Source organism: Eretmochelys imbricata, chromosome 4 (genome assembly GCF_965152235.1).
Source record: "Eretmochelys imbricata isolate rEreImb1 chromosome 4, rEreImb1.hap1, whole genome shotgun sequence".
NCBI classification, from domain to species: domain Eukaryota; kingdom Metazoa; phylum Chordata; order Testudines; family Cheloniidae; genus Eretmochelys; species Eretmochelys imbricata.
In genome coordinates, this window is record NC_135575.1 from 63596171 (window position 1) to 63884528 (window position 288358).

Genomic DNA, 288358 nt, shown 5'->3' on the forward strand with positions numbered 1-288358 from the left:
CCATCAGTTCCCTGAGGTTGTCAAAGTCTGCTTTTCTGAAGTCCAGGGTCCGTACTCTGCTGCTTTCCTTTCTTCCCTGTGTCAGGATCCTGAACTCGACTATCTCATGGTCACTGCCTCCCAGGTTCCCATCCACTTTTGCTTCCCCTACTAATTCTTCATGATTACCTTCTGTGGACTTCAAGTCAACGGGGCTACTTACTGCAGTAAAGGAAGCAAGATCATAGTCAGATGTTAATTCAGGATATATATGGTCATCGACGTAATTACTGAAAGATGTTTTTATGGAAGTCCCATGCTCAACTCTGCCATTTTCATAATTCTGGGTCAGTCTCATCCTGTGCTCTTTACTCAGACAAAATTTCCACTGACATCAAATAAGGACTGAAGAGCTGACCCTAGTAGTAAAAGTGAGCTGTTTACACATTTTTATAATTAAGCTCTATTTACTTAGTATGGAATACATATATCCCCGTGCTTTATTTTATCTGGCTACTAAAATATAATTTAAGTTAAGAAAAGAAAAGAAAAGAAAAGAAAAGAAAAGAAAAGAAAAGAAAAGAAAAGAAAAAAGTTGGGTATGAAACTTTTCCCATTGTTTTCAACCGGTACTACTAGATACAAGATACAGTATATGGCTGACCAAATCTTCCCTGAGCAAGTGTCCCATGTCTCATGTTTTCCGCTTTATTCCTTTGAAATAAACATTGATTTATAAACAGCAATTGTACAGCAGCTTGGTACCTCTGACTGGCTGGGAACAAATACAGAGGATAAAGCTATCTCCTAATGACACCCACTTTTATGTAGAACATACACTTTAAGATCCAGACATTTCTAAAGGAAAGTATGAAGAACAGAAAATATTAATGACAGGTTTCAGAGTAACAGCCGTGTTAGTCTGTATTCGCAAAAAGAAATGGAGTACTTGTGGCACCTTAGAGACTAACCAATTTATTAGAGCATGAGCTTTCGTGAGCTACAGCTCACTTCAGTCCTATATTATGAGATAGGGTTAAGTGCTCTCAAGTCATTTTTTCTGCTAGGGAAATAGGGATTGGTTCAGTCTTATTTAATATCACTGATTTAATGGCAATGTAGTTATTACTAGTGCATAGTTTCATATTTTGAATGAAGTGGAAGCTTTAGCATAGGAGAAATATTTTTAGAATTAATACATCCCATTAAAATCCCTGTAGTGCGTGATATGGTGACTATTGCAATCATATCAATATGTGTAATAATACCAAGGAAACCCATTTAACGAATAACCTGGTGGCACAAAAATTTCTTTCAACATGTCTGTTTATTCAGTAGGTGTTGGTCTATGAAGGCGCTGTTGTCTTATTAAATGTGCTTTGGCTGTCACACAAAAGAAAATATATTCATTTAGAATTTATGCTTTTACTAGTTCACCTTTTTTATATTTTGCTTCTTACGGCTTTGGAATCTTATAGAGTTTATAAATCACATAGGACTCCTGGCAAAGTTATTAAGATCCGGTCCATGTGGAGATTGCTACAGAATTAATAATGATGGTTCATCAGTTCATATGAAGTTGTATATTGAGCAGAGACATGAGCATATTTTAACTGTAAGTCCAACACACTAGCAGAGTTTATAAACTCTGCTGGTGAAATACTGTGCTTGTGGTATTTATAAACTTCATTGGCTGAACCTTTCCTACTGGATTAAAGAATGGGGTCCAGATTGGATAACAGATTTGCATTTGTCCTTAAATAGTAGGAGAGTTTCTCCTTCACTTATGTGTATTCCATTTATCTTTTCCACTCATCTTTGGCAATGACCTGTTTTTTTCAGTTAAGAGACAGAACATTATTAGCTGCCATAATAACTTAAGAGCAGAGCATATGCATGTGTCTTTGCCGGAATGTGACCTTATTCTGTGAACTCTTCTACATATGAATCATGTCTTTCTAGCTGTGGTTCTGGGTGCCACTGGAATATAAAACAAAGACGATGATGATGATGATGATGATAGCTATTTCAAAACAAAAGGTAGAATTTTTAAGGATGGAGGAAAGAAGTAAATACTTGACAGCGTTTCTTTTTTGGAACAACAAGTGTCACCAAAATAACAAAATCTAGCATGTGCAGATGTGGGATTATGCAGTTTAGAAAGTGAACAAAACTTTCTCTTGTGTTTTTAAAATTGCACCACACTAGCATTCAGAAACATCCCCACCGCACTGAAGCTGGACCATTGTATCTGTGTGCCATTCTGTAGCAGCATTTTAAAACTTACTGCTAACTGCATGCAACAAATTTAATTCGTAATAACTGCTTCTAACTGATCCAGCAGTCCTTTCATGTTCCCCTTCTCACCCTCTCACTTCTTATGCTCCTGTTTCTCCTCCTGTTCATTGTTCCCCCAAGGGTCAATTCAACCCCTGATGAAATAAAGGGTGTTGAACTGAATCCTTTGTCTTCTTCTTCCATTCTTAACTTCATGCCCCATTTCATGCTTCTCCTATGACTGTCAACAAAGGGCTAGATTCACACAAGGGGACTTTGGTGTTGTGATGCTAACTCTGCTGCCTGGTAGAATTCTCAGCCCTGAGTTAGGCATCCGGGCAGCCCATACAACGCATGAGGAGTGCTGGGCATCTAACAAACAGATTCTCAGAAGCCAGCAAGCTGAGCAGGGAGTTCCCAAAGCTAGACAGGAGTGAAATGCAGAGGGAAGGGATAAGGTTCAAGCCACCAGTCCCAATGGAACTTAGGTGCCCTAACTATGGGGCTATTGGGTATTCTGGGGTACACACCCAGCCACAAAAATTACTGGCCTGCTCACTCTTGGCTGGGGCCTGATCCAGTAGAGATACAATCCAGCAGGCGTGGTCTGAGCACACCCACTGAATCAGGGCCCCAGGTGAGATAGTCAGGGGAACACCTAGTCTGAGAATCCAACCAAAGACCCAGGAACCAGTTGAGAAAGGAGAACAGAAAGGAACAGCCAGTGAGAGGGACCAGTGAGAGTTGCCAGGAAAGCGGGTCATGAGACTGAGAGAGAATTGCTGAGAGCTGTTGGGAGAGTGCTGCAGATGAAAACTATCAGGAAGAACTGACCAGAGTGGAAAAACCCTGCTGAGTAAAAGGCCCCTAAGTAAAAGGGAAGAACTAGCTCAGAGAGGCAGGCTGAGCCCAGGAACAAGAGGGTTGATTTTGGAGGGAAGTTTGAATGAGGAGGGGTAGGACTCACAGGAAAAGGGGAATCAGGACTGGAACACTGCAGGGGCCAGAAGATGTAAGTTGAGGGCTGTGGGAGAAGAGCGGCAAGAAGAATGGAGAATTGCCGGAGTTGTGGAGTCCCTAAAACAGTGACACAGGAATTGGACAAGAGGGATTGTTGACAGTTGGGTGGGCATCCTGGAGATGGTGACCCTGGAGTGCGGGGCTGAATGGCTGCTGCATTTTAACCTGCTTTACTTTGGGGGTTTGAAGAATTGTCTTACTTTGAGAACTTGTTGAAGGTTGAAATATTTCTAATAAATTATGCCTGGAAGCAGGCCTTGTTTTGGACTCCAAGAAGGAGAACACTCCTTGCCTGGGTGAGTAAGTTGACCATCAAGCTGATCCATGGTGAAAAACTTGTGCAACTCAATCATCCCTAGGAGGAGGAGAGATGAAGGGGAAACGGAGGCAGGACTTGCCTATTTTGCAATGGTTGGCCACAAGAGGGTGCCCTGGCGGGGGGTGGGGAGGCGAACCCTCCAACATCTTCCTCCTTCCACTGTTGTCTTTCTGCTTTCTGTTTGATTTATTATTTTTAAGTTCATTGAGGCCGGGACCTTGTCTTTTTCTGCTTTGAAAATACAGTAACTCCTCACTTAACCTTGTAGTTACGTTCCTGAAAAATGTGACTTTAAGTGAAACCATGTTCAGCGAATCCAATTTCCCCATAAGAATTAATGTAAATGGGGGGGTTAGGTTCCAGGGAAATTGTTTTTTGCCAGACAAAAGGAGTCGGCGCGCCTCCCCCCTCCCCGCCTCCTGCCTGCGGCAATCAACTGGCTTGCGGCGTTTTGAAGGTGGGGGGGAGGAGCGAGGACTTGGCACGCAGGCTCCTCCTCCCTCCCTTCTAAATGCGGCAAGCCAGCTGATTGCTATGGGCAGGAGGCAGGGGAGGGAGGGGGGAGGCATGCTGAGTCCTCGCCCCTGCCCCCTCCCTCCTGCCTGGGGCAATCAGCTGGCTTGCCGCATTTGGGAGGCAGGGGAGGCAGGGGGAGCCTGCGCACCAAATCCTCGCTCCTCTTCCCCGCCTTCAAAGCACCACAAGCCAGCTGATTGCCCCGGGCAGAAGGAGGGGGAAGGTGCTGACCCGTGGGGTTTGCTAGCGGGCGGGAGGTGCTGTGGGGGGCGGCGTAGGGAAGGCTGCCAGCTGTGGAGAAAGCAGGCAGCCAAACAACGTAAGAGTGGAGCATTGCACAGCTTTAAACAAGCATGTTCCCTAATTGATCAGCAAGGTAACAATGAAACAATGTTAACTGGGACAACTTTAAGTGAGGAGTCACTGTAGATGTCTCCTAAGGCTACATTTGGTAAAATTTTCTATTGAAGTCTAGTCTGTAGGTAATAGTAATATGATTCAATAGTCTCTTCTAGCTTCAGCAGTGGATGTGTAAAATGATCCCTAAACTGCATTCTCATAAATTTCAGATCAGTCTATGACTGTGTTGGCAGATTACATCAGAAAAGAGTATGTAAGGCTCCTCATGTATAAGCATGGTATCAGATTAAATCAGTCTCACAAATAGACTCTTTAGGTCCAGATTTTTATCGGTATTTAGGCATTGTGGTGTTCTGTGTTGCAACATCTAACTGATTAAGGACTGTAATTCGTATTTTCAAAAGGAATATAGGCACTTAGGGATGTAAATCCCACAGACTATAAATGGGATTTTGGATCCTAAACACCTTCTGAAAATGAGATTTAGGCTCTGAAATCAATTAGGCTTTGCAATGCTGAGCACGGCAATGCCTAAATACCATTAAAAATCAGGACCTTAGCTTCTAACTTCAGCAATACTATGATTGATGGCACACTCTCACTTTGAATCCTCTTCAGTTTTGTTTCCTCTATTTCAAAAATGTTATAACAACACTAGAAAAGGCATAGAGAAAAGCAAAATGGTTAAAGGCAGGAAAAGAAAACACTAAAAGGAGTCTGGTCCAAAACCCATTGAGGTCCATGGAAAGTCTCCCAGTGTCTTCAGTGTGGTCTGATTAGGCTCAAAGAGACTACAAGACAGAGGTGTATACATAAAATGGCACATAAAAAAAAAACTATGTGCAAAGATCTTTAAGACTGCAGGACAAAGCACTCACTAATTAAGAAAAACCACTATTCAGATTGCCTGTGCAATCTTCATAAGGCTCCTTTGTGAGTCTGCATTAAGATATAGTCTTTGCAGTTTTACAAAGCATTACAAGGGATGGGTGGGTCTTGAAAATCACCACAAATATGTTACATGATTTCTGGACAGCCCTACAACCAAAACTGAAAGATGCTCAAAATGCTAGACCAGCACTTAAAACACCACTAAACAAGTCACAGGGAAAAGCACTTCAAAAAGAGCATCAAGCTGGACTGCTACAGACCAATCCACTGTCAGCCTACCTCACCACAGTGAAATGTACATAACTAAGGCAGACTCTCACCAAATACAGATTTGTAACGAGAAACTAGAGATGTAAGTCAGGAGACACAAAGCCCCATCTAAACCCAGAGGAGACTGTCTGTGGAGTCAATGTGACCAAGGGCAAAATGAGACAATCTGTACTCCCATGTCCAAAATATAATAATAATTAGCTCTTATATAGCACTTTTCATCCACAGATCTCCAAGTGCTTTACAAAGGACATCAGTATCATTATCCCCATTTCACAGATAAGAAACTGAAGCACAGAGGGATGAAGTGACTTGCGAAAGGTCACCCAGCAGACCTTTGACAGAGCCAGGAATAGAACCCAATGCAAGTCCCAGTTCACTGTGCTATCCACTAGGCCACACAAATACCCTGTACAATATGGGAGAATTTAAGAAAGATACTCCTCAAACTACAATTTACCATGACAAAAAATCTCATTAAAAACAATGAGGAAAAACTGGGCTTGACTCAGGGAGAAGAGAGATGGCATCATGCTTTACAGCAATCTGTCACCAGATAAGGAATGGACAGTAATAACAATGACTCATGGGATCACAAACACTATGTGTAACCAAATCCTGGGTGGGCTGTACCTGCCTCTGACAGGTACCCGAGGAGTTAAAAATGTGTTAAGGCAGCATATGAGGAATCCATAACAATGTGAGAAAAACAGTTAATGGTTTGTATGTGGCTTGCCTCTAAATGAATAACAGAAAAGTACCAGTGTATAAACCTGGGATGGGTGAACTGAAACAGATTTTTACAACAACTTCTGTAATGTTTGTTTCGATTTGTTTGCTTGCTACTGGATCATTAATGACAAGTTTTATGTGTTCTTTGTAGTCAAATTTTATTGAAAGTGTATACAGAAAAATAACCCCACACAGAGCAGACACAGTAACTTACTCACACAAAAAGGCTTGGGCATTGAATGATTTTGTTTTAATAGTGGGCATCAATTAACAGCCAGAGCTGAACTGAACAAGTTTAGATGAAGTCAGTGTCCCAGAGGTAAAAGATTTTGTTTTCCTGTCCAGATAAATCTTTGTTAAACTGTCTCTTTAAATGTCTCCAACCTACAACAGAAGAAAAAAGAAAGTATTGTAATATCCTCTGCCAAAGGATGAACTATGTATGGTTATGATGGTATGTTTATAGTGGTCATGCATATTTATACTAGTTGAATTTCAAAAGGGACAGTGCTCAAAATATATAAAGGCAAAGAGTGATTTCTGATGACAAGAGCATATCCCTTTATTTGTCAGTCAGTTGAAATAACAATTGTACAAATATACTAACATAAAAGTAAAAATGGTTTTCTGAGAAAATGCTGCACAGTGATAACTTCTATAGGCTATCCTGGAATGCTGAGAGGAGCTATAAATATAGTATTGTTTGAACTATACCTGCTGTCTGTTATCTTTCTAAATATCGCCTCGGCCATCTGATCCAATCTGTTTGGAGCCACCTAAGTTGTGCTGCTGTCCTTCTCCTATTGAAAGTCTATTGAATGGGATGACTTTCATCGTAGTTTTCTTCATGGAATACCACCGAGAACGCCAGGTTGCCCAGATAATCCCATTGTCATATCCAGCTGGACCAACCTCTTTTGCTGAGTAAGTGCCTCCTAAAATATAAATTGCAGCAGAATATATAATTGTTTGTAAAATAATTTATATGCACATGCGTGTCTGTAGTAATGAAATCCTGTGCTAAACTATACTTACCGTGCACCATTGACTGGCTCTACCTACTAATCTATCTCCCCGAGGATTTATTCTAACATTTCAAATCTCTGAGCAGCTTCAAACTGCTGTCATAATAAAAAAATGTCAGCCTGCCAGAAAAATGTTTCCTTCTCCTCTCCAAATGTAGATTTCCCCTCAAATTACACTGGTCTTAAGTACAGATAGCCAATATTCAGTCCTGCGTGAGTGACAGGTTTAAGGTCTGAAATCTCAAGATCAGCCAAGAATCCATGATGGTATGGTGTGGAATAAAGTTTTTATTGGTACTTGATGGACATGACCTCCATAACTCCTTCATGGCTACATGATTTATGAGTAATGTAGCCACCACAAACTTATTCTAAACTCTTTCTACTACATCATATCATCATGTATATATCCCAAACACACTGCTATTGCAGATTCCCTCTCCTCTTTTCCATTCGTACAAACTTCTGAACTATCAGGTCTATTTCTCTCCTGAATTCCCTATCCCTCACCCTTTTTTCCTTATCTTTCCACCTTGCCTTGGGGTTTTTTGCCTGTCCTCCTGCAACGGGATTATGATTGGGACAATACTTTTGTAACTGGAAAGCAAAAGGGAGAAACTTCTTGTGTTTGCCTCTAGCAGCAGTGGAAGACAGCACCTGTGCTTTAGCTCTTGCATACAATGCTTCCCCCCAGGCTCAGCAGAAGCTACCTGGAGTAACAAATAAGGGCAGGTAGAGTATCAACTTGTGTTGCTCAGCAGCAAAGATCAGCTGTGAAGTGTAAGGAATGGGATGGCCAAAAATAAATAAACAGCTAAAATCTACACAATGTTTTTCTCCATCACTGGAATTTGTTGTAAAGCCATGAAGTTATTTTTATATGAAGTAGATACCCAAAGCATGTATTACCTGTATAATATTTTCCATTGAGGTTACCAGCATGACATCTATTCATCCACCATCCTGCTCCATCCTGTTCAGCACAATTGCCCTCAAATTTATCATTGTCACTATCATAGGTACTGAACTGCATGCCATTATGGGATGTAAAATATTTGTCACTGGGATCATCTCCAAAATCAAAACCATCGAGGGCATTCCCAGCTTCACCGCCAGCAACAAAATAGGCATAGGTCAGTCGGTACTTGTCTGCTTCAGGTCCCACTTTGAACACAGCATAGTCTGCAGTACTGTTAAAAAAATGGTGAATTTGTGTACACTGGATTCCCCAAACATACACAATTAGACTATAAATGACAGCATTTTAGAGTCGGTTCCTGTGTCACTCTATGTCTAATTAGAAGACATATCTAATAACTAATTAGATATTTCCTTGCCAGATTATAATATGTCACTTTAATGTACCATAATGAAGCCTTCTATACCTCTGCCCCCCCAATTTTAGGTAATCAAAGACAGGTAAAGTGGGTCATCTCAGTGGCCTTAGAGTAGTGCTTTGCGATGGCTTTTAGGAGGTCTGAGTTAGATAAATAATCACAGTCTCCAATTGTCCATGCTGGCATGAAATGGGGATGGTGAGAGCAAATTGCTCCTGGAAGGAGAAAATGGCTTGCACCACTCAATACCTATCTCTTTCTACGGAATAGTGAAGTATGACAACAACAGGTTCTGAATGGAATCTCATCTGATTTCTAGCAGTCTACAGAGTAAATTATATTTTCCAAGGAAGATGCCAACATGGAGCTTTCATGAGCATATACTGCTTCCTTTTTGGTCACAAAGTTGCAGGTAGTGAGAGAAAATTCAACTGCAAATATATTCATGGTTTTATAAACCGATAGAGAAGGTAGTTTGAAACAAATAGGTTGATGACTGTGCATCATCCATTCTTCTGAAAGTTGTACAAACTGATCTGGTAGTGGAGACAGGTGTCTGATATCTGGTAGTAGAGACAGATATCTGTAGCTGTACCAAAAAAATCAGTACACATGACAGGTATGTATTTTAAGTTGACTTTTTGAGAAGGCTCATTCGTTAAATACCTTCTTTTATTCTCCCAGTCTTCCAGTTCTATCCTTAAAGCATATGGAATAGTAGACTGAGTGGTTATTAAATGAATCTTTTCATTTCCCAGCCAGTACTCTGTCTGATCATCTGGTGACAGGTGTCCAAATCCTTCTTTGTACTGAACCCAGCTTTTCTTGAAGTCCACGCTCCCATCAAGTCTCTGGTAGCAAAGAAAGAAAGAAAGAAAGAAAGAAAGAAAGAAAGAAAGAAAGAAAGTCAACCAAAGCAACGTGCCCTTGTAAATGAAATACTGTTATATAATCAGAATTATTCATGACCTGAATTTACAAATTACATACTCTCTGGAACACTGTCCATCCATTGCCAAATGTGTCAATCTCACAATAGACTAGGAACTGTTGCTTAGCTCCTAGAGGTTTGATGAAGTAAAGACCACTGTGTCTGGCACCTTTATGTGCAATGTCTTGACAATCTGCAATAAACAAACACCATTGTTTGTATTTTGGCTACAGTCTTATCTTGTTTTAAACATGGTTTTAAAAGTATCTGATCATTTTCTAGTACAGTGCAACATACACAATACATATAATAATTACTATGGCAAAGTTATCTCTGTAGGCTAGGTCTTCATCACACAGGAAGTCCTATTGAAGTTAACGGGACTTGTATAAGGATGAGCAGGATTTTGCTATTAGTAAATATCTAGGTAGCATAACCTGAATGTAAAATACAATAGTTTTATTTGTTTCTGTAGTCATAAAAAGGGCATTTTTAGGTCTAATGTATTAGATTAATTATCTCTGTGTGGCTGAGCAGAAATATTATAATATAGTATCCTTTCTGTTCTTATAACTCCAAAAAGCACTTGCCTGGTCTATGGACTACAATAAAGATAGGGTTTACTGAGAAAGTCAAATCTTGGCTAATCATGACCAAATGAGAAAATAAGATTTGTTCCACAACTTCCTATATGCAGAACACCTATCGAGTATTTCTGTTAAATGAAGCACTGGCCACCAAACAAACAGCCATAAAAATAGCAGTAACAAAATATAAAATGGAAAAGCATTCATTATATTGGTCATGATGCTGAGTCCCTTATTCCCAGGGGTAATTCTTAGAGAAATCAATAGATCATGTGATTAAGAATAACTCCTGTAATGAAATTTTGCAGGACCACCCATTTAAGTACTCAGATGGCCCTCACCACTATATTGTTGACAGATAACACTTAAGAATTAATCTAAGCCACACAATAAGCATTTCATGTACCTCTTCCAGTTGTATCCAGTATTTGAACTGTGTCTCTGCATGGCTCCTGACATTGTGATGCAAGCTGATTAGTCTTCTGTTTTAGTTGTGAAATCTTGTTCGTGTTTAATATCAACATATCTGTCAGTTGCCTAGAGATAAAAACATAAAAACGACCTGTTATGCCAGTTTTTCTTAATGAGAACAATACATATTTCCCTGAAATATGCCTTACATATCTAATGTACTAATCTAAAATGTGTTGCTTTATTTAATGATCAGGGGGTAGCCGTGTTAGTCTGGATATGTAAAATCGGCAAAGAGTCCTGTGGCACCTTATAGACTAACAAACGTATTGGAGCATAAGCTTTCGTGGGTGAATACCCACTTCGTCAGATGCATGTAGTAGAAATTTCCAGAGGCAGGAATAAATATGCAAGCAATTATACCTGCCTCTGGAAATTTCCACTACATGCATCTGATGAAGTAGGTATTCACCCACGAAAGCTTATGCTCCAATACGTCTGTTAGTCTATAAAGTGCCACAGGACTCTTTGCCGCTTTTATTTAATGAGACATTGTAAATCATTTTGGCTACAGTGTGGTATTTAGCTACAGTCCTACACTAGGGGCAGTGCAGAGCTGCCCCAACCCCATACAAGCATTTGGGCATTTTGCTTTCCAGAGCTAACCATTTGCACTAGGAGGACAATAATTTGCTACAGTCAGTGCCGGCTGGTGCACAAAAACATGGAGCCAAGATTCTGCCTACTCCTCTTCTCTATCTGCCCCCTTTATTGCAAGTTGCTTTTGAGTGGGAGCAACTTGGCAGCAGCTTTTGCACTCTCCTGAGAGCAAATACTACTGTTCTGGGTAGCCCATAGGAAGGCTGTACAAGGTGGGTAGTCTCCCTCTGCGCTCTCATTTTCACTATGCTGTTGCATAAGGGCCAGCCACATTCCAGCCCTTTGTAAATACCTATTAGGGCTTCCATGTATATACATGTTTTCTAGAATGTTGGCTTTGATGCAATGTTTATTACATGTATCCAGAGCTGAAATTGTATTTATGTGACCATTCCAGATCTTATCCCTTCACTACCTCCCTGTTGTTTGAATGTCTTTTGCCTTGTCAGTCCTCCAATGTACTGAGCACTCTGACACTAATCCAACAAAGTGTTTACATGCACGTTTAATTTTGAGCAGGTTCATTGTCTGATTCAGGAAAGCACTGAAGCACATGCTTAACTTGGACATGTTTTACTTGGACCAGCATCTCGTTACGCAGTGAAGCCCATTCCTGCAGTCAGTACACGGACAAAGCTCTATGGGAATTTTTCTTTTGTGAGAACTGCAGGTCTGAGTTCTGGAGGTAAAGTATATAGTAAGGTACAAGAAAGTACAATAGAAACCTGATTTTATGAAGGTTTGGAGGACTCTTGAAATCTTCATAAAACTGGGAGTTCGTAAAATCATGAGAACTTGAAATACCGTGAAAAAATAACAGGAGTCTGCATCCATAGCCCTACATATTATGAAAATTAACTATTGCATATTTGCATAAAAGAGTAAATACATTTGAGAGAAATTCATTCTAATATTATATAGAGTATATTAATTAAAAACAATATAAACCTAAATCTAATATGAAAATTAAAATCTGTCATCAGTGGGTGGTTAAATAAAAAATGCTCTCAGACCAGGTGAGTCAAAGGCATTTAAGATAAAATATAGTTACATTAATTCTAAATGTCTAAAACTGAGATTTACTGTATATTAACCAATTATGAGTGATTCCTGGCATAATGTTATCACAGGAGCGACTTTGGCATTTAAAGTTAAATAGTACAATTACAATTTATAAATAATTATTCATTATTAAAATTTAGATAAGTTAAATATGTTTTCAAATATATAGAATAGTATAGACTTAAGATGAACACCTTTGAGTTTAATAGCGATTCTGGATTCGCTCCAATAAAACAGAGAGTAGAAATTGGTGTTCATGATGGGTGTTCAGCAAAACCAATAAAAAAGTATCAGCTAGCTAAACAAGTCTTTGGTTAGATCCATGTTACAGTTTCATGTTACTAAAATCTCTGAAGTCTAAGAATAATGAATAGAAACATTTTGAACAATTACTTAAACAAAAATACTGATTGAAAAAAAAAAAAAGAACAGTCAAACTTTCCCATGTTCTTACAGCCAGATCTTGTATTTCAGTGGGAGATGTGGGTATTCAAGAAATGCAAGATCAGATCCTAATTCTGCAGTTATGAGTGAAAAGACCCCAAAATGGTCTTTATATGCAGAAATGAAGTGCTGTGAAAAAAATTAAATTGCAGCTGGTAAAATAAAATAAAGGAACAGAGCTGCATAGTTAGACAATATCAAAAGTGGGAAATACCTACTGTATAGTATGTTCATGTTCCACAATAGTGTTTTCATATCTGATAATTTCATCAATTATTTTCCTGGTTTTTTGAGTAAAACCGTCGATCACATCTGTAGAACAGGTATAATATATTAATGCAATTACATGTAAAAGTAAGAAAACCAAATTAATGCATATTTTTCTCAATTTTGTCTTTATGTTCTCACTTGGCTGAGTCTGTTTCTCTGGGGGGCTGAGGATTCGGATTTGGCGGATCAACTGTTCCGTTACAACAGAAGAGTTAGTGATCTGCTGCAAGAGATTTTCAAGGACCTGCAGCTGCTTATCCACATCAGGGTGGTATTTATTCAAGAAGTCTGCAATGCCGCATGTAGTTGGGCAATAGTTCCCCTAAAGGGAAAAGAATAATTAAACATAACAATAATAGTAATAATTAATTAATAAAGGCCCAATCCAGATTCTACAGTGAGGCAAAAGAGATGGTCACTTAGGGCAGGAAAATATTAAGGGCAGCCCAACATTCAATAAGGATTTATGTAGGTAACTGTGGACAGGTAGGACTGGGCATTTGCTACTTTGCCTGCAGAAGCAGAATCTGTAGAGACAGTCCTGATAATGCATATTGTTATTAAATATTAAAAATAACAACATATGTTATTGATAATAGCATACTTTAGAATAATACATGGCATTATTAATGGAATTTACAGTACATTTTAGAACAATGAATGCTGTTATTAAGAGTGCCTGTAAAGCATAATATTACATTTAATAACAGTAAATATTGAAAATAACAATGCATGTTAAAACAAAATAATAATGATTGTTAACTATACGTGGAACAATATTTTATTCAGCTCCTTAATTTAGAAGAAAGGAATCACACATCTACTTACAAATCGTTCATCTAAGATGCAGCAGTTTTCTCTGGTAGCAATATACTGAAAGGGAGAAAACAACATTATTTTTTAGTTATTTTTCTCCTTATGGTATTTTTGGGGCATAGTAATGGTCCGTTTGTACAATTTCACTTACTGCCATGCAAGCTGAAAAGAGTAAGGACAGGAGATGCACAGTAGCCCAGCTGTGTAAATTCAGCACCATTGTGTCTATAACAAAGTGTGCTCCCAGCTAGAGTGTGTGCAGAGTCAGTGACTGAGAGATTCAGCTGTACGGGCTGCTGGAATCTTCCCTGACTCTCCTGCACTTCACAGCAGCAGTTTAAGGGAGCTGGCTGAACCTGGGGGTGGGCACCGTGATGCAATGTGTAGGGGTGGGACAGTGGTGGAAGAACAACTTCTCAGTCCCTTTGTCCTGGATTCCCAGAATTTGCACTGAAACTCCTGCTCCTCCCACTTTTAGTACCAGTTTCCCATTCGCCCACATTATGTCCTTTGCAGCCAGGGCAGTGTTAGGATCTGGAGAAAGGGGAGGCATAGAGCCATGCTTTCAGTAACACTGGAGTAATAAAACTAACATATGATGCTGGACAATGTTGGAATGCTGCCTGAGATGAGCCCTAGTTGTTTAGTTCAAGGAGAAGCCCCAATTACTCTCAGGGACTATACGTAAGAGGCACAGGTTATTCAATAACAACAGGCTGCTATTTTTCAAGCACTTATGTTCTTACAATCCACAGATTCCATTCTGGGGAATTGTATGTGTCAGTTGTAGAATCAAAGTGTTTTCCTTTCTAGTCACCACTGGTTCAGAACCCATGCTTTGAAAAGCGCATTGCTGCTGTAAGCAAGATTGTATGCTCTTAGGGGCAAGGACTCTCTTGTTTGTTATGTTTGTACAGTGCCTTGCCCAATAGGGCTAGAGAAAGGACAATCTTGTGGTTCGGACATTGAACAAGGACTCTAGGCTCCATTCCCAGCTCTGCTACAGATTTCAGTCTAGATCCGCAAAGCACTTAGGTGTTCCAGTCCTCAGCATTGCAGGACCCACTTTTTAGGTGTCCTGCCCCCGAGTAAAATTCACAGCCCCAGGTTAGGTATCCAGGCTTCCTATACAATGCATGGGGAAAGATTGGTGCTTAAAGAAGGAATCCTCAAAAACCAGCAATTTAGCAGGGTGCCATCTAAGATAACCAGTGGGCAATGCCAGCCAAAGGTAGTTAGGTGATTAACTCCGGGCCAGAGGGAATTGCCTATCTCTGCTCGAGATTCACAGGCTTGTGCCCTCTCCTGGAGTTAGGCATAGAAGCCAGGTCAGCCCTTTCTCATGAAAAACCACAGAAAGAATGAACCTTTCTATGGCCAATAGCCGACTGGTTCGGGCACTCACCTAGGGGACGTGTTTTCAATATTCATAGAAGCAAGGACATGAGTTTTGTCTCCCACATCCCAGATGAGTGCCCTAGCTATTGGGTATTCTGGGACACACACTCACATCAGGTAGCCCCCAAAATTCCCAGTCAGGTTGCCCTCAGCTGTCTTTTGTGTGCGGCCTGTTTGGGCCCCACAGATGAGACAGGCAGGGGAACGCCAAATTTAAGACTCTTGCCAGGGCTTAGGTGTGAGCTAAAGCATGGAGTGGCTTGGGGGCATCAGGGTTTAGGTGGTTTTGCACATGCCCACCAGCAGAAACTTAGATGCCCAGGGGTCTTTACTGGTGGAAATTTAGGCACTTACAGAGTTTAGGCAGTTCCAGGATGTGGTGGCACCTGAGCAGGGATTTTGAAGCTCTTGATGTTGCTTAAATGTTAGACCTAGGCACCTAACATGGCAGGTAGGCTCCTAAGTCCTTTGTTGATCTACCCCTTCCTGTATAACCAGCAGCAAGCCATTTCACTGCTCTGTGCCTCAGTTTCCAATCTGTAAAATAGGGATAACAATATAGCTATTTTACACTCTTTGCTTATCTCTTCTATTAGGATTGTAAATCTTATGTTAGAAGGACTGTCTCTCACTATGTTTTTGTACAGTGCTTAGCATTCTGGGGCCCTTATCTTGGCTGTGGCCTCTAGGTACAATTATTAATTGACTAGTTGATGAGAGGCAATGTGGCCCATTCAGCTGGGACTTAGGAGTTCTGGGTTCTATATCTAGCTCTGCTACTGGCCTACTATTTGACCTTGGGCAACTCACTTCACCTCTTTGCACCTCAGTAAAATGGGGATAATGACACTTACCTTCTTTGAGACATGCTTCAAGATCTATGGACAAATTATGCTAGATATCAGTGCTAATATGCTCCAAAACATGAGGGTTTATAGCCTTTATATTTTTATCCTATCTAATATAACTGTAGGCAGGTAAATATCAAATCTTGTTTGTATCCTGATAAAGTTTTATGTATTGATGACGTATTTTACATTGGTCTTGCCCAGCATGGATCCTACCATACACAAAAATTAGCAGGGAATACATAAATAATATAATATATAAATCCATGATACCATCAATCAAGCTGAGAGGGATATCAACAAGATGGTATAAAAGTTGTGTACATAGGTGGGGGGGATCATCTTTCTAGGGGTTGCACTGAAATTCAATTAGAGTTGGGAGCCTAACTCCCTTGGGCTCATTTGAAAATGCCAGCCAAGTGACTGGCAGCTCTCGCTTCCAAAGAATGGCATTAGCCATCTTCATCAATAATTGACTCTGCTGGCTTTAATAAGTTATGAAAGATATGGCTCCAGCTTATAGTTAATTTGTTCTGTTCTCTAGACGCCTAAAGTTGTGTAAATAAAAATGGGTAAAAGCCAAGCAGCACTTATGTATTCCCCTACCACCTCACTGGCACTGTTCACACAGAAATGGTCAAGCAGACAACAGCTATGGTATATGAATATGAATCTTGCCTATAATACGTTCCATTTGTCTTGCAGTGAGTCTCCTACCATTACTGCTCCAACATGCTCCCTTGCTGCTTCATCAGGTGCACATCATTTGTAAGCCATGGTGATCTCCTGGAATGAGACTAATGCAGGGTCCAGGGGCATCTAGAAAGCACTGTTTCAATGCTTGCAGACAACACAGATTACAATGTTTCCATTAGACTGAACAGAGTGGTTCAATGCCTAGGCAGTATAAACTGAAAACACCTATGAAAAGTAACTGGACTAACCTGAGTCATAACTGTGCACTCACAAACGGACTTGATGGCAGGAGAAGCCTCCTGACCCATATCTCCTCCTGCTCAAGCTCTATCTGTATGATGGGTGAGCCATATAACAAACTATAGATATATTCTGTACTTTGTCAGGACTAGAGAAAGTGCCCTTCTCTCCTCCACAGAAGGGATTTTATCCAGGCTTGAGGCCCCCAAAGAAGCCGTTAGTGACAAGCGTGTGGGAGGAATTATTTATTCTATGCAGAAGTTTCAGGGTTCAGAAAAAAATATTGAGTCTCGATTGGTGATGATAACTACTAGTACCCCTTGGAGGTATAGGTATTATTTCCAGAACATTTGGCTTGAAAATGGTTTTGAGGGTAATGCAATAATTCTTAATGAAGTAACTAGCCTCTGCTACCCTTACTAAGGAACCATCCACTGCTAAGAGTTTGACTGTCATAGATAATTGATAAGTTGGGTTCTGCACATGATATCACAAGAACTAGCACAGAATATTTGGGAACCAAATTTGTGGTGAGTTGCTTGTATTATACAACTGTGATATTATTAGGTCTATGGAGTTAAAAGGGTTGGAGAGAACAACTGGCCCATCTGTATAATTATTGTCAAGTATTGCTTTCATTTTTAAATGTTGCCATTTTCCATCCCCAACTAGCACCTAGTTTCCCTCTCAACAGGAGCTTCAGGTTTTATACCTCATGAAATATACATCCTTTCTGTGCTTTGCAACTGTTTCTGTGGTCTTGATCTAGCCCAATGGGAATTAGGTGCCTAAATATGGTTGAGGATCTGGATCTAACTCTATTGTATCTCCACTTCCTACACTCTCCTCTTGAGCTTTCACTTTGCATAAACCTGGAAATTATTTATTCCTGGCTTTCTGCTGGCTCCAAACTTGAAAATGAGATGTGTTCTTAGCATAAAGGATTTATGGTGTTTTACTCCCTCCCTAAAGAGACACTTTCTTTGTGTTACTTGTGGCCCCAGCAGAGTTAATCCATTTATAAACTGAATGTTCTCTTAGAGAATGGATGATTCATGTTTTTGGAGATCTATTTGTGCTCTACTATGTGTCCAATTTAACTTGCCTATATCGATTTTTGAGCAGTTTTACCTTTCCTGTGGTTTATTTACTGATTTGCCAAGAAATGATGAATGATTAATGTAATGCAGACAGAAGGAAGATTTCTTAAATTCAGTTTACTTTTGCCATGGAGTTTATTTTTTGAGCAAAGGTGAATCAGTATGTAGTTAAAGGAGGACTGCTAATCTAGTTCAATACTTATTAATCAGATAAGGTGACAGACAGAATTTGGGTACATTTGTTATGCAAACACAGCTTTAATTCAATTGTGAGGCTTTTTGTGTGTGTGTGTGTTTTGTCAAAGGATCATTGGAAAGCTATCCAACACTTTCCTGTTATTGGTGATAAATCCTTATGTTCAGAAGAACAAAATAAAACCATGAACCGTGTCTATGATTGTGAAATAATTGCTAATATCTAGAACATTATTTTAATTTCTTTTGGGAATAATTAAACTAGCTTCTACTTATCTATCTCTCTTAGATTTTTTTACATAGCATTTATCGCTGTAGTATCTAATCATTGCTGCACTCATCACATTACAAAAGGCCTATTTGTAGCTTCCTACCAAACATAAAAGCAAATATACTTAAGTGGGCACATATAAATGTGCAGAAGCAGTATTATTTTATGCCCACATTTTGGGGTAGATTCTGATTTCACACTCATGTAAATCCAGACTAAGTGCACTCAGATTAAATCAGTGTAGTTATTTCAGAGTCACATTGTTGTAATGGATACCAGAATCTGGCCCTTTGATTGGCAAACCTTGCCTCTGACCCCACAACCACTCAACAATATACATGATTCCTGCTTGAAGCACAAATAATTTGTACTAATAAGGGTGCATAAGTCCCAAGTCAAAGTTACTACATGGCAGAATTGGATACCTGTGTAGACTGGTAATAGGGACAAGAAGTAAAGATGATTTTAAAAATTAATTGACTGTCATTTAAGTACTGCATAATAGCAAAGCTGAGTCAGTGTACTACAGACCTATTTATTTGAACTGTTACAGTACTTTGTTTATAAATAGCGATTTAAAAGTGTGGTGTTTGGATGTTGCTTGTAATTATTAGAATTGGGAGCACTGGCTGTTGGGAGTCTGAAAGGACAGGAAACAGGAAGGAGTGGGGAGGAGTTGAGAGACGGTGAGAGCTACAGAGGGTGCAGCAGCAGCTTGGTAAAGAGGTTTCCACTTTGAAAATAAAGTCCTGTTAAAGCTTGTTAGTACCTTGCCTGGTTGATAAAACATTTTGGCGATGAGGATGGATCTTCTGCCTCTGAACCCACCTGCACCCTTTCTGCAAAGCCCAGGTGAGCCTCCAATTGCTTTTACTACCTGGATCTATATGTTTGAGACTTATCTGCTTGCAATCAGTGCTACAGAGATTTCTGAAGTAAGAAAGAAAGAACTGCTAATCCACTGCCTTGGAGCAGAAGGGCAGTGTATATTTTACACTTTTCCCCTTGCAGATGATAAATATGAGACTGCACGCACTGCATTAAAGATTTTTTTTGTGCCAAAAGTGGATGTAGTAGCTAATCGCTACAGATTTCACCAGTGTGAGCAGAAACCAGGAGAAACTATAATGCAGTATATTGCTTCCCTGGGGAGTCTGATTGTAAGTTGTGACTTTGGGAATATGGCAGATGAGATGATTAGAGACCAGCTCATTGAGAAAACAACCATGCTTCATGTAAGAGAACGCTTACTTCTAGAACCACAACTTACACTAGAAAAAGCAATAACCATTGCTACTCAGATTGAGTCAGCTACAGCTGAAGCCAAAATAATGAGCATGGATACAGGAGGCACAGTCCAGGCTGTGACTCCTTTGCAGAAAAGTTCACTACTACTGCAGACACACAATTGCAAGAGGAAAACTAATGAAAAATGACCGAATCAGCAAATTCAAAATACAGTAAAAGCATGCTTTTGCTGTGGATCCCCACAACACCTTGCAAGCTACACAGGATGTCCGGCAAAAGTAGCTCAGTGCAATCATTGCAAAAAGATTGGACATTTTGCTAAATAACATATGTCGCAGTAGCCACTTCAATCAACAGGTGCATGCTGTTACAATACCAGATGTTACTGTGCTGAGCGTGGACAAAATCACTACTGCACATATTCCAAAACAGATAAAGTACACTGTAAACATTTCCTCCATACCCTCAGGCAAACCACACTCTATTCAGCTAATGTTGGACACTGGCTCAGCGGTATCTATACTACCTGATTCCATCTATCTGCATTACTTTAAAGACGTGCCTCTTACTGAACCCAAACTTCACTTGGTGTGCTATTTGAAAAATCATATTCCAGTACATGGCTGCCTGCCAGTAATAGTTACTTTTGGTGATTGCTGTGTAACTGCAGAGTTCTACATTGTCCACACAGGCACTCCTATCCTTGGCAGAGATTTATTGGCTGCTTTAAATCTCAGGGTAGTTAATGGATGAATTGATCTTCCTCAGCAAAGCACTCTTGTGGTACATACACCAGTTTCAGCTGGGACCCAACACCAGGTTGAGGAGAAACTCGGCTGTGCTTATGAGTTTCTGCATAAAGTTAAAATGCGGAATAATGTGATGCCTGTACGACAGAAGTTACGGCTCTTACCATTTTCAGAGAGGGGAGCTGTTTCAGAGGAACTTAGAAAACTTGTTCAAAAGGACATTATTGAAGAGATCAACTCCTTGGAATGGGTTTCACCTACAGTAGTGACAAAGAAGAAGGGTGGAGGCATTCGCCTTTGTGTGGACTTAAGGGAGCCAAATAAAGCAATTGTGATTGACAGCCATCCTCTTCCTCACATAGAAGAAGTATTTGCAGAACTCTGTGGAGCTAAGATGTTTTCTACTCTTGATTTACAGAGCGCATACCACCAGGTTATGTTGCATGAAGATAGCAGAGACCTCACAGCATTTATTACACAAGAGGGACTATTTCATTTGAAATGTGTTCCATACAGTCTCGCATCTGCCCCAAGTGCCTTTCAAAAAATGATGTAATTGATTCTGAAGAATCAACATGGAGTTCAGTGCTATCTGGATGATATTATGGTGTTTGAAAATACTTCTGAGGAGCAAGACAATAACCTGCAGTCTGTACTAAACTGCATCAGCACAGCAGGCCTCCAGCTCAATAGGTCCAAATGCAAATTTAGACAAACTGAACTCTCCTTTCTGGGGCATACAATTTCACAGGCTGGACTAAAACCTGATCCAGATCATATCCTGGCAATTTCAAATGCTCCTCCTCCAACAGATTTGCAAACCTTATGCTCCTTCTTGGGTCTTACCTCCTGGTATGCAAAATTCATTCCCAATTATGCTTCTGTCATTGAACCGTTACGGGAATTACTATGGAGAAGTTCAACCTTAGTGTGGACAATGGATGCACAAGCTATTTTCGAAATGGTGAAAGACTTGATTGTACATAGTCCAGTACTTGCACTATTCAGTCCTGCATTGCCCACAATTGTAACTACTGATGCTTCTGATTATGGACTTGGGGCTGCTCTCACACAACTGCATGAGGACAACACAGAGAGAACTGTTGCATTTGCTTCAAGTAATGCTGAGAGAAAATATTCTACAGTCAAAAGAGAATCACTTACTTGTGTCTGGGCTACTGAAAAATGGAGAACTTACCTGTGGGGCCGCACGTTCAAGCTGTGCACAGACCACGGCCCTTTGACGACATTGCTCACCACGAAAGGACTCGGAAGAGCAGGATACCGTATTGCTCGATGGTCTGCAAGACTACTCTCTTTCAATTATGAACTGGAATATAAGCCTGGAAACCAAAATGTGGTCGCTGATTGCCTTTCTCGCCTGCCTTTGCCTTCACCAGATGGTCCACCAGAGGATGAGGATGTAGTGGTTGCGCTTATTACAAGCACTCTCGCTGCAGTTATAAGAGAACAATTTCAAATTTGTTCAGCGTGTCCAATTCAACAAAAATTACGGGAATTTCTGACAAAGACATGGCCCAGTCACCCTAAAAACCTTGACCCAGTTTTGCTGCCTTATTTTAGAGTTCGGAATGAACTTTCTTTGTTTGATGGCTGTCTGCTACGAGGTACGCACCGGCTCCTTGTGCCAGAAGAATTACAGTCAAAACTCATACACCTGGCACATGATTGTCAGAAATGTCAGAACCAAACAACTACTATGGGATCTGTATTGGTGGCCAGGGATGGACTCTCAGACTGAAGCACTCATAAAATCCTGGGTCACTTACCAAATAAATTCACAGCTCCTCTTAAAATCACAGAGAAGAAGGGACTTTACACCTATTGACTTTCTGATGGGCAGGTATGGAATGCTTCTTATCTTGCACCTGCCTATGCACCAAGAGGAGATTATGCCAACACCCAGGCTGCACTGGATGACTTCACCATAGTACCAACACAACAAGACATTGCACTGGAACTGGGGCTTGAGAGATGGCCTGTCAGACCCAGATGACCACCTGTCTGGACTAGAGACTATGTTATGTAGTATCTACAGTGTTTTCAGTGTAATATTTCTGCCAACAGTATAGTGACTTGTTTCATATTTGTTCTTGTGGTTAGAACAATAATGTTTATTTTAATTGGGAGAGTTTCTTAAGAGAGGAGGGAATGTGGTGTTTAGATGTTGCTTGTAATTATTAGAATTGGGAGCACTGGCTGTTGGGAGTCTGAAAGGTCAGGAAACAGGAAGGAGTGGGGAGGAGTTGAGAGGCATGGAGAAAGCTACAGAGGGTGCAGCAGCAGCTTGGTAAAGAGGTTTCCACTTTGAAAATAAAGTCCTGTTGAAGCTTGTTAGTATCTTGCCTGGTTGATACAACAAAAAGTGAAAATGAAAAAAGTTTCCTGAGTCACTTCACCAATGTACACTTTCTGTTTCAATATGTAAATCGGGGAAAGCAGTAAAAAGCAACATTTCCTTGCCAATTCAATAGTCCATTCCCTGCAGAAGACATGCTGCCACATGTTTCCTGAAATAATAAAATAAATACGTGAAATATTTGTGAATCAGCAAATAACTGTTAGCATGGCTCCATGGGTGATGTGAAATGTTTCTCTTTCTTACTAACAAGAAACTGTTCCCTCCCTTTATGTTACAAATAGACATTGACTGCATGGCATATGTGCCCTTCCATTCAAACTCAGATAGGAAATTTATGTCTGAAATAAAATTTTTAAAAGTGTGAAACTTCTTAGCTTAATGCCATTGGACAGCTTCTGTTTGGTCCATTTTTAAAGAGTTTATAATACATTTAGCTGCATATACCTAAGTTACAAAAATTACTAGTTAAAGATATTTTCAAATCTCTTAAGACTGTGTAATATATATATACACACTGAAATCAAGGATCAGAGCCTAAGGGTTGTATCACCATCTGTGGAAGCAAATCTAAGTGCCATTAACAGGAATTCCATCATGAACTAATCATAAATATCATCACACTTTTCAAGATCTATGGATTCTACGCATGCTTCCCACAACATGTGGTGTACCTCCTCCAGTACCCTAAATGTCTCAATAAAAACTATGTGGGCAAAGCCAGATAATCACTACTTAATTGAATGAACTGTCACAGAAAAGTTATAAAGGACAAAAACACCATGTAACATGTGGGAACACTTTTCACAAAATGATCGTGCCGTATTTGCCCTCAGTGCTCATTTTTAATGAAACCCTGAATAAAACCTTCACAACACTACCCTGGGAGCTTAAATTCATAACTTTGCTAGACACTTAAAATCATGGTCTTAATAAAGACACTAGAACTATTGGTTTTTTACAACAATCTGTAACTCACTAAATCACCTATTTTTGTCCCATGACTGCAGAGGTGTTAACAGACCACTCATAGGCACCAACTCTGTGGGTGCTCCAGGGCTGGAGTACCCACAGGGAAAAAATGGTGGGTGCTGAGCACCCACCGGCAGCCCCCCATCAGGTCCCCCACACCCCTTAGCATCTCCTGCCCAATGGTGGGTCCCGTGGATCAGTACCTCCCCATCCTGCACCTCCCGCCCGCCATGATCAACTGTTTCGTGGTGTGCAGGAGTCTCTGGAGGGGAGGAGCAAGGATGCGGCATGCTCAGGGGATGGGGTGGAATGGGGCGGGAAGAGGTGGGGCGGGAGTGGGGCTTTGGGGGAAGATGTGGAGTGGGGGCAAGGCCTGAGGTAGAGCCGGGGGTCAAGCACCCCCCGGCACATTGGAAAGTTGGTGTTTGTGAGACCACTTCACCTTGAATGGTCCCTTAGAACAGGGGGTCTTAACCTTTTTCTTTCTGAGCCCCCCTGAACATGCTATAAAAACCCCAAAGCCCACCTATGTCACAATAACTACTTTTCAGCATATACAAGTCAGGGCTGGCGTTAGGGGGTAGCAAGCAGGGCAATTGCCTGGGGCCTCATGCCACAGGGGCCCCTGGAAAGCTACATTGCTCAGGCTTCAGCTTCAGCCCTGGATGGAAGAGTGCAGGGCCCGGGCTCCAACCCCATGTGGAAGGGCTTCGGGCCTTTGGCTTTCTGGCCTGGCCCTGCTTGGCAGTCCCCCTGAAACCTGCTCGCGGCCCCCCAGAGGACCTCAGACCCCTGGTTGAGAACCACTGCCTTAGAATATGTGTTAACTACTTATGGTAAACAATCTGTTCCAGTTTGTATTTAGCCGTGATGCTGAGTAAGCTTCCCAGACATGAAGAAGAGCTCTGTGTAAGCTTGAAAGCTTGTCTCTCTCACCAACAGAAGTTGGTCCAATAAAAGATAGTACCCTACACACCTTGTCCATCATGAACTAAGGACAGTACAGGCATGGGTTGTTTTAATTTTTGTTTGAGAAGAGCAAACAAGCAGAAAGTGTAGGTGTATCTCTGCCCTACAAGGACAGCACAGCTTACACAGCAAAAGCACTGCCAGTTTAGACAATTCTGTGAACGTGGATCTGCCTGTGGGCAATGTTCCCATATCCGTTCTCTGATAAATACATTCACAGTTTAAATCAGGCAGGGTCTGTCTCCAATCCATATATTTATTTCAATGTCTATATCTAAAAAATTGATAACCTTGTCGTTTAGAGTGCTGACAGCAGACTCAACACTAAGTTGTTGCCTGTCTGAGATAGCTTCTACATCTTCTCCCTGGGGAAAGAGGATGGAAGGATTCATGTAGCAGCAGCTCCTATGACCCTGAGACCCTTCTAGTCTCTGCTCTCATATTCAACCACTGCATATTGACACACAGAAAACCACCATGGAACTGAGCTCCATGATGTGCAATGGGTGTGCCCCTCAGTGTTGACCTCCAAAAACATTGTCCCCCTTTGGCAGTGCAAGCACATCAATTATGTTATCAAGGATGGAATCCTCTGCAGCCAGAGAGGTAGGAGTAGGTTTGCTCCTAACTCAATTTCACCTGTGCAATGCCCCTTGAAGTCAACTAAAGTCAATGAAGTTGCCCTGGTGTAAGTCAGGTCAGAATTTGGCCCACAATCTATGTCTGGACTCACTTGCCTTTTCCTGCATACTACAGAACTACAGTTTCTCTGCAGAGTATGTTTTGAAAATTGTACAGAGTTACATAACAGGCCCTTAAAGAGTACCTACAATTTTTTGGAGGAAGATTATAAAGATTTCTACATGCCCAGTCCTGTACTCCTTCAATGACCAATACTCCTTTTGACATTAAAAAGTATTAAAAGTACAATTTTCAGAAGCAGTTAATGGTTTAAGAGCCTGAAAATCAATGGGGCTTAAGCTCTTAAATTACTTAAGTACTTTTGCAAATTTTATCCTAAAGGCATAAAAGAACTTAGGAACAGGTTTTTAATAACATGATGATTTGAAGGAATTATCAATCTTTTGAAAAGTCTCCTCATATTCATTTTTAACCAGTTGCACATTTACATGATAAATAACACTAGTGATTTTGTTTAAGTACCATTCAAATCCCAAGCAATTAAGAGAGGAGATAGCTTTAATAACAATAGAAATGTGATACAAGGCAACAAGAGTAATATAGTTTGTGCTTACAAAAGACTGTATGTTATTATTTTGCTCTGTTATAGCTGGGGTTCGTCTGGGTCACAGAGCATGTGACAATGTTAAATTTGTATATGCTAAAATTCCTAAACACAACAGGATTTGCTGGGAACAACTTGAGCATTAGCATTGAAGTATGCTGCTTTTGGGAGTTTGTGACACAATGTTTTTCTATAAAATGCTGCATTGCAAATTCCAGCTTTTTACTTATTTACAAAGAACAGTTTAGATGGTTGGTTCATTTAGAAGAGGTTAATTTTCAGAGTATCTTCAAAAGAGAGATTACATTGTATACTTTACCTTGAGTAGAAGAGTAGTGAACTCCATTTGTTAAACAAAAATGTGCACTAATTTGTAATGATAAGATAAGAAATCAATTCAAATATTTGCTGAATATTTTGTAATTAGCTGAGGCCAGGGTGTACAATAAACAGAACTATAGGTTTGTAGCTATTGATGTAGTACTTTCAGAAAGGAACAGACAGATAATAACACTAATGGCAACATAGCAAAATTTATTACTGGATAGGAGAGTTTGGCTTGTGGAACACTGTGTTACAACATTTTAGCAATTGTGATTTTTAATTGCATGCTAAACAAAAAACCCAGCAAAACATGTTGAAAAGATATTTTCTCATACTTTCTTCAGCAATAAGGAAAACTCACTATCCTATGCCCATACAGGCTCCTCTAGCTTATGCCTGGGGACGAATCATAAACACAGCTACTTCAAGATATTGGGAATGCCAAAGTGAGCTGTGTTCTACCTTTGCTCACTCTCTGACTTGCACTGTGTACTCCTCAGTCATAGCTGAGGATCTGGCTAAGAATTTTGTCCTTAGCTTTACTATCCTCCATTGCAGCATTATCAACCCTGTAATTAGCTGTTTTCCTGATATAATCCAAGCTTCTTAAAGCATAATTTAATCTGATAGTAACATGGTTGTTTCTTGCTCTTTTTTAATTTTTCTGGTTAGAAACAAGAGTTATTGAGCATTAATCTTTTTTGACAGTTTCCAGGAACAGCAAAGACTTGTATCATGAGGCTTGAGGGAACAATTACAACATTTATAAAGAAGAATTTTGAGAATTAAAACTAAAAAATGTTTAGACGAAGAGACAATTTAGCTTGTAAAATTCTGATAATTTACCTCTTGAGGCTTCTTTTCTAGCAAATTAGGAGTACAGAGTTTCTAATCTCTGTAGCAGCCATCAGATATCTTCTAAATTCTGCAGCAGTCTCTCTGGAATTTATAAACTCTGTAATATTCCTTGTGAGCTGCTCTTGCAGACAGTGGAAATGTTTCAGCCAATGTATGACATAGCTTACAGTACCTGCAGACAGGATCTCTGGGCAATGAAATACAGTAGAACCTCAGAGTTATGAACATATAGGGAATGGGAGGTTGCTTGTAACTCTGAAATGTTCACAGCTGAATAAAATGCTATGGTTGTTCTTTCAAACGTTTACAACTGAACATTGATTTAATACAGCTTTGAAACTTTACTATGCAGAAGAAAAATGCTGCTTTTAACCATCTCAATTTAAATGAAACAAACACAGAAATAGTTTCCTTACCCTTGTCAAATCTTTTTTAACTTTCCTCATTTTTTCAGTAGTTTACCTTTAACACAGTGCTGAACTATATTTGCTCTTTTTTTTTGGTCTCTGCAGCTGCTTGATTGCATACTTCCAGTTCCAGATGAAGTGTGTGGTTGACCGGTCAGTTCATAACTCTGGTGTTTGTAACTCTGAGGTTCTAACTGTTGCTAGTAAAGAGCTTTTATTGTTTATCACTGACTTCAGTGTGCCTCTGGGGTGATGCTGGGGTCTGTCTGTATGAAGCTCATTACAGAACTGGTTCTAAAACTCTAAAAAGAGAACAATAATCTGTGTGTGATAGGTGTCACTGGAAACAAATCTACAAAACAATTTTGAAGTTTTTAGGGTCAACCTGTTTTTGTGTTGTAGACAGAGAATTTAGAATAATTTTCAAACACACACACACAAAATGTTTCTTTTATGTTCCCTAATTTGAAACAATGACTTTTCCCCCAAAGAATTCTCTGACATAAACATTAGGCCAGCAAAATGTGAGGCCAAAAGGCATTTTTTTCTCTCTCAAATTTTAGGGGAAAGGGGAGGAGGTTCAAAATCAGGCTAAGAATAGTAAGTGTTTTATAAACTGTCACAGTAGCCACCGGAGTCAGTGGTGACTGGTCCCTGGCATATAACAGGTTATTATCACCTTTTGTAAGCTGGCCCTCATGTGACTATGGCTTGGAAATAAAGATATTTCTATCTACGTATATCTTATTAGCAACCCTATGTATCAGACCATTACTACATAAACTTAACTACACAGTCACTACTGGACTTCAGTAATAACCATATAGTGCCATCTAATGTCCTGTATGTGCAATTTTACTTTTTCAAGTCTGTATTAGCAAAAAGAAAAGGAGTACTTGTGGCACCTTAGAGACTAACCAATTTATTTGAGCATAAGCTTTCGTGAGCTACAGTTCACTTCATTGGATTAGGTGATTCACATAAAAAACCAAACCCAAAAGGCATGATTCACCAAAATGAGCTCTTTATGCAGGGCTACTATCTAGTGAATAGGCACTGAACTGGGAATCAGGACACCAATATTTTATTTCTAGCCCTGCCGCAGACGTGCTGTGTGGCCTTAAGCAAGTCACTTCACCTCTCTATATCTCTGTTTCCCCTCCCACTGCGTTCACTTTTCTATTTTGATTGTAAGCCCTTTAGGAAAGCATCTGTTATTATGTATTTGTACTCAGATACTACAGTGATGGGCAGCAGTATAAAACTCAAAGATAGATGGATCTAGCACAGTGGGGCCCAGATCTCAGCTAAGGCCTTAGGTGCTACTGGAATACAAATACATCAATAAATAAATAATAATAATACTAAGGGCTGGCTCTAGTTCTGCAGCTCTAAGCAAACTGGCAAATGACTGCCCTTAATATCCCACACCCTCTGACTCTTTTGTTGCCCCTATCATTTAGGTATCCTATGTCACCGCTTCTTCTGGTTGTAAAAAAAGAGCCTGTCCTTTGTAAATGTATATACTTTTTAAACTCAATTTTAATTACCATAAAACAAAAAAAAATGCAGCCCTCCACTCAAGTTAAATGAAGTAGATGAATTCATAGACTATTGTAAGGGATTAAGTGCTTGGTTTAGCTTTAGCACATGCAGACCTCTAGGTGGCCTACCCATGCATAAGGTATGACAAAAGAAGACCTAACCAATTAGAAAAGACCTGTGGACAATCACTGTAAAAATCTATGGTATGACAGTATTTGAGGGCAGTTACAAGAATAAGTGAGGCACCCTCTGTCTCTCTGGAATCTAAGTGAATCCCCTATGCAGAACATCAAAGTAAGTTAATTCATGTTTATGCTTAACTCTGCCAAGCAATACATACATTTGCCTGATTATATACCAGTTATATCACAAATTACAATTGGTGTTGACTCGAACAACTGGCATTTATTGGCATGATGAAGCTACTTCTTTTTTTGACCAGATAATTATTTTGCAGTGTTAGGCCAGGATCATGGATGTAATAGGTGGTGCAACACAGCCATCTACTGGCCATCCTAGTAAAATTATTTTTACTCAACACCATCAGTTAGTTTGAGTAGTGTGCCTTTTAAATTCAGGAAATAAACTTTCTTGGTGTGAAATCCTAGGCTCACTGAGGTCAATTGGAGTTTTGCCATTGATTTAATTGGAGCCAGGATTTTATTCTGGTACTTCCATAGTATACGAATGTGTACAGTTTTATACTAGTAACTGAGGTTTGTCTTGGATATTTCTCAACCACAGACAGTTGCAGTGGAGGAACACTATTAGATCCTCACCTGATTATAAAAAGAATGAGGAGTACTTGTGGCATCCTAGAGACTAACAAATTTATCTGGGCATAAGCTTTCATGGGCTAAAACCCACTTCAATAAATTTGTTAGTCTCTAAGGTGCCACTGGTACTCCTCGCTCTTTTTGCTGATCCAGACAAACATGGCTACCACTCTGAAACCTGTCAGCTGATTATGATTGTGTTATGTATTATTATGATTATCCTCAGTTGATTATGATTTTTGTTGCTCTTCTATGGACTTTCTGCAACTTGTCCACATCTTTCCTGAAATGTGGCATCCAGAACTGGACACAATACTCCAGTTGAGGCCTAATCACTGTGGTATCAAGTGACCTAGACACGTCTAGCAGAAGGAGTACTGTTTATAAGTGCTGTTGATGGATACTGTCATTGCCTGATGCCTGATTGACAAGGATTCAGAACACTGGCAGTCAATACATGGCACTGGAGATTCCCCCCGCCTCCCTCCCTCTGCCAGCTTCTCCATTAGCTTACATACAGAAGTGTGTGCGTGTCCGGGTGGAGGGAGCGTCAATAAAGGGTCAAATTCAGACCTGATGTAAGCAGGTGCAAATCCACTGACTGCATTAGGCTTGTACCCAATTACATGACGTGTGAACTTGGCCTGAAATGTTTTATAAAGTGCAGCCAGAGTTTTATTTAAATTGGATTTTTTAAATTTTATTTGCACTGTAAGTTTTTCTTTTTAAAAATAACTATTAAAAAAATTAAAACAATTTAAAAAAATTAAAAATCAGATTCAAATTAAAAAAATAATTAAACCCCATTTAATAAATCATTTCATTGTAAATATGAAACATATTTTGATTAGAGAAGTTTATGTATCAGAAACATTTAAGGTTGTTTTGTTTAATAAAAATTAATGTTATGTGCTGTTTTGTGTGTTTAATTAAATTCCAGTTGCTATCCTAATGCAGCTTTATACAAATCATGATCAAAAAGTTTATTATGTAGTAAATAAGCAATAGATTATTCACCATTTTCTAACATACTAAACATATACAATTAAATAAGAATCTGAAAATATTAAGCTGTATAATTGCTTAAATAAATATATATAGTTATAGCATACCCTCCTAGATAGCAAAATGATGTACAAAATGTAGGGTTTAGGCTCTATTATGTTGTAAACCAACATATTTTTATAATTATATCAAGGAATGAGAATGCACCTTTCTTTAGAACATAACTGACCTACAAATGGAAAACCTGATAAAAATTTATTTAATTTCCACCTGGTGATTTAAATCAATCCACCCTAATTTGAATCAATTAGGACAGAATGTGAGTTATATTAGCTCCTGATTTAAAGAGACACTGTGAAGTAGTTTAGGATCAAAATGTAGGTTTTAAGGATGGTCTTGTGGTCAATACACTGGACTAGGACTTGGGAGCACTGACTGCAATTATTATCTTTGCCACAGGCTTCTTTTGTCACCTTGGGCAAATGACTTTCTCTCTGCCTCAGTTCCCATCTGTCAAACCGGGATAACGATCTACCCCATCTTTACTTTACAGAGTGTTGTTGCCAGGACAAATTGATATATGTTACTTATGTGCTCAGATATTACAGTAATATTGGACAAAAATCAGATTTTTAAAGTAAACATTCATTTTTAATGTTAAAAAAACTACACTATTGTGCATGCATAAAAATTATAAAGTAAAGCTAACTGAATAAAAGGGGACTTTGGCTAGTTCCCTTTCATTCTTCACAGTGATAAATGTTTAGCTGTGCCCCAAAGAATGGTTCCCTGATCACCTTGTGGCATCAGGTGTGTTCATGTACAGGCTTTTTAGAGGAGTAGGAGGGATCATATACGTTAAATACAGACACCACTCCCACCACTTAAAGTAACAACTCGGAGCCAATCTCAACCCTGCTCGTTCTGCTTGCCCCTTGCATCCTTTTCCCAATCATTGTCTGGCTACAGCTTTTTAAAATTGCAAGCTTCTTGGGGCTGTAGCTCTGCCTTTCTATTGCTGTACAGGGCCTAACACGTTTTGGTGGCTCAATAACAAGCCTACCCTCCTGGTTCTGTCTCTTTGCCCACAGGCTACCGAGGTGACCCGCAGCAGGAGCCAGCGGGTGGGTTGTTGTTTTTCGCACGTGGTGGAAGAGGCCTGGCTGGTGACTTTTCGGCGGAGGGAGGCACGGCTAATCTGTCACTAGCTCGCGGGGCCCCTAGTGCTGCCAGCCCAGCGCTCTGCCCCGGAGCCAGGGCAGGGCCGGCTCCCCGCGGCCTTGGTGGGGACGGGGCAGCACCGATCGGGCCCGATCCAGCCGCGTGGAGGAGTCGGGAGCCGGATCGGGCCCGGGGCTGAGTCAGCGACGGCCCAGCCCTTCGCCTCCGCCTCCCGCCCCTGCCTCGCCGCCCGGAGCCACCATGAGCTGCGCCGCGCTGCTGGGGCTGAGGGGCGCCGCTGCCCCACGGCTCCTGCGGGCCACAAGCAGCAGCTGCCGCCGCTGGAGCAACCTGGGCGGCGGCTCCTGCGAGCCCCAGGCGGGCGCGGCCGTGCGGGTGGGCTGCGCCGCGGGCTTCTGGGGAGACACGGCGGCCTCAGGTACCGGGGGAGCGGGGCCGGGGAGCGGGCTGGGGAGATGCACCCACTCCTCCCCCCCGCAGCGCGCACCGCGCCGCACCGCCACACACCGCACGGGCTCCCGGCTGGGGTCGCCCAGAGCGCTGGGGTGGGGTGACAAGCCAGCAAAACAAGCCTCTCGTCACCGGAAGCGGACGGGGCGGGCGCGTGTGTCCCGGGAGCGCGGGGTGGGCGGCGCGCGGAATGAGAGCCGCTGCCGCGACTTGCCCCGCTCGTCCTCGGGCGCAGGAGCAAAACTGAGGCAGCCCCAGGAGTGGGAGTGTGTAGAGCCCGCGCTCCGTCAGCTCCCGTCCCGGGCGAGGCGGGCCAGGCGACTCCCCAGCCAGGGAGACGTAAGCTCAGAAAATTGTCGGACCCACTTGATTGGAAGGAGCATTTCTAGTGGCATTGGCAAAGCCAGCACGGGGCCTCATCTCCCCCCCCCGCCCTCCTTCTGTGTCCTAGGTAGTTCTAGATGTATGGTGTGGTGTTTTGTGTTTGGGCTCTTTGTTTTTTAAAAACAGTTTCCCCTTCCTCCTCAATACATAAATAAAACAGTGATCACAACACTAAGCATCAGCCCCCAAACAACCAAATATGTAGTGTCCCATATTACAGGCACTTGCAGGTGTGAGTGATTTGCTCACACGTTGACTTTAACCCAATTGGTTAAGTGAGTAAAATTGTTTGCAGGATTGGGCCCAAAATCTTAAGTGATCTTTCTATCATTAATATATTGTCTCATACTTTGCAGTAATGTATGTTTTTCTGATTTAGTTTGTCAAAAATGAAACGGCTTTTATTTTAAAATATGACTTCCAACTCAGAGTTACTTAATATCTTTTTGATTAGTTCCTCAGCTTCTCTATGGAGGAAAACTGGATTTTCTGGTTTTTGATTATCTTTCTGAAATTACGATGTCTCTGTTGACCGCTGCAAAAGCCAAATCGCCAGTAAGGAAAGAATTATTTTAATTATGAAATAATAATTCAAGCAATTTCACATGAGAAAAGAATCAAAAGAATTGTATAATTGCTGGTTTGATTTAGTTTTCTGCGTTTTACAGTTTGAGCTGTTTGAAATGTTCAAATATCATCACAAAGTGATCAGTATTTTAAAAGTGCTTCAAATCTTTCAAGTTGCTGAGTGATGCAGATGATCACTCAGTTGCTGAGTGATGCAGATGATCACTCAGTTGCTGAGTGATGAGTTGGCTGGAAAGCATTATCCCACAAACATTAAGATTTTAAAATAAATCAGGCCCAGTCCAGCCAATGGCTCCTGGGACTACTTGCATGAATAAGAATCAGTAGGAGTAGTTACTTAGTATTTACATAGGAAAATGTTAATAGTCTTACAGTGCAAACATTTAGTCTTGATTATTTTAATGTGAGATGACAGCTGGCAGATCTGATTTGATTGACTAAACATAAAATCTTACTACTAAGAAATACCAGCAATATAGCTCTATTAGAAAGATACTGTTAATTGAAATACCAACATATTGGAAGATCAGAGTGTTATTTACTCTTGGAGGAATTCTGTACCACTGTGTACGCACAGAATTTATGTCCCCACAGATTTCTTTGCTTCCCTGCAGAAAAATGGCTTTCTGACGGGGAAGCAAGGGGAAGCCACAAGAGTGGTCATGCGACCCTCACCAGCAGTATATTTCGGATGCCCAGGGCAGCCGGCAGAGAGGTAAATCATTGTGGGGCAGGGGCCGGGACTGGGGAAGATCTGGCTGGTGGCTCCTACACTGTGCCGGGCTCAACTGCTAGTCCCGGCGAGGCTGAAGAGGACAGGACTTCCTCTTCCCCTGCATGGCTTCTGGGGCTGGGTCAGACCCACCCCCAGATTTTTCCCCCAGCTACAAGAAGCACTGTAAACTCCCCCCCTTGCTTCCTGTACCCATTGCTCCTCAGCTGCAAGGGGAGGGATCCCTGTACAGGGAGCTGCTCCCCCATCTGCTCTACCCCAGTGCATCCAGACCCTCTCATACCCAGTCCCTCCTCCTGAGCCCCCCACCCCCGATGAGCTCCACTTCCCGTGCACCTGGACCAGCCCAACGAGCCACCCGGATCCCCACCCCACCAAACCCCATCCAGCTGCACCTGGATCTCTGCCCCACTCCCCCAGCATCTGGACGCCCCACTGAGCCTCCCCATACCCAGACCCCCCTGCCGAACTCTATCCGCCCCACACCCAGACTCCCTCCTGCTTAGCCCCAACCACCTTCCCTGGATCCCCCTGCAGAGTCCCATTACCATTGCACCAAGAACCCTCCAACAAGCCCCTGGGCATCCAGAAACACCCCCCCCCAGATTCCCCACTGAGCCGCCCACACCCGGATTGCCCCACACAGAACCCTCTCAACCCACACCTGGAGCCCCCCACACTAAGCCCCTCCACACTTAGATCCTACTTTGTTGAGCCTGCCTGCTCATACCTGGTTCACCTGGAATGGAGGGGCAGGACCCTGGGGTATTTCTGGGGCAGGCCCGATCCTTGCAACTGTATCAGGGTTTGGGTGCAGCCTCATTGCTGAGTCCGTGTCCCAGGATGGTAGCTGCACAGTGATCTTCCACCTCTGTGCAGCCAGTGGCCTATGCTCCCCAAAGCCATGCTGAAGCCTCCACGTTTATTTGACAAAATTTGCAGAATTTTATAGAATTTTAAAATACTGTGTGCAGAATTTTTATTTTTTTGGTGCAGAATGCCTGCAGGAGTAGTCACTGTAGTTTCTATTATTCATTCTTATTCTGTAAATTATAGTCATGTCTGAAAATAAGATGCACTTTAATATAAACATAGTAATAGTACAATAGCTTCATAAGTTTAATAAACATATTATAACAAAATTTGAGATTCAAATACTTGATCTTGGCTGCTCCAGAGATTGCTGCATTTCAGTGGAGGAGGAAATGATCCCTCACCATTCATATATCAATTTAAGGGTGCAATCTTGAGTGGTACTAAACATCATTAGCCTTTATTATTTCAGCAGTTGGCCAGTCCCTCATAAGGTCAGGCCTATTGAATTCAAAAGGAGTTTTCCCATTATCTTCAGTGGGAGCAGGGCTGAGTCCATAGGCCTTGATCCTGCAAAGACTTAGTCACATGAGTAGTCCCACTAGATTGTGGATGAGTTCAATTTAAAGTTAAAAACAATGGGCCAAATATCTGCTAATGAAACTGGCAAAACTTCATTGCCTTCAAAGGAGTTCCGTCAGTTTATGCCAGCAGAGAGTTAGGCACACATGGCTTGAAATTTGAATGCATTGTCTCAATTCATAGGGCTTCAATAAAACTTCTCCTTGAATGGGATAGCTGTGAATTGTTTTGTTGTACATTGTCAATATTTAGTATTTTACTTTATAATTAGAATTGATTGGATCATTTGTTCCCTATATGATTCCAAAGGCTAATTAAAAATAATGGTATTTATAATATATAATTAGACTCCTGAAAAAATATAGTGATGTCCATTTTAATCTATATATTGTTAAATTAAGAATTTTTTTATTTTGGAGAAACATTTTACAGGTTTCCTTTAGAAAAAGAAATCCACCATTTTTAATTATAGAATTAAGAAAATGAGTATACGCTGTTTTTCGATCTTTTCTGCAACCCAAGAGCCAATAAAGAGAAGGAGTTGATTTACCCATGACCAAGATTTGGCAAGTAAATTATATAACTTCTTATTATTTCAGGATTTGGGTTACACTCCTGATTTTGTGTTGACTGCAATGGGTCCCTATATTAAGGACATTCACAGGAAAGGTATGCTATAGAATAATATGGGTTGGATAACTTTAATAATTTATAGCTTGATCTTTGAAGTGCTCATCACTCTTAACTACTATCATCTTCAGTATTAGTTGGGGTGCTCAGAACTTCACAAGATCAGATCCTTAGTGTTCATATCTTCATTGTGTACTTTGTTACTTCAAATCTGAATATAGGAAGTCTGACTGTTTTTTCTACGTTTTGAATGAAAACATTCAACAAAGGGAATTCTCATTTTCCCCATACCTAATACACTATATATTACCTACTGTATAAATTGAGCTATGCATTTATTTTAAAAGGGAAACTGCATTTTTCTTGTCTTCTTTGAGATGTACTTTTATCCAGTTTCATGTTAACTGTTTAATGAGTGGGGTGGGAAATGGTTTTCCCATCCTAGGGAATTTTCAAATTTGAAAAAAAAAAAAAATCCAAAACATTCCCCATCCTGAATTGGGCAAGTATCTTGAAAACTTCAGTGAACAGAAAATCCGGGAAAAAAAATTGATTGGGTCAACTGGAATGTTTCACTTTGATAATTCTGAAACATTTTGTTTTGATTTCAACCATTTTATTTTTCTCTTTTTTAATACTATAAATTACATTTCAAAATGAAAAGTCATTTCGAATTGAAAAACAACCTTTTCATTTAGAAAGTGTCAAAACAGGATGTTTAGACAATTTAAAACTTTTGTTTCAAAATTTTGTCTAAAAGCAAAAATCTATCACAACAAACCCTTTCCTTTGAACAGTTTTGCTTCTGATCAGCATTTTCCAATGAAAAAACACATAATTAAAAATTCCTGACAATCTATCTGTTTATATTAATAGAGAGATAAAGTGGGTGAAGTAATATCTTTTACTGGACCAACTTCTGTTGGTCGAAGAGACATACTGATTTATGCTAATAGAAGATTTATGCTAATAGTATGCAGCCATACTGATATTCTTCACAACTCCTTAGAAGTCAGATTTGTGGATAATCTCCCTAAAATCCTCTCACAATTCCAGATTATGCCTGCAATGTTAGAATAGCTGTATGTTTTTGCCCAAGAGTCTTCAGTGAAGTAGTGAACAGTGTAGATGTTTAAATTATTATTAGGTTTGAGAGTTGTACCAGTCACAACTATTGTTTATCTGTTGACTTGATAAGAAAGCACAACATTTGGTTTATTGTTCTGATTGATCATGTGCTTGACAACATGCAACAGTGCATCCTGGGGCTCAGGTGTTAAGCCTTTTTTGTAGTATAACTGGTGGTTTTAACACTGAACTTTTTGTTCTGTTAAGGTGTTCGTGTCATTAGTAATGCTGGTGGAATGAATCCACTTGCGTGTGCTGCTGGTCTTCAAGAGGTGGCAAAGAAAGCTGATGTTGATTTGAAAATAGCTGTTGTTGCTGGAGATGATCTGATGGGCGAGGTATTTTATTGATATTTTATGGCTCAGTAAAAGTGTGGGAAGTTTGATTAATTCTTTCATACAGCACAGAGATGACATTTAAAATATGTGGTGTCATTGGGAGCATCACTTTTGTTTAATTATTATACATTGCATCATTATTTTAGAAAATAACCTTTGTCCTTGATCTGTTTTATATATGGCATGCACAAAGTTAAATGTATATTTCTCAAATCAAATTTATCTTAAATGTGCTAGATTGATTGCAGTCATGGCTGATTCCATAATCACTACTAGGGATCATGTTTTCTATTTGCTAAACTCAGAAGGCATGAGTTATCTGATCTGAGGGATTACAAGAGCCCAAAGTAGCTCAGGTGTTTCAATTCTTAGTGGTATATTCTCAAAACTGATATGTTTAGTGTAGATAAACAGTAACTTGAGTGTGCCTAGAAGCTAATGAATTCTCCTTTTTGAGCTGACATTGTAAAACTAGTTTTGGATCTAATGTACTAATAGCCGGCCCCTCTGTTATTTTACCTTGTCTTTTGTCTGTGGTTCAACAAAATTCTAATCATACTAGTATTTCCAGTGGATCATGTTACAAAAGTAGATATTTATTTGTGGGGGCAAGATGAAAATGTTTTGTAACCGGACAGGACATTTGAATTTCTAGTATGTTTAACATTGAGAAAAATTTCAATTTTTTCCCAGCTATTCATGAACGATGGTACATAAGTTATGTGTTAGAAAAATAACTCATTTTAAACGGAATGATTTTTGTGCTTCAGATCCATTTAAAATAAAAGTTAATAATACAGTCCATGGGTGAAACCTGGCCCTACGAAAATCAGTGGGAGTTCTGCCATTGACTTCAGGGGCCAGAATTTCACCCCAAATCTGCTCCAACTCCCCTTGTGCTTAGTCTGAGTAGTTGCTTTGGTTTTAGCTGTGGAGAGGCTGTAGAGTTGCTTAATTAGTTTTCCCTTGAGGATACCTTTAATGGCAGATACCCTGGCCTGCCTCAAACACTGTAGTACTAGGCTTGGCAGTCTGCAGAAGGTGTAACCCCGCATGCATCAGGTCCGCAAGTCCTTGTCCACTTTGCACAGAAGCTCAGCCACTGTATCTAAGGCTCTCTGAGTGCAGAGAAGGCAGGATTTAGCCCTAAGCTATTTTTTATTTCTAGTTGCTGTATAAACTAAATAACAGTGAATCTTTGATCTCTTAAATCGAACATTCCATAGTTTGCACAGACTCAAAGCTTCATGTCTATTGACTGTTTCCAATACAGTAGAACCTCAGAGTTACGAACACCAGAGTTACCAACTGACTGGTCAACCACACACCTCATTTGGAACTGGAAATGCACAATCAGGCAGCAGCGCAGAGAGAGAAAAAAATAAAATAAAAGCAAATACAGGACAGTACTGTGTTAAATGTAAACTACTAAAAAATAAAGGAAAAGCAGCATTTTTCTTCTGCATAGTAAAGTTTCAAAGCTGTATTAAGTCAATGTTCAGTTGTAAACTTTGGAAAGAATAATCATAACGTTTTATTCAGAGTTACAAACATTTCAGAGTTATGAACAACCTCCATTCCCAATGTGTTCCTAACTTGGGGTATGTCTACACTACGGAATAAGGTCGAATTTATAGAAGTCGTTTTTTTAGAAATCGGTTTTATATATTCGAGTGTGTGTGTCCCCACAGAAAATGCTCTAAGTGCATTAAGTGCATTAACTCGGCAGAGTGCTTCCACAGTACCGAGGCTAGAGTCGACTTCCGGAGCGTTGCACTGTGGATAGCTATCCCACAGTTCCCGCAGTCTCCACTGCCCATTGGAATTCTGGGTTGAGATCCCAATGTCTGATGGGGCTAGAACATTGTTGAGGGTGGTTCTGGGTACATATCATCAGGCCCCCCTTCCCTCCCTCCCTCCGTGAAAGCAAGGGCAGACAATCGTTTCGCGCCTTTTTTCCTGAGTTACCTGTGCAGACGCCATACCACGGCAAGCATGGAGCCCGCTCAGGTAACCGTCACCGTATGTCTCCTGGGTGCTGGCAGACGCGGTACGGCATTGCTACACAGTAGCAGCAACCCATTGCCTTCTGGCAGCAGACGGTGCAGTACGACTGGTAGCTGTTCTTGTCGTGTCCGAGGTGCTCCTGGCCACGTCGGCTGGGAGCGCCTGGGCAGACATGGGCGCAGGGACTAAATTTGGAGTGACTTGACCAGGTCATTCTCTTTAGTCCTGCAGTCAGTCCTATTGAACTGTCTTATGGTGAGCAGGCAGGTGATACGGATTGCTAGCAGTCGTACTGTACCATCTTCTGCCGGGCAGGCAAGAGATGAGGATGGCTAGCAGTCGTACTGTACCATCTTCTGCCGGGCAGCCATGAGATGTGGATGGCATGCAGTCCTTCTGCACCGTCTGCTGCCAGCCAAAGATGTAAAAGATAGATGGAGTGGATCAAAACAAGAAATAGACCAGATTTGTTTTGTACTCATTTGCTTCCCCCCCTCCCCTGTCTAGGGTACTCATTCCTCTAGGTCACACTGCAGTCACTCACAGAGAAGGTACAGAGAGGTAAATCTAGCCATGTATCAATCAGAGGCCAGGCTAACCTCCTTGTTCCAAAAGAACAATAACTTAGGTGCACCATTTCTTATTGGAACCCTCTGTGAAGTCCTGCCTGAAATACTCCTTGATGTAAAGACACCCCCTTTGTTGATTTTAGCTCCCTGAAGCCAACCCTGTAAGCCGTATCGTCAGTCGCCCCTCCCTCCGTCAGAGCAACGGCAGACAATCGTTCCGCGCCTTTTTTCTGTGCGGACGCCATACCAAGGCAAGCATGGAGGCCGCTCAGCTCACTTTGGCAATTAGGCGCACATTAAACACCACACGCATTATCCAGCAGTATATGCAGCACCAGAACCTGGCAAAGCAATACCGGGCGAGGAGGCGACGTCAGCGCGGTCACGTGAGTGATCAGGACATGGACACAGATTTCTCTGAAAGCATGGGCCCTGCCAATGCATGCATCATGGTGCTAATGGGGCAGGTTCATGCTGTGGAACGCCGATTCTGGGCTCGGGAAACAAGCACAGACTGGTGGGACCGCATAGTGTTGCAGGTCTGGGACGATTCCCAGGGGCTGCGAAACTTTCGCATGCGTAAGGGCACTTTCATGGAACTTTGTGACTTGCTTTCCCCTGCCCTGAGGCACATGAATACCAAGATGAGAGCAGCCCTCACAGTTGAGAAGCGAGTGGCGATAGCCCTGTGGAAGCTTGCAACGCCAGACAGCTACTGGTCAGTTGGGAATCAATTTGGAGTGGGCAAATCTACTGTTGGGGCTGCTGTGATGGAAGTAGCCCACGCAATCAAAGATCTGCTGATATCAAGGGTAGTGACCCTGGGAAATGTGCAGGTCATAGTGGATGGCTTTGCTGCAATGGGATTCCCTAACTGTGGTGGGGCCATAGACGGAACCCATATCCCTATCTTGGCACCGGAGCACCAACCCCCCGAGTACATAAACCGCAAGGGGTACTTTTCAATAGTGCTGCAAGCTGTGGTGGATCACAAGGGACGTTTCACCAACATCAACGTGGGATGGCCGGGAAAGCTACATGACGCTCGCATCTTCAGGAACTCTGGTCTGTTTCAAAAGCTGCAGGAAGGGACTTTATTCCCAGACCAGAAAATAACCATTGGGGATGTTGAAATGCCTATATGTATCCTTGGGGACCCAGCCTGCCCCTTAATGCCATGGTTCATGAAGCCGTACACAGGCAGCCTGGACAGTAGTCAGGAGCTGTTCAACTACAGGCTGAGCAAGTGCAGAATGGTGGTAGAATGTGCATTTGGACGTTTAAAGGCGCGCTGGCGCAGTTTACTGACTCGCTTAGACCTCAGCGAAACCAATATTCCCACTGTTATTACTGCTTGCTGTGTGCTCCACAATATCTGTGAGAGTAAGGGGGAGACGTTTATGGCGGGGTGGGAGGTTGAGGCAAATCGCCTGGCTGCTGGTTACGCACAGCCAGACACCAGGGCGGTTAGAAGAGCACAGGAGGGCGCGGTACGCATCAGAGAAGCTTTGAAAACCAGTTTCATGACTGGCCAGGCTACGGTGTGAAAGTTCTGTTTGTTTCTCCTTGATGAAACCCCCCGCCCCTTTGTTCACTCTACTTCCCTGTAAGCTAACCACCCTCCTCTCCTCCCTTCGATCACCGCTTGCAGAGGCAATAAAGTCATTGTTGCTTCACATTCATGCATTCTTTATTCATTCATCACACAAATAGGGGGATGACTACCAAGGTAGCCCAGGAGGGGTGGTGGAGGAGGGAAGGAAAATGCTACACAGCACTTTAAAAGTTTACAACTTTCAAATTTATTGAATGCCAGCCTTCTTTTTTTTGGGCAATCCTCTGTGGCGGAGTGGCTGGTTGGCCGGTGGCCCCCCCCACCGCATTCTTGGGCGTCTGGGTGTGGAGGCTATGGAACATGGGGAGGAGGGCGGTTGGTTACACAGGGGCTGTAGTGGCAGTCTGTTCTCCAGCTGCCTTTGCTGCAGCTGAACCATACACTGGAGCATACTGGTTTGGTCCTCCAGCAGCCTCAGCATTGAATCCTGCCTCCTCTCATCACGCTGCCGCCACATTTGAGCTTCAGCCCTCTCTTCAGCCCGCCACTTACTCTCTTCAGCCCGCCACCCCTCCTCCCGGTCATTTTGTGCTTTCCTGCACTCTGACATTATTTGCCTCCACGCATTCGTCTGTGCTCTGTCAGTGCGGGAGGACAGCATGAGCTCGGAGAACATTTCATCTCGAGTGCGTTTTTTTTTCTTTCTAAGCTTCACTAGCCTCTGGGAAGGAGAAGATCCTGTGATCATTGAAACACATGCAGCTGGTGGAGGAAAAAAAAAGGGACAGCGGTATTTAAAGAGACACATTTTATAAAACAGTGGCTACACTCTTTCAGGGTAAACCTTGCTGTTAACATTACATACATAGCACATGTGCTTTCGTTACAAGGTCGCATTTTGCCTCCCCCCACCGCGTGGCTACCCCCTCAACCCTCCCCCTCCCTGTGGCTAACAGCGGGGAACATTTCTGTTTAGCCACAGGCAAACAGTCCAGCAGGAATGGGCTCCTCTGAGTGTCCCCTGAAGAAAAGCACTCTATTTCAACCAGGTGACCATGAATTATATCTCACTCTCCTGAGGATAACACAGAGAGATAAAGAACGGATGTTGTTTGAACGCCGGCAAACATACACTGCAATGCTTTGTTGTACAATGATTCCCGAGTACGTGTTACTGGCCTGGAGTGGTAAAGTGTCCTACCATGAAGGACGCAATAAGGCTGCCCTCCCCAGAAACCTTTTGCAAAGGCTTTGGGAGTACATCCAGGAGAGCCGCTAATGCCAGGGCAAAGTAATCCTTTCACATGCTTGCTTTTAAACCATGTATAGTATTTTAAAAGGTACACTCACCGGAGGTCCCTTCTCCGCCTGCTGAGTCCAGGAGGCAGCCTTGGGTGGGTTCGGGGGGTACTGGCTCCAGGTCCAGAGTGAGAAACAGTTCCTGGCTGTCGGGAAAACCAGTTTCTCCGCTTGCTTGCTGTGAGCTATCTACAACCTCATCATCATCATCATCTTCTTCGTCCCCAAAACCTGCTTCCATATTGCCTCCATCTCCATTGAAGGAGTCAAACAACACGGCTGGGGTAGTGGTGGCTGAATCCCCTAAAATGGCATGCAGCTCATCATAGAAGTGGCATGTTTGGGGCTCTGACCCGGAGCGGCCGTTCACCTCTCTGGTTTTCTGGTAGGTTTGCCTCAGCTCCTTCAGTTTCACGCGGCACTGCTTCAGGTCCCTGTTACGGCCTCTGTCCTTCATGCCCTGGGAGATTTTGACAAAGGTTTTGGCATTTCGAAAACTGGAACGGAGTTCCGATAGCACGGATTCCTCTCCCCATACAGCGATCAGATCCCGTACCTCCCGTTCGGTCCATGCTGGAGCTCTTTTGCGATTCTGGGACTCCATCATGGTCACCTCTGCTGATGAGCTCTGCATGGTCACCTGCAGCTTGCCACGCTGGCCAAACAGGAAATGAGATTCAAAAGTTCACGGTTCTTTTCCTGTCTACCTGGCCAGTGCATCTGAGTTGAGAGTGCTGTCCAGAGCGGTCACAATGGAGCACTCAGGGATAGCTCCCGGAGGCCAATACCGTCGAATTGTGTCCACAGGACCCCAAATTCGAGCCGGCAAGGCCGATTTAAGTGCTAATCCACTTGTCAGGGGTGGAGTAAGGAAACTGATTTTAAAAGCCCTTTAAGTTGAAATAAAGGGCTTCATCGTGTGGACGGGTGCAGGTTTACATCCATTTAATGCTGCTAAATTTGACCTAAAGTCCTAGTGTAGACCAGGGCTTGGAGGTGCTACTGTAGCTTATAAAGTACTAGCTGGTTTCTTTAGTAGGTAACTTATTGTGATTTGGTTTAAGGTAGTTTATGGTTGGTAGGTTTGCCGTTTGGGTGCCTTAAGACATTTGAAATCTAGGTAATATTGTACTAAGAGGCTGCATTTTTCCTCTATATGTAGACCGCCTGTGCAAAAACAAAGAGAATTAGAAAGGAAAATGCTGTGTTTCATATAGTATTTTTTGCAGATGTGATTATTTTCCCTTTAACTCAGGAAGTCTAGCAGAAAATTGTTAGATATTTCAGTGCATTGTATGTTACACTTGATGGGAAAACTGATATAACTTTAGACAGAGATGGACACACGGTTGTTCAAACGTACTTCAAAGTGTCACAGATTGGTCTGCACCCTCTCAAATTATTAATACAGGGGCATGGCCAACCGACACTACAATTCCTAGCATGCCATTAAATGTGAAGAAAGCTGGAATCTGCTCCATTGTTTACAAATTAGGTGTAGCCCTTTGACTTCCGGGGTGAAATCCTGACCCTACTGAAGTCAGTGGGGGTTTTGTCAGTGGGGGGGGGCAGGAATTCACCTTTGGTATGTTGCTGATCTAATCATCCCATGACCACAGTTTAGACATTCCTGATCCGCAGTCAGCATTTAGATTCTCTAATTTGTTAGTTCAGTAGTCAAATGAGTGACACATAGTTATGTAGATGATGATAATTAGAGCCCTGTGTGGATTCAAAATTTGTATCTGTATCCGATCCACGATTTGCGAACACAGTCCTCTGATATAAAGCAGATATCCGCAGATTTGCAGGGCTCAAATGATGATGATCTGTATTGTTGACACTAAACATTTTAAATTGATAAATGCAGTGTGATAAAACTTTAGTGTGTGTAAAGTTCCAATATTACACTTAATAAAAAGAAATGTAGCAGAAGTGAAGATTTTTGTCAGATGCTAAGTTGCTAATCAATTAGAGTAGTGTCTGTCTTTATTAGCTTTGGTAATGAGAAATAGGGATGGACTGAAGAGAAAAGGTCAAAGATCAAGCCACTAAAATCCAATTTATTAACTGGGTCAATACAGAAGGCCTGCCGGCACCTGTAATGTTGAAAGCTGTGTAGGATTAGACGTTAGGTTCTCAGAAAGGTTGTTTAGATAGGTAATCCGGATCCAAATATTGCATATGACCCCAGAGAAGTTTTTCCACAATTAATGAACTGTCAGCTCTCCACTTTAAGATTGAATTGATATTGTGCTACTGAAACCAGTGCGGTGAGGTCTGAGCCTCAACACTAGCTTCATTTTCTGACCTTTCAACTACTGTGATTACAGCAGATATTTCTGTGGAAAGGGTTTGGCTATGTTCAATTTTAAATGTGTTAAGGGCATCTGAAGAAACTGTAACTTACAATGAGTTGATAAATTGAGTAGGTTTATTATCTTTGAAGCTGAAGACTTTGTTTCCTCTGATTTCACAAAAGCTCTAGTGAAAAAAGACTAACTCAGCCTCTTATTGGACAGTGTTTGTTAAATACTTTTTGTTAGGTATTTTAACAATACCATTTTGCCTAGAGTTACTAAAAGGTGGATATTTGCTGTTGTCTGATATTTAATACTGTAAAATATTCATAGACCTGGATGTTTTAACAGAAAGACAACCTAAAAGGAGCTGGTATCACAGATATGGAGAGTGGGAAGCCATTTCCGGAGAATATTCACAGCATGAATGCATATCTTGGGTGAGATATTTTAAAAAGTTGTATGTTTTGTATGTTGTTTTAAAAATGTTGTTGTCATACACATTCCATTGATTGCATCAAGATTGTTTGTTTTGGTTTGCAAGTAAAATAATAATAATGTAGTGAATTAATGGTGTTGGGCAGCCTGCAAAATCAGATTTATTTTCTTTCTGTCTCATAAATATTTAGCACTGTGATTTTCCTGTAGTAGCTCTTTGGCATCACATCTCTCACCATTCGTCCTCAGCTTTTATTTCATGCCAAAAAAATTTTGTTCAGTTTAATTTCAAACAATACCAACAATCCCTTGAGATCCATATGCAGAGGCTCCTCTCCTTGCATGGAACAGGTGGCAGGGGTGGTGGGAGAGGGGGCAGCTGCTCTGGAGGCATCATCCCTAACCAAAAGCATTGCAATCTGTGGAAAAAAAGTAATATAATCTTAGGCTGCATTAGCTTTTCTATGGCGCCTCTCCTTGCTGTGAAACTCCTGATGAAGTTGGAGTTGTCCAGGAGTCTCTGTGTAGGTGGCCCTGCCCTCCAGAACCTTTATGGATCTGAGGATTCTGGTAACCAAACTTCCTGACTGTCCCATGGGGAACATAAGTGTTCTTTCCTCCTGGGGGAAAGGTTCAGAGAAAACTTCAGAAGAGGAACTTTCAAGAGTTTTCTTCCACTTGTCCCGCTTCTGCAGGTTTTTCTGTGGAACGGGGTGGTCTGGCCCATCATTCCTATTCTATATCACTATTTGACTGTTCAGAATTTTTTAATAGCTGTCCAGTTATAAGTATACACACATGCTTGGTTTACTTGCAGACAATGAATGTGTTGGCATATGATTCTTAAAAGACTAAATGTCTTTGGTTCTCTTTACTTTTTCAAAATACTACTTTTGTAACTCTTCTCTCTTTGATTTTTGGCAGTCCAAAGTCTTTTGTTTGCAGAGAACATAAGATATGTTTTAGCTCAGCCATAAGTTGTTGGCTTGATGCAGGGATCACTGGGAGAAACTGTGTGACCTATTTTATACAGGAGGTCAGACTAGATCAGGGTTGGGCAAAATAGAGCCCGTGGGATGGATCTGGCCCGTCTAACGTTTCTGCCCAGCCTGCCTTGACTAACATTTCTGTCCGGCCTCCTCTGCCCCCTTGTGATCTCTGAGTCCGGGCTGCTAAAAGTCCTGCAGAGCAGCGGGGTGCTCAGGCAGGCTGCCTGCCTGCCATGGCCCCACGCAGCTCCCAGAAGCGTCCGGCTGCTGTTGGCATGTCTCTGCATGCCCGTGGCGGGAGGGAGGGGAAGGCAGCTCCGTGCGCTGCCCCTGCCCCCAGCACCATCCTCATAGCTCCCCTTGGTCCTAAAACTGGCCAATGGGAGCTGCAGGGGCGGTGCATGCAGGCGCGGGCAGCACACGGAGACCCGCTGTCCCTCTCCCCACAAGGAGCGAGCAGAGATGTGCCAGCAGCAGCCAGCCGCAGCCACTTCCGGGAGCGGCCTGGGGCTATGGCAGGCAGGCAGCCTACCTGAGCTCTACTACGCTGCTGGCCGGGAGCCACCTCTGGTAAGCGACTCCCAGCCAGAGCCTGCACCTTGTACCCCTTCCCGCACCCCAACCCCCTGCCCCAGGTCAGAACCCCCTCCTGCACCCAAACTCCCTCCCAGACCCTGCACCCACTCCTCTGCCCCAGCCCGGAATCCCCTCCTGCACCAAACTCCCTCGCAGAGCCCACACCCTTCACCCTTTCGTGCACCCCAACACTCTGCACCGGCCTGGAGCTCCCTCCTGCATCCAAACTCCCTCCCAGATCCCGCATCCCCTCTGTTAATATAGTAGAAATGTGCGGCCTGTGACGACTTACCAAAATTCGTGGAGTGGCCCCCCTGCGAAAATTATTGCCTGCCCCTGGACTAGATGATCATAATGGTCACTTCTGGCCTTAAAATATATGATGCTACATAGCATAATCAGATAAGAATACAAATATATTGTAAGCTTTTTGTTGTAAATTTACTGCTGATGAAAGCTGCCAGAGTTCTAGGCCATACTATATATAGTGATCTCCTAACATACCAGGTACAACATAAGCAGAAGCAATGCAGTATTCCCCACATAGCCCCATTATTATGCTTTCACCCTGTTCCGTAGGGACAGCTTCTGTGGATAAGAATAGTTTCCATCTCACTCATCCTCTTTGCTGTGACTTCCCAAAGGTCTGTCCAGTGTATGTAATTTTTAAAAATAGCTACCTGCCCACAGTGAAGAGCACAGGGAGTCCTCCCGTTTCTTTCACATAGGCCTCCAAAAGTCATTACATGTTTTTTTGTTTTTTTTTTTAAAACTCCCAAACAAAAATAGCTAATTGTTCAACTTCTCAAACATTTTCTTACTGCAAAAATCCACATTCTTGCTGTGTGAAAGTGGAGTTTTCTTTTGGTCTCTTTAAGTAAACTGTTTCCACATACTTGTATGAAGACTACACCACTGCACATTTTACTGTCTAGGAAAATCTTCAAGTATTCAAGGAAAGATAGGTAAGTATTTTTAATGCAGCATACATATTTTTCTAGATGGAACAACAATGTTGAAAGAGAGCTCTCTTAGTTTGACAGTCAATATTTTCTTTTGAAATTGCTCTTGGCTTGTTTACTCAATATATAAAAAAGAAATGTTACAACGAGCTATACGTGAGGCAGCAGAATATAACAACAAAAAGTGGTCACACTGGTCCATCTAGCCCAGTATCCTGTCTTCTGACAGTGGCCAGTGCCAGATGCTTCAGAGGGAATGAACATCACAGGGCAATTTATTGAGTGATCTGTCCCCTGTCATCCAGGGTCTGGCAGTTGGAGGTTTAGAGAGACCTAGAGCATGGGGTTGTCTCCCTGATCATCTTGGCTAATAGCCATTGATGGACCTATCCTACATGAACGTATCAAATTTTTTTTTTGACCCAGTGATACTTTTGGCCTTCACAACATCCCCTGGCAGTGAGTTCTGCCGGTGAACTGTGCACTGTGTGGAATACTTCCTTGTGTTTGTTTTAAACCTACTGTCTATTAATTTAATTCATGACTGCTATTTCTTGTGTTATATAAAGGGGTAAACAACATTTCCCTATTCACTTTCTCCACACCATTCATGATTTTATAGATCTCTACCATATCCCCCTTTAGTCATCTCTTTTCTAAACTGAACAGTCCCAGTCTTTTTAATCTCTCCTCATACGGAAGCTGTTCCGTAACCCTAATAATTTTTGGTTTCAGAGTAACAGCCGTGTTAGTTTGTATTCGCAAAAAGAAAAGGAGTACTTGTGGCACCTTAGAGACTAACCAATTTATTTGAGCATAAGCTTTCGTGAGCTACAGCTCACTAGCTCACGAAAGCTTATGCTCAAATAAATTGGTTAGTCTCTAAGGTGCCACAAGTACTCTTTTTCTTTTTGCTAATAATTTTTGTTGCCCTTTTGTTGCCCTTTGTAATTTTCCCCTCTGTGAAATAATACTTGCTGTCCAATGTAAAACACTTTGAAATCTGAAGATCAAATATTATTGTTATTAATAAAAAATGGAATGCACAGATAACACATACCTCTTAATGTGTGTGAAGGTCACTTTGGCTGCACAATTTAGGTGGCTAGTTTTATTAGTTTGCCCTGTGTTTCTAATGAATGATCCTTTATATAATGAACATATTTAGATAGTTAGAATGGGTGTTTTTAAGTTAATATCATAAAGGATGTGTGCGTGATACCTCTGGCATAGATTTAATTTTTAAAATAAATTTTAAAAATAGTTATTTTAAAAGTGTGAATTAAATACACAAAAATGTTTTTTGTTATGTCAGAGCAAGACCAATAAGCAGGGCTCTTGACCTTGGAGCTGATATTGTTGTGACTGGTAGATGTGTTGACAGTGGCATTGTATTAGGACCACTCATTCATTCTGTAAGTATAAGTCAGTTTTTCATAACTGGGACTTAACCCTCTTTTCATACTATTGTGAATAGATATGAATGAATGGTTAGTAATCATTGTCAAGTACTTTTCTTTTTAATTTAGTTTTTACATTTTAATAAAAATAATGAGATCATGTAGCTTTTGGCCTTTTCTTTGACATTCATATTAATTCGCCATAAGGCACATGACATTTGTCCAGTTTCATTTAATACATATGTTAAAATGGTCCCTTTAGGCCCCATTAAGGCCTACAGGGCATGGGGCTAGCCAACCCTGATTACTAAAGAGGCACACCTGAGTTGGATCAGGTAATTCCCTATAAAGGGCAGCAGGTGGTTGCAGTGAAAGTGGAAGCTAAGGTAATTGTAGAGAGACTGTAAGGAGTGAGAAAGGCTTCTCCTATAGGAAAGACCCTAATACCAACAGAATTTAGTAGCCTGACCTAGGAGGCTGAACTCCAGCCAGGTAAAGCCTGGGAGTGAATGTGAATTAGGACTCAGCTTTGGAACTCAACTCCCTACCTGGCGGGGGGAAGAGAGAGATTGAATTGGGTTTGGGACCTGGAGGGCCAAATTCCTACTTGCTGGGAGAGCGATAAAGAATTGGGACCCAGCTCTGGAAAGAAGGGCTGGGAACTCCGTAGCTAAGAGGGGAGAGACAATGAATTGCGGTTGGGGTCTGGATGACCAGTATGTGTTGAGAGGACTAAATAAATTGTACCCCCAGAAGGGGAATGACTTAGTTAACTTTGGACTGAGTGAATTATTGCAGGGACTGGAAGAGGGGGAGACACAGGCAGGGAGCCAGAGATTGATCTCTGGCCATGGGGGGCATTCAAGAGGTATCTGGGTGTGGCAAGCTCTCTTGTTCCATCTGGGATTTATTGTTCAAATAATGTTCTATTTGAAGTACAAAAAAATAGAGCCACTGGGTGAAATCATGGCCCCATTAAAGTCAATGTGAGTTTTGGTGTTGATTTAAATGGGGCCATGATTTCACCCTTAATCTTTTCTACGTTCAAATTGTTGCACATAACCTTGTGAGATGGAAAATGTCCCTTGCCACAAGGTGGCACAAGTGCTTTTTTGTTTTGTTTATAAAATGCTGGTGAGCAGTTTTTTCTACTCTTCTGCTGGTCTGTTTTCTAGGGCTAAACACATTTTTTTTTAAAGTTTAATTTTAATGTGACATTTCTCAGATTAATCTAGCTACAGAAATTACACAAGGCAGGATGTGTGGTGTTTTTTGAGCACTTATATATACAGAATACTTTTATGACCACACACCTTGGAATGTTAACATCTTTTTTTTCTTTTTGGTGCATATTAAAATATTAGTAGGTGTGTATATGAATATAAGATAGTTTATTTTAAAACCTGATTCTTTTTTGACTGCATGCTTTAGAATGTCTAGCTAAACTTTTCCTTTTTTAGTTCAGGTCATTAGTAGTTGTTCTATTCATAACCTACTTAAATACGTGAGAGAAAAATTATTTAGTTTCTCTCACGAAAAGTTGCCATTATTACCTCCCGAGTTGCCTATATGTGTTTTTTCATATATTGCTTGTCTTCTCTGTTAAATAGTAAAATGAGTAATGCTGAATATTTCATTGCTTGTATTATGTTAATTTTAATTTATTAATGCACTATACAATTAAAACAAACAAAAATCCCTTCCGATTTTCTAGGAAGATTGGGCTGCTGCCAATGCTTTATTACTCAGAACATCCACTTAATTTTTTTATCTCTTGAAGCCTGTGTGTGTGTGCATAATGTATTTGTATTTTTTTTAGTTTGGCTGGAACAGGGATGAGTTTGACTTATTAGCAGCTGGAAGGTAAATGATACAACTATTAAAAATGTTATGAAATTGTCTTGATTTTTAAAATAAAATTAAGTGAGCTATTAAAGAGCTTCAGCACACCGAATACATGGGTGACCATTTTGTTGAATACACTTGATTGGATGCTACAGTTTATTAAATGAGCTCTTTAAAAAAGTAAACATTCTGAGAAGCTTTGGAACCTAAATTTTAATAAAAGAATGAGGAAAATTAAAAACATGCTTAAGAAACTATACAGATGGTTTGTGTCTGTTTTGTGAGAAAAGGAGTGAAACCTTGTGTTATAGACAATAAAGTAACTGGGCTGGGTGCAGGTATTACTGGGTAAAGTTCTATGGCCTGTGGTAGACAAGAGGTCAGACTAGATGATCAGAATGATCCCTTTTTTGGCTTTGAAATGTATGAAAGTGTGATACTCAGCTAATCCCAGTGGATCCATCAACAGGGCTGGTCAAAACTCAGAATGTCTGTTCTGCAGAAAATTCTGACACTTTTTGAAAAAGTTTTTGGCCTGATTTGGTATGAAAACTTGAAATATCAGAATTTCCTGCAGAACAGACGTTTTGAAAAGTTCTTGTTTTGGAAAAATTGAAACCTTTTGGTTTGACTATTACAAACAAAATAGGTCAGCCAGCTGCCCAACTCCTGGAAAGTCCCCAGTGGATTCCTTGTCATGAAGCAGGGTCCCTAAAAACCCTGGGAGCTCTGGTTTTAGCTGGGGGTTCCCAGGTCTGCCAGGCTCCCAGCTGTGCAGCAGGGAGCCTGAGAGCCCCAAGCTGAGTACTCAGAATCACTAGTCATTTTTGAAAATCTTGGCCTTGATATATAAAACTGCATCAAATAGCTATGAAGGAGGTGTCCAGCATGTTCCTTTCTGTCCTATTTAACCCTGATTATACTGCACTGTTATATTTGTGGATAAGTGGCAGCTTGTTTTTCCACGTAGTTATTCATTGGAGTGTTTTTTGTTTTCCAGTCTTGCAGGCCATCTCATTGAATGTGGTGCTCAGTGTACAGGTGGAATATTCACAGACTGGCATACGATTCCAGACTGGTAGGGAGCTGTAATACTGATATAAAAGTGTTTGTGTGTAGCTATTAGCGCCAGTTTTCTACTCTGTGCTTTTTCCTGTCTGTGTATTTTGTCACATTTCCTCTTTAAGATACACATCCTTCGTATTTCTATTACCTTTCCTGACTACATAGGGCCTGTCATGCTCCAAATGGAGTCTTCTCATCAATTTTGATAAATGTAGCTCTGGGGCCTTTATGTGCATGTTTATTGTCCTTGGTATTGTTTTCTCTAAAATATATTTTTATCTTCTACTTTTTAGAATGATCTGGTATTATTCTTGGGTCTCTACTGTCTGTCTTCTCACTGTGTTCTTTGATAATGGCAATTGTATACTTTATAACTACTGTGTCAATCCTTCAGTTGGATCCCCCCAGCTGCTATGCTTTTTCTGTTGCAAAATATGTTTCTTAGTCCAGGCTTGATCTTGCAAGGTGCTAAACCCCTTCTGTGAATTACATAATACCTCCTACTCCCATTCAGGAGAGAGCATTCAGTACCTCAAGAGTTAGCACCTCACAGGGTCAAATACTCTTTTCAGACCTTAGTTCATTAATGGATAGTGTTCTCCTACACATAATAATCCTAATGATTTACAGTTCAGCCTGAGAATCTAGTGACAGAGTTAGTGTTTGTGGTAACAAGACATTCTGTTCAGCTTACAACGTTATAAAACTAATCGTACTTATTGGCATATCCCCTTTTATCCTGCAGTACCATGAAACTGCTTAAAAATCCTATGTTTCAGAGTAGCAGCCGTGTTAGTCTGTATTCGCAAAAAGAAAAGGAGTACTTGTGGCACCTTAGAGACTAACCAATTTAACTGAGCATAAGCTTTCGTGAACTACAGCTCACTTCATAAAAGCTTATGCTCAAATAAAGTGGTTAGTCTCTAAGGTGCCACCAGTACTCCTTTTCTTTTTAAAAATTCTATGTAACTGGATTCCAAAAGAGCTTTGTTATATAAAGTGAGCCAAAGAAAATGCTTTTTCCTGTAAAAATGCTAGTAGATCTTTGTTTCTGGGAATTTTTAATGCTAAATAACAGAGGTGTGTGGTTTTAATAAAAAAGGAAAACATGTTTCAAATATATAAAACTCCACGAGATGTACATGTACACACATGTACATGTATATAGGTATAGTTAACTTACCTTGGTGTGTGTGTATACACACATTATGTATGGGTGTATGTATGTGTGAATATTTATGTACCTATATATGGCTATCTAAAATCATGGTATTTCTATTATACTTGTGCTGACTGCTAGTAGCATGGAATTAGTGCATAATAGTGGCACTGGACTGTGGTCTTCTATTATGTCCCATTCCCCTGCCTGTGTGCATATGTTTGCATTAATAATACTACCACTAGTATTTCAGTAATTTTCTGCCCCTGTAGGTTAAATCTATTGAAGAGAAAGGATTAGCTGAAGTGCCCTGAAACTGGGGAAATCCTTATTTTTAGATTTTGCATACATACTTTTTGATTTTAAAAATTAAGTTAATTCAGTATTTTGTCTGTCCACCCATATTGTCTGCTACTTTAAAGACATTACAAATAAAAGATTAAAACACAATTTTAAAAGTTCCTTTTGTTTTATTATTTTAAATTTAGAGTGGAAGAGAAGAGGGCTGGCTTGCTAGTATAGTGGATTTGTGTTCCAGCGCTTCTGCCCTGGAACACAGGGAAGAAAATTGACTCGTTATAGAGTTGTCTTCTTAAAATTGGTCAGTTTTAAAATAGTTGGTTCCTATATGGAGGCCTGGATATATTAAGAAGTAAGATAATCAAACAAATTCAGTATCATAGTTAACTACTTCAAAATTATTAGACCTTTGACTCTTATGCTTATGGAAGTGTTTACTCTTTTGTATTTGAATGTTTGGAAGTGTACCTTGGCTCACGTAGGTCCAGGTGATTGAATAATGATTTTTTGTTTTTATTCTAATAGTGATCAAAATGTACCAATATCTGCTTCCCTATTAGCATACCACCAGCACTAGTGAGATGCCCATAAAGAGGCATCTACAGCTAGTGGATTTGACGGAAATCTGTACATACTGTAATAGGACTTTTACCGGTTTAGAAAGAACTAACCTTATCAGCTTCCCCAAAATCAGTTTATATAACTTAAAAATAAATAAATCATAGCTTCTGTGTTATGCTGGATTACCCACAATCCAGTACCACCAAAATCAGGATTTGTGTAAGGAATCCATGTGTTGCCAATAAGACACAATTTCTATATAAATCTCTTTCTCTTGCACAGGCATCCACATGTGAGGCCAGTGCAAAAACCATGATTAATCAACTCCAAAAACCTCTACCAGGCCTCTGCACTTGAATTAAAGGGCTTTAGCTTTCGATAACAGCAGGGTTTTTATTCTCTCTGTAGACTAGCAATTAGAGGGCAATCTTGCTCACTCACACCTGATGCATTTTTCTACTGTCTCCTCTCACCCCCAACACCCCACCAGTTAAGGTACTGAAATTTACAAAGAGCCATGCTGCTTATACCCTATCTACTCACAAGAACAGAAGAGAACAGCCAGGCATATTACTGAGTGAAAGTAACAGACGTGAACTCACCTGAGATTTTGGCCTATAAGGCATAACTGTCTAAGCAGAAAATGTAATCCTGCATAAATAAAGGGTGGTTTCATTTAAATTTAATAATGGCAGGCAAATCAGAGTTAAAACTGTCATTTGATCTGTACATTGTTAGGGTTATATTACTGTATCTCTTTTTTAGTACTAAAATGGATGCTGGTTGTGGACCTACTCTATTTGTCTATTATGGATTTTTAAAACTTCCCTCTGAAAAATTTGATATTGGCCACTGTTGGAAACAGAACGTTAGAGTAGATGGAAACAAAGAAGACGACCAAGTTAAAGTAGTGCTTGCAATTGTAATGTGGTATTTCCTGGCAGTAAGTCTTAGCTGTGCAGTCCTAGCCTTCTCTTAAGTGTTTCATTTTATTTATGCTGCTTTGCTAAGGAAGAACAAAGGAATGAGGCAGTGCCCTTATCTGACTCATATCTCTAAAAGTTGCTTTCATGAACTGAAGTTGGGCTTGAGACCCCCTCCCCATTATTGATTTAAATAAAACCACCAAAAAGTGACACAGTTCCTTTTATACCCTTCAGGTATAATTAGTTAGAAGTTCATTGTGCATTGACTGACTGACAGATGTTTCTGGCAGATTGATATAAGAGGTGGCTTTTGCTGTTACTGGACTGCTACATACTATCGCCACTGGTATTTAACATTGATGAATAGCCTATAGTGCAGAGACTGAAACTAAATGGATGGTGATGCCAGCAATATGCTGATGACATTCAATTCTATATTTCCTTTTCATCTATCTCACACAGTGCTTCCAATCACTCACAGGCACTAAGTCAGAGGAACACTGGAATGTTTGAAGACCAAAACTAAATCCAGGAAAGAGTGAACTAATGCTAATTAGTAATCACTCTGAGGAGCCTCCTTGCCCTCAGTCAAGGGTGTTTGCCCTCCAGCAGTTAGGGTATCACAAACCTTTTGGGCCATGCGGGATTCATCACAGACTCTGGAGAACCAAATTGCAGCATCACTAAGGGTATTTCTTGACTAGGATCAAAAGTGTTCTTCAAGTACATCACTGCAGATCCCACTTTAGGAGCGTGTGCCCCATGAGCGCAAGATTGGATTATTTTGAATAGCACTGTCTCTTGGGGCTATGCATTCATTCTGTGCCTCATCAGGCTCCTGGACAGCTGGCACCCTCCCTCAGATCCTTCTAACTGTCTCTGGCAAGCAAGACAGAACCCAGTGAGTGTCCCACCCACTGGTCTCATTAGAGACTCTAAAAACTGTTCACTTTAATGAAATTTGTGCACTCTTACCCTCACACTCTAAACCACCAAAATAAAATAAAGATTGGTGATCTTTCCCCTCCCCACCCGTCCCATTTGCCTCCCTGTCCAGTGGGACAAGGCACTTTGTGTCAACTGCAACAGCTCACAGCAAACTCCAAACCCTCAGTCCTGCAACAGGCGATACCCATCAAAGACAGATACAAGTTGATGCCTTTTCTGCCTAGGGGAGAGCCACATTCTGGACAGATACACTGTGTGGAAGACTTTCTCTGCCAGGATCCACACACCTCGAGACGCTCACCTCAAACTACATTTGCTAGAGCAGTCCAGGAAGGTCAATTTGGACCCAGAAGCGATTTTTGGAACGAGGCTAGATAAACCAGTATTGGCCAGTACTCCCACACATATCATATCTTGGGATCTTGGGTAGTGGAAAGAAGGCAAAAAGGGTGCTGACAAAGCTGGCGCAGCTGATTTTGATGCTGACCACTTCATTGAGGAAGTCCTCTGCACCAACAGCCTCAGCAGTGGCCGTCTTGGCATTGGCATCGTGAGCAATGGTGGCATTGATGACTCTGGCACCTATACTAGCCACACAGATACCAATGCTCCAAGCAATAGAGCCAGCATTGGTACCCTCTCACAAAGGGGGAAACTAAATCATGGGGCCAGATGAAGCCTAAACACAGTTCCAAAGCCAGAGGAAAGTCCTGAAAGGAAGACATAAAATAACATTCCTCCAAGGTCAGAGCCTTTAAGCTCTTGGTCAGGGCATGTCAGGGAGAGAGACTCCTGGCAATGAAGTGATGAAGCCTTGAAAGGGCCTGAGATGTATCCAGGAGGAATTAGGATCACTTCTGGAGATGTTCTCAGTGCAAAGAGTCACTGTGGCAATATCACCCCATGGCACCACCATCTGAAGACGAAATATATTTTTCCTCCCTGTTGCTGACCTATTCCTGGTCACTGGCATCAAGTAAGTTTCCCTCTCCTCTTTACCAAATATAATTACTGCATTTGGGAGAAGTATCAAATTCCCTTCTTATCAAAAATCCTGAAGATGAACAGATGTATGTTGAGGGAAAGCATCAAGGAGGGCCAGATGGTGGTGAGAACATTCTTACAGGTGGCCATGGACACTTCTGATACAGGTGTGAGGTCGGTGGCCAGAGCCATTACAATGAAGTTGGCTTTGTGGCTTCAGTTATATCATGCAAGGTACAGGCTACTCTAGAGGACCTGCCCTTGAAGGGAATGGAATTATTCAGCCAGAGGACTGATGAATACTCAAGTCCCTCAAGGGTTTGAAGACTACACTACAGTCCCTGGGGATTTATACACCATTGCCCTATAGAAAGTCATACAAAAGTGGGAGCTGTCTACTGTTTTTATGAATGCTCTGCATAGCAGTGACTTATTCGACTTGTTAGGGCTCCCTACTGGATGTAAAAGGATTAAAATTCTGCTTCTGGGGCAGTGCAGGAGAAGTGAGTTGTTTGTGTCACATGACTGTCTGGGGTGATATGAATGGGTCATTAAGGACTGGCTGGAACCAACCCATACCAGTCAGGGATCCAAAAAGACAATATCAACAAAGACAACTGAACAATTGGCGATTCCCATTGTTGGCAGGCTGAACATGTGAACGCAGCATAGCTCTGCAGAAGAAGGACAATGGACTGAAGTAACAGGAGGCTGTGATAAGAGTTGGCGTTGCAGAGAGACAGTCTCACTGGTGACTAAGACAAAAGAAACAGAGACGGAGAAAGGAAGCAAAGGTGTTTCCTACAGCAGCGTGGTTCAAGGGAGCCCTGGCTTGGCCAGTATGGGCTATGTCTTAACCTTTGCTTCTCTGTGCTAACCTAAGGACTTCCCTATGCTGTATTCCCATTGACTAATAACCCGTACTCTGTTTTGAAAAGGCTGCATGGAGTTGTTGCAGATACTTCCTGAAGCGAGTAAAAGTATCTGAACAGGAGTCATTTAAGTTGGACTCGCTGGGCCGAGGTCACGGTGAGAAACAAGATTGCTTGAGCCCCGGAGCACAGCCTAGGAGGCATTGAAGCCTCATGACCTAACCTTGTGGAAAAGTGTTACCACTTGGTATCTGACACGCTGAAGGGATCCTCCTAAGGGACTGCTTACAGGCAGGAGCATAGCACAGATCCTGTGGATCTGTAGCACAAGTATCAGCCTTGACAAAGGGCTGACAGCCTGATTACTGACAGAAAGAAGCCCAGCTGCTCTAGGGGATGCCCATCTTCCATCTCCTCAACCAACCTTACACCTTGTCAGAGGCAGTAGATTTGACAGGAGTGTTGATTCCAGTGTAATTCTCAATCTGGAGTATGCCCCCACCTTTGGGAGTTTCTGTTTCCACTGGGCTGTGGTCGCCATCACAGCTGACAAATGGGCATTAAAAATCATTGTCCAAAGATACCCTATACATTACCTACTCATCCCCCAGCTCCCATACTTCTTCAGGGATCTTTCTCACAAGAGCCTGTTACAACCAGAAATGGACTTGTTGTTCCATCTAGGAGACATAGAAGAAATACTGCAGGGCTATCATTGTCTTATCCTAGACATGAGATGACTCAACAAATATATATGCCATCTCAGATTCAGGATGGTAACGCTTGCCTCCAGGATCCCATCTCTTCATGCTCAAAGCTGGTTCATGGCTTTCAACTTGCAGGATGCATGCTTCCACATAGCCAGCCATCCATCCATCCCATAGGGAGAACCTAAGATTCGCACTGGGGTCTTGTCATTACTAGTACAAAATACTGCTATTTGGACTCTGCATAGCACCAAAAGTCTTAACAAACTGCCTAGCAGGGGTAGTGGCACAGCTCCGAAGGGCATTCATATCTATCCTTACCTAGACAATTTGCTAATCTCAGCAGGAGGCAGTGGGAAACTTAGACCACGCCTTCTCCTTGTTCTCTCAGCTGGGCCTCCTAGTGAATTAACAAAATTCTCTCATTCCATTGCAAGTGATTTGAGTTCAGAAGAACCATGATTGACTCCAGGTTGGTGAGAGCATATCTTCCTGAGGACAGGTTCCTGTCAGTGCCATCGCTACTACAAAGGCATGAACGTGTCTGGGACTGCTAGGCCATATGTCATCATGCACATACATGATACTGCTCACCAGATTTCACTTTGTGGCCACTCCAACTCTGGCTCAGGTCAGTCAATTCCCCAGCAAAACACCTAATGAGCAAGAACAAGGTCGTGGTCCCACTTCATGTAATAACAGAACTGAAACGGTGGAAGGAACATGCAAATGTGCATGGAGAAATATGGTTCTCTTCTTCCTCCCCAACTATGGCTTGAATCACAGATGCATCAGGGACAGTTTGGGGAGTCCACTTGTGTCATGTGCAGATGTAAGAGAAATGGTGTCCAGAGGACATGGGGCTCCATATCAGTGTCCTGGAACTCACAACCATGAGGCTAGCCTGCATGACCTTCCTACTTGTTCTTTAAAACTCCACAGTGCAGATCCTGACAGAAAACATCTCTGTGATGCACTATATAAACAATTAAGGAGGTGTATGCTTCTCTCCCCAGTGTCCAGAAACTATCAAGCTCTGGAAGTGATGCCATCAATTCAGGATAACCCCTGGGGCTCTTTTACCTCCTGGGAATGGGTAGTAATTTGGCAAACTTCATGAGTGGTCTCAGTGGAGGTCCATCACAGAGCAGCTGTACCTGCATTGGGATACCCCTGTGATTAGACTTGTTTGCCTCCAGTGTCAACTTCAAGTGTCAGAACTTCAGTTTTAGAGAAGGTATGAGGCCAGGCTCACTACCTGGTTCTTTTCTCCAGCAGTGATTCCCAAGATCTCCTTCTACTAATTTCCTCTGATCATCAGGATGATTACCAAAATCAGAAGAGAGAAAGCCATGATCATTCTCGTAGTTCTGTACTGGCTGTGGTAGTTTTGACTAACAGATCTACTACAAACATCCATCCAATCTCCGTTGCAACTCCTAGACTATGATCTCCCAACACTACAGCCAGATACTCCATTCAGACCTCTATTAGACACTAAGCGTATGTGAGCCTTTCAAAGCTCCTAATGCTGACCAGCCTGTGCATGCATTATATTCACAGAGCAACTGAGCATGCTCCTTCCAGCCCAGGGCTACAGGGGTGGGTCCAGACTCTCCCTATGATGGCTGTTGCTCTGGGGTGGGCTGGGTGCTGGAACTGAGAGCAGGGAGCCTGTTTCTCCTGTTCTCTTAGTGACTTCCCTGCTGGCACCCAGGTTTTGTGGGGGAGAAAGCAGTCTGATTTAAATGTATAGGGGACAAGATCTGTTTTAGGACATTGAGGGGGTGGTCTGGGGGAGTAGACTGGGACAAGGTACCTGGGTGGTAGATTCTGGGGGCACAGATGGAGATTGGCAGGGCCAGGAGCCTGGAACTGGGAATCTGTGAGGTGGAAGGAAGGGAGACAGACTTGACAAGCTTGGATGCAGGGGAAGAACTGGGACTGGGCAAAGAGACTGGGATGAGAAGTGGAAGGAGGTGAGGGCAGTGAGGTTGGATGAGAAGCCTGGGGAGGGAGACTGGGAGGAGATGGGCATGGAGAATATGGGTGAAAGGGAGGCACAGATCAGCAAATGGTGGAGGGAACTGGGACTAGAGGGGCTGACCAGGCCAGAAGAGTGGGTGAGGGAGAGACTGGGATAAGGAGTCTGGAAGGGTTCAGGCTAGGATTTACTGGGTAGGGACACTGGGACTGGGATCAGAAGCCTGAGGAGTGGAGACTGGTTGACTAGGTGGAGAAAATGGGACTGAGACAAGGAGCCAGTGGTGAGGTAGAGACAGGATTGAGACAGGGGAAAGCGTAGAGGGGATCACGCTTTTGGGGAATGGGAAGAAGTCTGTTCCCACCAGAGCAAACTCCCATCTAGAGCCTGAAATGGAACCCAAGATTCCTGAATCTCACCATTCCTCTGCTGCCAGGAAGTACCATCTGTGAAGTCCACTGACAAAGTGTCTCATTCCTCTCTAGTGCTGATCCACAAGAGGACAGCAACTTCCAGGGCTTTTTATTTTTGGTTTTAACCAATAAAATAGCCTTGATTTAAAAAAAGAAAAGAAATTAGCATCTATCCAGTTAATATTGGAAAAACCCTGGAAATGGTTACTTGTATGGAAGGGCTTGTCTACACAGAGCTGTAATGCCAGCTATGAGCATGTGATTTCTAAAGCCCACTGACATGTTACATATTTATTGGTCCCCTGTAGACCCTGCCAGTGCACACTAAAGGTTCCCTAGTGCGTTTTAATGTAGTGCTGTGTGAAACAGTAATACATTAAAATTCTATAGGGAATATTACAAAGAGATTACTCATGAGTATATAAGCTACTGTAATGAATAATGTATATAATATACATTACTCACTACAGCATATACAAAGAGAGAACCCTGAAAAACCCAGCCCCAGATTTTTGGATACCTACATGAAGCTCAAAAATTGCTAAAAATAAACCCTGAAAAATGAAATTAATAAATACTGAAAAACAGAAGCCCTACAACTTGCTGCTCTGATCAGTTACTGTTTTAGTTCAAGTGGCTGAGAGTAGTACTGTGGATGACCCATGTGGCTCTTAACATGATACTACATAATAGAATTTCTGTTTCCTTTTTTAAAAAACAAAGAAATTACATTAAAACCACTCTTAAAACATTAAAAGAACATTATTAAGGGTTGCAAAGTCAAGCACTCAAAAGTTAGGAAATGCCATAATTAAGGTGTAACCTTAATTATACCTCTTTTTGTCTATGCATTTGTGACACAGTCTTTTATTACGTGATCACATATTGTTTTCCCACAGGGCCCATCTCATTCAGTGTACAAATTGGATGATGCTCACTTAATGAGCATCTATTCAATATTTTGTTTTCTTTTTGTTCAGTGTGTGAACCCCTTATTTAATGGGATGATCACTCTCCTGAGGATAACACAGAGAGATAAAGAACAGATGTTGCTTGAATGCCAGCAAACACCGGGACCATACACTGCCATGCTTTGTTATGCAATGATTCCAGACTATGTGCTACTGGCCTGGTGTGGTAAAGTGTCCTACCATGGAGGACGGAATAAGGCTTCCCTCCCCAGAAACCTTTTGCAAAGGCTTTGGGAGTACCTCCAGGAGAGCTTCATGGAGATGTTCCTGGAGGATTTCTGCTCCATCCCCAGACACATTAACAGACTTTTCTAGTAGCTGTACTGGCCGCGAATGCATCCCAAGCCTTCAGGGCAAATTAATAATTAAACACGCTTACTTTTAAACCATGTATTATATTTACAAAGGTACACTCACCATAGGTGGCTTCTCCAGCTTCATGGTCCGGCAGCCTGCCTTGGGAGGGTTTGGAGGGTATTGGCTCCAGGGTGATAAACAGTTCCTGGCTGTCGGGGAGAACGGTTCATCCGCTTGCCTGCTGTGCGCTCTCCTCCTTCTCCTCCTCATCTTCCTCGTCCCCAAAATCCGCATCCCTGTTGCATGAGACTCCCCCCTTGCAGGTATCCATGGACGGGGTGGGGTAGTGGTAGGGCCCCCCCCCTAGAATTGCATGCAGCTCATCATAGAAGCGGCATGTGTGGGGCTCTGACCCGGAGCGGCCATTTGCCTCTTTGGTTTTTTGGTAGGCTTGCCTGAGCGCCTTAATTTGCATGCAGCACTGCTGAGGGTCTCTGTTGTAGCCTCTGTCCATCATGCCCTTGGAGATTTTTGCAAATATTTTGGCATTTCGTTTTTTGGAATGGAGTTCTGATAGGACGGATTCATCTCCCCATACAGCAATCAGATCCAGTACCTCCCGTTCAGTCCATGCTGGAGCTCTTTTGCGATTCTGGGACTGCATGGTCCCCTGTGCTGATGAGCTTGCCACGCTGGCCAAACAGGAAATGAAATTCAAAAGTTCCTGGGGCTTTTCCTGTGTACCTGGCTAGTGCATCTGAGTTGAAAGTGCTGTCCAGAGTGGTCACAATGGAGCACTCTGGGATAGCTCCCGGAGGCCAATACCGTTGAATTGCGTCCACACTACCCCAAATTTGACCCGGTGATGTCTATTTCAGCACTAATCCCCTCTTCGGGGAGGAGTACAGAAATTGATTTTAAGAGCCCTTTATGTAAAAAAAAAAAAAAAAAAATGGCTTCGTTGTGTGGATGGGTGCAGGGTTAAATCGCTCTAACGCTGCTAAATTCAACCTAAACTCGTAGTGTAGACCACGGCTAAGAGTTCACTGGTTTCTTTGCTTATTTCCCTTAAAACTTCATGTATATCTGTTCTCCAGACTTAGATGCACAAACTTTTCTATAACCAATTTAGTTACGTGTAGAGTATACTGCCTGTATTAGAACAAGAACATAATTAGTTCAGGAGGACTGTTCCAAAGGCAAAACTATTTTAAGTATGCATTTAGAGCTTGATGATCACTGATTTCAATGAGAATTGTGATGCTCAGCCTCTATCAAAAGCAAGCCCTCAGAGAGATACTTTGGGGGACTGCATAGCTCCTTAGCTCCTCTTATTCCACCATTTGTTCTTCTCCTGTCTCTGGAAAGTTTTTCTTGGACACATCTCCACCTTCTTATGACAGGAGTCGAGCCAGGTGGCCTCTTTAGAAGGTATACAGTTTTGTTTTTGTTTTAAATGTCTTTTTTGATCATCGCTTCTACTCAGAGGAGTTCTTTGAAACAGGAAGAAAAGTCTTAAAACTCGGAAAGCAACTTCAGTAGAACCTCAGAGTTAACAACACCTGAGTTATGAACTGACCAACCACACACCTCATTTGGAACTGGAAGTATTCAGTCAGGCAGCAGCAGTGACCCCCCCCCCCCCGCCAAAAAAAAACAAAACCCAAATACAGTACAGTACTGTTAAACATAAACTACTTAAAAAAAAACAAAAAAAGGAAAAGTTTTAAAAAAATTGACAAGGAAGGAAACTTTCTGTGCTTGTTCCATTTAAATTAAGATGGTTAAAAGCAGCATTTTTCTTCTGCATAGTACAGTTTCAAAGCTGTATTAAGTCAATGTTCAGTTGTAAACTTTTGAATGTATAACCATAACGTTTTGTTCGGAGTTTCAAATATTTCAGATTTCAGAGTAACAGCCGTGTTATTCTGTATTCGCAAAAAGAAAAGGAGTACTTGTGGCACCTTGGAGACTAACCAATTTATTTGAGCATGAGCTTTCGTGAGCTACAGCTCACTTCATCGGATGCATACTGTGGAAAATACAGAAGATGTTTTTATACACACAAACCATGAAAAAAATGGGTGTTTATCACTACAAAGGATTTTCTCTCCCCCTACCCCACTCTCCTGCTGGTAATAGCTTATCTAAAGTGATCACTCTCCTTACAAAGAGTTACAAACAGCCTCCATTCCCTAGGTGCTCATAACTCTGAGATTCTACTGTATTCAAGAATTCGTCCAGATGCCAATGAAGAGTCAACCACATTTTAGCAGTGTTGGAACTGTATTTATTACTGCTTGTTTATCATTTTTCCTGTGCAATTACATTGTTTTTTTATGAAAACCTTCTGTTTCTCTCTCTGTCATACTGCTCTTCTCCTTATTTTGCCTCACTGTTTTCTCTTACCCATCTGGGTTTTATTATTTTACTGCACTGAATTATGATTTATTTGTGTCTTTAAATACTTCCAGTTTTCTGATGCTGATTTTCCATTTATTATTACAAAGGCCACAAAAGTATCTTCAAAAGATGTAATTAATCCAATCTCCCTACATCCCTTTGCCTCCAAGATCCTTGAACCCAGTCTGCTTCTGCTGTTTTGACTGCTCCTCTAGTACACTCCTAGGTGCTCTGTTTTCTCCACCCTCCATTCCACTTTTCCTACTTTAATAAATCGCCAGTGACCTCATGGCCAAGTTGTAGGGCCGGTTTTCGATTCTGATTTCCTGTATCTGCCTGTCTACTTTCACAACTGTCGGTCACAACCTTGTTTCTGTGTTCTACTTCTTCCTTGGGTTTTCACGAGTCTTTACTCCTCTGATTCTCTTCCCACCCATTTAATCACTGCTTTAGTGTCATAGTCTATGACGGCTCCTTCACCCCTCTTTTAGCCATTGTTGGTGTCTTCGGGGTTCTGTCTATGGTTACTTCTACATTTTACTACTGGGCAACATAATTTATGTAAGTGTGTGGTCTTATTTGTCTTATCGCAGGTAATACAGTTAGTTGATTGTCTTGACAGTTTATTCAATATTTTCTTGTTTGTGTCTATAAAGGTTCTGTGCTGTATCTTATTGGTTAATATTTAATTTAGTTGCTTCTATAAAAATGTTGGTATGTGTTAATTACTTATGAAGTAATTAATATTTTTTTCTTCTGAACTCTTAACGTTTTTAATGTTTTTAACTCTTTAGGCATAACATGGGGTTTCCCATTGTAGAATGTTCTTCTGATGGACACTTTACTCTATCCAAACCACCTGACACAGGGGGCCTAATCTCTTTTGGCACGGTGGCTGAACAGTTGGTGTATGAAATTGGCAACCCTCAGCATTATCTCTTGCCAGATGTCACATGTGACTTTTCTCAAGTTTCCATTACTGAAATTCCAGGTTAGTGGCTGTTGCAGGCAGAGGACCCTTATATTGAGGAAATCTATTCAGTAAGCTATGTTGGCAGACTAAAGTAGTTACTGTTTTCTAAAGTAGTTAACTAAAGTAGTTTCCATGTTTTCCATGTAACTTTACTAAAGTCTGTTCTTTTGAAGCATGATATTAAGATGGGCTGTCTCACAAGGATATCCAGATTGCTTTGTGCCATTCTTTGGAAATTTAGATTAGCTGTGACTCATTCAGAAGATTTTTGAGTAATCTTATTTCTTTTCTTTATTGAAATACATATATAATAATTACCAAGTCTAATAAATCATGTATTTCTGAAGCACTTAAAATATTTTTGCTGTGACTTTCAGGAAGTACTCCCTATCTCTATTAGACTTCAGTACTTTTTAATCCAGCTCACCCTCCTTTTTTTTCTAACTAGTTATTGATGCAGCCCCCCCCCCTTCTCTCTCACTCCCACACACACATTCATTTTCTCTCTCTCGGCAATGGGCAGCCACTCTGCTTAAGACAGCCCATGATAAACCTTTATTTTTAGCCACTTGACTGTGTCACCTTAAAAAGGGTAAGATTTCGTAGCTAGAAACAGCTATTACAGAATCCCACCATACTACCCTCCAAAATACTTTAATTTCAGGCCTAAATTTGAAAACTAGACTTCAACATCAGTAGTGTGGACAAGCCACCTTGCTAAACTGCTCATTTAGAATAACTTGACATCTCTTAGTTCTTAGTCCCATGTTTTATAGACAAACCAGTGTGAAAAGGAATTTGCTTTTTGTGGATCTTATCCAAATGGAAATCTAGTTCCCTTATAAAACCCAAAACAATTAAAACTCGAACTTAAAACTCATTAGGATAAACTCCTGAGCTTTCAAATTAGCCTTATTTTTAAGCAAAACATTTCTATCTTAAAATTGTACAGTGAACCTTCTGCTCATGCAACATAATCAAATGACAAATAGTCTGATAAGGCCAGCTTGTTGCTTTTAGCCACTAGCCTTTTTAAAAAATAGAACCTTAACCTTCCAATGAACTTTTAGCTTGTAAATGACCTGATATGACACGTTTGAACTTAAAATGAACTTTCACATGAACTTTCCGTTAGTCTTCCTCTTAGAAATATAACAGATGGAAGATAGACAGATTTCTTAAATACTTTTAGTTTTAAGTGCTTTGACATGTACACCAGAAAGAACAGGGCAGGCTATCTATTTTTGATGTTCACATTGCTGATTTTGTTGTATTGCAGGATTAGTTACAATACGCGTTTGAACAAAGAGGTTTTCTTTCTGCTTTCCTTTTGTTGATGGATGTCATGCATTTCTTTTTCACCTCGTGTAAAAATCCTGCAAATCTTCCATTTGATTGTACAGACATTATTCTATAATAGCAGCAGGTCAACTGAAATTAACACTAAATGAACCTTGCTGTTGTAGTTTTGACAGTGACATTTAAGATTATTGTAAATTTTCATTCTTCAGAAAATGTCTGAAGAAGCTCTCTTTATTTTTGGTCTCCATGAAGTTCAGAGTATTTGTATGATGGCTTTCATATTTTGCTAACCACTCTCAGGCATAGATTTGTTAGTGATAAACTGCATCTTATTTAGATGTAGGTGGGTTTAACATACTATTTTTGAGTAAGACCCTGATCCTGCATTACTGAAGTCAATGGGAACATTGCTGTTGACTTCAGTGGGTACAGGATCAAGCCCTAAAACTAGTCAGGCAGTGCTTTGACTGACTCCTCGCTCGTGTTACGATGTGCACTGTCAAATACGTTATTTGCCCTGAAATGTTCTCTAGATTATCTTGTTACTTTTATCAACAAAAAGATTAAAGCTATATAGGGCCTACATTTATACAACTTTTGCCAGCCAGGACACATTTTTTTACCACGTTTTTCTGGACAGACTCTTGTCTTTCTCCAAATGTGAATTCCTTAATTTTCCCATGTGAGGCAGCCCAACCCACTCCAGCCAACAGCAGTCAGTGGTGTGATACATTGCCACCAGCTGCTCTCTTTCCAACTCCCTTTCTGTGAAGGCCTCCTCAGTCAGGGGAGGGGATCGGGTCACAATCCCAAAGATCCAAGTATTTCACCTTAATATGCTGTTGAGTGTCAAAAGTTTATGAATTTTAAAAAAATGCTTAAATCCTTGAATTTGCTGAGAATTATAGATTTGTGTGTCATCACTGGCAATTGAGCAGAAGACAACAGTTGAGTCCTAAGGCCATGTCATGTGTTACGTATTCAAATACTCTGTGAATAAATATTTCAACAGTTAAGTTAAAAGGCAAACTGAAGATAAATCCATGGATTTGATACTTGAGTTGCTAATGCAGATGTAGCTGTTCAATAGAAGACTGTCTCTTTTGCATGGATCTTGATGATAGGAGTATCCATAACATTTTTGTTTTGTATAGTGTCACATAAGATGAATTGATAGTACTTTCTCAGAAATTATACTGAAGTCATTAAAATAGATGTTTTTAACCATTGTAGGTATTGAAGGTGGGGCAGTGAAAATTCATGGAGCAAAAGGATCACCACCTTCGACGTTTTATAAGGTTCTTTTCTTATTGCTTTGATAATTATATAGAATGAAATGCTCTTGATTTATGAAATGTTGGTATTTTGGAGAAAAAGGCAAAACTACTACCAGGTGAAACCCTTATTTTTCCACACTTAGTATATTAACACACACAAGTGAAATTGCGATATACAAAATTGAGGTTATGTTATGTTATGTAATAAGTCTTTTGGGAAAGTCCACAGTACACCATAGTAATTAAGACTGAGATGATGCTTTAATTATAAAATTCTGCTTTCAGTCACAAAATTATAGTTTAATTCAGGATGGACTTGATTTAAATCACTAGTCAGGAAGACTTGATTTAATCATGGATTTATCCATAAAAGAGCATTCTTGTTGGTTGTTATAACCTTAATACATATTTTTCACAACTCAGAGATAGATGCAGGTTTCATTTTTAGAAGGTACACACTATACATTTTTAAAGTGATTTATTTTGAAAACTTTTCAAATTAGTTCTACAGCTATATCAGAAAATAAATGATTGTTTGGTTATTTAATTTACCAAAGGTAATTGAAGCAGATATTTATGAAGTCACTGGTAGGTGAACTATCATTAATATTTGGAGGATTTTCTTGCCGTGCTGTATTAGGAGGAGAACATCACCAGACACACATTTAAATTGTTTTATTTAACTAAAACAACAATGTTAATATTTTAACAAAACAAGCATATGAATTTTTGAATTTAGTTAAACATTCAAATTTTTCAAAATCAGGTTTGTTTTTGTTTAAATTGTTAACTAAATTAGTTAAATAAAGTATTTAAAAAAAACAAAACAAAACGACTGTCAGCCAGGTCAACATGATAAATTTAATATATTGGCTTCTGCAGCTAACTCAGTTGTCTTCACCTTCATTTTCCTGTTTGTTCATAATCTGGAAAAGAAAAACAAGCTTTCCTGCTTTTTCAGGTCCCAAACAATTTCTCAATTTGGAATGAATTAGTCTAAAGGAAGAAAATATTCTTTCTACACCAGCAGAAGAAGCCACTGCTGTTAAAAGTGAGATTATCACTTCAACGGTCTCTGAATCCAAGTCCTTAAGTGACTTCCACCAGTTCACTGGTGTGATTTTCTTTAAAACATCATCAGCAAACATACATTTCTTGAATGGTTCACCCTTAGCTCTAAAGTTTATTATAGTTGGCATTACAGAGGGATGATTGCTGGATGTCCATGTCATAGCCAACTCCTCTTCTTCAGCAGTTAAGGTTTGACCCTAGTACCGAATATTGAGAATATTTGCGAGAAAATGAGCTAGAGATAGTGCTTGTCCCATTTGTTTTTTTAATGCTTGTAATTTAACTCTGTCGTTGCATATTTCTCTTTTTAAGATCTCACTCAGTTCCTTCCAAATTTCAACAGCATCAGCAATAAAACAGCTATTTCCCTGCATTTTGTTCAAGGCTTCAGAAATAGGCTTCAGGGTACTAGGCATGTATTCAATATTTCTCTTAAGCCCAGTGTTGAGGATTTTGGCTGTGACAGTGCCATCTATTTTGTTCACTATTTTGTTCACAAACAGTCATCACATTAAGCCAGTTCTTGATATAATGCTCAAAACAGTCCACTACTGAGTTCCATCGCATGTCTTGTGGGAGAGTTAGCTTGGTTCCTCCCACTTTTTTCAGAGCAGCTGCTGTAGATTGGTTGTTACGGAAGTATTTTGCAATTTCAACAACATTAGCCTTTATTTCTGGAACACTGAAGTCTTTGACTAGGAGGTGCATCAATTGAGCACTGCAACCGTACGTTATTAGCTTGGGACTCTCTTCTAAATAATTTCTTCTCATCTTGGATACATTTGCAGCATTGTCTATGACCAACTATATTTTTTGCTCAAACATGAGAATTCAAGAATAGTCCAGAAGGAAGACAAGCAGCTCTTAAGAAAGAAGTATGAAATAAAAATGTTTACCAACCTGAAGATCCTGCATGTTCAGATATGTTCCTTTCATCATCTTCGACACAGCTTCCTCCTGAGAAGGAACTCTTCTCATGATGTTGTTTCATTTGGGCAACCAGGCCTTGCATTTCTTTGTTGCACTGTTTGCATTTTGCACGTATGCCTGTCTTACCCACAGGTAGAGGAACTTCATTGAAATATTCCCAAACTGGATCTCTTTTACAGCCTGCGGCTATTATAGGTTTTCCGTTCTAATGAGAGAATGGTATGGTAGATCTCAAATCAATAAAGGCTACGCACAGAAAGACCTCAAGACTTCTGGAATATGCTGCTCAAACAGTTCCACTTTTGTTTCTACTCCCTGTCCCTCCCTTCTCACATTTATCTCCAGACTTCTTCTCCTTGTCCCGATCTATTCTGCCCCAACAATCTTCTATTCATTGAACTTTTTGAAAGTTTGCACTTTTAGAGAGAGGTAAGGGATTGACTCTGTATACACAAATGTGCAGAGGGACAATAGGGTTGAGGTCTGTTATTTCTCACCTCTATATATTATTTATTTAAAAACATTTTTGCTGTTAACAAGCATGTTATCTCTGGAGACACAAATCCACAGTTTGAGAACTGCAAAACTAAGCATCTCTGATGGGTATCTTCTAGACTGAGCACAAATCCCATTGGGTAGATAAAAAGATTAACCTACATAATCTATACGGAAGCCCCTGGAACCCCATAAGATTGGGTCCCTAATCCATGAACTATTGGAACTCCTTTACACAACTTTTCTTAAATGTTACATGAATATATTGTCTCATACTATAGAATTAGAATTTATAATCCCTATTCCATGATGAGATACATTATAGCTCAAAGATATCTTAATTAAAACTATCTTTAGATAGGTTTTTTCCTCAAAAAGCAATTTATCAAAAAAATCCAATTTAAATTTAAAAAATCTGATTTTTTTTAATTTTTTTTTTAAAAAAATCATTGGTTTTTATCCACCCTGTTTTAATTATAGTTGTCTTTATTTGTAAATTGGCACCAGTGGCAGATTTAGAGTTAGTGGGGCCCTATGCTCAGCTTTATTTTTATTCTTTTATCTCCACCACCCCTTTCTTCATTCTTTTTTTCTCTATTCTCCTCTTTGGACTCAGGGCTGGGGGTGCAGGGTCTGGGAGGAAGTTAGAGTGTGGGAAGGGGCTCAGGATTGGGGTGTGGGGTCTGGGAGGGAATTAGGGTAAGAGGGGGCTCAGGGCTGGGGGTGCGGGGTCTGGGTGTTAGGGTGCAGGATCTGTGTGAGAGTTAGGGTGCGGGAGGGGGTTCAGGGCTGCGGGTGCGGGGTCTGGGAGGTAGTTATGTGCGAGAGGGGGCTCAGGGCTGGGGTAGGCTGGGGGTTGGCGCCTACCTGGGGCAGCTCCTGTTTGGCGCGGGGGGGGGGGGGGACGGGACGGAGGGTGCAGGTGGCTCCGTGTGCCCGCCACAGCTCCCATTGGCCGTGATTCTCTGAGCCACTGACGCCCCCCCGCCAAGCAGGGCCGGAATGCAGGGGCTTTAGGGGCTGCAGCCCAGGGTAAAGCCCCACCCCCTTTCTGAATCCGGGCTGCGAGCCCGGGCCGGAGGAATCGGGAGGCAGGCGAGCGGCGGGAGAGAAGCAGCGGTTTTCCCTTCAAAGCGCTGCTTCACTCCGGCCGGTTGCGCGGCCGCTCTGTGCCTCTCCTGAGTCCTCTAGCCCGCCTTCGTGGCGCTCCCGCCAGCCGCACCTCCCGCCTGCTCCCCTGCCCCCCCCCCCCCCCCCGCAGTCCCACCCCGTCGAGGAGCCCCCTCGCGGGGGGCACGGTGGGGCTGAGCTGCCTGAGTGCCGGGCCCTGAGGCCCCTGTTGTTGGGGGGGCGGGGGGGGCGTGCCAGGGCACCCTGGGTTTAATGGTAAATCCGCCCCCCGTTAGCGCTCAAATTTTGTCTTGCTTCAATGTGAAACATAATAAGCACATGATTCTCAGAGACCAAACACTGCATAATCACTCATATCAAGATAATTCTTGAGTCAGATAAAGGTGCTGTGAAAGATTAATGAATTAATGTTTGTAAAGTCTTTTGTTATCTCTCTATTGGAAGATGCTATGTACGTGTAAAGCTTTTTTTAATTTATGTGTTGTTACAGTCTCTACCCCTGCAGGGACACCAGTTTAGGCAACTGCATCAAAGTACAACTAGGGCAAGCCTAATCCCATTTAACACAATAGCGAAACTTCAACTGACCTTCCTTGGGAACAAGATTGGATCCATAAATTAAAACTGCTCTTAATAGTGAGATAACAAAGCAGAGTTGATTTGACTGGATCCATTTAAAACTTTTAAATTCTTCTTTTAGAGAAGGTGTATAATTTGTAAATAGGGTGACACTATTGTTTGTGATTAAACTATAGCTCAGACATACCTTTTTTAAAAGTCCAGTGGTTACGTTTAAAATATTTCTACCAGTTTGAAAGGTTTTTTTTATTTTTTGTATATAATAAAAATATCTAAAGGTAGTGTTTAAATGACCACTTTATAAAGTGTATTTAATATTTTAAAAATTAAGCAGTATTGTTTTCAAAGAAGATGGAGGTATGGCTTTGGACATACGTGATCTCAGTGCAGAAGCCAAATTAATCTCTAAAATCATTGGATTGGAGTATATTACTAACTCTTTTTCAGATAAATGAATAGCTCCTATTTCATTTTTCTCAGGTGCTCAAACAATCCTTAAGTTTTCCACTCATGCATTATTTTTCTAATAATCATCTTTATGTCTGTGTTATAAAGGAATATATTTTGTCCTTAACTGTCACAGTACTGACTACATAATCTATAACTGGATTTGCCATAACATTCACCTAATTAACGATGTCTTCATTTTTGGTAAACATAGTTTCCACCTTCTGTACAAAATTAACTCGTCTGCCCTTTATATTTTTTTCAGTCTTTTGGGTGTTAGATCAAGATTTCTAGTACATAATGTTAGAATAAAAAAACTCATTCTGTGTGGTCTGTGCCTGGGAGCAAACTTTTTCCTCAAGTTTGGGGGCGGGAAAAGTTTCAGTTATTTTTGAACTTTAAAGAATACCTTTAAAATAAATAATTAAGAGGATTTCTGATTGTTCACTCATAGAACTCTGATTGCTTTGTTTTCCAGAATCAGATTTCAGTAGCAAGTATTCTTCATTGTGGACTAATCGTTGCCTATTTTGATTTAAAAAAAGATCATTTTAAAAAGAATAAATATATTCTATAAATGACGCTGGATAAACAAAACATTACGTTTCACATAAGGATGGTGTCAGAATCATTTAATTGCTGATTCATTCAAATGCTCATTAAATAATTTAGATACAAAATATTTTATATAAAGAAAAATTGATTAAAATATGTTTAAATATTAAAATAAATAGTACTAAAATTAATTGTAAATAAGCCAATAGGCCATTTCAAAATATACTTGTTTAGAGATATTTTTAGAATATATACTGTAATTAAAATGATAAATATTTAAAATGGGATATTTAAATATTTTAAAATATTTAAAATTGCTTAATTTTTGTTCTGAAAAATCAATATGACATTCATAAGACTTGTTTATATATTTATATATTAGTTTTGTAGAAACTTTTGTTTACTCAGAATCTCAGATACCATTATAATTGATGGACAAATTTCTTGCTTACATACTCCTCCCCCCAAAAAACTAAACCAAAACAAAAACTTAGGCTTTATTGCATGACCTATGAGGAAAGATCTAAATATGTATAGCTTTGGTAAGTGGTGAGTGGAGGGGCATGCTAATAGACTAGAAGTGCTTGAAGGGTGGAGGGAAATGCAGAAAGAAAAAATATCTAGTAAAAAAATACCTTTTACAGTAAACTATGAGAAATCCCTCAGTTCATTCTATAACCTTTAATTACTAGGTAAATGCCACTTACCTGGATGGTTTTAGAGCTACAGCTGTCTGCCCAGTGGTAGGGCCAAAGGCAGTGGAAAAGGGAAGACAAACTGCAGAAAGCATTCTGAAAAGGTGAGTATTTATTATAGATCTGCTTTATTTTGCCTTTTAAATTTAAAATCAAAATATAATGGTAAACTGTACTAATAATATGGCAGCTGTATCAACTGGGAGATATCCTTGACTTAGGCCTCATGAAACCCCATTGATTTTAACGGGGTTGCAGAAATTGTAAGGCAAGACAGAATCCAGCTTGACATCTGCTGGCTGCACTATGATATCTCAGCTCTGAGACCAGAATATCAATCTTACCATTTAGTTAATTTAAACGAGAGAGCCTTGCTACCTGGTATCCTTTTACGTGGAAGGACATTTCAAGATATAAATGGTGTGAATTATAGAACCTTTTTCTTTCTCCATAAAATTATTATACAGCTATAAAATACTAGTGACATGATTTATCAGCAAATAGATTGTGTGATGGGGCAAGGCCAGATGGCTATAGAAAAGTAGTGGGAGATAGATATATTAGCTCCAGGCTAAACAAATCCCGGGTACCAGGATAAATTAAATGGTAGCTGCTCCAGGTCAATTAAGACACCTGGGGCCAATTAAGAACTTTCTAGAAGGCAGGGAGAATGCTAGGTTGATTGGGACACCTGAAGCTAATCAGGGATTGACTGAAACTAGTTAAAAGCCTCCCAGTTAGTCAGGTGGGTGTGGATGTCAGGAGCTGTGGGAGGAAGTTGTGCTGTTGGAGAGACTGAGCAGTACACACCATATCAGGCACAAGGAAGGAGGCCCTGAAGTAAGGGTGGAGTGGAGCTTGAGGAAGTGGGGGCTGCTGTGGGGAAGTAGCCCAGGGAATTGTATGTGTCATGTTTCTAAAAGGTCAGCTACCATAGCTGATACTATTAGGGTCCCTGGGCTGGAGCCTGGTGTAGAGGGCGGGCCCGGGCTCCCCTCTTTGCACCCCCCACTACCCGATTAATCACTGAGACTGGGAGACAACAGAGACTGTGCAAGGGAGGACAGCTTCTCCTCACCTCCCTAGCTGGCTTATGATGAAAATGGCTCAGTAGACTGTGATGCTTGTCTCTAGAGAGAAAAAAGGGTTACATGGAGGGTCACAGTGAGTCTCTGAGGCTAGCGAAATCTGCCAGAAAACATGGGACCCACAGAGACAAGGACAGAGCTTTGTCACAATTGTTTCTGAATAGTGCGAGAAGTTGGTGACCTAGTGAACTGAATAGCTTGCTAACTTTTGATCGGGGGCCACTTTCTGTCCTAAGGCACCCTGAGGACCTTATTAGTCATTTTGGAACCTGAGTACATTTTACTTATTTTACTTCAAACTTTAAAAACTATAGGTGTCCATATCCTCCCCTACATTTAAATATTGTAACATAAAGGACTGCTTATAAAACACATCCACTTCCACCTGAACAAAAAGGGGATTAAATAGATGCCCAGAAGTTTAGTGCATCTGAGCTCTGATGGACCAAGGGTGGAGAAGAGTGCTACCTACAATCAATGACCCCTATCAGAGAATACTCTGCCAACAGTGCCCTTTTGTGTATATTGAGGGAACTCCAACTCAAGTGCTTCTGCTGATTTTGGTTCTGCAGAACTATAATGGGAGGGATGCAGTCTCCCAGGTAAATAGGAGCTTGGCTATACAGGAAAAAAGCCCACAGTAACTAGTGTGCACTCGTTACTCCCCACTAACTCCCACTATGGATATTTTTACCATGCACTAAGAGTGCCATTGTGAACATTAGCTTAATGCACGATGCACAAAATGTGCTAAGTTAAACCACCAAAGGGAATTCTTAGTGCTCAGTAAGGGTGTCCACAGGGGGTTTTAATGTGGAGTAGCTAGTACAGTTCAAATTCACATGCTAGCTTATTGCTCACTGACTTCCCTGTGTGTACAAGCCAGAGGTCTCAAACTTTTAGGGATTTATAGAATTGAAGATGTTGGTTTTAATCTATCCAGAAATGTGTTGGAATCCAGTGCAGATCCCAGAGTACTGGGCTTACGTGCTCTTAATGTGCAACTCTGCTTAGGGCAGGTCTACTTTACCACTTACGTTGATGTAACTTAGGTTGCTCAAGGGTGTGAAAAAGATACCTCCTTGAGTGACGCAAGTTACAGTGACCTAAGCACTGTCCATACAGGCACTATGTCAGCAGGAGATGCTCTCCCACTGGCATAACTTCTACCTATTGGGGAGTTGGAGTAATTATGCCAATGGGAGAGCGTTCTAGTGTAGACTGCCCTTAGAATGTAGCACTCCTAGTGTAGACTGCCCTTAGAATTCTGCAGACTGCTTACACCACTAGCTTCAGCTTGTGACAAATGATATCTTTGACTTCTTCATTCTTGCCTTCCTTCCTCTCCATTGTTCAAAATGAAGAATTTACAGAAGCCTTATGAGTGGTCTTGAGTGTCTCCCCTTGGGATTTTGTGTGTGTGTGTGTGTGTGCATTCTAGTGCATTGCAAAGGCACATAAAGTGCTCTTCAAAATTATCATTATGTTGCTAGCAGGTTATCCCAGGTAAGTACATGGTTGGGTAGTATCCAGAGAAAGGAATGAATTCCATTCAAAGTAAGGAAATTCCCTCCATCTCCACTTTAATCCATCCACCCGTATTTGAGTTAAAGTACCTGCCAAGTCAGGACTGAGCTAGCCTCTATAGGAAGCCCAGCTAAGAAACAAAGCCATAATGCTGCTTTGGATAGGCACTTTGTAGAGCAGCGATGCTATTAGTGTTGCAGTAGGACAACTGCAAATCCCACAACAAGGGTTGGGTCAAAGGACCCACAGGACATAGCTATGTACTGAAAGTTGCCCACAGAACATATTTCAAACTTAAGCACCTAAATTTTATATGCATCTGTTTACTTCATTTGGTGCAGGGTTGTTCAGTGCTTCGAAAAATCTTGGCCACTTGTATTTTGGTGTCATAAATATGCATTTAGGTGTCTGATTTTAGGCACCCAAATTTGCAAATTTTTACCATAATGAGTAACATATTTATGAATCCCCTTTAGATTAATATAAATATATTGATCACTTTACTGCTGGTCCCATGTGTAAAGACAATTCAATGAGCATATACAATAGGTGTTTTTAAAATCTTCCACTGGTGTGAAAGATTCTGTCGGTTTTAACGTAATTCCCTTTTTGAATGTATAAAATCTCTTAAACTGGTGGAACTATGTAAGGGTGGCAAGATACATGGTGTTGCCTCATATACTTGGTATGTGTTAAGGAAGCACTGACACTGGTAAAGGGAAACAGAAGGGCATTTTACAGTGCTGGGGGGTGGTTGTGTTTTGTTTTGTTTTTTTTTAGTTATGTACTACCTTCCTATTTACTGCCTTCACAAAGTTGAACTTTCTATCTGTACTAATTTTGACCTCTTGTCATTTTTTAAATATTGATATTTTCTTGCAGTTTCAATGGACTGGAGTTGTTATGACAATTTTTAGTTGGGTTACTTCCCTGGTTTTGTATCTGTAAAATATGTCACCTCTACTAGTTTAATGACTTTGCAGAAACTAAGAATTATGGGTTCTCTTACAGCAATCACTGTGAAAGCCCTGAAAGCTTGTTTCTAGTGTGTATTTCTCCATGTCACTAGATGACTCTTATAGAGTGTTTTGCTACTTCTGAGAGAGAAGAAAACCTCTGGCAACAGTTTTTGGTTTTTGGATTGAGAGGTTATATAGTGTCTCTAGTTTGAGGCTGAGGAAAGAATTTGGAGGATTTTAGACACAGACACATTCAAACTGTAAGTGCCACTGGGGTTTGCCCATCTCTGTGTAGAAGAAAGAGAGGGTTTTGCCCCAGGTTCCAAGGATACCACCCAGACCTGTTCAGATTCCGGAGGATCCATTAGAGGCACATAGCCATATGTGCAAGTTGTTCTGGAGCCTCTCTCCTGAATCAATGCATCCACCAGCCATTTTGGCTTCTCCCCATCTCTAGTCAGAGCAGCCTACTTTGGGGGCTGTGCTGATTTGCTACAGGCTTCCTAGCAGAGTGAAACATTTCTACTACTATGGTTTGGGGTGGGGAATGTGTCTCAAAGCCTAGGCTCCAGCCTCAACATCTGCACTGCAGTTTTTAGCCCTGCAGCCCAAGCCCTGCAAGCCCAAGTTGGTTCACCCAAGCTTTGAGACTCAGTGCCACAGGTCTTTCATTGCAGTGTAGAACTATCCACAGTGAGCCAGTAGCTGAGCTCATATTAGGACTCAGGAGTTCCTGATTCTTTACTCTAGACCATGTTGAATGGAATCTGGAATGGAGTAACTTCTATTATTTTTTCTCACTTCCCGTTGTTTTGACATCTGGTAAAGTTCAAATTTAAATTTTATGGCAATTTACTTTTAATTAATAAAAGTAATGTAAATACCATCTGAAGTTAAATCCTAAATCTAGCAAATATAGGTTAACCTATATTATCTGTGGCTCTGCTGAAGATGACCTTCAATGGAAAAAAATCTTTATGCTTTTTTAATGCAGTATGAAGGAAGTGGGAAAGATGCTTTTCCACTGTTTTCCCCCTTTCCTCCCTCCTGCTCATTGTTATCCATAGACACATTAGGAATGTCAAGTCTTGTCTTCCTGGTGTTTGGTCGAAGTCTCCACTGGGAAGGACTTGGAGAAATGTATTGAGAGCTTCTTAGCTCTTAACAGAAGAGCTGGGGGTGGTAAAAATTCAACAAAACTTTTCTTCCAACCGTTTTTAGGCATTTAATTCACATAGGGATTAACACAAAACAAGGAATTTTAAAGTCTGAATAAAAATCCCTCCTGAACTCAGTTAAGTAGATTTCACTTCCTTGGTACCTGTGATGTCATTCATGTATTTCTTAATTATTCATAGAGTCTTCTAGGAAAAGCAAATATAGGAGCTGAATTTCTAATGTAAAAGCAAGCAGAATGTATTCATTATAATAACATTTTGCTTTGTTCATCAGAATGAAGCAAGTAAAGTACAAGCCCATTTATTTTTTCCTTTGGAGGGCATCTTTAAGATAACTTAAATAAATAGAAATTTAGAATCAAGAGGTCAGGACATATTTTGAGTATAACCAATTTGATATAGTCACTATGATATAGCAGTAAATTTGCCCAGATAAGAAGTATTCAAATACAAATTTAACTAGCACTCAGAACTAAAACTGATGGACTGCACTGTTACTGCATATAATTTTTTTAAGCAGTTTGCTAATAACAAATAATCTGTTGCAGGACTCGCCTTATTTTCAGTCAGCTTGGATATGAAGATTACTGTGCAGTTAACATACAGATTTTAGGTTCTGAAGATACATATGGACCCCATGCTAAAAAGAAAGTAGATGATGTAAGTACTAAGCAGCCTTTTCTGACCCATTTTAATTCCCCCATGTTATCTTTATGTAACTTTTTAAAGAGATTACTTTCTGGGGGGAAATTCCTGAGCTGACAACATCTTGCAAAGACTTTTGCATGTGCCTAACTTTAGGTTCAAGTGTAGCCCCGTGAACATCAATGTGAGTACTCAAAAGTTAAGTAATGAGTAAATCTGCGTAGGATTGAGACCTTGCTGTGCAACAAATGCATTGTTATGAAATCTAAAGAAACACTTTTTAACTTGTGTGTTGTGTAAATAAATATCTGCCCAAGAGCAAACCTCATAATAGTAGGAGTTCTTTTGGTGTGATCACATATTACACATATTTAAATTATATTAAAATACTTTAAAAGAATGTTAAGGTTGCACAGTTAAGCATTCAGAAGTTAGGAAATTCCAGAATTAAGGTTGCCTTAATTAGGCCCCCTTGTGTATATGCATTATGATAGTCTTTAATTACATGATGTGCTGTGTTTTGTGACTTATTAAATTCATACGTACAGATTTGAATGATAGCCATAGTGGGTGCAACTACCATGCATCTGCTGCAACTAAATCCACACATATGAAGATCTGTAAAAGACAGCAAATAAATCTTGAGTTGAGTCATACACTTAAATATTTAGGTTGTGTGTCTTGTTCCAAAACAGTAGCATCTAATTCTTCTTTGTCAGTTGCAAAGTCTTGCAAAATTCCAAGATACATGTTTGGCAAAGCTCAGTCTGTGAATCTGATGTGAAGAATGTGTCAGTATTTTAAAATTGCTGAATATATATGTTTATAGGAGACAAGAACATGTGTTATGTAGAAAGTTAACAAACTGTTTATGAACAGTCAATTTCTACAATAGAGCTAGGTAACTTATCAGTGTAATTGTTTATTTTAATGTTTATACTTAACTTCATTCTGCAGTGCAGCAAAACTCACTCTCTGCTAAATCAGAATGTAATGCTTATGTGGCAGACCTATGCCTTCCCTTTCCAGGACCCTATACTCTGATTCTCTATTTTAAACACACACAAACTGTATTAAATAATATTACTAAGGTCAACCTCTCAGAACTTAGGAATTGTCAGAGTTAAAGTTGCCTGTGCATTATGGTACTGTCTTTAATTACATGATATAATACTCCCCCCCCCCCCCCCATCAGGACCCATGTTCTCATTTAGTACACAGAATGGACAGTAGTTTTGTTTTTCTCCTCCACATTCCATCTGTAGCCCCCACTTCTTATTTACTGCACAATATTCAAACCCTGCTCTAAAGACAGTATTAATTTCTTCATGAGCTTTTCTATGGCACTCATTATAATATCTGAGTGCTTCATAAACATTAATTTATTTTTGCACCACCCCTATGAGATGAGTGGCTATTATAATCCCTGATTTACAGATAGGGAACTGACACACAGAGAATATAAGATCATCAAACCCCATGGTCTCAAGTCAAGCAGCCAAAAAAATGAGGAACACATGATTAGTTACTATCTGTGAAAAGGTTAGCTTAAGTGACTTGCTTAGCATCACATAGAAAGTAGAGACCAGGATTGCTTAACAATTAAAGATAATTTTTACAAATGAATTCATACCATCTCCTCTTCTTCATTAAGAACCTGATGCATAGTCCACTGAATTCATAGGAGTATTTCCATATAATTTAGTGGGGATTGGATTGAGCATTACAAGAAGGTTCCAGAGAGGACAGCACTGCTAGGACATTGGGTAGTTTCTAGTGTGTTTGTCCTTTGAATGAAGAGCGCATTTGGGTGCTTTTGTAGCTTTTTTTTCTCACAGCATTTTTCTCACAGCATATGCTCCATGTGCCCTCCATTCATCCTAAGGGAATGGGCAACAAATATGATCTGGGACATTGTAGGTTTTGATGTGAGAAGACATTAAAAGTGTTGGGAAAGAAGAAGATTAAGAAAAGTTGAGATTATTTAATAATGGGTAGCATAAAGAAAACTAGTAAAACTTTGCTATTTACTTTGCCCATTGATGATATGAACAAGTGTGGACTCTCTGAGATTATAAGGCAACAAATTTTAAAATTATATTGGAAATGCTTTTTAAATCAAATCACAGTCCAGTTGTAAAACTCATTGCCACATAATATGATTGAGGTAGATGCTGCATCTTCAAAAAATGTAAACACTAGCTTGGATATAAAAAAAGCTAAACAAAAAAAAAGATACTGGTCAATCTTCCAGCATCAGTCATAAACTGTGTCATGCTGTCTGGAGTGCCTCACAACTGAGAATGCCTACCTCAGGGCAGACTCTCAGAAACCAGAGCAGACACCCCAAGCTGATGTTGCTGGCTTGGTGAAAACTAATTACAGAATACACCAAGTGTAACCTCCTGGATCATTATACCAGTCTTACCAGAATCCTGGCAATAGCACCAAGCAAATGCTTTCTCTGGGGAAAGTGCCGGTAAACTGTTTCTGTTAGTTCTGAAAATATTATCAGTGTGTGTAAACCGTGCAGTGGGCATCTAGCCATAGGGAAAACTAACATACTTTAGCAATCACGTCACCTGAAATGAGCCACAGTGGTGCATATTTCAAGTACTGTATCTTGAGAGGTATTGGGCTACGTATCAGCTACATGATTTTAGGCACTTGGGAAGTTCCCTAGTGGTATATTAATACAAACCCAAGAGTATCTTATTTGTTAGCGAGCACCAGCTACCTGTGATGTGGATCTGTGTCCTCCTTGGCTGGTTAGAGCTGACCGTTTTGTGGCTGTGAAGGAGCCATCTGGGTATCCACCAACAGCATTAGGACCATTGCAACCTTCCTCCCAGCCACTGGCTTGCTACCTGCCACTGGCTTGCAACCTGCAACTGAGCCAACTCCCCCTGTGAGTTACTAGTGCAGCCTCTAGCTGTAAGGGGGGAAAAGCTCACTGAGTGGTAGGCTGTTGGACTATGAGTGGGCAGAGGAAGCAGGAACATGGTCTCCCCACTTACCACAGCAGTTTTCTGTGAGGGGGAGAGAAGGTAATAGTAAATGAGCAGAAGAGTATGACCCAGTACCTGCTGGGAGGAGGAAGTTAAAGGAAGGGTAGACCCCAGTGAGCAGAGATGGTGCTTTGTTCTCTCTAGGGTCCTGCAGGGATGATTCTAATGGGAAACTGAAATAAAATGTGGCAGACACAACATAATGAAGTAGAAAGAATAAAGGGCATTGAACAAACAGAGAATGAGGATAATCTCTGACTGGTTTGGCTCCACTTTGTTGGATTCTCCCTTTTTGGTTGCTTTACTTCTTTTCTCTGCCCATTTTTTGCTAGAATATATCATGAGTCTAATATTCTTTATGCACAACATTCCAGAAGCAGAGTCTAAAGCAGGACTGGTTTGTAGGAACTAATAATATGTTTGATATTTAATGTTGATGTGTTTTCATAGAATGTCTCCTTTCCCTGTGAACATTTCTTTATAGCAAAAGGACAGAAGAAAATGGAAATGAGAAAAAAGCCTCCTCATCTTGAGAGGCCAAATCCTGCTCCTGTTTGAATCAATGAGAGTTTTGCCATTGTGTTAAATGGGACCAGGATTTCATGTGAACTTACCAAAGAAACTTTTAGAATTTTTCTCCATGTTCACTAAGGAGAGTAAATCTCTTAGCAAAACTAGGTTTGAGACACACAGTCTGCAGTGAAGAAATTAAAGTTTATATAAGTCTAACATGACCTTGGATAGACCTAGAGGGGCTGCAAGAAGAACTTAGCATGAACTGTAAATTGTATAGTATAGCTGACTTTCAGGAAGAGGAAATATTTCACAACACTTTATAGTTCCATGTGAGAAAAATCTGAGTTTTAGGGTTATAACTTTGTGCAATCCCATTTCATATAAAAAGTAGAAACATTTATTATTGTTCCTAGGGAACTGAGGATGGTATATTAGATTTGTATTCCAAATAACTGATATAGGACAGACTTAGTATTGGAAATTTGATCAAAAGGGTAGAATCAAAGCTGACCCAAGCATTTACCTTACTGAAGAATGTAAATTCCCACTTGAAAAAACAGAGGTATGGTTGGTTGCTTGTTGTAAAAAAAGAAACCTAAAGCTGACAGAGGCTGTCATTGAAATGAGAGTAAAAGCAGAAAACGATCAGAGGAGACTGGAGAAGGAATCTTACCCCAGCTGCAAAAAAAGGAGAATATTTAGAAATGCTGTGTTTAGGCAGATACATTTAGGGATTACATCTGCACAAGACAACAATTTTTGCTTAAATATAAAGAGAAAAACATACAATAGAGAAGGTTTTTTTAATAAAAAATGTGAAATCCTGGCTCCATTGAAGTCAATGGGAGTTTTGCCATTGACTTCATGGGAGCCAAGGTTTCATCCTAAAGCTTTTGCCAAAATGTAGATCCCAATAGAGGATCCTCCAGTGGCAGAAAAACCATTCCAGGGCAGACTTTGCAGAATGAAAATTGAAGTGAGAAGTGGGCAGTATTGGCCTGGAAAGTGAAGTATGGCTAAGGAGCTAGAAGAAGGTATGGGAGGGTGGAGGCAGTGCATTGACTTAATGCGTCCTCACAGCAGTCTCTGCTAGCAACATAAGAACGACCATAGTGGGTCAGACCAAAGGTCCATCTAGCCCAGTATCCTGTCTTCCAACAGTGGCTAATACCAGGTGCCCCAGAGGAAATGGCAGAGCAGCTAATCATCAAGCGATCCATCGCCTGTCGCCCATTCCCAGCTTCTGGCAAACAGAGGCTAGGGACACCATCCCTGCCCATCCTGGCTAATAGCCATTGATGGGCCTATCCTCCATGAATTTATCTAGTTCTTTTTTTGAGTGCTGTTATAGTCTTGGCCTTCGCAACATCCTTTGGCAAGGAGTTCCACAGGTTGACTCTGCGTTATGTGAAAAAATACTTCCTTTTGTTTGTTTTAAAACAGCTGCCTATTAATTTCGTTTGGTGGCCCCTAGTTCTTGTGTTATGAGAAGGAGTGAATAAGGAAGTGTTATTTACTCCACTTTCTCCACATCAGTCATGATTTTATAGATCTCAATCATATCCCCCCTTAGTTGTCTCTTTTCCAAGATGCAAAGTCCCAGTCTCAATAATCTCTCATCATATGGCAGCTGTTCCTTACCCCTAATCATTTTTGTTGCCCTTTTCTGAATCTTTTCCAGTTCAATATATCTTTTTTTGAGATGGAGTGACCACGTCTGCACTCAGTATTCAAGATATGGGCATACCATGGATTTATATAGAAGCAATATGATATTTTCTGTCTTATTATCTATCCTTTTCTTAATGATTCCCAACATTCTGTTCGCTTTTTTGACTGCCGCTACACATTGAGTGGATGTTTTCAGAGAACTATCCACAGTGACTCCAAGATCTCTTTCTTGGGTGGTAACAACTAATTTAGATCCCATCATTTTATATGTATAGTTGGGATTATGTTTTCCAATGTGCAGTACTTTGAATTTATCAACATTAAATTTCATCTGCCATTTTATTGCCCAGTCACCCAGTTTTGAGAGATCCTTTTGTTGCTCGTGGCAGTCTGCCTGGGACTTAACCATCTTTAGTAATTTTGTATCATCTGCAAATTTTGCTACCTCACCATTTACCCCTTTTTCCAGATTGTTGATTTATGAATATGTTAAATAGGACTGGTCCCAGTACAGACCTGTGGGGGACACCACAATTTACCTCTCTCCATTCTGAAAACTGACTATTTATTCCTATCCTTTGTTTCCTATCTTTTAACCAATCCATGAGACAACCTTCCCTCTTATCCCATGATTGATTACTTTTCTTAAGAGCCTTTGGTGAGGAACCTTGCCAAAGGCATTCTGAACATCTAAATACACTATAACCATTGGATCCCCCTTGTCCACATTCTTGTTGACACCCCCGCCACCCAAGAATTCTAGTAGATTGGTGAGGCATGATTTCCCTTTACAAAAACCATGTTGATTAGTCCCCAATAAATTATGTTAATCTATGAGTCTGACAGTTTTTTGTTCTTTACTATAGTTTCAACCAGTTTGCCCAGTACTGAAGTCAGCTTACAGGCCTGTAATTGCCAGGATCACCTCTGGAGCCCTTTTTAAAAATTGGCGTCACATTAGCTGTCCTCCAGTCAGTACAGAAGCTGATTTAAGTGCTGTTTACAGGCTATGGTTAGTAGTCCTGCAATTTCATATTTGAGTTCCTTCAGAACTCTTGGGTAAATATCATCTGGTCCTGCTGACTTATTACTGTTTAGTTTATCAATTTGTTCCAAAACCTCCTCTCATGACACCTTAGTCTGGGACAGTTCCTCATATTCGCCACCTAAAAAGAATGGCTCAGGTCTGGGAATCTCCCTCACATCCTCAAACGTGAAGACCAATGCAAAGAATTAATTTAGTTTCTCTGCAATGGCCTTATCATCCTTGAGCGCTCTTTTAGCATCTTGATTGTCCAGTGGCCCCACTGGTTGTTTAGCAGGCTTCCAGCTTCTGATGTAATTAGCAAAAAAAATTTTATTAGATTTTGAGTCTTTGGCTAGCTGTTCTTCAAATTCTTTTCGCGCCGCCTTAATTGTATTTTTACACTTCATTTGCCAGAGTTTATGTTCCTTTCTATTTTCCTCACTCAGATTTAACTTCCACTTTTTAAAGGATGCCTTTTTGCCTCTCACTGCTTGTTTTACTTTGTTGTTTAGCCATGGTTGCTCTTTTTTGGGTCTCTTACTATGTTTTTTAAATTTGGGATATACATTTAAGTTAAGCCTCTATTATGGTGTATTTAAAAAATTTCCATGCAGCTTGCGGGGACTTTACTTTTGGTGCTGTACCTTTTAATTTCTGCTTAACTAACCTCCTCATTTTTGAGTAGTTCCCCTTTCTAAAATTAAATGCTCCAGCGTTGGGCCATTGTGGTGTTTTCCCCACTACAAGGATGTTAAATTTAATTATATTATGGTCACTATTACCAAGTAGTCCAGCTATATTCACCTCTGAGACCTGATCCTGTGCTCCACTTAGGACTAAATCAAGAATTGCTTCTCCTCTGGTGGGTTCCAGGACTAGCTGCCTCAAGAAGCAGTCATTTAAGGTGTCAAGAAACTTTATCTCTGCATCCCGTCCTGAGGTGATATGTACCCAGTCAATGGGGGATAGTTGAAATCCCCCATTATTATTGAGTTTTGTATTTTGATAGCCTCTCTCATCTCCCTGAGCATTTCACAGTCACTACCACCATCCTGGTCAGGTGGTCGGTAATATATGCCTGTTGCTATATTCTTATTATCCGAGCGTGGAATTACTATCCATAGAGATTCTGTGGTACAATTTGGTTCATTTAAGGTTTTTACTTCATTTGATTCTATGCTTTCTTTCACATATAGTTCCACTCCCCCACCAGCACGACCTGTTCTGCCCTTCCGATGTATTTTGTACCCTGGTATTACTGTGTCCCATTGATTATCCTCATTCCACCAAGTTTCTGTGATGCCTATTATATTAATATTCTCATTTAATACGAGGCACTCTAGTTCACCCATCCTATTTAGACTTCTAGCATTGGTATATATGCACTTTAAAAACTTGTCCCTTTTTAGCTGTAATTTAATGAGACTTTTTTCATTTGACTGTTTCTCATCGGATCCTAACTGTATTTTATCTTCCATACTATCCTCCTTACCAGGACATAGAGAATCTCCATTAGTAGATCTTCCCCTAAAGGATGTCTCTGTCCGAACCACGTGCTCCTCCGCACCTGTTGGCTTTTCCCCAGCCTGATGGATTTTTAAAAGTGCCTTCCTCTTATGAAACCACTGAGGAAAGGGGGCACAGTGTTTTCATTGCCCTCTCCTCCATGAGTGAATCCCTCCAGGCACAGCAAGCTCTCCTCATGTAGGGTTTGAGCCTGGCCCATTAGCTTTGACCCCACAATGTTTTCAGTAGGTTCAAAATGAGACAAAAATGAGTGTGTGTGTGTGTGTGTGTGTGTGTGTATATATAAAATTCAAAAGTTCTGTAAGAGAAGGATATCAGTTGATTTTTATATAGATATTAGATCGATATCGATCCTTAGATAGATTTATTAGAATGCAAGCCCAGGCTTGAATGTCATTGAATGCAAATGGTTATAGTGCTTAGTAATACTGTATAGTGATTGGCTTTCTGCAGTGTCTCAACTGCAGTAGTGGTAGTTCAGTTTTATGTGATTCTACATGTTTAAATTTACTAGTACTCTGCATGTAAGTTAACCTTTGCTTATCATTCTTGAACCCGTTACTTCTAATATTTGGAAATAGGGTCCACGGGAAGCTGTTATCTGGCTTGCTGTACACCATAAGCAGAAAAAGGCTGTGGAAATCTTCTCCAGAGAGATTGCACCAGCTGGAACTGGAATGGGTAAATATTCACTCCTTTCTCTTCATATCTACCACTTATTTTGTTGTTGTTGTTTATTAATATTGTGATAGAATACACAGACCCAGTTACATGTCCCATGGTGCTATGTGCTGTATGAACACAAACTTGAACATATGCTTTGTTGAAATGGGGCCTAAGACATTAACAAACTTTTTTAAATTGTTGATTTTGTTTGGAGACTCACCTTTTATTCCTCTCATGTTTCTCAGCATTTCTGCTGCTGCTTCTTTTAAAAAAAAAATGTATTAAGCAAAATTGCAATAAAATGTTAACCTAATACTTCGCACATTACTTATTCAGGATCAGGTTAATATCCAAAGAATCTGGCTAAAGATTCTAGGTTGCTGGCTGGGGAGCCCTCCTCATCTGGGTATTCATGCTTTTTCCTTTCTTATCCTTCCCTCCACTTTTTATTGCCTTTCCACATACCTATATGGCTAAATGCCATATCTTTATTCTGTTACATCACATCCTTAGAAAACTCGCGTGTCACTTTCACTAGAGGAATGCTATTTTTCTAGCAGAACTGGATTACATACTGCCATTTTGCTAGTGAAATAACATTCATATCTGGAGATGAGTAACTTATAGAGTGTGGAAGGCTACCTACTAAGCACTTAATACCAACTTAGCGCACAGACTCTTGTGAATGGCTAATTACTTGTAAATTTGTTTAATTTGATTCACCATCAGTTAGAATGATAAGGAATTTTTTGTAATTCAGTATTTATATTTGTTATGACAATATGCTACAGTGATGATGATGTGAATAATTCTTTACTTCATACTACAGGAAGGTTCAAACTTAGGCCCTGATACTGCAATATTATATGCATGGGCAGACTTTTGTACCCTTGCAGACTCCCAATGACTTTCAGATTGTGTCTACTGTAGTAAACTAGCATAAAACTAATCTGCTATTAACACTTGAATGTAATGAGTTTGCAGTACATTTTATCCAGAACCTGATTCTTTACATTGGCTTCTAAGGTAATGGCAAAACGCAAGGATTTCATTACACATCAGCATTGTTAGTGTATGCTGGATATATTGGAAATAGTTTCTTAAAGATGAATTTTTATAGTAGTCATGTGAAACTTTCTTTACATACTTATAACCACAGTCAGTTGTGTGTTTAATTTCTTATGACTGGGAGTTCCAGGATGTTTGTAATAGGAACAATCTTTTCTGTCCATCTGCAATTTTATTTACTGACTTGTTATTTAATGTATTCCTACATATTAAGCGTGAGCACTGAGTTTCAAGAAATCCTGGCAGCAAGACACTGATCTATAACATTTTAGATTATATTTTTAGCATATTTTGTAACTGGTATGCAGCAGCCACCTGAACCTTTTTTGAAACTATGCAAATTTCCACTCCTAGTTATCCTCTTGTCTTAGAAAATTCTTGGTATTAATTTATAATTTTTATTGGATTCCCTTTTGACTTTAGTATACAGATCTGTGATTAATTTTTCTTATCATATGTGCTAATATTAACAAAAAGGGCCAGGCACGTCCTATCCTGTGGACTCTTTGTACCATCTGAGTGGTGCATAGTGGTTGTAAAGCTGCTCTAAAAAGGGTAGCTGAGGATTTCTCTGTGTGGGAGAATCCATGGTTGGTATAGAGCCAGAGTAGCCAGCTCTGCAGTAACTTCTTCTTGTTCCCCAGCGTTTAGGGCATGCCAGGGCATATCTGGAATGAACTATGGTTGGCATAATAGCCCCTGGCCTATGGGATTGTTACAAGTAGCTCTTCTCCTTCTCTTTCTTTTTACTTCCCCAGGGCCTCCAGCTTCTTCTCCTCCACAGACTGTGCAGTCCAGGTCTGATAGGAGGCAAGCTGCAGGGATTCTGAGTGGAGTTTGAGGCCCTGGATTCACCACCCAGGATTCACTGCCCAAGCCACAGTTTGGGTCTACATGGGGAAGTTAGACAGTAACACTTCTGAGCACTTCTACTGTCACCATAGCCTGTGATTTGGGCAGTGACTCCAACACCCCAAACCCCACTCACTCCCTGTAGCTTGCCTTCTATCAGATCTTGACTGTGCAGTCTGCATATGGGCCACAGGGGTGGTACAGAACTCCTTGAAGCTGCTACTGAATAAGAATTGTGAATACAGAAGACCTATGCTGTGTTCGCAATTCGTATTTAGTCAATCTCTCTCTCTCTCTCGTGTGTGTGTGTGTATAATATACATGCACCCATAGCTGTGTGCTTTGCAAACTAACACTCTGTATACATGAATTGCCACTGACGCCAGCCAACCCCGAAGTGCTGCTTTTCAAAAGCAGCTCAAGTGAACCCTATAAATGTTACTATTTTTGTAAATGCTGGAGAGACTCCTAGCTTTAAAGTGATGCACTCTTTTTTACATAGGGCTTTATTTACTGAAAATCTACCCTCCCTTTCCCACCTGAATTTAAAAGTCAGGTAGTTCAGATTCCATTATGTAGTAACAGTGGGTGTATGTGGATTTTTTCTTTAGTATTGATACTGTTCTAGTTAGGCTGCTAATTAAAACAGAAATAAGACTAATCAGGCAGCTCATGTTAGTTAAAGAATGCAGAAACTTTTTTACTAATTAATTTAGGATTTTGCTGTTATGCTGATTTACCTGTGAGAAATAGAGCTTATCCAAAACATCTGTTGAATTTTGCAGTTACTTCCAGGTAACTTGCAATAAATCAAATTTACAGAATACATGGATCTTTAAACTTTAATTACATGAGCTGAACCCAGAACATTTCTATTTTCATGACAACTCTGGAATATTGATCCAGGTTTGTTTTTTTACTTTGCAACTGAAGAATTTAATACAATCTCAGTTTTTAGTACACTCAAAATTAGATATTTGTGCATGTGAATATACTGTACAATTTCTTGTTGCCTTTACAGTGGTGTGGAGATATGGGTAATGCAGTGTTTGTTGATATTAAAGTTGTGTTTACAGAGGCAGGGTCAGTGTGTGGTCACAGTCTGCAAATAATATATTTTTCTGCCAGTTGGAACACAGTGCAGGACTTGTAAGGAAATATTCGTATATATGATATAAAAGGTTTTACAAGTATTGGATAATTAATAGTTTGCAGATGTAGTTTGCTTCCAAAAAAAAAAAAGAGAAATAAGGTAACTTTTTATTTTGGGGGGAAAATATTGTATTTACTTTATTATTAAAGTCTTCAAACAAACAAATTTTGTAAATAAGGAATTCAGACTTGACAACTGACACAAACTCACCCTTTAGTTCCATTATTTCAAATGTTTAAATGTTTCCATTGTTTAATGGAATGAAAAGCTAAGAAATATCACTTCCAGCAGTGTAACATAGCTAATAGACTATATACATTGTCTCAATACCTTTCTGTCTTTTATTCATTGAATGAAGAAAGGCTGATTGGATTTTAAAATAATTTAATGTTTATAAAACCAAGTTCATGCACTTGTACTTGTCTTTCCAAATTCTTAATCCGAGTCTCATCGTCTAAAGAAGCTATTGTCTAAGAAAACCCTGTTTGCAGGTTGCAGTCTTGGAGTTTTATAATGTTGCAGTTTCTTCTTTCAGATAATTCTCCAAAGAATAAAGAAGGCCAGAATGCTGAGTTACCCAGGATAGTGAAGGGAGGGTAGACTGTGTATATTATCAAAATCCTTGAGATTAACAGTGAGCTGTGATTGTCAGGGTGATTGGCGGGCCTCCTAACAGCTTTCATTACCAGAGCTACTGGAAAAGAAACAGGCAAAGAAATCGGATGGAAGCTTAAGCAATGTGAGTGGACCATCACTTTGTTGTTTTTTGATTTATAAAAGAAACATTTGACCCTTTACAACGTCCTGGAGAATGTATGTGTGCAGGAAATACGTTGTATTACCTGCAGAACAGCTGCTAAACCATATTTGAGAACAATGCAAATTCAGAATTTTCTTTTTTCCTCTTGCCAGGCAGAATGTGTTTTAATTACGATTAAAAAGTGTGTAAAAATGGTGAATTTTCAAGTTATTGCGTTCTGCTTATGTATGTAAAATAAAATTTTAATATAAATGTTTAGTAAAATGACCCACTCAGTCCAGTGTATGCAGAGAATGGGTTAGAATTAGTTGCTTGGTTGATCTTGAGTGCTTTATGGTACCTACAGGACTAAGGGTATCCACCGCTAAACTGTCTTAAAGCAGCAGAAACTGCTTTAGAGACTATTTAAGGCTCTATCTCTAACAAGATTACACAAGTGTCCTCTTTCCACCCCACAGCATGTTCCTCTTTCCATCCCACAGACCACAAACGAGGTTCTCTCTACTGCTCTGAGGAGCAAAGTAAATCCTTGCTAGCACCCTGTGCAGTTAAAAAAGGTAGAGAAGTCAGCTCTGGTGACCAGTTGATCCTCTTTCTCTTCCCTCCCCCCCACCCCCTCCACCTCCACCCACTCCAAAAAAAGGGAAGGGAAAATGTAGGTTTTTGTCCTACGCAGTGGCAATTGAACCAGGGACCTTCAGAGCTAAAATTATGACCTGCTACAGCTTTAGCTAGAATGCCAACACTTTGGGGGTGGGATAGCTCAGTGGTTTGAGCATTGGCCTGCTAAACCCAGGGTTGTGAGTTCAATCCTTGAGGGGGCCATTTAGGGATCTGGGGCAAAAATTGGGGATTGGTCCTGCTTTGCGCAGGGGGTTGGACTAGATGACTTCCTGAGGTCCCTTCCAACCCTGATATTATTCTATGATTCTAGTTGGGGGTTATAGCAACTCAGAGCCTTTGGCACAGAGGAAGACCTGTAGCACGTTCACCAGTGGATCACATACTTCCTAACATTTACGGAACCAGGAAGGAGAGGTTGAATTGCAATAATCTGACCTCACCAAGATATGAACCTGCCTAGAAGCTGCTGTAGACTCTTCTGGGAACAGGTGGATGATCAGGGATTGTCTGTGATGCTGGAGTTTAAAAAAATCAAATTTTAGTCCTCGGTTCTATAGAAAAAGAGAAGCAAACTGACACAATTAAAATAGGGACAATTCAGAAACAGTATGCTGAAAAATTAAAATGGCTTGATGCAGTTTCAGGAAAGCATGGAGGAAATTAAAAACCAACCCCCCCCCATGAAAAATCTGTCACCCACACCCCAGAAAACAGAACCAGGTTTTGAAAAAGACTTTGACAGCTCCCTGCAAAAGGAATAAATTAAGCCTGAGTTTCGTCTGAGCTGTCATATTGAAAGTGGGATTCAAAAGAGGTACCCTGAAGCAGAGATAATGGAAGCTGTAATCAGGCCAGTTTGCCCAGGTTTCAGCCTCAGAAACTCTTTAGAGGGAAAACTGATCTGAGCCTATCAAAACTGAGTTGGATCTTAAGGTTGTATTAAGACTAATTTACTAGGAGTAGCCTGCATTTGGCATCTAACACCCAGGCAGCAAAAGAGAGTAGGTAATTTATTTGGAAAGAGATCTCAGGTGTGGCAACATTTCCTCAATAAAGTAAAACTGAAGCCTTATGGGATACTGGGGCACAGGCATGCTTGGTCTCGAGTAAATGGGTAAGATGGTAATCTCCCATGAACACACTTTAGAAAGCTTGACGTTATTGGAAATGGAAGATGGGCGGGATTTTAAAGCAGCCAATAGAATCAAATCCCTTACAAAGAGTGGATTGAAGTCCAGTTTTAATTAAGCAAAAATTATGATATCTAGACTATTTCTGTGCTGGTCAGTCCACACAAATTAGCAAATGTAGTCATTGGCTACAGTGTTATTGAGCAGATAGTCAAACATGATTGCTGCAATTCACCTTATGAGGCATCTAGCCTTATTAACAATGTGAAATGTGTATTTCCTCATGTTGTTCACAAGAGCTTCCACTTTTGATGTACCATCAGAAACAAGAATGCAGACAAATTGTGCATGGTTAAAATGGGGGAGAAAGGATGTCATTATCCCTGAAGGAAAAACCACTAATATAACATGCAGGCCTGGGTACTGAAAATGTAACTGAAGTGTTTGAACTAGATGCTGTTGCTCAGTGGTTTGAGGATTTGGACGTATATGAGACACTAGTCAAAATACCTTAAGGATCATCTTGCTGGTTAAATATCCTTGTGAATAACCACTTAAAATGTGACATTATTTTGAAGAGATGAACTGTCCTGGGAAGTTTACAGCAGATTAAATCTGAAATTCCAATGGATACTCAACAAATAAAACTCTTATAGGTGGCATTAGTGCCAAAAGAGAGAAACAGAAGTACAAGGATCAAGAAAGAAGTCAACAAAGAGAAGAGCCTCTAAGCAGAGTGGAGGATCGAGATCTGTTTGAACCAGCAGTGATCCTCAGCCATTTATCAGAGATGCAAAGAGAAATGGCCCAGCAGATGCTGAAAGAGGAGTACCATGCCTTCTCTAGAGCTGTTGGAGACATGAGATGGATCCCTAGTTTGTATATGCATATCAAACTACAAGCCGTAATATATATTACATCTGTGTCTTATCTACTATATAAAGAGTTAAAGGAATATCTGCAAGATTTCCTGAACAGGGGATGGATCACCAAGTCAGAGTCATCCTATTCATCACCCGTGGCATGTGTCTGAAATAGGGATAGTAGTCTAAGATTCTGCTTCAACTCTTGGGAATTAACTAGCAAAACCATATGAGACAGACAGTTCCTCTCTCAAATCCACAATGTTCTGAATGGACTATGAGGCAAATCTTGGTTCTCTGTTCATGGCTGAACAAAACTGCCACCTCATAGCCTTCATTATACCATGAGGTTTGTATGAATGGGTTAGTATCCCATTGGTTTAACAAATGCACCTACTGCCTTTCAGTGGCAAAGGATAAGGGAAAGCATATAGCCAGATATCCTTCAAACAGCCAGTTAGTACATGGACTGAGCAACATCAAAGAGTTTTTTAAACCAGCTGACTGACTGCCTGATACAGCCACTAATAGTGTCCTATCCTAGTTTTGGCTTGCCTTTCATCCTACATATTGATGCTTCCAGTAAAGGACTAGATGTAGTCTTAGAACAATGTCAAGAAGTTAAATTAAGAATAATTTGTTATGGGTCAAGAGTACGCATCCGATGAAGTGAGCTGTAGCTCACGAAAGCTCATGCTCAAATAAATTGGTTAGTCTCTAAGGTGCCACAAGTATTCCTTTTCTTTTTGCGAATACAGACTAACACGTCTGTTACTCTGAAACCTGCAGATGAGAAGAATTTCACCTTCATTCAAAAAAGCTAGAGTTTCTATCTCTGAAATGGGCTGTAGCTGACAAATTTCGTGACTACCTCTGCTATGCACAATCCTTCAGGGTTTACAGTCATAACAACCCCTTAACATATGTTTGCATCCTGAAAGGCTGATCATGATAGCACACCACTGTGCTGCAGAACTAGCTTTAACTTCAAAGTTAAATATCATCCAAGGAAACCTAATGTGGAGGCAGATCTTTATCCAGAACATCCCTTGATATGGAAAAATGACAGAATGCACCAAAGAGACAAAGTATGGAGGTGATTGTATGGACTCAGTATATGAAGTACTAAAGATGTACCAGAAGACTTCAAATATACCACCATTGTAACTATATACAGGAGGAAAGGTAGAAAGTCAAACTGTGGCAACTACCATGGTATCTCATTACTCTGGATTGCTGGAAAGGTTCTGGCCAGAGTATTTCTTTGATTGTCTGTTATGCAACATTGCTAACCATGTGCTGTCAGAGTCACAATATAATTTGAAGCCAACAAGAGGAATGGCAGACATGATATTGGGAGGTTGTCAGATGCAGGAAAAATGCAGAGAACAGTAACAGACCTGGACTTTTCTAACTATTACACATTTTTGGTTGTCCCAAAAATTTACCAACCTTCTGATACTGTTTTATGAGAGAATGCTCGGGACGAGTTTGTGTAGATGGTTTTCTGTCTGACCCATTCCCTGTCACTAATGGTATTAAGCAGGGCTGCATAATGGTTCCAGTCATGTTCAGTCTCTTTTATGCAGCAATGCTTGATGTTTCTATAAGAGACCTGAATGCCAGTTTCAGGATACATTTCTGATCCTCTGGAAAATTAGTCAACCTGAACAGGTTGTCCTCTTTTATGAATATCTTTGAGGTCTTTAGTTCATGAGCTGCTGTGTGCCAATGACTGTGCTCTAGAGGCACATATTCAAGAAAAGATACAATTGATTACGGACAGATTCACACAGTCTAAAAAAAGGTATGGGCTGACAATCAGTCTGAGAAAGATAGAAGTCATTTATCATACTGCACTATGGAAACCCTACAGAAAACCAAATGTCACCATCAGCAACACACAGCAGAAGTCTGTAACAGTGTTGAGCTATCTTGGTAGCACATTGTCAAATGATACTACTATAGACAAGAAGTTGACAGGTTTCATCAACAAAGCCAGTTCATCATTTGGCAGACTGGCAGCAATGTGGTATTAAGCTTCAAATAAAGCTAAAAGTTTATAAAATGGTTGTATTGTCCAATCTGTTGGATGGGTGCGAGACTTGGATCTGCTCCAGGCATCACATCAAGCTTCTAGATAAGGTCAATTTCTGACATCTGCATCAAATGGTGGGATAAAGTTACTAATAATGAGTCTCTGAAACGTGGTCATTCCACAGGGATTGAAGCCATGCTGTTTGCATCACAATGACATTAAGCTGGTCATGCGTTGAGGATGGATGACACCAGAATGCCAAAGCTATTGCCATACAATAAGCTGAAAGTAGGTAACTTCATAGGAGATGGCCAGAAGAAATGCTTCAAGGACACATTGAAATGTAACTTGAAGCAGTGCTATATTGATGCCAACTGCTGGGAGTTGTTAGCAACAGATCACACTGATGAGCAGCAGTCAATGATGGGGTTACTCAGTTCAAAATTAATCACCATATGGATCTTGAGGCATTGAGGCTGAATTGTAAACAGTATTGGATTCAGCAGGCACAGATTGATCCCTTAGTTGTATCAAGCTACATACACACTCAGTGTGGGAAAGGACTGCCACTTACCCATTGGCCTTTTTAGCCACGATCGTACTCACAAGACATGATGCTTGTCATCAGCATCTTTGGTGATGGACAACAACTGCTACCGATGCTTTGGCAATGGAAGAATTCTCCGTGGGCATTTAATCCACTATAAAGCCTATTCCATGAGAAGACATTTTGGCAGCTCATAAGGAAGATTCAGATATTGCTAAATTTCTTCACGAAAAGTCCTTGGGGCACACATTTAATAACCAAAAGAACAAAGGAGAATGTGGTAAGATTTCCAGTCGATGTGTGAATGGTATTGAGTTCATTTGGATAAAGTAGGAATGTCTTTTATTTAGGGCTGTCTATTAATCACAGTTAATGCCTGCAGTTAACTGAAAACAAAATTAACAAGGTCTTACTCAGCTGAAGGGAGTTCTGTAAAAATAATAATTCTACATTTGTAAGTTGGACTTTCTTGATAGAGATTGCACTACAGTACTTGTATGAGGTGAATTGAAATACTATGTCTTTTTACAGTGCAATATTTGTAATAAAAATAATATAAAGCGAGCACTGTATACTTGGTATTCTGTGTTGTAATTGAAATCAATATATGTGAAAACATCCAAAAATATTTAAATAGTATTCTGTTATTTAACCATGAGATTTAAGACTGCGATTAATTGCAATTAATTTTTTTTAATACCTTGACAGCCCTGCTTTTATTTCTTCACCTTATCGCCTCCCTAGTGTGTTGTTCCCACTTGGCACATCTAAACTTAGTCTGTAAGCTCTCTGGGTCAGGGACCATGTCTTTATGTTTCTACTGTGAATAGCCTAAAACCTTTGGATGCTGTAAAGATAATTATTAGTTTTCTGTTAGATTTGACAGGATTGTATTATTATTTTTTTTTTAATCTAACAGAAGGTTTTACCATTTAGAGTTTCTACTGTGGTTTTGGTTTGCGTAGTGGTCACCGGTATGTGTAGAGAGATCTATTTTAAAGTATGTGAAAGCTTTTATTACACATCTGCGTAAAGACTATTGCTTCGGCAAGGCACATCTTCAGACATTATCACTTCCAGATTCGATTTATTTGAGATGTGCTCTCTATTTCTGTTTTTGTTAACAGTGCATTATGACCATCTGGTAAGACCTAAAAGCAATTAATTGTTTAACTGCAGCTAAGAACAAGACGTCAGTGTGTTAGAAAAAGACTTGCTGTAGGGCACATGTTAATATTCGTGACTAGGGCTTCTAGGAACTACAGTAATAGAAATAGTACACTCTGTACTGTGCTAGTTTAGTCTTTTTTTAAATGTTTGCAACACTGGAATAAATCTGAAAAAATCTCTTCAATGCAAAATAATTTTTTTAAGATGACACTATTAAATTTATATAGTGATGTTCTAGTTTGTAGAGGATTTTAATTTCTGTGTTTTTTTTTATTTGTAGTTGCTTACGTAATTATATATGGTGCTTTGAAAAGGCAGGTGTGCTGGGCATTGGGTAGACCCAAGCAGCAATTAGTGTAGCTGGTATTGTTTACTCGAGAGGCTCTTGATCCTAGGCATTGTAGTTCACTTACAAAGAGGCGCAGACTCTAGAATCCAAGAGTTTGGTTAACTCATTGCGAAGATAGGGCCATTTGCATCTATATCCAGATTTGAAACTTTTTCAAAATGTGAGTGTGTTTAGCTCCACAGTTTTGGCTTGATGCCACTTTCAAATGAATTATTTCCTTGACAAGAATATACATTCACATTCCACTCTCCTGTGTAGATACTATGTTCTTGAAAACACTCTGATTTTAAGTTTTCAGATACCTAACCGAGAGCTGTTACCTTAAGGCCTAGACCTCACACTTTCAATCATTCACCTGCCTAACTCCAGCTGTTTGTTGCTGATAACCATTTTAATCAAATAAAATTCTAGTAAAGAAATGTTTTATTTCTTTAATGATTTTTAAAATGTTATAATGCAAAATGACTGCACAGCTTTACAGGGAAAAATAGAGGGTGTTTCAGCCCAAGTTAGTAGATTGGGAAAATGATTAGTCTCAAAATACAAAAGTACTAAAGCATCAACCATTTTCAAGGGGCTGTTTTAAAATAGCTAGGTGGAAGAAAAGCGACTCGGGAAGAAGTCTGAGTGTCAAATCCACAGAGGTAATGTTGGAATCTTAGGAGTGCCTGAAAATAAAGCAAAGAGGTGATATTTCATCCTTCATGGGAAAAATCTCTTACCTGCGCTCTACTGAACTTTGATATCAAAAGAGAACTGGTATCTGAAGAGGGACGGGACTTAATTCCTTTAAACAGCAGAGACTAGCAATGGGTTATTGTCTGCGGAACCAGGGCAACAATTTAAATGCAGCATGTGATAAAACAAATTAAGGATTTAAAGTCCATTAGTGAAATCCTGGTCCCATTGAAGTCAATGGGAGTTTTATCATTGACTCCAATGGGGGAAAGGATTTCACTCCATATATTAAACCCAGACTAGAATCCTGTGATATAAACCAAGTGAAGGAAACTTAGTCTTATGTGACAGGAGGAGGAGCAATGGCTACAGTAATACTTGCAAATAAATGATATATTTTCTAGATGTCAGGTCTGCTGAAACATTACTGAAAAAGGTAACAAATAAGGTAACCTTTGGGTCCAAAAAGAAGAAAAAGTTACATTATTAAACTCAAAGGTGATTTTTGTGTGAATTTGAAGCTTTTCTTCCTGTTTCTTTTTTCACGTTTAGAGAATAAGCTTTGTAGGAGACACAGAGAGAGTGTACTGATTTAGTCAGTACCAGATGTTCAAAAGGAAAGGTAATTGGAAAAGTGTTCTTTTTTTCTTCTTTTTCCCACCTGCTGAGCAGGTTGACATTATGTTATAGTGTGTGTGCACACGCACACTTGTGTGTCTAACTAATACTTTTTACTTATAGCACTTTTCTTCATAAAGTGCTTTGCAAACAAGCTAAGCATTGCAACATCTGATGAGCTAGGAATGTTTTATTTCAGTTTTATAGATGGCTTTCTCTGATAATACAGAGAGTCCGTGCAAGAATGAGGAATAGAAATCAGAATTGTAGATTCCCATTCCTCTTTCCTAACACTAGACTGACTGTGCTTCTTATTTGAGATAACACAGTGATGAGAGTAGTATAAATTCTAGGCAGTGCAGCTAGTGACACCTCTAGTTAGCCCAACACTTTTAATTTAGGACTCTGTTTTCAATTTTTTTATAAATTTGTCAAATGTGTAAACTACTCAGGTCAAAATTTTTGAAGCTGGGTATTTGCCTAAAGTTGAATTTTTGGGAGACGTTTCTGAGGTCAAGATTAGGGGAAAGTTTGTTGCCTTATCTATTTTAAAAATTCTTACAACAGGTTTGTTGGGACGCTCCAAAGCCTTCATGTTCTGGAGCACGGATTTGGAATCTGGCTGTGGGACTACCTAGTGTCGGCAATGTGCTTTTTGCTCTCTGTGAAAATTTTGCTCCCTTTAGTTCTGGTGATTCCTAACTTTTGAGTGCTTGATTTTGCAACCTTAACATTCTTGTAGGTTTTTTTTTTTTTTTTTTTTGGATGTAGTATGTAGCTACACATTGATTTAGGGGGACAATAAATATGGATAATCATAACCGAGAAAATCACTGTACTTTCTGATCAGTGATTATTGAAATAAACTTTTTCTCTTCTCTGGTGGTTTACATTGTTTGTTTGTTTTGAAAATCAGTATAGAAAGACTTTTAAAATAAGACAGGTGTGCCATAAGTAGTTATGCTGATTTGGAACGGAGAGTGGAATTCCATAGCAAAAACCAGTGTCTGAGAAGAAGCTATAGGAATGTTGTCTGTGTGCTGGAATTTGCTTGTGTATGTGTTCCTATGCTTTATAATAAATAAAAGGTGTTAGATCTGTCAAAGATAATGTTGGGAGAGCAGCACCTTTTAAAAAATGTATACCTCCATAATGAAAAGTGAGTGCATTAAAATCTACAGAGCTAATTCCTAACATATTCTTCCTAATCTTTATTTTTAAAGCCTAGTGTTTCTTTAAAGAGAGTGTTTGCAGATGCAAACATACTCTCAGTAAAGCTACCTAAATACAAATTTTAATTTCACATTGTCAAAATTAAATTTTAGATTCTTTCTGAGCTCAGTGAAATGTTTGAAATTACAACCTGTGGATAGGTGATATATTGACAAGTTAGACAATGGTTTGTTGTTCCTTTTTCTCTGTTGAAAAGGAAGCTTCTTTATTGCACACTTTTGTTGAGCATTAGCTTTAGTTTGCTAGTTTATACACTGGCTCGGATTTGATTTGAATGAGGCTGATCTTATTGAGATTAAAAGGCTGCTGTCAAACAAAAAGTTGTTTATAAAGACAAAACCAATGTCCTTATCTGCATGTGACTGTTAACACCCGAGATTATTAAACCTGAAAGAACTTTTTTAAAACCCTGTCTTACTTTTTACCACGTGTTCTTTGGTTATTCCTTCTTTTTCCCTCTGCTTTTTAAATTAAGAGAGACCAGTCAGTTTCATTTTTAAAAATAATTTCTAGCAACTTCACTTACTTGTCTTCATGCATTTAAATACAGTATTGTAATATTTGGGTTACAAAAAAGGCAGGGGGATGTTAAAAAACAAAAAAATGTTTTCACAAAATATTTTACATTTCATCTAAATATTTCTAGTATTAGTTTCTTTTTACAAAACAAAATATTTTTTAATTTCAAGACTGTATAGTGTTTAGTCCCAGTAGACAGCCTCTGCTAAGACTTCAGGAGGAATTAAGCATCTGCTTAAAGTTAAGTTAAGCCTAAGCACATACTTAAGTGTTCTTCCTGAACAGGGATTCTTTTCTGAATTGAGATCTTAAGTAGCTTCTTAGTGATTCTCCCAGTGTTAGTTGAATTCCTGGGTGGCCTGGGGCATAGTGTTTTAAGATGAAACTATCAAAGCCAAAAATGTAAATATAGTCACAAATTTTTCAGTCTAAGGGATATTTAGCACATGCAAAAATGTGTAATTTGATGGCTATCCAGCAGTAGCAAAAAGATGTAGTTTGCAAGTACATATCAGAATTTTGATGTACATGGAAATTTAGTGATGACATTATTAGAGGCTATGATCATAGATTCATAAATTTTTAAGCCAGAATAGCTAATGGCCATCTGGCCTGATCTTCTGCATAACACAGGCCATAGAAATTCACCCAGTAATTATGGAATTGAGAACAATAGCTTTTATTTGAGACCTCTGAAAATATGGTTAAAAGGACAAAGACAGGTTTTTAGTATTAATTGAAAATGTCTTCATGGTGATTTTAAGTCAGACCATTAACAGTTAAATAATTGTGGTTGGTTTCTTTTTGTTTTTGTTTTTAGTCTGAATTGTTTTCTTGTTCATATACTAGCACTAACAAAATGGCACTGTAGAGCTCTTAAGAGTGTCCGTATGGCACATTATTGTATGCAATGTTGTGGTAGCCCTGTTGGTCCCAGGATATTAGCGAGATAAGGTGGCTGAGGTAATATCTTTTATTGGACCAACTTCTGTTGGTGAGAGCAACAACTTTTTGCACGTATTAGGCTCTCCTTCTAGTTTTGTGGTTTAATAAAAGTTCAGTAGCTAAGAAATATTTTACTAATAGCAAAAAATCAAGTGCTGACCCTTATTTCACATTAAAGTGACCGGAGTTTGACACCAAAATGACAGCTGGTTAATACAGCTTGAGATTTCAAAGTGCTTGAGTATATGTAAATATTATGACTGATCTCCTAAGTGTGTTGGAAGACACTTCAAGAAATGTCCTAGTTGTAAGTTTACTCCAGTCCCCACGTTGGTTAGAGGATAATATCACACAGGATGTTTTATCTGCTGAATGTAGAGGAAATGAATAGAATAATTAAGAACATATAATTGATCTCAATAAACAAAGATTATACTTATGTGCTGTACAGTATTATTATAACATAAGTGCTGTTCACTGCAGAACATAGGATTTCAGATTCCTGTAGCTTGGTAATTTAAAAAGATAATGCTTCAAAACCAGTTCGTTACAAAGGAATGTCAGTCCCCAAAATGTGCTGCAAGTTCATTGGTAACATTTGTTTCAGCCTCTTTGCTTCCACGGGAAATATGAAGGAGGAGGAATGTTAGATCAAAAAAAGGTAAGTCAGCATGGCAAGAGCCATGGCTACACTGTGAGACCCTGTGAAGTTTCAATCTGCTGTGAAATGTTAACTGTTCAAAGCATTGTTTCTGTGTATAACTATTTTTAGCTTTAAAGCATTTTACAAAATAATGCAATGTTGTGGTCTAATACCTGCCATTTAAGTATTGAAAAATACCTTATTCTGTTGCAAAATACAGATTTACACAAAATATAAATTGATATTTATGTAGTCATTAATAACCAAAGCTTATATACTGACAAAGTAAATTAAAGAGGGTAGGAACTGAAGGCAATAAGCCAAAATCAGACAGATGAGATGTGACTTTTTAGATTAAGATATTGAGACAGAGTTTGTTGAGGGGTTGTTCTCTGGAAAGGGGACAATATTGGCTTCAGGCTCCGTCAATAAGTGGAAAGATGGATGAGGAAATTGAAGGTAGGCTAGAGGGAGTGATGAAGCCAGAGGATAAGGTGAGATTGTGCAAGGAATTGAACAAACATAAGCAGATAAAGAACTATATTCTTGAGGGAGTATGAAATTCCATGAAGGTGAGTAGGGACTGAAGGCCAACATCTTCAAATTTGGATGCCTAAAGTTAGGCTCCTAAATCAATACTGAGGCACCTAAATATAAGTAGCCTGATATTCAAAGATGCTGTACACATGAAGCTCTTACTAACTTCAGTGGGATTTCTGGGTGTCTGACATTTCTGCAAACATGCAATTTAGTTAAGGTGCCTAAATATAGATTTAGGGGCCTAACTTGTCTGAAACTTTTGGCCAAAGTGAAATGATCTCTGGGTTTTCAAGACAATGTTGTTAATTATTTTTCTAGATATGCTGGAGTTTGGTTCAAAGAAAGTTAGGGAAACCAGCAAATAGAGAATTGCAGTAATTGAGATGGGCAGGAATGCGGACATGGGAAAGTATGTTGGCTAATGCAGAGTAAAGATAAGGTCAAGTACGGACATTATTGCATACATTGATATGGTGGGAAGAAGTCAAGAAGGACATAGAGAAACTCAATCATTTGGCAAGTAAGAAATTGGAATTAGTGAAGTGGATTATGGAGAGGAAGAGCACTTGGTTTTCTTCTTGCCTAAAAGGAAGACTGCAAAGTCCTTTAATTGGGATTGAATGGAGATAGTAATTGACAAGACAGAACTGACAGGAATGCATGGGATTAGTTGACTTTGTACTTTCCAATTAAATACTCACAGAGCATACTGTTCTAAAGTTATCAATAGATCAGCTTCTTGTAACTTTCTTCTCCACCCTTCAAACCTCTTCCCCAGTGTTTCGCAAACTTTGAAAGCTGAGCATCCCTCTGGGAAAATGAAACCAGTCATGTCCTTTCAGCCCTATTGTGTGACGTTAAAATCCTTCCCCAAATAAGCAGTCACTAAAGGAGACTGTGTAGGGTTTTTGTAAAATCACACTTCTACTAAAGTCTTACATGTTTCGACTGGAGTGAAATAGTTTAAAATGTTGCTATTTAAAATATAATCACTGACATTTGAATTAGCACCCATTAAAACAAATGGGCCAATTCATACCTCTAAGCTATTTTTCAGACTCTGCAAACAGGCAGATGTTGCTGCATCACTTATGCTCGAGTCAGATGTTCAAGGTTTTCTTCACAACAGTTGAGAGACCTATCCATGCACCCTGGCGAGGCCTTCGTGTCCCCCTGGATAAGAGGCACATACTACACTTTGGGAAACACTCCTCTCTTTGATCACAGTAACTTACTGTACAAAGGGTGGAGGATCAGAGGAACTTCACCTGTAGCCCACACTTGACTGTTATATATTTATGCCTCCTAATGTGGAACTGGAAATGGATATTTTCTGCAGTGACATTTTGACCAGCAAGTAGTATTCAGACTGAGATGAATGACCAGGAGACTGCATCTGGGAAGCATTTTATTAGTGATCACCAGGCATCCATGAGCATGACTGATGACTTGTTGTACGTGAAAATACTGAAGTGGGAAAAAACTATTAGAGTAATCAACAATCTGTATTTTGGAGGTGGTGGCAGGTTGATAAATAATTAGGTTAGCTGATTAGATGTCTAATTCTCTGCTTTTGTCTCTGATCTTTTCTCCTCTCCTTCCCCACACGAGAGGAAAGGGCTTTCCCCATCACCTTACTCCCCGCTAAGCGGTCAGGAGTCAGCAGAGCGCCAGTGAGGCAGGGTCACAGTCCAGGTTGGAGCCTCTCTTTTCCCCCTCATCTCCCTAGACCTGGGCCTGAATAGGTGACCCCCATCTCCAGGACACAAGGCCCCAAGTGGCTTCCCTTCCCCCAGCCACATGGTCTCTGGGAAGAAAACCTGGACTACCAGGACAGACACAGCCCTGAGAGTAAAGTGCCCTGTCCCCAAAAGTAGAGCATAATGCCCAGATGGGGGCATACCTTTAATATCTTCAGAACCCCCTGGATTACAAATGGTGTTGGCAACAGACTCAGCTTTTGTCAGTTTGAACTTTGCACATACTGTTCTGACTAGTTCTTTGCTCTGAGCCCTTCTAATTTCTGTACCTTTCCACATTTCCTTCCTCCTGTCCCCTTTGCCTAATTGCACTTCCCTCCTTTCTCCCCCAGTACCAAAACCTTTTCTTTCCTACTTTCCCCCCGTTGACGCACTCCCTTCCTACTGCTTCTACAATATGGGAGGGAGTACATGATATTTGCTAACCATCTTTCTGCTTCTCTGTTGTATCTAGAGTTGGGTAAAGAACAGGCATTCCATTTGAAATTTAGTTTTGTACTGAATTAGAATAAAAAGCTTTCTTCCTTTCTTTTTTTTTTTTTTTTTAATTCTCCAAGAATTGGAATTAACTGTTCTGTGCCCAGCTGTGCTGGGAACCCGGGCTCTGGGTCAGTAAGCCAGTGGCCTGCCAGGGAGCCTGGGATCTTGGGCTACTGAGCAACTGGGAAGGTCTGAACAGCTCTAGATGTATCCTTTTTCTAAATGTCTCTCTCTTTTTTTTTTTAAAGATAAGATCTTTGGAAGGAGGACAGACTGTTCCCATGTGTTTAAGTGCTCTCTCAATGAGATCTTAATCCTGATTGCAGTTGGTGGGTGCTGCTGCAATTAAAAAAATAAATCATCAGTCATAAACCATTATCTGTTTAAGACTTGGCTTCTCTTCCTAATAATTATAATCTAATCTTTTATTTAAATATTAGTTTATATGTAAAGTAAATTCTTCCAGGTAAATATTCATTAGTGTTAGTATAAATAATGGCTATGGAGATTCCAGGATTAAAATAAATAAATCTTTAAAATCTGGATTTGTAGATTAGCTGTGCAGTTCTATTCTACAATGCCTACTGAGACAGGCTTGGTGATAGAAAAGGATGTAGTGTGTAGGTTGAACGTTGCAAAACCAGTGTAGCAGACAATTTTGGAATAGCAGGAGCTCTTAGTTCCAAGGTGTGAGAATACTTTGTTGCCCTCTGATCAGTTATTCTCTTTGATGGTTAGACAACTACTTGGTTATAGAAAGTCAAATGAAATTGTCTGAGAGCATGCTAGTGAAAAGTTTTCTTTGTAGACTTTTCAGGAAGTTAACATTTATTTCAGAGCAAAATCTGGTATCCTTAATCACAAATTATCCTACCAGGAAATTGTCCATATGACAATCCAAAGATAGGTTGATAAAGTAAATTAATTTAAACTCTGTTGTGTGTAGAGATTATTAAATGCAGATAGCTCTCAAACACAAGTGATATTCTTGCCATCTTGAAAAAGTCTTAACCAAGTCTTGTGCAGTAACATAGCTGTCGTTCTTCTGTATTTTAAGAGTGACTACAATAGCCAGCCACTGCTTTTGACGGAACATAGGACAAATATATGTATAGAACTGTATCTAAATTGGATCTTCCAAGCAAGTTTAAATATAATATAAGTAAGAAACTGCTTCACATGCTGCCTGCTAATTCTACTTCTTTATGCAATATACTTTAAATTCATTTTAGTGAAGATATAATATATATTTTTAATAAAACTTCACATTGCACAATGTAATTTTATAGTGAAATAAATAATAGGCCTTAACCCTTCAGGTTGTTTCTAACATCAAAACCCCTATCAGGTATTCTTCAAAAGCTTGCTATCTTTGTCAGCCTGTGGCTAACCACTAGATAGGACATACATATCCAGTTACTAGAGCCCTCTCAGCTGGCTAGTTGGATTTGTATGTGCATCACCAAGAAGCCAAGCCAGTAGCAGCTGTTGTAAACTGGCCTCAGGTAGAAATCACCCTATATGTAATAGCTTATATTACCTACACTTCAAATTACCATCTGTAATATGGGTCCGTCATACAGAGATGTTCTTAATCAAGTGCGCTGGGCTCTGCATGAGAGCCACAGTTATAAAGTGTAGAATAACACAGCTGAGTCTATCAATGGATGACTTTTTAAAAAATTTTAAACTGCCATGAACATTCAATACAGTAATAGAAAAGGCAAACTTTTCTTGGTGGCTAATTACATAAGTAGTACCTTGGCAAACAATGGTCAGTCATAACTGCTGCTTTTAAATAAACTGTACTTGGAGGTCCTGATCCTGCAACCTGATCTGTGTGGACAGACTCTTGTACTGGTAAAGAGTCCCATGAAAGGTAATAGAGTCGTACATATACTCACAGGTCTGCCTTCATGGAACAGATTGCAGGATTGAGATGATAGTTTATAGATGCTTTTTATATGGTAGATTAACATTGTTGTCATTGCTATTGCGAAGAATAAACAATTTTTGAATTTTAAACGGCGGTTAGACATTGTTTTTCTGAGTGCCAATATCATCTCCTCCATGGAGTCACTCAGCCTAGTCCCTTACCCTAATTGTTTAAAATAATAATAAAATGCATGTTACAGATCTGGCTGCTTGGTGTGATGTAATTGGACCCAACCTTTGAAACCCACATGCTTCTAAACCAGTGGGGTCTAGGCAGAGTCTGTCACTGTTTCTAGCTCTGGGCCTCCAAAGCAGGCTTTGGGCTCTAGATTCCTTACCTGACATGCTACCTTAGGACATTGGGACTTCACAGTCCAACTACCCTCTGAAACCAGTGCTGAACCCCTCCCCGCAGCCTTTCCAATCGCTTATGCATGCTGCTCCCAAAGGTCCACCTCACCAGGGGCTCTGCAGTTTATAGTTTAACTCCTTGAGGGCTGCATGGCAGGTAAAGCAGGGAACACAGGCTTCATACACTAGTTTCTGCAGCACAGTAAATTTTACTTTTAAAGCAGGGGTGGGCAAACTTTTTGGGCAGAGAGCCATATCTGGGTAGGGAAATTGTATGTGGGGCAGGGGGTTGGGGTGCAGGAGGGAGTGTGGGGTTTAGGAGAGGTGTGGTGTGCAGGAACGGGCTCAGGGCAAGGGATTGGGGCAGAGGAGGGGTTCAGGGAAGGGGTGGAGGAGGGGTGTGGACTGCGGGAGGGAGCTCAGGGCAGGGGGTTGGGGTGCAGGAGGGGTGTGGGGTGCAACAGGGGGCTCAGGAGAGGGTGTGCGGGGATGCAGGATGCAGCAGGGGGCTCAGGGCAGGGGTTGGGGTGTAGGAGGGGTGCAGGCAGTTAGTTGGGGGGGTGCAGGAGGGGTTCGGGCTCTGGCCTGGCTCCGCTTACCTAAAGCAGCTCCAGGGTGGCAGCGGCGTGCACCAGGGCCAGAGCAGGCTCCCTGCCTGCCCGCCCTGGCCTCATGCTGCGCTGCTCTGGGAAGAAGCCAGCACAATGGCCCCTGGGTGGGGGAGGGTCACAGGGCTCCTCACGCTGCCCTTGCCGTGCCTCCAGGTACCTTTTCCAAAGCTCCCATTGGGTGTGGTTCCCCATTCTTGTCCAATGGGAGCTGCGGGGGGCAGTGCCTGGAGGCAAGGGCAATTCATGGAGCCCTCTGTTGCGCCCTCTCCCACCCCCCGGTCCGCAGGGACATGGTGCCGGCCACTTCTGAGGGGGGGTGTGGGGCCTGCGGCACCATGAGGGACAATCCTGCGGGCCAGATCCAAAGCCCTAGGGGCCGGATCTGGCCCACAGGCTGTGGTTAGCCCACCCCTGCTTTAAAGCATACAAATCTTTTAAGAAAAACTACAGAAGCCTAAATGCTCTGTCTCCTAAGTTTATGTTCACTGCTTCTTGTGAGTCCTAGACCAGTCAGTGTGTCAGGAAAGTATTTCCTGCCTCCTGCAGTTCTTCTGTTGGCAAGTGATGGTCAGACAGTGAAAGAGAGAGTCTGGAGCAGATCCTGCCTTTAAATAAAGATTCTGTCCCCTTTGCCATGTGACCAACTGATCAGCTGCAGCTCGTTAGCCAGGAAGTCCAAGCCCCCACAGAGTCTGAACTGCAAAAACCCCTTTCCTCCAGCCTAGCTCTTTGGCAAAACCGGGGTGAATCTCTTGACTGGGAAACAATCACAGTTGATCTCCTGTGTTAGCCCTTCAGAGAGGTGTCATGCATTATAAGCTGTCCTTGGTTCTGTTCTTTGTAGCACTAGGCAGTTAACTATACACTCAGAATGTAGGCCACATGCTTCAAAATGGCAGTTGCATTGTCATTTGCAGATTACAATTTAATATAGACATATATCCATCTGCTACAACATGCTCCTTAGCTATAATACAAATAAATAGGAAGTAGAGTCTTAGAAGAAATAAACGAAAGATAATGCATTTGAGTCAAAATTAAATACTCAGATGAGTTTTATTCAAAATACACCAAATTTGAAGCTTGTGTAAAACAAATGAGTGGCTACTGCTGAGCTGCTTTTAGTCAAATTTACACAACAGGTTTTGCAAGTTAAAATGTACTACACATCACATGATGACTCTTTAGTATTATGAATAGGTAAAGAGATTGATTCCTTGAATTATCTCCAAGTCGGGGTGAGGTGCTTCTTAAAAATTCAGTTTTACTGTATTCATCAAGTGCTGATCAGACTGGGTATGACACACAGTGTAGTTACAACAAAGCTTTTATCACTGAGAACCATCAAACTACCATCCTTTGAACAGACTTTTGTGAAACAGCTGAATTCAGTTCTGAATTGAGCTGTGTTTATTGCAAATAAGGGTTAATGATTTCATGAAGAGATTGTAGAACTGTAAAAAGACCTTTCCTATCTCCACAGGAAATACACACATCCTCCCTCTGTGCTGAGAGGAAGGGGCTGGAGTTGGTGCCAGCAGCAACATGAACACTTGAGTGGCAGCCATTTTACTCGAGCTGGAGAACACTGTCTGCCACACAGAGGGTGCACAGGGGGCAGCTCCTCAGCACTCTGAGCTGCCAGCTGCACCCTGAGCCTGTTTTGCCTGGCATTTCCCCCCACACCAACATATATCCGGAAACATGGCTACTGAACATGTTAATGGGAGTGGTACTGAAGAGCCAATGGATACTTCTGCTACCTTTACCCATTCTGAGCATTTCCAGACTTTGCTTGATGCTGATTTACAACTGCAAGTTGCTGAAAAACTAGATGAGGTTTACCTTGTGGGGCTCGTTACACATGGTGATCTAGATAAAAGAGCTATTGAAGTTGTAAAGGAATTTAATTAAGAAGGTCTGTTGGCAGCGCTTCAGCACTTTAAAGCACTAATATCTCACATGTTCAGAACAACAGTGCTTTATTCCAAGAGACTTACTTGAGGATGAGCTTGTTCCATATTTGAGAAAGCTGATCCTGTATGGGATCAGCACTTCATGATGGATCAGTTAACAGATCTAAATAGAGGATATATTTTTGTCACTCTGTGCTAAAGAGGCAGCTCAGGAGGCAGCTAAATCAAACTGTATTTGTAACAGGGAATCATCAGGTGTGTTTCTGTTAGGGTTCTGCAGGTATTGGTTCTTGGCCCCCAGCTATTTAACATTTTTATCAATGACCTGGAAAAAAAAACACAAAATCATCACTGATAAAGGTTGCAGATGACTAAGTTTGGAATGAGTCGTAAATAATGAAGGGTACCGGTAACTGATATAAAGCAATCTAGATTGTTTGGCAAGCTGGGTAGAAGCAAACAATATGCATTTTACAGTGACCAAATGTAAAATTATACATCTAGGAAAAAAGAACTTAGGCCATACTTATAGGGTAGGGGACTCTACCTCGGGAAGCAGTGAGTGTGAAAAAGATGTGGGGGTCCTTGGGGACAATCAGCTGAACATAAGCTCCCGGCGCTATGCGGTGGCCGAAAGGGTTGGTGTTATCCTTGCATATATAAACTGGGGAATGCTGAGTGGAAGTAAGGAGGTAATATTACCTGTGTATGTGGCACTGGTGTGACTGCTGCTGGAATACAGTGTTTAGTTCTGGTGTCCACAGTTGAAGTTGGCTGTTGATAAATGGAGAGGGTTCAGAGAAAAGCCACAAGAATGATTTGCAGATAGGAAAACTTGCCTTATAGTGATAAACTCCAGGAGCTCAATCTGTTTAGTTTAACCAAAAGAAGGATAAGGGGTGATTTGATTAGTCTGTAAATACCAACATGGGGAACAAAACTGATAATGGGATGTTCAATCTAGCAGACAAAAATATAATAAAATCCAATGGCTGGAAGTTGAAGCTAGACACATTGACTAGAAATAAGGCACAATTTTTAACAGTGAATATAATAAACCATTGGAATGATTAACACCAAGACTTGTGATGGAGAATCCACCACAGGCAATTTTTAAATTAAGATTGGATGTTTTTTTAACTACTGTAATTCAAACATATTAATTCATCGATGTCATGGGGCCAGTATGATATAGGATGTCAGGTTAGATGATTGCAGTGCTCCCTTCTGGCATTGTAATCTTGGAATCCATGAATTCTTAATAGTAAATATCATTGAAACTTAGGGATGGCATTGTCACAGGACTCCTAAATTATAACTACATAGAAATCAACTTCAGCTAATGTGCTAGAAGTAACTGAAGTTCCAAACTGAAAGCTTAGCTGTCTAAAAATGGTGTACTAGCTTTCTTTTGGAAGCAATTAGAGATTTGAAAGGTGCTCATATTTCTCTAAATGTTCTTCAGAGGATGCTGTCATGTAAAGACTAAGTTGAAATACACTGCTGCATGCCTTCAAAATTAATCTACCAAAGCACATGTTGCTTTTCACAGTTCTTTAAAGGTATGTCTACACTGCAGCTAGAAGCAAGCCTCTGAGCCCAGGTAGGCAGATTTGTGCTAGTAGGACTTGCCCTAGCACAGTAAAAGTAATCGTGTGGACATTGGGACACAGATGGAGACTCAGGCTTATCCACCCAAGCTTGGACCCACCCTACCCCCTGCACCTAATATCTACCCCGCTATATTTAGCATGCTAGCATGAACCCGGGCTGGCAAGCTTGCTCCCAGCTGCAGTGCAGACATACCTTAAGGACTCTTCTTACTAATGCTTTACTAATTGATTGATTTCTAGGTAAAAATTAACCAGTAAAACATTTTCCCTGTGGCGTATGGCTATAATTTACCAATGCTATGTATGTATGGTGTCAGTCATTCCAAAAATAAAGAGCAAAAGTTGTTCACAATTCTATAATATTCATGAATAGGATAACAATTATTTGCATTAAACAAACCACAGTTTACTTTAGAATTGTCTGTCTTTTTAACAAATATTTGTTCTTTTTTCTCACAAATTTATATATGTGTTTAGGTTTTGAAAATAAATTCATATATATGATTAGGGACTTTCATGAATGTTTGTAAACCATTTCAGATGTTTTGTGAAAATCTCAATTTCTTTCATCAATTTCATGAAAACATTTTGTTTTGCATGTCTGGTGTAACACACATTTCAGTCATTATATTTCTAGGGAGTTACTACACACAATCTCCCCAGCATTTTGTAAAAGGAAATCATAGGAAGGGTTCAGGGTGCAGTAATATCTGAACTACAGTTGTTTGGGGTGGGGGAGGGGAATCTATTAAGAAATTAACCCGTTTTGATTTATTTTATTTCAATTTTTAGCACCTGGTCTTACAGCAGTTGTTGGAGGACGTCCAAGAGTGTAAGTTCACTTCTGATCTTCCCTTGTTTTACTGTGTGCATATAGTATCCTTTTAAAAAAAAAAGTCCAGTTGTGTCTTGTGTTATGTCTACTACTGGTCACAAGATAACAATCATACTGCAAAATTCTTGTTAAATTAGCAGACTTCTGTATGTGGTTGTTGGAGACACCATATTTACCTCAGATGAGACTCTATCCAGGGTCTTAGTAGCAACATCTCTACTAGGTGAGCCATAAGGAAAACTGTGCTAACTTTGTTTCAGCTGGAATTGGCTCTTTTTATACCAGCTAAGAACTGTACTTAGGTCATTTATGATTTCAAAACGGTCTCCTTTTGCAATCATAGGTTGAAAGCTATGAAGCAGATTAGGTTTAGAGTAATTGTGAGCATCCCTATAAACTGGTTTGGGATCAGTATTTTTTTCATATTTAAAACAGTTGATGACTTAAATCTTTCTTTTAAATGTACAAGCTCACACTTCTGTTCTTACTCATGAGAAGAGTTACTTCTAACTGTGAACAATTATAGTAGAAACTCCTCGGGTGGTCAGGATACTCTGATTGGGTACTATCTTTACAAACCATAAACTTACTCTGAGCATATCTTTGTATCAGTTTTACCTAACCACCTGCAAAATACAATACCATATTGGACAGATATTCAGAAGGTGCATGAATTTTCATTGGTCATCCTTTGTGTTATAAGCATATCAATACCACCATTTAAAGCTGCCTTGACACTTTTCTTTCCCTTTTTTATTTCACTTTCTTAATAAGAAATAAGGCATTTCAGTCGTATTTCTAGGGAGTTACTACACTTTTCAGATGTACCAAAATAGCTCAGAAAAACACTTCTGATCATAGCTTTTAATTCCTATACTGTGGATTTTCAAATGCCGAATGATCTTAGAGATGAATAAGCTGACATTTGCATTCATTTCTATTTATATTAATTATATCTGTTGTTTTGTATGTCCAGGTCTCCAGTTCTGAAACCATTTTTCTTCCTTTATCCCAAAAGAAATGTCAAGGTAAGAACTACTCCTTAAGGATGTGATCCTGTTCTCAGTGAAGTCGATGGAAAGATAATATTGATTTCACTGGGAAAGAATCAGGTCTTAAAGCTGCAAAATCTATTAGTGAGATTTATGAAAAGTATATTTTCGTAGCAGATCGTTGCGCCACAAAAAGTGTTATAGCCATCTATCATAGATTAATTTTAAAATACTTCTTTTCTAGTGATTACTGAAACACTAGATTTCTCTCAATAGGTTTCTAGGACTCCTGTCTTTGGATATACACTTGAATGTAAAGATAGTTTTATGAGAGAGACAATAATTAAAGAGATTACCTCACTTACCTTGTGTTACTCATATCCTGGAACCAACGTGGCTACAGCAACACTGCAAACATTATAGTTCATAAATATATTGGCTTAAATTAGTGGCCTTGTTGTAAAGGTAGTGAACTGGGAATCAGGAGATCTGGATTCTAATCCTTTGTGACCTTGGGCAAATCTTTTAATCTCTTTGGGTCTGATTGTACTTTTATGAACACTGGTGCAAGTCAGGAGTGACTGCTGAAATCAATAGAGCTACACTGGTGTAAACTTGTCTAAGTGAGAGAAGAGTCGGGCCCTTTGTGTTTCAGTTCCTCATCTGTAAAAATGGGAATTGTAATTCGCTACCTTATAGGGGCGTTATAAGACTAAAATAAAGAATGTTTGTGAGAAACTCCACTCAGATACCACAGTAGTGAGGAGTTCCATAGAAATGTCTATGCATAAAGATCAAACTACGTCCCATAGGTCATGTTTAGTTCACAGTAAGAGTTTTCTTCAGCCTGTGGAGTTCATGTTCAGGTGATTGGACAGCTTGATCTGAAGAATTACAGTGGGTATGGGTATGTCTACACTAGAGATGGAGGTAGACATACTTGCACTAACTTCAATCGAGCTAAAAGTAGAAGTGTAGCCATTGCGTTGCAAGTGGTGGGAGAGGCTAGTTGAGCAATTACATACTTAGGGTTTCAGACAGGATTGTACTTGGGGTGGCTAGTCCATCCCACCTGTAATGTCACCATGGTTATACTTCTGTTTTTAGTGCTCTAACTCAGAGTTAGCACAGGTATGTCTATACAAGCTGGAAATTACCCTTTAGCTCATGGGATGACATACTTGATGTGATGTAGCCCCACATCTTTTTTGTTATGCTTGCACTTCCATGCAGTAGATTTAGGTCTTTGTGAGACCAGCTGGAACAGGAGATTAGTCTTTTTGTGAATATAATGTACTTATTCTTCTAAGAAAGCGTTGGTCATTGCTCTTCAGATAGGAACTAGTTCCTTTACCCTGTGGAGACTGAAGACCAAACTGCATATATACCGTTCCTCCTCCTGATCATTTACTCAACTTGCTCCTTAAATTTTGGCTATTACTTAAATTTCATAATGAGGCATCCTAAGTGAAATTGCAGCTGATACAAAAGCTTCTTGGCCTATCCAATATCATGAGGTAGACCAACATATATTGACCTTTGGCTAAAGTTTAAGCTCCACGGTGATGGTCTTCTAAATGGTGTGAAGATGGGAAAACTAGAGGAGATGGCCAAAGGCAGGAAATGAAAGAAGTAAAAGCAAACTAGAAATTGTGAAAAACATTACACCTTTAGCAAAACAATTGAATTAATATTTTTACAGGATTTGCTGAAAGCTTAAAAAAAAGTTTTGCCACGGTAAAAATATTTTTCTTTAATAGAAGAAAAATGCCTTTTTCTAAATGGTTACAAGGCAAATCTAACACAGCAAATATTACAGCAAAGTGTCAGGTTCGCTATCCTGATCCAGGTGTAACTGAGGAGACTGTTATGTGCAAACAATCGGAAAGATTGTAAGCATTTTAAGACCAGGACCACGTCTGTGAGTTTATACGGTGCTTTGCACAGTAGGGCCCAGATTCCGACTGGGTTTTTTTTGCAGTATTGCTGCAATATAATTTTAATAGTAATTAAAATACTGTAAGCAATTTTTGAACTGCAATAGCAGAAAAAGGAGCAGGCTGGTTGTCACATTTGTTCACTCTGTATGAATTCTGACTTGATTTGATAAAACAGTAGTTCAGTACACTGTATGCCTCTACTAAAGATTAAATTTTAAATGACTGTCAATACAGCCTAAGGTATTTTATGAAATATCTTGTTGTTGCCAAATCTGATGTACAATAGACCTTAGCCTATTACTGTTTAAATTGATCAGATGAAACCTAAAATTGTTCATTATTGTCCACGCTTGGTAAAATGCCTATTGAAATTAAATAGTAACGTAATCTAATAAGGGCATGTCTACACTTGCCATGTAAAGTGGGGAAAAAGTCCCTTTTTTGCGCAAAACCCATGGGAGCGTCTACATTTGCCAATGACTTTTTTGCAGTGAAATGCAGAAGGTTCACTGCAAAAAGAAACCCACCTCCATGAGAGGCGTACAGCTCTTACCAGTGATGCTTCTGCGGTGATGTGCAAGTTAAGAAACGTTCTTCCTGTTTAGACGGCTTTTGGCCTCCGGAAGATATCCCACAGTGCCTAGGTGACCACTCTAGCCAGCAGCTCTGTTGCCAGGTAAACAGACCTCCACCCCACTCCCCCTGTAGAGCCCCAGGGGAACTTTGAAACTCCCCTTCCTATTTTCTTGGCACGTGCTCATTTATCTGGCCAGGTGACAGTGCCTGCTCCACGGAGCCAACAATCCCCTGCCTGGAGCAATGCTGAGCTACTGGAGCTGATCAGTGTTTGGGGAGAGGAGGCTGTGCAGGGACCCAGGATGCTCCCCGATCACCCCACCCCCCTTCCCACAAGACCCATGGTCAAACTGGAGAGAGCTTCACTGTAAATCATAGAATATCAGGGTTGGAAGGGACCTCAGGAGGTCATCTAGTCCAACCCCCTGCTCAAAGCAGGACCAATCCCCAATTTTTGTCCCAGATACCTAAATGGCCCCCTCAAGGATTGAACTCACAACCCTGGGTTTAGCAGGCCAAAGCTCAAACCACTGAGCTACCTCCCCCCTAAAGTACGCGATGTAAGTGCTGCTAATGTAAACACACTCTGACGCCTGTGAAAGTAAGTGAGAACACAAACCAGCACTTTTCTTTCAGCAGTTCCTTATCACCAGTGAAACTTACAGTGCAAAAACTCTGCAAGTGTAGACATAGCCTAGCAGAGAAGGAAAAGCAACAGCTTTCTACTTCTTCTTTCCTCAAACAGAGCACCTCAAAAACCTTACTCATTCACCCAGCCTCATCTCATGTACATTCTCTATTTGATTCATTGATACGTTTAACCAACAATGAAACTGTATGTGACCTACCATCATTGGAGCATGTCATTTCATAAATACAAGTCTTCGGTTCAGAATCTGGAGTCATGCATCAACAGTAATGGTCTATGTGTAGACTGTAGCACGGATACGGGATGGATTAACTTCTTCTATAGTGTAGGAGTTTACTTAGGGAGAGTCTGATGCCCATTGAAATAAACATACTTCAGCATTTGCCCTAAAAAGGAAAGTATTACATAAGGAGATTTTTGAATGTTTTAATGTTGCTACGATAGAGTCTCTTGTTTTGTGCTCAGGAAATTAGTTTTTGTTTCCTTTTTTGGTAAAAAATGAGGATTGTTGTCTTGCTTATTTCTCTGCTCACATGCAGTTGTTCCAACTGAGCAAACAGCATTTATGGCTTTACAGCTGAAAAAGTTACCTAACTTTTGTTAGAAGATGGCCTTATTTGAATACATTCGTTTAAAAAAACCTGAAAGCATTTGTCAACCTAACTTTTAAAAGAACTCACCAAAATTCCAGCAAAAATATCTAAGGCAAGAATAGTTTTTCCAGAATATTTTATTACTTATGAGCTCTTCATGTAAGCTTTAGAGATCTTGTTAAAAGTTCACAAATTTTATGTGCTGCTCCAAACGGACTACAGCTTACCAAACAATACTCTCGTGGTCTTCAGTCCAACGTTAGGCAGCGTTCTGTGACATATTTCAACAAGAGAAATGGATAACATTAACTGGTGTGCCCTACCAAATTTTTTTCAGTCTGAACGTGGTTGGTCTCCAACTAGACAATGAGTTTTTACGTCATACTTAAATGAGACAACCTTGTTTTGGTGATCTGAGTTTCCTGGGAGTTTCTCCTTTTCATGTTCTGTTCACCCAAGATAAACAACATGAATATTTATATTTCACTTTTATTTTCATCTCAACATGAAGAAAATTCAGCATCTCTCTCTCTCTCAGTGCCTCAGCCACCCTTTCTCCTGACTCTCGTCACACCTGCTGTCATAAATATAAAGGGAAAGGTAAACACCTTTAAATCCCTCCTGGCCAGAGGAAAAACCCTTTCACCTGTAAAGGGTTAAGAAGCTAAGAGAACCTCGCTGGCACCTGACCAAAATGACCAATGAGGAGACAAGATACTTTCAAAGCTGGAGGCGGGGGAACAAAGGGTTCTCTCTGTCTGTGTGATGCTTTTGCCGGGACCAGAGCAGGAATGCAGGTCAGAACTCCTGTAAAGAGTTAGTAAGCAATCTAGTTAGATATGCGTTAGATTCTGTTTTGTTTAAATGGCTGATAAAATAAGTTGTGCTGAATGGAATGTATATTCCTGTTTTTGTGTCTTTTTGCAACTTAAGGTTTTACCTAGAGGGATTCTCTGTTTTGAATCTGATTACCCTGTAAGGTATTTACCATCCTGATTTTACAGAGGTGGTTCATTTACTTTTCTTTAATTAAAATTCTCTTTTAAGAACCTGATTGCTTTTTCATTGTTCTTAAGATCCACGGGTTTGGGTCTGTGTTCACCTATGCAAATTGGTGAGGATTTTTATCAAGCCTTCACCAGGAAAGGGGGTGTAGTGCTTGGGGGGATATTTCTGGGAGGAGACGTTTCCAAGTGGGCACTTCCCCTGTTCTTTGTGTAACACTTTGGGGGGTGGCAGTGTTTAACCTAAGCTGGTAAGAATAAGCTTAGGGGGTCTTTCATGCAGGTCGCCACATCTGTACCCTAGAGTTCAGAGTGGGGAAGGAACCTTGACACCTGCCTAATGACTCAGGGGAGGAGACTTGTCCCCAGAGAGAAGAAAGAGAGAAGTTACTCTGTCCAAATGACAAAAAAAATTGTCTTCCAGGAAGCAACTGATTACTGTATTATATTGCAGAATATGGAGGAAGGTCAATGCATGGTGGGTACAGAGCTAGAAAGCATAAAGCTAAGTCACCCAATATTGCCCCAATAAAATATTTCCCTTAAAATGGACTTTCCCTGGGACTGAAGGTGAGCATACTTTGCAACATGCTTCAACTGTTTTCATCGTTCTAGGAATAAATCAGCCAAAGCTCATCCTGTCAAAAGGTTCCTAAGAACTACAATACTTTTTTTAACCCACAAGAAAGATACTGAGTTGCTCCTTGGTGATTGAATTTAGTTCTAGATGCTCTCACCAAAACATCATTTGGATCTCTACATTAGGCTTCTTGTACTGTCTTTCTGTTTAAAGTGGCATTTGTCGTGGCAATCATCTCAACCCGGTACATTTCCAAACTAAAGAGAGTATTTGTGGAATTTCAGTACTTCACTTGTAATGAAAAATAGTGCTTCATCCAGATCAGTCTTTATGCCTAAGATAGACACAATTTTCCATCATGCTTAAGAAGTGTAGTTTATCCTTCCTTTTACCCCAAGATCATTCATCCTAGTGGAAAAAATATAAGCGCTGTCCTAATTTATCTAAAAAGGACTAAAGCCCTCAGAAATTCATTTCCAATTCATCTTCTGTCAGCCTGCAGTTAAAACTTTGAAATCCACAATTTCTTGATGTTTAAAACTATACATTTTGAAGCTTACAAAACAACAAATGCACATTAGATCAGAATTGTGTCAATGGGTAGAGAAATCCTTTGTATTTTATGAGCTCTGCAAAAAAGGCATTTGATCCTCTGTGCACACCTTTCCTAAGATGCTGCTTTTGGAAGGTTTGAACTGCATGCTAGAAGACCTACTTGCTTCTCACTTACGTTTATTAAACTTCTTGTAAGTAGTTTAGGTATTAATTTAGTTTCCACTGATAAATAAATAAATACATACACAGAGATTTACTGCTCTTGTCATAATAGTGAACTTGGTCATGAATGATGAAAGACTTCCAATAGAACTGAAAGGCAACACTCTGAAAATTAATAAAAGGATTTCCTTTTATTTTGCACAAAAATTAATCGGTGAAACCTACTGCCATAAAATATCATTAGGTGTTAGAACTTAGGATTCAAAAAGAGGTTTGTCATGAATATGCATGAGAACATTCACAGGTATGAAACATATTATCAACAATTTTAAGGGCTATAAACTTTCAGACTTCAAGGCATAAGCCAACCATTAACTTCCTGGGGCTAGGAAATATATGTCCTTTTATAGGTACTGTAATTGTTCATTATGGCATTTCTTTCACTTTCCTTTGAAGCATATGGTACTAGCCATGTCAGAGATAAGATACCCAACTAGATGGAGCCTTTGTTTAACGTGGTAAGGCAAGTTCTATGTTCCTGTATTAAAATAAGCCGTATAGTCTATCACACTTTCAACCACACTTGAAGATGGGTTTTAGGAATAGAGAATTATAAAGCAGAAAGTTTAATAAAATTCATATGCATTGCACTGAATTTCTCTTTGTGTAATTTAATAGTTTAAAAATGGGTATTTTTTTTCAGATCAACATCTTTTTGAATGGACAGCATGTTGAAACATTTCAGGAAGATCTTACATTTACGTCAGATGCAGTTGTCTCACTTGATTCACCAAAGACTGATGATGAGTTAAAAGGTATATTTGTCTTTAATATTATTGACTTTTTTCTCTCTAGCTATGATTTATATTTTTTACTAGGTATTCATCTTCTCTGTGTAAACCTCAATGTAATGAGAAATACATGCATAAAGTTTTGATTTGTGTGGCCCATTGCACTGTCCACGTGTTAGATGCAGGGTCAAGAACAACCTTTTTCTAATGGGGACAGAGAGTGGAAAGCACTGCACTGGGAACACCTCCTGCTTGAAACAGGAGTGTGACACCTACATGTAGTGAGAGAAGTGGGAGAAAAGATGGTGTAGAACAGACAAAAAGCCATGTGGCTAACCACTTAGTTTGACTCTGTAAGAGTCCCCAGCCTTTGAGACATGAGTCCCTTTGGGTATGTCTATACCACAGAGGTGTGATTGCAGCATGGATAGGCATACTCAAGCTACCTTTGCTCTAGCTGGTTTGAGTAATAATACAGTAAAGTCAGGCAGTACAGACTTCAGCATAGGCTAGCTACTCGAGCATGAGTACACTTGAGGGCCCTGTGCTGCTTCAGCTTCATTGCTGTGATCACACTTGAGCTAGTTAGATCAAAGCTAGCTCAGATCTTCAGCTACCTGGGCTTTAGTCACACCTGCTAATTGCAGTGTAGACATACACTTTGTTATACATGTCTGGTCACATGTTACTGAGCAAAATACACTCCTAGATTATCTACCTGAGGGCCTCTGTTTGAAAAAGAAGCCAAACGGGATGGAAAATAAAACAAATTTATATACATCATTAATTTTCGTTTATAATTTGACCTGAGGATATATATTGGAAAAAGAATGGTTATTTACTTCATTTTTGTTCTTCCAAACTTCTTGTACTAATAATAGTACCTAGCTCTTATATGGCATTTTTCATCTGTAGATCTCAAAGCACTGCTAAGATTACTCTATTCTTTTTTGTAAATTTAATTACGTTTACTAGTTGAAATATTGGCTACACATTGACATTTTACCTGGACAGTAGTAATTGCAGTAAATCAACAGGAGTAGCATGGCATTCCCAAGATATCCCGTGCTCCTTTTGCTTCACTGCTGAGCAGTTTGCATTCTGGGATTTATCTTGCTGTGCATTGTGGGATGCATAGGCAAGGTGATGGAGGGGGGCCTGGTTGGCTTGGTATGCAAATTGGAGGATGTGATGTTTACAACTACCGAAATGACTAACTCCTACCAACAACATATCTTTCCCTGTTCAGAAAACTAGGAAATTCAATGGCAACAAACTGCTGAAGCAAAACTACCTCTGTGTTGTGATCTGTCATCCCCTTGCAGAACGCTGAATTGAGCACCTTTTGAAAACCAGGAAATACAGCATTGTTCGCTAATGTAACTGTAACTCTGCCCTCTTTCAGCAATCCAATACACCCTATTAACATTCACATCTTTACTCTGCCAGTCCCACAGTTGTTGAAATGTACAAGCTTTTCACCTCCTTTTACAACCCATTCATTCTCACCCACAGGATTCCATTTACCACTATGGAAAGATAATAAGGAACAAAAAATACTCACACCAACTTTCCTCTGGAAAGAGTAGCATGAGTTCTTTGGCTGAGCTGTAGAGCCAGATCAGGCTGGTGCAAGCAGAAGGCAGGAAGGCAGTCAGGGGGTCACCAACAAACTTCCCCAGGCCACAGAGCCATGACCAGAAGAGACAGCCAGAGAGGCCTGAAGTTTGGGGAACAATGGAGAAGTGAAATAGCTGACGTTTCCAGGAGAAAGCTAGAACCAGACCTGAGAATTAAACAAGGATGAGACCACCCCAGCTACAGGGGTAGGGTAAGGGATGGTGAGAGATGCCAAAGCCATACCTGGCAGATGAAACAATAAGAGATGCCAGAGCCATACCTGAGAGTCTATGCAGGGTGAGAGATGCTGGAGCTGTACTAGACAGCTACTGGATGTGTCAATGGACTATTGGGACTTGAAAGACTTAATGTACTCTTCGGACTGTGCTGGAGAATTCTGAATTATGGTTGTGGGAATTTGGTAATAAATTACCCCAAAGAGCTAGTTATACTCGAAAAACTTGCATGGAGTTACTGTGGACTCAGGAAGAAAGGGGAAACTGAAACAGACTTATCTGTTGTACTGCAGCTTTCCACAGGAGAATGTGGGCAGGCAATCGGCCCCTGGGAAGAGGGAAACTCCGAGTGCCTGGAAGTTGAAAAGGGCCACTATGAGGCCACCCCTATGTCAGACAAACCTGGCATTCACAGGAAACCAATTCCTATGTTCCTGTCAAATTTATCTAATCAAATTATTTGAGGGAGTGCTAAAGAAATTCAAGGAGGGCAAAGCAGTGACTGAGCCTGACCTATCTCTCCTCAAGACAAAACTTTCTGTAAAAATAAATATATTTTGAGAATTTGGGGTTCAGAGCTAAAAGTGATGGGAGTGTATGGTACTGAAAGTCATAGTGATGGGCTGCTAGTTATCCTGAAAGTAACAATTACCTGGGAACTGTAGGCTTTTCATAACACTATTTATTGACAAAATTACCCACTGCATTTTAATAATGTATAATAGATCTGAATATCCCTTTCAGGTCAGTCCAGGATTGTTGTTCTTTCAGGTCTGCCCACCAGAGAAACGTGAGATGTTCTATCAGGCTCTTGAGCTCTATGTTGTCAGATATTCTCAACCTTTAGATTTCATGTTAGAATTGTTTTTTGTAAGGTATATAATTCTTCGTAACACTTTAAAGGAAAATACTAAAGTACATATCTGCCAAGATGTTTGATGTATCTTGAATACCAGGTCTAAATCAGATGATGCACTATTCTCAAAACTGGCCAAAATGTTCTGTGGTATTGGAGCAGGTATAAAATGGGTGATTCTGAGGAGCACACCACTGGGGTATGACTGCCTGAGTAAAGATGGCAGGATTGAAAGTCCGTCGGAGATCAGTACCTAATTGCCATTTGTGCCTTTAAAAACATCTCCCTCTATTTAAAATCTTATCATTTCAAATAGATGCTTTTTAAGATGTGGTTATTTATAACTAACATAAAACCAAATTATACCCTTGGAACTCTGATTTAAATCACATGCAAATGCTAGTCTGGGGGCAGAATTTGGTCTATAGCTGCGGGTTCCAGGGAGAGTTAAATTAAGATTAGGAAATGGCAGCTTGGTCTAATTAGGAAACAAGAAGCTATTGCCCTGTTTAATAAGTGCTGGCAGTCTATTATGTCCCCAATCTGTCAAGGAAATTGTTAATCCTAAATGCTAATGAAACTCATTGCTATCAAATGCCATCTCAGCATCAGGGAGAAATCATGACTCCTGAGATATTTGACATCAACAGTTAAGTGCTAAATCCTGCAATCTTTATTCAAACTCCCATTGACTTCTCAAAAATGAACTCCAGTGTCAGTTTTCTCTGAGTGAGAACTGTAAGATTTGGCCCTTAAGAGTGAAAGGTGAATTATTTTCTAAAAGTGGCTCAAGGTTTATCTACTTCTGAGGAGTTAAACTGTTCTCATTATGTATGAGACTTAGACCAACAGAGTAGATTCTGAAGGGAATAACTTTAGCGGCATTTTTTCTGTCAGCATTTAGCAAGGAGTTGAGAAGTATTTTTCTTATGTTGCTTGGTTTTCTTGAGTGTGAGGGACTGTTAGTTGTCTTTAAATTAGTAGATAAGGGAAATATGTGAAAATGGATTTCAGCAATACTGCTTACTGTGGCTCTGGGTGGGTGGAAAGGGAATTAACGATTTGCTCTAGCTCCAGAGAGAATGCTGCTTTGGTAGTTTTTCTGAGAAGTTTATGAAATAAAAAACAACTTACTGATAAATAGATGAAAGATACATTCAGTGCGGCTAATAATCAATGGAAACACCAGAACGCTTTCTAGTTCTGCTTTGTTTAAAGGGACATTGTCCAAAGATTTAATTCACATAAAATACTGTTTGATGGAAAGAGCAATAATGCAGTTACCAGACGCGCAACAAATAAATTAAAAACTGTGATATTTTAATTTTTAAAGGAACACCACATTTAGTTTTCTTTACCAACTATGAAATAGGTACAAATGACCACGAGTGGGATGACTCATGGGGTTGCAGATTCAGCCAAAACAACCAGAGGGTTGGATTGCCCCACAAAAAAATTTATTCAAAAAGAGTGATGTTTGAAAGTGTGTTTTAATGGAGTTCAGCTAACCCATCTTTCCCACCCCCAAATGTTACACCTTTAGGAAACTTCAGCGTGAAAAAACTTAAAATGTTAGACAGTCTAGAAATGAAGTCAATAATTTTCCCATATCCATTAATCCTTTCAATCATTCACTTTTACTCCAACTGACTTGCACTTTTTCTCCAAGGAATAAATTTCCAATATACTATAATACTAAAACACATACAATATTATTCACTTTAAAAATCCTTATTTCCTACACAATTAAAAGTACAACCTTTATAACTTGATCTTAGTGGAACTACTAGAGACAGTACACAAACGTCAAAGACACCTATTCCGTCAAAATGTACAATGTATTTACTTTATCATTTATTTTGTATTTTTACACAGATCTGCCATGTGGTCCACATACATATCGTTTAGAAGATCTTGCTTATACTAGAAGTGGGGACAAAGGCAACTCTGCAAATATAGGTATTTTTCTATTCTAATGTTGTGATGTAGGGAAGATTTTCAAAGGCACAAATGGCAACTTAGATGCCTAATTCTTATTGACTTTCAGTAATAGGTGCGGAACTGTCATCTGTGCCTTTGAAAATCTCCCCCGTAATCTGATTCCTTCCTTATTATCTGGATGCTGAAAAGGAAATCTACCCTGTAACATCAGTACTTGTGTTCTCTTAATGAAATATGTTTGCTTTTCTATAGTTTATTTTAAATATCCAGGAGAGTGTGTTAGCTGTTTAATTAATTGATGTTTATCCAACATGTGTTTAAATATAAAGTACATATAAAATATTTGTATATTGTATTGCATACAATACCTCCCACCCTCAGACACACACACACACACACACACACACACACACACTCTTTTTGTTAAAAGAATGTTGTTGTTGTTGTAAAGTCAAGCACTCAAAAGTTAGGAAATGCCAGAATTAAGGTTGTCTGTGCAACCTTATTTCTATTTTCTTGTGCATATGCACTTTAATTATTGATTAATTACATGATCACATACTGTTTTTCCCCATGTAAATCATATAACGTGTGTGTGTGAGTGTGTAACTATATCTATATAAAAATAAATTATGTTTGAAAATTTAAAATCTCTATTTACATGTAAGTAATTGTTTTAATTACATTTTGATACCAAGAGGTGTTGTATGCCTGTGCTGCAAACTCATTATATTGATTAGACAACTTCGTGCATTTAAAAAAAAATTTCTTCTGTTCCTTACTTCTGCATGCATCAAATGGCTCTCTTACTTGTTGGAAGATGAGAGTGTGTGATGTTCAAAGCTCATTATGAATTAAAGGTGCGTTTGGGATTTGTTTTGCTAACAGGTGTCACGCTATGACTGATAAAGTAGATTATTTATTAATTTATTTGTAAAGAGACCAACATTCTTCTCCCTGGCTGTACAATTGTTTCCTGTTCAATAGTGATGAAATTTGATGATTTCTGTTGTATAACTACACACAGTGACTTCATAGCATTGCAAAACAATGAATGAAAGACATAATTCATGGACTTTCTTGAAATATTCAGAGATAATATTTCTACAATGAAATTTAAAATAACAGTCCTTGTTCTACAGAGTTAAAGTAATGTCAAGGTCTGCAAACCCTAAGGTCGATATAGGCAACCGAATTAGTATGAGACTTTAACGTCCTGCTTGACTGACCCACTGGAGACCCTCAGCTTCACTGTAGCGTTAAACTAACTTTTTGGGAATCTGCTATACCTTGAGAACAGTGGAGCTATGTCCACCCCTGATAACAGATCTCATACATGAAGAGGGAAAAACCATAGATACATCTCTACCTCCATGACTGATCTTACCATGCTCTGAGGGCTAATCATAATGTGTTCTCCAAACTTCATGAGTTACTCATGGGGAAAGAACCACACACCCTTTACCTGCCCTTTGTCCTTTATCCTTCCTGAATTGGCAAGTACTGTCCTCAACCAGAAAAAAGTTGCAAGAACAACACACGGCAGGATTCCTACATGTCATGCACCTAGTTAGACCTCCACTCCACTGCAGGGCATTAATCTGTTGTTCTAGCTATTTTTGTGTAGCTGTTGATTAACAAGGACCCATATGCATGGTTTCAAATGACAGGTGATCTCAGTCAGTTTTGAAGAATAAAAATATAACTTGTTTAAGTTGGTTGTGTTCTAACTAACTGTGTTACATGTAATAGGTGTGATAGCACGACATCCCCTCTACTATCCATACCTAAAGAAAACTTTAACTGCTCCAGCTCTGGAGGATTATTTCCAGCATCTTTTAGAGAGAGAACAACCTGAAGAGAAGTTAGTCTCAAGGTATGTATCTTTATGACTTGTCCACATTAGCACATCCAGGCATTATGGCAGGAGAGAAATAATTTTCAGTTATCTTAATGTAAAGACACAAATTCAGGTTTGCAGTCTTTATTTTTGTGCATACATGATTTGCATGGCATAATTCAATGTACAGGCTGAGCACTCTCCACCTTAAAAAACTCCAGAATAGAGCTGGATGTGGAATGGTAATTCCATCTGTGAATTTGATTTTGTTCCAATTGAAACCAAACTCCAAAAATGTCTGCATTCTCTGCAAAACAGAAATCTGAAGTTTTGTGTCAAAAACATCAAAATAACATTTAGTTTCCAAGTTGTCCAGAGGCCCAGCAGCCTGCCAGGCCAGGGGATGGGACTTTGCAAGCCCTGGCTTTGGGACAGTCCACATAGCAGGCTGACCTGGAGCTTGGCAGTCCATCTCATGGACTGCCCTGGAACTGGGGATCCTGAGAGCCCTGGGGCCTGTTAATACTGGGACCCGGGACTTCCAGGCTCTCAGCTGCCTCTCAGCCTACCAAACAAGTTACTGAGGAGCCAGGAAGCCAAGCTGGAAGGAAACCAGACAGCCTTTGAAACCTGATGGAACCTTGCATGGTTTTCATTGGAATGTCTAAATGAAACATGAAGATTCCGATGAATTTGCAAATTGCGATTTAAAAAAAAAAAAGTTGTTGACATTTTTTTCAGTCAGCTCTACTCCAGTATAAATGGTCACATTCTGGCAAAAAACTACATACTTGAATTTGGCATTTAAAGGAAAGAGCACAGATTGGCTCCTTTCCTGGAGTAAAAAATAAACTGTACACTTTACATGCCATTCATCCACAATACCGCATCCTGTGCCAGAGAGCAGGGTACATGCAGTGGTGGTTTTCCTGCTTTTTCAAGGCCCCCATGTGTTTGATGGTCGAAGATTTTGTCACAACATCAACCCCTTGCCTCAGAACTGTATTCTAGAATCTAAGCTAAGAAAGTAAAATGTTAACCCTTACGATGGTGAAGAATCCACCTTTTCCCATACTTTTCCCATACTTATCCATATAAGGTGGTGGTTTTATAGCCATTTGCAAAGACTACAGTCCTCCGAATAATTACATATTTCTATCTGTCTTAGTTCCACCAGGGGTCTTTCTAGTTCCTGGAGCAGCTCAGGATTGGGAGGAGGTTTAAAGTCCACCTTAGTGACACCTCCACTCCCCCTCCTGCCAGGCTGTGAGTTCTGTGCTGTTCATTAGAGAGACAGCACAGAATCTCACCTGCTATTTATTAAGTGCTACCAAATGAATTTACTGATAAATGTTTTGGGTTAAATTTAAAAATGGTTTCATCTGTAACTCGGCAGAGGAAAACAAAAATGAAAAAATGCTACACATTTAATAGTTCTGCTACAAGAATTGCTCATACATCAAACAACTCACACTGGTATTGTCCTTTCTGCTTAGTTAATCGAGGTTTGCTCGTTTCTTAGTGCTGTTTATGTTCACTGACAGAGGCTAAAGTTTCCCTCTGTTCTGGATAGCAACAGTTTATTTTGATTAATTAGATCATCTCTGGTTTGGGCTTCTTTTAATGATGTGATAATGGGACTCTGTGAGTAGCGTGAAAAGCTACTGGGGAAAATAATGGATCCTTTTATAGAGTTGTTTTTTTGTTTTTGTTTTTAGATTATAAGGATTATGCTCACATGTTTCAGATCTGAAAGTTTCTTTTTAGACTTTTTAGACAAAACATTTTTATGAATGTGAAAACTAGAAATAAACCAACAGTCTTGCTGTTTAAACAGACAGTATTGGGAATATGGAAATGCAAATGACTTTTTGAACATTATAATTTGAAAACCAAAATATTTTTGTACTTTTTTAAAAAAAATGTTCTAACCATAACTCTACTTCATTGCAGATCAGAGGTTAACAGCATTTTGCCTTTCATGGCATTTCTTTAAGGCTGGTAAAATAAATAGGCATACAGTCTGGAAGGGAAATTATTTTTGTTAGATTATACCTGTAATTGCACACACTCTGAAGTTTTCAGGGTTTCAGGTAACATATAACAACAAAGGTCTTATTTCTAACTAGATGGGGAATTTGCTTTTTTCCCTCATAAAGCAAATTCGTCTTGAATTAATTGCACTTTTTGCCTTCTCTGTAAGTGATATGCATCCTCAAAATGGAATAGTCAGACAAATTTGGATATACTTCCTGACAGCAAGGAAGATATAACATTCACACACAGAAACGAGCTCTAACTCTAGAAAAGGATGCTAGTCTCTGGAACTCTGCAAAAAGACAGGTCTGAGCAATTCTGCTGTTGAAAGCAGTGTGAATTTGTTAGCAAGGCACTGTAGTACATATAGAATCATAGAACTTAGAGATGTAAAAGATTTGCTAATCACTTCACTCCCTCCCTGTCCTGGCCTGCCAGTGAAGGGTTATTTGTGAATCACTACATTTTTCAGTGCTTTGGACACAATGCACATTCATATTTATTTAAAGAAAGGTATTAGAAATACAGCATAAAACTGTAGAAATAAACTTTGTTTTGCCCTCTTCAAAAGGAAATAATAACTTATTTTTCAAAAACTAATGAAATCCTTCTCTTTTGTCTTAATTAGCTCATTATGTACCCTCTTTTACACTATTAATCAGATACATTCTGTGAGCCTCTTGTCAGCACTTCAGCTACACCTAGCTTTTATCACTTTTAATTCTGCATGCTTCTAATTGTATATATCTCCATAGTAGAGGAAAATATCAGAAACATACATATAAACTGTTCTATTCAGAATTATGGCTCAATTTAAGAAACAAGATTAAAAATAGTTACAGTTCTGAGTTCTCTACTTTTCTGAATGAGGGAGAGTAATAAAGTTGCTCTGTGAGCATTTTCTGGTTTAGTTCTCTCTCTCTCTTTGGGCTAGGGTCATTTTCTTGCTCTGTGGATAAGGGTTCCCATGTTCAAAAAGATAATACTTGTCAGATATATGTTTACTAGACATTATCAGTCATTTTATACAAAATTAAGCAATGAGAAAACGATACTTATCTACATACTGAGACTCAAAATCCACTGTAATTTCTATCCATATATTTAATGCACAATAATCAACCTCCTATATTATTGCACCACACTATTACACAAACATCTCTTCTCTGAAACCTATCATTTCACCTCCAGCTCACTCTTAACTAGGAAGAGTGCTCTCTTTCTCTTGATGTATAAATTCACTAAGCAAAAATACAAGCAAAGTACAATGTGGCCAAAATTAACTGGGAACTCATGGAAAAGTCTTATCTTTAATGAAATACCTAGGCACTGCACTTTAGAGGAAGTAATTAAGGAGGCACCCCATTGTGCCTAGTTATGGGAGTTCAGTTAGAACAGTGAATTTCCTTTATTTTATTAGTTTCTGTCACAATCTTAATGTTCTTTGAAGTGTTTTTATTTGTTTTTTGAAGAGTTTCTGATGTTTAAAAGCAGATTTTAAAAATACTGAGTGAATTGTACAAATATATTATCTTTTCTTAGGCTTGTTTTAGATTTTACACAATTACAGTATATATCAATGCTACGTAAATATACTGGGTAACATATTTTTGTTGATGTAGTATCACTGCATGTGCATTGTAATCCATCATTATCTTTTTGTGTTTGAACCATGTTCACATTTGAACCTCCACAGATGTACCCATAATATTTCCAGGTGCTATATAGAGTAGTTGCAATTTTATGCACTGATTTGCAGAATCACAGTATGGTTATTTCTCAGTAATTGTTAGCATATGAATTCTTGGTGGGATGAAAGCCATTCTTAGCCAAAAAAATATCAGAGATATGAGTAATTACTGTACAGATACTTTTCAGTAACAGGTTTCAGAGTAGCAGCCGTGTTAGTCTGTATTCACAAAAAGAAAAGGAGGACTTGTGGCACCTTAGAGACTAACAAATTTATTTGAGCATAAGCTTTCGTGAGCTACAGCTCACTTAATCGGATGCATTCAGTGGAAAATACAGTGGGGAGATTTATATACACAGAGAACATGAAACAATGGGTGTTACCATACACACTGTAAGGAGAGTGATCACTTAAGATGAACTATTACCAGCAGGAGAGCGGGGGCCGGGGGGAGGGAGAAAACCTTTTTGTAGTGATAATCAAGGTGGGCCATTTCCAGCAGTTGACAAGAATGTCTGAGGAACGGTGTGGGGTGGGGAAATAAACATGGGGAAATAGTTTTACTTTGTGTAATGACCCATCCACTCCTAGTCTCTATTCAAGCCTAAGTTAATTATATCCAATTTGCAAATTAATTCCAATTCAGCAGTCTCTCCTTGGAGTCTGTTTTTGAAGTTTTTTTGTTGAAGAATTGTCACTTTTAGGTCTCTAATCGAGTGACCAGAGAGATTGAAGTGTTCTCCGACTCCCCACTGTATTTTCCACTGAATGCATCCGATGAAGTGAGCTGTAGCTCACGAAAGCTTATGCTCAAATAAATTTGTTAGTCTCTAAGGTGCCACAAGTACTCTTTTTCTTTTTTCAGTAACAGGACTATGAAATATTCAAATCTTTCTATTCTGGACACTATAATCCCTCTGTTTGAATTGGCTCCTGCACTAAAACTTTGCAATTTGCCCATCAAACTTAGGCTACAGTTGTTACCTAACTAACAGAAAACAACCTTAGTTTATTAATGTTGGAACATGATATAATCAAAATTCTTGTACAGCTTAATCAGAAAAGACCAACTAAGTTCATATCCTACCTTATTACTATTAAGGTGGAGTTTTGGGGTTTTTTTTCTTCTGATTAGTGTGCTTGAATCAAAATGGGGGCATCATCACAGTCCTTAAAAAATTACTTTGGATCTTCAATTTCTAAATGCTGCATTTCACTAGTAATTAATCTAAATCTACTGTAAAACAAACATAATTTTAAATTTTACCTTTAAAGATATGAATTGCCAGGAATACACGGATTAAACTTTGTTCTGAAAAATTCCCTTGGTGGTGGTGGTATTGCATCCTTAAGAAGTGACCCACAGGTACGTATGCAGGCACTGATTTTGATTTTAGTTATTTTTTATAACTACATATTGCACAAACTCTTTTTAACCAACACTGGGATGGAGTAATAATCTATTGACTAATAGCTATCTTTTAATTTCACAAAAACAGTCTCTCATTCATTCTTCCAAGTTTGAAAACTAAGCAGTGATGCATAGCTCAGTTGGTGGAAAAGATTTCGTTTATATGTGAAATGATGGATTTGCAGACTTTATGAAAGGTGAAGTTGCCATGCTTTGTGATGTGTGAGCTGTGTTTCTGACATACTAATGAATTTAGCTACTCAGAAAAATGTAGTCACATTTTTGGAGAGCAGGTGTCTGCTAGACAACTTGGTTTTGAGTGTATTTTGGTATACATAGGACCAGATTCCCAACTGGTGTAACTCCATTGATTTTGATCAGATATTTAATTGGTGTAACTTGACTGACTTCTATGGAGTCACACCAACTGAGAATCTAGGCAGGGTTTAATTCTGGTTAATCCTGTGTAGGTGTGCAAAAGGAAGATGGAGGCACAGGAAGTATGTTTACACTGCATTTAGCTGGCCCATGCTATCTGACTTGGGCTTCCAGGGCTCAGGCTTACGGGGCTGAGGCCTCCATAAACTGCACAAAGCCCCAACCATACACACACTGTGTTGACAGCCCAATTCTGCTATCCTTACTCATGCTGAGAAATATCTTACTTCACAAGTAGTCTCACTGAAATCATCTGGACTGTTCACAGAATAAAATACAATTCAACATGAATGTGGTGTCATAATTGAGTCCTAAATAAAAAAAAAACTATAAAACAAAGAGATCTAGCTCACTGAACCCTGGTATGCAGTAATTTAAATAAATAACTACTGGAAAAGCTTCGCTCTACCTACCGAAGTTTAAATGGTTGCAAATCTTAAGTCAAGTTTTTAACTTTTACTTAGGAAAAACTACGTGAGTAGCAAAGTCAAACAAATAAAAGAAAGAGAGAACCTATATGGATTTGCAGTTCAAGGGTTAAGGAAATTACCTAAAATCTGGTTGTAACGTTATATAATGGGCTATTGGCTTAGCAGCAAAATTCAGATCCAGACTTTGAATACACCAAAGTTCAGGGATGTTATGTAACGTAGAAGTCTGATATCCTGCTTGTTTCAAACAACTTTTTTTAATTTAAAATATATGTTTGCAAAGATGGTATATTTAAATATGTAACTTAATTTTAGATACTTGGTTCACGCAATGCAATCTATTTTCTGTTTTGTTCTCTCTACAGGGCAAGGCATTTGGACAGATGTTACTGGATTTCCAGATAAAAAATGTTCCAGATTTAAAGTCCTTAATAGAATAATGATTATTAGGTTCATCTGTTTTTAAAACTCTGAGTACAAACAAACAAACATGCTAAACAAAAACTGGCTTCTTGAGTCAAATTCAAGAAACTTCAAACTAAAGTGGTGGTGACAGTTCTCTCTCTCAGGCTTAACTGTAAGGCACAGAAAAGTGAATATTTTGAGTATTACCAGACAAGTAGATTTGTCTGTGACTAATAGTATTTCCTATCTAGTTAATATATTGGATAAAGAGTTAATTTATTTCCTGTAAAATATAATAAAGAAATAAAATAAAAAATAACAATTTTACAGTGAGATAACCAGACAACCACACACACTTGCAAAATGAAAACTACCTTTCAATCCAGTCCTCCTCTCCGTCCTTTTTTAGAACTCTTAATAATTAAGAGGAATAATATTGTTTAACTCTAACTGCTCAAGTCCACCACCTTCAGTCTGCACTGTGATTTTGCACAGTATATCCCTTAGGTATACAGAACAGTCAGATAACTTGGTGCTCGTCTATTAAAAAGTCACCATTTACTAACAACTGTCAAACTGTGGTAGCTGAGGTCAGTTTTTCCCTCTAATTAGGGCAGTAAATAGCTGTAGTAACTCAAGCACCACTGTGTGGTGACTGATGGTGAATATTGACTTTGAATGGTGACCACTATACTTCAGGGTATTCTGCAGTCAGTGAGAGAAAGCTGAATGTTTTCTATTCCCAACTTCTCTCATTGCTTATAACCCTTATTTAAACAGCACTGAAGTAATTACAAAATGGAGCTCTCGTCATGTGGATTATTTTGAAGAAGAAAAAATGCTAACAGCCAGATTCGATTCCCCACTGTCCCTTGTGTGATGCTACAAAAGGGATGGAATCTGGTCTTAGCACTTCTGTTGGAGATTCCCGAAGTGCACAGGAGTTCCCAGGAGGTGCTGAGTCAGTTTAGCTGTCCCTTGCACCACCCTTCTCTACAACCCTGGAGGGGGAGCATGTTGGGGGCAGAAAAGAGGCATGTCTGATTTGCACTGTGTTCCATCTATCCTCAGCTTCCCAAAAGTACACTGACCTATTGTACATCAGAGCTGGTGCCAGATGGTAAATTAGAGAGCTGTATCCATCTCCCCGAAAAGAAACTCAGTCTAACAGAGCTTCAGACCTGATAATTCTCTGTATCTCCTACCACAGCAGAAAGATATGTATGTTTGGGGGTTTTTAAATCTCTTAGTGGACAATGTTTAGGTACTTTTATATTCAGAAATGTGTATGTTCCTTTATTTTCAGAATTTATTAACTGTTTAGTGCTGATAAAATTGAGACTTTAATTATAGGGGTTACAGCTATGAATGATGTGTAGGTGCTTTGTAAACCTCATCAGAAATCTTTGGCAGTGCCTCTGAGCTCTAATCTGTTCTATTACAGTTCTCCATTTGCTAGCCTATCACTAGCAAGGATTGTAACTGAATTTTTCCAGTTTGCATTGTGGTTTTGTCCACTTGAGGACTATGTTGAGAACATCATCTGTGGAATCTTGACCCTATTCAAGTCAATGACAAAACTCTCATGGAATTTGAGGGGGCCAAATTTTCACCCATATTATTTTCGCTTATGACCTAAACAGAATGTAAGAAGATACTATACTAATTACTGGGTCAACTAGTCATATGTAGTATTATTTGTACATCATTATTAAGTCTGGTTCTAAAGGCAAATATGGGAAAACCATGGCTTTGTCACAGAAAAATATGGAAAACTCAGAATATTGGGGGAGGGAGGTACACAATATTTAAATTGTTTACATTTTTTTCCATTAGAAAAGTTAAACAGCTGTCATCAATAGTCTGAAACCATATTAAGACAGGAAAACAGAAAAACCCAACAAATAGTCACATTTATTAATAACAATAATTAATGGAAGAAAGTCTTGCTCAGTAGCAGACTAAGATGAAAAAGGACCATGGGCCAGACCCTCAACTGATGTAAATCAGTGCAACTCAGTAAAGTTCAATAGTTATGCTTATTTACACCATCTGGGGATCTGGCCCCATGATCTTATTACAATACCCTAAAAGTGATATTTTTGGTCATGGAAATCATGGCTATGCCAAACATATACAGCCTTAATCACTGTGCTGTTTAAGTGATTTTGTATATCTATATGCGACTACTTTGATATTGAAAGTAAACTGGTAAAAAGGCTAGATATTTCAGTAATTTAAATAGTTTCTTTTAGTATATTTTCCAATTGCAACTTAGTTTAGAAATGTTTTTAATATTAATTGTTTTGGGTTCCTTTTACGTTTTCTGAGTTTGTGTGTTGGTTCAGTTCCCACTTTAGATTGTATCTCACCCAATTCTGTACCAAATTAAACATTCACTGTTGGTTAATATGAAAATTGAATGACTAAACAATGAACACTTTAGACCCACTGGTAGTGGTGGCCTGTGGGCTGGGAGGTGCAGAGCATTCACAACTGTACAACAGAGGCACAGTTTGTTGAAGAATTAAACCATGCAGTTTGATGGAGTAGGGAATGGAGAGGGGTTTTTCTGTCTCTGTTGGAGTTCATACCCCTCCAGACACCACTAAACCATCCCCAGTAGGGATAACTTTGAGCTATGGCTGGATTTTGTTTGTTTGCTTTTGCAACACACTAGATTGCACCAAGTGGCATTTATTTTCATAATATTTTCCTTAGGGAATGTGTCAGAATCCCTTAGACAAATTGTCACTGGCTTCGGAGCTCTCTAATTTTACTGTTTCTTATGACAGCTCTAATTCTCAAAATAAAATATGTAATACATCCTAAAATGTTGCACGGTCCCTAACCGTCAAAACAGACAGTACAATTCATCATATATTTAAAACTAATATTTTGAGATAGTTTTGCCATTTTTGTGACAATTTAATCTGCCCATTAAACAATGCACAGAATGACTATGTCCTGCAATGACCATCCAAAACAGGCTGGAGAAGTAGTGTGTTCTAGAGTTGGACTAGAGGTGAAATGCCTTTTTAAATTTTAATTATAATGTAATAGATTAAACTAATATGTTTAGTGAAGAAAAAAAGTATTTTCTTTCTAGAAAAAATGTGTATTTCCAAGGGGTTAGTTTCTTATGTTTATGTCTAACAGAAACCATGAACAACTTCAAGTAATAAATATAAACACACCTTGTTTTATTTTACTGAAAAACAGAATAGAAAGGGGAAGTGTCAAAGTATATGGCTTTTTTTTTTTCTCTTGTTTTGCTCCCCTATTGGTTGAAAGGGATTAGGCATGCAGGAGCCAGAGTTAGAAAGAGCCTAATATAGGTGCTCAACCTGAGATTTCCATGCAGGACTTGAAAGTTTTGCTGCTTTTCAAAAATAGCTGTAATCGTCTATTTACTAACAAAGAAAAATGTTATCAGTGTACAAGTTATTAAGTTTAAATGTATATTTTTGTAATAATAAGCAGTTACATTGCACCTTCTATCCAAAGATCTGAAACTTTATGAGCATTAATAAAACAAATCTCCCAATACTACAGCCTTGCGGTGGTGCAGTGTTATCTGAGTGCATCCCCTGGGGCTATGTGTCTGGGCTGGGGGCAGTAATGCTACATTTCATTGATTTCTTGTTTATCTGATGCCTTCCAGTGGCTTTCCAGCCCTCCGTATAAACCAGCTGTCGGGAAAGGTGCGGCTTTTTCATGCTTCAGCTGCTTCACTGCTGTGTGGGTTACTCAGTGCAGTAATGCCCCAGCCTTCACTTTGTTCCTTTGAAACTCAGGAGCATAAAGGCTTTGAGCTTCCTCCTACCTGTGGGGACCACCCCGCTTCTCTTCTTGAGTTTCATCTTGGGTTTCTCTCCCGGATTTACTTGTAATGGACTCTGACAATTTGGGGATTAAAACTAACTGGCCTTTAACAAGCAAACAAAGGCTGCCTCTGACTAAACAGTGCTATGATCCAGCGTGAAAACATTTATTGGTACCAACCAAGGAGTTTCCGCTCCCTCTACGCTACTTCTGAGGGGGAGACCCTAGGGGCCCCGGAGGCCTCCCCTGTTTTGCTGAGCACCTCAAGCTAGTTGGGCAAAAACCTGCAGGAATCCCTGCCGCGGTGTCCAGGTGTTACTCTGATGTGGCAGAGGCAGGAGATGGGGTGGGGGAAGATGCAGCAAGGCATGAAAGGGCTGTGGGGTGTAAGTGGGGTTCTAGGGAGCCGCCTCCTTATTGTTAAGTATAAATGTTTTCGACAGGCGTCGTTTCTGCGTGTGATCCCGCGTGGGGAAACTCCGTGTTTGCTCCAGGCACCAGTAAAATCAGAGAGCAGCGGGAGGATTTGCTGTATTTGCCCTTTCTCGTCGGTTCAGTCCTTGTGTGGTCGTGGGGAGGATGCAACTCAGGGTTGTCTCCGCAAAGCACCTATAAGGTGCCGAGATCCCTCCTCTCCCCTTGGGCCTGAGCCTAATGTTGGGGACCATCGCCCCTTTGCAGAATCTGACCCAAGATGCCGCGTCTTCACGTGCTCGGGTGCACTGGCAGGGGGAGAGCGTCTTCAGCCGCTAGGAAACGGTGCAGGAGGGTGGCGGTGTGAAGTGCAGCAAGGGGAAGAAGCTGAACCCGGAGAAGAGCGAGGACGAGGCCCCGCAGGTGGCCAGGGGCCGCCGACCTGGACTAATTTGGCTCTTGCTCTAATCTCTGAATAAGGATTTACGAAGCGCTGGGGCCAGTCCTGCAATGCGCTGAGCACCTTCTCTGCCTTCAGTGGGAGACGTGGGTCTCCAGCGCCTCAGGGTCGTGGGTCGAGCGTCTCTTTTCTGTGCAGAATCAAGGGCGAGGGGGTTCTGGGCCCAGGGCTGTTCGCGTCTTCTCGGCAGCGATTGGGTGGGGATGAAACGCTGCTTGCCTGGAAAGGAGACGAGACCCGCGGGGAAGGCAGTCGCGTTACTGTACCCCAGCAAGGGAGCCTCCCTCGCCGCCTGCTCTGAGGACGTCGATGCATGTAGGTGTGACCTGGTGATACGGACAGGCGTGTTTTACATTGTTCATTTTCTGTAACGTTCTTAATGCCGATTTCCCGCCTTATTTTCCCCAGGCCGGGGGACCCTTCATGCGGGCTCAACCACTGAATCAGCTCTGAAAATGCACTCAAAATCGGCGGGTAGTGCTCGAGCTATCGGGGATCGGTTTATCGCGACTCGTCTAGACCCGATAAATCGATCCCCGAACACGCTCCCCGTCGACTCCAGAACTCCAGATCGCCAGAGGCGGAAGCAGTCGACTCGCCGCTGTCCTCACGGCCGGGTAAGTCGACCTAAGATACACTGACTTCAGCTACGCTATTCGCATAGCCGAAGTTGCGTATCTTAGATCGACATACCTTTCCCCCCTGTGTAGACCAGGGTAAATTTTTACCACCTGCGGTTGGCGATCGAACGGGGGAAAGCGCAGGTTTGAAACATAAACCTTAAAAAACAGCATCACTCTGCATCCTTGACATCGCTGCTTCTGCCGTTTGGCTGGCTGAAAGTGTGTCTGCAGTTTGTCCGAAAAGTTCCCACAACCTTCTTCTCAGTGCAGTTGCACCTAGAAATAGATCAGTCCCTTAAAACCACGTCGGTTAAAGCTAGTTTTTGCAGCACAGGTTGCAATGTTGTTTAGGGGGGATGAACCTGCCACGAACCAAGCAAACACCCCTCCACACAATTAAATAAGGTGAACATCGCCTCAAGCTATTTTCTCTTGTAGACGGAGCAGGCTTTGGCGCTGATCCGCAACGTGGCTAACCCTGCATTATATAATAACTTGGCTGGGACTCTCAAAAGAAACTCCCTAAAGCCTGATTCCCTCCTTCCCCCACCAGTCAGAGGTGCTGGGGCAAGTACCAGCAATGAATGGCTACGCAGGAGGTTCGTGCTGGTTTGTCACTCCGGTTGCAGGTTAGAGAGGTGGAAGTACTTTTCGTTTAGCACGGAAGCTGTTTGTTACTTCTGAGCAAGATCAGACCAGTGATTCAAAATTATTCTTTACAAGAATAATTTCATGAAATCCACCTTTCGGTTCTAAGCCCCTAGTTGTGAAGAAGTTCCCTCGGCTGAAATATAGCCTTCTGCAAGGAGTGAAAAGGGGAGTAGCAGACTTTAGGATAGGCACCGCACTCCGTGCTTTGCAGAAGCTGGTCCAATCTCTTATTCTCCTTTCTGCTGCACCCGACTGTGAGGTGTCATTTACCGACTCACAGAGAACCATCAGACAAATATTGATCGTCCAGGGCAAAAGACCTGGGGAGGGGAAAGGAAAGGCCAAAAACCTGACTAACCCTCAAATGATCCCCTTACTTGCTCTCTCCTGCTCCTCCTTCCATGTGCCCGCTATAAGGCAGAGTTTTACAGGGTGGTTTCTTTTGGGTTTCAAACACTTGGTAGAGACTTTTTGTGGCAAGTGATTAATTATAAAAACGCCCCTAGAATGTTTGGGTTTCGGATCCATTCCTGAATGCACAGTCTATGCTATGCCATGGTGAGGAGCCCTCCTCCCCCCGACACTGGTATGATGACTGAAAGGGAAAATATTTATTTGCTCTAAGGAGGTCCTGCTTTGCCCACAGAAATGTGTCGAGGCTTTGGGCATACACAGTTCCTGCCCGCTTCTCAGCAAGTGTTTGTAACCGACCGAGACACGCTAAATCAGTTTGTTTGCAGATGTTCAGGCAAACAAAACGTAAGGAAATTAGCTCAAAAATTTTCCCAGCCCTGCAATCTTCCTTAGAAAGGGGGATAGTGTGAAAAGCTGGCCCTGCCCCTCCTCCTGTTTCTTCCCACCCGCTTTCTTGCTTCATGTATAGTGGGACGAAGTTTCTTTCTCCAGACGGAACTAAAAGGTTGAATCGGGAGTGTTTGTGACATGAACAAAAGTCAATGGCACTGGGTCTGGGGGACAGTGCGACTGCAGGGGCTGGGAGAAAGGCTGTGGCCACAGAACCCGAGGATAAAGGGGAGCTTGGCCCTCCTCCCTTCCTGGTCTCCAAGGCCCTGTCATTTTCCAGGTAAGATGAATGTCCTCCCATCAATCATTCCGCGCAGCCCCCAGGGAGAGCCGGGAATTTGCTCGGCTACTGAAACTTATTAGCCTCAGACTAGGCGGCTTTGTTGCCCTGACAGAGCTGCTCTTTTGTGGGCTTTGTTCCCGGGATTTATACATTGACATAATGGATTAGCGGGAAACAAACAGCAGAGGCATGTTTCCTCCGCTCTCTTAGCCGACGGATTTTAGGACAAGTTAAATTGTAAATATGAGTTCCACTCCCCTCCTCACTTCGCAGCCTGTTGTCTTCCCAGATAAGCAGGAAATTATCGATCGATGTAAATGCAAATGGTTTTGTAAAGGAATCAAGTGCACGATCACTTGTCATTGCCACTACGATTTCCTCTCCTCCGTACACTGCGCTGTGTAATAAACATTTATTGTGCCTGCCTAATCCTTTGAACTTTGAGGAACTCAGTGCGAGAGGAAAGAGCTTTGTTTAGGAGGAAACAAATTGTCACTGTCGTTCGTCACGAAGTATGACAAACAGGAGGAACTTGTAATTTGTAATTTACTATCCCGGCTAGTTAGTTATTTAGCGAATACACCTATCAGGGGACATTTTAATTCCAAGGAGGCTGTAGTCACTCACAACATCAAAAATGAGTGCTAGTGTTTGAGGTCAGATCTCTTACTCACTGCATGTTTATAACTACATATAGTCCAAGCAGAGAAATGCCCGTAGTAGCTCTTAGGCATTGTAATGTTTAATGCGGTGTTTGCTACAGTGATAATCCCGGAATATAACAGAATCCGGTATATTCAAATACAGTTGATATTTGATGCTCGTTTTAAAGCGATTACAAGGAATTGCAAAGAAAACAGAATACACAAATGCAAGTGGTAGTTGGAGAGATCCAAATGCGACGGGAGAAATTCTCGGGCAATCTAACTGACCTTTCTATTCTACAGGCCCAAATAGATGATGATGTTATATTTGAACGCCGTGAAGATTTGTGGGGGTTGGGGGGGAGACCATTTTGAACGCGTGAGAAAGCGCAACTTTTTATCTTGGAAGTAGTTTGCGTTACTTTGAGGTCCCCACTTACAGGCTGTAGCTGTACACAATTTACGCCCATAACGAAATCAGTGGCACTTGTGTCATTCATAACTTCCCTCAATGGCCATTCATTTTATTCCATCGCTTCCCTCTCTCAGCTTTGAATTCCTGCAAACGGACACATTGTTCGACTGCCTAGTTCCCTGGCCCCTCTCCTCGCGAACACGCGATCCAGAAGCCAGGAGCTGCTCTGGGGAGGAGCTCTGCCTCCCAGAGGCTTCAACAGGGCAGCAGCATCAGGGCTTGCCCAGGAGACGTTTTTTAAGCGCTGCTTCTGAATAAAGGTTTATTTCACTCACGGTTGGAAGCCGCCCACTTCCCTCTCAGCCAATCGGGGTTGTGCTTGCTTGTGGCCCCGCCACTCCCGCCTGCCCGCCCGCCGGGATAAGAAGGCGGGATGCAGGGGTGGGTGGCAGCATCCCGCCGCAGGAGGAAGGCCAGGGGAAGCCTCCAGGCCCGCAGCATGAAGAACCCCATGTACCAAGTGGCCTCCCTGCTGCTGGAGAAGCTGCTCCTCCTGGCCAACCTCAGGCTGTGCAGCGAGGGCCCCGGCGCGGCGGAGGAAGAGGCGAAGCCCGCCAGCTCCTGCGAGGCCACCTGCTTCAAGCGGGGCGACCTGCTGGAGGTGCCCCGCACCCTCTTCGTCCACTTCGGCATCTACCTCGGGGACAACCGCGTGGCGCACCTGATGCCGGACATCCTGCCCGCCTTCACCGACGACCAGCGGCAGATCCAGCAGGTGGTGACCAACAAGAGGCTCGTCCTGGGCGTCCTGGCCAGAATGGCCCGCATCCGGGTGGACACGGTGGAGGACTTCGCCTACGGCGGCTCCATCCTGGCGAACCACATGGACGAGGCCTTCCCGAGCAAGGCGCTGTGCGAGGAGGAGGTGGCCCGGCGGGCGGAGAAGCTGGTGGGGGCCACGGCGTACAGCCTGCTGTGGAACAACTGCGAGCACTTCGTCACCTACTGCCGCTACGGCTCGGCGGTCAGCTTCCAGACCGACAAGGTAAAGCCCGCCCGGGGCCCCGCTCAGCCGGGCGCCCTGCCTCGCTAGGGGAGGGGACACGCCCACCCCGGGTTGGCCTGGGGTGACTGGTACAGGTGTGTGCTGGTCCTCTGCCCATCTCCCCTCTGTGTCTGGGGGCGGGGGGAGCAAAGCGGAGCCGATCTGTTCGCTTTGCTGGCTGCCCCACTTACCGTCTGACGTCCCGTGGAAACCCTACACGCTAGGACGAGCTACCTCTCCCTGGGCGGGCACAAATCACTACCAAAGGGTGTTTTTCTCTCCTGCTGGTAATAGCTCACCTTCCCTGATCACTCTCCTTACCGTGTGTATGGTAACACCCATTGTTTCATGTTCTCTGTGTATATAAATCTCCCCACTGTATTTTCCACAGCATGCATCCGATGAAGTGAGCTCACGAAAGCTTAGGCTCAAATAAATTGGTTAGTCTCTATGGTGCCACAAGTCCTCCTTTTCTTTTTGGGGATACAGACTTACACGGCAGCTACTCTGAAAACAGCTTTAGAGTTACCTGGCGAACGGATTGGAAGTCCCCCTGGCCTCCCACCCGGCATGTGAGCCAAACACCTGCCCAGCTGGAGTGAGCGAGGACAGGACGGAGAGTCTTGGAAGACTGGTGGCTGGGGGGACTGGAGAGGGAAACTGCCCCAGCAGGAGCCCCAACGATCTTGCTGTAACTTTAACCATGTCGTTCCCCTGTGTGAAAGGAGAGCTCACTCAGCCTCTTTCCCCCTGCATGAGCAGCATCAGTAGCTTAACGTGAGCCTTCTCTGGGGGGCAGGGGCGGGGGGTGGGAGGCTCCCTTCTCCTCCTCCCCCTGGTTCTTTGGCTGCTACTCCAAAAGCTGCTTGCAAAAGGAGTTGTCTGAAGCCATCATTAGCTGGAGGTTTTGAACTTTGTCTACATACTTCTAGTCCCTTGTCTAGTGTTTCCTAACACCCCGGAGCCTGAAAACTGGCAAGAGACAGTCTTAACACTTCAAATCTCCCATGAGGTCAAATGACCTGACATCCTGCAATGGACCATTAACGCTGAAAGGGATTTTGGTCCTTGACTGCTAATGGTTTGCTAGACTCAGCATGAAAGGAATCTGTCCATGCAGAGGGCCCAAAAATGTGTAAATACAGGTAGAAGTTACAAACTTACCCCTCTGTAGGTCATTTCCACCTTTCCCCAAAGGGAGTCTCCCCCCATTTCAAACCCAATTAGAATGCTTGGAAACGGGTTAAAACCCAAGGCTGTTTGGTTCCAAGCATTGTTATTGCTGCAAATCAAGCCCCCACCACCTCAAAGGCTAACTTAGTGGAAGAAACACAGACTCTTGAAATTGGCAAGGTTCTAAAAGTATGCGAAGAAAGAGGAATCTCATTGATAATGTGATCTGCCATAAAGGTACATTCAGAGTAAAGCATCCTCTATGAAATCAAACTCTAGGCTAGTATTTGACCTGAATAAAGTAGCTCTATTTGGCATGGGTGAGGAGGAAAGTAACCCCTATACCTGAAAGGGCTTGTGGCACTGATAAACCAGGTGTTTCATGGCTAATAATCTCTGAGCTGGGGGTAGGGAGACAGACAGTGAATTTGTTTAAAGAAGCAAGACTGGCATCAGTCGACGGGGGGGGAAAATAAAGAAAAATAAAAGCAAATTTCTGCCAACAAAGCACACCCCCTCCCCTTTCACCTTCTGATGATCTAAACCAATGATACGAAAATACTTTACTTTGAGGCACTGGATCCATGCTCTCTAGAAATGAAAAAGCCCAGCAACTCCGTCCATTTACCAGTTTTTAGTTAAACCTACTAGGTTCTCAGCAAATCCTGTGCCACCAGAGAGATCATGGATTTTGGAAAAGAGCTGGCAGGCCTTTCCTCCCCAGATAAAAGAAACGTACAGTTGCCACATTATGAGGTGTCTGAAGTCAGTGATAGCAGCAGCCCAAGGCTAGTTTGGAAAGGAGTCCCCCACGCACTTTACAAGCCTACAAAAGTAAACATGTCAGATTTATTTAGGTAGCGCAAATAATTTCTCGCAGTGAAAGCCATGTTTCTGCGTGATAATTATGTTGGAGCACATACTACCCTGTGTGCTCATTTCAGCCAAGGAACAGAGGCTAGTCAGCTTCTTTATTATTATTTTTTTTTATTTAAAGTAAAATATTTAATCTGTGTGTATTAGTAGTGGAGCACTTTCCATGAGTTTGAAAGCTTTGCTAGGTTTTACAGAATCAGAACAGATTTTAATTGGTGTTACTATTTAGCACCTCCAGAATAACAGAGTTTTTGTGTGTGGCTTGAATAGTCCAACAAACAGCTTGGTGAGAGGATAGGCTGTGTAAAATCTCAGTTGGGCTCAATCTTCACAATTCTTAAAAAAAAAAAAAAAAAAAAAACAAACTTGTTTTTTTTCCAAGTGTACTCCCTGAGAAGTAGGTCACTTGGTGCTGAGGCCTGGTTTCCGTAAGTAAGCAATCTTTTGAGCAGTCTAGTCAATACTCAGCTCTCTGATCTGAAGTTACTGTATACTGGCACTGCAGCCACAGACTGCTGCAAAACACTGTTTCACTGTCTCTCCCTTCCCCATCCAACGCCAAGCAGGATCTTGGATGTTTTATTCAGCAGGAGATCAAACAGAATTAATGGCATTTTAAGGGATTGCAAAGACTGACTCCAGGCGTATTTCAGTCTGAAATCTGTAGTATGTAAAGGGGAGAGGGGAGTGTCTCTATGAAAGCGTAATTTTCCAGTAGATGCTAACAGTCAGTTCACCAGAATGGCTTGCCCGCCATCCTATCCACTTAAATTCTCCTGCCATGTAGGTTTCACACCAAATTACAATCAGTTACAGGTTTTGCAAGTCATGAAAACAATTTCCAAGCTGCTTAGAAATAACTTAACCGGCAGCTAAATTTAACCTCTCTGCAGTGACGTTGATCATCAAGAAAATAAAGCGTGATTCATTAGACAACTAGTAATGAACTCTTAAGATAGGCTTGGCGTCTCTAAGGACCCGATCCTGCATGCACTGCAGTCAGTGGTAAAGCTCCTACGGACTCCAATGGGGCCAGGGGCAGTTTCTAAGGGGAATAGATCCCTTTTCACTCACCCAGCCATCCCTTTCTAGCCCACAGAAGTTGAATCCCTGGTACAGAGCAGTCTTTGATGGTCTGCTTTCTCCTTGCCCTCACCAATACCTATCAGTTTAGAATGATTTCATATTTAACTGTGAACCTTTCCCTCTGACTTTTGCAGTTCTGTGAAACAGTGAAGATGATTATTCGGGACCAGAGAAGTGTTCTTGCTTCAGCGCTCCTGGGATTAGCATCTATAGTCTGTCTGGGTTTGGCACCTTCCACCACCCTGCCCACTATCATTATTCCATTCTTTCTGTGGATGGCTGGTTAACAGCAGCACCAGAGTCTGTCAGTGCCTGTACATAGAACGTATAATACTGTATTTATAAAAGCACAAATTACTTATCAGCAGTTGTGTAAAGAGAAAAAAAATGTGACCTGTAACTTGTGTAATATTTTAATCACATCTTTATCCAGAACACAATGTACAAAGAGTAGCTTACTGTGTAAGCCAAATAAACCAGATTTCCTGAAAATCTCACAGAAGGTGAATTTAACACACCTTCCAAGCCATGAAAGTGTGTGTGTGTGCGGGGGTGGGGTGGGGTGGGGGGTTTGATATAGTTCTGCTCCCTGCTTTCAGTCATAAATTAATCTAGTGAATTTATTTTATCAGGTATCTCTTAACTCTGTGTATCCAAGTGCCATATAAAATAGTGAAGATTAGAGTTTCATCCTGAAAGCAGATGATAGAGGCCATCTAAGTACCTAGGCAGAAATGATGGAAGCTGAAAACAAGCTAATTTCACTTCCATATGTATGTATTTTGCATTCAGGAAAGTTACTGTTTCTAAATCAACTTGTATTAAGCCTAGAAATATCTTTTAATGGAAAATAAAAGCAGCCTCAGGATTGTATTCTGCATTGGTAAAAACTCCTAGTTAAATATTGTTTCCTGTACTACTGTGTGTGGCCAGATCGGTACTGCCCATTCAGTTCCTTTCTGAGAGGTGTTCACAAATCATATATCCATTTTAATTGCACAAACTCTGTACATCCTGAACAGCTTTTTGTCTGGGTTAAGTTGCAAGGAAAGCCTGCAGTTCCTCAGAATTTTCCTTGCTAGTAAGTGTCAGTGCAGCCAATATAATTCAGTACAGGGGGTTTCAGAAGATATGGAACAAAGCAATTTGGTTGGTGAAAACTAGTAACATGCAAACCAATAAGAATTTTCCTATGTTCAGGAGAGAAGGAAAGAGGCCTATTTTCTCTTCTCTTCCCTCAGTAATGGGAGCAGTGTGGGTGCCATAAAGTGTCATGAGTCTCTGTGGCAGATATTACAGTCAAGCTACTGTAATTTAACACCTATACATACCACATACCCCTTAAAAATTATACATCTTTCATACACCAAATGTGTGAATATTTAACTAGAAGCCAGCAACTTTTTGAAGAGCATGTGATATATGATTCAAGGGCTTTTTGGAAAATATTGCTATTCTTAACTCAGGCTGATACCTTTTTATCTCAGACCTCTGTGGACTCTTTCCTTCAAAATCCAACCCTGTCTAGTCACTCATTTTGAGTGACTATTCTATTTCTATTATTATTATTATCTACAGTGTTTATTGCTGTTTTGTAAACATGCCTTTTCTGTGTACTGAGGCATTTAAGCATTATTCTGCCTCTACTTTTAAATCTAAAGCATGCATAATCTCCAAATCTTGTCTCTTAACAGTGAAAGCTCAATATACCACAGTCAATTAAGAACAATATTAAATAACAAAAAATGCCTCCTTTACTACCATTTCTACAATAAGATTTACTTTATCTTTATTTAAGAAACAAAAAAACCCCAACTGTTTGAAGAGTGGTATCTTGAATTAAGTGTCTGCTCTGTTGCTAATAGCAGTGTCTCGTTTTGGCTACTCCACTACAACAGACTGAAAATGTAAAGACCAAGGATGAAATCCTGATCTTATTGAAGTCAATGGCAAAACTCTCATTTCTTTCCATTGAGATAGGATTTCACCCCAGACCTCAATACCAATGCAGAACTGTATTTAGAATAAATTATATGTTCAGCTTGCAGTCATGCTCCAAAGCAGCTGGATTTAAACTACCACTAAGTTGTTATAAACAACTTGCATTCTTTTAAAGAAAATCCTAAGGTGCCAACCTACAGCAAATTTTTAAACTAATGTGAAATGCTTTTCCATAACATATGTATCATAACCTCTGCACAGATTCCATTGCATTTTTTATTTACTGTACATAAGGTCAGCACTGTATAATTATATAAATATAATTCATTTTTATATGTTTACTTGTGTTCTGAAATTGATGAGCATAATGGAATAGCACTTCCCTAACAATGTTTATCCCAATAGGATACTGAGCAATCCATTGAGACATATAAGGTATCAAATTACATTTTACGTCTGCCCCTCCCTTTTATTTGGGATTTGTAAGAATTCCAGTAATTCTCATGAGTCAGTTACAGAATAAACAATGGGTCCATGATCAATAAGATCATCATAGTTAGGATTGTTATGAGGTGAGTGTACTCGCAGTAGCTGTAATATCAAAGGACTGATGTTGCCGCTTTGCTAATGGGGATGGGACAACCAGGGATATTTGGGGAAAGATGTGATTTGTCTGAAAACTTTGTTAGATGACACCGGGCACCTGGAACAGACACTGGGTTATTGTTCAGTCAGATCTAGTAAGTGAAAATTGCTCCATAAAGTATCTTTAAGGAATACTTAAGACATGCTCAGACTAAGCCTTTTAAACCTGTGATACACTTGCTGTATTCTCCTGATTCACAGGAGGACTTCAGTTATGCCCTTATGCACTTAGGAGTTTTCATACAGTCCCCGATTCAGCAAAGGACTTAAGTCCTATTAAAATTAAGAATATGCTATTTTGGCTTGCTAAATTGGGGCCATAGATTGAGCAGATCTAACACCTGTGTCGATTCTCCTGTTCATCCTCTTGGATTGTTGCTCTGAAGTCTCAAACTTGAAATTTCAACACCAACTATTTTTCTAATGACTATTTTTGCTAATAGAATACTCTATTTAAGGATTATGAATAGAGTTTGCCTTTCAGACCCAGGCTCAAATATGAATTGTGACATTACTGAAAGGAAGGAACTAGTTATTATAACGGACAAAACACAGGGCAGTATCATCATGGAAATTTTGCATGTGTTATAAGTGCAGGATTGGCACAATATACAGGTAACTATGAACGATGGAGGATGGAGTAGATAGGGAGTGGAAATACAGAAGTTGCATTTCATTTTAGTTGGTTCTTTGTATGATTCTTTTTGAGGGCGGTGGATCTTCTTTAAGAACCTTAATGTGCAATGCGGGGACCTCAAAGGACAGGAGCCTTGCGTTGCTGGGAACGGTTAGTAGTGAAGACGTCAGGTTAAAAGGACACATTTCATGATTACCATACAAAGGTAAACAAAAATTAAAAACTTAAGAAGACAATGTCAGGGTAGAAAAATATTTTTAAAAACCATAGATTGTTAAAATTCAAGTTCTAATGTTTTAATCACTTGATGCTGTGGTCCTTTTGTGTATTAGCTTGATGAATGAAAATAGACTAGTGGACTTCTCTTTCAGTTCCTTATGCACTAGCACTCTGTTACAATGTGTAGGTTGTAAAACTGCTGGGGAATGTGTGTGGGTAAGTAAGATACCATTGAGATTTAAATGCGGGGGGTGGGGGGGAATCATGGCAATATTTGTCAGTATTAGGTTTTGGGGAACAAATGAAACTACATTTTTGGCGACATATGACCTGACAGCATCTGTGTGGGATTCAGAACGAAAGCTACAGAAGCAAGACAAATTCTCTGTTATGGCAACCGTAGGTCTGGTTTGTCCATATTGTGTGTATATGTGTTATATAATTAAAGGGTCTCAAAACATAGTATGATATAGTGTTGTGTGAGAATGCATCCTATGTTAGAAAATCAGTGGTTTGTATGCTCTGACTTTATATTTGAATATTAAATGGAAGTGATCAGATAACAAATGGCTCCTGGAGGTGCAAACTGCTTAAGCTCTGTAATACTTTAGGCCCCAATCCTACAAACACAAACATATTCTTAAATTTACTACATGAGTAGTCGCATTGATTTCAAGTAAAAGTGTGTTTGCAGGATAGGGGCCTTATATTGTAATACTGTGATTCATTCAGCAACTGTGTTTGTGATGTACCTATTTGTGTAGTGATCTTGCATGACTTTATGCTGTTGAAATAAATTGCCAACTCAACTCTTATTATTAAAAAAAAGTTTACATCATTTACACAATTACTCTCTCTAGAAATCACTGTGATGCCATGTCTATGTCTACGAGCTCAGGCCCGCAGACAGAGACTTGTTAGCTCAAGTATGAAAAGTAGTGTAGCCATGGTAAATACTCTGTGGGTAAGTACTCAGCGTGGTGGAGACATGTCACTGCTGCCCATACGACCATGGCTACACTGCTATTTATTCTCATGTGAGCATGTGTGCACAAGCTGGTAATCATACCCCACCTCATAGTGTAGACATAGCCATAGAAGAATAGAACCTTAAGTGTGGAATAAGCAGCAGGAACAGAAGAATGTTTATGACCCTCTTTTCAAATAAACTTTTTGCTAATAGTAGAAAACAGGATGAGAAATCTAGATAATAGAATAATCATAGTGGGAGGGGGAAGGAGGATCAAAGCTCAAATGCAGCTTGCTTCTCCATTGTATCTCAGTCTAAATTTTTACCTGCTTAATCATAATCACCTCTTCTCCCATTAAACACCCACAGTGGCTCAGCAGGACTTCTCACTGTATTAGTAAACTGCTAATGTTAACCCCTTTAGTGTTGATGATAGTTACAACCACTTTTGTTTTGGAAGTTAAAATAATTCTTATCTCTCACCTCCTTTAATGCTCACCTGTACTTCACATGAGGTCCCAAAATCTTTGAAATAATACTATAAATTAATATATAAATATACACAAAATTAATACAAATACAACATATTCAGTAAAGTTTCATATAATTGGGCTATTATGAAGCTGCAAACTTCATACATTTCTGGCCACAACACCACAAATGTTATAGGTCCAAATTTTTCAAGATATTTAGGTATTGCTGCACTCAGTGTTACAGACTCCTAAATCAGTTAGGCCTTGCCTCATTTTCAAAAGGATTTAGGCACTTAGGAGTCTAAGTCCCATAGACAGTGGATGGGATTTAGACTATCTAAATCCCCTTTGAAAATGAGATGTAGGCTCCTAAATCAGTTAGACATTGCAATCCCAAGCACAGCACTACATTTAAAAATCGAGGCTATAGTGCCAAAATCAATACATAAAGATTTTCCAGATGAGAAGTAGTATATATTCACCCAGGTACTAAAAACCAAAGTGACCCAAATTTGTGTTTCATACATGTAATAAACTTTGTTTAAAACCTATATGGACACAGTGTTCCGAGCCAGAGCACAATGAAATAACATATTTTCTAAAACTGCCAAAATTGGGATTTCAGGGATCTACAATTTATTTTCCGTTCAAGTACATGAATGTTCTTTAACCTATAATTCTTCATGAACCTAATCACTGTAAAAAGACCCATTCTTCTACAGTGCATTCCTGTGCAACTCTGACACATAATGTGCATAACACAAACAGCTATGTATAATCACATTTTTATGAGAGAACAAATGTCTATAGCACTTCAAATGCTCACATTGATTTTTGCTATTCTGAGTGTTGCAGTCTTTGCTGGGTTCCACCACATGCCAATTTTAACTGTGAAAGAAGTAACTCAACATGGAGATACTCTGGCAATTGTAGATACTCTCTAAAGATTCTCCAAATCATTAATTCAGAGCTGCATAACTATTCCCCTCTGGAGGCAATATTGCTTAATTAGTGGGGGCAGGAATCATCCACCTTTTTAGAGTTATGCTCCACAGATACTGAAGGAGAAATCTGTCAGCATAAATTAACATTTTTCATTTCTTGATGTACTTCTAACAGCACAATCAAGTATCTGTTCTCACATCTTTTAATATTAATGGGTTGTTCACAACACTTCTAACTGACTTACCTCACAATTAAGGTAACCTAGAAGTTGCACAATGTCATTGTAGATAGAGCTTGGAACAGAACACCCAGGTCTCTAGTTATGTTTACACTGCAGCTGGGAGCAAGCCTCCCAGGTAAGGCAAACAGATTCATAAAAGTGGCGCTCAAACTAGTGCAGTAAAAATAGCAGCAGTGTGGATGTTGCAGCTGGGGCGGCAGCTCAGACACTGAAGTCCCCCCAGACCCTAAATGTAGCCCAAGCCACAAGATCCACACTGCTATTTTTAGTATGCTAGGCTAGCCTGAGTCTATCTACCTGGACTGGGAGGTTTGCTCCCAGCTGCAGTGTAGACACGCCCTAATACAGAACCAAGATGCAGTCAGTCAGCCACATTGGCTTTCATAATGTGTACTAAATCTATCTGCAACTACTGTTCTAACCACTGTAGACAATTCTGCTCCTAAAGCCAGGAATGACTGATGCCCAGCATCTTAGTGTTGTCTCAAAAACAGTTTTGTAAGCCGTTGGCAAAAGTGTGTCATACCTCTGCTCTCAGGGCTGGTCCACATAGAAAATAACAGCCTATATCAGCCTATATAACAGCTACTATTTGCGCCTTTATCTCAAATGAAAGACATACAGCTATAGTCTGGCTCTAAAGGTCATAAGGCCTGACCCAGTTGTATTATACAGGGAAAATCTGATTGTATAATTAAAGACTGCTTCCTAGTGTATAATCACATGGAGGCACAATTAAAGTTGCACAGACAACCTTAATTCTGGCAATTCCTAATTTTTGAATGCTTGGTTTTGCAGACAATGTTATGTTATATAATATAGGGTCCCTCTTTCGTGTACTTGTTGAAATGATTTTATTTAGATGTGGATTTGGATGTTAATTTTTTATTATTGTATGTTTATTGTTTGTATTTTGGCTCCTGGGAGCTGTCTCTAAGTACAGTGTGAGGTATGTTTTCAGGATACTGAAAGTTTTTCATGTGCATCAACAGAGTGGAAGACCTTGCTTGGGTAAGCTCCATAAAGGTCAGAACTTGATTTAATAAACGTTCCTTTCAAGAAAGCAAGCCTTGTTCCTGAAGGTATGAAATTAGCACTTACTGGGGAGTTGGTACTTCAGAGCTATGCTAATAAGCTATAGAGCCTTTCACTTTTACATCACTAGTTTGAATCCAGCACATGTGAGAAGGGATCAGAAGATGTTCTCATCTACTGGATATTTGGTGCTTTATCATAAGAGATGTGTAGGGTGGGTCCTAGTTTGAGCTCTCACATCTCAAACGCAACACTATACTTTGCAATAACTGGCAGACTCTTCAAAGAGGCCAAGGACTGCATGAGTCATGGAGACTGAACTAACCCTGTTCACCCATGGAGACTGACCTACCTCTAGAGGAAGTCCCTCCTCTGTCCCCCGGAAAAAAGGTGAGGCATGCTGACAGGACACTGTGTGATAGATGGGGGACTTCATTCAGCAGAACTCTCAACTCAACTCCTTCTGCCACTAATGGTCAAATAGGCTAACTCTTTTATCAGTACTGAATTCATACAATTTTTTACAGTGAAGGTTATGGTTATATGCAAATTATTTCCAATATGAAAAATTCTCATTACATAATTTGCATAAAATATTCCAGAAGGAACTGCACAAAATGTCAAAGCTGTGCGACAGCAGAGACCAATATTTAATTGTTCTTTCCAATTCCTTGCTTGGAAAGCTGTGCTTCAGCTCCACCTCCTGGCTTCATGGTCCCTCTAGTAACCAGCCTCTGCAGAGTCCTAAACAGATGCTCCAGAGGGTTTGCACAACCCAAAAGAGTGGTTTGTAGACACAACTAAAACAGCTGGGATATGTGGAAGTAGGGGACACCCAATCATCTGAGCTAGGACTCCATGAGCTATTTCCAATACAGGACTTAGGGCCAGCCCTGTATTGCCATGAACCATAGAACTACCACCCCAGGTCACATAGGCAAGTTTCCCCGCTACAATCTGATGTTCTGCTGCTGCCGTTAACGGATTAGTTATGCAGTACTTTGGGGAATATACCCAGTATTCCTACGCTGAACTACGTGTGGCATTGCAGGGTGCATTACGCTATGGAGGCTGTTCCATTCAGCACTGTGTAGTAACCCTCGGAAGGACATAAGAAAAAAATATTTTAGTAACTAATTATAACCAAAAGAGTAAGGAAATGTGAGGTGTGGGCACAACCAATGACAGGGGTAGCAGGAGAAAGACCATTCACACAAAATGGCATACAGCATAAGAGAGGGGAAAAAGAGCCAAGTACTACTAGAACCAAGCAGGCCTACTTCCCTATTCACCAGGTAGGTAAATATCCTACGAGTTTGTGGCCACATCATTCCCACAGTCTTTATACAAAACTTGCACTGAATTAATTTGGAATTCTGCACATGTAGTAAGTTAGGCTATGTCCCTGACAAAGTCATGGAGACCAAAAGAAATGGAGGCAGCAGTAGCATTTCTTCATACTATAAACTAGCCCTTAGGAGCTAATAATCACAGGATCCAGCATCGTTCTATTTTCCCTTTTCTGTCCCACCTCCTGGCTTACTCCTACTGGTGGTGCCTCTGTCACAGGATAGGTAAGCTAAGGGGCCAGATGCCAGAACAAGAGGGGTGGTTCAGCTGCTAGGGAAGGTTCATAATTCAATGATTACTAATTTATTTAATCGACAGACTTTAGATTGGGAATGAGGGCTATTCAAAAACTAGCCTGAAGGAAGCACAAGAACTTGTATTGTAGGTAATAACCTTGCTTTGCGAGTGAGATGAAACTCTCTGAATGTAGACCTTTTCTAGCTGTAATTTCTATGCTGGAACCTATAAATCCAACGGTATCAGAGTGCAGACATTGCTCGAGAAGCATATCTCATCTAGAATTATGAAATATTTTGGAATTAGTCTGAAGGATAAAGCTTTGGGACTTAAAGCTCTTATGGGCAAATTAAAAAAACAACAGTTGTAGAAAACTAATTAATTTCATCAGTAACTTTTTAAATTCAATTTGTCTATTTTGGGGATATTTGTGTTAGAATACAAGGTGTCTCCTTGACAGCCACTACTTGATAGTGCAACAAAGTCACAATTCTGTGTTTGTGACAACATAGTCTGTTGCCATGGGAAGCGTTAAGATGTCAGAACTTCAGTATTATGACTTGACTGCATGATTAAGCAGGAAGAGAAGATGGGGTGTGAGGGAGACACTTGTTTGAACACACAATGCCCTCCCCCCCCTTTGGTCATTAGAAAAAATAGCAAGGGGAAGGTATTAAAATGATCCAAAGATTTATTTGATTAGTATGATCAATCTAAAGTGTTCTCCTGTATGAAAGTCCCTCATTAACTCAGCAGATCCATTCAGCTGAATGAAGTCTCTTCATTACTGAGCACACACAGTAAGTGGTGTGGGCTTTGTGTTTGTCCCCTTGAAATAAATGGGAATTCTGTCATTGACTTCAGTGGGAGCAGGATCAGAAATTTAATTTTTTTCCTGGCCTCTGTTGCTAATCCCTACAGAAATCTTGTTGACATGTCAGAGCTGCAGTCCCTAATCACTCTGAGCCTTGATTTAAATTATGACTCACATATTTGTATAGACTCACTCTAATGTATAGATTTAGTAGCTTTATTTAAATGCACCAAGCTGGTGCTTATTTAGCACTCCCCAAATGTCCCCTTCTAGCATGCGCCAAGTCTTCTGTAAAATCTGAGATGCATGTTTTCTCTTTCCTTTGGTTGTTCTGAAGTCCTGATCAGGAATAGCTAGAATTTCTCTGGATATTGCACACACACATGTATAATTACATCCCATATCCCCTTATATTGAAGCTGGGTTTTTTAGTGCCTCTCTTCATGTCAAATATGTTCCTTGAGTTTCTTTTGGACTCAACACTAATGTGCCAATTTGTCACGAAGAGAAAAATTAACAGTGGGCTCAGTGGTCCATTAGGTTGTCATTCATGTAGTTGTGCAGCAGGAAACATGGTTGTATTTTACATGGGATGGAAAGACCTATTGTATAGCCGGAACTGTATTCAGTTGAGTTTCATGACTTGTTTCTTTCTTGGCAACTAGCTTCCTTTATTCCAAGGTGCAGTTACATGTCTTGACCTTTCTGTTTGCAGTTAATATATCTATGAATATGTTGTATTCTTGCTAATCTTTCAGTGAAAGTTGGATAATATCCCAAATGGCTAGTCAAAGTTCATGGCTTTAGGGATGTTCAAGTTGGAAGTAGAAATTGATGGAATCTAGTATTTTCTTTGATGCAATCTTGTTTTGTTTACAAGGAATGTACAAAGTCCAGCTTCTCTGAATGGAGGAGGACCCAAGAACAAAAGAAGCAGTTTCTTAGCTTAGAGCCTCAAGCCTCTTTAACTTGCAGACCCTAAAGCTCTCTCTCTAGCTTTTTCTAGAGTTACACTGTGCTCACAGGCCACTGTTTGGCTTTCTTGAGTTTTGCCTCTGCCTGTTCTTGTCTGTCCTAAGTTTTTATGTGTTCTCCCCCCCAACCCCATGTGTTAACACATGATATGAAAACTCCAAGCCATTCACTGTGATAATCAAACAGTATGACAGATAAGAAGAATCCAAAGTTGAGAAGTCTTATGGTCCCAAGATATCCATAATTATGTGGTAAGTTTTGGGCTGATGTCAAGCCAAATTCACTGGTATTTTTGTTCTAACAAGATTAACTTGACTTTATGGTAGGCAACACCACAGCATCCATTTTAAGTTATTAGTGTTTAACTTGCAAAGAGCGAAGCTGAATGCAGGTTAAGTTGAACAAGTAGAACTTTATTAAATCCTCTGCACTACACTATGGGCTAAGTTGCTTCCAGCCTAGCTCCCTGTATTCCTTATTCTACTGGTGTTCCATCAATAAGAGTCCCTTCAGGGCACATGGGTCTACTGATTCCAGTTCCAGTGATCAGGAGACAACCAGTATATACTGTACAATTTTTGTTATGGTCTAAAATTTTTCTTGAGGGCCTTCATGTACCAGCTGAAATAAAATACTAAGTACTAAACTACTAAAAAACAATATGACAATTTGTACTTATCTCTGACAAGTAGCCAGGGCAGCTACCAGTGATGGTGCAAAGGATAAGACTCCCTACTCCCTCCTGCAGCTCACAATGTACCTTGAGGAACCCACCTGGGGCATGTCATCCAGCAACCTTCCCTAGTCTCCTCTAAATGGGGAACAGTTGCAAGAGCTGGTTTGTGAGAGAGAAGCTTATAAGGCCTCTTGACATCATCATCATTCTCTCAACTCTAATTCTCTCTTATTTATTGTATTGCTATTGATTATTGGTCCTTCATCCCATTTCTCTTCTAGCACTGCAACACTTCAGCTGCCCAATTTCACTGCCCATTATATTTCTTACATTCCTTCTCTTCCCTACCCTCTCTTCCTCCTTCCCTTTGAAACTCCCTGCCCACAAATGCCCTCTTTTTTACTCATTTCCTTCTCAATTCAATCCTTCTTCTCCACCACTTCAGCCTTGAATGTCTCCCCCAAACCCTACATTTTTGTAACAAAAATATATAAACTCATAAACAGATGTAAAATCAACATGGAACTAACATGGTAGATGCTTGTTATCGTGCTGATCATACTGCTTCTATGTTGTATCTATTTTTCTCCACTCTGATTTTGTCTTTTAGACTGTAAACTCTTTGGGGCAGGGACTATGTCTTCCTATATGGCATGGGAATCAGCTCGCTTTTTTTAACATTAAAGTTGCCAGAGCTCAGTCTATATTAGAGCTCCTATGCTTGGAGGAGCAGCATTGGTGGTGGTAGAACAGTGACATTCCCAAAAAGTCGAGAGACAAGGTGGATGAGGTAATATAATTTATTGGACTAACTTCTGTTGGTGAGAGAGACAAACTTTCAAGCTACTCTTCTTCAGCCCTGGCTTGCTCAAAAACTTGTCTCTCTCACCAACAGAAGTTGGTCCAATAAAAAAAAAATTACCTCACCTGCCTTGTCTCTCTAATATCCTGAGACCAACCCAGCTACAACACCAGTGTTCCCAAAAATGTCTAGTGTTGATGTCAGCTGTAGAGATCCAAAATCAAGTGAAACTCTCTGGTACTGATTACATTTTGCACTAAGGATTTGGACTGTTCCCATGTGCACTAGAGAAACATTTGTGCAAGTCCTTGCAAACCAAAGCACCCTAGTTTTGCACAGTCCTATGCTTTTTAAATAACATAATATCCCCACCTAGTGGCTAGCTAGGAAGTGACATTATCTACTGTAATAATATGGTATAAGAAGCCATTATTTATCATTATAACTTCCCCTCCTTATAATCTACCACTACCCATACAGCAAAAACCATTGTTCTTCTTTCCATTAAATAAATAAGAAACAATTAACTTTGGATCCTACTAATATAACGTAAAAGAAAAGTAGACATTTGTTAAGGTGAAATTAATTAACCACAAAAAAGTACTGGACATTTCAGTTTCTTTGTTTCATCTCTGTTGGATCCCTGATGTAATTAAGGTTTGGAGCACTTCAGTGTTACTTTATGCTTTCTTCATTGGTGCTCCCTATGACTGCTCTTGCTTATAGTTTTCTTCACGACCAGCTTTGATTGCAGGATTAGGCTCTCTATGAGCAGCAATAATTAGGCATAACAGAGGGATTCAAGAATGCATTGATAGCCTTACTTAATGGGGTCTACAAAACACTAATGATAGTAAGTGATGGAAAGCTAATTTATATATATCTTTAGATATAATTTATAGGTTGAGGAACCAGAAAAAGGAGTATGTTACTTCTATACAGAATCTCAGATGAATCTCAGAATTAGCACTATGTCTTCTAAGCTACTGGAAAGATATAAAGAACTCTGCAGGGAAGTGTCATGAGTGGCATAATTATCATAGACATCTACGGTCTGAGTTTTCTGGGCTTCAACACTTGATGGCTAGTTAGCCTCAAGTTTATAAATTGGAAGGATGTCTTTTGGACAAATCAATGGGTTTAAAGAACGCAGAGTTAGCTGGTGCTCAAAGTACTGAGAGACTAAAGTTCACTACATTTTCTAATCATTTCCCAAATAAATATTAGTGGAAATGTTTGCCATTAATGTTTGTCTAAACCACTATCAAGACCCTGAATTTTGGGTTATTTCAATTTAAATGAATGTTTAAATTCTATTCTCCACTTTTTCACTTAATCTATTTTATGGCAGGGTGATTGAACTGCTCCGAGGGTAATGTGATATAAAATTGTTAGCTTCCAGCAAGCTTTTAGTTAAAATCCAAGTCAAATCAGATGTAACCAAAATCATTTTCAGCTGATGGCTGTTTGGTTTGTATGCAATCAGTTGGTAATCTCCATCTAGTTCCCAAAGAATGTAACCACGTTACAATATTTCCACCAAAACTAGCACGAGTTGAATTCCTTGCTGACAGTCTTAGCAGAGAGGTCCCAAACTAAATAGTAATAGAGACTGTCTTCTGTCCCTTAGGGTGTGATTCCTTCAGAGTGAGTGTTAAGACATATTGGTAGGGTATTAGGAGGAAGCTCGTTCTGAATCTGAAGGTGCATATACAGCTCTGATGTAGTGGAGAGAAGACTTTGGTCTCAAAGGCTCTCAATCTGATACCTTTCACAAACACTAAAGCAGCAAACAAATGTGTTTAATCACCACTGTACAGATATGCAGGGGACATGTCATCTATCACCCTTATTCATAATTGCATTTAACATTTCTGATTTTAAAAAATAATTAGAAATAGAAATGAAAGTATTCTGTGGCCATAAAAATGTGAAAGAATTGACAGGAAGTAGCGAAAGAAAGTTGTTCTCTACCTCCCTAGTCCTTTAGGCCATCTTTTTCCTTTTCTTCCCTTCCATTTTTTGACTTTCATTTCTGTTTCATATTATCATCTTTTTCCTTTTTTCTCCCCCACCCTCCCAATACTTCCAGTCAGCTTCTTTACTTCTATGAGCTACCATAACGAAACAATGATTTTTCTTATTGATTGACTGAGGGCACTGCTTGGCCATAGGGGCAAAAGATTTTGGAGGCAGATACACAAGGTGGCAATAACCAATAGGTGCTCTAATCCACAGGCCAATATACAAAGTAGTAGGTGTCTACCATGCTGAGACGAATTTGACTCTGCAGTGCGGGAAATAACACAAACACGTTATTAAAAGTTTTATACATCTGTTTATGTATGGTTTTCTTTTTAAAATCCTTCTTGCGGCTGAAATAAAAAAAGTTACAGGGGCAAATTCTGCACTCAGGTGTATTGGCATAAATCTGGAGTAATTACATTTACTTAATTGAAATTACTCTGAATTGATGCTCGTGTAACTATGTGCAGAATTTTCCCCAAGATCTAGGTTTAACATTTATTGTACATATACATGTACAAATTCAGAGTCTACTGACCTATTCTCCACAGATGTATTCCTCGCTCTGAGAACAGGTAATCACATCAAAAGAGGAAGAAAGTGATATAAAATGTTTTCTTCTAATGACTCCTTCAATAGTATCAGAATTCCATAGCTCATAATGAAAAAAATCTACTCTTTTAAAGAAGCAAACTGTACAAGAGTAAATGGCACTCTTGAAAAAGAAAGACCCTTGAGGCAGTATAACTTTACATAGGATGATTCCACTAAACAAGTATTTGCAGCTACCTGATGAAATGGAAACTAAAATAAAATGTATTGATGGACTGAATTGAAAGCTTTTTCTAGACTGTTTACTATAATTAGATTTACAATTACATAGATTACATTTTAGGTCTAGGTTCTGTAGAGACCTTTGTCTAAACTTCAAAGGATGTCTGCTTCCTTTTAAACTATTTGCCCTACCTTCACATCAAACTTGTCAGAGTGCAGAAATGCTACATACCAGCTTTTCCTGCTCCGGGACATAGTAAAATTTACTCTGACAAAAAACCTTATGTTTCTATAAAAATGTATTATAACTGTAATAATAGTCTACTCGAGGAAAATATGTGATGAGACTTGCTAACATTCCAACCAAACAAAACAGAACAAAATTATTTACTATAGTTAGTTAAAATAGCTGGCAAAGAAAGGAAAAGCAACTTTCACACTTGACAGAAGTAAGATGAATGGGGAAAGATCTCAAATATACCCAAGGGAATAAATGGAATGATCTATGCAATATTCTACCCTTGTTCTACATGCTTCAGATCAGTGAGAGTTGTGAACAGATCTGCCACATTCATATAGTAAATTAGGGCCCACTGATATTGATGGGTGCAGGATATAGCCCCTAGGCAAATGGCACATTTTACTTGCGATTCCAGGTACTTTTTTAGCTAGAACTTATGCCAAATGTATTTTGTAAAGAGCAAGTAACTCTATTGTAAAATGCCCCTTTTACACCTCTTTACTTAAGCCTTTGCTTATCAAGCCTAAAAAGATTAAAACATAGCTGTACTTAAGTCCTGATTCAGAAAAGCACTTAAGCATAGGATTAAGTGTTTTGCTGACTAATGATGATTTCCTCAATCAGGGTCTTGTTCTCCTGTCCTCCAAGTAGTTGTACATCAAAACCAGCAGAGTTAAACCTGGCATTAGTTCGGTGGTCTCAGTTTGGTTCCAGTGGACAGGTGTCTATGTCAAAAAACAGTTATCACAGCTGATATTGTCACACTTGTTGGCAGTTTTAGTAGAGGTGGGCATGATTTTTAATTACCCTTCTACTTATATCACTTGTTCTTTGAAGCTTGACTACTGACAAACTCTTGAGTGGAGCAAGGGCAGCAGCTTCTCTTTTAAAGACCTACTCCCAACAAGTGTTACCTAAGAGAAGGAAGGAGGAGGGGCAATGGAATAAGGAAGAGCCAGAGAAGAAGGTAAAAGGAAGGAGAAAGAGGAGAAGGAATGGAGATGGAACTCACTTCTCATGCACATACTGCTGTTTATTTGATACGCTTACACAAGTGCATAGAAGATTTAAATTAACTAGGTTTAAAACTGTTTAATAAAAATGTGTTTTAGTAATCTTCTTGATGAAGAGGTTGGATAGTTTTGACATCGGTGTTTACTGCAAGATAATGACATAGGTTTGGAACATGCTTTCAGCCAATTAGATTTTCTCTTTCATTCCAGCCATTTTATAAAATAAAAGGAAGGCTGACAATAAATTTGTGCAATCTATTGGCTGCTGTGGATAGAAATTGGATAGTATTCATTTACTATTTAAAGAAATATTATTCAGTTTCTGTACACTACAATGGCAGACAGCAATACTCCGGAAGTGTCTGGTACAGCCCCACACAATGAGATCTCACATGCACAGAATCCAGAGAAACCCACTCAGATTTTTTTTAAAGTTAGAAAAGAAATATACTTAGCATACTGTAAAATAGCAATAACTAAAATGGAATTTCTTATTGGGTAGTAACTGATCTCAGGCAGTGGAAAGCCTGAGTTGCTGCCAAAAGGCACTGGCTTGTTAACATTACATACACTCAATTCCCTCATGTTAGAGATGTCATGACTAGTTTGGATGAGGTGAAAATGATTGTAGGCCCCTGCACTGAAAATGTGGTGACACTCCATGAAAAATGATATCACTGGGTACACTATTAAGCTTTTACTGTTAAAAGTATTAAATGTCAAACATATCATTAAAGCACTATTCCATTAATAACAATAATGGAACAAACCATCTCTTTTAAAAAAAAAACTGATAAGCTGAATTGTCTACCATGCCCAATTAGAAATGACTTAGAAATTGGAAGCCATTTAAAATTAGACTAGAAGTACTGAAGCACGTTACTATAGGGACTAGAGTTATAATTTCTCTGATTCACTGGAATATGAAATTAAGCATTTCAATATTAAAGATGGGGAACTTCTTTAATGAGTTAAAAGTTATATGCTTTTTCTTTAATGCCCTCATTGCTGTGCAATCTGGGTGCAATAAGTACACAATACTTTGTAACAGCAAATTAAACTGCCCACAACCAACAAACTTTACAGACTTTTGGTGCAGCTGATGGATACCCATCAAATGTATATGACATGGGTATGGTTCTGCAGCCATGCTCTGACCCCTGAGGAATTTTGTTGTGGTTCTGAAAGTACTGTGTACAAATTATGTGGCCTCCAATTGCTACATTGCTGTGGCATTTAAGAGATGCCTAGCTCTATTATTTAATTTAATATAATGGAGAGAGAAAATAATTTTAAATTTCTCTCTCCTGCTATGCACCTATTTTGTAATTTTCAGTGGTTATTAACTGGTACCAATAGAGTTGTATAAAACTGATTCTTTTTGTGAATGTTTCTGTAATTTTGTTTCAGGTAACTTTGCACCTGCTCGATGTGCTACCTTTTTGCAAGGCTGTTTAAGATTGGATTTGTAAATCAAAACCTGTGAAAATGTATCTTAGTCTGATTGCAACTTTACCTTTTCACTCACCAATGGTCTGATTTTCAGAAAAGCTCAACAGTTACCAGACACTCCATCGTGCCCCCCCATTTATGTTGCAATACATTAGTAAAACTGAAGTCACACTAAGCTGAGCAAAAACCACAAACTGCAGAGGTTTCCCCTCACTTTGGCTGTATTTGCAGCCCTGGGGATGCACATGCTGTACCCTAGCAGGCTGGGATTCACATGGGACACTGGGCCTCCAGCCTGGCTTCAGAAACACGGCTATGACTTTTCTCAGCGTCAAGATAAGAAACCTGCCCACGCGCACTTCACACCCCCTCCCTTCTCTTTCAAAGCCGCACTCAGATGGTAGCACCTCTCTCATTGGCTCCTTCATACCCTCTTTTTAATTGGTCGCACACCCACCCTCAACCTCCAAGGTTTTTAAAAGCTTTCCCCGCCCTGCTCGGCTCTCGACATGTTCTGATTGGTCGCCGGCGCCTGTCAATTTTGTCAGGTGCCTACTCGGGCGGCTGCTGATTGGGGGCGCTGGGGCGTTAGACGGTGCCTCGCGCCGAAGAGTGGGAAAGTCGGTTGTGGTGGTGGCGCCGAATATCACGCGCGCGAGAAGGGCGGTGGTGGGTGAGGCGCGAGGTGCTCGCGCTGCCATTTCCCCTTCCCCAGTCCCGGGAGTCGCCGTTGGCGGTAAAACTCTCCCGGGAGGGGGGCCGTTCAACGTTCTGTGTAACGGTCCCACCTCGGCGGGTGGGGCCGGGTATCTTCAGCCTGAGGCCCCTGCCGCGCCGCTGGGATGGGCGGCGGCTGACAGCCCGGCGCGGGTGCGGCCCCAGAAGCCCCGTGGGGGGAAGCGGGCGTAGGGCTCTGGATGGAAACGCGTCGCTGTGACTGTTGCTCCAGTGACTCCGAGACAGCACCAAGAGACCCGGGGAGCCTCTCCTGTGCCACCCTCCTCACCCTGGGACTTACTCCCATGCCACCTCTGCCCCGCACCAGCGCCTTGGTCCGCCTCCCCTGCCTCTTTCTCACAGCCTCCAGCGCCGTGTAGAGCCACCCCAATCCCACAGCTCCCCGTGCCCGGCCAAGCAGCCCCTCCCCACGGATCAAACATAACGTGCCTCATCCCCACCACGTAGGTCTTGATGTGCTCGGTTGTTTCCACAGATATCCCCACCCCCTTCCTGCCAGCTTGATTGGACTGGGTGAAGCAGAGGAAAATCTAATCGTCCCCTGTGGTGTCCCATCAGCAGCGAGACGTGCATCTGCCAAGCCAGGGTCTGCTGAGTGACCACTGTTCCTTTTGGGCACGCGTGACCTGCACGCTGCCAACCACGGTAAAAGTAACCCAGGCTATGTCTACACCTAAACAGCTACAGCTCCTGAGCGCAGCCACTTGCCAGTGGGGTTCTCCCTTTGTTGTAAATAAGCTACCTCCCTGGGAGGCAGTGGGGTGGCTAAATTGATGGAAGAATTCTTCTGTAAACCTGGCACCGTCCACGCTGGGGGTTAGGCTGGCTTAACTATGTCAGGGGTGTAGAGCCCTATAGACGGAGCTATGCCAATGTAAATTTTCAGCATAGACCAGCCCTAACTTAGCCTGTGTGGCAAGCTGCAATCATGTCACCCTTACCACCACCAACATCATCATCACTATCCAGGAATTACCAGGGCAGAATTATTCCTCTTTCTTTTCCCTCATGCCTTTCTTAATCTCCATTTTATTGCAAAGGAACGGAGGAGAGGATGGGGTGAGCAATAATAAATAGTAATAAAATAATAAGTAGACCAATGAATTAAAATGTCTTTAGTTATGTGTGATATGTATTTAAGCTTGTATTTTCAAATAGAAGCCTTGTTTCTATGGTTACTTTTTTCAAACACTTATACCTTCAGATGTGTGTGTTAATTTCAATTATCACAGGCAAAATAACGTGTACCTGTCTGTGTAGGTGTTAGCCTAACATTTACCCATGCAATGTTTTTCTGCTTGAAAAATGTATACATGTAAGTTTGTACCCTACACACAAGGTTTCCAAGTGGAGGCTGCTTTGGAAATCAGGGCCTTAATGTTAGTGGTTTTTGAAGTAATTCTCTTTTCCTTTATTTTTATTTAAAAAAATATTGTTCCTGGAAATATTCTTCATACAAAATGCTTTCCCTAAAATTGTGAGGTATAATAAATATTCATCTAATTTACTTAATCTATCTAATAGTTTTGTTTGAGGAGTAGGGCATTTGCTTGCTTAGGAAAAAATGACTTTTATGATAGTATTTTAAAATTGTATATTAAGCATGAGCACATTTTGTTTTGTATGTTTGTTCACTTGTGCAAGCATAGTGTCTTTCTCTGCTTCAGAACTGGTTTGCTCATTTTAAACATTGCTGACATTAAAATTATAGTAGTGAAAGTCTCAAACTTAGTTTGTTAATAGAAATTTTAAAAAAATCATTTGGGTGTTTTTAAAATTGATTGTTAAATTGAAGTTGAACTTTTCTTTAAAGATCAGTTGGAAATGAGCGTGTTTTAAATATTGTAGGGAAACTCTGAAGTCCTGTAGTTTAAATCCTTCTAAACTGAGTTAAGGTTGTACCATGACATGATAGAATTACTAACCCCGCTTTTTTCAAAGTCTTGTTGATAGCTACAAAATAAGCTATGTTTGAAGAAAGTGAGTAGTAATTAATGTTCAGAGGCAGCAACATGCATCTTGAGGTTTAACAGAGGCTGTCCTGACTCCAGTCTGACCTTGCCTCAATGTTGCTTCTTACACTGCACCCTCTGGCCCCCTTGCAAGTTTCCAGGCCCCAGAAATACCACCTACTTGTGAACTAAATCACTTTTAGCAGCATTTAATGAAGGATATAAGTAAGGCTGTTTGTAATCCAGGATGGTATTACTAAAAATGTAAGGGTCCTTATTTCATGCATTTGCGGGGATTTGTAAATGCAGCAAGGGCCTGGCAGCTGTTCTATGAGGGATAGGAAACTCCTAAACAGTAGCAGGAAGCTCAGCCTGTCAGGAACTACATGCTGCCCCAGAGAAGAGCTGCAGTGAATAGATCTCGGCAGACCTCTGGCTCTCCATAGTGGCAGGAGTCCTGACTCCAGGAAAGGTACTGAGCTGCGAACCGGGTTGGAAGGGAATGGTGGACCCAGGTGGGAACAGATAAACTGATACTTGACTCTAAGATCCTGGGGTGAAGGCTTACTTAATTTTCATTGGGTTTTAGGTTAATAAACTAGATCCCTCAGAAGGGGCATTGTTTCCTACATAAAGCCTTGGTGAATTTATTAATGACATTAGGGGAAACTGTGGCAGAAAGCGCTGCACTTGGCCACCCTGTGACACTCCATTGGCGAGTAAACAAGGTAAAACAGAAATTTCAGGCTATATCCTACAGATTATTACTGCTATGTGTACTGTAGTCTCATGCATAATTTTATTGTAATAAATGGGACTATATTTGCGAGAAAATATATGGATGATAACATGCTAGTTTAGAACAAAAAAGCTTGTTTCTGCAAGAGAGGAATTTCATGAGGTAAAGTTAAAATAACTTATGCTGTTACTTTTCTGGCTTTTAGTAGCTATTGTACGTGGGTTACTTTGGAATTATGTATTATGAAATTTTATCTTAATGTTTTGTTGAAGATATTGCAAATATGCATGACGAAAATACAGATGTAACAAATGGATGTGGCAAAATCCGAACTGGTACTCAGAATGAGGCTGCCTTACTAGCTTTGATGGAAAAGACTGGCTACAGCATGGTTCAAGAAAATGGACAAAGAAAATTTGGTGGTCCTCCACCAGGTGAGCATTTGTTTGAAATTATAAAAATACCAGGCCAAGTTCTGTCTTTACTTTTGCCCAGTTAAACCATTGAAATTGACATTTAGCAAAGAAAACAGGGAATTGAGAATACATCATAATGTTAAGGGATTTCCCTTTGCCCCTCCCTTGGTTCTTGTCATGCAGACAGAAAGCAAAAGACCTGAAGTCTGAAGTGCAGGCAAAGCGATGTTTATTGGGGTTAATCAAGCAAGCATATCCATAGCTCTGTATGCCACAGAACCTTTCCTGTCCCCTTTTTTCCCACCTCCTTCTTCTTGGCAGGCTTAATTATACCTGTAGTGCACGCCCCTGGTCCCATCCCTTACAATTTATGGTCATGTTCCGTTTTGGAGGATTGTGAGTCTGGGGGCTTTGGTACCACCTCCTTTGCCCTCATGGGAAGGGTAAGGAGTGAGGCTATGTATTGGCCAGGGTCACCTTTTCTCTGGCTTTTTAGTATTTCTTATGCCTCCCCCCACATTCCCTCTTGTCCTTCCAGACTGGTTTCTTGACCTTGCCTTGAGATAGGAGTCGAGGCAGTCTTCAAGTGTACGCTCGTATATTAAGCTCCCACCATACCCAGCAACACTTAAACTCTCTTCCTTATCTCTTCTCACTGTGCTATAAACGCCGTCTGGTTAGGCAGAAGCAACACATGGTGTTTTGGTTCACATATTAGTAAGGATATAAAAATATCAAAAATCAAACTCAAAATCTTATCCCAAGCTAAGAGACAGGCCTATATACTAACACATGTGCAGTGAGACTAAGGTAATATGGAAAAAGATACCTTAGGTTGTATAACTTCTTGAATTTAATGCTTCATTTCCCAATTTAATCTAGTATTAATGGAGTTGTTTGTTTTAGAATTTTCCTCTTTTTGTTCTACCGGGGGGGAATCCATGTGTAGTTTAGGAATGGTGGCATGGCAGGGCTGTGGAGGTTTGGACTTATTAATATGTGTTATGTTAATAACTAGGGCTGTCAAGTGATCAAAAAAATTAATTGCGCTACCAAAAAATTCATTGTGATTAATTGTGCTGTTAATAATAGAATACCATTTATTTAAATATTTTTGGATGTTTTCCAATTTTTCAAATATATTCCATTTCAGTTATAACACAGAATACAAAGTGTACAGTGCTCACTTTATTTTTGATTACAAATACTTGCACTGTAAAAAAGAATGTTTGTTTTTCAATTCACCTAATACAAGTACTGTAGTGCAATCTCTTTATCATGAAAGTTGAACTTACAAATGTAGAATTATGTACAAAAAATAACTACATTCAAAAATAAAAGAGCCTGCAAGTCCAGTCAGTCCTACTTCTTGTTCAGCCAATCGCTCAGACAAGCAAGTTTGTTTACATTTGCAGGAGATAATGCTGTCCGCTTCTTGTTCACAACATCACCTGAAAGTGAAAACTAGTGTTCACCTGGCACTGTTGTAGAGCTATTTACATGCCAGATGCGCTAAAAATTCCGATGTCCCTTCATGCTTCAACCACCATTCCAGAGGACATGCACCTGTGCTGATGACGGGTTCTGCTCGATAACAGTCCAAAGCAATGTGGACTGACACATGTTCATTTTTGTCATCTGAGTCAAATGTCACCAACAGAAGGTTGATTTGGTGGTTTGTGTTCTATAGTTTCCGTATTGGAGCGTTGCTCTTTTAAGACTTCTGAAAGCATGCTCCACACCTCATCCATCTCAGGTTTTGGAAGGCACTTCAGATTCTTAAACGTTGGGTCAAGTGCTGTAGCTATCTTTAGAAATGTCACATTAGTACCTTCTTTACGTTTTGTCAGATCTGTAGCAAAAGTGTTCTTAAAGTGAATAAATGTGCTGAGTCATTATTTGAGACTACTATAACATGAAATACATGGCAGAATGCGGGTAAAAAGAGTCAGAGACATACAATTCTCCCCCAAGGAGTTCAGTCACAAATTTAATTAACGCATTATTTATTTTAACGAGGGTCATCAGCATGGAAGCATGTCCTCTGGAATGATGGCCGAAGCATGAAGAAGCATACAAATGTTTAGCATACCTGGCACGTAGATACTTTACAATTCCAGTTACAGAAGTACCATGCGAAGTACCATGTCTTCTGGTGACCTTGTAAATAAGAAGAGGGCAGCATTATCTCCTGTAAATGTAAACAAACTTGTTTGTTTTAGTGATTGGCTGAACAAGAAGTAGGACTGAGTGGACTTGTAGGCTCTAAAGTTTTGTATTTTGTTTTTGAGAGCAGTTATGTAACAAAAAAAAATCTAGATTGCACTACAGTACTTGCGTAGGGTGAATAGAAAAATACTGCTTTTGTTTATCATTTTTACAGTGCAAATATTTGTAATAAAAAAAAAAGTGAGCAGTGTACACTTGGTAGTCTGTTGTAACTGAAATAAATATATTTGAAAATGTAGAAAAACATCCAAAAATATTTAATACATTTAATTTGGTATTCTATTGTTTAACAGCGCAATTTAAACTGCGATTAATCACAATTAATTTTTTGAGTTAATCGCATGAGTTAACTGTGAATAATCGACAGCCCTATTACTAACTGTTTCTTCACTTAAGAATGCACTTAAAATTCTGGTGTGCATGCACAACATGGTCAACTTTAAACAGATATGATTTTAATTTTGAATCAGTTTTCCTCAAATTTTATTTGTCTTTTTAAGTCACCTTGAGATTTACAGCCAAATTTTGAACTGATATTTCACACTTTTAAAGTTATATGAATACAGAATTTCTGATTGAACAAATAGGGAAATTGCAATTTTTCTTACTTGGATAATTCAAAACCAGCTCAATGAATTTTGCTCAGACTTTAAGAAAAATTGCTTTTATGCTGAATAATATAATTGAATATTAAGCACAAAGGATTTTATTCGTAAAATTGCAGACAATAGTGGAAACTGCATTTCTGCTCTATAGCAGTTGCAGGTCACTTTTGCAAGTCTCAGTGGCTTTGGGCTTGACTGCACTGCAGTGTTAGTTCAAGTTATCTACCCATGAGTTAACTCCTGTTGAGTTAGCTGAGCTTGAGTGAGAGCAGTCATGCTGCAAAATGTCACTCAAGCAGCATAGCGTGTATGTATTAGCAGTGTAGATTAGCCGAGGCACTTATTTTTAAAGGTATTTAGGTGCTGTGATGTTTAGCTGAATAATGCCTTTAAAAATCTGGACCCAAAACCCTATAGCATTACTAGTTCAAGCATCAGTAGCACTTGGCCTTCAATCCTCCCCCACCCATCCCCATGGGTGAGCTAACTCGAGTTGAGACTTGCGTTGGAGACTTGCATGTGTGCGCAGGATTTGGGTTAGGAACAACATTAGAGTTATATCTCAAGCGAATGCTGCTGTTCTTCCTCTTATCATGGCCCAATCTGGAAACCAGAAAAGACAGCCAGGAGCAGGGTGATTCCATACCCCTACTTTTAGAGCACTTCCTGGGATATGGGAGACTCAAGTTCAAGTTCCTGCACCAAATTGAGCAGAGTAGGGATTTGAAAACAGGTCTCCCACCTTCCAGGTGAATGCCCTAACCACTATGCTGTTTGCTATAATGGGGTTGGGGGTATTGCTCTCACTTTTTCTTTCTCTGGTATTTTGTGGGGAATTGCTTACCTGGCGTAGGTGCCTAACTCCAGGAGAGGCTTCACAGCTGTGAATCCCTAGCATCGATATTGCCTAATTAGCTTTCGAGGAACAGGAGTTAGGCCATGCCCCTCTCCTCAGCATTTCCTAAGATCTTAGTGACTTGCCACTCAGTATGCTGGCATCTGTGAATCTTTTTCAGGAGCCTAACTCTTCCCTTGCATTGTATAGGGAGCCTCGGGGCCTAACTTTTGGTTGAGGATTCTCCTGGGTGACAGTTGTGGAGCAATAGGTTCCTTCGTGGATCTAGGCCTTAGAAGCTTGTTTCAGAAACCAAATTAAAAATGTATTCCAGGGGCGATGGAAAGGGGTGGTGGTCAAGCGGCCATAGCCCACCCACTTTTCACCACGGCCCTGGTTCCCTTCCCCATCTCTTCCCCCCCGCCCCGAGGCCCGGCCCTGCCCCCCAACAGCCAGGCCGGAAGTTGGAGCTTGGCCTGGGTAAAAATGGCCCAGGGAGCATGGGAAGCTGTGGGGAGCCATGGACCCTCCACCTGCCCAGGGTTGGGGGGCCCGAGAGCAGCCCCTGGCCTGTGTCCACACCCCCTGGATCCCCTGCCCAGGGCAAATGGAGGGTCTGTGGCTTCCCACAGCTGCCTGGGAGGCTCTTACCATGGCCTGGCTGAAGCCTGCCCCTGGTCGGGCTGGAAGCCAGAACTGGGTCAGAGTAAGAGCTGCGTAGGGAGCTGCAGATCTTCCATCTGCCCTGGGCAGGGACAGAGGCTGGGAACTGCTCTCGGGGGCGGGGGGTCCCCCCAGCCCAGGCAGGTGGAGGGGCCTGGGCTCCCTGGCCTGCCTTCCGGCTTGGCTGGGGGCCAGGGCCTCAGGGGAAGAGGTGGGTCAGGGGCGGGGTCATGGAGGGGGTGGGGCCTTGTGCTCCCCCCTTCACTTTTTGGAAGAATCAGTCACCCGTGATGTATTCTTTAATACAATAAGCATAATTCAACAGAATAAAGGCTGTTTTTTATAATTTGGAGATGTTAAATATAGTCTCAAACAATTTGTATAGCACCATTGTTCCCAAACTTCTGAGTACTGCAACTCCCTTACAGATACTGTACAATTTGGTGGCTCCCCATGACTAAATACCATTTTTTTTTTTACTGTCTCAGGACACTAACTTCAAGAGGGACCACTACTTCGGTTGGTTTGGGGCCTTCATTTAACTGTTCATTTGGTTTAATTATATAATGTGATCTAATCCAGATTATTAAAACAATAATTTGAAAATTATGCATTTTTTGACATGTTTGGACACAGCTGAAGATTTTAATGAGAAGAATGGTCCTATTTCGAGCTGTATAGTTGCACAGTGTTTTCCAAATTTAAATGATTTCTGTGTTTAGTTTTCACAGAAATCATGGGTAAAAACCTAGACTCAAAGATAACTGGAAGTGAATGGGAGCAGCACTTTCATAGTTTCATCACTGAGTTCTTTATACTGTCTTTTAACAGAAATCCAGAATTCCTGGATTGTTATATTTGAAAACTTCTACAGGTGATCACTTGACAGTGTGATACTTAAGGTTGGTATGGAGTCGTGTGTTACCAAGAATCTGTTTTTAATCCAATCAGTAACAAAATTAATGTTCAAATCTAGGAAAATATTAATCAAAATGGGATTACAACTCAGACAAATGAGTCAATATTTAGACTTTAGTGGCATTTTGATTACTTCCACTCTGTTCTGTTAAAAAGTGTGGTAACACTGGAAACATCTTGGTAACTCCCTTTTCAATGTGGCATTTCCAAAGAAAAAGTTGCTTCATGAATTGCCTGGTTTCCTTTCATATCTAGTATATTTGCTTTCCTCCTTGAAGTTAGGTTCAATGCATTCAGTCTGTCAAATATTTCCATTAGGTAAGCTAATCTAGTCAAGAAGTCAGCATTACACATGTAATCTGCAAGGTCTGTTTTCCCAAGAAGGGAAATTCTGATTTTTGTCGCTCAAAGACATGTAAAGCTTTCCCACGTGACTTCTCTGTGAAACAATTGTGGTCAGAGCCCATCTGTTCTCACATCATAATAAAATGTCTGTTTGCTGCCTGGAATTAACAAATTTGGTAACTGTTGAGGTCCTCACATACTTCACGTTGCAGCTTCTTAAATGTCAAAGCTTGGAGGTGAATCATGTAGTGAGTCCAAATTGTTGCTGGTGCCACTTTCTTTACTCATTTTGCAACCCTACTCTTCTATCCCGTCATGGCTGCTGCCCCATCAGTGCACAGCCCCCCTTTCAAAACTTTCATCCACTGTGAATTTTTTGAGGATCTTGTTCTTAACTTGTTCTGTCCGCTGGTTCTGGATGTTTTCTGCAAGATCCATCAGCAAGTTGACAGATTGTAGTATTTAACATAGGAATGTTTTTCAGTGTTATAGTTTCTTGTTTCCTAATCATAATTCTATTCATGTCTATTGCTCGTAGAAGGGTCTTGTTTATATTTTTCAGTTTGCCTGGTTACAACATAAGATGCTTCTAAGACTTTTTGAGGAACAATTGCTTATTTAGACATTGCTCTTTTGCCTCCTTAATTCTTCTTGTTTCCAAAGGAAAAAGTCACAGCTCTTATTTACAAATTCTAGGTGTTTGCTTTCTAAATGTTGCTGTAGTTTTCCTGGCCTTGTGCTTTCATTTACTAACGCTTGAAAACAAATGATACATTGTGGCTGTGGACTTTCCAAAGTAGTATCAAGATCTGAAAACCCAAACATAATGTAACTATCACCATATTATCTACTTCCTTCCTTTTCTGTTTAACTTTATTAAAATCGTCTTTAGCTGAATGTTTGCTTACATGTATGCTTAGCACTTGGTAAAAATTTTTCCATTATAAAAATAAAACTCACCTGTCTCAGCCTCAGCCCCCTACCGCTACATGCTAGTGCAGTGGTGCTGCTGGCGCTGGGAGCCTTTCTGTGCACTTGGCTTCAGCAGGGGGCCTTCAGCAGAGATTTCTGGTGAATACTTCCCACAGCAGGAAATCTCTCTGCTGAGGGCCCCCTGCAGGAATGGAGATCATGGAGATGCTTCCAGTCATGGTGGTGGTAGCAGCAGCAGCAGCAGGACAAGACCCAGGTGATTTCTAAGCTTGGTTTAATAGTCTCTTAATTAGGGAAAAACCCAAAATGGGCATATCTGCTAAAAAAATTTTTTTCTCATACACTCGTGGCTCTCCCATGAACCCTTCATGATTCTCCAGGGGAGCCATGGGTCACGGTTTTTGAGGCATTGGTGTAGCACATAAAAATTTTGCCAACGTCTGAAAAAAGATATGGAATCTGACCATGCTGGAAATACACCATTCACAAATCGCATCAGTAGTGTGTCTGATGACAAAAACTTCTGAAGACAACATAGCCTAACTGCATTTGGCAAAATGATGTGCTGCTTCAGTCTCTGACTATGGTATGTATTTTGCATGAATTCTTTGACATGTAAGATTAGACTGACCAGTGAAGGTGCTGACAGATACTGCTGGCAATAAAGTTTGGCTTTGCTGATTTAATGTAACCCCTTGGAACTAACAGATCTAAAGTTGCAACCATTAAGTGCCTAATGCACTTTGCATAAACACTGAGTATTTGGTAAACCCAGCTAAACTAATTTTGAATAGCTGTGAAAGAAAGATTCAGGATATATAACTTGAATTTTTTGCAATATTGAGTGTATTGAGAAATGCAATTAGATCAGTTCATTGTCTTAGAAGAGATGGGAACAAGAGTTTTATTTCAGATGTCTATTTAGGACTTAATTGGTTAGTAGATTGAGAGTGACCATAAAAAATCAAGTCATGTTAACAAAATCCATTATTGTTTAACTTTATGATTTCCTGATCATACAAAGCATGGGCTGTATGGTCTTAATATCTGCATGTGTTTCTGCCCCTTTTTGTGAAGATTGAAATCTGTGCTGTCTTCTCTGTCCCCAAATCAGGCATCTGCGCATAGGAAAGGGGCCTGCTTGTGGTAAGTGATAGCAGTGTTAGATTGCCAGTTGTGTTAGCTACCTTGTCCTGTGATCAGTCCTCTGAGGAGAAGTCTTAAATGTTAATAAGGCTTAAGGCTTTATTAACGTGGAAGTGGTGCACTTCCATGCTATGGACATTTGGGGACAATGAAGTGCTATGTAAACCCTGGTGATGTGGCTCCAAATGGATGCTGATAGCCCTGGAGGATTCCCTATGTACTGTGCAGTTTTTTGGCAACCCAGCAGGCAAATCTGATCATTCTGTTTGGAGGCTAACCTCACCCAGCCAATCTGGCCTAGCAGAGTTTTCATCTCTGCTGCAACTTTTCTGCAGATGAGGGTTACCTGGTCCACTAAATGTTATGTTTGTACACATTTAATCACTATAACATTATTTACAAAAGTTATTGTAGTATGTGTCTTATTGATAAACTTTCACGTAAAATGTAGGCAAATTCTTATTCACCTTCTGGAGGCTCGCAGGCCTGCCTCTTTCTTATTTTCCCCTGTTTTATTTCTTTCCTCTTTCTCCTATCTCTCCATGCTGTCTGTCATCTCATAATTCTCAAATCAGCTCTTTGTTTTGCATGTAGATGCAATTTAGTTTTTAAAGCTTTTTTCCTCATTCATTCTAAGTTGTGAAAGAGAGTGCAAAGAGGAAGGATATGTTAAAGGGGGGTGTAGATCACTGTTCAAATTGGTCTGCAAAATTCATCCTATAACTTTTAAAACATCTGATATTATATTTTGTATGCAGTGGTGAGAGATAACAGATATATCAGATCTGTTGTGATACCAGGTAATCAGTGTACGTGAAGACTTAGCTTGGCTAAAGGAGAGAGACATGGATTTGATGGGTACTTTCAGACACCAGCTAAAGATTTGTCTGGTTTCTCTCTTCTTCAGTGTTAGGAAAGATTGTTCTTCAGTCTGGGGCACCATTGATTCAGATTCTTTTGTTCTGAGAGTGACTGAAATGAGGGACAGTTAAATCAGAATGGTTATTCCAGTCTTAATTTGAAATAACTGATATATTGAAACTAGTATGAATACTTACATCTACTAGTGTAAAGATCCTAGTGCACACATTGGTACTTAGAAAACAGGGAGTACTTGTGGCACCGTAGAGACTAACAAATTTATTAGAGCATAAGCTTTATGCTCTAATAAATTTGTTCATCTCTAAGGTGCCACGAGTACTCCCTGTTCTTTTTGCGGATACAGACTAACACGGCTGCTACTCCTGAAACATTGGTACTTAATATGCTATGGATTTGAATCACTGTATGATTTTAGTTGCATATTCAAAATTTGACAGGATACAATTTTTTAATATTTTCCAAAGGAAACTTCACCTATACTCTTCAAACATGCTCATTTATAAATCACAGAATCCTAGAATATCAGGAACGGCTCTCAGGAGGTCATCTAATCCAACCCCCTGCTCAAAGCAGGACCAATCCCCAACTAAATCATGCCAGCTAGGGCTTTGTCAAGCCTACCTGAACTTCTAAGGAAGGAGATTCCACCATATAAGTAAGACACCTCTTAGCATAAATAAACTTGGACATGAAGTGTATATGAAACTTAATTTGGCATCAGCTTGTGAAACTGGAGAATTATGGGATGAGCAAAATGGGTACAATTTTCTTGCAATTTTTGAAGTTAATGAGAGAAAACAGACTGCAAATAACAATTCTGCATCCTTTGCTTATTTGATAATGTCAACAAAGTGAAAAATATGCCATATGTTTGTGTTTTGGCAAGGAGAAGCCTTTTGTTCTGTTTCATACCGTGAGCAAGATATGGTATAGCACAACCTGAGGGCCCACAAACCTGTTACCTGACATAGCACATTCGGATCAGTATAATGTTTACAGGGTTGAGCAACAGGCATTGTATTTGAAAATAATGAAGCATATTATTGCTAATTTTGAACCTGTTAATCAGAACTTCAGTTGAAATATTGAATAAGTGGAGAATGTGTCATAGGGATGTGCATTAATTTTGCAATTGTTTTGGAACTTTACATCTTTGACAGTAAAATGTATTGATCTTCAGCACAAGAGAGATGCGATATTTGATCTTTTTGTGATAAATGTCATTTTTTGAATACACAGTCTGGGTTACTTTATTTTGGAATAATCCTCCAGAGTTTTAAATCTGTTGCATAACCATGGTGTGTGTGTGTGGTCTTTTAAACCCTTTGAAGTGCTTTAATAGGCTTGGAGGCGCTACTGTGCTCAGCTCAGATGCTAGCTTGAAGGACTTGTGAGCATGGGAGCAGTTTCATGGTGCTGCTTAGCCATTCCGAAGGAGAAGCCAAGTTTGCAGAGGGAATAGACCACTCCTGGAGTGGGGCTGGTTAGTCTGACCTCAGATTCTGCCGCCTCCCACTACCTTCAAGAGATGGAAAAGAATTCTCCCTGTGGCTTCTGAGGATGGGGTAGGCTCACACTAGGGTGACCAGACAGCAAGTGTGGAAAAATTTGGAGTGGGGTGAGGGGGTAATAGGAGCCTATATAAGAAAAAGACCCAAAAATCAGGACTGTCCCTTTAAAATCAGGATATCTGGTCACCCTAGCTTACACCATACTTCCAGTAGTGAAAATCTATTATGGCAGCTCAAATTAAGGTTGTAGCTAGTCTCCCACATTAGATAGAAAACAAAAGAAGAACTAAAATGTGTATTTTTGGGAGGAGGAGGGATGGGGAAACAGAAGGAACACCCTAAGAACTGGGAAGCTGAAAAACAGAACTGGGGCCTAGGGGAGGAAGAGAGGTATGGAGAAGCAACTTTTATGGGTTATGGTGTGAAATTTAAATTTCTTTCACTGCCCGTACAGTTAATCACTATTATATTAAATGCATATCTGAAATGTAAAAATCTAATCCAACCTTAGCCTTGTCTGTACTACACAGTTTTGCTGCCGAAACAGTGGAGGTGTACACACAACAATGCTCCTCCCACTGATTTAACTCCTGCTACGCTGACATAATAAAACCATCTCGATGAGCGGCATAGAGCTTTTGGTGACAAAATTTAGTGACACTGTGTCAGTGTAGACACAGGGCAACATAAGGAATTGCACAGTGCCCCCAAGGAGGCGTTGCACAATGGCTATCATTGCAGTTTCTACTCAGCTGCTCTGCAGCCAGATATACATGTTCGCCCCCCTCTCTCCCTCCACGCCCCACTGCCTCAAAGCCTTGGGAATTTTTGAAATTCCACTTACTGTTTACTTGGTGTGGACAGCACACATCACATCTTCCCAGCTGACCATGCTGACTTTCTGCAACAAATGGCTCCCTTGTGGAGTACACCCGAGCTATTGGGTCTGGGGAGAGAGGAGGCTGTGCACTCGCAGCTCTAATATAGACATAGAAACTTTAACACCTAGGAGGAGCTTGCTTATTTCATGGATGAGGAGGGGCACGAAAGGGACATGCAGCATTGCTGTGCTAAGATAAAGGAGCTGAGGCAGGTGTACCAGAAGACTCCTCGTGCAGCCCATAGAGATGTGCATTCCTTGCCCTCCCCAAATTCATCCCTCCCCCACATTTCTCTCATGTTCCCAGCCCATCACAGTACCTCTTGCACTCCACCCCATGGCCATTTTCCTTAAAGATGGGTGGATTTACATGCAGCTGTGAGATCCTCACTTCAGTGAGTGTTGCTCACTGCCATGTCCGTTGTAAGAAATGTTAATCTGTGTATTGCTGTTACATAAAAATTGAGACTTACAAAGCCAGTGATTCTTTATTTGTGACCTACACAAGGTGGTTACAATGTAAATTCAAACACCGTGCCAATCACAATGTTTGCAGATTATAATTTATGCTCAGGCAGGAATCATTGCGTGGGTCATTCAAGGTGGCAAGTAAACAATGCCTGGCTCAGTTCATTACAGAAAGACACAGGGACTCATTGTCAAAATGCTGCTTCAGAGCCTCCCTGATTTGAATTGCCCCCTATTGAGCCCCTCTAATAGCCCTGGTGTCTTGCTGTTCAAAATCAGCTGCCAGGCGATCCGCTGCAAAGTTTCACGCCTGGGGAAATTTTTCCGCCTTAGCTTCACAAATGTTATGAAGAGCACAGCAATCTGATATGACCATGGGAATATTTTCCTCGGTGAGGTCTAACCTGCCAAAAAAGAAGTGCCAGCGACCCTTTAATCTGCCAAATGCACATTCTACCGTCATTATGCCCCTGCTGAGCCTGTTGTTGAAGTGCTGCTTGCTACTGTCAAGGTTTCCAGTGTATGACTTCACGAGCTACAGGAGTAAGGGGCAAGTTGAGTTTCCCAGAATCACTATGGGCCTTTCCACATCCCCTATTGGAACCTTCTGGTCTGGAAAGAAAGTTCCTGCATGCAGCTTTCTATATAGGCCAGCATCATGCACCTTTCCTAAGCAGCCCGCGTTGATGTTAGTGAAATGACAAAGGTGATTCACCAGTGCCTGCAATACCATAGAGAAGTAGCCCTTTTTGTTGATGTACTCTGTCACAAGATGGTCTGGAGCCAAAATTGGGATACATGTGCTATCTATTGCCCTGCCGCAGTTAGGGAACCCCATTGCCGTAAAGCCATCTTCTATTTCCTGCACATTGCCGAGAGTCACAGTCCTTTGTAGTAGGATGCGATTAATGGCCTTGCACACTTGCATCACCATAACCCCTATGGTGGCTTTCCCAAGTCCAAACTGATTCGTGATTGGCTGGTAGCAGTCTGGAATTGCCAGCTTCCACACAGCGGTTGCCACTCGCTTTTCCACCATTAGGGCAGCTCTAATTTTGGTGTCATTGTGCTGCAGGGCAGGGGCAAACTCTGCATGCAGTTCAAGGGAGGTGGCTTTGAGCATACAAAAGTTCTGCAGCCACTGTGTGTCATTACATATCTGCATCACAATCTGATCCCACCACTCTGTGCTTGTTTCTCAGGCCCAATAGCGACAGTCCACCAAGCGCAGCTGCTCCGTGAATGCCAACGTCAATCTTGAATTGTTTCTTTCCATAGCACACAGCAGGGCAGGCAGCATGGATTTCTATTCACATTTACAGCTACTGAAATACTGCAGGATCAGCCACATTGTATTCATAACACTTATCACAAGACTGGCCCCAACACAGTGATGAGTGCAAAGCTTACAGGGACAGTTGAAAAACAGCATGAAATGCATTTGGAAGCCCTTGGAATTATGGGATGGAGAAAACTGCATCATGGGGGGCAGTGATCTTGCCTCATGATGCACTGTAATCCACTCCCAGAACTAGCAGGAGAAAGTGATTTGCACTGGTCTCTGTCCATGCTAGAGTACCAACTGTGGACGCATTCCACCGACACAAGGTGTGTTGTGTGAACACGCACAAGTGACGTAATTATAATTAAGGCTTTGTGTTTGTCATGGATATCGCGGAACTCATGGATTCCGTGACTTCCTGCAACCACTGTAACTTCTGCAGCAGCCGGTGTGGCTGTTCCCTGGGCGGCCCTAGGGTCAGCCACACCGGCCACTGCTGGAGCAGCTCTGCAGCCAGCTGCTTGGATGGCCCCACAGCCATCTGCACTAGCTGCTACTCTGGCGGCCCTGGGCAGCTGGCCCTGGGGACGGCCTGAGCAGTGACCAATGTGGCTGTCCCTGAGGACCACCTGAGCAGCAGTCTCAGGGGCAGTGGGAGCAGCCACAGCTTAGCGGCTCCTGGCAACGATCCCGGGGTGGCCGGAGCAGCTGCTGGCCTCCCAGGACTCCCCTAGCCATGGCAGGAGCAGCAGCAGGTGGCAGTCAGAGTGGCAGCGCCCCCCCCCCGGGGCTCCCCACTTTGGCAGCTGGTGCCGTAGGCTCCTCCTCCCTACAAGGCCCCCCCCTTGAAGCACCCCTACTTAAGATTCAATCGGGTATTTATGGTATAAGTCATGGACAGGTCACAGGCCCGTGAATTTTTTTCTTGCTCATGACCTGTCTATGACTTTTAGTAAAAATACTGTGATTAAATCGTAGCCTTAATTATGATTGTTGATGTAATTTAAGTCAACTTAACTCTGTAGTGTAGATATGGTCCTAGACTCTTCCAATATTCATAAAAGTGCTCTAGATAATGTTAATATCAATTGGATGCTATGTATAAATCCAGGTAAGAGAAGCTGAAGTTGTAATTTCATGAAGTATGACACTCTTGAAATTCATAAACACAGCACCAGGAAAAGAGCTAGCTTTTGGATGAACACATTCTGTATGTTTAAGCAGTATGTATCTGGAAACCTTTGCCATAACTATATCTCAGTTGTAGTCCGGGAAGGATTTGGATTGATTTCCACCTTCCATTTTATGCAGAGATATGTGCAGTTTGGAAAGCTGACATATCCCTTACAGTAGAATGTCACTGACTCTTTTTGGACAAAGCATTAGGGATTTACTTTTGAAAATTATTTGTGTAATATGTATTTTCTTTAACTTACTTAGTAAAAGTTCTTAAAAAACAAACATACCCAAAAGCTGAATGGGGTTGTCTTGTTTTCAGAACTGTAGGGAATCAAGAAAAGATAACATAAATCAATACAGTAATAACCTTTGTAACATACTGTACAGCATTACCAATACATCAGAAATGTGCTTACAAATTCTGAAAAAATACTGTTTGAGAAAGTTGTGGTTATGGCATTCATACTTACTGGTTGCTGGACAATTTTTTTAAGGTTGGGAAGGTCCTCCCCCACCTCGTGGCTGTGAAGTTTTTGTGGGAAAGATTCCTCGTGATATGTATGAAGATGAATTAGTCCCTGTTTTTGAGAGAGCTGGGAAGATTTATGAATTCAGACTGATGATGGAATTTAGTGGCGAGAATCGAGGATATGCCTTTGTGATGTACACAACTAAAGAAGAAGCCCAGCTGGCCATCAGGATCCTTAATAATTATGAAATTCGTCCAGGAAAATTTATTGGTGTCTGTGTAAGCTTAGACAACTGCAGATTATTTATTGGAGCTATTCCAAAAGAGAAAAAGAAAGAAGAAATCTTGGATGAAATGAAGAAAGTTACAGAAGGAGTGGTTGATGTTATTGTTTATCCAAGTGCTACTGACAAAACTAAAAATCGTGGCTTTGCCTTTGTAGAATATGAGTCTCACAGAGCTGCTGCTATGGCTAGAAGAAAACTAATTCCAGGTAAGCCTTTAATTTTATTATTAAATGTGAAATTTTAAAAATCAAAGCATTTATAATAGATTTCCACTTTTGGATCTGTGCTTACACCACCTTTATCTTACTCAGTTGATTTCAGTGGGACTTGACACACACTTAGTTCTATCCTGACCAGGGATTTTTTTAAATTGAGGGATGAAGATACTGGAATTGGGAAAGGGAGAGAGAGCAAAAGTTTCAGTAGCAAGGGAGAGAGTTGGAAGGAAAAGGAGAGAAGAGATCGGGGAAGCATAGTTGGAGAAACAAGAAAGAAAGGCCAAGAAAATGTCTACCACCAAAGACAGGGCGTGAAATCCTGGTCCCATTGAAATGATTGACAAAACTTCTATTGACTTCACCCAAAGTCTTATGTTGGTCACAGACAAGAAGCATTGACTTTAAAGAAGCTTATCTAAGCCTTGAAAAGTAACAGGAGAAATAATAAGGCCAACTCAACAAATGTAAGGAAAAAAATGGTATGGCACTCAAATTTGAACTTTTTTTAAACATAACATGCTTTATTATATTCAGTGAACTTGTTTTAATGCATATTGGGGAAATACATTAATAGGGCTTATTCTAACATGGACACACATTATTTTGTGTTTTGTTCCCACCCACACACAAAGTATGACTATTTTAAAAATACTATACATTGCATCACCAACTGGCAAAATATTTGACTACTTGAAACCACATAGATTTCACAAAAGCAATCATCTTTAGCAAAACTGGCACTGGTTGTGGTTTAAGCAGAAGCAGACTGAGTACTTTTTAAACAGATAAACATTGCTGAAGAATTTTTTGCAAAGTTTTATTTTTCTTATTGACCTTTATACTTTCAAGCAATGTCTGTTTAGCAAAGTGAATGCAAATAAAACATTTCATAGTGGTTTGTTTCAAATTTAGTATTATAAATAACATAGGCTTATTTCAGTGTTTTGGTTCCCGGAATTGTTAATTAATATTATTTTTCACTTAGCTTGCTTTTTTCAGTATTAGGCATTTTACTTAAATCTAATACTTCTTTGTCCTAGGAACATTCCAGCTATGGGGACATACTATTCAAGTAGACTGGGCAGACCCAGAGAAAGAAGTTGATGAAGAAACAATGCAGAGGGTTAAAGTATTGTATGTAAGAAACTTAATGATCTCTACTACAGAGGATGCAATTAAGGCTGAATTTAACAAATTCAAGCCAGGAGCAGTTGAACGTGTAAAGAAACTGAGAGACTATGCTTTTGTTCATTTTTTCAACCGAGAGGATGCAGTTGCAGCTATGTCAATTATGAATGGAAAATGCATTGATGGAGCTAGTATTGAGGTAACACTGGCAAAACCTGTAAACAAAGAAAGCACTTGGAGACAGCATCTTAATGGTCAAATTAGTCCCAATTCTGAAAATCTTCTAGTTTTTGCTAACAAGGAAGATGGTCATCAAAAATCATTAGGAAAACCAGGAAATCTTTCAGTTCGTCTTAATGGTCAGCACAGTCCAAGCCCCCCTGAAATTGAAAGGTGTACTTACCCATTTTTTCCAGGGACAAAGCTTACTCCAATTAGCATGTATTCTTTAAAATCCAATCATTTCAGTTCTGCAGTAATGCACTTGGATTATTACTGCAACAAAAATAACTGGGCACCACCAGAATACTATTTATATTCAACAACAAGTCAGGATGGAAAAGTACTCTTGGTATATAAAATAGTTATTCCTACTATTGCAAATGGATCCCAGAGTTATTTTATGCCAGACAAACTCTGCACAACCTTAGAAGATGCAAAGGAATTGGCAGCCCAGTTTACACTGCTACATTTGGGTAAGTTTAATAATTATTTTTAATTAGTTCTTAGGAATTGAAACCAGAGAAGGTTACTTTAAATTTGTTCTGTGTATACATAGCCTACGTACTTGCTGCCTGTGGGCTAAGTACATCTTCTTTCCTGTGTTCTCAGTTCACCAGTCTTGATCTGTAGGGTGGTGTCACTGTTGTTCGTGATAAACAAGAAGCACAGTGCTAAAGAAATCTTCAACTTCACACATCAAGAGCCATTTTTCCGCTTTAGTTCCTTCACATGAATGCAGGTTGTAACAATGCATCTCTTATTTTTTATCTTTTTCCTACTTCTGTTTTATACTTTTTCCCATTTCATCTTCTCTTTTGAATTGAATACAAAGTGGGTTCCAATAGGAGTTTCATCATATGGTATTAATTTTGCCCACAGGAGATGATTTAGACCATAGGCTACAGGAGAATTACCAGGAAGAAGAAATAGTTACATGTTAGGAAGAGCTATAGCTGCTTTCAGGAGGGATTGACTTACCTGTTTTTTTAGAACTGAGGACTGTGGCAATAGAAAGGTGGCTTTACAACTGCCTACCTCGTCCTGGGTCCTGTGCCACAGGCAACTTGGCTAGACCAAAAGGATAGAGCTCTATATGAAGCTGAGAATCACGGTGGATTTGATTTAAATCATCATCAGCAAACATATGTTTCTTGAATGGTTCACCCTTAGCTCTAAAGTTTATTATAGTTGGCATTACAGAGGGATGATTGCTGGATGTCCATGTCATAGCCAGCTCCTCTTCTTCAGCAGTTAAGGTTTGACCCTGGTACCGAGTATTGAGAATATTTGCAAGAAAATGAGCTAGAGATAGTGCTTTTCCCATTTGTTTTTTTAATGCTTGTAATTTAACTGTCATTGCATATTTCTCTTTTTAAGATCTCACTCAGTTCCTTCGAAATTTCAACAGTGTCAGCAATAAAACAGCTATTTCCCTGCATTTTGTTCAAGGTTACAGAAATAGGCTTCAAGGTACTCAGCATATGTTCAACATTTCTCTTAAGCCCAGTGTTGAGAACTTTGGCTGTGGCAGTGCCATCTATTTTTTCCACAGTTTTGTTCACAAACTGTCGTCAGATTAGGCCAGTTCTTGATATAGTGCTCAAAAAAGTCCACTACTGAGTTCTGTTGCACGTCTTGTGGGAGAGTTAGCTTGGTTCCTCCCACTTTTTTTCAGAGCAGCTACTGCAAAGTGGTTGTTACGGAAGTATTTTGTAATTTCAACAACATTAGCCTTTATTTCTGGAACACTGAAGTCTTAGGCTAGAAGGTGCATCAAATGAGCACTGCAGCCATATGTTAGCTTGGGACTCTTCACTGTCTTCTAAATTTCTTCTCATCTTGGATACATTTGCAGCATGGTCTGTGACCAAGCTGTGTACTAGACATTTGAATTTTTTCATCAATTACCTCTTTTTGTAATCTGCTGGTTCTTATCACAAACTTATCTATGGTTGTTTCTGGATGATGGAGATTTTTTTTCCTTTTTGCTTCAGGTGATATACTGTGGCTATGTGAACATACATGATGTGACTGAAACACTATTGTTGGCAGGTATCTGAAACTATCGAAAATGATGGAGATCCTGAAGATGGATGGTCTTCAGAATCCTGTATCTTGAGGATGGATTCTCCTAAACAAAATATGTTAATGCAGTTATTTAATTATTATTACCATATTGCTCATTTAGTATTACTCATTGCATTCACTGACACTCAGTACTACTTTAAAGGTGAAATTGTAAAAGGAAGGTCTGCCTATTTCAGCTATTTATTTTTCATTACAATTGCATCTAAAATGTTAGTACCATAGAGTAACAACTATATTTTTTGCTCAAACATGAGAATTCAAGAATAGTCCAGAAGGAAGACAGGAAGTCCTTAAGAAAGAAGTATGAAATAAAAAAGTTTACCAACCTGAAGATCCTGCATGTTCAGATATGTTCCTTTCATCATCTTCAACGCAGCTTCCTCCTGAGAAGGAACACTTCTCATGATGTTGTTCCATGTGGGCAACCAGGCCTTGCATTTCTTTGTTGCACTGTTTGCATGCATTCTGTCTTACACACAGGTAGAGGAACTTAATTAAAATAAGTCCCAAGCTAGATCTCTTTCATGTCTTGCTGCCATTATAGATTTTCTCTTCTAGTGAGAGAATAGTATGGTAGATCTCAAATCAATGAAGGCTACACTTAGAAAGACCTCAAGGCTTCTGGAATATGCTGCTCAAACAGTTCCACTTTTGTTTCTACTCCCTGTCCCTCCCATCTCACATTTATCTCCAGACTTCTTCTCCTTGTCCAGATCTATTCCGCCCCCAACAATCTTCTATTCATTGAACTTTTTGAAAGTTTGCACTTTTAGAGAGAGGTAAGGGATTGACTCTGTGTACACAAATGTGCAGAGGGACAATGGGGTTGAGGTCTGTTATTTCTCACCTCTATATAGTATTTATTTTAAAACATTTTTGCTGTTAACAAGCATGTTATCTCTGGAGACACAAATCCACAGTCTGAGAACTGCAAAACTAAACATCTCTGATGGTGTCTTCTTGACTGAGCACTTAGTCCCATTGGGTAGATATAAAGATTAAACTAAATAATCTATACAGAAGGCTCTGGAACCCCATAAAATTGGGTCCCTAATCCATGAACTATTGTAACTCATTTACTAAACTTTCCTTAAACATTACATGACTATATTGTCTCATACTATGGATTTAGAATTTATAATCCCTATTCCATGATGAGATATCTTTGAGCTATAATGTATCTTAATTAAAACTATCTTTAGTTTTAGTGTTAAAGGGCTAGTAATGTAGAATTATTCTCTGATGGCCATACAAATTCTCTGCTTTGTCATTCCTTCAGTGGATAGGGCCTAATTCAGATTTGAAATGACATTTCTCCTTCTCTGTACAACACTGTAGAACTTGTGGACATGAGAAATAGAAGAAAAATTAGATTAACCAAAAATATCTTTTTATTCCAGGAAACTACTGAGAATGTTTGTTTGGATTGTTGTCTTAATTCCTGAACATAGCTGGTTGTCACTTGGAGGCTAACAATTTTGCCTTTTATTGCTGGACAGACACCTTGTGTGAAGTTTAGTTGTCTCTTCTTCAGAGAAACAGCACAAAACAGTTTCAGGTTTTTTCTTTTCTTTGATTTTAGCCTTCTCCTCCAAAAAGTCTTCTGGAAGGAAATGTCCAATATGTACAACCTATTCATTCCCATCCGTTCTGTACTGATTTGTTTTATTTACATGTTGTTGGTCATCTCTGGGGAAATACTTTTGTCAGAGTATGTATCCTTGGCTCATAATGTACAAAATAGAAAGGCTGCAAGTTGGTTATTTATGCTCATTTTCTTTAAATGCTGTAGACTTGGTCAACTTTGCATCTGCTAACAGCCTTTGGGAGATGTATCCCGAAGGTCCAGTATCTCTTCTCACTGTCCTCAGAACTCTGCAAACCAGGGGCATTCCCACTCCAGATCCAGTTTGGGACTAATCAAAAATTAAAAAAAACACTAACTTGAAATACAGCTTGTGTGTCCACACTGCCCCACAGTTTGGACCATGGAAGTGTGCACCCAAGTGCTGTGCTGTATCTCCCCTATGTGGACATCATGGGTGCCAACTAAAAGGTTCCTAGTAGGGCTGTAAATTAATCACAGTTAACTCACGTGATTAACTAAAAAAAATCAAACAATAGAATACCAATTGAAATTTATTAAATATTTTGGATGCTTTTCTACATTTTCATATATATTTTATTCTGTGTTGTAATTAAAATCAGTATATTTTATTTTTGATTACAAATATTTGCACTGTAAAAATGAAAAAAATTAGTATTTTTCAGTTCACCTCATACAAGTACTGTGGTGCAATCTCTGTCATGAAAGTGCAGCTTACAGTGTAGATCAGGGGTGGCCAACCTGTGGCTCCGGAGCCACATGCGGCTCTTCAGAAGATAATATGCGGCTCCTGCTAGGAGCCAGCTCTGGGGAAAAAATGGTGGGTGCTCAGCACCCACTTGCAGCCCTGGCAGCGCCTGCTCTCTCCCCCATGCCATCTGCCCTCTGTGATCAGCTCTTTTGTGACGTTCAGTAGACTCTGGGGGGGAGAGGGGAGGAGAGCGGATGTGTTGCACAACTTCACCCCTCTCTCCCCCAGCACCTCCTCCTCCCTCCCTGTGCTTCCTGCCCGCCATGATCAGCTGTTTTGCGATGTGCAGGAGGCTCAGGGACTGGGGGAGGAGCAAGGACATGGCTCACTCGGGAGAGGAGGCGGGAAGAGGCGGGGGGGAGGTGCGGGTGGTGACTTGGGGAAAGGGGTTGAGTGGGGGTTGGGGCCTGGGACAGAGCCAGGGGTCCAGCAGCCCCTGGCCAGCACCAGTGTCTCCTTGAATAAAGCACACAGTGACCAGTTGGTGTGGAAATTTTTAATCTAAATTTTTTTTACACCATCTAACAATGGGAGGCAAATGCAAACAGAAAAGAAAATACACAGAGTTGAAAATCAAGGCTTTCAACAGGAATGGGAGAATAAGTACTTTTTCATTGAACGTAGATGGTAAGGCCATGTGTCTTCTTTGCTAGACATGTATCTCTCAGTTCAAATCTTCAAACTTGCAGCATCATTTCGCTTCTAGCCATGCACATATAGATCAAGAATTCCCACAAGGTTCTCCGCACTTTAAAACTGAAAACTTTGAAAAAACAAACAGATGTAGAAGCCCAGTTCTTCACCAGATTTGCCAACTGATCGCAGACTGTAACATTAGCCTCCTGTTATGTGGCCTGGCACATAGCCGATGTGAAAAAGCCCTACTCTGAAGGGGAGCCTATAAAAACGTGACTCACTGATGTGATTTCAGTCCTGTCACCAGAAAACGAGAATCTACAGAAGAAAATTTCTGGCCTGCAGCTTTCACACTGCACAACGGAACGCAGGGTTTCCAACCTGAATGGGGACATGGAATCGCAACTGCACTCAGAACTTCAGTAGTGTGAGTATTTAAGCATCACTTTGGATGAGTCATGCCATGCACAGGATAAACCTTATTATCGGTATTTGTCCGCACTGTGTCTGACAACTGTGTTGTAAGGGAAGTACTCCTCAATATCGTGCCACTAAAGGACAGAACTTGTGGACGAGATCTAAAGGAGGCGTTGATGTTGGTAGTTGCGAAAAGCCACTTGCCTTTACACAAGTTCACTGCCATTGCAATGGATGGGCTTCGTCTATGTGGGGATCTGTGAATGGATTAGTAGGGCTTTGTAAGTTTGACGAGAGCTTTCCCGAATTTTGGACATTTTATTGTATTATTCATCGGGATCAACTGGTATCTAAAAATCTCAAATTTGATCACGTCATGAAACCTGTCTTGCACATTATGAAATTCATTCTCTCAAATGCACTCAATCACAGACAATTTCAAAATCTAATTGAAGAACTGGATGAAGATGACTCCCCTGATGAGTTGACAATGGACTCTTATGCCACACACAGTTTCCCTGCTGCTGGCATAACAGAAAAGAAGCATGGCTGGGATGCTCCTATGCTACTCCAAACCTGTTTAGTTTTCATACTGCTTTTGCAAATACAGCACAAGGGAACTGGTTTGCCAAGAGAATCACCAGTTTAGGAAACTGCAAAAATGAGCTTTAACCACTTGCACACATACCCATGACTTGATGTATACACTTTTGGATACACCGGAAGATCTATCTCTAATTTTACATTAGTATCAGTGTAGAAATCTCAATTTCTCCCATAAGTGGTAGTATTATTATTTAGATCTTTTGGAGTCCACCTGGGAAAACTTTTGCACAAAAACTGAAAAATGCAATTTAGAATTTTTTAAAAAAATCTAATGATGTATACAATATTAAAAAAATACTGAAGAAATAATAAAAAGTTGTTGAATTCTTAATAAAGTTAAAGCCTGGAGGAAAACAGCCAATTAAACTGTACAGGTTAATTTTTTTTAAAGTAACATTACAATCATTTTAATAGAAATGGTGATTCCTGTTCCCCAGAACAGTTGCTTCAAATTTCTCTTACTTTTTGACTATGAAGTGAGTTTGGTAGTATGTTGCACCTTAATGTTACAAGAAAGGAGGAAAGGAAAAATACATCTAAAATCAATATTTTAATATTAAATGGCCTGTTCCAGCAGACATTATGTATGTGCATCATCATCTTTTTCTTCAAGTATAGGTGCTCCATGTCAGAACGTGCGCACGTTTGTGCGCTCATGATCAGAGATTTTCATCAGCAGGGTCCTTGTCTGAGTGCTAGATGCCCTTGTGATCCAGTATGAGAGTATACAGGGAGGAGCAGACCCACTGCTATTCCAGTTTCTTCTCAGACACTTGCAGCTTGTGATGGAATAGTGCAGTATCCATTAGTTAGCCTCAGCTCGCTACAGCACTTGCTTAAATTTTCTTTCTTTTCTTTTAGCACAGTTTGTGCTTTTTCAAAGGTGGAGGGGTTTCCCCATCCCTTCTTCTGTTTTTTGCCCAATTTGGGCCATTATTTCTGAGGCCTTAATCCATGTCTTGAGTGTCTTGAGTGTGGGTTATGCCCAAAACCCTGGGCTTCAAACCCTGCTAGACTTTCCATAGGTCTTTCCCCCATAGCAATGGACATTCAAGCTGCCTCTGCTGCCTTAAGGACTCTCTTATCCCCTCCAAAATGTAAGATCTGATCAGGCTTTAAGAGTAGATCTAAGAAACTGAGGGAGGACAGGCTCAAACTCTTTTTAAGGGAGCACTTGCTGAGACCTGTGGGATGCCAGGCATACTGCTGTACATTGGATCCACAGAGAGCTCCAGTTACTGTCTATACTGTGATGGTAAGCAAAGACTCTTGGGGCCTTCAGAACCATGTAAACTATAAAAGAAGAAAAGACCACCTTCTCCAGATCTTAAGACCACGGTCTCCAGCACTCCACAGATTCTTAGAGGTCACAGAGACACATTTCAGGCTGATACCAATTCAGTATGCTCCCGTATCTTTACACTGTCGATCTATGGTTCCCATGCAATTACAGGATCCATTTTGGGCTCCCATACCAACTCTGTCACCAGTACTGACACCATTTGTCCCTCCCATTGACATGGGCAATGACACTTCTTCTGATTCAAGGGGTCTATACAAGGTTCCCCCTTTCCGCCTCCCTCATTTGAGGTATACCCTGACTATGAAACTTCTAACAGGGCAACCCTGGCAAGGACATCCATGGGATCCTGACCTCTTTTCTTGTGCTCCACCACAGTGATCTTATTGGAATCTATTGGCCTCTTTATGGTGAACAGTTCTACAGCTCCCATTTCATAAGCGGGCCCATCAGGAACAGCATTTGCTACCCTTGAGCTCTCCCATGTGGCAAGCTCTTACAGAGGAGCAAGAGCCACGAGTGGGCGAAGAAATTCTTTCTCCACTCGACGAGGTTATTATGTCTCCCTCATCACTTATGTTGACTTATTTGAGGCCCTTTCAAGATCTTATGAAATGTATAGCGGAGACCCTACATATTCTGCTGGAGGAAATGTAGGAATCCTGTCATAAATATAAAGGGAAGGGTAACCACCTTCTGTATACAGAACTATAAAATCCCTCCTGGCCGGAGGCAAAACCCTTTCAACTATAAAGGGGTTAAGAAGCTAAGATAACCTCGCTGGCACCTGACCAAAATGACCAATGAGGAGACAAGTTACTTTCAAAGCTGGAGGTCCGGGGTGGACGACAAAGGGACTGTCTGTCTGTGTGATGCTTTTGCCGAGAACAGACAGGAATGCAGCTCAGCACTCCTGTATAAAAAGTTAGTAAGTAATCTAGGTAGAAATGCGTTAGATTTCTTTTGTTTAATGGCTGGTAAAATAGCTGTGCTGAATAGAATGTATATTCCTGTTTTTGTGTCTTTTTGTAACTTAAAGTTTTGCCTAGCGGGATTCTCTGTGTTTTGAATCTGATTACCCCATAAGGTATTTGCCATCCTGATTTTACAGAGGTGATTCTTTTACTTTTTCCTTAATTAAAATTCTTCTTTTAAGAACCTGATTGCTTTTTCATTGTTCTTAAGATTCAAGGGTTTGGGTCTGTGTTCACCTATGCAAATTGGTGAAGATTTTTATCAAGCCTTCCTCAGGAAAGGGGGTGTAAGGCTTGGGGGGATATTTTGGGGGGAAGACATCTGCAGGTGGGCTCTTTCCCTGTTCTTTGTTTAACACGCTTGGTGATGGCAGCATAGGGTTCAAGGACAAGGCAAAGTTTGTACCTTGAGGAAGTTTTTAACCTAAGCTGGTAAGAATAAGCTTAGGGGGTCTTTCATGCAGGTCCCCACATCTGTACCCTAGAGTTCAGAGTGGGGAAGGAACCTTGACATGGTGGCAGAGCGGTGGGATAATTTTGAGATTTTTTTTTTTTTTAGATCATTTTGAAGCAGAAGCACAGTAGGATTTTAAAAGGACTTTTTTTTCTCCTTTGGGCTGCTTGAAACAGGTTTTAAGCTGAAAGCAGTTAGAGGTTTTTTTGTCTCTGCCTGGGGGCCAAAGCAGCAAGCATAACAAAGTGATTTGTCTTTTTTGAGCTGGAGTTTTCTCTACCTCAACGCAGGGTAGTTAACCTCCTGCAGGGAAATTCACTAGTTTTCACAGACCTGAAGAGGTTTTTTTTTTAGCTAAGAGCAGCTAGAGGGGTTTTCTGTCTATTTGCCTGGAGACAAAGGATTTTTCTGTAGGCTGAGAATAGGTATCAGAGAACATAGGTGTCATATTACAGCACAAAAAAAAATTTACAAGCTAGTTTTTGTTTTTTTTTTAACTCTTGGGTGTAAAGTTAGTGAAAAACAGAGAGGCTAAGATGACAGAACTCAAGACAGAAAAAGCCAAAGAGGCTGCCCAAAGGAGAGAAATGGAGGTAAAGGAAAAATAATGGAAGCATGCTGAGAAGGAAAAAGAGGCTGCCCTCAGGATAGAGATGGAGGCAAAGGAAAAAGAAATGGAGGAAAAGGAAAAAGAGTGGAAGCATGCACTGGAGAAGGCAAAGCCTCAGCAGAATAGCAATCCTTCTCCAGGTACCACTTCACATCCCAGGAAGTTCCCCACCTACAAGGCAGGCGATAATACTGGGGCCGCCTTAGAAAACTTCGAAAGGGCCTGCCTTGTGTACAGCATCTCTACAGACCAATACATGGTAGAGCTGAGGCCGCAGCTCAGTGGACCCTTAGCAGAGGTGGTGGCTGAAATGCCTAAGGAACACATGAACAAGTATGAACTATTTAAAACCAAGGCGAGAGTCAGAACGGGGCTAACACCTGAGCATTCCCGTCAGAGGTTCAGAGCCCTAAGGTGGAAACCAGACGTGTCATTTACCCGACATGCCTGCCACATTGTGAAAAATTGGGATGCCTGGATATCAGGAGCAAGTGTTAAATCTCCAAAAGATTTGCCCTTCCTAATGCAAATGGAGCAGTTCTTAGAGGGCGTTCCTAAGGAAATAGAAAGATACATCCTAGATGGGAAGCCCAAAACTGTAATTGAGGTGGGGTAGTTTGGAGCCAAATGGGTGGAGGTGGCAGAAAAGAAAAAAACTGGTTGCAGTTGGAGCGGATACCAGAAGGGACAACCTCAGACCACACCCTACAACTGGGGCAGCCCAAGGCCCCAACTACATCCCGAGGAACACTCCAGACACCTTATCATCCCACCACACCGTTCTCCAGCAACCCATCTTGCCGCAGTGACCCGTCAGCTGGATGATGTTTTAAATGTAACGAGCTGGGGCATGTAAAGGCCAGCTGCCCCAAGAAGCCCAACAGATTACAGTTCATTGCACTGGAATCACACCAGAGGTCTTCAGGCCCAGATACCTCCCAGATACTCTTGGAGCAGAGGGAAACTGTGAGTGTGGGCAGGAAGAAGGTCACCTTGTGGAGGGACACCAGAGCGCAAGTGTCAGCTATCCATGCTTCCTTAGTGGACCCCAATTTAATCGACCCAGAGATCCAAGTAACAATTCAACCCTTCAAGTCCAACTCTTTCAATTTGTCTACAAGGGCTGGTCAGGAACGTGGACTTTTGCAGTCTATGATGATTATCCCATCCCCATGCTGTTGGGGGAAGACTTGGCCAGTCATGTGAAGCTAGCCAAGAGGGTGGGAATAGTCACCTGCAGCCAGGCTAAGCAAGCTGTCATGCCTAGCTCTGTTCCGGAAACTTCTACTAGGACCCGATCAGAGATAATGGAACAGGACCCCATGCCAACGTCTGCAGCAGCAGTAGTGGATCCAGTCCCAGAGACCCAGACAGAGCCAGTCTCAGAACTGGAACTGGCGGAACAACCAGCACCAGAACCATTGCCAGCACTGCTTCCAGTACTTGGAACCCCAACACCAGCGAGCCCCACTGAACCTGCACCAGCAGCAGCAGATAACCCTACACGAGAGGCTCAGCCGGAGCCTGAACCCCAACATAGTGCACCAGTGGAGAGCGGTTCACAGTCAACGGAAACAGCCCTATCACCTACATTGCTTCCAGAGGGACCAAGCCTAGGTCTACAATCCAATGAGGAACTGATGTCTCCAGCATCAAGAGAACAGTTCCAGACCTAACAGGAAGCAGATGAAAGCCTCCAAAGAGCTTGGACGGCAGCATGGAGCAACCCACCGCCTCTCAGCTCTTCTAATCGGTCCATGTTTGTTGTAGAAAGAGGACTTTTATACAAGGAAACTCTTTCTGGTGGACACTAGGAAGAATGGCATCCTCAGAGACCGTTGGTAGTTCCAACTCAGTACCGGGTCAAGCTCTTGAGCTTAGCCCATGATCATTCTAGTGGCCACGCTGGGGTGAACAGGACCAAAGACTGTTTGGGGAGGTCATTCCTCTGGGAGGGAATGGGCAAGGATGTTTCTACCGATGTCCGGTATTGTGAGGTGTGCCAAAGAGTGGGAAAACCCCAAGACCAGGTCAAAGCCCCTCTCCAGCCACTCCCCATCACTGAAGTTCCATTTCAGCGAGTAGCTGTGGATATTCTGGGTCCTCTTCCAAAAAAGACACCCAGAGGAAAGCAATACATACTGACTTTCATGGATTTTGCCAGCCGATGGCCGGAAGCAATAGCTCTAAGCAACATCAGGGCTAAAAGTGTGTGCCAGGCACTAACAGACATTTTTGCCAGGGTAGGTTGGCCCTCTGACATCCTTACAGATGCAGGAACTAATTTCCTGGCAGGAACTATGGAAAGCCTTTGGGAAGCTCATGGGGTGAATCACTTGGTTGCCACTCCTTACCACCATCAAACAAATGGCATGGTGGAGAAGTTTAATGGAACTTTGGGGGCCATGATACGAAAATTCGTATATGAACACTCCAATGATTGGGAGCTAATGTTCCAGCAGTTGCTCTTTGCCTACAGAGCTGTACCACATCCCAGTTTAGGGTTTTCACCATTTGAACTTGTATATGGCCGTGGGCCATTGCAGTTGGTGAAGCAGCAATGGGAGGGGTTTACACCTTCTAGAGGAACTAACATTCTGGACTTTGTAACCAACCTACGAAACACCCTCCGAACCTCTTTAGCCCTTGCTAAAGAAAACCTACAGGATGCTCAAAAAGAGCAAAAAGCCTGGTATGATAAACATGCCAGAGAGCGTTCCTTCAAAGTAGGGGCCCAGGTCATGGTCTTAAAGGCGCTCCAGGCTAATAAAATGGAAGCGTTGTGGGAAGGGCCATTCACGGTCCAAGAGTGCCTGGGAGCTGTTAATTATCTCATAGCCTTCCCCACCTCCAACCGAAAGCCTAAGGTGGACCATATTAATTCTCTCAAGCCCTTTTATTCCAGAGAATTAAAGGTTTGTCAGTTTACAGCCCAGGGAGGAGATGACGCTGAGTGGCCTGAAGGTGTCTACTACGAAGGGAAAAGTGCTGGTGGTGTGGAAGAGGTGAACCTCTCCATGACCCTTGGGTGTATGCAGCAACAGCAGATCAAGGAACTGTGTGCTAGCTATGCGCCGACATTCTCAGCCACCCCAGAACTGATTGAACGGGCATACCACTCCATTGACATAGATAATGCTCACCCAATTAAAGTCCAACCTTACTGGGTGTCTCCTCAAGCTAAAACTGCTATAAAACGGGAGATCCAGGATATGCTACAGATAGGTGTAATCCACCCCCCTGGCAGTGCATGGGCATCTCCAGTGGTTCTAGTTACCAAACCAGATGGGGAGATACATTTTTTCATGGACTACCATAAGCTAAATGCTGTAACGCGCCCAGACAACTATCCAGAGCCACGCACAGATGAACTATTGGAGAAACTGGGACGGGCCCAGTTCATCTCTACCTTGGACTTAACCAAGGGGTACTGGCAGGTACCGCTAGATGAATCTGCCAAGGAAAGGTCAGCCTTCACCACACGTCGGGCTGTATGAATTTAATGTGCTCCCTTTCGGGCTGCGGAATGCACCCGCCACCTTCCAAAGACTTGTAGATGGTTTCCTAGCGGGATTAGAAGAATATGCAGTTGCCTACCTTGATGATGTGGCCATATTTTCGGATTCCTGAGCAGAACACCTGGAACATCTACAAAAAGTCTTCGAGCGCATAAGGGAGGCAGGACTAACTGTTAAGGCTAAGAAGTGTCAAATAGGCCTAAACAGAGTGACTTATCTTGGACACCAGGTGGGTCAAGGAACTGTCAACCCCCTACAGGCCAAAGTGGATGCTATCCAAAAGTGGCCTGTCCCAAAGTCAAAGAAACAGGTCCAATCCTTCTTAGGCTTGGCCAGATATTACAGGCGATTTGTACCGCAATACAGCCAAATCTCTGCCCCACTGACAGACGTAACCAAAAAGAAACATCCCAGTGCCGTTCAGTGGACCGAAGAGTGTCAGAAGGCCTTTAACCAGCTTAAAGGGACACTCATGTCTGACCCTGTGCCAAGGGCCCCAGACTTTGCCAAACCGTTCCTAGTAACCACAGATGCGTCCGAGCGTGGTGTGGGAGCAGTTTTAATGCAGGAAGGACCGGATCAAGAATTCTATCCTGTAGTGTTTCTCAGCAAGAAGCTGTCTGAGAGGGAAAGCAACTGGTCAGTCAGTGAAAAAGAATGTTATGCCATTGTCTACACTCTGGAAAAGCTACTCCAATACGTTTGGGGACAGCGTTTCCATCTGCAAACTGACCATGCTGCGCTACAGTGGCTTCATACCGCCACGAGAAATAACAAAAAACTTCGTCGGTGGAGGTTAGCTCTCCAAGAGTTTGATTTCGACATCCAGCACATCTCAGGAGCTTCTAACAAAGTGGCTGATGCACTCTCCCATGAAAGTTTCCCAGAATCAACTGGTTAAAATCGTCCTTGAGATGTGGAAAATATTGTTAGTCTTTATATACTTGGTAGTATATTTAGAGGTGCATATGTCTTATTAACTCTGTTTTCTCCTAGAGCTTCAGGAAGAAATCACAGCCAGCGTTTCACCCTATCTGTGATTTGGGGGGTGGGTGTCATAAATATAAAGGGAAGGGTAAACACCTCTAAATCCCTCCTGGCCAGAGGCAAAACCCTTTCACCTGTAGAGGATTAAGAAGCTGAGATAACCTCGCTGGCACCTGACCAAAATGACCAATGAGGAGACAAGTTATTTTCAAAGCTGGAGGGGGGGCGGAACAAAGGGTCTGTCTGTCTGTGTGATGCTTTTGCTGGGAACAGACAGGAATGCAGCTCAGAACTTCTGTAAAAAGTTAGTAAGTAATCTAGGTAGAAATGCGTTAGATTTCTTTTGTTTAATGCCTGGTAAAATAGCTGTGCTGAATAGAATGTATATTCCTGTTTTTGTGTCTTTTTGTAACTTAAGGTTTTGCCTAGAGGGATTTTCTATGTTTTGAATCTGATTACCCCATAAGGTATTTACCATCCTGATTTTACAGAGGTGATTCTTTTATTTTTTCTTTAATTAAAATTCTTCTTTTAAGAACCTGATTGCTTTTTCATTGTTCTTAAGATCCAAGGGTTTGGGTCTGTGTTCACCTATGCAAATTGGTGAGGATTTTTATCAAGCCTTCCCCAGGAAAGGGGGTGCAAGGCTTGGGGGGATATTTTGGGGGGAAGACATCTGCAGGTGGGCTCTTTCCCTGTTCTTTGTTTAACACGCGTGGTGGTGGCAGCATAGGGTTCAAGGACAAGGCAAAGTTTGTATCTTGAAGAAGTTTTTAACCTAAGCTGGTAAGAATAAGCCTAGGGGGTCTTTCATGCAGGTCCCCACATCTGTACCCTAGAGTTCAGAATGGGGAAGGAACTTTGACAAACCCCAATACTTGTTGGATATTCTTCACGCATCTCCTTGGCAATATTGCCTTGCCCATCAGTGATGCTCTCCTGATCCATGCATGTTCTGTGTAGCAAGTGCCAGCCACTATATCACCTACATATAAATGGGCTGATAAGAAATACTACATCCCACCCAAAGACACAGAATATTTCTTCTCCCATACGACACCCAACTCCCTGGTTGAGACAGTCAGTGAATGGAACAGACAACTTCAGTTCCACTCTACACAATACAATAAAGAGCTAAAAAGACTGGACCTCCTGGGATGGAACAGCTACTCCTGTGCCTTGCTACAGTTCAGAGTAGCCAGTTGCCAAGCTCTGATGACAAAATGTAACTTTACAAACTATTCCAAATTCTCATCTTTTATTGAATACCTGCCACAGGATCAGAGGATGATTTTAAGCCCTCATAACAGAAGGCCAGACAATCACCAAGGCATCTCTCCAGGCTTCACTAGATGCTGCCAATACAGCTGCACTCTCCATGGCTACAGCAGTAGTCATGTATCAGAGCCTGCAAACTGCGGAGGCTTGCCTGCAACTTCTGGGTCTTATGGCACCCTGTATATTTGTGACACCCTTAGCAAAACTACACTCTCATCGTCTTCAGGCCTGGCTCAGAGCCATCTACACTGTCAACAAAAAGCATATCCAGGTGCATGTTAGTAACCCCAGGGTTTCTCAGTTCTCTAAATTGGTGGACTATTTTTCCATGAAGTAACTTTTTTTATTTAAAATTTTGATATTTTCATGATTAAAAGATCTTTACATGCATGGCAGTTATTGAGTAATCATGCATTAATAATAGTCTTCTTTTGTCTTTTTAATATCACAAAATAAATTATCCCATATCATTGTGAGATACCTGAATAATATAGGGGAGGTGAGTTTGCCATTTTTCAGTATTTGAATGGACACTGTGTGTCTGAGACTTCCTTGAATTTCATAACCAGGTTTTCTGAAAATCTAGTCTGGTAGTATACTGAATGTGAAGTATAATTAGACAGAAGTTTTGAACCATTCGTGGTTCAAACTATGAATTTTCCACTAATTTAAATAAATTAAAGTTTCTGTGTAAACAGCAACACAGTGCTTGGTCATGACAAGATGTTACTGGACTTCAAGTGCATTGCAAGGCATGAGGCCAAAGCCAAATATTGTCCTGGAAATTTTGGTGGTATTGTACAGACTAATTTCTTAATGAAGGTGACTGCTTTTATCTTTTTTAATGTCAGAAGTGGGTAATATTTTTAACAAGTCTCCCTACATATGTGATTTACTGAAAATTGTTTGGAACTCTTTGATGGATATTCTCTGTTAATCCTGTCAGAATCTTGTGCCATGGGTTTGTAAAGCAATTTTAGTGATAATATGAAAGGGCCAAATTTTGATATCATTGTTCATATTTAGTCCCTGGTTTCAGAATTAGCCCAGGGTGACTATTTATGGAGTTGAGGTACTGCTCAACATGAGTAAGGATATCAAATTCTGGCCCTTATTGTTATCTCTCTTTTTTTTTAATGGCAGCTATGAAAACGTTTACTGCAGATATAATTTTTTGTAAATAATTGTCCTTTTTATGTTTTATTATAGAATATATGTAGAATTCTTAAAACATATTTCTCTTTCATTCTCTTACATAGGTCTGTTCTGAGGGGATGATATTCCTTCTATGAAAGTAGTGGAGACAGAAAGAAACTGAAACTTCTGGAAACTTGCCTTAGAATGTATTGGAAATCTGATATATTTAGTTATTTGCTGTGTTTACCAGAGGAGGCAGCAGTCTTGTAGTTCTGGCATTTGTTTACAGTTAAAGAAAAATATTTTCCATCTTATATGTTGGCTTTCTTAAACTTTTATCGAAGCCCTCCCTCCTAGGTCCTTTGTAGTGCAGTTTTTGAACTCCCATGTTCACTGGCTTACTAGCAGTTGATGTTTGGATCATCAGATTTTTTTTTATATCAATCAATCAGGCACCCAACAAGTGAACCGGATAGCAATCACAGAAAAGTGGAAGTCAGTGTAGTATTTTAACATGCTGCTGGGTATCGAGAATAGACACATTATCTTAGAAATGGGATTTCCATTTCTCTGTGGGCCACATCATCTTGAGAGCCATGTGTGGATCTCCCTGTTTGCAGAAGAGGTGCTCAGTCTTCCTGTAGCAGTGCTCCAAACTGCCCTCCCACAGCCCTGCAGAGTGATATGTTTGTGGTCAGAGATTCTTGCAGGGAGAAAAGTTGGGGTGGTGGGTGGGTAAGCATGCCGCTATCGCCCAACACCCACACCATTTACTACAGATTGCATGAACTCTCTTGCAGAACCTTTGGTGGTCCTCGGGAGCCTCCACAGCTGGAGGTGGAGTCCCTGGCATTGTGGCTGTAATGAAGCTTCACTTCACAGGGCAGATGTGCAGAGGGTTGGAGCTGCTGTGAGCATTTGTGTCCTCCTGTGAATCCTAGGGGATCTAGCAGGTTTGTGGGTGGCTGCTCCATGGGGAAGGTATACCTTGTTCCCTTCCTCTAACATGACAGTGCAGGGTCACCTCCGTGTGAACATTCTTGTGAATATTCCATGACTCATAGTTGCTGCCTATGGTTTTTAATGTGGGAACAGACTACCGAGGTCTGTGTCTTTTCATCCTAATTCAGAGGAATATTCAGAAACATAAATGCTGCTGACTGCACAGATTTTGATTGTTATGGATAGGTTACAGGGATCCTAGAATTTATCTGCAGTAAATCTTTTAGTGATTTTTTTCAATGCTTTTTATTTTTTCTTTTCCTACTCATTGTAATGAGTATATGAGAAAGTTTATTTTCATTATAATTTCTAAATGACAGCTTTCTTATTTTTAATTCCAGTTCATCATTTTCTCATGTTGTATGGCAAGCTATATAAATTCTGAAGCATGGAGAACTGAAGCACAGAGAGGCAATGACTGTGTTCAATATAGTCCTTATAAATCAAGAACAAAATAGATAATTTGCCCAAGAAACTTTTTGCTCTTGGTCTGGCTTTTAAAGCAGTGATTTCAACATAAATGTTTAATCCTGTTGTTTCCTCAAAGATACCAGTAGGATCCATCTTCCTACATATTATTGAATAAAGAAACCTTTTATTTCATGGTGCCGTGATTTAAACACCAAGCCTTTCATTTTACCATTTAGTTGATTTATACTTTTTTTCAGTATGGTCTGGTCTCAGTTTGCTTTATCAAAATTCAAGATTTATTTGTTGGAGCAATTAGAGCAAAGTAGAGAACCTTTTCCATAGCCTGAAATCCTGATACCACCAGACTTTTTAAGATACTAACATTATCCAGTGCTTTACTTTCTGATTCTTCCTTGAAACATTATTGTTAGAATTTTTACAAAAAGATTTGAAACATTCTGATTGTTGTTGTTAAAATTACAGGCTTAACTGAATTGCTTTCAAACTCATTATTCTTTTTTCTCCTGAAGGTAATTTAATCATATACTTTACACCAGAAAATGATTCTTCTGTCTTTTTTTCATAAAGTCTCTGTTGTAAAGAGGAGACTTAGTTTATTTGGAAGGATTTATATTGTTACAAGGTGCTCTTTACAGTGAGTACTAGTGATCTGTAATTTAGACACTTGTGAATATTTAGTAGGTGAGGGCTAAATTGTGGCTTTGTCACAGTTCTGAGCAAAGGGCAGTTTATAGTTGTGCCCCAGAAATCCAGGAGGCAAATAATCTGCACCAGTTTATATTTGGTACAGATTACTTTTCCCAGTGCACCAACTCAGTTGCACTGGTTAGTGTGTTGAGGGGTTGAAGCCAAGGCTGCTTCCCACCCCTTCCCACAGAGATTGCTCTCCATCTAGTACTGCTACTTGCAAAGAGCCCCATTGCTCACCTGTGCACCTGCCTTAGCTAGTCTGCAGTCTGGTTTTGAATATGTTAGGTGCTGCACAGGTGAAGTTTATGTGTCTGATTTTTTTAAAAGAACCTTAACCCGACCTCTAATTTTGAGTGCATTTTGTAACCACAAAAATTTTATGCTCAAACTTGGAGCCTCTCACTTGAAAATCGGGCCTTATACATACAGATGCAAAATACTTTCTTGTGCTATGAGGCTTTCATTGTACTAAGAAAATCTCTGCATTCCTTTTTGGGCATAGATAGAGTGCTAAAGTTTAATGGTGACGTGAAATAAAAAGAAATTGGGCTTTCTTGTTTCTTTGTGATATATAAAGAAAGTATATTTTTTTAAAAAAAGTCAAATCCTGCCTCTTACATTAGAAATTAAGGTCTTATCTTCTCTAGAAGACTGAATGGATTATTAATAATTATTTCAGTTTGAGTTGTGAGAACCATGCCTTTAACTTCTTTGCCTCAGTTTCCACTTCTGTGTAAAGGGATATCCTTGTACCTACTCAACTGAGTTGTTGCAGGGTTAAATAGTCAAATGTTTTTAAGGCATTTTGAAAATATGAAGTTTTTTATTCATTCCTGAGTATTAATTATACTGTTGGGAATTTTTTTGTAACTGAGTCTCCTAGGGTTCCATATACTTCAAGTAGGGATCACAGCATTGTCTTGAAGATTCAGTTATTCTCTGTCTCCACTGCTTACAGACAGGGAACATAATCTCATCAGTCTGGATCTGTGTAGGAGAATTTGGAGAAAATAAATAACAGGTAAGAAATATAAACTTGGCGACGTTGGGTCAAATTCATCCCTGGCATAACTTGATTCACTTCAGTGGAGTTTTCGTAGAAATGAAAGGTTTCAGAGTAACAGCCGTGTTAGTCTGTATTTGCAAAAGGAAAAGGAGTACTAGTGGCACCTTAGAAACTAACCAATTTGTTTGAGCATAAGCTTTTGTGAGCTACAGCTCACTTCATCGAGCTGTAGCTCACAAAAGCTTATGCTCAAATAAATTGGTTAGTCTCTAAGGTGCAACTAGTACTCCTTTTCTTTTTTCGTAGAAATGAAGTTGCTCATTTTACTCTGCTGCCAGATGGCCAGGTTGTGTCACCCTTATGTTGAGTAGTACCTTACTCTGAGTAGTCCCACTGTGAAATCAGTAGGATAGTTCATGAATAATTACTCAGTGTGGCAGAATATGACACCCCAAAATGTGTTATTTTCAGGATGTATATTTAATGAGTTTAATAAAAACAAGTAAAATGAAAAGACTGATAGTACAAAATTGATATATATCACATGAAATATATGAATAACTGGAATAATGTGACATAAAGCATGTATCTTCTGTACAGCATAAACAAATTATATTCTGTATTTATCAGAAGATGTTATGGGCCTGATGTTAATTTACATGAAGGCCCCGTTTCAGAGACAGAACAGTGTAAAGAAATGTTTCTGGATAATTTAGTAATAACTGGTAATTGGATGTCATAAAGATGCTTTTTTTAAAATTGCTTGATGAAAAGTATCTTAATTTTTGACTTTCATCTTACACTGGAACTCTGGTGCATGGCTCTGCCTGCACAGTTGTCAGTGAAGGATCAGAGCCTTTGCTTGCAAACTCATCGCTTACTGATGTGTATGCGTCTTTGCTAATTTCCACCGTGAATGTTGTTTATTGAAAAATTAAATTTTGAAAAATATTATCTTTTTTTAGTCCCAACACTGAAAAATAAACTATCTTTCTAAATAGTTTCCATTTTTTTAATTTCTCCCAATTTTTTTCTTAACTAGGTCCTTTCTGATGATGCTTGTGCTTACACTACAGCTGTTGGTCTCATTCCTGTTGGCTAAACATTTATTCTCATTGACTTCATTAAGTTAATGCTTGCCAAAAAATTGAGGTATAGCATTTACAGAATTATCAGGATACTGCAGTGCAGTCCTTAACCTTCACCTTAAACTGACTTTATTTGCAATTCACTCTGGAGATAGTGTACAGTGCTTTTTGGAAGCCAGAAGGTCTCCTTTTTTCTAGAATCAACTGCGCACCTTGTTTGGCTTGAACTACCATGAAGAGCGTAGCTGCATGTTTGAAAAGTTCAGAATTTATTATTTTGGAGAAAAGGATAACACTGTATGGTGTATGAGAATTACTGGAAAATAAAATATGTGTTTTTATTGGGAAACAACAATTCTACAGATAACATCTCTGTATTTTAAATGGTTTACTTTAAAGATTAGTGAAATTTATTACGTTTTATTTGTCTTTTACCTGATGTTTGATTAATATAGTTTTTGTTTTAAAGAGATGATTTATTTAAAATTGTATTTACCAGTAATACTTTAAATTGGTAAGTAAACTAGACGTTTATAAAAGGTTTGGAGTAATATGTAAATCGGATATTGGCAAAGTAATCTAGTTAGAATACCTCACCCTCCACATTTCTGTAGTTTTAGAGAAGATTCTATCAGTTTGTATTGTAAATAATAAATCTTAGAAAAAAGCAAAAATGAACTGGCTACACCTCTTCTTTCATAGATGAAATCCCTGTATTTCAGTACGAGATCTAATTTGGAAGAAAATTAATATCTTGTGGTAGCAAGATAAATCAGAGATTTGTTTCTGCAAAGGTAGAAAGATGCAAAACAAAATTGTTAATGGAAAGATACCTTTCCAGTCAAATCTGTGGTATCTGTGCTGGTATAGAAGTATATCAGTGAAGTATTTTTGTGTCACATACTGGTAAAACAGGATTTGCAATGCGACAGATCGGCATAGTCTCCATTGCTATCATCAAAATATTGAGGTTTGAAACATGTTAGAAAATGATTTTTTGTGTAGTAGTCCATTTTGTCTCTTTGAATTAAATTTGTATCTATAGACTTACATGCAAAGTAACTATTCATGTATTTATTTACAGACTACAATTTTCGTCGCAGCTCAGTAAATAGCATTTCCCCTGCTAGTGCCACTCTCTCTTCTGGGACACCCAGCATGCTTCCATACACATCAAAGCCTTATTTTTATCCAAGCTACCCCTTATCACCAACAATTCTGCTTGCTAATGGCAGCCATGTTGGACAGCGAGTATATATCTCTAATGAGGCCTCATTCTTTTGAAGAAAAAGTTGTACAGCGTTAATATGAAAGTTGTCATTTTTAGTTTTTAATTGGGTCTACACTATTAATTTTCGTGAGTAAAATATATTTATTTCCATATAGGGAACTTTTCACATTTCAGTAAATATAAGCATTTGTCAAAAGATAAAGTTCAAAAACGTTACTTTTCTTGGCCTGAGTACTGTAGATTGATGTTCTTTTATCTGTTTATGGTTCCTGGTCAAAGTGTGGGCAATAGAACCCAGTGGCTTATGTTAAGAATTTTTCTAATAATTACTTTGCTGAATAGTATCTCTTTAATTTAAACTGTGCAAATATTGGTTGTAATCTTGTTACCAAGGATTGCTTTTATGTTGAAGATTAGTAGTTATTTAGCCAGAAGGCAACTATTATGTGGCCGGAAAATGATGCAAAAGGAAGATTTTAAGACACTTTTTTTTTTTAAATTTAAAGAAATATAATTTACTATTGTGGTCCTTTGCATAGTTTTAGTAATAGAGTAAATTATCTTACTTTTTGTGCTGTTAATTTATTCAGAGTTAAAATTGTTAAGCTTCATCTGTGTTTTGGTATTACCTGTATAGTAGTTATGTTTTAAAAAAAGAGTTGTCCTGTTTTTTTAATGTTGAAATCATGTGTTAATTTCTGTACTTGAATTCAAATATTTTGACATTAAATTTATGCTGTTCTTTAAAATATATTTGTGGGGTTTGTATATATTGTTGAACACTCAACATTGTTTACAGTAATTTTAGAGACAAGTGGATATAGTTTTAGGGCCTCATTCTCCCCCAATAGAGTTCAGTGGCAAAGCTACCTTTGACTTCAATGGAAGCACTTACATATGAACTTAATTTTAAGCACTTGCTTAATGCTTTTGGTAAATAGGCGGCTTTGAAGGTAAAATAACTTAATTTTAGAGATGGTGTGTGAATGGGCTGGGAGTTCATAAACTAGCTTGGCATGTTTCACTGTTACATAAGAAAATTCGATGTGGACCAACCTTGGGACTCTTGTTCCTTTGGTCAGTGAAACTTAAACACGAAGCAAATATAATCAGAATGCTAATATTGTTTATCTGTCAGTTCAGGAATAACATGGATGGCTGGTATAGGAGAATTCAAAACATCAGTCTAGCACACTTTTGCTTCTGATACAGGAAAAAATTACTTCAGTTTTTATTATATTGTACAATGTTCAATCAAAAAGATTCCTTAAAACAGGGAATCTTAACCTGAGAGTGAGGCATAAATTGCCTGATATAATCTGCAATTTTGAATTTGAGGTATCAGAAATCCTTTATCTTCGCTCAAATTATTTTTGAATAATTTTCATGATGATTTCTTTAATATTGAAACATTCTTTAACCAGTCACTTGTGCATATGTGAAAATATGCTGCGTTTTGTACATATACAAGAAAACGCACTTCATTTGGTATTGATAGTATATTTATTAATAACCTTTTAAAACCCTTCCCCCAGGATTCGCCTTCCATGACACTAGGGTTAAACATAACACTAGCAGTAGTGTGTACAAAAGTGTGAAATATTCCTGTAATGCTTTTGAGGGAATCTTCCTTTGTGGGGTAGGCCATGCAATGCCCTCTGGAACTTTAAAGCTTGTTGTCGATGTAGAGAGATCACAAGTGTAGAGGACATGTGAAACCTCCATGCCACTTACGAATAGGCCTGCATGGAGAATTTCTTGGGGCCGGCTGTGGGATGGTTATGGGATTTCATGACTACTCATCTAATGGGGCAGGGTGGGGTGTCAGCCACTTTGTATGAAGCCTGTAGGATAGAATAATAAATGCTGGGACTACATTGCAGCCATGCAGTCTGCATGCACAGTGGTGGTTTTAATCTGTGCACCCCCACTTCATACTCTGAGCAAAGACTACATGGGCTTTGCAAAGGGGAATAAATTCAGTCCTTTTCAGATTATCATTATGACTTTAGTAACCAGATTCATAATGATTTTCCTGAAGGTAATTAAAGCTACTGTTGCTGTACCAAATACTGACTGACCAAAAGTAAAAAGTCTTACAAAGAACTTGTTAAAATTGAATTGTATTAGCAATAGTTGGCTGTATGTAAGCTGGGTTGGGTCTAAATACAGAATGTATTCACTCCTGGAAATTTTAGTTCCTCTGAAAGGAAAGTTTGTCTGATTATTCTGGAGTTAACAGTGTTGTAAGGAATAAGCTAAAGAAATGGCTGGTGCACAGTGAATGTTGACCCACTTGTGCGTTTGAAGCTGTGTGTAGCATGTGTATATACACTTTATATAGAGTAAGCAATTTAAAAATTCTCAACAAATGCATCTGGCTGAGTGTCTTCTCCTTTGATACATTACACAAATGTGCTGGTTACACAGTCTTCAGAAAATTGAGAAATCTCTCAATGGAACCTGTTAATCTTCAGGAAGGACAGTTGTCACAAAGCTTTACTCACTGAATTTTGAAAAATTATAGGAAAAAAATTGAATTGTGTACTGTGATTTATACTAATACTGTACATGCTGGTCAAAAAAATTGGAATCCATTTACAAATCTGTGATACAATAAATAGTTTAGTTTTGAGAGGGGACACCGTAAGGATTTATAACAAATCTTGGAAAGATTCTTTATTTTTTTGTGTAGGTCATCCTGTGCTAAGCCCCCTTTGTTCCAATTAACTATTAAAGCTGTGCTAAGTCAGAGGATTTCCCCAGCATCAGGGAAGTTGACATTGGCAACTCTGTGCCCTCCCCATCTCCTACTAAGGTGTATGCTGGGAGCCACAGAGGTATGGCCAGAGTTTGTGGCACTCTGGCAGTCCCTGCTAGTGGGGCTGTTACAAGCCACCACAACTTGAATCAGTCCCAAGGCCTAAAATCTGTGGTTATGGCTGAATAGCTCTGGGGCTTGAGGTGTCAAAGTTAGTTGTAAAATACCCTTTTCCCATTCTGCCCCTGTCTTGTGCACTGAATACTGTTTTGTCACTTCTGAAGATTGGGGGCATTGCAATTAAGTGACCCCTTCACGATTTGAATCTTGGTGCTGAAAGCTGGCACTCTAACCAACAGCATCATGCTACTTATCAAAAATATTGCTCCTTCATAAAGAATTTCCTAACGTATTTGCGGCCAGCCTGCTACTGCAGATGCAGTATTATACTAGGGTTCTGTGGCAGAAGCAGGGAGAGCAGCTACCAGAGTACTCTAGATAGTTAATTCCTTAATACTAACTGAATATTTGTACCTACAAAGTGTTTTCTATCCAAGGAACTCAGAGAGTTTTACAATAATAGTCTTACAGAACTTCTGTAAGGTAGCTATTATCCCCATTTTAGAAATTGGGAAACCAGGGCACAGTACAATTAAAGGACTGGCACAGAGTCAGACAGGGCCTGATTTTTAAAAAGGCATGTAGGCACCTAAAGCTGCAGATTGATGCTTAATAGGACTTTCAAAAGCACCTAGCGGTCCAACTCCCATCTTTGTAAAATACTTTAGAGCATTTATACATGCTACATAAGTGCAAAGTATAATTATTTATTACTGTTTATTAAATGGCATCTCCACTATTGGAAATCCCCAGTGGGAGTTAGATGCTTAGTGGAATTTTCAAAAATGTCTATAGCCAACTACTACCTTTATAAAAAAAAAAAAAAAAACCCCAAAAAACAAACTGTTCTACAAATCTGTGGCAGATAGAACTCAGACCTCTTTATTCTCCGTCTTGCACTTTAACAGCTAGGCACTGCCTAAATGAAACTAGATAATATAGACTTACCTAGCAGCCATAAATTATGAGCCAGAACTTAACTAAAGTTGCACAGCAGGAAACTTGTGCTAAATTTAACACCTTTTAAGCACAGTACTGGTGCCAGGCTTGCAGGCAATAGTAGGGATTCCATTTAATAAACAAAATAGTATTAACTAATGATACTTCCCCCAATATAACATCTAAAGGCTTGAAAGTACTTTAGAAAGATGGGTTATATCACTGTTTTACAGATGGGGAAATTGAGGCATAGAAAGCATTGACTTGCCTGACATCACAGATTGAATCATTGAGCAAATCAGAGCATGAGCCTAGATATGTTATGCCATTAATAAAGAACTAATTAAGTGGATTCTCCTCTACTAATTATATTATCTTGTTTCTTGGACATTTATGTTCTATGCTGCAACAGGGTGTAGATGTAATTGACTTCCAATTTCCTGCAGAGGGAAGCATTTGCCAGTACATAAAAACAAGGACTTCAAGTTAAATGATCCTTTTAACAATGGAAGGGATAGCTTTATACAGCAAAAACTCTAAACCTTTCTCCTTAAACCAAACTATGGAATTCAAATAATATGTGTCACCCAAAAAGGCTTTTTTATTCATTTATTGTGTAAAAGTCTATTTTCTATGTAAAAAGAGTATATACTGGATGATGGATAATAGCTCCAGTTCAGCACAGTTATTTCCAGGAAAATGAAATCGTGTCATGGTAAGAAACATTTATTTTTGCCCATAGCTGTACTACAGAAAAGCTAGTTTTCTCTCTCATTTCTACATCATCAGCAACTGGATGATTATATAGGAGAAAACTCCTTTCATCCCTGTAAAGTGAATAATGCATTGTGAATAACACTTCTAGTGGAACTTTTTCTATCACAGGCATATTGTTTTAAGCTACCAAGAAATCAGACTTATTTTCTTGAGTGCTACAAGGGAGCATTGGATCATCTAGTTTGATTTGCAGTATAACACAGGCCATAGAATTTCAAATGACTACCCAAGTCATGAGAGAAATAATGTATTTGACTAAAGAAAGGCATCCAGTCTTGATGTGAAGACAAGAAGAGATGTGCTGTAAAAGGTCTGCCCTTCTTAATTTATACATCTGCCCCTCTCCAGCTAGCCTTCAAGCCTCGCTGTGGGCTGTGCCCAATACTTTAGGAAATGCTGCTGTATATAAAGTTTCTACAAACATTCCACCTAATTCTAAAATGTGACTAGATGCTACTGTGAATTTACATTATAACCCTAGCCAACTTTGTAGTTATTTCCCATTTCCTACTGGTTGAAGCTATAGGGTAGATGGGCTCACCCACCACCTTCTTCAGGTTAGAGTGCATGATAGAGAAAATACGCACGTCCTGTATGCACTGCTGCCTCCACCATTGCTATCAACAGGTCCTTATTTTCTAGGGAAGAAAAGGCATCTGTGGTCATGTCCAAATTTTCAAGATTACTGCAACAAGTATTTTGATTTCTTATGCACTTTCTGAAGAGTTGTACTCTCATAACAATGTTATTTAAATCCTAGACTTAGAAAAAAGGAATGTACACATCTAGATAAATACAAGACATTCTCAAGGATATTAAGACAGATACGCATTATGATCAGTGCTCTCTCTGTGAGGGCTGATGGACTGATCGATCACGGTGATGAAGGCAGATATCGGCACTGGGATGGGGTGCGCGTAGATCCTCAGCTGATACAAATTGTTATAAGCTCTGTTTCAGTTTGCACTGGGTGAGGACTTGACCTCCGTATGGTAAGCTGAGTGAAAGATACTAAGCATTATAAAAATAAAATCCCTAAAAAAGTAAATTCCTAAACATTATAGCTTATGAAAATAATGTATAAATAGCTTCAAGTACTCTTGAATCTTTGCAAACAGTTTTCATGCTGCCCCTTATGCATACACTAAAGAATCTCTAATGGTAAAACAAGAATGTCCATAACAGTTCACAACATTCATATTTTATTAGCTCATTCTATTTCAAAGCAAGCTAATAATTTAGTGCAGTGGGGTATTTCTGCCCATTTGATTCTCTAGGAATACAACATCCAATTGTTTTTATTTTACATTGCTGCCCAAAATGACATAGCTTGCTTTTTGGTTTAGAGAAAGAGTTGGCACAGGAATGCTGCTGTGGCTGAGTCTGGGCAAATCTCTTACATTCCTAGATACACAGCACTGTAGCCTGTCATGATTTGTGATGATAGGTAGCATTTCCATTTCATACTAGATTTATACTTGTCTGATACATTTCAATCTCATGATATACCCTTGTTCCTTATACCACACTGCAGAATTTTTCTACTGTATAAACCCAACGTGATAATTCAAAAGCGATTCTATTTCTTTCTTGTTTTCAGTGTTCCCTTAGGCCTAGATTCTGCTTAGATCTTATGGGGTGCTCATTGTAACATGCATGTGGTAAAGTGTAAGCAGCCTCCACTTTGTATAGCCTGTATAATGGCTGGGATTGCAGAAAATGCTTCCTAATTACTGGATTTATTTTTTTAAATTAAGTGTTTACAAAGATAAAGAAGAAAAATCAGGGTTTTGGAAAATTTTGATTTTTTGGCAAAAAATTCTAAATGAAATGTTTTATTGATTTAAAAATTAAAAGTTTAGATGGGAATACCGCCCACTCTCACTTTTAATTTTTTTTCCACTTGAAAAAGTGGAAGGTAAATAAGTGAGAGTGGATTTTTTTCACGTTTTTTACTCTGCCCCCCTTGTTTACAAGTTGCTAGAAAATTCTGAGTCATGAGCCAATCATAGTAGAGAGATTTGCATATTTACAAGGTTATTGATAAATTAACTGTTTTGTGATCATTTAAATCCCTAACAATGTCTATGAGCCAATCTGAATACAGAGGATTACATATCATAAAATTATTGAGAAATAACCACACAATAATTACAAAGTAGGACTATCCGCCAAATCCAGGATGCAGAGAATTGCAAAGCTGGGTAAAAACTAAATAGTTACTCAATTACCTATATATGGTTATTGGAGACAATTCCAATTAAGTATAATGTTTAATCATTATAGAATTAAACATTTTTAGTTTAGTTTTTTTTTTTTTAATTCTGCTTTAGAGGTACAATAGCTGCTTTATAAGGAACCATGGCAGTTAATTAAACAAAGCACGAAATGGGCAATTTGTGCACTTAATAATTAACGTGTTTCTTTGATTTTTTGGTAACATTTCTGTTAAATCTAAATAAAATTGCTGATGGACAAATTCTAATTGCATTTAAGCAGATATCAATTTCATAAAATTACGCAAGCTTTTACAAAAATCAATGTAGTGATTAATAATTATGCATATATAAGCAGATGTCCTTTTGTAATGGGAATGTTCTCTCCAAATAATCTTAGTGTAGATAAAGTAATAAAGATACTTTACAACTTTTAAAAACAAGTTAAAATAAATTTGTTTTCTATATGTATTTCAGAAAGAATATTTCTTATAATATGTAAGATATAGTAACAAAGTGCACTCTGTTCATTATGGACAATAAATAACTGCATAGTGAACCAAAATATATTCAGATCCTACCACTAAAAGAGTTATGACAAAATGTCCGTTATAGAATCTCTAAACACTGCTAGTGTTTTGAAGCATTGCTGAATGTTGAGGTGGAAGAAGAGAGAAGGTGAGGACAGCAAGACCAGCTAGACAGATGGTCAACTGTTGAAATGATTTAAAGTTGTTATACAGAGTTTTCATTATCTTCAAGTTACAATACATATTGTCAGTTTAATAAATTTTCTAAGACAGAGACTTTTACAATACAAGTAACAATACCTATGTTAGCACTGCTTGAAAAAACTCAAACAAACAGCTGAAGTAGGAGATTTTATATAAAAATCTTGCTCTAGTTGCATGGGAGGTAATTGTTTGGCTATACGCAGCACTGGTGAGGCCTCAGCTTGAGTACTGTGTCCAGCTTTGGGTGCCATACTTTAAGAAAGCTGTGAACAAAGTGGAGTCCAGAGGAGAGCAACAAAAAAAGATAAGCGGTTTAGAAAACATGACCTGTGAGGAAAGGTTTAAAAAACTGCATGTTTAGTCTTAAAAAAACTGATAGGGGATCTGCTAACAGTCAAATATGTTAAGGGCTGTTATAAAGAGGATGGTGATCAATTGTTCTCCATGCCAACTGAAAATAAGACAAGAACTAATCAGCTTAATCTGCAAAAAGGGAGATTTAGGTTAGATATTAGAAAAAAATTATAACTATAAAGGTAGCTAGGTAACTGGAATAGGTTACTCAGGGAAATTGTGTTATCCCATCCTTGGAGATTTTTAAGAACAGGTTAGACAAACATCTGTCAGGGATGGTCTAAGAATACTTGGTCCTGCCTTCAAGCAGGGGGCTGGACTAAATGACCTCATGAGTCCTTTCCAGTCCTATATTTCTATGTTTTGCCTTTTTATCACATGAGCTTCACATCTTCTTTCCCAATGAATTCAAAGAAGAAACAAAAGAGTTAATAGTTCATTGAATCCTTTATTAATGTCTTCAGAGCTGCTTCAAAGCTCATTAAAATAAATGAAAGCTTCTATATTGACCTCCGTGGACTCTGATTCAGCCCATTGTGGTTCTGTGAAGACACCTGATAAGAAGTGATCCAGCTTGTTGAGAATTCGGGGTGTACCAAATGAAGAAATTGTGCTTGAGAAAGGGTTAAGGTGGTGACTACAGCTATGGAAGAAGTAAGTGAAAAGAATACAAGAAGCTCTTATGATATACCATACCACCAACATAAAAAAGAGGTAAGCCATCTCAGGGAAAAGGAGTAAGTGAAGTCAGCTGGCAAAAGAAACGAGATCTTGAGCTGTATGTTAAGGTCATGCTCCCATTCTTAAATTCATAAAAATAAAGGACTACCACAGGGAAAACCCACTGCATACATTGAATACTCTTCTATCAAGTGTGGTCAGGATGGGTGAGCTCCTCTTGACTGACATATTTGCATAGGGCTAGATAAAGGATAGGCATGTGGCCTGCCAGGGTAAGCCCCCTAGCGGGCTGGGCCTGTTTGTTTACCTGCCGCGTCTGCAGGTTCAGCCGATCGCAGCTCCCACTGGCTGCAGTTCGCTGCTCCAGGCGATTGGGGGCTGTGGGAAGCAGTGTGGGCTGAGGGATGTGCTGGCTGCCACTTTCCACATCACCCATTGGCCTGGAGCGGCAAACTGCAGCCACTGGGAGCTGCGATCGGCTGAACCTGCAGATGCGGCAGGTAAACAAACCGGCTTGGCCCACCAGGGAGCTTACTTTGGTGGGCCACGTGCCAAAGGTTGCCAATCACTGGGCTAGATTCACAAAGGGATTTTAGGCATTGCAGTGCCTAACTCCTAGTCACCAGGTGGAATTCTCAGCCCTGAGGTAGGCCTCTAGGCATCCCATACAATGCACAGGGAGAATTAGGCACCGATAAAAGAGATTATCCGAAGCAAGCAAGCTGAGTGGGGAGCCACCTCAGCAAGACAGGAGTTAAATGCAGTGGTTTAAGGCCAAGATTCACAAAGGTACTTAGGTGTTTGTTGCTTATCTCTGCTTGTGATTCTCAGCTATGAACCCTCTTGTGGAGTTAGGCATCTAGGTCAGGTCAGCCCTTTCTCATGAAAGACCACAGAGCCATCCATATTGTAGTCAATAGTCCATTGGTTAGGGTATTTAACTGTAAGCAGTGTCAGGATGAGCTCCACCCTGACATCTGGTGGTGAGGTGTGGCAAATTGTGGAAAAGAACTTCGGGGCCGATCTCATTTGCATAGGCACACCCACCCCGCCTAGAATGAGGCCATAGCTGCCCAAATGGTCACTTTGGCTGCTGTGGGATCCCCAGTGTCTCTGTTATTGGGGCAGGAAGAATAAATTGCTATTACCCTGATTATGGGAACTGTGCTTGGAACTGTACTTGGCCTTTTGTTATGATGGAGGGACTCACCATCAACTAAGTAGCACTCGCTAGGCAAGGGTCATGGGTTCCAAAACTCTGTGAATTGAGAGAGGTTGGGGACAAGTATTAATAGTTGGTGGTATGGGCCCTATGCTAATTGCACTTCCTCCTCTCTCCACTGTGGAATATCAGAGCTAATTTTGATTTCATTAGAAATCTAGTTACAGGCTGCTGAGCTCGCTTTGGGCTAATGGTCTACTAGCACTGAGGCTCCCCTACTACAAGCTGAATTCACCAAAGAGCTGAACTGACTAAGAGTTGAAATCACTGACGGTTGTGTTAAGTAGTGGAGGAGCCTGAAGATATATTGTGGAGCAGTTTGCAGGACGGCTGGAGTGCCTTGTGGACAGGCTGATGGAGCAGTTCATAGGACAGCGGGAGCTGCTTGTAGGACGCGACGCGGAGCAGTTCGTGGGATGGCGGGAGCTGCATGTGGGCCGCAGAGCGGAGGTGAGCAAAGCAGTTTGTGGGGCGGCTGGTGGAGCAGAGCAAAGGCCTACGGAGCTGTGGGGCGGTCAGCTTCAGATCACGTAAGGTGCCTCTTACCTCTGCCCCCATCTCCACCCAGGTTGGGAGGTAAAGCTCTGTAGATAAACTTTTGAACTCTGGGGCTGCCCTGACCAGGGACAGAGACTTTTGGGTTATTGGACTTTTGGGACTTTGGGTGATTTGGGGTTGCTGGACTCAAGAACCAAAGGGAAAGGGCATGCCCCAATTTGCTTGGGGTGGGTTTTTTTTTTTGCTCATGGGTTGTGTTATGAATCCTGTTGGTGGTGTTTCCCCAACATAATGTCACATTGTTTCTCTCTGTTATTAAAAGGCTTTTTGCTACACTCAGACTCTGAGCTTGCGAGAGGGGAAGTATTGCCTCTTGGAGGCGCCCAGCAAGGGTGGTATATATTTGTCCCAGGTCACTGGGTGGGGGCTCAAGCTGATTTGCATTGTGTTATTGGAATGGATCCCCTAGATATTGAACCCGGCCCTTGTTGCTGCCAACTCTGATGGGTAGAAGGGTTACATAACAGGGATGTGGGAGACATGTTTTCAAATCCTTGCTGTACCTTGCTGTAATTAAGAAAAAGCAGAAAGCATATAGGGAGTGGAAGAAGGGAGGGATCAGTAAGGCAAGCTACCTTATTGAGGTCAGAATATGTAGGGATAAAGTGAGACAGGCTAAAAGTCAAGTAGAGTTGGACCTTGCAAAGGGAATTAAAACCAATAGTAAAAGGTTCTATAGTCATATAAATAGGAAGAAAACAAAGAAAGAAGAAGTGGGACCGCTAAAAACTGAGGATGGAGTGGAGGTCAAGGATAATCTAGGCATGGCCCAATATCTAAACAAATACTTTGCCTCAGTCTTTAATAAGACTAAAGAGGATCTTAGGGATAATGGTAGCATGATAAATGGGAATGAGGATATGGAGGTAGACATCACCATATCTGAGGTAGAAGCGAAACTCAAACAGCTTAATGGGACTAAATCGGGGGGCCCAGATAATCTTCATCCAAGAATATTAAAAGAATTGGCACAAGAAATTGCAAGCCCATTAGCAAGAATTTTTAATGAATCTGTAAACTCAGGGGTTGTACCGTATGATTGGAGGATTGCTAACATAGTTCCTATTTTTAAGAAAGGGAAAAAAAGTGATCCAAGTAATTATAGGCCTGTTAGTTTGACATCTGTAGTATGCAAGGTCTTGGAAAAAATTTTGAAGGAGAAGGTAGTTAAGGACATTGAAGTCAATGGTAATTGGGACAAAATACAACATGGTTTTACAAAAGGTAGATCGTGCCAAACCAACCTGATCTCCTTCTTTGAGAAAGTAACAGATTTTTTAGATAAAGGAAACGCAGTGGATCTAATTTACTTAGATTTTAGTAAGGCGTTTGATACGGTGCCACATGGGGAATTATTAGTTAAATTGGATAAGATGGGCATCAATAGGAATATTGAAAGGTGGATAGGGAATTGGTTAAAGGGGAGACTACAACGGGTCCTACTGAAAGGTGAACTGTCAAGTTGGAGGGAGGTTACCAGTGGAGTTCCTCAGGGATCGGTTTTGGGACCAATCTTATTTAATCTTTTTATTACTGACCTGGGCACAAAAAGTGGGAGTGTGCTAATAAAGTTTGCAGATGATACAAAGCTGGGAGGTATTGCTAATTTAGAGAAGGACAGGGATACCCTACAGGAGGATCTGGATGACCTTGTAAACTGGAGTAATAGGAATAGGATGAAATTTAATAGTGAGAAGTGTAAGGTCATGCATTTAGGGATTAATAACAAGAATTTTAGTTATAAGCTAGGGACGCATCAACTAGAAGTAACGGAGGAGGAAAAGGACCTTGGAGTATTGGTTGATCATAGGATGACTATGAGCTGCCAATGTGATATGGCTGTGAAAAAAGCTAATGTCGTCTTGGGATGCATCAGGAGAGGTATTTCCAGTAGGGATAAGGAGGTTTTAGTACCGTTATATAAGGCACTGGTGAGACCTCACCTGGAGTACTGTGTGCAGTTCTGGTCTCCCATGTTTAAGAAGGATGAATTCAAACTGGAACAGGTACAGAGAAGGGCTACTAGGATGATCCGAGGAATGGAAAACTTGTCTTATGAAAGGAGACTCAGGGAGCTTGGCTTGTTTAGCCTAACTAAAAGAAGGCTGAGGGGAGATATGATTGCTCTCTATAAATATATCAGAGGGATAAATACCAGAGAGGGAGAGGAATTATTTAAACTCAGTACCAATGTGGACACAAGAACAAATGGATATAAACTGGCCACTAGGAAATTTAGATTAGAAATTAGACGAAGGTTTCTAACCATCAGAGGAGTGAAGTTTTGGAATAGCCTTCCGAGGGAAGTAGTGGGGGCAAAAGATCTATCTTGCTTTAAGATTAAACTCGATAAGTTTATGGAGGAGATGGTATGATGGGATAACATGGTTTTGGTAATTAAATATTCATGGTAAATAGGCCCAATGGCCTGTGATGGGTTTTAGATGGGGTAAGGTCCAAGTTACCTGGGAAAGAATTTTCTGTAGTATCTGGCTGACGAATCTTGCCCATATGCTCAGGGTTTAGCTGATCGCCATATTTGGGGTCGGGAAGGAATTTTCCTCCAGGGCAGATTGGAAGAGGCCCTGGAGGTTTTTCGCCTTCCTCTGTAGCATGGGGCACGGGTCACTTGCTGGAGGATTCTCTGCTCCTTGAGGTCTTTAAACTACAATTTGAGGACTTCAATAGCACAGATATAGGTGTGAGGTTTTTTTTGTAAGAGTGGTGGGTGAAATTCTGTGGCCTGCGTTGTGCAGGAGGTCAGACTAGATGATCATAATGGTCCCTTCTGACCTAAATATCTATGAATCTATGAAACCTGAGTTGGAGCAAGATCTGGACTCAGCTCTGCTGTATCCCAGGTGAGTGCCCTAACAGTCACAGTTTAGGGTGGGGGCTTTTTCAATCTCTCCTGGTGCAGACAGTGGTTAAAGCACTCACCTGAGATGTGGGAGACCTGAGTTCAAAACGCAGCTCCAGATCAGGCAGAGCAGTGATTTGAATTTTTGTCTCCCATATCCTAGGAGAGTGCCTGAACCACTGTGCTACACCCCGCAACCAGTTCCCCAAATGCCTGACCTACTTGCCCTCTGGCTATATTTTGCTCCGGTTAGGTATGCTGAGAGCACGCCTACCAGATTGGGCCCCACAGGTGAGAGAGACAGGGAAACACCTAGTTTGAGAATCCCACTGAAGGTTTGGCTTGTGCTTGTGCTGCAAGCAGCTCATTAACTGTGGGTGGCATCAGGACTGTGGGTAGCTTTGACCATGCCTTCTGGGTAGTAATGTAGGCATCTAGAGGACTTTAGGCACCTACAGGTGAGAATGTCACTGGTGCCTAAAAGTTGGACTTTAGGCACCTAAAGAAGCAGTTAGGTACCTTTGTACCTTTGAGGATCTGGGCCTTAGTTTCCTGTGAAAGATGGGGTATTATTTGATGTTGTGACTAGATTACTAGTGCCCCAGACCTTTTGAGTCTTAACGTTTTTTAAAAAAAGCACTAAATTGTATTAAAATGTCTTCACCCTTTTTGCAGGACCCTTTAGATCCCATTTCATTATTAACCTCTCTCAGTTTAATGCCTCTTGCAAATATTTATACAGTGTTATACATTCCTTCTCTTAAGATCGTTGACATAGTGTGAGCAAGGTGCCTAGGCTATGCTGTTCTTATCTCTCTAGCGCTGTTCTCTGATTTTGCTCACTAAATTAACTTTTTATCAAATTAAAAGTGTTAGCTCAATAAATCACTTATTAACCTTACACAATAGTCTTCAATTTGCTTCCATAAAAAAGCTATATTGAAGTCTGTGTGGATTATGTCTACTGCTTCCTTGCCAGCTCTCATTGTCTCATCTTTAAAGAAATGAATCAGAGTGGTTACGCATGAGCTCCTCTTTGTAAATCGGTGCTGACTTTCCTTGATTAAATTGTTCTGTGTCCAAATGTTCTCCTAATTTATCGCTTACTACTGATTCTAAAATATTTATAAATAAATATTAAGAAGGAAGAATCCCATGCATCACTACAGGCTGGGGGCCGACTGGATAAACAGCAGTTCTGCAGAAAAGGATCTGGGGATTACAGTTGACGAGAAGCTGGATATGAGTCAGCAGTGTGCCCTCATTGCCAAGAAGGCCAATGGTATATTGGGCTCTATTAGTAGGAGCATTGCCAGTAGATTGAGGGAAGTGATTATTCCCCTCTATTCGGCACTGGTGAGGCCACATCGGGAGTATTGCATCCAATTTTGGGCCTCACACTGCAGAAAGGATGTAGACAAATTGGAGAGAGGCCAGCAGAGGGCAACGAAAATGATCCGGGGGCTGGGGCACATGACTTTTGAGGAGTGGCTGAGGGAGCTGGGCTTGTTTAGTCTGCGGAAGAGAAGAGTGAGGGGGGATTTGATAGCAGCCTTCAGCTACCTGAAGGGGGGTTCCAAAGGGGATGGAGCTTGGCTGTTCTCAGTGGTGGCAGATGACAGAACAAGGAACAATGGTCTCAAGTTGCAGTGGTGGAGGTCTAGGTTGGATATTAGGAAACACTATTTCACTAAGAGGGTAGTGAAGCACTTGAATGGGTTACCTAGGGAGGTGGTGGAATCTCCATCGTTAGAGTTTTTAAGGCCTGGCTTGACAAAGCCCTGGTTGGGATGTTTTAGTTGGGGACTGGTCCTGCTTTGAGCAGGGGGGTGGACTAGATGACCTCCTGAGGTCTCTTCCAACCCTAATCTTCTATCATTCTATGTCTGAGCATAGGGCTGACAGGAACTTTCACAGGCTATCCTGCAAGTTAATCAGTTTATTTTTGTAACGTAGTTTTATAATGAAACACTGTGGAGCTGTTAAATATTATTAAACATTAATGTAACAAATAAGCTTTATAACAAGAACTATTATTGCAAAGTGGGATTATTATAAACCTAAAAGATAAAGTAAAACAGCATCGTTAGAATAAGCTCCTATTGTTATAAACTATGGGGAAATTGATCAATAAGGTCAAACAATAACCTGCTCTTCACTATAACTTTTTAAAACTTGCATTGGATTTTCACTAAATGTTTTGAAGTATAATTTTCTTTTACCTGAGCTCCTGTGTATAAATTTACCATATTAAAAACAAACATTTACAAGCTTCCTGTATTTTTATGTTGGCTTCTGCTAATAAACTCCTATTTGGATGGTAGTTTAACATTAATTTTTGCTAATGATAGGTGAAATCACAGAATTTAACTCTTATAAGATAAAGCTACTGAACGGTTTCTTTGTTCTGTGACACTGTACACACACAAAAAAGTTTGATAATGTTGACAAAAGATAATTGTAACAGGGTCCATGACCCGCCCCGCTTCCTGGGGCCTGCTTGCTGCCCCCCAATAAGGCTCAGAGAGACTTTAGGGTTGTACAACACCATGTCTTTATTTACCTGCAGTTATCCCACCCCTAGTGTTTATCTATTTACAAGATTTACAGGATTATTCAACCTCTTTTACAGGCAGAATTAGTAATCAGCTAGGAGGCCTCCAGTTCACTGACTGCTCCCTGGCTTCTGGCTCCCACCCAGCCTTTGTAGCCCTTGGCTTGTCAGGCCAGCAGGTGTTGCCAATCCTTAGGCCAGCACCAGGCCTTTTCTATCAGCCCCAATCTGTTTCCCCTGATTGGAGCTGACTGGGCAGGGGCTAATTAGGTGCTTTTGCACCAGCACCCTGCTACAATAATATATTCTAATTCTAGCAGGCTCAGCTGTAATTCACATTACTTTTAATAGGAAATCTTGTTCTTGTAAAGCATTATATCAAATGAATGGCTTTATAGTCTCTTTCTAAAAAGAAGTTGTTGTAATGCTGCATACACTTGCTAGCAACTCTGATGGAAATGTGAGTCATTGTCATGCAACACAATTTCAATTTAATAATTATGCTTCTTCCATGTAACCTAGGACCCAATCCAACAGTTCCTACTTAGGCAAAACTTCCCTTGAAATCAATGTTCCATTTAATTCAATGGTCAAATTAATTTCTTGTGTCCTGCAGGGCTGAGGAAACATCCCACAGTGGTAGCATTTCCCTCCCCCATTCTGTGCCTCTATAGCCTGAATTAATAGCTGCAAACTCAGTACGTGAGGAATTTGTGGGGAACATGGGGGTGGGTTCTGGTGGGGAACGTGGAGCACTAATTTGAAAATACTAAGCAACAAAGCTTTGTTCTTCAAAGGCCAGATTAACAGGCAATCTCATAGGCACACTGGGTGGAGGGGTGCAATACGGCTACTCACAATAGCAGTACTTACGCTCTCTGGATTCTCCAGAATGCAGGGTCTGTTTTCTTCTGCTTCCAGGAAAGCAAGAGGCTGGAAAGGGGCAGGGAGGAGGTGACATTTTGCCCCAGCCATCTCCACATCACTCCTTTCAGAGTAGCAGCCGTGTTAGTCTGTATTTGCAAAAAGAAAAGGAGTACTTGTGGCACCTTAGAGACTAACCAATTTATTTGAGCATGAGCTTTTGTGAGCTACAGCTCACTTCATCGGATGCATTCAGTGGAAAATACAGTGAGGAGATTTATATACACAAAGAACATGAAAAAATTAGTGTTTATCATGTACACTGTAAGGAGAGTGATCACTTAAGATGAGCTATTACCAGCAGGAGGGGGGGGGGGAAAGAAAACCCTTTGTAGTGATAATCAAGGTGGGCCATTTCCAAGAGTTAACAAGAACGTCTGAGGAACGGGGGGGAATAAAAAAAAGGGGAAATAGTTTTACTTTGTGTAATGACTCAACATCACTCCTGCTCATGGAACATGTTGGCTCCACTAGAGGGAGCAATGTGCTTCATTTTAATGTTTGGAACAGACCTATGCGCAAAGAGCCGTGCCAGGAAAGATTTTGCCGTCCTGAGGCACAGCTTCCCCAGAGTTTTTCCTGCGATTGTATGACTCTGTACTGGTCCATACAGAGGGCTGTGGTGTAGATGCCACAATATCATCCTTAATGCTTTTAATGTTAGGTATGTACAAAGCATTGTTTTACTAGAAGCTCTGAGTGTGGGTATACTTATAGCTAAAGCACAGTAAATCTGATTCTCAGCAAGATCTGCATCTAAGCAAAACTTGATATAAATTATGGAAGAGACTTTGCACTCACTAAGACTTATGGCAGGGCCTTCCCTGCCTTCAAAAGCACTCAAGACTAGAGGTGGTTTGAAACTCTTCATCAAATCTTTTTTTTCTTTTTTGTTGTTAGAAAATACCAATTTGTTGAAATGGAAACTTTTCATAGAAGCCTGTCAGTTTGAGATAACCCTTTATCAGGGAAGGTTTTTTGGGTTCAAGATGGAATTTCTGGTCAGAGAGAGAGACCCACTCCAGAATAGGCACTAGTCTGGTGGGAGACTTAGCTTCAAATCCCTGCTTTGCCTCATAGAAATCAGGGACTTGAATCTGCTTCTCTCACATTGTAGGTGAGTGCCCTGACCACCTGGCTTTTCTGTCTCTCACTGTCTTTTTTGCACAAAAAATATTGTTTTGTTCTGCATCAGATGGAAACAAATGGTGAAACTTCAGAAGTTTTCATGAAATGGAATTCTGGTGGTTTTTGGCCAGCCATACCCATTAAACAGGGGTCTGTAGCATGAGTGTGGGGGGGCTGAGAAAATTCTATAGCACCTGGGACTGTATTTTTCACCCATGAGTGTGTTATACCAATAATTTAAAAACCAGCAGGATCTTATTAAAGGGAAAAAGGCAAAATACCACATTTATTGTGAATACAGAAAGAATCATAGTAATCAGTTAGTTATAGTTATAACAGTCCATTCAATCTCATATTTATTCACACATTCATTCATACAAACACACACACACAGAGGTTCTGCAAGGTTGTTATCATAGTTACCAGCCTTAGAGTTGCTCATGCCAAGCCACTGGCCAGGTGGCCTGAACGTGAGGAGGGAGCAGGACCTTGTCAGATGCTCATCTGATGCTCCTGGAAGTTGGTTTGCAGAATCAGACTCCAAAGTTCTCACTTTCTAGAGTCCATTTTTATAGGAATTTCTTCCTATGCCAGTCTATGGGAATTGTTTCATCATGCTGTTGCTGAATCAATCAGCAGATGGCACATTCCTGACGGCTCCTTGCTGCTAGATGTTATCTTGTTCTTTAGTTCTCCCATTCTTGAGGCAGTTGGGTGGATTCCAGTCTTCCCTCCGGGGGTCCTCTGGTTATTTCCACTTGACGCCTTCTTCAGCCGATGGACACTGGATTCTTAGGCTGGCACCTCCCTTATCATTCAGTTATTACCCACACCAAGCATCCATCCACATACAGCCTCTATCTCTATTTTAATCACAATTGTTAATACAACAAAAGGGTGGGGAGTCTCTGGGTGCTGTTTCTGTTGTTAGAGTATTGCTTTGAGTCTCTCTCTCTGTGAATTGCTTTGAGAACAGACTCTGTCTTAGAATGTACTAACGCAATTAGCAGCTTGCAAGTTTCACACATAGAGGGAGAGAAACAGTACCAAAAACCAAGAGACCTCTTAATTAGTAATACCCTGGAATTTAAACTATGGGGAATCAAACTCATTTGTGATTTTAATACAGAACTTCTTTAATATGATCCAACAAGTGTAGTGTGAGGAATTATGAACATAAAATTATCCTCCCTGCATATTCTTGACTACCTTGCCCCAGACAGATACTCCGATCTGTGACAAACTCTCTGTGTGGGGTTTTGGTGGGGGAAGAGGAATGTTATCATGGAAACAACATCTGGACAAAGAGAGTTGCCTTCACAGTTGGATGAGAAGATTGGTCCAGGCAGAGAGTGAGAATGAATGACTCTGTAGTCCAGTGGTTAGGACACTCACTTGGGAGATGATAGCTCCTGGGACCGGCTGCCCCTCCCCTTCAGTCACTTTTTCACTGTCTATCCACAATGAAACAGCTTCAAAAGAGAGACTGAGGGAGCCCAATGTCATACTATCCTGTAGCTCAGTTGTTCGAGCACTCTCCTGAGAGGTGGGAGACCTCTATTCAAATCCTTTCTCCAGTAGAGAGGGAGGAATTGAATCTGGGTTTCCTAAATCCTAGTTGAGTGCTCTAACCACTGGGCTAGAAATTATAAGGTGGCTACTGCTACTCCCACCCAGGGGCGGCTCTACCAATTTGGCCGCCCCAAGCAGTCGCTATTGAATTGCCGCCACCGCAACAGAGGCGGAGCTGCCATCCAAAAGCTGCCACCAAATGGCCGCCGCGGGACACAGACTGCTGCCCCGTTCTGAATGCCGCCTCAGGCACCTGCTTGGAAAGCTGGTGCCGGCCCTGCTGCCACCTCCTCTTGGAGTTTGAATGGGAACTGGTCTGGTAAGTAGCATCCAAGCACACCTACTGGACTGGGCCCCCATGAAACTTAGGTAGATGAATATCTGTCTTTCGGCATGCATGTGCAACCTTCCCTGAATTGCTCTGGGTCTTAGGCAGGAGACTGACATCTGGACACTTACAGTGAGGCAGCAGAGCATGTGCACAGAGGCAGGAAGGTTAAAACTTTTTCTCTTAACAACTTAAATGCTGATGGATTTTCGGTCCCTACAAGGTTTGGGGAGAGTTTTGTGGATCGTAATGGAGCCAAAACTGGGGCTTAGGCACCTAAGTGTTGGATTTTGGTGCCTAACTACTTTTGTGAATTTCACCTTCTTTGTGCCTCCATTTCCCATCTGTAGAATGGGGGTAATAGCCCTTCCCTACCTCATAGGGTTGTGCTCAGATACTACAGTGATGCAGCCCATATAAGTACGTAGGACAGGCGGATAAGAATTGATGTTTATACCATAGTGATGTGAATAAAACCATAAATACTTTTGCTGGAAGGTTGCAGCATAACATGACTTTATTTCTCAGAATTCAGCACACACAAGAATCCAAAAAAACAGAGAAACAAAGCAGGCTGCTCTCTGAAACAGGCTTAACTAACCCCACCTTTCTCTAGACTGTCTGCAAGTTGACTCTGTTAGGCCCTGGTTCTGGGCAGAGCCCTTTAGTCTGTTAGTAGGACCAGGATTTAAAGTGACAGCATATGATTCTTTTTTTCCAGTTTTCAATACACCACAGAATTACCATTATCTACCTAGAACAACAGAGAAGGCTCTTTCAGACTGTTGTCCTGTTTTACAGCCTTCTAAAACTGAAGACATTCTAGCTGTTTACAGCTGGCTACTTCTTAGAATTAAATAATTGTAACAGATGTTACTAATTTATCAGCCTTTCAAGCATCAGACTTTTGTAGAAGTTCTTTTCTTATTTAGTGCTTTATTTCTTCTTTATCCAAATGTTTGTTCAAACACAATTACACTAGGATAATCAAAGGAGCTCAATACGACAGCAGTACACTCCAGAATGAATTTTTACTGAACAGAATCTCAGTAAGGCAGCCGATTCATCAGCTTTAGTGACAGAGCAAACATCACAGTGGAAAGGAAATATGAATCTCGAGGCTGACATTGTTTACTTTGTCTGTGATCTATTGAATAAACTGGATTATACAGCCAGAATGAGCTCCATAATTGAACTTTAATAAATACTGAGCTGTTCATCATCACAAGTATGTTAAAATAATGTATGATGTTGGAAATCATATGCATATGTGATGGTAACATATGCAAAAGACAAAGACTGAAAGTACCCAGTCACCAAGCCTAGCTTTTTCTTCATTTATTCCCCACTGTTCCCAGGTCTGCATAGCACACTCCTATTTTGGGCTCTGCTTGGGAGTGGGCAAGGCAGGGTAGGAGAACAAGTGAGGCTCACCTTTCAGTGTTCTAAGAAGTATCCCTTTAAGGAAAGTGATTTAGGGACTGCTCAGCACTAGCTGAAGAGGTGACTCTATGCTGTTAATGTAGTTTTAATGGAAATCAGTGGGATGATCAAAGAACAGTGTCACACAGACAGACTGCGCCGTTTCTGTCTGTGCAATACTTCTAATGCTATCAACAGTGAAATTTCTGAAAGTTTAGTCTCTTTATTTCTTAGTCTCTAAAAATCTGATTTATGTTGGCGTATATGTGATTCAAATTGGCTTTTTTTAGAGGTGTTTCAAGACAGCCAGACCCTGCGTGCTGACGCTGACAGTAGTGTGCATTTAAATTAACTCCACTGACTCCTCGCAAATGAGAGCACAATTCACGCCATAAACACAAAGAAGTTAGATAAAAGAATAAATACTCTTGTTGCAAGGCTGTAAGGCCACATGCCTTTATTTCTTAAAATTCAGAACAATAACACACCAAGAACCCCCAAACAGAGAGAGACAAAGAGGCTGATCCCTAAAATAGAGAGGCACAACAACTCACCCCACCTCACTCTAAGCGGGCTGTCTCCAGACTGACTCTGATCCCACTCTTCCCTACCCTCTAGCCTGCAAGCAGGACCAGGAAACCCCATGCAAATGAAAGTGTCAGCCTACAATTCCAACAGTTTTCAAATACACCACAACAATCCAGCACCTTATCTTGAAATGCAGTTATATTGATCCAGGGTCTTAACATGTGATTTCAAAAGAAGCAAGGCTTGTATTTTTGTTTAAAATTCGGGTGCACATTAAGTGATGACACTATATGATGACACTAATAAAGGAAAAAAAGCCTCTAAAAACATATCAGGTAGGTGGATTTTTAGCTGTAATTTTACAGAAGCTAGTTATGTGGAAGGAAATATCTGTCCAGGTTAGATGAGGTGCACTGTCCTCAAAGCATTGTTCTCTCTTGAGGTAAAAGGCAGAAGGGGAGACTTGTAGAGGGGCAGTCTGTTCAACAATAAGTTTTCTCCAACCATAGGGCTATCTCCTGCTTTTCTTATATATGCCCCCATTGATTTCAGAGGGACAAATTGTATAAAACAAGAAAGATTTAGCCAATAGGCTTTGGCATAACTATTGCAGACACAGCCTTTTGGCCTGATTCTTGGTCTTCATTCTATCGGTTCTTCTTGCTGTGCCTCCCTAATTTGCATTCCCACCTTTTACATTTAGTCATCACTAATAGAATTGCTAGACAAATCCAAGTGGTGCAGGACTGGTGGTTGTGCCTATCACTCTTCTAAATCTGTTTCTCTATCTATTCCCCACAGGCGTGATGTCCCTGGAACGTGTGGAAGAGAAAAGCCATTATTATACTGAGGAAGAGCTTATCATATACATTTAATAACTGAAAAGAAAAGACAGGGAGATGAGTATTTTACCTCCTTTGGGGAATCCATGCTAAAAATCAAGTACTAAACTACCTATCAGGAAATCCAAAGAAGGTCCTTCCGGTCTGGTAAATATCTTCCCCGTACGATGTCATCCTCACTGATTGGAAGCAGATCTCATACACTGTGGGTGACAATCACACCCATTCAGAGGACCAGCACAAGGCCTATGCATAATTTAAATCCACTTAAACTATGAAAATAGGGTTTAAATGGGATTTAGTTCACACATAAAACTTGTGCTGGCCATTAGCTAAGAGGTGAATTTCACTTTCTGTGAGGAGCAAAATTATCACTTGTTATTGATATGTAACCCAAGATCATCATCTTGCTGGCTACCTGGATTCAACATTCACAATTTGACAGAAAACAGCTAGGATGGAATCCTGGCCCCATTGAAGTCAATGGCAAAAATTCCATTGACTTCACTGAGGCCAGTATGTTACCCCTAGTATTATTATCTATTTTTTAAAGTGAAATATCAGACCCCTAATATATGCAGTTTTATGCTTTCCCTTAGAAAGGAAAAGGTAGGGGACTATTTTAAAGTAACTTCTGACTTCAGGAAAAAACGTATAATGCAGTTTTATTACTAAGCACTGAGGGATTGGATATCCTTTAATGCTGGTTAACAGTTACAGAATATCATTTTGATGATATATCACCGTGATTTCATATCTAATAATAATTAAATAATCCATAAATAATTCAGATCAGTAAAGCCCTATCAATAACCCGTTAACTGTGTCTGGCATTAGAAATAGGAATGAGGCATAACGTTTTGATGTGGTGAAGAGTATTTTCAAAGGAGGATGTGCAAAAATCCCATGGATAAATAATGTGTACTGCTTTGAATCTTTTCCTTAATCCATACCTGTAGCTTTCAGTTAGTATTTTTTAAATCAATAATTCTATATTGACTAAATTCACATGAAAAATTAGGTTCAAATATGAACAAATAAATCACAGAATCTATCCAGTGTTTGTAGCAGCTTCTCAGAAAATTATATTATCTCAGACCAATCCTTCTATTAGAAAATGTAGTGAGGTGGAAAAAATTACTTTTATGTCTGTGTCAAAATATTAATTTTATCTTTCCACTCTGAAATCTGAAGGAAATGACTGCACCTGCATAATATTCATCTAGAGGGCCTGGCTCAAATCCCTCTATTTTTTTCTCACACTAGGTAGAGCAAACCAAAATACTTAAAAGATGACCTGCACAAGCCTTTAAAAATGTGATGACCATACAATCAAGTGCTGAATGTCTCAAGTAACAAAGGTAAAAGATGCATGTCAAGATTCCTCCCCCACTCTGAACTCTAAGGTACAGATGTGGGGACCTGCATGAAAACCTCCTAAGCTTACTTTTACCAGCTTAGGTTAAAACTTCCCCACGGTACAAATTAATTTTATCCTTTGTCCTTGGAATATCCACTGCCACCACCAAACTCTAACTGGGTTTACTGGGAAACGTAGTTTGGACATCTCTTTCCCCCCAAAATCCTCCCAACCCTTACACCCCACTTCCTGGGAAAGGTTTGGTAAAAATCCTCACCAATTTGCATAGGTGACCACAGACCCAAACCCTTGGACCTGAGAACAATGAAAAAGCATTCAGTTTTCTTACAAGAAGACTTTTAATAGAAATAGAAGTAAAGGAATCACCTCTGTAAAATCAGGATGGTAGATACCTTACAGGGTAATTAGATTCAAAACATAGAGAATCCCTCTAGGCAAAACCTTAAGTTACAAAAAAGACACACAGACAGAAATAGTCATTCTATTCAGCACAATTCTTTTCTCAGTCATTTAAAGAAATCATAATCTAACACATACCTAGCTAGATTACTTACTAAAAGTTCTAAGACACCATTCCTGTTCTATCCCCGACAAAAGCAGCATACCAATAGACACAGACCCTTTGTTTCTCTCCCTCCTCCCAGCTTTTGAAAGTATCTTGTCTCCTCATTGGTCATTTTGGTCAGGTGCCAGCGAGGTTACCTTTAGCTTCTTAACCCTTTACAGGTGAGAGGATTTTTCCTCTGGCCAGGAGGGATTTTAAAGGGGTTTACCCTTCCCTTTATATTTATGACAACGCATTAGCACAAAAATGATTCTAAACAGAACGTTTTCTCTGGCCCTCTTATCACTGCTGGCTAGCTCCCCTCCTGCTGTGACAGTGCAGCTGGCAGGAGTTAGCCTGTAATGTGGTGTCTTTTATTATATACATATATCTAGGTAAGTAAATGGATTTTTTTATTAAATATGTATTTTGCATATTTTGTTTGCAAAGATTTTATTATTGGCATAGAGCTCAAAGGAAATGTCCTGTGCTTCTATCTTTAACTGCTCAGCTAAAATAAACTAATTCACATTCTACCACATGCAAATTTAACTCTTTAGTTTGTTGAAACCACAAATGCTTTTGTTGATGGTCAAAATGTTTACAATAGTTATCCCTGAGGTTTTACTGCACTAAGTATGTTTCTCTTTTTAATTTGTTCTAATTCTTCAAACTGAGAGTAAGTATTTACTTACTCAAAAGCATCCATTGCTGATCTAACTCCAGTAAAGATCTGTTCTAGGGGAGGGTCAGCAGAGAGGTCACCCCAGGTGCCTGCTTCTGGGGGGCGCCATTCTGCTATAACACTTCCTCCTCTTCTGCTCTCATTGGCAGCTGGTTTTTCTCTGCTGATTGACTGGCCTTTACACTCCCAGATACTTGGCAGTGGTAGGTTGGGGGCAGACACCATTTTCTACCTTGGCCGGCAAACTGGCTAGGGTCGCATCTGACTCCAGAATTACCAGCCTTCACAAATCTATTGTGAGTTTCGTGATATTTGATTTACTTAATGCCTCAGCTTCTGTAGACAAATTATTATGCAAAAATCTCAGCTTTCATTAAAAAAAAAAGGAAATTCTGATCCTCACAGTTGCAGAGAAACTTGAAAATGTGACCCAAGTGCATCCTAATATCTCAAAAACCAGAAAAAGAACCCCATGTGTATTACCTTGTAAATATTTCTGGATTAAAAATCATCTCTTATTTTTGAGCAGTTGTGTGTGTGTGGGGAATCAATTTACGATTTTTGAACATATGATGTTGGCAATATTGTAACTCAGCTTCCACTGAAGTCCATGGTCAGTCTACTTAGTTTAACAAAGAGAAGGATAAGGGGTATTTAATGAGTCTATGAGTACCTACATAGGGAACAAAAAATTGATAAGGAGCCCATTCAATCTAGCCGTCAAAGGTATAAGAAGACCCAATGGCTGGAAGTTGAAGCTAGACAAATCCAGACTAGAAATAAGTGCATATTTTTACTAATGAGGGTAAACGACTATTGGAACACTTTACCAGTAGTCACAGTAGATTCTCCATCACTGGCAACTTTTAAACTCAGATTGCACGTTTTTTTAAAAGATAGGCTCTAATTCAGGGAAGTCATGTGGCCTGTGTTAGATAGGAAGTCAGACTAGATGATCACAGTTGTCCCTTCGGCTCTTTTAAAAAATATTCAGTGTGAGTAGTTAGGCCAAGACCGGGTGCTTTTGAAAATCCCACTCTTATTCCCAGTTGAATAGATACTGAAGTTTATGTTACACTTAAATTAACATCTCCTAAGTCTGAACTTGTCAAATGAAGATGGAACAATCTGAACTGTTACTACTATTTAATTCAAATTAATCAACAAATACAATATCACTAAAAGTCCCTGTTTAAAGAACTAGTAATCTGAAAGAAGACAACTGTTATTTTGGAAACCTTTGAAAAATCTTTGTAAATATTAACAAAAGCAGGTGGTGAGATATTTAGGGCGAAGATACAAATGAGTAGCAAGTTTGTCAAATTGTTTAGCATAGATCAAATTATTAAGAGCCTAATCCAAAATACCTCAAAGTCTGCAGAAAGAAACACATTCATTTCAACATGGGGTTTGGATTCAGCTGTGAAAATGTGCACTGTCTTCTGTAATATAAATCTGATTTTAGCAAGATGTAGAAGAGTCAACTTCTATACTTTTACTTGTTGCAAGTCTAACTTTTATTACCATCTCTCTGCTTGGTTTAATATCTGGAAAAAAGTTTTAATTTTTCTATAGCATAAATCATACATTTTCCTGTCTGCAAGGCAGAATTCTTATCTCCTCCATGCAGCATGCTGAAGTTCAAGTTCCCTCATTTTCTTCTACGGTTTTCCAGTTGGGATCTTGGGACTGTTTAGCTGCCTACTGCATGTGGGAGGAAATATCCAGAACCAATGGGTTAATTTTGTCCTATTATACAGGTTAGATGCCTCCAAACACCCAGGTGACTGGGAAATTTGAATCTTCTTTTCCTTTTGTATTGACTGACCATCTCGTCATATTTGAGTTTTAATATTTTGGGCTCTTTCCACAGGTGACCTGTTTGGTTTGTTCCTGGCTCCTATCTGTAAAACCTGAAAGTATCTCTGATTTTTTGTTTTGTTTTGGCCATCTTCACCTCTCTCTCCAAACTGTCCAAATGGAGTTGAATTTAGTCATTTTTTGACCAAGTACTAGTGATGTCAGCTGCTGTCTATTAGACATAGGAAGTAAAGTTCCCGTTGCTAAGGGAAATTGGCTTATTTGGATGACCAAGACCTTGTGAATCACTGATGTGGAAGAGGCAAATGCCAGAGAAATAGATTGTTCCCCTAGATGGGCCAACACTTAAAACTAAACCATTTTTGGAGGATTGTTGAGGAAAATGTTAGTTCAAGTATTTCACAGCTAAAATTTCAACAAAATGAAAGTAAAACAGAGAGAACTAAGCAGGGAACTCAGACAATGTGTGTGCAACTTGGGTGCTTACTCCTCCTCTGGAGTATGCCTTTGTATTGACAGGATTCATTCTTCAGCCCTATTTCAGGCAAAACTTCCATTGGCATTAATAGAGAGCTTTGCATGCATGGACCTGATGGTGTAACCTTTGGTGTGAAGCAAAGAAGAAATAAGTTAACTATTGTATAAATAATTGAGATTTTGATTTCATTCCACTTTTACATTAGTGTAACTCAATTGACTTCAGTGGAGTTATTTAGGTTTTGCACCAAAGTAACTGACAGCACAGCAGACCAATAATACGTTAAACCAGCCATATGTAGTAGGGTAAAACTGATTCTCCTGGCATAAAGCCCAGTCATTCAGGTTCTATATGGTATGCAGGGTGGTTTGGGACATGAAAGCCATACTCACAACAAACCAGAACAAAAAGGTGGAGAGTTGCCATACAGCTCTATATGGCTGCTATTCTAGCCTGTAAATTGGAACAGTTATCACAGGCCCTCTCATTTGCATGAAGTAGTGGGACCACTAGATCTGCACCATATGACAAAGGTTAGCCAAGCCATTTCTCTGGATTTAAATCAGGGCCACAGGAAGCCTTTGTGGGGAAATGCACCTAGTCAAAGGACTGCGATCTCCCTCCCAACAGATTGTGCAAGAAAGCTGACTGACTGTGGCCAGGGTGGGTACAAAGGGCTATATTAATTTCTGCAGCTGCTCTCGGTTCAGGGATGGAGAGGGACACCACCTTTGCACCACCTTTCTTGGTTCAACTCTTGGCATAGGTTTGAACGGCCACATGTGATCCATGACAAAGTTTCTAATACTCTTTTCGCAGGTGATTATTTTACACTTCTACACATAACTTCCCAAGTTTTGCAGCCAGACTCTTTAAAGAGTGGCTTAGGCTCAGGATATCTGATTATGCACATACACGAAAAACAACCCCCCACTCCACATCTTGGTGCCCCATATTTATTCTCTGTGACTTCCATATTACATTTTCTCAGTTTACACATCAAAACAAGGTTTTTCTAACTGCCAGTTCTTCACGCTCAATCTGCTGTGTTGAAAACAAGCTATGTTCTTTTTTCTTCATGTATCATCACCATCAATAAAGATTCCGTAATCAGAATTTAGTTGACAATTTGGCTGATGTGTGAGGCATAAGGGAATACATCTTGATCTTCCATAGATATGTTGGAATACTCTGTAATACTGACGGTAGTAAAAACTGTTTTGCCAGTAAACTACACGGATCTGACTTAGAGGATAACCGGGGAGCAGATGTGTAATATTTTACAAAATCTTGTTTCTTGCTTTAAAGTGTGGTTCTACTTCAGAAAGTGACTGTGTACACATGGTACCATCTCACTCGATAAATCTTTCTATGGCCTCACTTTAAGGACAAATATGTTTTTACTGCTTTTTGCTCCTTTTAGACCTGGAGACCAAATACTGTAACAACACTAAGCTGGATTCTGTTCCTTCTTGTCATCTTCATTAAAATTGTTTGTTCAATTGACTTCAGTGGAGTTTAGGATTTGCATCAGAATAACTGACAGCCTATCCATTACTCCTGTGCATACCCCCTGATGGCGGTGGAAGTGCAAAGGTGTCACTGAGGGTATAACATTAAGGCAGTGGAGTTGCAGAGTTGTCAGTGAATGCCTAGTTTGGCTTGCAGAATTTTGTTATTGGTAATGACAGGTGAGATGGAAAGAAATCAGCTTGACTCTCAGAGCCCAGGCTGAGTTTGCGAGACTGGCAGTCAGAAGAAAACATCTCTTTATTTGTAAATGAAACACATTGAGTAAAGAGTCCATGATTCACAAACAACATGGAATCCCTAGATGCCGTTACAGAGTTACTTTTCAGAGCAGTACTGCATTTTAGAGGAAGGATTAAGTAGTATAATAGATGAATATCAATTGTTTGGGAGGTTTAAGTCAGATATTTTGGATGCTTATCTGAAATGTATCCAAACCTCTTTGGTTAGAAATCATGCTGGAAGGGTCATAAGGACAGGGTTTATCATAACATTTCTGGTACCAATTGTTTCCAGTCAGACAAGAAATTCTAGGAATAGCCCCGTGGAATATTTTAGCACCTCTAGCCTAAACCAAGGAGATATCTGGATGTGGGGGAAAATAATTTCTTAATTTTGAGTTTTGGTGAAGGTGATGATATCCACATTGGTTTGCTCATCCCTAATTCAAAGCAGCATTGTTGCATTGGGCTTTTTCATCCAGCTGCAGTGGTATAGAGGAGCTCAAAAAAGGACAGAGACTTGAGCCCAATGCCTTTCAGGTTTTCCTTTTAAATTTTAAAATGCTACAGCCGCTGCAGCGGCCAACAGATGAAATCTACAAATGAAAGTTCTCACCCTCAGCAGCTGTCTGCTCTTCTAATCCATCTTCCATGGAAACAGATCAAAAGAGAGTGCATGAAAGTTTTACACAGTAAATTCAAGCACTTGCACAGATCAGGTAAATGAGTTCTGTGTGCATGACTGAGGAACAGAATCATGAGCCCCATTCCATCTGAGCTGAGCTGTTAATGATTATTAGACACCTTTCACTATATATATATTTATACAAAAGAAGTTTCTCCCAACACTTTATGTAGCTCAATCAGTTTTTGTTTTGCTTATTAAAAAAAACCCCGTATTATTCCCCAGCAGTAAGTTACTGTGTGCTAAATTTTCCTGCAGTACCAAGGGCTTCTATGAAGTCTCACAGGTAATTGAGTGGCAGCCTCAATAGGCAGGAGTCAGTATGTGAGCACCTGGAGGAGCAGTAAAATCCCCTATTCTTCATAAAAGCTTTTTAAAATGTGGGGGGGGAGGGGGGAAAGTAAAGAACACAGGGAAAAACCTCATGCCATGAGTAAATATTTTAACTGCATTTCCTTCTCCCTTACAGTTTTTACAAGCTACACCACAAATTTGCAGGGTTATTTTGAGGCCTTATCTATTGTGGACTGACTGGGTCCCATGCCAGAATGTTATGCTACGAGCACAGGCTACACATCCATTTAAGATTCCTAGCCTGCTTGTTCCCCAGTGCAGATACCACCATGTTGCCTTTCTCACCCTGCTGGGCACAAAGACAGGCCATTAATAAGACAGGTTAGCATGCTTTTAGCCTTCCAAGTTCTCTGGAGCATTCATTCCTTACCTTGATCCTGTATTCCTTACTCAACATAATTCTTATGGAAGTCAATCTGAGCATTAGCTGAGTAGGAATACAGGCTCATGCCCTTTTTTGGGATTCTCCTAGGTTTAGTTGTAAGGAGTCACTCTTACACTGCTCATAATGATGATGCATTACCTCAGCAGAATCATGAAGATGTACTTACAGTAAAACTGTGATCTTACTACTGTCACCCTTGTGCTCTCCTTGCTTGTTATTTCTCTTGCACTTGTCTTTCTATCCAGTCCATTTGTTGGCTAGCTCAAACATAAAGCTGCAACTGGAATAGTTTCATAGCACATTGGTTCAGGAATTGCTCATTTATAAATATTCTCATTTTTCTCACCTTTCAACTTCAATTACAATGTTAATACCAAATGTAACAAAGCTAAGTTAATTCAATTAGTGCTGGCACACCGTGTTGGTGTTACAGAAAAAGTGATAGAGTATTTAATGCCCCATGCTGTTCTGAGACAAATGCAATATATAGGTACATACAGGTGAATTAAAGATTTAGGCTGAGATCCCCAAAGGTATTTATGTGCCTAACTCCCAGAAGTCTAGGAATTAGGCACCTAAATACCTTGGAGGATCTGAGCCCTAGTGTTGGTTTAACTACTTGGACCAAAAGAACTAGGGATGTGGGCTCCCAGAGGTAGAAAGTTCACCAGCAGTAAAGTCACAGTGGAATAAGCCTCCTTCAAGCTTGCCCCACTGGGGAGTCCACAGCTAGCTAATGCAGCTCAGGCTCTGTTATACAACTCCTCGGCTTCTTCCAGTGATGGATATCCTATGGAGCTCTGGCTGTAATTTAAAGCTATCCCCTGTGGCAGAATCCCTATGGCAATTGTAGGGGTTGTCTTCTGTTCCCTGAGGCAGATGTATTGCTTCCACAGGCCCAAGAGGTTCCTTTTGTTACTCAGACATTTCATTTTATTTACTCTTGATCCCTTCATGTATAGCTCAAAACCACTTAAAAATATGTCCCCTGGCTTTTTTAAAAGGAGTGCGGAGGATTGAGCCACATGGAACCTCGTGTGTATTATCAAGACAGACTGAAAGCCATGATTTACTAGATCTGAAATTCCACATGGCACACATTACCGGTCTAAATAGAAGAAGTAGAACATCTGGCTCTCTGTTTCTGAACCCATATGAAAGTAAATTTGATGGCACAACTTCCATGTCCACAATTCTTTTGGGTTCCCAACCTCTTAAACTGACACACTGGAAATTAGTTCCATTGTGTAGGAAATACCCCTGACACTTAGGTTGAATCATGTACACATTAAGTCAAAAGTCTTTGACCTTTCCTAAACACATCACTCCATCTGTAATTTATTACATGAAGTAGTGGTATAGTTCAATCCTCAGGCTAATAATTCAAAAACACCACGTAGGATTGAGGCATTTAAAAACAAAGAGAGCAAGGTTTCCATCTCATACTATTTCCCAAGGAATTGCTTTGCATTGATACGTTACTTGCTTCCTTCACTTTGGTTCTATGTTGTATGTTTTTTAAGTGTACCGAAGGCCTGAATCATACTGAATAGCCCCTTTCTCTGAAAGCCGATCTACTGAAATCAGTGGAGCTAACTGCAGAGTAAGAGAGTACTCTTTGTGAGTAAGGGAAACAGAATTGAGGCCCTTAATTAATTTGTAGGGAAGACTCTGTCCAAGTATGACCAGTTTTTTGTGGGGAGGTGTTTAGGATTAGGGATTGTCTGATTAGAATTCCTATAATTTAAAGTGCTTATGATGCCGACAATTAAAAATTATTGCATTTATAAATCTTTTGTAGTAGTGATGATAATATGGTGCTGAGCATTTACACAATGCTTTACAAACCTAGATCAGACATGTTCCTTGCTCCAAAGAGTTTGTCTCATTTTATTTGATTATAAACAAGCACAAGGCAGCACTTGAGGAGAGAGAGGATGGGGGTATATCTTAATTATGAGAAGATGGGAGAACTAATTGCCTGAAGAGGTGGGTCTGAAGAAGGAGAAAGAGGATGCTTGGCAGATGAGGACATGGATTGTGTTACAGGTGTAGAAGGTAGCATGAAAGAACACCTAAAGAATAGAATGGGGAGAAATAGGCAAAGGTACGTAGATGTAAAATCAGATGAGTGGGAAGAACATGGAGTGGGGAAATGGGAGAAGAGATGTAGATGGGGCAGAACATTAAACAATGCTTATCACTAAAATTCACCAATGGCCACCACATAGTGATAATGAGATACTGCTGTATTTTCCTGTACTTATAATAGGAAATAAATGCAATGTGGTGACTGTAGTAACTGTTGGACATTCAGTAGTGATCACTGTAAGTGAGGGTGATGAGTCAAAATGTTATTCATATGGAGACGAGACTGATCGATGGAGGCATTCAAAGAGCAGGGTAATGTGATGGAAGGGACTGTGGGGACCATGAGGAAAGGGTAGATGTGGAAGAAAGTAGAGGGAAAAAAAAAACAAGAGGATTTAGTGAAAAATTAAACTGGGGTACAGGGAAAGAGAAGAATTAAAGATCACCCTGCATTTGCAGCCTGGGACATGGGAAGGATACTAGAGTTGTCAACAGGGAGTAAAAAGGCAGAGGAGGTGGATGAAAAGAAAAGTCAATACTGAATTTCAGATGGCAGCAGAATATCTGATTAAAAATGATTGAGGCTAGTTCTCCAACTGTCTCTTTGGTTTGTTTTCCGATGCCTTGTGTGTGATCCCCTTAGATACCACAAACTAGGCAGGGTCTGGCTTTTTTGTTACTATCTGAGACCCCTCCCAGACAGAGAGATGCTCAGGAAGTGGTTTTAGAGGTGCTGGCCAAGATTTTCAAAAGTGACTAGTGATTTGGCTTCCTCAAATTTGGATGTCCAATTCAACATACTTTACAGGGGCCTAGTTTTCAGAGGACAAGTGCTCAGCACTTACTGAAAAGCAGGCTCCTTTGACAGTATCTTAAACTGGGCATCCAGAATCACTTTTGAAAATCTTGACTGTTGTCTTTTGAATGAGTTTTCAAACCAAATTCCTGATAATTTTCCTCCTTGCAGCGCTTGTGAAGGGGGTCTCTACTTTATTATCCAACCCCCACCTTATCCCAATCCCTTCCTTGTCCCCCTGCATGATACATGGGGGACAAGGAAAGGATTGGGATAATGCAGAGCTTCCAATAATAGGATTTCAGATAAATGGGAGTTCTGTATACTGTATTGTGTTCTGTCACTATGCGCTGCTAAAGTGATTGCCAATTGTCACCTTAGGTTACATTTCACTAGTGGATGAAGTATCCCCTGCACAATTTGTAGATCAGTTTAAGATTGTAAATTGCTTTTGGAGCAAATAAATAGAAGATAATATCTGCTGTAAACCCCACAGGATCATTTTTATCTGCCAAAGGCCATTTCCTCCGCTGAAGTGAATTAACAGAGGCAAATTCATCCTAGCTGAGGCTCTAGTCCTAAACTTTCTGATGTCAGGTAAATTTTCATTGGTTTTAGTTTTACGCTTTCAGATCAGCTAGATGTTTTTAATTATTAGATTGCTAAAGTTAGACTAGTGGTATTTTTGTCTTGTTTAGGATGTAGTTTTCATAGAAGATATATATCTTGTAGAGTTTCTGACTCATTCAGTTACTTGGTTTATTTTATTTTTAGCAGGAATCTATAATTGATCTCCAAGTAAAACAAAAAACATCTCTGGTTGGAATACAAGGGTAGCAATTACAGCTCAGCTTTTCCTAATAATCTGTCTTCTAGTCCCTTGGAGGTGTTTTTAAAAGCTAGATAGAAATCTTATAGTGTGAGAGCTCAATGATATTTATGTCTACAATTGCAAGACAACTATGAAGCCATATCACAAATCAGTATCTGGCACACTGTGCCTTATGAAATAAATATACTGTATAGTAGTTTTAATATAAAGCCATGAATTTCAAAGCGTACTATGCCAACGGAACACTTTACACTAAATGATCTATTAGCTTTTTATGTTAGTAGCATTGAATATGGCCTCTTGTTTGAAAGCTCTATCGGAGGCCAGCTGAATTTCCACTGATTACATTTATAACATAGCAATAATACATTTTAAGTCAAATATATATATAATGCAACACTTTTACTATTTAGGAACAGGTGCACTAAAAATACAGGTTTGTGAGTTCAGAAAATGAGCTTAGCAAGAGTACTTGCATTTTTTGTTAAATATATTAATTTGCAAATTTTTGAGCATTTGGAAAGTTAATTAAACTCAGGAGAGCCTTTCTTTCATCTTTATTTCTGTCATTAGCACCCCCAAAAGGAACAAAAATGGAGCTATAACTTGGTAATGGGACACATAGCTCATCATATTACTTATTCAAACAAACCCAGGCTGGTAGTTATTATAAGCTGATGGCTTATGGAAAAGTCCCATAGAATTTAAAAGAAAATAATAACCTTACTATCATTTTTGTTGCTACTGTCTACAGAATTCACTAGAGATTTATGTCCCTGCCATAGAATTCCATAACATAGTTCAAAACCCTATAAAAAGAGATTGTTCTTTGTTTTAAAGAGTTTTGAGGTAATTTCTATAGAACCGGATGTGCCAGATATGGCAATTTCCTGCAGTATCCTTGAAAAACCTGCTGGAATTAAGTTTAAGTAGATTTGGAGTTCATTGTATTAAAAATGCAAAGTTTATGTATTATTCTGGAATTGTATACAAATTTTGTAGCGAGGAGATGTGACCAAAGTCAACCCTAGGAAATATTATGAGCTTCAAAGGACTATTTGAAACAATGTGCCATAGACAAATGACATTTTGGGATAAAACGGGTTTCCTAGGAAATCTGTAGGGGGAGATGAATGCAGATTTATCCCCCTTTGGTTATGCAAAACCCCAGCCTTTTGAAGCTATGTCCTGAGGAAAAGACCTTTGTCTGTGATCACCAGTTACATGAGGACAAGATCAAAAGCTGAAGCTGTATAAAAGAAAGAATGAAGTGTTCATGGTTGTTCTTGTTCTGAGGTAAAGTGGTTATGAATTTGTAATCACAGAAAAACCTATGGGTGATTTGAAGGACTGGCCACGTACCAGAGCTCTTGTTGGAGCAGGAGTGATCTTTGGTAAGATGAGTAGCATGTGTGTTCTATTGTTTGTAATATTTTTTTCTGTAATACTTTCACCTTAAGAATAAATGTGCTTCCTTAGAAAGAGCTGAGTACTAACTTATAACTGAGGGCAATTACAAATGTTCATAGCCTTTGAAGAGAAAGTAAAGCACAGACACTGGCCTGTTTAGGCAAACTGGCATGCTGGGGAACTCATGGTGTAGGCAGGAAAGTGTGTAGCCTGGAGAAAACCTGGACAGGAGGGAGAGAGATGAGGGTCTCCTCCCAAGGGAGGTGACAGGTAGGAGCCTAAACATGGATGCCCTTTCTGGAGTACAGAGGGAAAATACAAGTGCAATTGCCATGAACTGTGAAACAGTATTAATTTTTACATAAACTGTTTGGCTTCATTCCTGTTAAATTCTATGGGACTTTCTCATATGGGGTTGTGATCTCATGACTGATCTCCCAAGTCAAATGAGCTGGTGGTCACAGTACAGTTCCAAGGGGCCATATCACTGAAGCCACAATTCTATTTGGCACAAATTGACTCTGTGTGAGCTCAATCAATTAGTCTCAGAAGAGTTTAAGGACTGGGTTGGCATGTAGCATGAACTGTCCTCTCTCACCTTGAAGTGGGACTCATCTCCATCAAGGTACCTTGGTGGGGCAACCTGGGGAAACTTGTGCTGCTTATGCCTCCAGTGTACCTGAAGATCTAGCTTCCTTCAAAGTCCTGTGCTTCTGGGAATGAGTTGAGATCTACTACTGAGATCAGGAGATCATTAGACCCTGCTAGAAAATCAACAATTTCCTGTACAAACATTACCTGAAAGCTAGTTACATCAGTGTTTGATCAAGATTGATAAATTTTAACCTACAGCCCTAGTCATGATGGAGTTTTCATGTTCTTAGTATTACCTTACGGGGCTTAAAAGTGATGTGAACTCTGGAGCTTCCAGCATTTTGAAGACTGAGTGGCTCATTCAAAGATGCAAGAGAAGGAAATACAGATAACACTTATTCCTAAAATTTCCCAGAATTTAACGGATGAAAGCTATCTTACAACCTGGTTCCATTCATGTGTAAATCTCAGCAGACTAGCTTGATGCAGCTCTGGATTATATCTCTGTGGAGAGTAAAATTTCTTTGGACTCTACTGTTGAAAATCTTAAAGTGCTCTTATTTTTAAATGTACTATACTGTTATTATTCATCACCCTGCAGCCACTATACCCCTGTTGCACACAAATCAAGTGAATTTGTTATGCACTGCCTTCCCTGGTAAACTCAATCATGGAACCTAGGAAAATGTATGTTACGCTGACAAGTCAAATATGCTGTTGCCAAGAAAAACATGCAGCTTTTTTACTGTGCTATTTCTAGCTTTATAAAAACTAGACAAGAACAGATTAAATTTATTATTCAAACAAATCAGTAATCAAAGTTTCTATTAAGAAAGGGTCCTGATCTTTACAGAGAGGTTTTTATTTCAAGCATTTTGGACCCAATCCAAAGACCACTGACATCAGAAGAAAGACTCCAATTGACTTCAGTGGGTTTTGGATCAGGCATTTGAAGAGCAAAAGTGAAATTTATGTTCCAAATTGCTCTGTTGTGCCACCGGTAAATTTTTCCTCTTCAATTCTTCCATAATATATAGGATTACTACTAAACCTTTACACATGTTAAATTGGCCCTCATAAAGTGGGTCCTGTGGGAACCTTATAAAAAGATCCCATTTATTTTGCACACATAACGCAAAAACATTTAATTGCTTGCCTATAAACTGTTTATGAACTGTTTGTATCTGAGATGGCATGTATATGGTGCATACCTTTTGCAAATGTAGAAGCATTGTTACTACTATTCTTTGTTTGACCTTTTAAATATTAGTAATACTCTTAAATAGTGCTTTTTGTCCACAGACCCCAAAGCACTTTACAAAGGAAGGCGTCATTATCTCCACTTTACAGATAGAGAGATGAAGGACTCACTCAAGGTCAGAAAGTATGTCAATAGCAGTGACAGGACTACAACCCAGGCCTTCTGATTCCTAGCCTAGAGCCTTATCCATTCAACCACACTACCCTATACCTTGATTCATAGTATTGACTCCTGGAGATATTTCTCAATAGGACAGAAAGTCCTCTAAGACAGAAACAGTCCTCTCCATTTATTAAGTTAAGACACTGTGGATAATTTACAGTGTTCAAGGCACTGACTGAGGCCTAGATATGTATTCTTTTCATTGCTATCTACAGGATGCTTTCATTTGTAATAGGATTGTCAGAGGATAGCTGGTTCTCTGCAGGTGTCTCTGACAGAACCCACAAGGGAGAACAAGGCAACTCAGGTTCACCTGGGACTAATTAACTCACTGAGTAACTCTGAAGCAGTTAATTAGTCAGGGAAGCTCTCAGACATGATAAAAGAAAGATACTCTGACTAAGGATAGGCTGAAGAACAGACTCTTTTAAGGGAGAGGAATAGGCTCCAAAACATAGTAAGATGAAGGCTTTTGGGGGAACCTGCTGAGGAGGCTCACCTAGAAAGGAAGCTAAGGAAAAGTTCTGTTAAATGTGAGATGCTCCAGGAATGCTAAGTCTTAGTGGAACCTGGCCCCGTGGAAGGACTTCATCAGGTAACAGCAGAACTCCCAGATCAGAAGAATTGTATGCTGTTCTGAGGAAGGCTTGTTGTGGTTGATTTTTGGAGGGGACCTTGACCCAAGAGGGGAGACCCTTCCCCAGCTGATAACAGGCCTTGCTTCCAGAAGAGGGCTCTGGGTCAAGAAGGCCTTGCTGATAAGGGACCTGGACATAAGTGGGGTTGATAAACTAAGGCTAACTCAGTCCCCTCTCCCTCCACTTAGAGATGGTGGGGTGGAGGCCTATGTGTATAAGGTGCTGCCTTTGAGTTAAATAAACTAATGCTCTGAAGGGGTGCTGTTTAATACAGTGGTTCTCAAACTTTTGTACTGGTGACCCCTTTCACACAGAGCCTCTGAGTGCAACCCCCCCATTTTAAATTTAAAAACACATTTTTATATATAAAACCATTATAAATGCTGGAGGCAAAGAGGGTTTGGGGTGGAGGCTGACAGCTTGTGACCCTTCCTGTTTAATAACTTTGTGACCCCCCCCCGAGGGGTCTTCACCCCCAGTTTGAGAATCCCTGGTTTAATATGTGTATGCTTTATTGGACTCCTTGAAAGTGCTCTAGAGGAAACTGAGGCAGAGATGTAATTGCAGTTCTGGGCTGACGAGTGGTGCACCAGAGGTAAAGCCATATTAATGGTACGGCAACATGACTATTTGAACCTTGTCTTATGTAAAGAAGTCAGCATACATAATTTAACTAGAATTTGTTTCTTCAGGAAAAAAATTAGTCTTTGTTCCACTTATCATAAAATGGTTGTTAATGTTAAACAAAAATAAGGACTGGGCAGCTAATCAGACTTGTAAAGGGATGAGTAGTCTTTCACTTCTATATCACTGATCTAAGCAAGACCAGATTGCTACTGACTGACAGTAGTTAGTACCTCATGCATGTTTGGTGGCCTACATGAAGTGAGATTTTGGTCCTAGTCTATTTCCCTAGTGGATAGGGGACACTATTACAAACAAACTGACCTCCTTATTGGCGAACTTTTATAGAGACCAAGGTTTAACTGTGTATAGAGACTAAATTGCTGTCCCCCAATGCAGTGTCTGTGAGATAATAAAGAGAAGCCTGAACTACTGTTGGCTATGCTACACCTGCTCTGTGACTAAAGAGAGGGCTCTAGAATCCAAGTATCAATTATGGACAAAGGCATGGGTTTGTTTGTGTGTCTCATTACTTCTAAATTACTTTTATTGGCTTCTGACCACATCTGTTTATCTTAAAGTTTTAATTGCTGCCTATCACCATAGTAGCTGAGGACCTTCTGGATAATTGTCCTAGCAAGGTCCATAGTGGAATTAATTGGCTCTCTTCCCTACCTGAGTTATAGGAAACTCTGTTTGGGATGGATTCTCTTTTGGGGAGAGTGGGGGACACTTGTTGTAAATATCACTTTGATTATGGTGGAAAAGAGTTAACAAAGAGGAAGGCCTTTCAGGGGACCTTAAATGTGGATGAGATTTCAGTTTAGTCTCATCTCCCTATGCCCTTCAGCTGAGAATTACATTAGCCTTTCATAGAGGAAGAGGCAGTCTGAAATGTAGCTGGGCTATGACCCATTAATGGTCACAATTTGGTACTCCCTGTAATCTGCACTGGTGATTGAAAAAGCCCCGATGGAACATTTTTAAATACTGTGGTCTTAAAGGGCTTTTTGTACTAGAATGTGTATCTCTTTACTGGTATCTTATCCCCTCTGCCTATGCATTTTAAGACCTTTAGACTTGGTCAGTAGCTGTCCTGTGCTAGGTGGCAAAGTTATGAAAGCTGTGATCATACAATCAAGTCGCAAAAACCTTGACAATTTACCAAAAAGGTTTGGCTGTGTCTCGAACTATGAAAGAGGTATGATGATCTACTGCTGTCACTGATTTTTTTCCCCTCTTGGTTAAAAGGGACATTCTTGTGGGGAAGAGAGAGACTTTTATCTCAATGTGGTTCTTGTCAGGAAAATGGTGGTTGTCACTTTTCAATTGGTAGTACTCTTCAGCTCTACAATGAAAGGTTAGCTACTCAGAAGGAGGGATCTGTGAAGTTAATATTGTGAGTGAGGAAAAGAGATGGTCTAGTAGATGGTGTACTGGACTGGGACTGAAGAGACTTGGTTCTATTCTTGACTCAGTTACAGGGTGACCATGGTCAAGCCATTTCACTTGTTTGCCCATTTTACAGATGGGAAAACATGACGATACTGACCTCCTGTGTAAAGCATTTGACGTTACTGATAACTGCTATATGACAACTAGATGGTGGTGTTACAGGAATAACTTCTATTTTCTAAATATTCCTTCAGGAGATACAAACTGACCATCCCTTCTCCGTGCAGCTTCAGAGATTTTTAAAGATTAGAGGTAGAAAGGAGCTGAGGGACAATTTTAAAAAAAATCCCTTGGTTTTGCAGTGCTGGAACAGGGGCATGTACACTTCCCCCAACAGGATACTGCTTTGTAGTAAGTTCCTTTACTGAATGGCAGGATGCACAAACTTTCAATGGGAATCTGCAGAGGTAGTACATTCCGAGAACAACACTTGGTTTGGGTTACTTACCAATCAGGACTAGAAGTTATGGTCACACCTGAACCCTTTCAGAAAAGGCAATCTTCAGTCCCCTCAGCCCAGTGAATCTCTTCAGAGGGGAACTGTGTGTGTGAATTGGGTGGGAACACTTCCCTGGCAGGATGGCTTTTTATTAAGAGTGGCACTCCCTTGAAAGTGACGTGTTTTGGAGTTCTAGAAGTGTTCCAGTGAGAGATGGATTGAGCGTAGGTGAGGAGTTCAAAGCTGAGTGATAATTTGCATTCTTCTCTCATCTGTTATATCTGTTGGTTCTGTAATGTATCCTGAAGCTATAACCACCAAATACATGGTGTTCTCTCTGAATCTATTTTGGCCACTGTCGGAAGACAGGATACCGGCTAGATGGACCATTGTTCTGATCCAATATGGCTGTTCTTATTTTCGTTGTCCTAAGTGTTGAATGCTTCCTATAATGGGACCGTGACAATTAAGTACATCTGACACTGCTATGGTACTGTTCTTCAGTTTACATAGTGCTAGGCAGAGCAAATCTACATTAAGTATACAGGAACTTCTAGTTAACCTGTTGTAAATAATACAATCCTGAAATTCTAGTAATTAGCTGCTGTAAGTCTTCAGGATGCATAAAGTGTCTTTGAGGCTTCTGGACCCCAGTGTGGTAAAACATGTCAAAAAATACATGCAAGATAGAGGAGAAAATATCAAAACAATCAGATAAAAAAAACTAAACCAAAAATCTTCCCCCCCCTCATAAGAATAATATTGTAAACTCCCTTGCCAACAATGATTGTGTCAAAATCTGTACCCTCCTTGGGCTGCAGAATGATAGAGGGGTGGAGGCAGAATTCATGGAGTACTGTATCAGTGTCTAATAATCTTGGAAATGTACAGCTCAAAATTGAGACCCTGGATATTACTCATGAGAATGGTCAAGCCTCGCTGCTCTTTTACAGTGGTATTTAGGAGTACACTGTGATGAGGTGTTCAACTCGTATCAGCCCTGAAGGGGTTCAAGTGACTCAGACAAGGCCAATTAACCTTGTAGGTTTCACCTCAGAGAATCTGGCTGGATTTATAAATTACTAACTGCTGATGAAACCCCACTGGGTAAGTTGTAAGGGCAGAAAGTTTGCATCACAAAGGAGCTCCAGGGAGAGAGTCTGTAGCTGCTCTTGGTTTCCTCCTACCCTGGTATCTCTCACAGTTGCTATTTGGTCTTGAACATAGCCCAGTTAATTGTCTGAAGACAAACAGTACAATACAAAAAGGAAACACATGTATCCTCCTGCCAGGGTACGTTCTTATCTTGCAACATGTTTTACTTTAAAAGGGGTTCTTCAAATATACATATTTCAGCTAGTAGAATTGATAGTATGATTTTATGTCCCTAAAATCCAACCCACCAGTTCATAGCAGTTCCTTAATTTTTCTTTTTGTCCTGGACTGTTCTCTTCTTAGTTTTGAATACTAATTCCAAACCAGCTGGGCATAGAGCAGGGGCGGGTGAACTTTTTGGCCTGAGGGCCACATCAGGTTTCTGAAATTGTATGGAGGGCCAGTTTGGGGAGGCTCTGCCTCCCTCCAGTCCCCTATCCACACCCCCCGCATCCACCTGCCCCCATTCAACCCCCCTGTTCCCCACCCTCTGATTGCCCTGACACCACCACCCTGAACTCCCCTGCCCTCTATCCAACCCCTCCCTGCTCCCTGACCGCGCTGCCTGGAGCACTGGTGGCTGGCAGTGCTTCAGCCACACCACCCAGAGCACCAGGACAGCCAGCCCTGCTGCCTGGCTGTAGCCAGTCACGCTACCGTGCAGCACAGAGCACCAGGTCAGGCTGCGGCTCACCCAAAGCACTGGCACAGCAGTGCCGTGAGCTGAGGCTGAGGGGGAGGGAGAACAGTGTGGGAGGGGCCAGGAGCTCAAGGGCTGAGCAGGAGGGTCCCGCGGGCTGGATGTGGCCCACAGGCTGTAGTTTGCCTACCTATGGCGTAGAGATACATCCAAACTGTGCTAAAATGCACCATTTATTTTGCTTGGCTTTCACAACCTTCCTAATTTCAAATGCCAAAGCTGTGAGCTTTGCAAAGTATCGTGGGATACTTGACATGGAACCCAGCCTAAGAGCTGAGTATCCATTCCTGGATCTGTATTGTAGATGACCTGCAATTGGATGAGGTGGCACTGAATGAGTACAGGACCCTGTCATGCCTCAAGGGGGTGCTTTTGATGGACTAGGCCCATGTTGCAGACGTTATCAATAACCACTAAAAAAGGCAAAACTCAAACTGTTGATTTACTTAAGGCAAGTTAGTAGCATCCACAGAGATGCAGCAACTTTAAGGCAAATTATCTGCACATAAAAGGTATTTGTCACATGTAGGTTTTTTCTATCTTCCTTATGATCCTAGTGATTCTTGGAAAGGCCAAAAGGCATTAAGTGACCAGCTGTATACAGTTCATGCACCTCAAGATACTTCTCTCCCTTCTCTGTTTATAAAGGGGATGCCCTCTTTCTGTTGGGATATTCTTTTTTAAGGCAACATGTAGCAGACACAAGGTGTTTATTGGAGCCATACACTTAAAGGAAATCTACTTTTCTGTTTGTAATTTCCCTTTCTGGGGTGGTCCAACAAAAAGGATTTATTGATGTCACTAGCCAAAGTTCTGCAAATGTTGGTGGCTAATGCAAGGTGAAGCTATCTTGCTTCTTGTGTTAACCCCTATAGGAGTTGACCAAAATGGGAGGGTTTATGAATGCTGGTATGAAAACTGTTTGGTTTTTTTTGTTTGTTTTTTTAAAGTCACTTACGAATATACTGGTATGTGCTCCTCAGTTGTCTGGATTTCTCAAAGTAGTATGCTGTCAATTGAGTAACTTTCAAATGAACAAGGCACTCCTCAGTCCTATGAGTATCGGTTACTCTAAGAAATATTCCTTCAGAATATCCACTGTATTACCTTTGAAGCGCAATTATCTTTTCTTGTAAGAGTAATGTGATGTAAGCCCTTTGACAATACTTATCACATTTTAGTGACTCTGTAGAGGTGGTTAGGCAATCTTCAGATGATTTCTTCTTTCATACAATTCTAGGATTCTAAGGTCAGAAGGGACCATTATGATCATCTAGTCTGACCTCCTGCACAACGCAGGCCACAGAATCTCACCCACCCACTCCTGCAAAAAACCTCTCACCTATGTCTGAGCTATTGAAGTCCTCAAATAGTGGTTTAAAGACCTTCAAGGTGCAGAGAATCCTCCAGCAAGTGACCTGTGCCCCATGCTGTAGACGAAGGTGACCCCCGCCCCCGCCTCTGCCAATCTGCCCTGGAGAAAAAGTCCTTCCTGACCCCAAATATGGCAATCAGTTAGACCCTGAACATGTGGGCAAGACTCACCAGCCAGACACCCAGGGAAGAATTCTCTGTAGTAACTCAGATCCCATCCCATCAGAGGTCATTGGGCACATTTACCGCTAATAGTCAAAGATCAATTAATTGCCACAATTGGGCTATCCCATCCCTTCCATAAACTTATCAAGCTTAGTCTTGAAGTCAGATATGTCTTTTGCCCACACTGCTCTCCTTGGAAGGCTGTTCCAGAACTTCACTCCTCTGATGGTTAGAAACCTTTGTTTAATTTCAAGTCTAAACTTCCTGATGGCCAGTTTATATCCATTTGTTCTTGTGTCCACATTAGTACTGAGTTTAAACCTTCTGATATATTTATAGAGAGCAATCATATCACCCCCTCAGCCTTCTTTTAGTTAGGCTAAACAAGCCAAGCTCTTTGTCTCCTTCATAAGACAGGTTTTCCATTCCTTGGTCATCCTAGTAACCCTCCTCTGTACCTGTTCCACTTTGAATTCATCCTTCTTAAACATGGGAGACCAGAACTGCACACAATATTCCAGATGAGGTTTCACCAGTGCCTTGTATAATGGTACCAACAGCTCCTTATCTGTACTGGAAATACCTTGCCTAATGCTTCCCAAGACCGCATTAGCTTTTTTCATGGCCATATCACATTGGTGGCTCAGTCATCCTGTGATCAACCAATACTCCGAGGTCCTTCTCCTCCTCTGTTACTTCCAAGTGATGCATCCTCAGGTTATAACAAATTCTTGTTGTTAATCCCTAAATGCATGATTTTGCACTTTTCACTATTAAATTTCATCCTATTACCATTACTCTAGTTTACAAGGTCCTCCAGATCTTCCTGTATGATATCCTGGTCCTTCTCTGTATTGGTAATACCTCCCAGCTTTGTGTCCTCCACAAACTTTATTAGCATGTTCCTGCTTTTTGTGCCAAGGTCAGTAATAAAAAGACTGGTTCCTGAGGAACTCCTCTAGTAACCTCCTTCCAGTCTGACAAGTCAGCTTTCAGTATGACCTGTTGTAGTCTCCCCTTTAACCAGTTCCTTATCCACCTTTCAATTTTCATATTGATCCCCATCTTTTCCAATTTAGCTAATAATTTCCTTGGCATGTCTATTGTAATGTTATCTCTTCAGGGAGATGGAGTTTGAGATGTTGTCTTCCTCCATAGAGGAGGGATTGAAGGTTGAGTGGTGGCCTCTTGATTACATCCTAATTACCCCGCTTGTGAGTGGGGACAGTTCTTTCATGCAGAGTAGAATCAGAGCTTAGTCTTAGCTTGTGTTTAGCTTTGATCTCTCATTTTCCTTTAGAGAGTGCAATGAGAGACAGCAGAAGTAGAAGGGATGAGAGAGAGAAGCAACAAATTTAGGTTGATGGAAATATTTCCCTCTGAAGAGTTTGAAATGTCTCTCTCTTACAGAAGAGATTGGCCGGGGGGAGGAGGGAAGGGAGGGATAGAGGAATACAAAATGAGCAACTTGGGTAAACTTATTCTCCTGATACAAGAACAAGGGACCTTCTAGTTTCACTGAAGGTCCCATCAAATTTAACAGTGAATAAATGATACTCTTACACAGCACATAATTAACATGTGGCACTCTCTGCCAGTAGATAGTATTGATGCAAACAGCCTAGTAAGATTTTAAAAAGGGATTAGACCCTAATGTGGATAATGAGAACAGCAACATTACTTAAAATTAAAATCATCCTTCCAGAGCAAGAGTCAACTAACCAACAGGGGTTAGGAAAAAAACTTGCCCTCTGGCAGCAGGCTATATTACAATTGTAATATTCCAGGGGGCTTATTGTATGTTCTGAAGTATCTAATACTGGCTGCTAGCAGAGATGGTATACTGGACTAGATGGACCATTGGTTTGATCTGGTATGGCAATGGCTGTTTCCATTTATGTAATGCTCTAATATTTAATGCTAGCAGATATTTTTATTTGACCTTTGTACCCATGAGCAACAAGTAGACTTAAAAACACAACAGAACAAATTTTGTTCCAATACAGTGTAAAAATCTGAATTTAAAAAATTCAGAATCCAAATATTTTTTTTCTAGTGCTTCCTTCCTGCATGTCTACTGCAAAGGGAGAATAAGCTTTTTGAAACAGGCCACATGACAGGCAATGTTAGAACATAAACTTCTATCTGACTATATATATGAAAATGAAATGTAAAACACATTTTCTCCATTCATATTACAGATTTTGACATGTAGATACATACCAAAAAATAAAGCCTATTGCACATGAATTTTTGTGAGATGTGAATCCCAACTCATTACTTCAGCTAAAAAGGGCTAAATATGCCTCCTAGAAATTGTTAATGGTGCTTCAAGAGTGATGGTTTGGTTTAGATTTATGGAAATACTGGGGTGGCTCAAGAGCCCAGAGAGGGGTTTCCCCCTGAATTCTGGAGCTACATATGCTGCCTTTGCAGCACTCCTATTCCCTGTCAGACCAAAGAGCAAAAGACTAAGCTTAAATAAAAGTCAGATCCTCCCAGCCTATTGGGCTGGCCCTGTAGCCGGTGGTCTTGTTAAATTTTCCTACGGTGACGGAGTGAAACATGAAAAACTAGCTTTTCAAGTTTGACTAGGGAACTTCTTGTATTTCAGAATGCATTGTTGAGAACTGTAGTGTCTGTATTTTACTTATAACAGTAGTGCCTGAAACTTTACTACAAAAGTGTTAGGTGACCACATTTTCCCCGTCCCCTGCTCTAAGTACAGGCATTCTATGTATTGCTGCCAGTCTGTCATATTAACAGGTAGCTTGTATGTGTTAGTGTAATTAAGCTGTAGCAACGAGAAAAATCTTGGTTCCAAAAGTTTTAGCAGATTGACTAGGACTGAATGAACTTAAACATCATGCACTGGAAGATCAGATCAGTAAATAATTGATTCTCAAGGGTGGTCTGCACTGTGCAGTCACTAACCCAGCTAAATAGAAAATTTCTCCATGCCAAAGTCTCTCCTGTGAGAGACCCAATATTGTGTATCCCATCTTCGCAACAAGTTCATGCAGGTCCAGGTTTGTTCTGTATTTCTAGATCTATCAAAGATATGTCTAGATTCATAGATGGTCTAGGTTGGGGCTTGATCTAATTCCCAGTAAAATCAATGAAAAGACTCATAGACTTCAGTGGAGCTCTTGGTATGATTTGGCTCATTCTACAGATTAGCCTGGACCCCTGGCATCTTCAAAGTGCATAGGGAAATGGTTGGTTGAGGCGCTTAGTGATGTATACAGTACGGAAATATGAGGGAAAGGGGTCCTATCCAGTGATGTAGTTCAGGCTTATCTGTAAAGCAAAACTGCCCTTCTTCCCATTTGGGTACTATGTCTCCAAGTACTTTTTACTTCTGAAAGTCTCATTAATTAAATAAAACGTAGTGGACTTAACTGAAGACCTTTTTGGTGGGTTCCCCCTGCCCTCCAACTACTCCCTTTGCTGGAGATAATAATTCTCATGCATATAAAATTACACACACAACCCAGTCACTTGAGAATGTATGTGGTTCAGTATTTTTTTGGTGTCATCTAGTCTGATGTTTTCTTGCCTATTTGCAAACTGGATTTGACAGCATTGCCTCCTCCCAGGGCATAGATTGATCTGAGATTGCTATTGTCATATGTTGTTGCCATGTCACATGAAGAGAGCAAAGTATTTGAAGAAATGTCTTTTCAATGATCCTGGCAGCTTTAGTATGCCATATAGTTATTTTCAGCTTTTTTTTTTAATTTGGCAAGCCAAGAGGCAATCTAGCCTGCAAGTTGTAACTCTTCATGTCTAAATAGAAAAGGCACAAATCAGAGAAGACTGAGATCTCAGGTTATAGAAGCATATTGGTTCAAGGGAACTTCAAAACTTGCAGTTCCATGAACCAGAGTGAAATCCTGAGCACAGAACAAATCCTGAATAAAGGGCTCTTGACTCAAAAGTCACAGGATTGAGGAATGGAATCCTTGGCCCCAAACTGTAGTACTGGCCATGGAGGAGCTCTGTGACTGCTGCTATTGCGTATGGAGACAAATTGTAGGTGTCGTTCAAGGTTTATTCCCCATGCCCTATTTAGGGTCCATGGATACAGTGTTCACCTACAGTCACGACACACCATCACTTTCCAAGTCTATCCTCAATCATACCCCCCCACACACTTTAGCCAGCATATTTCTCTTTTTTTCCTTCAAAGAAAAATCTAAAAATAAAAGCCTTCACTGCAAACCTGGAATAAACACCCACCCTCTTTGAAATCTACAGCATAAAGTTTTCAACACTTCTGATTTTAATGAAAAATCTTTACTGCTTTTTGATTGGCTCTAGGTATTAACTTGGAACTAATTTATAATGAGCAGAAAAAGATGGCGATATCTCAAACAATGACCAATTAAGTAGTGGGTAAATCAAGTGAATTTTTCAAAGGAGGCATTTCTTCTGTTTGGACATAACATTATTTTTATAACCCCACTGTTAAGCCTTGAACTTCTTTTAGATATAGCTATTCATTCTTCTAGAACAGTGGCTTTCAACCTCTTTTCATTTACAGAACCTTTAAATTTGAAATGGAGGGTCAGACCCCTTTGGCAATCTTAGATGTAGTCCGCAGATGTCCAGGGCTCCATGGACCACTGGTTGAAAACCACTGTTCTATAACATGGGATTACTGGCCTTTTTCATTCCCTCAGTCTAAAGGGACTCTGTAGAGATAAGGATGCAGTCTTTTTTTTATGCTATACTGAGCATGCAATGCTTTGCCTGGAAAACATTTGACCTTAAAACACTTGGCACTTGGGGAAGGAGGAAGAAAATGTCAAGAGTGTTTCTGTAACTACGGTGGAGTTCTATCACTTTTTAAAAAGATATCAACTTTACAGCAATAAAGTGACTAAAGGGGTCTCACCATAGACATTAGCTGAACTGTGTTTAAATTGAGTTTCTCTGAATTTCTGTGTATCTTTCAGAAACATCCTTTTAAAAGGATATCTTCTTCCTTTGGTTGTGTGAGTACCTGCCAAAAACGGGAAGCAGGCAGATGTCATCTGGAGTAGCTATTTTCAGTTTGCTTTGCATGGAGCTCTATACGCTGCTTGCCAATAAATCTTGTTCAGGAGAATCTCTAAAAGACACTCTAAATAGCAAATCTAAATTTACTACATATAGACAATAATACTTATTGTATTAACCTCTCCTCTATCATACCCTAGTGTGCACATTATGCCTTCTTAAAAATGCTGATACGATTTTAATTAGGCAACTACTATGGGTAAAGTTCCCCTACATAGTAGCCCTCTGCCTGTTAATCCCATGTCATCAAACTTGCATTTTAAGATTCCAGATGGCATTTTGAAAAACTTCCTTTCAGAGGCCTAATTTAGAGACCAGAATACCACCACACTAGCCACTGTTTCTTCAGAAATTGTATTGAACCTGGAAATGTTTATGAAGTTTCACTTTTCAGAGACCAAATATCACTTACCCTTCACTCTGGGCTGGGCCCTGCAATATCTGATTAGATCTTCCATTATCTTTATTCCCTTTTTTCTAACTTGGTGGTCCAAGTGTGCCAAGAATATTCGACAAATAGAGACAACATCCATGCCCAAAGAAGTTTACAGTCTAAGCAGACAAAGGATGAAAGATGGAATGCAACAAGATGAAAATGCCACAGTAGTGATTAGCAGCATACATTTTTAGCCCTGCTCTTCTATATTAAGACTTCACTGAGCTGGAGGAAGGGGAGGAGCTGCTGCTGGGGTTAGTTTCCATCAAATTTCTTCACAAAGAGAAAGGGGTGGAAGCAGAGACAGGGTCATGGTGAGGTTTCCAGGCTTCCTTGGGACCACCCCAGTCAAACCAAAGTGGAACTGAAAAGGGATGAGAACAGGCTGGATGTAAATTCTTCATAGCTTTGGAAAACAAGGACAAAGAGTGACATGCTGACCACCTGGAAATCAGTGGCAAAACTCCCAGTGACTTCAGTGGGGTCAGGATTTCAACCCTAGAATTGAAAATTGATTCAGAAGATGGAATGAAGGTCATAACACCATTCACTCAAATTTGGGCTGCTGCCATCCCAGCAGCCAGGCCAAATTTGAGTTAGTGGTGTTATTTGCGACCTGGCACGCAGGGTTGCAGTGCTGCTTAGGTTTGACTTGTTGCAATGCCACCCTGGTGATGGTGAGAGCAGTCTGAGATGGGGGATCCTGTGAAAGTGCATCAAGTGTACATTGGTTAATCTGGGCCTGGGGAAGTCAGAGGATTTAAGGGGGCATTAAAAATGACTGGAGCAGCAGGCAAAGTACCTAATTTGTAGGTGGGGCAGTTTAGCTAATATCTGTCTGAAAGGTCAAAAAAAAGGCCAGATATATTTTTTTAAAATGTGCTGGACAACCTCTATACCTCTTGGTTTTAAGCAACTGGCAGAACTACTGAAGTGTCTGAGAAGCTGCTACTCTTGATCCAATGAAAACAGATTTTTGAAAGCCCATGAATCTGACTGATTTCCAGAGCAAAGATGAGCCATGAAGTTTGTCTGGAGGTTGCCAATGGAGATCTGTTCCATCATGCAGAGTTCTGCAAGGTCCCTTTCACTAGTGGTCTAAGTTAGAGCAGCCAGATGGATGCCCTGGCTCAGGGATATTGGGTATGCGAAGTGAAGAGCTCATACTGGAGGATATAAGCCAATATCTATTTTTACTGAAATGTATAGTTACGGTTAGGGCTGTCAAGCAATTAAAAATTAATTGCCTTCAATCACACTTAAACAATAACAGAATGCCATTTAAAATATTTTGGATGTTTTCTACTTTTTCAAATATATTGATTTCAATTACAACATAGAATGCAAAGTGTACAGTACTCACTTTACAGTGCAAATACTTGTAATCAAAAATATAAAGTATTTCAATTCACTGAATACAAGTACTGTAGTGCAATCCCTTTATAATGAAAATTGAGCTTGCAAGTGTAAAATTATGTACAAAAAACTGCTTAATTTTTTAATTCAATGTGAAACTTTAGAGTCTACAAGTCCACTCAGTCCTACTTCTTGTTCAGCCAACTGCTCAGACAAACAAACAAGTTTGTTTACATTTTCAGGAGATAATGCTGCCCACTTCTTGTTTACAATGTCACCTGAAAGTCAGAACAGGCATTCTCATGGCACTGTTGTAGCTGGTGTTGCAAGATATTTATGTGTCAGATGTGCTAAAGATTCCTATGCTCCTTCATGCTTCAACCACCATTCCAGGGGACATGCATCCATGCTGACAACAGGTTCTGCTCGATAACTATCCAAAGCAGTGCGGACAGATGCATGTTCATTTTTCATTATCTGAGTCAGATGTCACCAGCAGAAGGCTGGTGGGTTTTCTTTTTTGAGAAAGTGTTGGATAGTATTTGTGAAAATAATGAATTCATGGAAATGAGACCATCACTGTAGCTGTAGATTTAATCTCTGCTGGAAAAAGATGCAAGTCGATGGATTATCAAGAGTACAGAAAATAAATGCAGATTAATAACGTTCTACTCTATTTAAAAGCAACATAAACATTTTCTGCTTAACAAAAGTTTCTGTATAAACAGTCTGGTGAATTCACTGGGCGAGAGGCAGGCAATCCCTTTCAGTTGTTCCTCTTTCCAATCCTTGTTCTAATGTTTCATACCAAATGACATGTTGGGGAAACTTCCAAAATAGGCATCTGCATAATTAGTGTAAAAGACTCACTGGAACACTGTGGCTCATGTTGAATATCACACTCCAGTCTGCCCTCAGTTACACCCATGCAACCTCATTACAGCCAAAGATTGGTCTAAACTATAAAATGTTACTCTGTCTTATCAGATCTGCCAGCAAAGCTAATGGTTTAATCACTGATCATACAAAGCTAAACTCATTTTCTCCTGGCTTATGCTGACTGCTAAGGTCCACACTCTTAATACCCTTACTTGGGGGTCGGGGGAGGGGTAGCAGCTTACTCCACAAGTAGTCCTGCAGCTTTCCATAGGACTGTTCTTGTACTGTAAGGTACTATTCAACTTAAGTAAGGGGGTCAGTAACTGGCCCTGAACATGTCAACTGCCAATGCTGCACATGGATTATTAGCAACTGTTCAAATATAGTGACATTTCATAGCGGAGATGAGGCAATGGCTATAGTGGTGTTGCATAGGTGTAAATGAGGGCAGAATTTGGTTCTTGTATTGAATACTGCATGCCAATGGCCATATATACATATACACACTCTTCTTCCCCCCCCGCCCAAGGAGTCTCCTCTACTCTACTCCCCTCCCTATCCCAAGCCTAATTGGGTAGTCTGAAGAGTGCTGTGAAGGACTTTACTACTCCCTAAGGGACAGCCTGGAGTCCATAGCTGGGACAGCCTGGGGTATAATCAAGGAGGCTCTGCCCCCATCCTAGAGCTGGGACATAGAAACAGGAAGAAGAATGATCTGAGCAAAAGACAGAGTAGAAGCTCTTCAGGCTGAAGTGGGCTGTTTCCTCTGACTCTAGGAGACCAGCCCAACTAGAGACCTTCTGAATTAAAGTTTTGGGAGCTTAACCCCCAAGGCCCTGTGGTGAGACTGTGTACAGTAACTCCTCGCTTAACGTTGTAGTTATGTTCCTGAAAAATACTACTTTCAATGAAACGATGTTAAGCGAATCCAATTTCCCCATAAGAATTAATGTAAATAGCGGGGTTAGGTTCCAGAGAAATTCTTTTCAGCAAACAAAAGATTATTTATATACACACACGCTATAAGTTTTAAACAAACAATTTAATACTGGTACACAGCAATGATTATGAAGCTTGGTTGAGGTGGTGAAGTCAGAGGGTAGGATATTTCCCAGGGAATGCCTTACTGCTAAAGGATGAACTAGCAATTGGCTGAGCCCTCAAGGGTTAACTCGTTGTTAATGCTGCCTCACCCTACAAGGCAGCAGGAATGGAGGGAGGGGAGACAGCATGGCAGACAGACACTCACCCTGTGTGTGAGAGAGATGCACATTTCCCCTTTAGGTATGTTGACGCCTCTCTAAGTACACTGCTTTTTTAAGTAGATCAGCAAGTTGAGACAGAAGCTACTGCCAGGAAGTTCCATCCATCCTGAGCCCTGTTGTGTCTTCCCCTCTCCCATGCTCTATGGAAATGGGGTAAGCAGGGTGCAGGAGCAGTGGGACACCCTGACACTAGTCCCCCTGCCCCACCCCGCACAGCAAGAAGGAGGCTCAGGGAGCAGTTCTAAGGCAGAGGGCAGGAGCAGCACGTGGCAGTAGGGGGAGGGACAACTGAACTGCCAGCAACTGATAGGCTGCTGGGCAGCTGCCACACAGAGAACTTAAGGGAATAGGGGGCAGATGTCTGCCGGTCCACCCTGGTTCCAAGCCCCCACCAGCTAGCTCCAATGGGCTGCTCTTCCTGCAAGCTGTGGACAAAGCAGACGGCTGCCAAATGATGTTCTAATGGAGCATTGCACAACTTTAAATAAGCACGTTCTCTGATAGATCAGCAACATAACATTAACTGGGACAACTTTAAGTGAGGAGTTACTGTATTGTAATTGCATCTGTCCCTGAAACTCTATTAAAAGGGAACATGCTATTTGTTAGTGTGTGTTGGCATCTCCTTGCCCTGGGCTGTTGATCTGAACCTACTGCTGCCCCCACTGGGGGAGGCTAAGATGGGGTGCACCCATATTGCCACACTGAACCACAAGAGAGCATGTAGGTACTAACCATACCTTTACAACCCCAAAATGAAAACAAGCCAGTCAACGAAGTTGCATAGATGTACATGAGGGAAAAACCTGGCCTTCAAACATTTAGAGAGGCAATTCTATGGCATACTACAGACTAACTGAAAACCGGAAAGTCAAAGTTAAGACGAATACTGTCCTTGACTCAGTTGGAAGGGGAAAAAATCCTCAACAGTTCAGTATGGAATGGGATTTCAGTTGTCCCTTCTGAATTTTCTGGCTTTTTTGTAAGTTATTTAAACATTTAGATATCAAAGTACCTACTGCCTAGAATGTTTTAGTGAAAGATAAACCTTCCTTGTGAAAATAATCCTACTTTACTTGCTTAAGTAATGCATAATTATACAGTTTTTATAATTGTAGAACTTGCATGATACACTGAATCTCATTCAGAGTGGAATGAAGACCTTTCTGAACTAATTGTAGTCAACCAGGTAACTGCATAATCAGTGGGGATAAGTGAAATAGTTGCGATAAAATATGAACCACCTTTAACAAACCTTGAAATGTAATGAACGTTAACAAAAGCGACTCTGGAATATCAGTTGTGTTTTGCTATTTCTGGTTGACCAGATGTACATACCTCCTCCTCTTGTGGGGCTGATCCTGGAAGTGCTTGAGGCTGCCCTAAACTTTGAAGGCTAAAATTACCCCTTCCTGGTTCTAGGACTGAAAGTAGGTGGGAAAAGGTGTAAAGCTGGCAAAAACTCACCTTCCATTTTGCTCCCTGGATCATCCTCTGGTTCTGGGCCGAACACAACTGAGCTGGCTTGGAGAAACTAATCTGGAATTTCTTAATTCCTTGTTTTAGGTCTCCTAAATTTCATTTTTTAGTAAGTTTTTTGATAATATACAGGGCTTTTTTAATTTGCAGAGAATGCAAAATCCACGTGTGTGTGTGTGTGTGTGTGTGTGTATAATATGAAATAATAATCAATAAAAAAAATGATTTGTTCCCTGGTCTCCTAAATCAGCAGGATTAAACAAAGCAATAATAACATTCTTTCTAAATGAAAATGGCCTTAAATTGAGTCAGTCCCTTGTTCATATAGCACAGAAAACTAGCAACATGTGAAATGAACAGTCCCATTGACTTCAAGTTGACTAGTTAAATGAATAATTACTAGATCCAGACACAGGTGTATAATACTAAAGATTATCTACACTTATCAATAATGGATAAAGAAACATATCAAATGGGGGAAAATTCAATACGTTGGTTTTGGGTTATATAAATTTGGGGGGGGGAGGCTTTGAAAAACGTACTAGCCTGGGGGATTGGAAGCTTCCCTCCACTCAATCTGAGCTGGTTGTATCATTCATGTAAAACTATACATCAAAATCAGTAGGAGGCCTATGGAAGCCTATGGAACTCAACCTGTGATGTACATAGCATGTAATGGATATGATTATTTTCCATTTGAAAAATCAGTCATGTCTGAGACTTGTAGCTCAGGAGTTTTCATCTGGTGTAAGGCATGTCTAATTTGGTTCAGCATGAGAAATTATTCAGTGGGCAACTAGACACACTGAAGTTTTACTCTAAGGATGTTAGAAAATAGGCTTTAGTTGCTGAAATTAATCACTATGCTATAGTTGCTTGCTTATAGTAAAACTTTCACATCTCAGCTTGACCATTTAAAAAACATGAGTAGATGAAATTATGAACTAATCAGTATTATATTTTTTTGTTTTGAAGTACCAGTAATTCCCAAATTGGGGAGAATCTCTTCCTTCTACACACATGCATAAAATAGCTGAAGCAATTTGTTTTCGCTTGCTTTCAGATTCTTTCATGCTGAAGCATTTTATTCTTGTGGCTGAGTTAGTCTAACCCAACTGGAAAATGGGGTTAATTAAAATGCTGGCAAAAGCTTAACTGTATTGCAGTTAGTGACACTATTATAATAAAATTGAAGTTTTTTTTATTTTTCTCAGTCTGCAACAGACCTTACCAAAGACTGTCATAGTACTACAATTCACAGAATTCAGCTGAGTCTCAATGCATGTCTGTAACTGACTCCTGGATTGATCTTCTTAAATGATTTTAAATTTCTGCAAATATAATTATTCATAAACATAGGTCAATATCTGACACCTTATCAATGGTGGTAGCATTGTACCTACCTTGAAACAGACCAACTTAATTCAGTTCCCCCAATGCACAAATATTCGTCACTGTGATATATCTCCCTTACCACTTGTTAAATATTGAGTTCTTGCCTCCTTTCATCTTTCTTCACAAGACTCCTGAGAAACAAACTCAGTTTGGGAAAAAAGATGTGCCAAATGTATATTTTGGCAGAGCCATCGACTTAAGCAAAAGAGCAGGAATGTTCCTGTTCTCACTACTACACACAATTTTAAAACATTAGCTGTTATATAAATTATATGGAAACATTTTTCACAACTTGGACCGGGCTGTACAAGCATGCTTTCTTTCAGTATCGAGCATTTTATTACTTAACTGCATTACTATAGCACCTAGGAGTCTTAATCCTAGAGCCCACTTTGCAAGAAACTGTACAGACACAGAACAAAGTCTTCGATTGTAAGCTAATAGAGGTGGACAAGGGAATACAAAAACAATGAGAGAGACTGTTCTCAGCACATCAGTGACCTAACCATTTGTGTGTGTGGGCATCGCAGTAAAGTGTTTAAGGAGTGATTTGAAGGAGGATACTGGGAGGCGCTCACTCTAAATGTCCATATAGCTACCTCAAATGTGGGGTAGTATAGGAGAAAGTACAAAGGTACTTGTTTGAAAATTTAATGAGGTGGGCAATGGAGGCTGGCATTATAGGCTGATTGGAGATGGGAGTTACTTTCAGTACTGAATGGAAGATGACAGGTAGGGTGGGGATACACGAGACTGCTTTCAGCAATCCTAAACATAAGCTGATTGGAGGAGGATTCAGTGAAGGGGGGGCAAAAAGGGGATGTCCAGTCAAAGTGAAGGTGGTCTAGGAAAATGGTCTCTAGGTCCTGTCCTTATCGAATGAAGTTGACGACATTTTTGCAATGAGGTACTGTGGAAGGACTCTTGCAGGACAGTGATTCTGCAATCCTTTTCTCCTTTCCAGTTTAAACAGACTCTCTCCCATAGTGTAGCTACTTGTAGCTTTTTTTGCTACTGAATGGACAGCTGTGTATCAAGTCAACACCTTTTTGCAGGTACTTTATTTTGCTACCCCTTTGAAATGGGATTTTTTTTAATAGATTCAGTTAGTTTGTCTCTACTGAGATTCTAATTGTCTATATAATAGGAATTCTGCATGGAGTTTGTATTTGGACTATTTGTAGATCCAAATGTTGTTCACATTGCTTACACAAGTAGTTCCACTGTCTGCAGAATTTGACCCACTGTGCATTTATCACTTGTGCAAACATAAGGCACTACATATTTCCTTAAATGTTTTATGATAATTACTGTGCTCGTAAAAGGAGCTATACTGATACCCTAGCAGACTGAAGTTCTCTATCCACAACACGTAGCAGAAGCAGCCATGCAAAATCTCCCATTATCAAGAAAGCCAGTCTGTATCCAAAAAATGCTCTTTCCCTAACACATTGAGGAGGGCTTTAAATGAAGTTCAACAGAGGCAGGTGACAGGAGCCCACAGATAAGCCAGAAACATGGAGATCCAAAGAAGGATCTGAATCTGGGGGGAGCATGGGCCATTATAGCAGGGATAAAGGAAAGACCAGAGAACATGGTGTGGGGGGGGAATCAAATCCGTAACTTAGATGTCTGTATACTAACTTGAGAAGTATGAGGAAGAACTTGAAATTCTAATGAATGAACACAACTCTGAAAGTTTGCATCACAGAGACTTGGTGGGATAATATGCATGACTGGAATATTGGTATAGAAGAGTACAGCTTGCTCAGGAAGGTCAGGCAGGGGAAAAAGTGTTGTCTTATAGTAAAAATGTATCCGTTTGGACTGCGGTTGAAATGGAAATAGGAGACCTAATTGTTGAAAGCCTGAGTAAGGATAAAAGGGTAAAAACAAAAGTAATGTCATCGTACAGTCAACTACAAACCACCTAACCAGGAAGAAGAGATGGATGAGGCTATTTTTAAACTAAGAAAATCATCCAAAATACTCAGGACTTGGTGGTGATGGGAGACTTCAACTACCCAGACATCTGTTTAGAAAAGTAATACAGCAGGGCACACATTATCCAACAAGTTCTTGGAATGTAGTAGAGAATTCCCGACCCCCCCAAAAAAATGGAGAAAGTCTCTCCCTTGGTAGCTATCTGGATTTGATTTTGACAAATAAGGAGGAACTGGTTTGAGAATTTGAAAGTGGAAGGCAGCTTAGGTGACCGCAATCACAAAATGGTAGGGTTCATGATTCTAAGGAATGGTAGGAGGGAAAACAGCACAAAAAGATAATGGATTTCAAGAAGGTAGACTGTTGGCAAACTCAGGGAGTTGGTAGGTTGGTTCCAAGGGGGAAAACAGTTTGAGAGTTTGCTCTTGTGCCCTTAATAATGTCTCTTTGAAAAACTGCCAACTATCCCACTGCATAGGAAAGATAGGAAGTGTGGCAAGAGACCACACTGGCTTAACTAGGAGATTGTAATTTGACCAAGAGTCCTAAAAAAAGTGGAAGCTTTGAATTTCAGATTATTAACAAAGGATCAATATAAACAAAATACAAGCATCTAGGGGAACACTAGAAAGTCCAAGGTGCAAAATGAAATACAACTAGGTAGAGTCGTAAAGGGAAACCAGAAAACATTCTAGAAAATGTATTAGAAGCAAGAGGAAGACCAAGGACAAGGTAGGCCTGTGTCTCAATGGGGGAGAGGGGGAAACAAGATAAAAATGTAGAAATGGCAGAAGTGCTAAATGACTTTTTGTTTGATGAAAACAGAGGTTAGTAGCAATTGGACATCTAACATAATGAATGCCAGTAAAATGAGGTAGGATCAGAGGCGAAAATAGAGAAAACACACCAAAAATTACTTAGACAAGTTAGATGTGGGCCTGATGAAATACATCCTAGAATACTCAAGGAGATGACTGAGGAGATATGAGCCATTAATGATTATCTTCAAAAAGTCATGAAAGACCAGAGGTTCCAGAGGACTAGAAAATGATGCTATACTTGCCCATCTATAAATAGGGGAATAAGGACAACCTGAGGAATTACAGACCAGACAGTTTAACTTCAGTACCCAGAAAGATAATGGAGCAAATAATTAAGCTATCTGTTTGAAGGGGAGGGGTTGCAAGTACTTTGGAGGACAGGATTAAAATTCAAAATTATCTGGACAAACTGGAGCAATGGTCTGAAGTAAAATTGAATTTCATCCTAAAGGACAAATGCGAAGTATGTCACTTACAAAGGGAACAATCGATGGCACACAATCAAAATGGGAAATGACTGCCTAGGAAGGAGTACTGCAGAAAAGGATCACAGTGGATCACAAGCTAAATATGAGTCAACAGTGTAAAACTGTTGTGGGGGAGCGGAAAGCAAACATCACTCTGGGATGTATTAGCAGGAGTGTTGTAAGCTAGACACGAGAGCTCTACTTTATGCTAATTAGACCTCTGCTGGAGCATTATGTCCAGTTCTGGGTGTCACATTTCAGGAAAGTTGTGGACAAATTGGAGAAAGTCCAGAGAAGAGCAACAAATTTATTAAAGGTCTAGAAAACATGACCTATGAGGGAAGATTGAAAAAACTGGTTTTGTTGAGTCTGGAGAAGAGAAGACAGAGGACGTAAAAGGTTGTTACAAGGAGGAGGGAGAAAATTTGTTCTCAACTTTTGAGGGTTGGCCAAGAAGCAATGGGCTTAAATTGCAGCAAGGTCAGTTTGGGTTGGACATTAGGGAAAAACTTCTGAATTGTCAGGGTGGCTAAGCACTGAAATTGCCTAGGGAGGTTGTGGAATCTCCATCATTGGAGATTTTTAAGAGCAGGTTAGACAAACACCTGTGAAGGATGGTCTAGATGATAATTAGTCCTACCATGAGTGCAGAGGGCTAGACTAGATGACCTCTCGAGGTCCCTTCCAGTCCTAGGATTCTGATTCTTATGAATGTGTCTTGGCTCTGACCACTTCAGTTGCCTTGAAAAAACACGCTTAATGGAGATAGTATGCAAAATCCCCTTGGAGGATTAAGCTATAAGAATTTAAAGCCACTTTTCTCCTGAATGAGAGAATCCACACGGTGTGTGTGTGTGGTCACAGCCTGCACACTATTGTAGTAATCTTAGTACAAAATACACCTTGAGGTATCATTTGCTTTATGTATGCATGCAATGAATATTGGGAGTTATGGATGTACTGGAATTAGAAACCAGGTATACCAGTGGAGTTGGTTAAGAGGCCTGCTTTAGACAGAGGAATGTTATTCACTTCTCTAATAAGGCTGGTCATCAGACAAAGACAATGAAGATCTATTTTTTTTAATTATCAGGCAAACACAGCTATCAAGGAAATAAGTGGGAGGAGACAGCATGGCATCTACACACAGCAGGAGAGAAGTTTGGGCTGGGTTTTAATTTTTGAAAGAATACATTGTGAAGGGCTGCTGGTCTATAAAGACTCAATTCAATTGCCTATCACTTGAGATTTAGCCAACTGATTGTATATAACTATTAAAAATGAGCAAGGTCTTTTCTGAAAGCTAATGGTACACCTGTGATTAATATTGTTCTATGTAAATATTAAACATTGAGAAAATATGACACTTAATGATATGATTTTAAAGTCTGAGGCCAAATGGAGAAACAGGTTCTGTCCCAGACAAGAGACTGCAATTTTCCTGTCTCCTATATAAACTAAGCATGGTGGAATCAAAATGATAGAAGAACAGAGGAATGGGAAGCCCATAGGAAGGGGAAAACAGCATGAGATGATCCTGCTTCTTGGTAAGTCATTTGAACTTTTGAAGGTATCGGCTGAGAGAAGCCATCTTTGACATCCATCAGTAGACAGACATAAGAGAACAGCTCTTGCAGGCTGAGAAAGATGGGCCCTTCAATCAATGGCTGGGTTGAGGTCTCTGGAAACTGCATATTGGTGAGAAACCTGCTTAGGCAAATATCTTTCCCCTAGGAAGACAATGCAAGCCAGCATCTTGTGCTTCCGTGGAAGGTCCTGACTGAGGGAAAGTAAGTCATGACTGGGAAGAAGGAAGATTGAGAAACCATCTTGAACAAAGTCTGTTCCTTGCAGGAATAGTTCTAGATTTTTAGATGTGTGGTTTCACTTTGATTTGCTTGTAACCATCTCTGCTCCTATTTCTTTTACTTGGCATCTCTTAATGTGTTCACTTTATAAACTTATCTTTACTCTTAATATAAACCAGCTCAGTATGGTGTTTAAATGGAAGGGTGTATTTACCCCATTTATGTTAATAAAATTGTCTTTAGTAGAACAAACAGGAGAGGGCTGGATGTCCTAGAGCACATGGTTTTGGGGAAAATTCAGTATCTGTAAATCTTCAATGCAGGTAAGGCACACTTTATTTTTAAATGCCACTCTTTCTTGTAGGGAAATCTTTCTTACAGTCAGATGCTAAAGTGAAAGACCATCCATCCCCTTTCATCAGATTACTATTCTGAAGACCTCTTATTTTACCTTTAACTCAATTATCCATCAAAGACTACCACCAACAGTTGCACTAATTGGGATCAAATGACAGACTATCAATCATGCTTTTGGATACATAGAGATCACTATAGGGTGCGGAATAAATTCAGAAACACATGCCCTCCACCCAAGGAATCATGGCATTAAATGGACTATGGAGATTTTATACCTTCCTCTGAATCATCAACCGTGGCCATTTTGAGAGACTATAGCTAATCTGTTTTACATCACCAATGTATCTGAATGCTTTAATGGCCCATTGCACTGGTTTGTTACAGTGTTTCCTATGTTCCATTGCCCAGTTCTCTGTATCCATAAATACAATTAACAGCATAAGAGAAGGCACTTTGGTTGTCATCTTGCTGCCTAAGAAGTAAATTATATTAAAATGCACATAAAATATATAAACTCTTGCTGCTGTCATATCCAGGGAATAAAGCAAGTACATTCTCTACAGTGCAACAAACCCTGGCTGATGGCGGGGAAGGGAGGGACAACATTTTCCACAATCCACTAAAGGGGAGAGCCGTTGCTGAGGAAAGGCAGTTATGGTTTACCTAAGACTGAATCCAGAGGGAGGCAAATGAAGACAAATTTATGCAGTTTTATGAAAAACTGATTTTTTTTTTGTTCTGAAAATCCGTATTAGAGAGTAAAGTAGTTATTAGAACAGTGTTTGTTGTAATCAAAGGGCTGGTGCAATAGCCTTATATCAGAGAAAATATGTTGTGGTAAATTGATTAGGGACGGTGGGGAAAGGGAAAGAGCGAAATCCAGGTTTAATTCCTGGCTCTGCCAGATGTTTTTCCAGGCAACATTGAGTAAATCACAGAAGGTGGGATTTTCAGAAGTGCTCAGGTTGGCCTCACTCAGCTGCCATTAGACAGTAATTGTAAAACTCCTCTTTACATCAATGGGAGCAGACTAAGGCCTATTCTGAGTACTTCTGAAAGTACTCAGAAAATCCCACCTTTTGTCTGTGCTTCAATTCAGAGACTTCAGCAGGAAGCCAGAGGAGTAGCAATGCTCAGCACCTCTCTGACACTCACCAGCATGACTTTAGGTTCTAGTAGGTGCCTGCATTTGAACAATCTGGCCCAGATATTTAAATCTGGTTATCTAAAATTAGAAGCTGCTTTGCTCTGTGACAATGGGAAAGACTTAATCTACTTAATGCAGTAGAGCTGCCTCTCTTACTTGATATTTATATCTGGCATCTGTTGAACACAACACTAGTTAGAACTTTGATACAACCTAGTTATAAAATTTCAATTGAGTTTTTGGAGTGAGGTTTTTTGTTGTCTTGGTTGTGGCCATGATGCATGTTAGTGATGGGCATGTTTTTCTACTTTCTCCTGGTAATTGGTCTGTTTTCACTTTTGTCCAAGGTGCAATTCTTGTACTCTCTCCTTTAGCTGGAAAGCAACACTTCCGTTTTTGTCTGCCTTGGACTTGTCAATTTTGACATTGCATTTTATTCTACCAGGACACTTCACAGCAAAGCGATTACATGCATGAAGACATCTCAACTAATACACCAGTGTGAAGAGTGCCCTTTAGTTCTCTGTTCTCTATTGCAAATGTCTAGGGAAAAACAAGTCTGTAGCTCCTTTTTGAGGATAAATGCTTGCCTCAAGCTCAAATTTGCATAAAACAAACCACACTGATGCTGGCTGCAGTCTTTTAGACATACAATCCATCTTCATAATTTCTCTTCTCTTATGATTTTTGTATTATGGTAGTGCGTAGAGGCCTCAATCAAGATCAGAGCCCCATTGTGCTGAGTACTGTATGAGCACACAGTAAGAGAATCCCTGCCTTGATGAGATTTAAATCTCAATAGAAAAGACAGTGGGAGGGAAAAATGGGGTCAACGTTTTCTGTGTATGGGGAGCTTAGACACACAGAGACTAAGGGCTGTATCCACCAGGAGAACTGGGGGCTATTGATTCCATTAGGCAGTAAAGCTGAGCCTAAGTTAGGCACCCAGGCTCCCTATACAATGCATGGGGAGACTTAGGTGCCTAAAAAAGGGATCTGAAAAAGCCAGCAAGCTGAGAGGGGGCACAACCTAAGCTAGCCAATAGGAAATGGGAGTGGCTTATGCCCTTCCCCTCAAAGAGGAGAGTGAGACTATGACACCCCCAGAGTATCCTATAGCCCAGAGGTTTGGGCATTCTCCTGAGGGGTAGGAGACATGGGTTCAAATCAGATATAAGGGGGGATTTGATTTAAGTCTTCCATATCCTGGGTGACTGCCCTTGCCATTGGGCTAAAAGTTATAATGGGAGCACCATAACCTAAGAATGGCTATACTGGATCAGACCAGTTGTCCCTCTAAGCCAGTAGCCTGTCTTCTGGCAGTGGCCAATGCAAGATGCTTCAGACGGAATGAAAAGAACAAGGCAATTTCAAGTGATCCATCCTCTGTCACCCAGTCCCAGTGTCTGGCAGTTTAGGGACACCTGGTTTTCCCCCATCCTAATCTGTTTTGTGCTGGACCTGATCAGTTAGGTGGCCTCTGGGAATGTGTACTAGATCAGGCCCTGCAGGCAAAATAGGCGTGAGAAATGCCTAGTGTGAGACTCTTGCCGGGGCCCAGGCAGGAGCTGGGAGTCTTGGTGTCAGGACTGAGGTGGCTGTGTGCATGCCCAGTGGCAAATTTTTAAACCCCTCAGGGCCTTTACCACTAGAAACATCATTGCCTACAGGTTAGGTAGCAAATGAGCAGGAGTGTGAGGATCTAAATTTGGACTTGTGCTCCTAAATCCCTTTGTGGATATAGCCCTGAATAACTTGTCCAAGACCACACAAGATTACCAACCCCTAATCTCTTCCTGTATAATACTCTTGATAAGAAATGAGAGACTTTTTTGGGGGAGTGGGGGTTGGGGGGGGGGGAGAACTATACATAAGGGTAAACTTGTTCATTGTGTCTGACTTGGCTCATGTGACAACTTTAGATGGAAGAAATTAGTTCTTTAAAATCCGAGCATAGGCAGATAGCCCTCAAGTGAGCTGGGAAAAAAATACAGCGGTTTTTGATGGGCATTAACTTATGTGGTCTTTTCATCATGAAACTTAATATTTAAATCAAAAGATGGCAACTGCCTCTCCCTCTCAATTAAGAGCTCTTTCTATAGAGAAGTCAGAGGCTGAGTCTTCTAGCAGCTCCTGCTTTCCTGAGTTGTAAATGTAAAGGTCTCTTATGTACTTTCTCCAAATTTTTGATGGCTTTAAGTTATCTCTTGGAATTCTGACTTCTAGGAGTTTTCGCAGGATTTGCATAAAATGTACATATGTAATGCACAGCTATATATGTAATCTACGTAGAGTTTTGTAAGGCATTTGACATGGTACCACACAACATTTTGATTAATGCCCTCATGTTAGTGTATTATTGCAATTTTGGCTAATTGTTAGCTCTCAATTTAATTGTAAATGGGGAATCATGATTGAGCAGGGGTGTGTGTGTGTGTGTGTGTGTGTGTGTGTGTTGGTTTTTGTTTGGTAAGGTCCTGCAGGTATCTGTCTTGGCCCTACACTTAACATTTTTATCAATGATCTGGAAGAGAACACAAAATAATAACTGATAAAGTTTGCAGATGGGGGAGAGTCGTAAACAATGAAGGGGACAGGTTACTAACAGTGATCTGGTTTGTTTGATAAACTGGGCATAAGCAAACTGTGGGTGGTTTTTGTTTTACATTTAGTAACAAAGAATGTAGGCAATACTTACAGGATGGGGGACTCTGAAACAAGATGGGGGGATCATGTTCAACTGATTATCCATCATGAACTCTCAGTGCAACGCTGTGGTCAAAAGGGCTAAAGCAATCTTTGGATCCCTAAACAGGGGAATCTCAAGTCAGTCTTTTTTTTTTTTTTAATTTATTTTTTAAGTTAGAGGTAAAATAACCACAACTCACATTGGTGTGACCATTGTTGGAATACTCTGTCCAGGTCTGGAGTTGAGGGTTCAAGAAGGATGATAGATTGGAGAAGATTCAGAAAGAAGAGCCATGAAAATGCTAAAAGAATTAGAAAACATGCCTTTATAGTAATAGATTGAGCTCCTTGAATCTATTTAGCTTGACAAAGAGAAGGCAAAGGGGTGAGTTGTATAGAGTTTATAAGTATCTATTTGGGGAACAAATATTTAATAATGGGCTCTTCAGTGTAGCAAAGAAACATATAACATGATCCAGTGCCTGGAAGTTGAAGCTAGACAAACACAGACTAGAACTAGGGCATACCTTGTTTTTAAAAAAAAAAAAAAAAAAATAGTAATCAGTGGAACAACTTACCAAGTGTTATAGTGGATTCTCCATCATTTGTAAAATCAAGATTAGATCTTTTTCTGAAAGATAAGCTTTAGAATTTTTTGGGGGGGGGCGCAGTTCTATCGCTTGTGTTGTACAGGAGGTAAGACAAGATGATTACAATGGCCTTTCTGGCCTTGTATGCTCTCTGAAAGTGGGTTCATGGAATCCATGAATTCAAGCATATTTGCAGTTCCTGCTCTATACTGCATGCAGTTACCACTTCATTGTAGGGCTCTCTGGTATACGAACAACTCCAGCCCTCTGAAATAACCCAATGACAGGGGAGATGCCACCTCTTCCATATATATGCCACTAGGGCTGGTTAACTAGAGACAAGCATGTGCTGCTTTTTTTTCCTGTGAAAACATGCTATAGGCCCCTCCCTCTGCTGACAAGTTGTTGCCAGCTCTCATAATTTCATTGAGTCTTGTGACTTTCATAAGAATGGCCATACTGGGTGAGACCAAAGGTCCATCTAGCCTAGTATCCTGTCTTCCAACAGTGTACAATACCAGGTGCTCCAGAGGGAATGAACAGGTAATCAAGTGATTCATCCCCTGTTGCCCATTCTCAGCTTCTGGCAAACGGTGGCTAGGGACACCATCCCTACCCATCATGGCTAATAGCCACTGCTGGCCCTATCCTCCATGAATTTGTCTAGTTCTCTTTTTTTGAACCCTGTTATAGTCTTGGTCTTCACAACATCCTCTGGCAAGGAGTTCCATAGGTTATGGGAACAAATAACTTTTCCTTATTCACTTTCTCTACATCACTCATGATTTTATATACCTCTATCCTATTCCCCCCCCCCTTAGTCTCCTCTTTTCCAAGATGAAAATCCTAGTCTCTCTTTAATCTCTTCTCATAAGGGACCTGTTCCAAACCCCTAATCATTTTAGTTGCCCTGCTCTGATCCTTTTCTAATGCCAGTGTATCTTTTTTGAGATGAGACCACATCTGTATGAAGTATTCAAGATGTGGGTGTACCATGGATTTACATAAGGGCAATAAGAGATTCTCCGTCGTATTCTCTGTCCCTTTTTTAATGATTCCTAACATCCTGGTCACTTTTTTGACTGCTGCTGCACATTGAATGCATGTTTTCAGAGAACTATCCGCAATGACTATTGAGTGGTAACACCTAATTTAGACCCCATCATTTTATATGTATAGTTGGGATTAAGTTTTCCAATGTGCATTACTTTGCATTTATCAACATTGAATTTCATCTGACATTTTGTTGCCTGATCACCCAGTTTTGAGAGAGCTATTTGTAGCTCTTTGCAGTCTGCCTGGGACTTAACTAACTTGAATAGTTTTATATCCTTGGCAAATTTTGCCACATCACTGATTACCCCTTTTTCCAGATCACTTATGAGTATGTTGAATAGGACTGGTCTCAGTACAGACCCCTGGGGGACTCCACTATTTACCTCTCTCCATTCTGAAAAACTGACCATTTATTCCTATCCATTGTTTCCTATCTTTTAACCAGTTACCGATCCATGAGAGAACCTTTCTTCTTATACCATGACTGCTCACTTGGCTTAAGAGCCTTTGGTGAGGGACCTTATCAAAGCTCTCTGAAAATCTAAATACCCTATATCCACTGGATCCATCTTGCCCACAGGCTTGTTGTCACCCGACAGCCTCCAGCCCCCACAAAGAATTCTAGTCAATTTAGTGAGGCATGATTTCCCTTTACAAAAACCATGTTGACTCTTCCCCAGCAAATTACGTTCATCTATGTGTCTTTACTATAGTTTCAACCAGTTTGCCCAGTACTGAAGTCAGACTTACAAGCCTGTAATTGCCGGGATCACCTCTGGAGCCCTTTTTTAAAAATTGGCATTACATTAGCTATCCTCCAGTCATTTTGGTACAGAGTCTGATTTAAATGATAGGTTATAGACCACAACTAGTAGTTCTGCAATTTCACATTTGAGTTCCTTCAGAACTCTTGAGTGAATACCATCTGGTCCTGGTGACTTATTACTGTTTAGTTTATTAATTTGTTCCAAAACTTCCTCTAATGATGCCTCAATCTGTGACCAGTTCCTCAGATTTGTCACTTAAAGAATGGCTCAGGTTTGGGAATTTCCCTCATTTACTCAGCCATGAAGACAAATTAAAAGAATTCATTTTAGTTTCTCTGCAATGGCCTTATTGTTTGTGTTCCTTGAGCATTTCAATTGTCCAGTGGCCCCACTGGTTGTTTAGCAGGCTTCTTCCTTCTGATGTATTTTATTTATTTATCGCTTTTAAAGGGCCAGCTGTTGCAACCACAATATTGCATGAGAATCTCAGCTTTCATTCAAAAAAGTTGTGCTTCTAGCCCTCATGGTTGCAGAGAAATGCTTGAAGACATGAAGCAAATGCACTCTAAAGACTCAAACCAGAGGGCAAAGAAAAAGGAACTCAACATCTATTGTTTAAAACCTCACACGGGTGCTGGAACTAGTGGTGCTGGGGATGCTGCTGCACCCTCTGGCTTGAAGTAGTAGTAGCCCAAATACATGGCTTATGCTTTCAGCACCCCCACAATAAAAATTGTCCCAGCATCCCTGTAAACTCATTATAAAGCCATATAATATTTTTGGGGGGCCATACAAATTTTTTAACTTTGGGGGATACTGAGCCCCCTTGAGGCACACCTGTGTAAATGTCATACCATATATATATAGTAGTGTAAAACTGGCTAACTGTACTATTAGAACTAAATATAATATTTAAACAAATATAAATGGAATTATATCGTTCATGTATATACGTCTTTCTGAATTAATAAGGCTGGGATGACATTTTGTTGTCCTATGTCCATCTTATCAAAAAGAACACTTGTCTGCCCCCCAGACATACCAGTTTTAAAATTCGATCAGGGCATTTTTAGGTTGCTTTAAGTCTTCTGGTCCACTGGTTCTCAACCTTTCCAGACTACATTTGAGGGAAGATTGAAAAACTTGTATTTGTTTAATCTGGAAAAGAGAAGAGTGGAAGGGAACATAACACTTTTCATGTACATAAAAGTTTGTTACAAGGATAAGGGAGAAGAATTGTTCTTCTTAACCTCCGAGGATAGGACAAGAAGCAACTGGCTTAAATTGCAGCAAGGGAGGTTTAGGTTGGACATTAGGAAAAAATTCCTGTCAGGGTGGTTAAGTACTGAAATAAATTGCTTAGGGAGGTTGTGGAATTTCCATCATTGGAGAATTCTAAAACAGGTTAGACAAATACCTGTCAGGAATGGTCTAGATAATACTTAGTCCTTCCATGAGTGCAGGGGACTGCATTAGATGATCTCTCGAGGTCCCTTACCGTCTATGATTCTACTGTACCCCTTTCAGAAGCCTGATTTGACTTGCGTACCCAAGTTTCACCACACATAAGATCTACTTGCTTACTTTTGTATTTCTATGTCAAATTTTGTATCTCAGCAATAATGTGCTGCGATACAAAAATTGCTTACGTTCTCATTTTTAACCATATGATATAAATATTGTATTTACATTTTAAACAAGTCATTTTCTGTATGAAATTTTGGCTTGCACTAATTTCACTAGTGCTTTTTATGTAGCCTGTTGTAAAACTAGGCAAATATCTAGATGTAACCCAGGGATCAGGGCCAGCTCCAGCGTTTTTGCCGCCCCAAGCGGCAAAAAAAACAACCAAACCTTGCCACCCAACACGGAGGCAGAGTGATGGTGTGGCCACAGAAGAAGAGTCGCGTCCCAGCCAAATTCCCACCCCCCGCCGAGGGCGGATTGGCATCCCAGAGTCCGACGTCCTGCTACTCCTTTACATTTGCCGCCCCAGGAACCTGCTTGGTTCGCTGGTGCCTGGAGCCGGCCCTGCCAGGGATACACGTATCCTGGTTGAGAATCACTGCTCTAGTCTATCCAGAGATTAGTGTGGGGTTGCTATTAAACTGCACAGAAGGTAGTTTCATTCGTATATTAATCAAAAATGGAGACTATTGATTTAGTGGAAACTAAAGCTAAAAACAGGAAACACTTTGATTCTGGGCCTGACAGGAAGGCTCATTTTTCTTTTCTTTCATACTTACACACTATATTTCATTTTAAAATGATTGAACGCTTTCATGAATGTTTCAATGAAGAATTGTTTTTGGCTCACTATGACTTCATCAAAGATTTTAATAGGTACAAAAAAGCAATTGACAGCTGTATACACACTTCCCATTTGGCACAACAGTGGGGGAGATTATGCCAAACTGATGATTTGATGACAGACTGCGCAGGAGAGGTGGGTTATATGCATGTCTATTCACGAAAAGAAAAGTGATCACACTACAGCAAGCTGTCTGGTTGAACATTTCAGAAACTTTTGTATTTTGGTTTGATTGATTGGAGGGGATAGTGAGGCGGAACTGCTGCTTTAAAGTACTCTGTAATTAAGTAAAGTGCCAACTTGGTTATGCAGACCTGTAGAAGAGCTGAAGCCATTTTAATAAGCATTCCCCCCAGAAATAAGGAACATAAAACAAAATGCAGGAAATGACTGGAATTTAGAAGAATATTAAATAAAGCTAATCAGTCTTCATGGGGAAATGTGTTCTGATGCAATGACATCTTGCATGGATGGGCTCTAACTATAGTCTGAGCTGAGACTTCGAATATGTTCAGAAAGCTGTCCTGGAAAAAAGGTCATATTTATGTATAGAGAGATGAAGTAGAGACCAACTTGTTTCTATTTCATTCAGGACAATGTTTAGTTTTAGTCTGTTCCTCTATGCAAGCTGTAGTTGGTAAAATGAGGTAGGCTACAGACATGTGGAAAGAAGGCTTTTCTGCAGAGATTTTTGGAGCATTTTTATTCTATAATTTCTGTGTTCCAACTGATATTTGTATATTTTTGTGGCATCTTTGACACTCCCAGATAAAGTACTTCATAAACATTTATTAAACCTTACAATGCCCCTGAGAAGTTGGCAAATGTCATACCAATGTTACTGTTTGAACATGAGCAAGTCCATGTCAGATCCAGGAATTAGAGCCCAAGATTCCTGACTCTCAAGAGAAAAACCTACAAGACACTGTATGTCCCATCAGACAGTAAGTGGATACAGATACTCTAAAGCTAGAACAAATATATGGGCCATTAGCATGTGACTTCTGTTGGGGGAATGATGAGATCCTTATTTCTCTCTGATTATCAAAAACCCGGGGTAGGGTAGCTAACTTTTTGCCAAGCATCTTTTAAAGAGCAAGAATGAAATTTTGGCCCCATTGAAGTCTAATGGGCATCTTGCCATTGACTTCAAGGCCAGAAGTTCACGCTGTGGATTAAATAAATAGCCATGAGTCACTGAGTAGTTTGACTCAAACAAATTTTCTCCTTCAAATATCAATATTTGGATGGAGACTTAATGCTCTTTTTGATTGTTGGAGGAAACACAGTAGATGCTGACATTACCACCATGAAATGTTTGGCCTTAATGGGCCAATAACAAGCATTTGTTAGTAACTGGATATTGATATTGCATTCTCCCAGGATACCAGTTTAGTAGGAGATTAATAAATAAAGCTTTTCCTAAGAATTTTTATTTTAATCATTCACAGCAAGTTCTTGAGGAGTAGCAGCAAAGCTAAATTAAATACCCTAGATTGCTTCATAACACCAGCACACACAGACCATTCTAAATTCTGCAAATAGTAATATGGAACACAGGAGGAGGAGGAGGATGGTTATAGGCTAAACCAGGGGTCAGCAACCTTTCAGAAGTGGTGTGCCGAATCTTCATTTATTCACTCTAATTTAAGGTTTCGCATGCCAATAATATACTTTTTAACATTTTTAGAAGGTCTTTTTCTAACAGTCTTTAATAGATAACTAAACTATTGTTGTATGTAAAGTAAATAAGGGTTTTAAAATGTTTAAGAAGCTTCATTTAAAATTAAATTAAAATTTCAGAGCCCCCCCTGGACTGGTGGCTAGGACCCGGGCAGTGTGAGTGCCATTGAAAATCAGCTCACGTGCCGCCTTTGGCATGTGTGCCATAGGTTGCCCACCCCAGGCTAAACATACCAGATGATACACTTGTGCAAGATTTAAGTACACATAATCGGAATGTAGAGAATATTTAATTAGTGGGAACTTGAATTCTACTTTTAGATATACACAAAGAATATGTCTGGGCCAAGAGGGAAATAATGTGGAGAAGAGAATCGAGGTTTTAGGCAAGGTAGAAGTCTAGAGGAAAATGCATTTTAAGGAAAAAGAGAGTCTTTCCTTATCCTTCTAATGAAATTACAAGAACAGGTCTTTTATTTACACCAGAGGGGTAGAGCCAGAATTTTCAAACTTGGGTGTGAGAAGTAAGGCACCTAAAATCAATATTTAGGCACTCATAGTGGCCTAATTTTTCAGAAATAACCAAGTGTAGTTACGAAAAAGGCAAGCAGAATTTGCGGGCGGGAGAATGGGCAAACTCTTGACTGGCTTTTATTTGAAGTTTTCATTCTCTCTATACAGATATCAGAGATCAAAATGAGGAAACAATTGATTTACCATAACTTTATATTCTTTGATTATGCCCCAAGCCAGAATAAATGAAAACTGCCACAATAATTTGAGGATGTTTCTCCAATAAACTACAGACCTCATTAAGAGGTTATAAATGACAGAGGTAAAGAATGCCATATAGTTTCCAACTTGGAAAACCATTAGGGATGAATGACCTCTCTGAGCAGTTCATGCTAAAAGCTAGATGGCTTGTTTCAGAGGCAGGAAATGGACTGGTTCAATGGTGTATAACTATGTGACTTTTTTGCCCAAGCAGGAAAGGCCCTACTTGTATATGACCTCCATTTTCCAGTCGTACTCTGTGTGAAGATTCCAGGATAGTGGTAGAAGTAATACCTAAGAGAGGGGAAAACTCTGTTATGACGATGGAGATTTATGTCAGGGAGAACAATCCTACATAATTTATACAAACTGAATGATATTGTGTGGGCAGGAGGGAAAAATGAGACACTAATGATGCCAAAAATGCTATTTAATGCCACTGATTGGCGGGGGGATGTTGTTGGAGATGATGATGCTGTACTTGGTAGAATGATTTAGGACAAAGATTGTCAGATAAAACTGCTAGTCTATATGGTAAACATGATAGCTCTTAAAATAGAGAATTATAACTATTGTGTCAAAAATGAAAATTAAATTAGGGTTCTCTTTGTCATCCCTATAGAGACATTTATGACAGGTCTCTGATGTTGACCTTTGATTTGTGTGTTGTAGATCTCATTTGTTGACCTGGTTTGTTAAGGTGCTGGATGTCTCTTGAGAGGTATTAAGTGATCCCAGTTCCCAGTGAACTCAGTGGGAGCTGAAGGTACTTGGCAACTCTCAGGAGATGTTTATTTGGTTGTTTGATCACCCCCACATATTCCTATAGGTTTATCATAACTTGCCTGCCCAGTGATTGATATAAGAGGTTTAGCAATAATTTCTAACTGAATTTGGAAATTAGTTAAGAAAAGACAAAATGGAGGAAATCTGTATCACCATCATATGTAGTAACTGCAATAACTCCCATTTTAAGAGAAGGTGAAAATGTAAGGATCTGGGAATATGGATCTTTGAGAGGATCAATATTAATTTAGTTCAACTGAAAATAATCTGTGGTTGAGAGAACTTGCCTTTGCTTATAGGAAGGGTAAACTTAACCACAAGTGTAAGCTTCTACATTTTTTTTTTTTGGTACACTTTTTTTTTTTTTAAAAAAAAACCCCTTGCTCTTGTGGGACAGAGAGAGCAATATAATAAACAATAACATGGATCACTGCTTGACTGCATGCTGGTTCTTTCCTTCTGCTTCAGTAACAATGAAAGTCTGAAGCATGAGGCCTTGTTCAGGCATTAGATCTTGTACTAAAGTGAGCAAGAGTCAGGCTCTGCTGACATAATGCAAAGTGAGCAAGAGTCAGGCCCTGTTACAAAGCAGATGCCTGCTTGAAGTTTGATGCCCAATAGATTAACTTGGCAAGAACAGGGCTGGCATTATAAAAACACAAGCACTCGTAGGCACTAAGTATCCACATAAACACATTCCAGAAGGGTAGTACCAGAACCCCCAATACAAAGTTATGGTGTAAACACACTCCCTGAAGATGATAGAGAGACACTGACCTTTCCTAAAGACAAGGTCAGGATGAGAGGGTGAGGGATAAAGATGTTTTGATCAAACCAACAGATACAAGGTAAAGAGTGGCAACTACTCACATCAAAGGGGCAATACATAACTTCTTTTTATCGGTGTATAAAAGAGGAGTCACCAGGGGGGATCTCTGTCTGTCTGGCCTCAAGATGAGAGGAAAGTCCTGCCACTCCCTGAGCTGGTCCATTGTAACAGGCATACACATGTTTAGTGGTCCTGTGGAGTCTACAGGATACTAGGACTGTACATTAACAATAAACCTGGCTGAACACCTTCATCACTGAACCGAGTCTGTGGCTGTTTTAGCAGACCGATTGAATTGCCTGTGGCAGCTACCTGTGCAGAGCTGGTGCAGCAGACAGAGAATACATGCTGCCTCTTCCTTATACAGGCAAAATGCCTCCATCCAATTTACACTTTAGTATGATGCTCCTACTCTTCAGAAATGCCTCTGGCTGACCACACACATTCTAAATTGGTCTGACAAAGATGGCTAGTATAACTGCATTCTATGCATTTATTATCCTCTGTACACGGTAATTTTGCCAACAACATTAATCCCTGCTTGTCATGTCATTCCTCAGCTTGTCTACCTTTGCAAAAGGGCAGTGCTTTACATTTCATGATAGTCCTATTTATTACTACTCGTCCCAATCTTCCTTACAGTTCCTAAATCAGTGCCACATGACAGGGGTCAGTATTAGCCTTTGGTAATCACAATCCATGTCAATTAACTGGGACCAGTAAACAAAGATCAGTCCCTTAAGAGTATTCACTTTTCTCAGCTTTTATGATAGCATATGTTACTAGGTTTTATCCATAAGTAAATACCTGTGTTCTCACTTAGCATACTCAGCTGAGTTGGCCTCCTGTTGTCAATGTAAGCCCACAGCATCTTCCCTAAATTGGCACAGGGAGGGATATAACTTCATGCATGCTAATTAGAGGGAATATTAACAAATGTAATGAAAAGTTAAGTCTAAACGATTGAGGTATAAATGCAGTGTTTCAAGAGCATAAATCTGTTTCCTGTTCAAAAACAATGAAATGATTTGACTCTAAATATTTAAAGGTAAATGACTTGTAGTGCACCATTACTGCATAACGATATAGAAAGGAAATACTATTAGGTTAACAAAAATAAGAATAGTTTCATAGTAGCAGCCATGTTAGTCTGTATTCGCAAAAAGAAAAGGAGTACTTGTGGCACCTTAGAGACTAACCAATTTATTTGAGCATGCATCCGATGAAGTGAGCTGTAGCTCACGAAAGCTTATGCTCAAATAAATTGGTTAGTCTCTAAGCTGCCACAAGTACTCCTTTTCTTTTTAAAAATAAGAATATTCTTTATCTGGCAGGACTTTAGAAAATTATTCACTTAGTGATGAATCAGGATTTTAGATTTATTATATGTTGTCAGTTTTGTATGCATAGAAGCCTGATCCTGCAACATCCTGTGTATATCCTGGAAGATGTTGACCAACTGTAACCTCTAGTGATTTCAGTAGGAATTCAAGTGCCCGGCACCTTCTGAGGAAGTGTTTCACAACTGATGGGTTTAGATCCTCAGGGTATGTCTACGCTGAAGTTAGACACCCATGGCTGGCCTGTGTCAGCTGACTTGGGTTCTCAGGGCTCAGGCTAAAGGGTTATCTAATTGTGCTGTTGATGTTTGGGCTTCAGCTGGAAACCAGCCCAAACCGACCGACTTCCCAGGGTCTTAGAGCTCCAAAATGAGCCTGATTCAGCTGGCACAGGCTAGCCATAAGTGTCAAATTGCAATGTAGACATACCCTAACTCAGGGGTGGCCAACCTGAGTATGAGAAGGAGCCAGAATTTACCAATGTACATTGCCAAAGAGCCACAGTGATACATCAGCAGCCCCCATCATCTCCCTCACCCCGCTCCCAGTGCCTCCCGTCCACCGGCAGCCCTGTGGATCAGCACCTCCCTGCACCTCCCGATCAGCTGTTTCATGGCACGCAGGAGGGGGAGGAGTGAGGGCACAGCAGGCTCAAAGGAGAAGGTGGGAAGGGGTGGAGTGGAGGCAGGGCCTGTGGCAGAGCCAGTGGCTGAGCCGTGAGCACCCCGCGGCACATTGGAAAGTTGGCGCCTGTATCTCCAGGCCCGGAGTCGGTGCCTATACAAGGAGCTGCATATTAACTTCTGAAGAGCCACATGGGGCTTCGGAGCCACAGGTTGGCCACCCCTGCCCTAACTGTGCAAGATTTCCTTCCACTCCTATGGAGTCTCTCTTCTGTATAGGACCTGTGTTTTGGCAAACATTTAATCAGTCTGTGAAATCTGTAGCCAAATTGCAAAAGCAAGGCAATTAATTGTTAACATAGAAAACGTATGCATACTTTGAATTACATTTTTATCGCCTTGGAGAAGGAGGTGTTCTGCATCTGGTGTCCATTTTCCCTTTCACACCCCTAACCTATAAGGGGTGCCAGGCCTGACTAGCCGTCTGACGAAAGCAAGAAAGGACTGATTATAACGGGGTGTGTAACTCCTAGTATTTTTTTATGGTAAGCTTGCTGCATAATTACCAAGATGACTTATACACTCACCATCTCTGGGTGTCTCAATGAAAGCAGGGATTGTTGTGGCAGGGATGGGGGGAGCTCAGAGTATTGGCTTCCTATTTTGGGGAAGAAATTGTCTGACTGTACATATCTGGTGCACAGTTAATAGGCCAAATTCTATACTTGCACTAATGAAGCTAGTTTGATAGCACAGGATATAGGCAGTACTGAAAATTGTTCTACAAGGTTGATGGCAGCCTTAAAAACTTGTAGTAATTATTTGTGGTAATGGCATAATATAAGGAGCTATGTCAGTGCTGAATATCTTTAAAGTACGATCTAATCAGTCTCCTGAAATGTTTTGGCTAAAGTTAATTGCACACATTCGTCCATGCATCACTGATCACAGAAAAAACAACTCTGGTGTTGGAATTAATATGGGAAACGACCAAACATTAATTTAACCACAAACTCCATTATTAAATCTAAAGACAAAATGGTACATATACAATTGCTCTTAAAAGCCTAACTATTAACTATTACTACATCCAAAAGTAACAAAACATTTAAGCATTTGATCAGGATATTAACAAACGGGCTAAACACAGCGGTGCTTTGACCCATATTGGTCAGCTCCAACACGAGCAGGCAGGTGCTAACAATGAAGGGCTTACTTTTTATACCCTTTAACAAACAGGTGAATGTGACATTACACCCCATATTCTTTATAGAAAAATGTTTGATATGAATATGGCATAACTATTTGATGCATGATGGATCTTGTGAGACATTGTTGGAAAGGTTATGACTTACTGAATGATTATTCAATTTGTATGCATGTATCATTTCTGTATCTGGAGTGAGTCAATATTCCCATGTAACAATTACAACAGTGGTTATACCTGGGGAACATCCACCAGGCCGTGAGCAATCAGCCTGGATGGGCCATTAGGAAAGACAATGGGTCTTTGAAGATGCTGATCTCCATATTCCTGAAAAAAGAAAAGGAGTACTTGTGGCACCTTAGAGACTAACAAATTTATTTGAGCATGAGCTACATGAAAGTTTATGCTCAAATTTGTTAGTCTCTAAGGTGCCACAAGTACTCAGTTTTTCTTTTTGCGGATACAGACTAACACGGCTGCTACTCTGAAATCCATATTCCTGGAGTTCCTTTCTATGGACATTACAAATAAACCTTGCCTCATGGTTGCTTCAACACTGCAAGGTTGTGTGGTGATGTCACCTGGTATAAAATACTATCTTGGACACTGCTCTTACTTTTCCACTGAAGGGGGAGGAGGGAGCAAACAGAGAAACTAAAGATTCTTGCCATATGTAAATCCTATTTAAGGCTGGAGAGTGAGTCAATCTAGGTCTCCGGTCTTCACTGAATCCCTGCCCAGGATGATTGATGTAAACACCTAAGACTGATCTGGGGAGAAAGAACTGGGACCCAGGCTGAGACAGGGATTTAGCCTGTGAAGAGAAATACCTGGAACTCTTAAGTTGCAGAAACTCTGCAACCTGCCTAAAACAATATTTAGGGTGAGAAATTTACTATTTGTAACCAGTTTCTTTAGTGAATTAAGCTTAGGTTGCATGTTTGTTTATTTTGCTCTGTAAATTGCCTTGTCCGGTTTGCTATCCCTTATACCTTAATTCATCCTTTGTAGTTAATAAACTTGTGTTTTCTAAAACCCAGTTTGTGCAATTCATAACTGGGGGAGGGGGGCAAGGAACTGTGCAGATTTCCCTCCACTTTGAGGGAGAGCGAGTTTATGAGCTTACCTTGTATAGATCTCTGTACAGTGCAAGACCATATAATTTTGGGTTTGCATCCCAAAGGAGGTGTGCACTTGAGTGCTGGGCAGTCCCCGAATTGATTCTTCCCACACACAGCTGATCTCAGTGTCTGTCCATTTGCAGCTGGGTGTGTCCCTACCTCTGTGTGTGTGTGTATGTATGTATGTATGTATGTATGTATGTGATGGAGAAGGCTTGGCATAGCAGAACAGGGTGTAGGAGCCCAGGCTGGTGGAATGGGAAGGCTCAGTAGGACTCCAGCATATCCAGTCACATCCCGGCAGTGGGTGTCCAACCCGTCACAGTGAGGTCATTGCCAGTTACTGACTTCAGCTAAGAACCAATTTGAGACGGTTCACCTTCCTTTCCAGTCTTAAGCCAGATAAGATTTACAGCCGCTTTTCTTCCCAAGGCCTTTTCTCCTTTCCTTCATGCTATCCAACACTTTTCTCATTGCATCTGGGTTCACATAGGCTTTAACGTTGGCATGTGGATTGGGGAAAGGCTGTATTGGCTCATTTTAAGACAGATTCTCTTTGCAGATGGCTTTAAATAAAACAGTCACTCCTATGGGTGAGAGGCCTTCTTTTTCAAAACTTCCCATTATCTCATTAGTTATTCTTTGAGTCAGACATCATCCCTACTTTATTTTTTTTCTGGCCTTACCGCTTATTATTTTCAAGGCCTTCCTTCTACTTGTTAGGGCCTTTCTTTACAACACATTTCCTTAACTTAAATTTGGTTAACTTATCCTACACCCCGTGTCTGATTTTCTTTCTCCCACCCCTGCTTAATCCTATGAACCTGTCCCTTCCCAGTTCTATCCAAACTCTGTTTTAATTAGAATACATTCTTTTGGCAGAGTAGTTTTCAATTCTTCTCTAGCTGTCTGGACTTCTAATGCTCCCACTGGGGTACTCTCTTGCCAGCTCAGAGAGATTTGGAGGATCAGGAGAAACAAGAAGGGCAGGGGAGTCTTGCATATTTTTGCTTCAGTAGCTGCTTCAGTTAGTGGCACATGCTGAGATTATTTACCTCTGGAATGTATGGAGGGACCCAGAGTCTGTCGACTGGCATTCTGGCACATAATTTCTCATCCCAGTTAGAATGATCAATCAAGATAACTAAGCTTCTTTTCATTCAATTTGGCTCCTCATCTGCAGCCAGAGCACACCTGATCTTCTTAAAGTGTCTGGTGCATGAATTCACATGGAGAGAATCTTAATCAAAGGCTGTGCGAGACTACAAACCTGATCCTCGGAGACACAACTCCCACGCTGTCAAAGGGCCTGGAGGATTGAGCTCTGTGCTTTACTTTTGTCCTCATGGCCATGTCCACCAAAACAACTTAGAAACAAAAATTTGCTTGTTAAGGTGTGCACAAACCAGATCGTAATCAATCAATCTCTACTACTGTACAGATCACTAAAAAAGCAGGGGCCCAATCCTGAAAACACATATTCCAGCAAGTAGTGCTTACTCATGTGCATAGTTTCATGGGACTACTTGCATGAATGAACAGCTGTAGTCTGGGCCCCTGAGCTTCACCTTGTGGTGACATTGTGGGGAAATGTTGTATAGACCACTTCCTCCTCTATTTCTTCTCAGTCTCTGCCTCACATTGTTAAAGTTGCTGCACTCGAGTGGCAGCTGACCATGCTTAGTGCTGCAGAGGAGGCACTCAGAACCAGACAAGATGGGAACCTCTATGAGGGTGCTCAGGAAAAAGTGTGAGGTTGAGAATAAAGCTAACTAGTTTTCACAAATTAAGGAAAGCTGTTGCTCCTAATAAGAAAAGAACCCACCTAATCTTTCACTCACACCTTCTATACACCTTTATCAAAGTGTTTAGAAGTCCAGGGAAGGAACCCATCCTCCTTTCCTTCCTCTAATTTCCACCCTAGGAAAGGAGACTTTACAACATGGCCGTCATGCACTCGATACTCCAATAGACCTGACTTACCTGGGAGAATTGCAGCTTTGCTTATTCTTCCCAACCCAGACTCAGACTCAAGATCAGGGTAGGTACTCCATGAATATTTAGGGGTAGTGGACCTGACACCCTCTTACTTCCCTGGGCTGCCATGTAGGAAGGAATCCTAATCTGCTCCCCCAAATTAGTAATGCTAATATTTAGATTTTTTTCATGCAAAAATGTGTATGTCCTCAAGCCAATTACGTTCTTCTGCTGGACCATGACTCTATAGTAGGTGTTCTTCCCTGTGCTTCTAAAGAGATTACACATAGGAAAAATAGAAGTAATTATGATTCATTTCACGTTTGAATCAAGATTTCCAGCTGTGAAGAACTAATGCAGAATACGTATCTGCCAACAGCACCAGCCATGGATTTGTCAACATCCAAGGATTCATTTAAACTTTAGCAGATGGATTCTGTATTAGTATATTATATTACACCTTATTCATAATGAAGTTGGTCTAAAAGTAACATACACTCATGACAACTAATAAAATATATTTATTGAACTTATTCAGCCAGCTCTCACTTTTTTTTTTAACAGAAAATTTCATTAAAATTTCTGAGTCAGGGAAGTTAGCTCTAGGACAAGAAGTTTCAATATACTAGATTAATGAAAAGCATATTCTTCCTATTAGAATACTATTACTTGGAACATGCATATTATAAACCCATGAATTTTTGCTGTTTTGTAAATTATAAAGAACTAGCGATATCCATGTCAAGTACTAAAACTGTGGATTATAATATTTTGTCCCAATCCTGTTGAGGTGCTGAGCACCTTCAACTCACATTGGATCAAATCCTCAGTCCTTACTCAGGTAAGCTCCAACTGTGTTCACCTTCTAGGGTTTGTCTTTGTAATAAACAAATATCCCCATCCTATACAAAAATAGCTGCCTCTTTCCAATAAAATATATTAAAATAATGTTAATGCTTATTTTAGGCATTACTTATGAGAAGGAGCATCTGACTGGTTGGCAAAACTTCCAATAAGCTGGATACCTGGAATACGCTAGTTGTACCAGTAGTACTAGGGTGATCAGATGTCCCGACTTTATAGGGACAGTCCCGATTTTTGGGTCTCTTTCTTATATAGGCTTCTATTGCCCCCCTTGTCCCGATTTTTCACATTTGCTGTCTGATCACCCTAATTAGTACTATCCGCTTGTGTGTTAGCCAGTTTATCTCCTTAAACAACCCCACCCTGCAAATCAGCCCTCCTAGTCTGAAATACTGTAAACTTCAGAAGCCCAATATTAAATTGTAGCAGGTAGCTAATAGCTGAGATCTATGGGGTGAGACTTGGCTCTCACTCCGGGCAATAGTTGTTTCCTGCTACTGGCAGCTTTCCGATTCTGAGTCTGTTCCTAGGAGTGAAAACAAGATATGGAGGAATTTATAAAAGTCTCCCACTTTAATATCATTGCTCCACATTGTTTCAGAGAGATGGAAGCAGAAATAACTGGAAACTGAAATTGACTCTTCTGCTGTGGCCAGTTCTGCTTCTG

At 40.4% G+C, this 288358-nt stretch overlaps 4 protein-coding genes across 5 annotated transcripts; 3 read left to right on the plus strand and 1 right to left on the minus strand.

The window, feature by feature from the left end:
* Positions 1 to 7096: 7096 nt before the first annotated feature.
* Positions 7097 to 14127, minus strand: FGG (fibrinogen gamma chain). The gene is made up of 9 exons (XM_077814467.1): positions 14059 to 14127; positions 13920 to 13964; positions 13230 to 13413; positions 13040 to 13133; positions 10651 to 10781; positions 9717 to 9850; positions 9393 to 9577; positions 8299 to 8579; positions 7097 to 7299 (listed from the first exon to the last, which is right to left on the minus strand). Exons 1-9 carry the CDS (start codon positions 14125 to 14127, stop codon positions 7097 to 7099), a joined length of 1326 nt encoding a protein of 441 aa, XP_077670593.1.
* An 18178-nt stretch (positions 14128 to 32305) lies between these two features.
* Positions 32306 to 138286, plus strand: LOC144264082 (uncharacterized). 2 transcript variants are annotated; one of them, XR_013345942.1, is made up of 21 exons: positions 32306 to 32734; positions 33605 to 33705; positions 36466 to 36535; positions 37832 to 37962; positions 46044 to 46132; positions 49973 to 50072; positions 51877 to 51920; positions 52903 to 52980; positions 66287 to 66483; positions 69001 to 69065; positions 74945 to 75051; positions 80248 to 80359; positions 88675 to 88774; positions 113948 to 113987; positions 114967 to 115018; positions 121745 to 121856; positions 126420 to 126503; positions 128238 to 128361; positions 133328 to 133418; positions 134698 to 137580; positions 137761 to 138286. XR_013345942.1 is itself a non-coding variant. In XM_077815408.1 (20 exons), exons 1-20 carry the CDS (start codon positions 32557 to 32559, stop codon positions 134770 to 134772), a joined length of 1950 nt encoding a protein of 649 aa, XP_077671534.1. In that variant the 5' UTR covers positions 32306 to 32556; the 3' UTR covers positions 134773 to 138286. The 2 variants fall into 2 exon arrangements, 1 of the variants encoding a protein (XP_077671534.1); XM_077815408.1 differs by having other exon boundaries at positions 134698 to 138286.
* Positions 138287 to 143340: 5054 nt separating this feature from the next.
* On the plus strand, positions 143341 to 147407 carry LRAT (lecithin retinol acyltransferase). The gene is made up of 2 exons (XM_077815410.1): positions 143341 to 143901; positions 147171 to 147407. The coding sequence occupies exons 1-2, from the start codon at positions 143356 to 143358 to the stop codon at positions 147321 to 147323; spliced, it is 699 nt and encodes a 232-aa protein (XP_077671536.1). The 5' UTR covers positions 143341 to 143355; the 3' UTR covers positions 147324 to 147407.
* Positions 147408 to 167898: 20491 nt separating this feature from the next.
* Positions 167899 to 206423, plus strand: RBM46 (RNA binding motif protein 46). The gene is made up of 5 exons (XM_077815409.1): positions 167899 to 167919; positions 168203 to 168364; positions 182717 to 183184; positions 184237 to 185019; positions 206211 to 206423. Exons 2-5 carry the CDS (start codon positions 168214 to 168216, stop codon positions 206408 to 206410), a joined length of 1602 nt encoding a protein of 533 aa, XP_077671535.1. The 5' UTR covers positions 167899 to 167919; positions 168203 to 168213; the 3' UTR covers positions 206411 to 206423.
* The last annotated feature ends 81935 nt before the right edge of the window (positions 206424 to 288358 follow it).

What these genes read in the sequence shown, in the direction of transcription:
- FGG (XM_077814467.1), bottom strand. Translation starts at nt 14,127, where the DNA reads ATGGTGCTGAATTTACACAGCTGGGCTACTGTGCATCTCCTGTCCTTA. An exon ending in AGAGAAACAGACTCAGCCAA is followed by an intron (nt 13,134 to 13,229) that starts GTGAGAACATAA and finishes CCTGTTCTACAG; the next exon opens with ATGTGATCGACGGTTTTACT. An exon ending in ACTGGATACAACTGGAAGAG is followed by an intron (nt 9,851 to 10,650) that starts GTACATGAAATG and finishes TGTTTATTGCAG; the next exon opens with ATTGTCAAGACATTGCACAT.
- RBM46 (XM_077815409.1), top strand. Translation starts at nt 168,214, where the DNA reads ATGCATGACGAAAATACAGATGTAACAAATGGATGTGGCAAAATCCGA. An exon ending in ATTTGGTGGTCCTCCACCAG is followed by an intron (nt 168,365 to 182,716) that starts GTGAGCATTTGT and finishes AATTTTTTTAAG; the next exon opens with GTTGGGAAGGTCCTCCCCCA. An exon ending in TAGAAGAAAACTAATTCCAG is followed by an intron (nt 183,185 to 184,236) that starts GTAAGCCTTTAA and finishes TCTTTGTCCTAG; the next exon opens with GAACATTCCAGCTATGGGGA.
- LOC144264082 (XM_077815408.1), top strand. Translation starts at nt 32,557, where the DNA reads ATGAGCTGCGCCGCGCTGCTGGGGCTGAGGGGCGCCGCTGCCCCACGG. An exon ending in GGGAGACACGGCGGCCTCAG is followed by an intron (nt 32,735 to 33,604) that starts GTACCGGGGGAG and finishes CTTTTTGATTAG; the next exon opens with TTCCTCAGCTTCTCTATGGA. An exon ending in TAGGACCACTCATTCATTCT is followed by an intron (nt 50,073 to 51,876) that starts GTAAGTATAAGT and finishes TATTTTTTTTAG; the next exon opens with TTTGGCTGGAACAGGGATGA.
- LRAT (XM_077815410.1), top strand. Translation starts at nt 143,356, where the DNA reads ATGAAGAACCCCATGTACCAAGTGGCCTCCCTGCTGCTGGAGAAGCTG. An exon ending in TCAGCTTCCAGACCGACAAG is followed by an intron (nt 143,902 to 147,170) that starts GTAAAGCCCGCC and finishes TGACTTTTGCAG; the next exon opens with TTCTGTGAAACAGTGAAGAT.